The sequence below is a fragment of the Liolophura sinensis genome, chromosome 6, assembly GCF_032854445.1.
Source record: "Liolophura sinensis isolate JHLJ2023 chromosome 6, CUHK_Ljap_v2, whole genome shotgun sequence".
Taxonomy (NCBI): Eukaryota; Metazoa; Mollusca; class Polyplacophora; order Chitonida; family Chitonidae; genus Liolophura; species Liolophura sinensis.
The window spans coordinates 70761990-71037132 of record NC_088300.1 but is presented as its reverse complement, the minus strand read 5'-3'; the positions used below and the strand labels follow the sequence as shown (position 1 = coordinate 71037132).

At 38.8% G+C, this 275143-nt stretch overlaps 10 protein-coding genes and 1 long non-coding RNA gene across 12 annotated transcripts in view; 6 read left to right on the top strand and 5 right to left on the bottom strand.

Annotated features, from left to right (window-relative positions):
• Positions 1–52836: 52836 nt before the first annotated feature.
• On the top strand, positions 52837–64554 carry LOC135468551 (uncharacterized). The gene is made up of 6 exons (XM_064746869.1): positions 52837–53561; positions 54850–55173; positions 59266–59454; positions 60293–60376; positions 60730–60855; positions 62779–64554. The coding sequence occupies exons 1-6, from the start codon at positions 53492–53494 to the stop codon at positions 63945–63947; spliced, it is 1962 nt and encodes a 653-aa protein (XP_064602939.1). The 5' UTR covers positions 52837–53491; the 3' UTR covers positions 63948–64554.
• Positions 64555–68542: 3988 nt separating this feature from the next.
• LOC135467730 (sushi, von Willebrand factor type A, EGF and pentraxin domain-containing protein 1-like) lies at positions 68543–146555 on the bottom strand. The gene is made up of 18 exons (XM_064745554.1): positions 146500–146555; positions 109428–109565; positions 100461–100643; positions 98646–98819; positions 85938–86603; positions 85527–85700; positions 83726–83899; positions 81380–81553; positions 80143–80316; positions 78114–78287; positions 77367–77462; positions 74288–74332; positions 73660–73872; positions 73342–73395; positions 72748–72987; positions 72109–72138; positions 71120–71608; positions 68543–70328 (listed from the first exon to the last, which is right to left on the bottom strand). The coding sequence occupies exons 2-18, from the start codon at positions 109534–109536 to the stop codon at positions 69631–69633; spliced, it is 3867 nt and encodes a 1288-aa protein (XP_064601624.1). The 5' UTR covers positions 109537–109565; positions 146500–146555; the 3' UTR covers positions 68543–69630.
• Positions 146556–159082: 12527 nt separating this feature from the next.
• LOC135468206 (glucoside xylosyltransferase 1-like) lies at positions 159083–172510 on the bottom strand. Its single transcript, XM_064746329.1, has 7 exons — positions 171856–172510; positions 165865–166027; positions 165572–165703; positions 163864–164056; positions 162103–162252; positions 161223–161395; positions 159083–160306 (listed from the first exon to the last, which is right to left on the bottom strand). Exons 1-7 carry the CDS (start codon positions 172095–172097, stop codon positions 160115–160117), a joined length of 1245 nt encoding a protein of 414 aa, XP_064602399.1. The 5' UTR covers positions 172098–172510; the 3' UTR covers positions 159083–160114.
• A 3978-nt stretch (positions 172511–176488) lies between these two features.
• On the bottom strand, positions 176489–189026 carry LOC135468772 (dynein axonemal assembly factor 3-like). The gene is made up of 15 exons (XM_064747191.1): positions 188871–189026; positions 187820–187962; positions 185926–186019; positions 184813–184906; positions 184266–184329; positions 183949–184031; positions 183312–183411; positions 182770–182892; positions 181906–182028; positions 181038–181170; positions 180444–180554; positions 179781–179895; positions 178616–178690; positions 177635–177716; positions 176489–177031 (listed from the first exon to the last, which is right to left on the bottom strand). The coding sequence occupies exons 1-15, from the start codon at positions 188929–188931 to the stop codon at positions 176960–176962; spliced, it is 1473 nt and encodes a 490-aa protein (XP_064603261.1). The 5' UTR covers positions 188932–189026; the 3' UTR covers positions 176489–176959.
• A 184-nt stretch (positions 189027–189210) lies between these two features.
• On the top strand, positions 189211–199349 carry LOC135468268 (CWF19-like protein 1). Its single transcript, XM_064746422.1, has 15 exons — positions 189211–189306; positions 189934–190018; positions 190366–190441; positions 191056–191157; positions 191955–192169; positions 192664–192782; positions 193078–193162; positions 193317–193448; positions 193908–194019; positions 194716–194795; positions 195192–195307; positions 196309–196402; positions 196890–197003; positions 197964–198061; positions 199054–199349. Exons 1-15 carry the CDS (start codon positions 189284–189286, stop codon positions 199193–199195), a joined length of 1593 nt encoding a protein of 530 aa, XP_064602492.1. The 5' UTR covers positions 189211–189283; the 3' UTR covers positions 199196–199349.
• Positions 199350–201338: 1989 nt separating this feature from the next.
• LOC135469333 (centromere-associated protein E-like) lies at positions 201339–236186 on the top strand. Its single transcript, XM_064747959.1, has 30 exons — positions 201339–201388; positions 203987–204063; positions 204687–204787; positions 207840–207929; positions 208474–208592; positions 209010–209120; positions 209443–209527; positions 209914–209981; positions 210340–210411; positions 211117–211247; positions 212912–213047; positions 213597–213716; positions 214222–214371; positions 214708–214801; positions 215291–215498; positions 216317–216347; positions 218723–218853; positions 219468–219585; positions 220090–220242; positions 221191–221441; positions 223179–223233; positions 223870–232080; positions 232528–232560; positions 233261–233329; positions 233841–233892; positions 234288–234369; positions 234930–235031; positions 235190–235290; positions 235819–235851; positions 236019–236186. Exons 2-27 carry the CDS (start codon positions 204014–204016, stop codon positions 235009–235011), a joined length of 10803 nt encoding a protein of 3600 aa, XP_064604029.1. The 5' UTR covers positions 201339–201388; positions 203987–204013; the 3' UTR covers positions 235012–235031; positions 235190–235290; positions 235819–235851; positions 236019–236186.
• Positions 236187–236282: 96 nt separating this feature from the next.
• Positions 236283–239364, top strand: LOC135467514 (uncharacterized). The gene is made up of 6 exons (XM_064745287.1): positions 236283–236561; positions 236842–236893; positions 237550–237688; positions 237857–237957; positions 238398–238644; positions 239253–239364. Exons 1-6 carry the CDS (start codon positions 236541–236543, stop codon positions 239362–239364), a joined length of 672 nt encoding a protein of 223 aa, XP_064601357.1. The 5' UTR covers positions 236283–236540.
• A 335-nt stretch (positions 239365–239699) lies between these two features.
• On the top strand, positions 239700–241486 carry LOC135469069 (uncharacterized). Its single transcript, XR_010444282.1, has 3 exons — positions 239700–239792; positions 240260–240339; positions 240713–241486. It is a non-coding gene; the product is annotated as an uncharacterized LOC135469069 (long non-coding RNA).
• A 6978-nt stretch (positions 241487–248464) lies between these two features.
• Positions 248465–251241, top strand: LOC135467850 (small ribosomal subunit protein uS17-like). Its single transcript, XM_064745745.1, has 3 exons — positions 248465–248619; positions 249948–250153; positions 251061–251241. Exons 2-3 carry the CDS (start codon positions 250044–250046, stop codon positions 251182–251184), a joined length of 234 nt encoding a protein of 77 aa, XP_064601815.1. The 5' UTR covers positions 248465–248619; positions 249948–250043; the 3' UTR covers positions 251185–251241.
• Positions 251242–252468: 1227 nt separating this feature from the next.
• LOC135466569 (hemagglutinin/amebocyte aggregation factor-like) lies at positions 252469–254573 on the bottom strand. Of its 2 annotated transcripts, XR_010444138.1 has the most exons (4): positions 254547–254573; positions 253287–253764; positions 252529–252703; positions 252469–252498 (listed from the first exon to the last, which is right to left on the bottom strand). XR_010444138.1 is itself a non-coding variant. In XM_064744119.1 (3 exons), exons 1-3 carry the CDS (start codon positions 254557–254559, stop codon positions 252610–252612), a joined length of 585 nt encoding a protein of 194 aa, XP_064600189.1. In that variant the 5' UTR covers positions 254560–254573; the 3' UTR covers positions 252527–252609. The 2 variants fall into 2 exon arrangements, 1 of the variants encoding a protein (XP_064600189.1); XM_064744119.1 differs by lacking the exon at positions 252469–252498 and having other exon boundaries at positions 252527–252703.
• Positions 254574–267876: 13303 nt separating this feature from the next.
• LOC135468443 (phosphatidylinositide phosphatase SAC2-like) overlaps positions 267877–275143 on the bottom strand; it is an 8103-nt gene continuing 836 nt past the window's right edge. The window contains exons 2-11 of the mRNA XM_064746707.1: positions 275066–275143; positions 274334–274454; positions 273923–274051; positions 273488–273558; positions 272675–272917; positions 271995–272066; positions 271172–271245; positions 270660–270815; positions 269755–269845; positions 267877–269494 (exon numbers count right to left, since the gene is read on the bottom strand). Of these exons, the coding sequence (XP_064602777.1) occupies positions 268189–269494; positions 269755–269845; positions 270660–270815; positions 271172–271245; positions 271995–272066; positions 272675–272917; positions 273488–273558; positions 273923–274051; positions 274334–274454; positions 275066–275143 (2341 nt within the window). The 3' untranslated portion in view covers positions 267877–268188. The remainder of the gene's footprint in view (positions 269495–269754; positions 269846–270659; positions 270816–271171; positions 271246–271994; positions 272067–272674; positions 272918–273487; positions 273559–273922; positions 274052–274333; positions 274455–275065) is intronic.

The window sequence follows — 275143 nt, the reverse complement described above, 5'->3', positions numbered from 1 at the left end:
CCAGCCTGAATCACCAACATTGATTAAAGGTCTTTATTTATTTAGTGGAACAAAGACTTAAGTATTAGACTGTCTCGGATCTACCAATTAGTCACTGGTCACGGAGTACAAAAGCTACTCCAAGAACAATCAGCACGCCACACTTAACAAATTACGCTAAGACTAATTGAGGGATACAATTAATATCTCCACGACAAAACACATCTTGAGAAACCTTTGAAAAACCTAGAACTTAATCCTTATAACCAGTAACAAGCGATACATGTACCTAATTTGTCTCCAATTGCATAGATAGTTGGATTGACGAGAGCATTGTAAGTGTTTGTTGGCATTCTAGTGCAAATATGTGGGCGATGTATAGCTACATCTGTCATAGCATTTCTTACCTGAGTGGCGACTGGTCCGACGTTTTCGGTGATAGGCCTTTTCCGAGAAACCCCTGGGTATTCCGGAGTGTAGTATTATCGTCTGGTGGAAAAGCTTTTGAAGAGCTAACAAAAATAGTGCAAAAGTTTTAGATCAAAAATAATTAAGGACATGTACCGTGTGTAAACCCTAGACTATAAAAGCAGAGCGGGGCTATTTCGAGCCGTTTCCAGCTACGTTAAGTGATCTAGATTTCTCCATGCCCAAGTCAACACAACCATTTTCTAACAATCTCAGCCAATTAGCCTGTGATATTTCCTGTTTTTCCTTAGTCGGAATTTCGCTGACGTCAGTTACAATTTCAATTTTCCTACATCAGAACCACTGCGGCCGATGGCTTAATTGTTTGGCAGCAAGCTGTGTGATGGATACGCCGAGAAGGCACATCCATTGGTTACTGCTAACGATCAGCAACCTTGACTTGTGGTATAACACCTGGTAAATATGGGTAGAAAGTTAGGCTGCTTCTTCTGTGTTAATACCTTCTTAATAAATCGAATCAACAAGTATTTGGAGTGTCGTTTGCATTGCCATTTGACTTTATAGTTTATAGTGCTAAAGAAATCATATATCCTATTGCTACTTTTCTGCTTGGGTTTATGCATGTTTTTTGCAAAAAGTAGTATTTAATTTTATTGTTGGATCATTTAATAAAATAACTCAGTCAAACTGAAACGCTACCTTCCCTCAGTACAGCTGTCCAATAAAGAAAAACTCACACAGAGTAAAAAAAACACACACATATCTACATGCAAAATCCGAATCTCATGTTCAGTAACATCTTAAAAGAGTCTTGCTGGAAGTGGGAAAAAAGATAATTTGCAAACAAATACCCAAAATAATAATCCCACAAAATGGCGGTGTGTGATAAATGTTTAAGAATACATACAGAATCTAACTATACGAAACAATGTAATAGAGTCAAGTTTTTTTCTTACCTTATTAATTTCGAAAGTTTAAATGAAGCCTTATCTGCTTTTATCAGCAAATCTTGGTTTTGGATGTAAGGTTAAGCCTTATCGATCCATCCTTAATCTCAAGTTTACTTATAACCAAAGTTATCATGGAAGTGTGTGGAAATTGAAATGTCAGATTGTTCTGACATATCGAAGTGACAGATTTGCAATCGGCAAATGTCACATTTTGTTCGGAGAACATATTAGAAAAAACCTAAATCTGACGTTCACAGACATCTGTAATTTAGGCAAGTAAATTTTAAAAGTTCGCGGGGTAGTGGTAAAAGGTGCTTGTCTTTTAATCGCGAGGACACACCAGGTGGCAGTTCAAACCCAGCAATGGACAGGGAATTTGTACATTCCATAGCTATCACTGCGGAGACTTGATGACAGAACGCGGTCGACGGTGTCACCGTTTTACAGTCTAACGTTCGTTGAATATCACCTGTCCCACCAATATTGTATGCATGTCTGATCGGTTCAAGTGGAAATGTTTGCAAGTAACTTGCCAAACATCTAATGAAATATTAAAAATTTGTCAAAAACCAAAAAAATCTGGGGATAATAGAAGCTAGAAACTTTAGAACAGAATAGATATAGCAGATTGTGATTAAACTATAAAAGATCAGTTTCCAAATCTGGCCAGAGTCTGAGGCCGTTTCAAAGTGCCGGTTAAGGATGCCTTATATCTGACATTATAATCATTCTGACATTCAGCTTAACCTTTGCAGATCTCTCAGTATTCATGGAGACTCTACTTTTATTAAAAAAAACAACCTACTTACGTTTGACAGACATTGTTTCAGACAATTTACGAATTCGTTTACAAACCGTATTTAAACGGAATAATTGTGTACTCTGAGAAATGTTCGAGTCACACATTTCAAACATTGTTCAATCTTATTCTAATGAATAAATTCGTCAAAGTTATGGAATCATCGACCATTTATAAAACCAATATTAGTCCTTTGTTAATTGTTTTCAAGCAGACCTTCCCAGGACAGGTGTCACATGCTTTTCACGCCATCGGCAATATGTTAGGAGTTTTCCGGGTCTTCACCCCGCCCCGAAGGTTCGATCTTATGTCAGTCATGTTTCGGTCATTCGTTTCCTCCACATGTAATCCGGGACAAGCCGCGGGTCAAGTCACTTTAGTCCATAATGAAGGGCTAACAGATTGCCGCCGGCCAAAAGCTTTGTTAAGTAGCCGCAAAGTTTTGTCAGTAGTCAAGAGATTGCACGACGCCATGTGCTTCGCAGCCTTTTTATCGACCGATTGTGGCGTTAGGCAATACTGCCTGGGGTTGTGTGGAGGTCTGGCAGAAGCAAACCATTAGGGCGCTCAGCGTTTTTAGATTTCGACTTACGTGACACTATACACGTACCATAAAGATGGTTAACGCAGACTTTGGTGTCATCTTACACTACGATCTTTATTCCGGCCCCTGAAGGCAATTTGAATAGTTAGAGTGTGTACTTCGTTTCTAATATCAAAAGTACCAGATTGCTCAGAACAATTCGTTGTGTCGTTGTTAGCTGTTTCGTTACTCGTTCCTATCTGATGTGATTTATGCCTAACTAAACTGAACTTCCAACGCCAAGTATAAGATTTCTAAGTACATGTATTGGTATATAGTAACACAAAGCTGGTATATGTATGTGATAAGCCACACTATAACGCTCCCCGCTAGAAATCGCCATAAACCGTAAATCACCACTCCCAAGTGGCATTGACTTAAAGCTATGACGTCATCAAGCACGACCAATGACAAACACTCTCATGTTGGCCGAGGGAATGTTCGCTCTCGTAGCTTTGCAGCTTTGAACACTAAACCGGACAAACAAACCGCGCTGACTCTACACAGGACTTCTAGGGCGACGGGACTTTTGGGCATGAGCTTTGTGTTTGCGAGTTTTGAGACATGGTCTAAACCAAGCGGCGAAATCAAAGATCTAAAGGTCGAGTCTGTACAAGCTAAGCTGGTTTAGTTGAAATCAATCCTTGTAGGCAGTGGGTTTTGCTTAATCCAAGAAGGTAAGGGTATGGAGCGCTCTATCTTTTTCCACTCCCCTACACACACACAGGCTAAGACTTCCCCAGCATGCAAGTCCTGATATACAAGAAGGATATCTTTGTATCATTGCTTTCATTCTTATTGTACAGGGTCCCCTATCCTGATCAGCAAGGGCGGTGGTTTGTTCATAGAACACAAAGGACAGCCTTTCACCTGTAAACCTGTGCAGTGACCGATCAAATACAAAAATAAATAGACAAACAGATTACAGATGAAGACTTTCAGATGAACTACATTGCGACTTACATAAACCATGCCGATTCATTCCACTGCAAGAGAAAAATACCGGCCTTTCGGGCCTAGATGTCTTTTATTCCGTCCAATAGCAAATATAAAAGTAATTTTGTAAACAGTCTTCAATGGGCTTTCCACTGTCGCCTTACTTATTTTGGGGAATCTTCACAGTTATCGGGGTGATTTCTGTACAAATGTTTCATGAAGATGCTCTAATTGAGAGTCACAGTTAAAACAATGACTCTGCTAAAATGCTATGTACATGCACACCAAACTTTTCATTTCCAGTGTATTTAATTAGGGCCAGGATTATTAAAAAAATTACTTCCTAATTGAGGAACCTTAATTACTTCTAAAAAGCACCTATAAAAGGTGAGTGACCTCAAGGGAAGTAACTCGGTGTGGCCCTATTGTACTATTTCACTATTAAGTATATACAAATGACTGAAAAAGACTTTCCAGTGACAGCAACATTTTGCAGATATAGAACAACAGTTTTTTGGTAATTTTTAGATTAGAAATTGTGATAATGATTCATATCTGATTAGTGTTTTTTTCGGGGCCCCCGTGGCTCAGTTGGTTAGCGCGCTAGCGCAGTGTAATGACCCAGGAGACTCTCACCAATGCGGTCGCTGTGAGTTCAAGTCCAGCTCATGCTGGCGTCCTCTCCGGCCGTATGTGGGAAGGTCTTCTAGCAACCTGCGGATGGTCGTGGGTTTCCCCCGGGCTCTGCCCGGTTTCCACCCACCATAATGCTGGCCGCCGTCGTATAAGTGAAATATTCTTGAGTACGGCGTACAACACCAATCAAATAAATAAATAAATAAATTAGTGTTTTTTTAACAATACTGTAAAATGGTTCTATGGGTGAAGTAGCTAGCAACAACAATTCCTCTGTGCGACAGAATTTTTCAACATGTGACAGACACCGAGTTTTAATCAGGGGGTGAGCTTAGGGGTTTCTTGATGTAAGATGTCAACAAATTTACTCTAGACCATATCTAAAGATAGCCTATACTAAAGACAGTTCGGCAATAAAGGGCTCAAAATAATCGTTATCAAATTGTAAATATATACAACATGTTCAAAGGCATTGGCATGGACTAAAACAAACATATCTCTTTGTATTTCTCATATTCATTTATGAACTATCATGTAAAATAACACTCATGTGTTAATATAGAGCATCCCACCTATAATTTTTGAAAAATCATATTTCATATTATTAAGCAGCTGAAGAAATGTAACCAACATAAGCTGTAAAGTTTGGATGAATTATTTGACACTGTTGTCTTCAGAGATCTCCAAACATGTTGATAGGGTGGTCTAAAGGGATGTACAAAGGTTGTTTTGTGTCAATATTGAAAATTTAGAAAGTTCTGCACGTTCTTGTCCATGCCATTGTCTTATAATTAGAACGGATTTCATTTGTGTATAGTCTAGATATGGTCTGGGTGCATTATGCCTACTGAGGATTATTTTGATGGGTTGGTTGTTGTGTTGTGTAAAACGTAGACCAAGATACAGTCAAACACAAATATCCACATTTTCTGACAAATACCACATCGGTATACCCTTAAGGTACTAGTATATACAATTTTGGTGGAAGACAGGTGATTTACAGGAATTTCATGAAAGGCCACGTGAATGGCTCTGACAGCGTACTGACAAGATCTCGACACCTTATGTACCCTATCGATTGATTTATTTATTCCATTGAAACATTGAAGGCGGGACTTTGACAGTTTTCTGGACCTGTTTTGTCGCATTGAAGTGAATTGAAATTTTGCAACCTCTTGCATAATGGTTGCATAAAGATTTTTAACATAGAAATTGCTGCGTATTCAACTGAAGAATCCGTGAATTATTCCATCTAAGGAAAACACATTTTCATGAGATTAACTGGCTATTATCCTGGAATCGATGGGAACATACTGCAAAGGCATTTCAGAAACTAAGAACAATAATTGAGACGCCCATGTTGTCGTGCTGTCGATTTCCTTCTCGGTTTCAAGGAGTTTGCCGTCATGGCCAACTCTTGAGGCATTGCCAAGTGTCCCGTTATCCGTTAATCTCACAGTATGCATATGTATTCGTTTCAAAGACATGTCACACCATACAAGATATCCATCCTAACCGTCTGGAGCATGTTGTATCACGATCTATCGACGTCATCTGGAAATGAAGACACGATGTCGCGAGAGCCGTTACACTTTCGGGTGTTTATCGAGAAAATAGAAACCATGTATGAAAAAAATTGAAAATGTTAAGAGGTATTGATGGCTTGAGAGCAAAAGGTCTTGAACGACATTTCCGGGAGCGTCTTTGCCGGTTAGCGTAGTCGAGAAAGCCAAGGATGACCAACTTTCGAGTCGACCATTGGTGCTTGCCATCGGGGCTTGCCATGGGTGCTGAGAGGAGTGTGTGGACACTGGGGCTCGATAACGTCTCCGGACAGGGTAAGGTTACAAGGATCATGGTCGATCTCTAGGCGAACCTTAGTTGCAGTGCTCCTTGGATTAACAGTGTAAATTGATGGAAAACGTGACTAATACTAGTGTTCCTCCACGGTATCCGACGAGGAATCAATGGCGTTGCGCGACACAACCAAACAGTAACTAAGTGTAACTCGAGTGTTTCGACCATCAGTCGGTGGCTTTGAACCGAAAGGTGAATAAGTTGATATTTTGAACAACCGTTCCCTAAATTTACCGAAATATATAGTCCTTGTAAAAAGTGTATAACTTGTCATTTCGTATATATTCAAACATAAGTGCTCTCACTAAGTATGAAGAAACCCCCTAAAGACCAGCGAAATAATTTATTTCATTAACTGCAATTAAGCTGAATTTAAGCTGAATTTGTTTACCAACGTAACTCGAAAATGCATGTGGTCTGTACTTACAAAAGTTGGTAGCTTTTTCTTACCCTTTGTTTAAGACAGTTCATGGCTAATTCTTCCAAATTGGATCCAAAACTTAAAATTAAATAGCTGTAAGTTTTGATAACAAGTTTGTATGGTCGTAATATACTATTGGCCAGTGAGGTCATGTGACAAAAGTCATCTCCATGTGACTCGACTAAGCCTTCATTCGTGCAAACGTTTATTTGTTATTTTACGAGGGACAGACAAAATTAAATAGGTTAAGGTTGACTATAGGGAAAACATCGTAAATAATAGAATACACTGCAAAACTCGTGTTTGACCGGCCCCGATGGCTCAGTTGATAGAGCGTACGCTTCGGGGGCGTTAGATGGAGGGTCGATCCTGGGTCGGGTCATAGATAGGACTTTAAAAGAGGAAGTTGTAGATTCCTAGATTGACGTTCAGAATTAAGGGCTTAGTGCAACGACTGGTTGGCCCGAATCAGTATAGTGGGTCGGGTGAGACGGCCTACTTGCCTTCGGTAAGTCGTCTCAGTGAAGCAGCACAAGATAAAAGAAGGGTGGAAATCCGTCCTGCAAGATGGAGACATATTACACGTCCATACACTGTAAGGAGTCCCAAGTGTACTATGTACTCACTCACTTGCAATGCTCGTGAAGTCACCGTCTGTTTAACATGTATCAACACCACAAGAGCTATCACCTATATACCTCAAGAAACAGCAGACAATTAGGCTGAGAAACTAGCACACGTTCCTACCACTTCTTGTGGATGTTGTGCCATTTAAATTTAAATTAAATTAAATTTAAATTTACATCGGTAGTTAAAACAAAATTCATGCAATGTCTGGACGAACCAGTTTGAAACAAAATCCGGAAAACTGATTCGTGAAGGACTGACAGACTGAAGAAATGACGGACAAGGAGTTAACACACAGTTCTCACACTAGCGGTAGAGAAACAATACATTTTGAAGCGTATCTACGCTCTAATCGGGCTTGTTTTGGCTATCTTATCCAAGGCTTTATGCGCTTGGCCCTATGCATTCATTTTTTTGCGTATTACCGGGATCCACTTTGACTTATTTCGCACATCCATTCTGTTGACATATTGATGAGAATGTTTTATAATGCCTTTTGAAAATGTTTGTCTGATCCAAACCACACATTACATGCCAGGATATTCTTGTCTGGGTGAACACTTTAATGAATTTATTGTGATCAGAATCATCATAGACTTGAGGAATGGAACATTCAGAATTTCGTTAACAGAAGTTGTCAATATGGTGAACCCATGCAACCATTAAGCAGAGAGGAAAAAAGTAATTGGTTTGACACTGGTATATTATATTATTTTGAATCAGCAGGACAGAAACCGATTTAAGTGAAAAGCCTAAACAGAAACAACCTCCTTATTTGTTAGACAAGAATAGCTGTCACACCGACGATTTCCTTGCTTGATTTAAATGGTGTTTATATTTAGACACCTGAATAAGGACAAAATAGCATGCCACGTATCCCTGCATTACACAAATAATGTAAGTCTCAAATGAATGATTACTATGGACTCCGGTAGTCTGATACCATTTACAAAAGTATGGAAGCTCGAGGTGGTTAGCACGCCAGCGCGGCGCAATGACCCAGAAGCCTCCCACCAAAGCGGGCGCGATGAGTTCAAGTCCAGCTAATGCTGGCTTCGTCTCCGGACGTAATTAGGAAGGCTTGTCAGCAATCTACGAATGGTCATGGGTTTCCTAGTACCATTATGTAAAATACTCTTGGCTACGGCGTAAAACTCCAATCAAATAAATAAATAAATCAAATAACATACAACTTGACTGAAATATCAACTTTGCTAGCTGAATTGTACTTTGAACGTGAACAACTGAACAATTTCCTCGTATATCACCACTTTTACTAAGTGCATACATGGTATGTATCATTGTGTTATCTTTGCCCATTCTTCATACATGTGGTAGCAATGTATTCTTCATGGCATTTCGAGAACAACGTTCAACACAAACCACAAAGAACTACGAAGGTGAATTAAGTAAAAAAAATAGGGTGGAGTCATGTAAGGAAAAACAGTCTCTGAATGACAGAAAGACGCCCCTAAATCAGTGTTCATACCGTGTATACCATGTTTGCTTAGGAGATATCAAAATAATGTCTCATTTGTCCTTTGATTGCAACTGTTCATAAATCGAACATAGCGATTTTATTAAACTAGTTCTATAGACCATATGCCAAGTTAAATATCGCGCGTTATTAAACATGTTATGTCAAAAGCAAATGACCAAAGCCCGTCGGTGTTATGCAGCAAAAACACGTACTTCGACGCATGTTCCGAATGACTTCATTCATTCAGCAGAAATGAACACCGAATGTCACGCCTGTAATTACAGCATGGTTTGGTGCAATGGCTGTTTCTTGGGCATGGGGAACACCATATAACGTTTTCGTTGCGCAAACCTGTTAAGAGAGAGATTGATATTCTACTGGCGTATTGTTTGACGTGTAAAACTTTTGCCAAACCTAAACAGGCCAATCTATTCTTGGTATACAGATGATGCATTGAAGGTTGAAATATAACGACTTCCCATTCCACAGTTTACCAATTCTAGCCCAGCCTTGCACACAGAAGGCTTGCGTGTCAGGTCACGAAACTAAGGGTGATTTCTCCTGTCCATTAGGGCTGATATCGATGTTGGGAATATGGTGTAGCCTACTGTTCATGTCTCAGAAGCTTATCAAAATGGTGATCATTTCATTCTTTACAATTTGCGTTTTTTTTTTTTTTTGCCGTGAACTGAAGTGAAATTTCACTAATGTTCAGGAGCTGTATTATTCGATCGCAATGCACAGTCATAAATAAGCCCTGTCATCTGAAATAAGGTTGCCAGCATGGAGAGTACTGGAAAATGAAAGCTATTACTGTGTCCCAGAATATTGCGACGTACGATGAAGTACGTCACTCATTTTTCATGAAGTCATCAAGCCAAGTAGGGAATTTTGAAAATAGACCTGTAATACTGATCTTAGAAAATAAGAGAAGGGAGTTGGTTCATTTAAATAACGGTTCTTTGTAATTCTCAGCAACCGGTAACGGATTGCATTATGGGCCATTCACACAAAGAAGGGCGCATGCGTCTCACGGGCTCTCCTGCACACCTGTGATTATTCTTCCCTTGGAATATTACATCAAAATGTATGTGGAAAAGTGTACATATTCCGTTGTTATCAATAGCCATGTATAGGGATTGATATTTATGTGATGTTGATGTTAAATAATGGTTTGGAAATAGGTGAAAATAATTTAGAAGTTTAAGGGTCTAAAAGCTGTTTTGGAAGAGAATGTCGTTGTAAAACTTCAAACAACCTAGCTCTAGAAGTTAAGGTATTAGAGGTCACATGTTCCCCAAGAAACGGATATCCTGATATCTTTTTTGATTGTCTTATTTGTCCATGTTAATCAGATGTTGTCCTTTCCGCAGACAAATCAAGGTCATCCTTGCTTGGTATGAAGCTGTCCTCCTCCACTACTGGGTGTTTCAGAGTTCCACAACACTCTGTTCAACTACCACCGTGTCATTTGCAATGCAAAGCGATTCGAGCAAATTATTAATAACCATTTTTATTCAGGATCAAAGAAGACGGCATGTCATCACATCACTTACTGGTGAAGTGTTTACAGACACATGCCCTGATCACGCTGTTCACGAGTTACCGCTCGCAGAGAAGATACGTTTCCGCGCACTTAATTACTCGATGGTCTTTATGTCTAATGGACAGGGTCTTGGCGAATGGCGTGTCTACGGCTCGTTGACTTTGTCTCTCGTGCCACGCCACACTTGGTGTTTTCTCATCTCGCCTGAAATGCAATTGCAGGCAGTTTATAACTGTTGTCAAATCATATCCACCTTGAAAACCTTTGTGTTCCTCACAGCTGTGCCTATATAAATTTGTGATTTTTAAGGGGACATTCTTATACCAAACAATACTAACTTTCGTAACAATGAAAAGAACAGACAATATATATATATATATATATATATATATATATATATATATATATATATATATATATATATATATATATATATATATATATGTGCAAGGACAATTAATTTAATAAATTTGAACAAGTATACCTTTTCATTTTTGTGATGATGCCTAAGACATATTGGAGTCAAACGTAAGCAAAATCGGGCACATTAAGTAAATCACACAAAAGCGACGCCATCTTATCAGTTTTATCCGCCCTGGCTCGAGCTATTTCTATGACCTGAGAACGCCCTTCTTTATTTATGACGTCACGCGAACACTCTTTTACGATATACACCCCTATACTAGTACAATGAGAAAAAAATCTGGATCAAATGACTCCAAAGTCTAAGTTATACAATTGACCTGATTCAACTGACCTGAGTCATATGACCAGATCTTATGAGTATTTCATGCTGATCTGGTCATATGACCCAGTTTTCTGAGTTGAATTAGCTCAGTTGTATTACTACGATTTCTGATGCAGTTGACCCAAACTTTCCCTCAGTGTATTGGCTGCTATTTTAGTTTGCTATTTCACGCATACATTGCTCCCTGGTGTTTGCTTGAGAAGTTGTTCAAAACACGACAGAACATATATAAAGAAAACGAATACACAAAGTTTATCTCCTCGCATCATTCGTATTTTTAACATCATGGAATGAAACACAAAAACAGCAAATTTTCACAACATATGTCAGAGGATTTTTGTTTTCCTTTCTGTTGCTTTACCTGAGCTAGAGAACATCGAAAAGTATTCACATTTTGTAGCGTTTTGTGTCGAACAAACATTGGGAAATGACGACTAAACACATCCGCTTTCCCTAACGTCACGTAGTCTCCCACTCGATGAACCCACCCACGTCCGTTAGCAATAGTCGAAGTCTTATGATGCCTGGCGATCGCATTTATTGACCGCCTCCTTTAATTTACTTCAGCAGCTTTGGCGAACACGAGGTTCTGTTAATACAATCATGCCATTTATATAATGACATATATCACCGATACCAACCACTGAGGAACTTTGATGCGGGCGCATCGCGACAGAATTTGTCAACCAAATTGACATGTTGATTTTTCTGTAGGAAACCTTTACATTATGGTTAATCGTTTTGAAATGAAAGGAAGACTTTACTCTTGCGGGAAAATGGCTTCTTCTATAAAACCTGGACCATATTGTACACGACAGTTTCCGGAGAAAACGTCAGACCATTTCCGAGAGCCTGCTTTACTTGTGATGGAGCCAGACTACTGGTAAACTTCGCATCGTATTGGACCATATAGCAAGTCAACTACCAATATAAGGGGATTAGTGTACATTCAGAACAAGGTCTGCGATGTTAACATATATATATATATATATATATATATATATATATATATATATATATATATATATATACTGTGTAAATATACTGTGGAAACGACGTAAAGTCTTCTTAATTAGGAAACTCAAAGACAAAAGACAGGTAAAACTATTCCAGGAATCAACTGATACTTTATAGTCTGGGTTAGAAATCAGCCTGCATCGTTTGGTTTATTTTATCCGAGTGGTGTGAGGGAGTAAATACACAGGTATAATTAAATCGCAGTTCTGATAGAAAAAATCACTTATGACACTCGGGGTGTTTTGAGTTGGAAAGTAGAAAAAGTCCAACTGTTCACGTGACCTGTAAAAAATGTTAAGCGACTTCTTGATCACATTCACTATAACATGGACGTTTGAAAAAAGTGTGAAAAGAGTAATTTAGAGTGGAGGAATAAGAGAGAAGATTGAGAATTTGAGTGTTTGTGAACTTGGGAAGTTTCTAAAGTGAAGAGATGTCATTTGTGCCTCTAGAAAAAGGTGATCAGTAAATTAATGTCAACAAAGGTTGCTCAGCATTTCTCAATTCTCTTAACGCAGCAAATCTGCTTTTACCTTTGATGACAAAAGAGTTCCAACTCGAAACTCACCTATTACATTTCTTTAAGACATACCATTATAGGATTTCCACACACCTGTTAAATAGTTTTCTTATTTCCCTAAAATTTCTGAATCGTTTTCCTTTTTGTACAAACCAGTTTAACAGATTTCTTAATTTCGTAAATTGGCATCCTCTCCGGCCGTACGTGGGAAGGTCTGTCAACAACCTATGGATCAAATAAATAAATATTTTTGTAAACATGTTAAACAGTTTCCGTTTTTCCGCAAACCTATATTAAAGAGTTTTTGTTTTTCAACTCAGTTGTAAAACATCGTATTTACTAGGCTGGAAACAGCATGTTTAGCAGAGATGCTTGTCATTTACCCTTTATCATTTAACACCAAAAATGTGTAAAACACTTTACGTTAATACACTGATGCATAGCTGCATGTTTAGAACTGTTCCATCTATTACAAAGTTGACCTTCCTTTTGAAACGGTTTGACCGAGATGCATCAATCGAAAGAGAGCGATCGTATATCGACTGTATCAGAAGGACAACATGGCTGAGCAAAATGACGAGTATACCATGATATACATTGCTGGCCCACCCATGTGTAACGCTACTAAACGAAAGTTATGATCAGTTTTGCTCTCAATGTGTAACTCACCTTGATAAACAAATATAGATTCAGCTAATTATGATCATACATATATGTCGACGTAGATGTATACATTTAAATTAGTCTGTACATAATTCCCAGTACTCCTCGAGAAACTCTACATAACTTAGCCCATGTACTAAATTTGAGTTCAGGTAGACATTCTGAGTCCAAGACTGTTGCACGAAAAAACCATGTAAACCTCAAACCTGATAAATTGTTTATTAAAATCCTCTACAATAATATGTGTTATTTTTCAGCCTGCAAACATTCAAGTTAAAAGATCGAAAACCCACCATCAGCGCAATACACAGATTTAAATGTTGTATGTGAAAGGCGATCGTAATTTCTCAAAATCTAGATTTATAATTACATTTGGAGTTCAGAGGGTCTAGACCCAGTTTCAAGTCATGTTTAGCTAATATTAAATCTAAGGATCACCAGACTCAATCAGCACTAAATTTGTAAAACATAAGTAAATAAGTAAAACATAACAGAATGCACTGTAGGCTCGATATGTGTCAACGACGTTAAACCCCAAGCACTCACTCGATATGTGTCTTATTACGGTTGTCTTTCTTCTGTAATGATTAAAAACATGTTGTACGTTATATGTTCTAGACTGTAACCATTATACATAAACACTCTTTACATTACGTTGATCTACGTGGGTTGTAAGTTCGAATAAGGCCTTTGTAATACATTATCACACTGACGGCCAGATGGCTCAAAATAAGCCCTGATTTCAAATGATTTATTGTCCACACCGCCCGTTTAACGACGTCAGCGACAATGTTAGCGCGCTGCTACAGCCCCCACTGTACCTGCACATGTAGGCGAGTTATTCCAAGAGACGGTAATATGTGTCTGCCAGCAGACACGGACTATTGGTTTCCCGTCTCACACACCCGGAGTTTAACACAATGGAAACCATCTGGTAAGAGAGACAAACTTTACGACAAACTCTATGGATCGCGTGTCCGATATTTCGAGTAAAAAGGCTATCCTGGAGAGCTTGCTCTCTCCGACCACGTGTAGCAAGCTGTGTTTAAATCCAGACCAAGTTCACGGGAGCCGATGTAAAGATATTCAGTTAAAAATAATACACTTCATGTTCAAAAATATCCTCAGGGAAGAGATGGGAACGACGATACCATTGTCGTCAGAAAAACCATGTGTGTACTTCCGTCCTTATTCATAAAACTTATGAGACTTCCGGTTTATTAAAAACTTATGCATAGGTGCAGTAATTTCTTTCAGTTCGTAAAATCTCTTATAATTTTGTCATTGGATTGTTTGAGCATTTTCAAAGTATAGCTATCAGAGCTTAGTTCAAGATATGTCTGTTTAGAAGTCTTAATTATTTACCAAAATATAATTAGCTTACTGAAACTTTCAGGAAATTGAATGATGCATGTATTGCTCTACTTAAAATTTCTAGACAAAAATAGAAAAGCCTTTATGTAAGACGACGAAAGCGTAGAAATAGCCAAAAGCTGTTATGAGGATTTTCTGCTAGTTATACCAGGTATAAATACACCATTGTTAACTTTGATTTCTTGTCTTTTCTTTTCATTTGCCTCCAAGCAGTAGCCCACATAATTAAAAAGAAATTTAATAATATATAATATTATTATAAAATATAATTCCATTGAAGAAGTTGACCCACATTTGTTACAAAGAGATTATCCCATAGTTGTTTTTGTGCAGAAAAACTAACAAGCAAATGGTTAGAATAAATGAATAAACACATATATTTCATAGTGTATCAGTTCCCCGCTGACTCAGACGGCTAATGCGGAAGCTCGCTGCAACTGTTAGATACTGTTAGAACTGTCAGGTACCTGTCGATGGTCGGTGGTATACAAATAAAACTGACCGCTAGGGAGTTAAATGTAAAAATTCATCAAATCATAATGAGCTATAGCGATTAATTTTCGTTTTTCCAAGCCATATTGGGTAATATATATTTTACTGGTATATTTTGACAATTACCGTTTGTTAGAATTCTTCCTTGAACTCATGCAGCCACCATAAACACACTTACCTCAATAAAACTCTTATGTCTGATCCCTTGGCCTAAACCCAGGCGTTCCGCCTACAAGGAAAACACTTAATACAAAAGTGCAAATCGCCCTTCCATATAACATAAGTTTGAACTGACAAAAACCGTCGGATTTAAGAGGGTTAAATGCTCACTGGGATACATGATTAATTCTGCTACAATAGTATGGAAGTTCAGTCGTGACATAATACACTTTACTGGATTACAGCTGTAGAAAAGGTTTATTGTGACGTATTGAGGCTGGAATCTTAAGCATCGGTTTAAAGCCCAAAAGAGTCACTAAGTGTCCTGAGTCATTCCTCAACCCGAGCTTTTTCAAGAGAAAGGTTTTTACTGATGTTCAGGCCAGCCAGTCTGTTAGAACCAATTGCTCCCTTTAATAACTCGGATAATATTTGTCTACGGAAGCCCAGGACGATCCAGTTTTCCTAAACCACCGATATCTGAGACAACATCTGACATTTAAAAAGAAAAGATGGCTCAAAAAACGGTAAACATACTTGGAATTTGTGCAGATTTTTTGTATTCATCAGTGCCCTATTTCAAGCCCAAGTGTCATCTGGTCTCCATGGGAACGTATTCAGATATTTCCACTGAATTGATTGCTAAATATCCTCTTGTATATACAAAAATCAAAGAAATATGGTGTTAATAGACGGTTAACTTTAAGATGAACAAATCCGTTAATCATAAGTTCTACAGCTTGCGTTTAATGTATGAAGAGTGGTGACATGGAGTATATATACCATACGCCACTTTGAGAGGGTTTCTGACATCGAGCAGCGAAGTAGTCCTGGACGCTCTTTTGACGTTGTATCTACTTTAGAGCCTTTCCATTCTTGAGAACAGAGGTGGGTTTTTAAGACGTGTTTAAAACCATCACCCATACTGCGGCACCACAGAACTGTGTAAACACTTCAAGAGGGAGATGCGTGTCCACATCTATCACCTGCCGCACACTGGATGACCAAGACGTAAGAAGAGTTACCGGATTGTATACAGGCCAAAGTTCCGCGGAGTCCACGTTACACCGCAATTTGTTCTCCATTAGATATCATGGTTTCTTTCTATTCAGTGATATAGACCAAATTGTTCGTCATCTAATATTGTCAAATATATTTATAAACAAATGTAAAAGTTGTTCAAGTCAAGGTTCAAATTATGTAATGCTTCTAAAATTTTAAATGTTTTTTATCTTTTCTGAGCTGTTTAGAAGGTGCCTGTTTCCTTTTTGTTCTGATTTTAAATGTTATCATTCTCATGTCTAAACACAAGTGTTTTCTAGTTTTATCATGTTTTCATCACGACAAGAAAACATTTCATTCATTGTATTTGTTTTATTTCATTATCACAATTATGGTTTATTTCCAGTTAAATCTCAAAGCAATTATCTCCTTAAAGCATCCAGCTAGCGAACAAGTAACCAGTCATAGCTACTCTGTTGCAATCGGCTATATATCACAGAATACGTGTTAACACGTCTTTGCTACCGGAGTCCTTGATGCTTAACGACGTTATGTTATTATGTCCATTCTGGTCGGACAGCACTCACAGCATGGGCAGGGGACAAGGAGTCTACTATAATACCTTCGTCAATATCATGTTGACAAAAAACGGAAGGTCGGGCCTATAGCTAGCCATACACACAGTGCGGTGGTACTCGTCAATATGCGGAGTCCTGGAATCGATGCGTTGGTCAATGATGACGGTGGTTAGTATCAGATGACCACTCAGCCACAGGATCACTTAATGCTCAGTGATGGGGTCACAGTGGCGTTGTCATACAATACTGTCTAATTACATTATTTATAAACCCTTTAGGTAAATGACATTAAATATTGACTAAATTAGCGTAATACACTAAATGTGCGTGCGTGTGCTTTTTGTTCTGTCAGGTAGGCGGAATGATTCTGTTTACACCACTACACGTAATGCCAGTAACAATCCACAACCCTTATAATAAAATAACTAATGTTAAGAAGGTATGTGTAATTTGTACTAACTCCAACCTACTTGAATACTAAACAGACGATTCATATCCAGTGCTGATTGAAAGTTACCACAGGCAGGAAAAAAATCTCCATGTTCCGAAAATGAGACTAAAGCGAAGCGGTGGGCTTTGCTTTGAAACCATTTTCAAATTTGCAATTCTTTTCAGATGTTTAAAGATGATCTTTAGAAGTTGTCTTCCTACATGTTAGTGATAAATGTAACATAAGACAATGCTGCAGATCTCTTAGACAGTAGTCGAAAGTTTACAGTAAACCACAAGTTGATAGTCTTCATGTATTTAGGGCATTATATGTACATACAAATCCAGGAATTCGCAAGTGCTTCAGTATACGATTAGAACACATCGGGAAAAAAACCCTATTCATAGCATTTTGCCGATCCTTTGAAATTCAGAAATAAACAAACATCCATTTATGTACTTCGTCACTTGAGGATAAAATGAATTGGTATTATGAGAAACTACGAGAGAGAAAAAATCTAGTTTGTATGGAGCTGCTGATCAAGACTTGGCCAGTGTGGTACATGCCAATGGGCCAGTGTGGTGCATGCCAATAGGCCAGTGTGGTACATGCTAATGGGCCAGTGTGGTCCATGCCAATGGGCCAGTGTCGTACATGCCAATGGCCAGGCCTATACTAGCCGCCTTGGTTATTTCGCCATCGTGGACATTGCATGTCGTGCTGTCCGGCCAATAGTATATGGCGGTAATGTACGGCCATTACGCCCATTTCATCTAGTTACCGAGAAATAGAGTGAGTTTTGTATAGAATAAACTCATCCAACCATCCCTGAAACTATAATCATTCAATCATCCGTTTTCTTTTTTAACCAGGCAAATTATACCTTGGTAAAATTTATATTAAGATATCTCTCCGGAACTGTTTACCCAAGAATTATTCTTGGCCGTTATAATACCTTGTTCTATTAGCCAGTTAGATTATAAATAGGTCGTTGGGATCAGATATGAAGAGTAGCGATCCATCAAGCTCGACGCCTAAATATTACGGTCCTCAAACCAGCAGTAACTGTCATTCAGGTTGTCATTAGAAAGCAACCTCTGCCTTGCGCACTGAAGGCAATTACGAAGACAACATCGTTTTTTTCCTTCCCAGGCTATATGAAAACGTCAGTGCAACATTCACGTGAGAGCTAACTGTAATACAACGTAAATATAGAACACAATATAGTCATCAGGACAAAATTACCGTAGCCACAACTTTTAACCTTTAAAGGCAGGTAATCTCTACCATGTTGCTTTAGTAAAGGTTTCAATCAAACACCGAGAAAGGTGGACGCTAGCTTGCGTTTTTGAAAGAAAACACTTGTTATAATTTCATCACCGGTGGAATGGTTTAAGGTGCTACACCAGGTGCTGAAGGGTCTCTGTGACGAGGATAATTGGAAGCCTGTGATAGTAGGTTCAAAACTGTCAGGCGATGTGTTTAAAACATGTTCTCACAGCATTTTCATGCTGACCATTTCTCATTGCACAACCATCCGATAGATTGAAACCCATGGGTTGGGTTGAGGATTAGCAGTGAGTATATTGCGTCGCTATGCTTTGGTTTTATCACTGACAATCGACCCATGATCTTTGACAGTAATTAAGTACTGCCCGTTTTTGTAAATCATCAGACAGAAGACTATCGTGCATTTACATAGACTGATAGATAATATTAAACGTAGCAAAACTCTAGATTAGAAAAACACCAATCAGACATTTGATGACGGTTTTAAAGTTCATTTCGATATTATTGTGGCCATGTGTGTTATAGCAAGTTTGTCCCATTGTCAACATTGTTTAGGGAATAAATCACTAAAACTCGCTGATCTGTTCGAACAGCTCGTCTAGTCCTAGTGTACAAGACTGACCAATCCCTAGGGTATCCTCTAATACAGTCGGCTGCAAGATTGCCAATTTCAAAGATTGAAGCGTGACCTGACTGGGAATTGAACCTGGGTGTTCAGCTCACCAGGCGTTCGGTTTTCTCACTCCACGGTAGTAGTGAGTTTATTAAAATGTATGTTATTCATTGAATCTGCTGTCTGCCACTGTAGTCTGAGATTAAGGCTTCGTGCTGATTTAGACCGGGCGATTTTGAGTTGAAATGACAACGTGATGAGTATTGTAGTCTTTCAACACAACATGGAGTGGACAAATCAACAACAGATCTCAAAACATGTAAAGTCGCAATACTTTTCGGCTTCATTTAGTATAATATTCGGGATGAGTCTTCATAAAGAAAAGGATCTGAGAGATTCGAGGAGCTTCGCATTTTGTCATTTAAACAGTCAAATTATTCTCGCCATCCCATAGGCCTATAGAGAACGGCACCGTAAACAAACAGAATGTTACCTGGTGTGTGTTAAATACTATATAACAATATAGTTTGGCAGTCCTAATGTTTTGTCCTGTATATTTTGTTCGGTTTGATGATGGTTATACTCACATGGTTGTCCGAACACACATAATTCTAATGTGCATGAATTATGGGGTATAGGTATACATGTGCAATCCGACGATATCAAAATATTTAGTGAGTCAAACTGGTAAGAAAAAAAATACTACGATAGTTCCGCTCAAAGAATGGGGTTGCGTATACGGCAAACACGTCATCATTGACGTAAATCACCGAAATTTTTTCGAACTTTTTGTAAACATAAAACAATTATGACGACATTAAAAATCGATTCATAGGAATAACAGTAAAGGTTTGCGTCGGCATCAGAAGCAGTCGTTGGACAAGAACCAGCCTAGTTCTGTAAGTCTAGACACAAGTAATTATACAAATATAATAGTCTTGATCGTTAAGGTTAATGTCAAGAGTAAATGACAAAATAAAGGATGACGGGATGAGACTCGTAGGTTTCATTTCACATTGACATGATAAATGCGAGATGAGATATGGAGCCAATACTTTTCTGCTTCTGAAACCTTTTAAAGACATAACTCGACCAACAATTCCGCGACTGCTACAGTTCCATACGGCATCAATGTACTTCAGCTTTTTGCTGATTTATTTCTACTCTCGATCCTTCTATAGGATCACACCTTTCCGCTCATTTACGTCTTCAGACGCCACACAGACAGAATTTGAAACCTTCTTGACTTTTCAAGAATAACTCAGCCTTGTTATCTAGGAAGTCTTGGAGAGGAGCACGGAGAAAGATCAACTAATATAACGAAAATCGGGAACGCTAGATTTAGAGCTCTCTTTCCTAAACCCGTAAAGCCTTGCGATTAAGCATTAATGAAGACTATTTCCATCTATATGACATTAGGTACAGGGTGAGAGACAGGTCTATGCTTCAAAAGCTGATTGATTGAGTACAATTTATTTCGTAGGTTTTTAAGCCGATGTGGTAATGATTGGTCGCATTATGAAATCATTAGGCGGGGAGGGGTTTAACCCATGGCAATATCAGTATTCATAGTCAGACGTAAAGCACCGACCCACAACACTGCCTTACTTTTACCAGGGGACTAGGGAGAGCCAAACAAGGATAATTTGATATCATTGTAACAGGAAACCTTGATTTAAAAATCCAGCAGTTATAAAAACTGCACTGGGCAGCACCTTTGGGCTTTACTAGATTTGTCCCAAATCACCTAAGGAGAAAGTTATAACACAATTTAGAACTGTGCAAATAATGAAAATTCAAATGGTTGGCACATATAATTACGTTGTTTTCAAACATTTCGATTAAATTTCAGTTATTCACATCGATCACGCAACAGTGTAAGGTTACATCGCCAATACATAAACCTTGACGCCTGAATTATTGATAAACGGATGGATCCACCATTTTATCTGAGAAGCCTTTGATGTAAGCAGTTGATATTGTTCGGGTATTTTTTGTATTGAGAGGACCATTTCATATGGCTATTATTTATTTATTTGATGTTTATGCCAGTTAAATAATACTTCACTTACCTTTAAAGAATACTTTCACTCGTGGATCATGGATGGAGAAAACACGGGCATTCGAGATTCGATGTTACGACAACATGGTGCCATCCCTTTGTCGCATGATGCCGTCGCTTTACTGCACGGGAAGGCTAATCAGTGCGTTTTAATACAGTCGGGTTGATAAAATATTGAAATTTATCAACAAAATATGACTTTAATTTATTTCGGTTAATTTTAATTATGGTACATAAACCCACCCATGTTAAAATTTAGGAATTAGTCTTCCCATGCCATTCACAAAAGACGTCACGCCACAACAGGGTGTCACCATGATGTTGTAACGCTGAATTTCAAAAAGGCCCCTTCTCACGGTACGATTTGTAGTACCAACTTGTAGCATACAACCGAGTCAAACTGTCAGAATACCCGAACTTCTGTTGCCTGCAAAGCTCTAACAAAACCAAAGCACATTGGCCATTACCTGACAAAATTTCAGACGTAAGTCGAAAATTAACCAACCAAGAGTGAGATTCATACGTAGGACAGCAAGGATCCTATAAGTCAGCAAGCTCCATAGTTGACAAGGACTCCATAAGTCCTGCATGAATCCTGAAAAAGATCCCATAAGTCGGCAAGCTTCATGGTTGAAAAGAACCCCATAAGTCTTCCATCAATCCCGACAAGGATCCCATAAGTCAGCAAGTTCCATAGTTGACAAGTACCCCATAAGTCCTCTACAAATCCCAGGAATAAGCAATAAGTCAGCAAGATTCATGGCCAGCAAGGACTCCATAAGTCCTCAATGTCCTACCAAGAACTCTGAAAGTCCTTGCGAGGCTTCAAGAACACCATAACTTGTAACCTTCATACTGCCATCAGTGCAACACGTGTTACATTTTTTTATATTTATTTTATTTACCTGTTTGTTAGTCTGACACTCGAATTTTTTACCTGCACGATGGTGGCCGGTGTAATGGGTAAAGGAAACCGGAGTTCCTCGACTACAGCACCTTCTTGATTTTGAAGACATGTAGACTATGCAGGTTACATCCATCCATCCATCGCAGTAAAAGTGTAATTAAGAATTTAGGGCTTTGCTTGAGCCCAACGCTTTCAGCAATGCCTGTTTTAAGGTGGCGAGTAAATGAGGGCCATCGTGTAAGTAAAACATTCTTCAGTATGACAAGTACTTGAGAGAACTACAATATAGTAATAAATGTCCCTTTACATGAACAAAGCGCAATGAAGACTAACTACTGCTAATAACTACTGCTGGTTCAAACAAAGATATGTTAAAGTTCGTGGAAAACGATAATCGTATGGTGTGGAGGTAATAGGAGCATGCACTTCAGCAAAATATTTTACCCATCCGGAAGTGGGATCACGGAGCTAACCCTTTATTTTTCAAGATGTCGGATGAAGAAGCCTGTTCTTTACAAGTCGTTGAGGGGCTATTGGCCATGAGCTTCACACGAATAGATTCATGGTGCCTCCCCCTCGCTACGAAATGGTAGAAATTATCAACGCTATGAAGGAATTAAGCAGCAGCAAAGTGGAGGTAACTACGTGTTGTTCAGCATGTTCTGAGACACTGTAAGACGAATACTCTCCAAATAACCCAAAGCCATCATCCATCTTTGACCACTGCTTCCGGTAAAATCCGGAAGTAAAGGGTTAGAGCGCCCTCTAGTTGATAGTGCCTCTTGCCGAGCGTTACCCTTTCGACTTTACTTCTAAAAGGAGTAATTTTGAAGGAATTAGAGGAGATAGTTGATTTTGCCCCACGATTTTCTCATTGTCTGCAATTTTGGTAATCTCCATCACAGTCAATGATTTTTTCTTACAAGAAAACCGTAATAACCAGCAAGACAACGTGTAACATCAATATTCATAAAGAGGATTGTCGCATGGAAAAACGTTGTTCAGCATGTCGGCAAAAATCTCGGTAATCACATTGAAAATTGTCAAAGTTTTGGGGGCAAACAACTCAACTGAAATGTACACACAAAACGCTTAAAAGTGACGCACTTTTTAACGACATGATCAACAGTTACGTACTTACAAAGTCTTTGTGGTGATAAAGGAACAAATGAAAACACTGCTCTCCCTAAATGTTATTGCAGATTCCTCTTACCAGAAATAGAATTGAGAGATAGGGATGTTTATGCTAAGCTGAAAAATAGAAATAGATTGTTTAAGTGAAGCATGGCAAAGGCTGTATTGCCTGATCTCCGTTGCCAGCAAATACATATCAATTCAGATTATTTAACTTAATTTAAAATCAGTTTTGACTAAAAAGCCAAGGGAAAAAATTAATCACCATTTATACACAAAAATTATAATCGACTATGGGAATATCTTCCTGATGTGTATTGAGTTTTATGTTATTGCAGCTACTGATCGATTCATTTGACTATTTCACCAGAGAAGGGCGTTCTTCGTTGAAAAAATAAAGCCGGTTTTTAATATGACGCCGTAGTTGGAATGGGAAAAAGTCCAAACTTCAGACTAAATGGTTACAGATTACTGTAAACAGAAATCATTGCAAGTTTTTTTCTTTAGGTAATCAGTTAATGGGACAGAGAGAATAATTTGAAATTTACACCACAGTTTAGCGTCACGTTTTAAAAGTATGGTTTTATCCGATGATAGCCTATTGTTCGGCATTTATTATGATATATCGCTTGAGTTGATTAATTAAAGAAGTTAATCAGACTATGACTATGATGATCTGACTTTTACGACATAACTCTGACTTTAAAGACGCCGAAATAGTTGACTTCGAACTGGTCTCTGACTCCAATGCCCAGCGTAATCTAACCTCACTGTATTGATTTCAGACTGCTTCCAACCGATCCTAGGCTGGGACAGAAGATATACATTCCAGTGTCTGATAGACGCACATTCAGAAGAGTATCAAGCTTTATGGGCCATGCAATATGGACCGAAATTCTTGGAGAAATATTTGCTGATCTTTATGATAACCTCCACAGTCCTTAACTGGTGAGCGACATGTTAACGATGTTAGGCGAGATTTGGTTTGTCTTCGTCGCAGACAAGCCTCAATATCATTTGAGATCTGGACGCACGAGGAACCCATTATTATCCAGCTTATTTAAATAGCTTAATTGCTTTCGAGGAAAACCATATTCCGGCAGATGTGCTTTGATTGAACTTCTTTTGAGTAATCTAAGATGAGCTTCCTATATAGTATTGAATTATCTCGTGATTTCCTCATTTACTCTCAACGCTTGCAGGTGGAAGTCTGCAATATAAAGAACAGTGGACCGCCGTTAGCAAGGCATATGTAATGATATAACTGGACAGACCAGACACGTGCGCCTGTATTATGTAATGGTGAGAACCGATAAGTTTTCATCATATGTATTCAAATACATTTTCAAAAATACAATATTTTATGATTTACCAAATTGGTAATGGGTTTTTTTTAATGGTTTTACCAAATTACATTTATTTCGAATACGTTTGTATTGAACGGTAATATTTTACAACTTGGTTAGCACGTGTTTGATTTATCGGCACAATAATTCTCACTTTCTGTCTTACATTGCCAAATACAAAATAAATGATACTTGTCTTCTTTGATTGCTTAGTGACAATGTCGCTTTTAACTTTACTTGGAGTGACTAAGGAAACGTATCTGTTTACAGCTTCTCATTGGATCGAGCGTAAACCTTGGTTTCTCCGTCCTGGTCAGCTGTATATTACGCTCAGGAAAGCAATGAAACTCCAGTGAGCCGAGACTAACAGTCAACGTCTGATAGTCGGTGGGTGGGGATGGATTACAACACACCCGTTATAGGCCTCATGAAGCTGACATTCGCCAACTTTTAAAGAGGTGATTGTTATATGCCCAACGCCACAATGGATCTATTTACCTTATTACGTACACTGTTTTTGTGACAGTTGTCAATATCGGTATCATATGTGGCCTCGATTTACGTTATACAAGTAACCTTTTTCTTCACATGGCATTCTATGCGTTACTTTTCTGGTAGGTATTGAAACACAAAGCTTTATCTCCCTCTGTCTGTCCAACCCCACAGAATGTTGAGATGGATCAGTTTGTGATTTCCGAATGGTTTTATAGTATTTTAAAAAAGTCATATATTGTTGGACACACACTCTTTTGTCTTATTTATCAGTTAATCTTCTTCCCTGTTCAACGAAGAGCTTTAACTCGTTTTTTCATAGCTTTACAAGTTTTAAAGACGATGCATCAACAGCTTGTCACACGTTAACGTAACAAAGTCGAGAAGGCGCGTCAACGAGGCAACGTGTCAATAAACAAGGCGTCAGTTTGGATTGGCTTGTCCCTGTGTTGTCATTTAGGCGAGGCCTTAGCTTAATATATCACTGAAACCATTGTTTCTTTGGACAAACCCTGTGCGCAATTCCAAACTTTAAAATATTTATACAATTAAAGGGCGATTAATTTCACAATAAAATTGGATTACTGAACTTCGTTTATATACAACACTTAGCACGACGTTTTGATCGTTGTTGTACTGCTAAAGAACACTTCCTATAGTGAACAAGACATCTAATAACTTGAAATTAAAAGTACCCCGTAATGACCGTTGAGCATAATGAATTTGGTCATAATTAATGTCGCTTTGTAGGCAAATCTATTGATGACTTCTTGTAGCACATGATGACTAGTTTGTAATTCAGTGTCAATATCGCTCCGTGCAAAATTGTTCTGTCATTACTTTTGACTTCCAGTCCGGCACGTTAATGGACTAGTTCGAAGCTGCTGTTTCTTGGTAAATAACACACTGCTCCAAACACAATGCGCCGGCATTTCATGCAGGGATTTACTGCAGACAGGTGAGGTGGTTCTTAATTTGGAAGGTGGCTTAATACTTTTCATCTAGCGAAGACAAACTGTAATAAAACCAAACTTGGCAGGAGTTTCAATGATGAGTGGTTAATTGTCTTCCAATCGCCATGACCAGGAGGTGTGGGTTCAAAGCCGACCTTGGATATACATATATGTATGTCTGTACGTTGGAAGGTTTGTCAAAAACTTGCCAAAGACCACTGGTTTACCCCAGGCGCATCGGCTTTCTCCTGCCACAAAACTGACAGCCAAATTCTCGAGTGTTACGCTCAACAGTTAAGAAATTCCAAATAAATTAAAGGCAAAGCTACTAAGCAGTATTAATTTATAATTGAACATTTAGTTGTTCTAGTACGTGATAGGTTCCATATGATAATTACTAGCTTCCATGAAGAATCACGAGGTGAATGTGACAATGTTTGGTATACCCATGTGGGTAAAAACGCACACAAGTTTTGGCTAGACTATTATAGGTGTAATCATGATGTAGCGAATGCTACTGTATTTAAGTAGGCGTTAAAGCTAAGGTTTTGTCGGTGTGTATTGCTCAGCATTAGTGGGAGAAAAAGATTGAAGACTGTAACACGGAATAGCATTAATTACCGGCACGACGTCTCCTGTTATTGACAAATAGAAAAGAACGACTTAATTTCGACCTTAATGAGAGTAAATTCAGTTATTTACCTTGCGCGTATTAAGGTCCCGTGGAGCACGGTCGCAAATGAGAGCGCTACGTCAACATTTTCCCAGCACGATCGCGCCCGCTACCCTGCGCAACCCCCGAGCGTTTGCTAGCACCTAGTAATTCTTCCTGGCAAAGGTCTTCGCCGGTCGCACGCCGATTGCATTTACGCCGGCTAATACCGCCGTGTGATTTCCGTAAACCGATGCTTTATTCCGTGGAGGTTTTATCAAGGCCGGTGGATTTGCCATACATCACTGCCAAACACACGCAGCGAGTTCCTATTCCCTATTTATTCCCACTGACAGCCTGCCGAAAGAGACGAAAATCAAAGTTAATTGAATGCCAACAGGGATGCATTGTTGTTTTACCCACATAAATGCTACACTTCTCCTTTAATCTGGCGGGTTATAGTCTTGTCCATAAACACAATTTCCATAGAGAATGCACACTTACTGCTTCCTAAAAGCTTCGGCATCAGCAAGACCATCACGTCTTAGGGCAAAAGGGTTCAGTCCTCCAGCACTTCAAACATTATGTTCTCTCTTAGCACTTACTTTACCACGGATTTTCAACTACAAAAACGTTAACTGAAATCTGTTATTTTCCATTGTGGAAGATAGAGTGACTTATGTTAGCTGGTAATTCTTATTCCTCAACGTCTCTTTTGTCCCAGACTATCACAACGTCCAAGGCTTTGTATAGACAAACTTAGAGCCAAGTGTTCCCAATTTACATTGCACCAAGACAATTTATTTATTTATTTATTTATTTATTTATTTATTTATTTATTTATTTATTCATTTATTCATTTATTCATTTATCTGATTGGTATTTTATACCGTACTCAAGAATATTCACCTATACGACAGCGGCCAGCATTATGAATTGAGGAAGCCCGGGGAAAAGTCACGACCATCCGCAGGTTGCTGGAAGAACTTCCCACGTACGGCCGGAGAGGATAAGGGTTATAATGGTCGGCAATATCACCGATGTCGTCATATTCGTTTTCAATTCCTCAATGTATCACGCATGAAGGAAAGCCAGTGTGATACCTTTTAACCTGCAGAAATTTCAGTGTGTTCGAAACTTTCCAGCAGCGTCACCCCGAAGAATGCTAACTTGTCAAAATTCACCAGATCCGAAGAAAATCGTGCAGTGCCCGAGACACCTGTCAGTTTAATGGTTAGCTGCCGATCCACACAATTTTGATGCTGGATTTAATATCATAAAAATCGACCAAAACTGGGCCCTGGCTTCATAACTAAACGACCGATGTTAAAAGGTGCATGCTTGATTTATTAAAATTCAATAACCTTTGACAACTGCAGTGTGATTAATTTTAGTCTTCAAGACCATAGTACGACCTGCAGGAATAGACTGAGCTGGGTGGGCCACAGGACTGAATGGGTTTCACAACAATCGAGGTATTCAAGCAGTTGACGTCAACTTCGAACGTCGTGAAAGGAATAACTACAACTAGCCTGAATTAATACACAGGCTGGCCAGAATTATAGCCACTTAGCCAACATCTGTTCCTCCAGCACATGGCGTGTAAAGAGAGAAATGAACCCAGTTAACAACGGTTAGGTTTCATTGTTTTGAGCACCGTAGAGTTATATATCAATCTGACTGGGACAACAAGTACTCAAACCAACCATACCTTTTACGCTTTTCCCAAACGAGACATCCGACCGACATACGACAGCTCAGAATATTATAGCATCTCTCAACTCATTGACAGCCATCTTGCACCAAGGTATAGGATTCATTATAACTATATTTACGCAAAATGGCGGCTATTTAAGATGCAGACTGTTCAGGCAGTAGTTAGGCCCCAATTGAACTAGAAGTGTCGGTTTGGTGACTTGGGTTTTCCAAATTTATATCTTCTCTTTGGAAAGAGATAGGAGAATTACAGTTATAGCTGTGCACGCAATTCGGAACGAGACATGTAAATCACATCTGGGCTCTGACGAGCAAAGTAAAGTCCTTGCACTTGTGTTTGATTTGTTATTGATTTGCCAGATAATAATCGGGTCTGATAAGTGTCATTTACGCGTTCTTAAGAGCTTGGTTGATCATGTTGCCTGTCAACAAGTTAAGAACTCTGTGCAATGTGTGTAAGGCCAGAAGGCAAAATCATTGCAAAATTTAAGACTCCATAAGTCCGGGGGCAAAGTCACACTTTGATCAGAAACATGTAGAAATGACTGCAGTCCAATCCAGTTTCAGTCGCTTTAATTAAGCTGATGGATGCAAGAGATGAGATCCCACTGCCGTCACCTTCCGCAACGTGCGACAAATATATGTTCTCAGGAGAGGAATCGGTGTTATAATAAGCAAAAATATATTCAAAATATTTATCTTCTATTGGATAATGTTTTTGTAAATCTCCGAGTCAATTAAATTTATCTTATTAAAAATCATCATTGGTTGAATCTCACACATGTTTCCAAAACTGTCAGTAATGAAAATACGAATAAATTATTAAATAAATGAAAAAATAAATAAATAAACACATACATAGATAAATAAATACACTTATACATTCATGAATAAATGAACAAGTATATATAAATAAATAGATAAAGGGGGCTAAAGGTCAGACCGGCTTGTTTCAAAGATGTCGGGCGAGAAAAAGTTCAAATTCACCGTGAATTGGGAACGACGTGGTGAGTTATTTATTTATCTATTTATTTGATTGGTGTTTTACGCCGTGCTCGAGAATATTTCACTTATACGACGGCGGTCAGCAAATTAAAACTCAAATTTTAATTTATTTACTTATTTATTTGGAGTTTGTTTTGTCACTCTGGAGTGTATTTCCCTACAACAATTGTCATGGGAATTCCTAAGGAATTATTATTATCTCGATACTGATAAGTGCTATTTATTTATTTATTTCCTTATATCTAATTAATACACATGATTCTAATCTGTAAAAATGTTCTTTGGAAGCGATGAAGCTGGAAATGCGCAGTTATCACCAGATCACTTGCAGCGTTGACAAACGACACTAATGGAATAAATAGCCCATTGTTGACAAGCAACATTCTCAAATTTCATATCAATCGGTTTTCTAAAAGGAAAATTACTTTTACACCTTTAATTATCTGCAGCAGTGTGCCTGGTGACCATCATAAAGGGGAAAAGACTAGGTCCGAATTATGGCGCAAATTTTCAGCAAGGTTTACCGTTTAATTTGACGTAACTATCAAGCCTGTACGAGAATCGATGGTTTTGACATGGAGTCCATTATACTATAACTAGGTGTGATGTGCTTAATTTCGCTATTTCACATTTCTCTGTAAGGCAAATTTCATCATATCCTGTATCGGAATGATGTCAGAACCCGATAAATCTTGATACACTGCCGCCTTTATTTTGTTTGATTACGCGGAAAGGTATATTTAACAACATATAAGCGGATCAGCGATAAACAGCAATTCTATCACGCTAAACGAGTGCTTACGGAGATTTGCATCATAATACACTTAAGCCATCAAAGCCCACTCCGGTTTCGCTCTGCAAAGGGGTATTATATAATAATGGCAGAGGAGGTTGTCGGCCATAATCCCACTGCCTCGTCACTGGTGAATATGAAACTTGTGTAATGTTTCCGGTTCGTTTCCTGTGCGGCGACTACGTTACATTTGGAACTTTGGAGATTGGTCATGGGTCACAGCCTAAAAGTCAGCCTTGCGGCTAAGTTTTCGGCATCATCGCTAAGTGATCAATGTATTGATTAAGTACTCAAATGATTAATTAGCGCCTGTTGGTTGTTGTTATCACTTGTATATGTTCACAATTGAGTAGATGGAAACGGCATGGTTGTCGACAGTATTTGGTTTCACATCTAACGTTCTGCCGACGGGCACATCCGTCCGTTCTCCTAGTCTCGAAATGTGGTAGGCTTCCTTTCTCCATCGCCAAATACAGCATGTTGTTAGCGTGCGTTTTCTTTCTTTCTCGCCAAATACAGCATGTTGTCATTCTGTGTTTTCTTTCTAACTCCACAAATACAGCATGTTGTCAATCTGTGTTTTCTTTGCATCTCGACAAATACAGCACGTTATCAGTATGTGCTTTCTTTCTGTCTCTCCACATAATGCATACGTTGTCAGATTGCATTACTCCAACTGAATCTAATCGCCAAGTCTGAAAAACTTATACCACTCGTAAACCATAAACGACAATAAAGATGTAAGATCGTTTCGAATATTTTTCTTTCACATCTGTGTCCATAATGCAATAGGGATTCCTTTATGACATATAAACAAAGATCATTCTGAAGTTCCTATCAAAATGTCACACTTACACCAGTGGCGCCCACAACTAACTCCATCTTGAATTCAACCCACAGTAGCAAATCCACGTGGAGTGTATTGTACTGCACACATTACTTCACCTATCATTGCACGTTGATTGCACGCTTTGTCATCTTGCTTAAGTCACTGCCCATACTTAGTGTTGTTTTTATTCTCTTTCTTTACCTCATTTTATTTCCTTTTTTAAGAAATAAGAAATGCATGCAGCATGTTCACACAGTGTTATTAAGACATTTGTTACGTGCAGTATATCTTCTTCCCAAATATTGGCATTTGCATAAAATAAACTCAACAGCAGAGAAAATGAACAATCAGCCACTGGTGTTTCACAACAAAGTACAAAAGTAGTCTGCAAACCGCAAATTAGTAAACAAGAGATAATCTTTCTCTATAGGCTTATAAATGCTGTTGTCTGCGTAAACGGACCTGTGGTGACCCGATTTTCTGCTCGTCTTTCAATGAGGACATTTCATATAAATCAAAGAAGAATTTAAGCAATTTGCTACTTCTATTCCATCAGAATCTCCACAATAAAAGCTGACTTTGATTCTATATGTGTTTCAAAATTACCTAGAAATTAGACGATGAAGTTGGGCTTTCATTCAAATTAGATCCCGGAAGAAAAGTTGATGGGTATTTATCTGACAAGTTCAGGTTTTCAGCCTTAATTCGAAAATAGGCCGTGATTAGTATAATTGGTCACCCCCAAATTATCAAACCCTTAATGACAGTAATCGAAGACTTTGGATTAAAAAGAGTTTGACAAAAAAAAAAGAGAAATCCGTATTTGTGTTCAGTTTACAGGGGGTGGCCCTCTGACGGATGTTTTGTCTCCGATGAGTCCCAGTGAGTTCTACACTGGGTCCTCGCAAAGTTTGCCTACCAATCATGGCCTTTTGATTGCCCAGTGGACGGACCTGAGCGAGTCGTTTATCTCAAGCTTAGCGCAATAAATTCGATGCAAACGTAATAATAGCTAGGTTTCAAGGCTTGTTTCAGCGGTTAGCCAAAGACTGTTTATTTGAGCTCGGGAATTGAAAAGTGGATAGCACTTAATATCTTGGATAAACAGAGCTCTTGGTGAACGATATAGATTCCGGCGTGAAAGAAAAATCGTTCTTCGCAACTGGCATGTTATTTGAAATAATATCTGAAGAAATGATCTGCCTGCTTGGCTTTCATATCTCCATCCCCTCAGGAAGGTGATCCTCGAGTCTTGCTGCAGCTGACTCTGTTTACTTTCGTGATCCGACTAAAGGCAAATCGAGCCTCTCGCATTGCAGGGTCACTCACGTAATAACCGTTTGAATAGAGCACAATTCAAGAGTTGGCATTGACAGAATACGGCCTGTTGTAAATGCAAACAGAAGTCAAATGTTTGGTCACTTCAAGTCTGTGAGCCTTTGTGAAGGACTTGTTTACCATCAAGTACCATTAGCAGGTATTGGGTAAGACTATCAGCCGCTCCACACAGGAAATGAAGTTACCTAGAGATACTGTGCAAATGGCGGAAAAACAGGCTGAGACTTAACTCAGCTGACTAGATATCGATGAATTTTTTAAAATGACATTGAAACTTTCTGTATTTAATTGTGTATGTTTTATATTTAAGTGCAGACAGCAAGCCCTTTGTTTATGGGAAGGGTTAAATTATTTATGGCTTGTTTCTAAATTTCTAAATAGCCAACAATTGATATGACGTCTCAGAATTGATCTACTTTGGAAATCAATATATTTTGGGAGGGTCAAAAGTTCTCCAGCAATGAAATCAAGCACACCCGACTCGTTCATGAGAAAGCTGGATGAAGTTCTTAATGAACTTATTCTGAGTGTTACCAACAACCAGGGGGAGCAATTTGTTCCAATTAATATTAGCTAAATCGTTTTGACTCTGATTGCCAGAATAGCTGAAGGACAACCATATACTTGGGGCAAATTCTGGTCAATTTTAACGAGGTATTATATAATATTCAGAAAAAAATTTAGGCTTTAAAACATTGATTACACTTTAAAAAACGACCCCAGATGTAGAAATAGGTTCAAATATGTTAGCACTGTTTACACTAGTTTTTGATCAAGTTTACCTTGGTTGAAAGCGTAAGCGAAATTGTTGAACCATATACCGATGCTTCCTACTTCACCTGTACCCTGTTTGAGAATTACTTGGAATGAAAGTTTTTGAAAATAACAATGGTCTCAAAATCTCTTGCCAGAAAGCCCAGTGCACATGGCATTTCTGACTTTGTGGATCAGACTTCAGCTTTCCGAACTTTCACTGAACTGATTAGAAAACGTGTATTCTAATCTCTAGGACAAACCTAGCGGTGGTTCAGTCCCAGCATCTGGCAGGGAATTCTCGATAATTCCTCGCGTCTATTTGCGAGACCTTGATGTCAATCAGCGGCCTTTTAGGAAGGCCCTTTGGGTGGTAGATCGTTGGGACCCTACATGTGTTATACTCGTGTCATTTTTCTCTGTATATGGAAATCCATGTTCGTTTCACTTGAGAAAGTTTATTAGTTACTTGTCGGAAGTCAGCGGTGTTACTACGAGTTCTCCATTTTCCTCCAGCAATAAAGCTGACCACAGTCCTATAAGTGAAATATCCTTGACGGTGACGTTAAATATCTAGTAAATAAGTGCGAATCAAGGCATGGGCAAATCAATAAACAAACAAGTCAAACAATGAATAGCAAAACAAGTGACGTGTGGATTTCGATATATTGCATGACAAAAGCGATAACATTTTGTAGTCTGTAATGGGTTTCTGTACCTGGTTTCCGATGTCAGACGCTGTACTTTTGTGATCTTTTATACTATGTGTGCTACAAGACGGGATAAATACCAGTAATTGTAGGATGTGAAAGAGGTTTGGGGCAAAAAGGAGTAAACTCGATCTAAAAAGGGACTGATTCAGTGATCCAAAGTTGTTCAGAACACATCCACTGGCACAAAATGGAACGAAATGCATTACGCTTTAGTGCAGTTGCACTTTTCGTGGTACACTCTAGCTGTATACTACATCTATGACGTCATAGAAGTCAATCGTTTGTGACGGTATACATTGTAATTGGCTATAGCATCCGTTGTCCGCCATCGTATAAGTGAAATATTCTTGAGTACGGCGTAAAAGACCCATCAAATAAATAAATAAATCGTAATGTGCATCATACCCACCAAAAGACCTTTCTGCATGGTTGTGTATATAGTTTAAACGCTAGCAAAGGTTTTCATTAATCACTTGAGAAACGTTTTTCTTTGTGCTCATGTCAAATGTTCAAAAAAACGTATTAATTGGCTTAATCATTGAAGGCAAAGAAGTGGATCACGTTGTCAGCGCATTTTTCAGCAAACCGTGCCTTGGAAGCAGTCACCACAATGGGCGATCAACCCCCAACGGTGATGGATTATGCAACGTCTTGACCTATGTAACCTCAAAGAGCTTTGAAGTTGTTCTTATCAAAAGACACATTTTACTTCATTTACATTTAAATACAGCTGCTTGGCCATATTCACTAGAGGAAGGCTTTTTTTATATATTACAACTGCACATTATCGCTGGAAAATTAGGTACTCGTTTGGACACAAAATCCTGTCCAACGTTTTCTAAATTTTGCTTGTTAAAATTTATGCCTGTACAAAATTGGCGCATTGATGACTTTTGTGAGTGTCCCAGTTTCTAAATTTTCAGACACAACTTTCTGACAACCTTGCAGTTTACTACCGTCATACGGGTGAGATATTGTTCAGTTTGGCATTACCCATAAATCAATCAATTTATTTATCTATATAAAGTTGGATAAATTTAAAGGAGCTGGCGTTGTTAAATTTATTTCACTCTGTAAGTGTCTATGCATAGCTTTTGACTTGATGAGCAATAGCTGTGTAGAGATTGGAGAAATACCATGTTTTATCGCGTAGGAACTTTTGAATAAATCTGCTTTGTTAGGGCGTTTCGATTATCCAGTTTATTAACCACATGCATTGTACCTCAGGACTTTTTTACGGAAATGAACAAAATATCTCTCAAAATTTTTCTCAAAGTTAATAGAGAATAACATGGATAGAAGCTTTGTCATGGGTTTTGTACATATAGACAGCGACAAATATGGAATTGTGTGATTTTATAGTTTATATATACAGGTAATGAATTTGTCTTTTCAACAATTTGAGTTGAGAAACGTAATTGCTTGTAGTAACATTGTCTCGATCATGGCTAATGGAAAAGTGAAAATAAGATATACACCGACTTTTCTAAATTGTCGTGTTCGCAGTTAAAAATCAGTCCGTTCTACACGTGACACGTGACACGTGACACGTGACACATTAAACATCGTCACGGTGTGAAGTCACGGTGTGAAGTCACGGTATGAAGTCACGATATGAGTAGTGGGGTAAACTTGTAAGTGTATGACTTTGAGAAAATGGCTCGAAATGGTTCAATGTAACCCTCCTTAACACCATGTACCCATGTTAATGGCACGACTGAGTGCCATAATCAGTATATCTGATCAGCGAACGTTTAAACTGTGTATTAAGGTAATATTGTCAGCTGCTTTGATATGTAAACTTAGTAGTGAACCATTTTTATGTCATCGGAGAATGCGCAGGAATACTTATGTCACTTTCGTTATCTTGCACCAGCTGCAGCTCAAAAGCCAAGAAAAGCATTTTCATGTTTTCTGTCACATTATTTAACCGCCTGTTCTTTAAGGTCAGTCAATTATGTCCGGATCGAAAATCTTAAGTACTTAACTTGTCCACTATATCGCTTATCCCAGTATTAACCCCTGTTTTATTTTTCGTGTAATCCTTCTCTCCTTTGCGGAAAATGCTTCATCGCTGAATTGCGCAAAGAGAAATTGAATCGTCCTCGCTCACATCTGTCTAGAAATGGCAATAGTAGTTGTTGTAGGTCTTATCTGGGTTCAGAACATATGCCGAGGTTTTACTCCAAAGAATACAGCATCACGTTTAAATCGATTAGTGGATATAGTTTGGGGGCGAGATTCAGCACCCTGAGAACGGGGATTTTATAATCGGGTTTAGTAAGCGAGTGCGGAGGGGGGCAGAAGAATCAGTATGGGACCGCAGATCGGCTGTCCACTTGGTCTCAGCGCAGTGACAGATTCAAGAGTTATGGGATTACTGTTGTTCGCTAAACTGACAGGAACTGGATCCAAAGAGCATTCTGTGCCGAGAATATTTGAGAAGGAACTAATACCCAGTTATTTAAGAAGCCATTGTTGCCACGCTTCAGTGAATGTTCGTTAGTGGCAACATTGCCACGGCTCTCCTGGCTGTAAAGCTGCACACTTTAATACGGGCGATAAGGAAAATGTTCACTCAAATAAAGAGCGGAAACGTAATTAACAAAAACCGATGCCCTTAATGGCCTAAGCCCGTCATATAGAGGATATATTGTGATCAATCAAATTACCTCAAACATCACTACCTCCTTGGCTTCCTTCTGTTCTTCGTGCCATTTAAAGGCTTTAGGCGGTGGAAATGGCTTCTTTTTGCCACGACCTCGCTGGTGGAGTGGCCTGTATTCTGCCTCAGTTCATAACAAACGCAATTGGCCAAAGTGGTTCTGTGTTCAAATGAGGGATAGGTTTCTGTTTTACCTTTCGAGCAATGAACCTGATCTCTTGACAAAGAAAAAAACAAAAAAAAAATTCGAAGCACATAACATAACATAAACTTTATTAACAGGGAAAACATAAGGAGTGGAATGAATAGTCAAATTTTTGTTCTGAGTTGCTATTGCTTTCCTCTTTAAAAGTGGATCATGCCCCTTCCCAATATACAGCTCTCCGATTTACATCTGACTGTTTGGCAGGTTTTGGCAACCTGAAGCCCCATCAAGACAAGAAATACTGCGGCAATGTTGTTACTAACGAACATTCACTAATATACACTAGGTATCACGTCCCATCAAACCCAAGATACTGTGACACAAAATACCACGATGTATCATCACGAGTAAAAATGCTTTGTCTCTACATCATCAGTGATTCTCTAGTGCCTTTGGCTGATCAGACTGGTTAAAATGTTGACATACACTTGTCAGAGCTTCAGGCCATGCCCACAAGGGGTATATGAGATTTTAAACCCTGCGCAGTTGAATTACTGCGCAGGCTGGATTCATTTTTCTCTGTTACGTTAGGGTCGCTTACGATTATATGGAAACACCGGTGCCAGCCTAGCCTAGCCAATCGTGTGGTGTTATTCGGCGTTATTGGTGCCTGCTGGGTCCTCTGGCGACACTGTAGTCTCCGCATAGCCCTAAAATTTACACCTGGGCAGCTCACTCACTGCGCAGAGTGACGTCTTTTCTTTGTGACGCTGCATTCCATGGCACGTCATTGTACGTCACGCCACTACACCAGCGATGTCTGCAGTCCACATAGCTAGCACGATTTTTTCTTACCTCACTTAAACACAAGGCTGGCTTTCTATTGTATAAATATTATAGGGACAAAATCGTTATCCAAAATGTAAACCTTTCGCCTGCGGCTCAGGGCTAAAATTTCCCAGCCAGGGTTTAAATCGCCATATACCCTTGTCAATACGCGGAAAACCTATGGTGCCAAAACATCAACAAAACAAATATTGAGTAAGTACACTATCTTCTCTTCCTGTTCTCTTCTAAATGTCGTCTATAAGAATCAACAAAATCAATCAATCAATTAAATCACGCCAAATGATAAATGAGTGAGTGAATGCTTATGGTTTAACTTTGTGCTTAACAATTTTTCAGTCATATGACGACGAAGGGGTCCTTAGAGGCCAAGTGATGAAGTACTGCTTCAAATCTTACAAGGCATGCTTTATCAATCTTCAACAAGATGTGTTTACCTGTCAGTAGAACATGTAATCCTCTGTAAGCACGAGGAACGCTGTCAGACTCGTTTCGGTAAGGAATCTCATGATGTTATCGGATTTATTTGCATCAAAGTCGGGGAAAAGGTAAAATGTCGCATATTTTGATTCTGGAAATTTCACAGAAAAGCTTCCTGTAGACGCCAGCACAGAGAGTGGTGGAAGTCCTTACGTCCGGTGAATTACCTGGAATCTGGTGTACTAAGAGCAATTATAGGCAGATGGGAATCAGGATGCATAATGGCACTAACCTAGATTAACTAGAAGGTCATAGCCTGTCTTTAGTACTGCCGGTAAGTGGACAGATCTGATAGTTGTGGGGCTAGTCTGGTGCGTTTCTTGATGACGACTTCAAATTGGTGATGTTTTTGAAAGAAACTGTGAATAGTTGGAGAGATCTGATAAATGAGTGGCCCCGCCCTTTTGTCGGCTGGTCGGTTGATCTCTGTTTTGACATCCCAACTATTAATATGTCTGATTTCTTCTCTTTCGACATGAGCCACTCAACACGAGGGACCCGAGTACATGGCTTCATCGACTTTCTGCAGAATCGCAACAATTCTGACTTTGGCATAGTTTGTTTTATTTTTATTTACTTAATTACATGAGTGCCACCAGCGTGTGTACCACAAGAATTTAATTGTCCAGCGTCTCAACAAACTCATTTCAGGCCAGAACTGGATACGATTACCTGCAGGCGTTGTTGGTGAACAGAGAACGGCAGGGGGAGCGATTTACCCACTCTCGTCTGAATATTAAATGCGTTGAATCTCTGTTACGGTAGTCTCGTCGACTCTGGTCCGTGTCACGGTACCAGCGGATGCACACAAAAAAAATAAACATTTCGATTATAAATTATTTGTGGGGCCTGTGTGGGTGGTTAGCGCGCCAGCGCAGCGCAATGATCCTCTAGCCAATGTAGTCACTGTGAGTTCAAGCCTCAAGCTGGTTTCCTCTCAGGTCGTAAGTGGATAGGTCATTCTGATGGTCGAGGGTCCCCCTCGGGCTCCTCCCGTTTTCCTTCCACTTCCATGTTCTTGAGTACGGCGGAAAACACTAATCAATTCAATGGTTGAGTGTCTCAACAAACTTTCTTCAGTTTAGAACTGGATCTGAACACCTTTAGGCCTCCTTGATGATGAAGGAATGGCACGAGGGAAGTAATTTACCCAAACCCTGCCTTTTAGTCCGAGCACTAAACGCGTTAATCCTCTGTCAGTTTAATCTCGGACAGTACACATTCCCCAATCGCCATTACCTGGAGTCCAGCGGATCACTTGGTAGTACTCTTGGTAGAATCTCGTCAGTCTCAAGTTAAAAGAACACTAGAAACAAACGTTTCGTTTCCAAACATATTCTGTTACAGTGTATGAACGCGTTATGGTGTTTACTGTTTATTTTTAGCAATTAGATAGATGCGTTTATTATAGTAAAGATGTGAAATGTTTACATAGTCATGTGATGGATATTTTCAGCAAACACAAATGATGCAGTAAATATGACGCTGTGTTTATATAGGCGAGCTGTTAAAACATTCCAAATGTATCAACAATATTCACTGGTTCACAACGATGACGTAAATCAGTTCTTATTGGCTTATTGTGTTTTGAACATGCGCTTGTTGACACTGGTGAACAGGAAGTGTATTGTTGTATAAGAGCCATTCGTTACACGACTGTTCGCTGAACCCAAGGCGAAACAGTACAATATCTTATTGTCACTGTTTTCTCTGGTATATATTTATGTTGTTCATACTGTATGTTGCAATAATAATTTCAAACTATGTTGATATCTTAAATATGACCATCTAGATTATCTTTTAGTCAACAGTTATTTCTATTTGCCAAACCTCAAATTCCATGCATATTCCAGGAAAGTAAAGGGCTTTTACACAGAATTTTTTGTTTTGAATTTTTGTTTTAGATATCAACTTCTCGCGACCTTTATAGCTGATTCATTTATAAATAAAATTTAAACTATTTCAACACTGATGTGTATTGATAATACTGTGCGCACATTTGCTATTTACTACTGCAAACATGTGTCAAAAGTGCCCATGTAATCCCCAGAGAAAATCGTGCTGTTGTTGGTAGTCGTTACAACTGAGCTACGACACCTCATTATCATGTAACACTGTGACATGGCGTTACCAGCTCTTTGAGCTTCTTGTAAAATGCATTGGAAAGGGACAGATTCATAGCCTGGATACTACAGTGTGCTTGCAGAATAAGAACGAGCTGAGAATATCTTGTGGCGGTGATCAATATTTAATATTAAAGAGGATATTTGACTATTTTGGGCAATGATATTTGTAAAGGAGTATATCCGGCTTTAAGAGTCGAAATTGTTCTGAATCAAAATCGCTAAGAAATCTTCCAACAGCTTCTCTGTGAATGGAAATGGAGGGTTTAAGGTGTGGCAGCCTTTCAACAGGATCTCAAAGATGTAAGAGAATAAAGCATTCGAATGTTTGCTGAAATAGATTTTCTTCCGTCTGCTGAAAACAATCATCTCTTGGATATGATAAATGTCACGACCAGAAGAGCGTATATACGTAGGTAAATATATTCTGGCAATAAGGCCAAACTAGCGTCATCGATTTCTAGTATTTATTTGCCTTCTTGTTGCTCGAAGATGATCAGAACTGAGAGGTACACAGCAGGAGTCAAATAGCCTATTCGTACTGTTTTCATCGACATTTAATCACTCTTAACATCCACGTATTCTGTATATGCGTTTTTAAAACGTCGAAGAGTGTTTCACTTTTTAAGGAAACGGTTCAAAAGGACCCTATGTACAAAGCACAATTTAAATGACATTTCTGCCCTTTTTTTAACGTCCATGATTAGAAGGGAAGCATGCGCAGACTGACCAACTTGTCAGAATGCAGCTTTATGGGAATGATAACACGCCCAGTATCTTCGGCTTGAAGATGGTGCTAAAGGGGCTTGGCTTGCGAACATGGATAACATTTAGGGCATCCTTTAGCGGTACTGGTGCCATCAACAGTGTCAAAATTCGAGCCATGAACTGAAGAAATTAGTGGACGTTGTAAGTGGCCCTTGGTAATTTAAACTTTGAAGTTTTGAAATTTAAAAAAGTGATTTAACTTCACGCTCAGAGTATTGAGAATTTATTGCTGTGAGAAAATTGATGCCTATGGACTAGTTACTAATGTTATGAGAATGACAAATATGTCTCATGGAAATCTGCATTTGTATTGAATTACAGGCTAATAGTATCTTCATTATACATATTATTGATGCTACACATTAACAGGTCTTCATTATTGTGTGAAGATAAATACACCTTCATATATTGTCTTAAAATATTGTGTGAACACTACGCGTAGAGAGTTCACGATCGATTATTATTTTACGCCACATTGACAATATTTCTGTCAAATGGCAGCGTGAGAAGAAAAAAAAATATGACTAAGGCAAGTCACATGAGATAAACATTTCGTCCCTTCGTATTTTTCAGCATTAGTTATTGTATACCAAAGAACGCCATCCGTATCTGAGTGAAGTCACGTTTAATGCCACGACTCAGGCTTTATACAGCATTAAATTAGCACTATAGTATTACGAGGCAGATTTGGCTTACTACACCGCCCACGCGCAAACACACAAAAATGTTAACTGTCACATAACAATGGCCCCAGACACAGAAATCATATCTTTACAACTGGTTGTAGGGGCAATTTCTTGAAAGAATGAATGAATGAATGATTATGGCTTAACGCCACATCGGCAATATTTCAGCCATATCGTGGCGAGTCTTCAAAGAAAAAGCAGTGTAAATTAGTGTTTATATAAACCAAATCATAAATGGGAATGATGTTGGCCTGGGGGATACGTACAGTACAGGGCTGTGTAGTATGAAATCGTTCATTCTCGGGAAGCTTGCTCGCAAGATGGTATCAATTAACTGGTCAAAGGACAGTGCGTTAACAACACACACAAGAACCGACACGTGGCCTCTGGCACTGAAAAGAACCCGCCAACGGTCCGGAACCATCACCCATTCTTAGCCGATAACCTATATAAATATAGTTAATAGAATTATAATTAAAGTAATATGACCATTGCATTAGGGCTAACACGTAAATCAAGACGTACAATTAGCTTGATCATTTGTGGTATACAAGTAAATGGAAAATAACGACAGGTTTAGTTGTGCGGAGCTAACTACGACACTTCCTGGTTATGCCAAGAATAAGAGTGGTTTAAATCGCCCCACATCCGGCAAATTGTCTGAAAATAGAATGTACTGAGAACAATTATAGAGATGAAGGTATCGAAGTGCTCACTGAATCTACAAGAAGATAATACTTAGTGTTGTGCTCATGTTCAAGCGAGATGCTAATTTGACAGGTTAGATACGCCATTGAAAAAGCCACATAATGACAGATGTAGAATACTAGAGTAGATAAGGGTTAATATCCTACGGCGTGTGTCGAATTCAAGCAGGTATATTTGGGCTAAACAACATACCTGAACGTTATGTAGACTTTTGAGTGTGGACCTCAAACAACGTTCATTGTGGTGTTAGCCGAGACATTGTTTTACCCAATCCAGTAAATTCGAAATCCAGTAAAGGTCGACTTATAGCGTATATGCTTTCTCTTCTCAGAGGTGACACGGCTTCATTGCTCTGTTAAGGTCACCTGTGGGTAGTCTACCACTGTACTGTGAATCTGATTTAAATTGTTTGATTTATTTATTTATTTATTTATTCATTTATTTTTTTCTTTATTTATAGTGGGAGGAAACCGGGCAAGGCCCAGTGGAGACCCTCGATCATCCACGTACTGTTGATAGATCGTCCAACAAACGACCAGAGAGGGGGCCAGCATTAGCTGAACTCACAGCGACCGCACTAGTAAGAGGCTCCTAGGTCACTGCACTGTGCTATTTTGCTAACGACTCCACCACGGAGGATCCCGTCGTTTTAAATATGTGTAAATTTACTTTGATATCTAATTAATAAGCTCGGTGACCTTCTTGTGCTCTGGCACAAGATCTTGCAACCTTTCGAAAATGTTACATTTGTCTTTTCAGAAGAGAATGTCACTGGCAGCAGGCTGTTTCCATGAGGTCCGGTTTGTTGTCTATCTCTCCTCACTGGGTCACGCGGCTGAATTTACCGTTAGTATCCTTCCTGGCCATGAGGCTGGGTTTGCTTCTCTCTCGCCTCACTGAGTCATGAGGCTTAATTTGCTGTCTGTCTCTCCTCACTAGCGAGGAGGCTCGGATCGCTTCTGTCACCCATCACTGAACAATGGAACTGAGTTTGCTGTCTGTTTCGCCTCACGGGACCAGTGAAGTTTGATAAATTGTAATTTCATCGCTACATTATGTTGCACCTATTTCTGCATTTACATGAGCAGTTAGAATAAAACCCTACTGAGGTAAGTCGACTATAGAGACCGAATTTCACTCGATCAGTGTAATTATCTGCCAACTATTACATTCATGAGGTAGCGCTGGCTTTATTCCCAATACTGTAGTCTTGAATTCAGTACTGAATATCTACTGGTAGACAAAGAGTTCTCTCCCTCTCGCGGGCTCTTTCCAGATAGATCCATATTATAGACATGAGATCCATGATCTTTTCAGCACAAATCATGGAAAGGGTAAGCATGAAACACTACTGTGGGAATTTATACTACAAAAAGCAACCTACATCAACCACGTATAAAACATAAATATAGAAATAGATAAATGAGAGAATTTCACATCTCATTTCCTCTTTGGTCGCCATTAGAAAATGATTTAACAGAGGGCGAATCCCCCAGGTGTTAAGTGATTAAGTGAATTCCATACCATTAACAGCTACTGAGTAGTTCAGCTAAGCTGGATTGGGAGTGTTTTTGAATTTACTGATGGTCTTGAGCTGTATTGACTAACAAGAATAAGGAGCTGATGTACGATGGACTATAACCGGGTGTTCATGTCCCTTAGTTTAAGTTTTCGTCTTTCAGGTCAGAACAACACAGCCATAGACGTTGCAGTGCTTGATGGCGAAGTAATCGATGAGCAGCACCGATCTCGTACCGTAAGGCCGAACGAAGGAGATCTAGTGGTGGTCTTCAATATTTAATATGAAAGAAGACTATTTGTCTGTTTTGTACGCTGTTATTTTTAAAACAGTAATCTGTCTTCTTCGAGTCGAAACAGTTTGGGAGCAAAATTATTGGGAAATCCCTCAACGGCGTGAATGGAAATGAAGGATTGGAGGTGTGATATGTTCCCAGCACTGTGGCCTCAAGGCGTAATACAGAAATAAAGCTGTCCAATGCTTACTGAAACAGGTTTTATTCCATGAAAAATAATTATCTCTTGGTTAGAACAAATGTCACGATCATTGGCAGATTGTATACATAAATGAAGATATATCAATAATATCCAGGAAGTTTTGCTGGCATCATCGGTTTTTTGTGTTTGCTTTTCATCGTATAGAAGGAGTAGGAATTGAATATTTGGAGAAGTAGTTGAATTTGCAAAATTCATGCGCATTACCGGGTGATCACTATTTCTACACATTCTCGCTATATGCAGAGTATTGGTTATATTTCTTTTTAAAATACTTATCTTAAAATGTATAATATAAAGTTCCGAAAACTGTCTTGAGTTCTCATGGAAATGGTCCGTAAAGACAGCATTACTGCGATGCAGTATGAAATGTAACTTTACGAAATCTAAATCCTTGTGGCGAGCCATAGGTGTATACCCTCACCTTTGGCTTACGGTACACATAAATTATAGTTGTGAGAGATTTTGAGCCCAATGAAAGTTTTTCAGGGATACACACATACATTCTTACGGAGTCAGGTTTACCGACAAGCGTTTAGAACGCGGCCTAGCGCTCTTCTCAAGAGAAAAAAAAACATGTTACATGTATATGCACTGTCTGACGAGGCTTTAGTTACTGTAACTTTATGGAAGTGTTGCCTGCTGTGACGTTGTTAAGTTAGGCAAGCCCCGTGAATTGCAGGAATTACTATCGTAACACCAATACGACATGTTGAAAACTAGAAATGTAAGCAAACAAATGTAAGGAAAGATATAAGGACACAAGAGATTTCCTGATCATAATTATTGTCTTTTGTAATACCAGACAAAAGTGTTAAAAGTCCAGCGTTCAAACTATTGGACACCGTCAATTAAAAAATGTCTGCGAATTGCATGTTTGAAGTCAGACATTACATAGTTAGACCACAAGATCACAGAGTGGTTATTTGTCCTTCTTATCTTAGAAACCAGAGCAGGAAGATATATTTAACCGATACCAGACCCTTGGGCGGTATAAACATTGACAAACGACCTCAATCCGCATTTATATGCTATTTCTTCTCCGATGCAGGCCTCTGGCTTTGTACAATATATTACATTTTCGGCTATCTACCATTTACTGCTATAAAGTAGTTCTTTTTTTTCGTCAGCATTTCCTTTCTGGTGAAATTCGCATCCGGGCTATAAGGCCTATAAATGTTTACTGTTCAGAGACGTCGTTTTTATATGGTGTCATTTAATTGTTACAAAGACTGGTTAACAAGAGAAGGAGACACTGTGGCAAGCTCCAAGGCCAACGGGACAAAATAACCATTCTTTCCCAAACCACAGGCTTTGTGCTTTTATCATGGTAAATGTATGTGTTGAAATTTAAGAATTTTGAGTGACCGACGTGCCGTTTATGAAGTTATTGTTTTTTCACAATAAATACATGTGGAAACTCTACACAAATAGGGGTGCTATCTGTTTGAATTTCACTTTAATATGTGAACGACATTAATGAAAAGGATTTTCTAACGGGCTGGAAGCGTTTATGACAGTGTTTAAAGTAAAAAAATGGTTCTACTATTATAAGATCTGGGAAAATGTTTGGACATATCGACTGATGACAGGAGAGTTACCTGCTCACTGGAGAGATGGAGTGAAAATATGCAACGAATAAACATGCTCTCTTCAAATCTAAAGATCTTTAGACACAAGTAGACAGACTGTGCAGATATGAATTTATTATTTTTTAAAAAATGGCTGTCCATTTGGGGTTTATCCACTAATCTCGGGAGAGTGATGGTGAATCTGCAGTGTTCAAGCATGTTGTGACTTCTCTCAACTTTTGGAACATTTCAACATAAAAATCAGAGCTTGCAGTTTGTCTTCAAGGTCAAATTTGCAGATCATCGCCTCAGGGAATTGTTTGAAGGAATCGTGGTGATTTCTTACACAAGGTTAAAAAGCAAACCATTGCATGTCATGAATATTGCGTAGAAAAACTCCCTTCCCACAAAATTGATTTCAATTTATCCCTTGGGGGCAGATGGCCTGTTTTTGTGCAGGAAATGGACTGTTACGCACAGGTAAAGACGTAAATTAACGTCACTTTGTCAATAAACGTGGCTCCAGAAAAAAACAATTGTTCCCGAATAATTAATCGCTCACTATAGAGGAACTGCCCTGAAATCAAATTAAGCAAGCGAAGCATGCTGGAAAAAATGTGAAGTTTTGGTTGAAGTGACAACAGAAACCTATGACCGTAGAATTTTTAGCTGCAAAGAGACAAAAGTGCTAGAGATTGCGTCGTTAGCGAAAAACTTCAGCAGTACGAAAGTTAGATAATGGTTGATAGTGTGACTGAGAGTTCAAGAAAACCCTGGCGTTTCATCGCCTGAGATAATGAGAAACTCCGCTAATGTATGTACTTTATAAAGGTAATTAAAGTACTCTTAGCAGAAGCAGGCTATTTACAGTTAACCGTGCCAGGAGATGCAGTATACTGGACATGAGAATAACGGGATTTATTGTAACAAGTGTCTGTTCTGTCGATGATCGTTGTTGAGAAGGAATATGCTGAATAAATTGACATGTAACGACTCCGTCCATTTCGCTGAGTTAAACACAGTGAAGTTTTTTCCCTAATGATCATGTTCGTTCCCTTGATTGAGTCTTGTTGCAAATATATATGTATTTACAACAAGTTTTCCTCGGGCGAAAAGTTTACAACAACGATGGGAAAACATTTTATATTTCATATGCAGCAGTTATGACACGATTTAGAAAGAAGTAATTATTTCTTTGATATAAACTGAGCGTAGACAAAAGCCATAATTTTTACTGAAGTGTTAATTAAAAGTTGAATTATAATTATAGATCCTAGTAATCAAAAGATAGAATCGCAAGTTTGCATAAACTGTGAGATTCCGAAACAAAAAGAAAGAGCAATGTAAACACCATGTGCTCGTCAAAATGTCATTTTGTTACAAAATACCATAAAACTTGCTATAACAGCTGTATCTAATTTATCTAAAAATCCAATCGTGTGATCAGTCATTGCAACTGTACATACAGAGCTGTCACCCCAATCACCTCAAGCAACTTTGTACTCCAGCCATATAAAATCTAACAACGATCACATTGTTTTTCGCCATACTTTCTTTCAATCTCATTCTTGATTTTATATTTTATAAACGCAACCATAAATATGTTAGAGTAATTTCGTGAAAAGTTCGTGACACGAACATTTGGCACATCACGTTCTCTTTCCGTAAGAGGAAATCAAATCGCGGAGAAAAAAAGGTAGGCGATTTTTAAACGCAAGCTTCATTTAAAACCTTTCCTGACTTAGGTGTACATCATTTTTCAGTAGCAATACAGGAATCAAGAATTTCGTAAATAAGTACGAAATACTCTAAAAGATAACACTATAAAACTGTTCTACTGGACAATGTATATTATTTGCTGACGTTGCGGAGACAACCTATCGCCTTCAACAGAGTAAGGTTTTAAACAAGAAGAATTCCTATTTATATTGAAGTTAAATACAAAAACAAAGTGAACAAACCAGTATGTACAAGTTTTCTGATGAACACAGTTCACGCTCATGGTTGAAGTATACAATGGGTCCCTACAATTTTAAACAATGAGACAACTGGAGCTTATATATAGTGACAGAATCTTAACATAGTACAGTTTTACACGAGTGAACAAATTTTACCATGTTGAGGTACATTTACACAAGCTAATTAACTTTTTTTTTTCTTTTTTTTTCAACGCTGTGTCCCAGGTGTGTGATAAGTTAAATTTGAATCCTCCATTGCGGTTGAGAGTGGGATTTTTAACCTTTACGAAAATGGCTTCCTTCTAACCCCTCTCTCTAACCAATGGGGCTCCTTCGATCAAATATTCACCTTATCCCCATACATACATGTTGGAATACAGCAAAATCATAATTACTGGATGCCGGTTTTTGATGTTGTTTAACACGGTTTATTAGTGGTTACTGTGTTTCACCAATATATGCATAACTGCTTGTGTTTTCACCACATTTCATTTCATACACCACAGCACTTGTCTTGTCCTAAGGTCGAACGAGAGATGTTCTCAGTTTCTTATAAGGTTTTTATCAGAAAAAATCTGAAGACTTTTCGCGCAACATTCTATAAATACAGCCTTAAAACCATATCAGAAACAGAAATCAGAAAAGACATGTGGTGTGGTGTATGAAATAAAATGTAATGAAAACACATGCACGGATGTACATGTTTTGTATGTAATTAGGAATTCTTTTTGTTTAAAACCTTACTCTGTTGAAGGCCATAGGTTGTCACCGCAACCTCAGTAAATAATATACATTGTCCAGTAGAACAGTTTTGTAGTGTTATCTTTTACAATATACTAACCTGGATGTCTGAAAAGCTACATTCCTATAAGTACGAAATAGTCTTGTAGTTTAAATTTCGTGTCAAATGTTGTCTGCTGACGGTTGATGCTAAAAGCACAATTCTCTTCATAGTCGGAAATTACACTAACTAAGAATGTACATCCACTGTAATGCGGTAAAATGGCCTTCAGCCATTATCGTGACTAGTGTGTATCTTGAGTGGATAAAGTAGCTTTCTGTATGTTCGTATGTATATATGAATGCTTGATATTTAACGTCACACTTAGCAATCTTTCCGTCATATGATGACGAGATGTTATTAGGTGTGTGTACATTTATTGTTTCTTCTTGCAGCAGGGCGAGTACATCCCGCCAAAGTGCTGCCGACTCTGAAGTATCATACCAAAGACATCAGACATGACACCCATCCAGTCACATTAAACTGACACCGGGCCAACCCGCCCTGTTTCCTTCTACAATATGCACGACAATCACAATAACGACACCACTTAATATTTAATTACATGTAATATGGGTGTTATATGATGACGCCTAACTTCACTAGGCAGGATTCCTCTTCTTATTTTGCGAATATGACTTGCGAGTCCCAGAAACAAGGTTTGCACCACTGGCCAAAGGGGGATAACTTTTAGCCGAAAACCCCACACGTAAGGGTTACACAAGGGTATTGATTTTCCTCACTATTTATGTGGTAAATTTGTCAACTTCAACATCAGAAATGTGCTTATGTTAACTTTCGCGTGTTACAGTACAATACCACCTCAGGGTCCTTGTACTTTTTTCTACAACATATCAAAACATAAACCTAGTATCACCACTATTTTTGAGCTGTTGTTGCAGGAAGTGAAGTCAAAGCATTTGGTCACCATGGGGTAACCTAGAGTGGGTGGGCAGTAACACTGAGCAAAAACGTGTTTTAAACATGTTTTATTTTAACCATGTGCAAAAATTTATCAACAACCTATAATGTCTGTGAGGTAGTATTATCTCATCAGTGCCCCTTTAGTCTTCAGTTCGGAGGCAAATCTTTGATTCATTTATTTATCTGATTGGTGTTTTACGCCATGCTCAAGAATATTCACTTATACGACGGTGGCCAGCATTACGGTGGGAAGAAACCCGGCAGTGTCCGGGGGAAACCCACGACCATCCGCAGGCATGCAGGCAGACTAAGGAAATCTTTCACCCAATTGCATCAATTGCGCATGTGTAAACCGTAACGGTTTGTGTACTCATTTTAAACCCGCCTTATAATAGGCTATGCTAGTGAAACTTTTAAGGAAATGAGGATCATCTATCTTACTACATCTATCTTACTTTAAGCATAACATTATAAAATTAAGATTGGTGAGTATCACTTAAACGATAATCGTTCGTTAATACCTCAGTGTGAGATTGGACAGTGACCGTTCGTGACCGCGCATTATACGCCCGTAGACGAAACAAGGTTCTGGTTCAATTCCTGTCGCGGCAAAAGAAATAACGAGATTTAGCTATATTTTCACAGTTCTCTGGGTATTTGTAGCAATAAACGGTTTGCGACATTCTTAGATGGTTCGTCAAAAAAATATGATTATAAAAATTCCACAAGTATTTCCTACTACAGCCTTAAAAATCTTCTTCATGCGTCAAGTGTTGGGAAAGTTCGACAAAAGCTATATTATAAAAGATGTATTATTTGCTGATTGATGGAAATTCAAAAAAAAAAAACAACAATCAAAGGACTGCGATTTCCCCGCCAGTGACAACTGGCTGGTCGTAAAAGTGAAAAACATATGAGTACAGCGCTGAACCACGAATCAGACAACCTGACATGCAATTCTAAACAACGTTTTCACAGACTGTCTAATCCCAGTCTTCACGTCAAAATGTGATGCTAGTCTCTCTGGTTCTTCTAGGGTTGTAAGAGGTATACTACATGTGTGCTCAGTTAACCTGCGACATCAGCACACTTTTATGTGTGTTTATTTTTTCACCTTGAATGGAACTTTTCATCACTTTTTATCCTTCCCGTGTAGTTCTATGACTTATGAACAAAAATTACAGAATTATAGAATTTTATGACAACAAAGTTTGATGTATATTTGTCAACAGCATTCTCAGATATGGGTGCAGAAGTAATGCCCTTCATATATGTGGTATTCCAAGATCTTTGAAAAACAATATGCATAAACACACGAAGGCCCCTCGTGCTCGTTAGAAGTGTGAAGCGTTTTCTCCATTGAGCAAACTATTTTGACAATATCTGGGACACCTGTATATATTTCCCCATCAGTCTGAAGCCATTGAAATACGTCGTTACGGGATGATTCTTTGTCGATAAGAATTTAAGTGTTGCTTGTCAAAGGTTGGTTTTTCTCCCACCATAATGTTGACAGTCGTGGTATAAGTGAAATATTCTTAAGTAAGGTATTAAACACTAATCAGATAAATAGAAAATATCAAGTGTTGGAAGATTGTACCTTGTGGATCACTACCGGTTCCTCCATCCATAAAACAGACCAACGTCATATAAGTGAAAATTCTCACGTATGATTTTAATGAGGGAATTTGTCGGTTCAACTGTTATCCCTGTCTTTATTGTACAGGCCTTGACTTTCTGAAGGAGGGGTTGGAGATAGGCTAGAGTTACAAATTTGTGCAACTAAAATTGACGCATTGTGTACTTTGTTGACCATCAACTTTGTATTACAGAGCGTACAAGTTTAAGGGTCGAGATGCACAAGATCATTAAAGCTATATGAAATGTGCCGACTTACCTACGATGTATAAACACACTGACAACAAAGAACACGATGAAAATTCATGAGATCTTTCGTATAGTGGCTGAACTACAGGTTAAGTTTTATTTTAGAATGAATGTCACAACATTCATACAGGCCCCAGGATGTGGCCTAATCATGTCCACGCATGTTCGACGGTCAGTTTCAAATTATATGTCAGATTAAGGATTAAGGAGCAAATTAACAGATAAGGATTTGTAGAGATACCTTTTTGTACTCATTACAAAATAGAACTCGTCCACATCAGCCCGTATTCACCTAATAACCTATAAATGTAACGTTAATTTGATAATAATTCAGTTTAATAGCCAGATTTGAAAAGCTTACAAAGGAATAAAGAGCTGATGTTATATCAACTGTCCACTTAACAGGGGTGTCAGTTACAGAATATCAAACTGTCCATAGAGCTTCGTCATTAGGTTAAATCATGCGTTTTATACTGCGCGTATACGAAACCTTCGTGTGCCTCTCATATACATTATGACCTACTTCATGCTCTTTTCATATAGTGACGCGAGGTATATATTCTGATGTGCACATATCCGCAGGACTCAGGCATTCTCCTTGCTTTTTACGTGAACACAACGTCTTTATTTGTCTTTACTTTTGTAAACATCATGCTACATTAATAGAACATGCTCTGACATCAGCTTCAACCTATAAATATAGTGTATATATATATATATATATATATATATATATATATATATATATATATATAGTTTGAACTATTGCAACTTTTCCATTTTAACTTGTGATACAGTTTCCTACGGCTACCACACGTCAGATTGTCAGTGCACAGATATCTGTCTATCTATGTCAGCAATGTGTATTTAACCTGGCGATGCACACTAACTCAGGTCTACATAAGAACGCACAGGGCCTAAACCTGACTATGTTATTAATACTGTCGACGCTAGTATGTAGGGCTTGGAAGACTGACGTCAAGCCTAAACATGCGTCAGAACGGAAAATGAAAGTAAAAATTCGAGTGATCTGTTTTAAATAAGTGAGTTTTCTCGAAACTTATAGCTATTTCTGAACACTTGTCTGACAAGTGGGTTAATTTTGATGCTAGACATAACACATTAAACTGACTCTTTAAACTTTTATTGCATATGCGTTACTACATTCATTTCGCTAAAAACACATTATGCCATTTCCAATTGAATTCATAAGGCTTGGAGAAAATGACCATCAGATTGGGTTGAATAAATCACGTGATCCTAACTAACCAACTGGCCGGGTCGCTTAGTAATTGACCGGACCGCTAACCAACTGGCCGGTCGCTGACCAACTGGCCGGGTGGCTGACCAACTGACCGGGTCGCTAACCAACTGACCGGGTCGCTAATCAACTGGCCGGGTCGCTTACCAACTGACCGGGTCGCTAATCAAATGACCGGGTCGCTAATCAACTGGCCGGGTTGCTGACGGACGGACAAACTGGCTGGTATCCTATTTAAAAAAAAAATGCTTCGCTCGAGTGAGTACTATCAATACACAACAGCATTGTGATGTGTCTGAAAAGACTTACAAATATATTGGTTATGTCAGAGGAGGTCCTTACTATAAATAAATACGCCTTTCTGTCAGCCCTGTCGAGAAGTCTGCGTTCCTAAAACAGTCGCCTGTCCTTCCACGAACGTTAGCCATATTAATGTGGCCAGGTATACGTGCGGACTTTTGGGGCTCAAACTAAAGGAACGCACGAATAACAACAGGCCTACTTCATGCATTATTTAATATTAGGTTATATGACCTCAAAACAAATTACCGGGAAGTCGCTAAGGTTTACCTGGAAGACAACTTGTGCTTTGAAAACTACCTGTACATAGAGCTGGGCGGTGTTTCCAAGAGCTCTCAGTGAGTGAAGATGAACGTGCAAGTCATACTACAGGTAACGGTCTCAGTGTTAAGTACTATCTGCAGGATCACACTCAGAAACTCACCGAACTCACAGTGATAACGAGGAAGTCAGAATTACAAGATTTCGTTCGAGATATTCAATAACGTAACCGCTGAAAATCACAACTTTAGGTCACTAAGCTGTTATCAACATTGGTTCGGTGTACATCTACATGGCAGGGACAGGAGCACCACGTTGTATGAGGATGGCATGGGTCCTTTTACTGCTACCCTTATGTAGAGGTAAGTGCTAGTTTACCACATCTGTTTGAATGGATGAACGGACTTTTAGCTAATTCTACTCAATCCATGGTGCTACAGGGCGTCTAATTTGCCATATTTCACCGGCTTTGTATGACCATTGTCAGTTATGACACTGACTCTAGTTTTCCCTCTATGTTGTAAGCTTTTATATATTAATGGACCGGTGAATGGGTGGTTCGATAGGCGGATGGATTGATGGGTGGATGGACAGACGCATGAATGGGTTATACCGACAAATAGACCGATGAATGGATGGTTGGATGGACTCACAGATGAGTGGAATTTTGTATAAAGAGACAGATATTCAAACAATGGACTGATTGATGTGAGAATATATATATGAACAAATAAATTCGCTAATGCACTGATAGATGGATGGATGGATGGATGGATGCATTGATGCATAGATGGGTGGATACATGGATGGCCTAAGGAAGTAATGGGCTGATTGATGAACGAACTGAGTAATGAATGGAGTATGGAGTGGATTAATGAATGGATTGATGTGGTGTGGATGGAAAGTTGGATGGAAAGATGAATAGTTGGATGGATGGATAGTGGGATAGATGAATGACTTTGACCATATTCAGCAAGTTCTGCTCTTCCCGGATGGAAAGGTGGATAGCTGGATGGAAAGATTGAAAGTTGGATAAATGGATGGATGGATAGCTGGATGGAAAGATGGATAGTTGGATGGAGAGTTAGATGAATGGGTGGACTTTGGAAGGATAGAGAATTGAACAAATCAACCTAATCATTGATAAGCTGACACAGTTCACTACAACATATATGCTGTGTATCTGTGTCAAAGTGTTATAAATATCTAATCCCTGCCTATATATATGTTTTCAACAGATTTCAGATTGTGTATGAGTCAGGTCAAATTCAGTCTATGATGCAAATATTATCTCACATATCTAAAAAAAAAAATCTAAAGTAGTTGAACACATAGACTGCAACACATAGACTTTCGGTTGTATCTTTGTAACGAACAACGGCCAAATAAGTGATCAAATTCACAAGTCCACAATGGCTGCCATTATTGATTTAACTCATGTGCTGGTCATAAATTATGGAATACTGAGCAAAACATATAATGACAGAGTAAACACTTGGAGATGAGTAAGGACAAAACGTCAGTCTATGAACGCTCCCACTTTTACGGTTCTGTAATGACTGATCGTAAAGTGGAGTTTATAGTACGGTGTAGGCTAAATCAGAAAGTACATACATACATTGAACAGCTGTATATTTTTTTAACTTTCAGTGTGCTCTGGAAGCGACCTCCTTCACTATGTCGTTGCCAATGAAACTGAGGACTTCGTTTCTTTGCCGTGCAATGCAAGCTCTGCGTCTCTCGGCCCTCACCAGGTCACGTGGTACAGGCAGAGGAATGAGCGAAATTCAGTAATCTTACAAATAAACGTAACAGGCTTCATGATGAGTTCCGCGGAATTTCAGAACAGAATCGGTTTTGGGGAACGCTGGTCAATGCTGCTTGCCGCTCCCTCTCTCTTTGACTCTGGAAATTACACATGTGAAGTTGATGGTAACCCACCAACAAAGGCACACGTGCAGCTGAAAATTCAAGGTAAAGACATCGCACGCAGTAAATAAAGTGTGCAAGTGTTTTGTAAGTATATATTGTGTATCTAACCAAAAGAAAAATGAGTTTCTAATTAGCCTTTATTTGATGGAGTCTTCACAAAGGCATTTATGTGGCGGTTTTTCGCAGGAATCAGTACGATTTCCACCACTCAAAAACCTGACTGACATTACAGTCAGATTATCACAAATTATACAAATAAGAAATAAAGCCGGTAACACACAAGAGAGAAGCGGTCATCAGTTTTCAATGGTGCCGGGCAGACAATGAATATTCCAGGCATGAATTCCATATCCATAAGTTCAAATTCGTAGTCCGTGAATGAGTTCCAGGTCAAATAATTAAACAAGTATCTCAGTCGCGCTTGAACTGCAACTATTCATAAAGGCATCATGCTGATGTAATGACCATGGCTACCTTTACGGCACCTAGCCCCAGGTTAAGCGGTATTAGATACAGTTTGAAAATGGCGAGTGTTACAGACCCTAACCGATCAGATTGTGATTCAAAAGTAACGGACGATTACGTCTTTCCCGTTAATATGTAAAGATCTCATGCTACAAAAGGCGCCATCTATGATGTTATGATGTGGTTGATCAAAATGCAGATCGCCAGAGATTCTAAACGCTCTGTCCATACCTGCCAACGAGAGTGTTATACTCATTGTAAAATTTTAGAAACTTAGAATGAAGGCGTTTGATGGAGTATCCTTGACAAACTAGTTTTTGAACTAGCAATTTGTGACGCAGATTAAAATCATCACAATTAACGCAAGATCTGACAAATGCTACAAGGCGAGATATGTATATGGACCTTTTGGTATAGTGCTATCTAAATAAGGATAATTTACAATATCAAAATTTAAATTATCCCTTTTGTCGTATAGGCGGCGTGAAAGCAGACCTTGCTCGTCTTTGTACAAATATAGAGCCAAATAAGATGTACCTTCAGGACTATCTGTTGTCTCCTTTAAATCCAGTGAAGGCGGATAGATTTCCTTCACCGCTTCAGCAATATGGGGTTATTTAACGCCAGTAGATCATCAATATACCGCTTGGTAAATGAAAAGGATCGAGCTTTAAAGATATTACTTTTAAGTAATTTCTGCATATAGTCGTATTCATATGAAAACAGGTATAGGTCTGCCAAAGGAGGCGCACAATTGGTACCCACTGAAATACCTATGCACTGTTGGTAAATGGTATCTCCGAATTTCTCATAGATGTTATTAATGAGAAATTCATGTAATTCAATAAATAATGTAACATCCCTTGAGTGGTAATCTTTATAAAGAGTAGAACTAAACAAAGCCGTATTGCTTCTGATGTTAATGTAACGGTGACCTGTTTTAGTAAATGCTTTAGTTCAAAAAGATCTTTGTGAGGAATCGTAGTATAGAGAGGAGAAATCCCATGTGGATACGTCTTTGTACGGTATATGCATATGAGCATCAAGTTCTTCTGTAAGACGTTTGGAGTTGTTAAGAATCCGCATGCAGTTGACACCTGAATTTTTTGTTATGGCACAACAATACTTATTCCAAAATGACTTTCCTTCTTGTAACGCTTTTGTAAGTAGGGTTGACAAGAGTTTGATGGTACAGCTTCTTGAACCTGCAATAAATCGAGCCTTGTTTGGGGATTTATTCATTTTAGGAATCCAGTTGTGGTATTTCTGTATGACGGGTAGGTTATTTATGCGCCTTTCTTTAAGAAAGGTTTTGTGTTTGTTAAATAGTTCCTCCAGAGTACATGTAGTAGCAAAATACGTGGATGTCGTTGTAGATGTACATAGCTATTGAACAAGAATTTGATAATAATAATTCTTGCAAATAAAGATGACATTATTAGGAGCCTTGTCTGCTACAGTGATGACAAATTTACCATGAAGGTCAGCGAGTGTTTCTTACATAGTGGGATCCCTCAGAGGCTGTTTAACTTTAGGTAGAGCATGAATGTCTAGACGGTGTATAGTTAAACTAACCTTCTTTTTGACAATCGTTAAGTACCGAAGAATCCACTTTGTCCCGTTTTGACCATTTTTTAACATACTCCTCAAGTGCCGAGATGATATTTTTTTGGTTTGGTCGAATGTTGACATTTCTCTTTTCTCTATACTTAGGACCCCTCACAAAGAGATTCCTTAGATCATGACTCTCAACAATATTAAGGTCACCAGTCAGGACATGTTTACATTTGTCGTAGGTAAAAACTGAGGATTCACAATCACAGTTATAGCCGCCAGAAGTGTACGCCGCCAAATCGAACTCTTTGGTGGCCTGGAAATAATTGAAAATTTTGGAAGCGATAGGCTTTGTATACTCATAGGATATGCAAGGTGGTTCTAGGATATTAAAATAATTAGGCACAGCACTACGAACATCAGGTTCATTAAAGATGCGTGGTAGGTTAATTAAATCAAGGCCACTGTCTAAATACTTTATCTTCAGAAAGAGTCGATCGTGTTGAGTTTGAATTGTAGTTACAGGGCGATACAATCGAAAATACGATATGTCTTGACACAGATGTACAAGGTGAGGTGGAACATTAAAATTGTGTATGTTATTGGATCCGTCTTGAACTACCTGTTTTAGCAAGTTCAATGGCAGTGCATATAATACCGTGCGCAGAGCTTGCATGCTATTGGTGTCATACGAAAATCCTACTAAATAACTAACTGTAACGTGTTTGTGAATCATGTTTCTGTTGAACTTCCTCCTACCATGACTGCGAGGTCTACCTTTATGGTATTTGAATAAATTTGTTATGATGGAGTCATGTGGTTGGCTAGATGTTACATTGCCGATTCCCATAACGTTATCATTCAACCCATATGGGAAGACTGAACCAATCTCTAGCATCCAGAAAAGCTCACAGTCACGGATTTTACGTTCAAATTCGACATCTGTCTCATTTGTTGATGGATAAACCGATTCTATTATTTGAATGCTGAAATGGTCCCAGTCATTGTCGGAGGCAGAGAAATGCTTGCCTATTAGCAATTGTTTCTTGCGCACGGACTTACGGTGCCCGTTCACGGTGCCCGTAGATGTAGTTTCTGGGTGGTCTTCCCAACATACTGCTGACCACACTTCTTCCATGTTACCACGTAAATACAGTTGGACGCAATACAACTTAAGTTAACGTAGGAATTAATAGAATAACATTTACCAGTCAGTGAGGAAATAAAAGTGGCGGATGTATCAAATGATGGACATGTAGGCCTAAGACAATTGGTATGTCCACATTTGGAAATAGTTAAATGTTTGCTTTGGGAATTCAGTGTCAAACAGTCGTTCAGTTGGATAGAACACGGTTTGGTGGAAATACCATGATTAATGTTCTCAAACATATCCGGTATTTGGATGGAAATGGGTCTTAGAGCAAACGAATCATTTATTGACTCGCCCTGGGAACATGCACCACTATTCCCGGCGTTAGTCCTACACATATTGTTGTAGTCAAAGTCAAAGTATAACACCAGCTGAGTTACTCATATCTAATATACGTTACGCAATTACTTGGGGCTAAGTACAAAATTCTACTCTTGTCTTAAAGTTAAATCTGGTATTAAGTATGGTATTAACAGTTTGGAACAATGGTGTCCTGATAAATAGTTGGGCTACAAAGAGCGATGTGCAACTCTAATCAAAGTATTGGCTAATCATTGTCTTAGATTAACTTTTAAGCGTCTTTAACAAATCTGTATGTATGTATACCCGGAGTTTTAAGTAGAAACACATTTATTAATGACATTTTACAGTCACAGTAGGGTATAAATATATAAAAAGTATATATATATATATATATATATATATATATATATATATATATATAGATAGATAGATAGGTAGATAGATAGATAGATATATAAAAGTGATATTATCTGGTTTCATATTTTGCTTTTACATTGCATTTGAAAGAACATCATTTAATCTGCACGATAATGGGACAATGGGTTGTTTGTAACGTATTATTGTATAATTATGCCGTTATGCCACGTGCTTTTAACTTCTCTTTTATTTTGCACTGTTAGATAACAGACAACAAGTTTTATATTGTCCTATTACCAATGCAGGCCTGACTCATAGCTCACAAGAAGTGTCGGAAGCTTCCTCAACTGTTCCCTCAGTGATCGACGCTTTCATCGTCATACTGCTGGTCTGGATAGTTCCTGTCACTTGGCTCATTGTCTTCACCTTCCAGAGAAATGGCTTGTGGATCAAATGGTTCCGCTCCCTCAAACTACCGGAAAAGGTTAAAATCGGTGGGTGTAGTGCTATGAACGAAAGGCAAAATATTATGTCTTGACAATCTCATGATCTCACTCGTCTCATGGACATTCGAAATGAATTTCTGCTTTAATAGCAGGGAATTGTTAAGTACCACGTTAAACCCCAAGCACTCACTTAATAGCAAGGTATAGGTTTCTACAATGTACATGTACAGCAATTCAGTACTTGACAACTAACCAGAATTTAGTTTTGAATTCTGTGAAGTATGATATTTATTAGTATGCCTAATTTGCGATTTTGAATGTACCTTATTTTGAATGTACCTTATTTTGAATGTGGCTTATTTGTTTGGAATATTAACATACATGTGCTAACTTTCTCAGAGACGTATATATATTAAATTACTCGCAAATGAGTAATGTGACACTGAAAAGAACAGAGTAAGCTCTGAGGAAGGTTAACAGGATATTTGCTTGCATGTCTTTAATGTCTGTAATCTTTTCCACCGCCCTTTTATCTAGTACTGCTTCACTGAGACGCCTTACCGAAGGCAAGTAAGCCACTCCGCCCGAGCCATTATACTAATACAGGTTAACCTGTCCTTGCACTATCCACTTCATGCTGGACGCCAGGCGAGGAAGTTACAACTTCCTGGATCTACGGCTCCCGATGCGTGTAAAGTAATATTATTTTGGCTTCCTCCTTTCTGAAACAGTTATATATCTGGCTAAGCATTATTTTAGTAGGATCATCGTGTCTTCCAAGCAAACCTCAAGCACATTCTTAAGACACAACAGACCAAAACTGCAGGGTACACGTAAATATAAAAAATAAAATATTTTCTCACATCCTGATTTTTCTCTTTGCTAGGCTGCGCATTCTGCGGATTACTGTTGTCGTTTGCAAGCCTGGTGTGTTTGTCTCTCTACCTGACTATGGGAAGGCCTGGACTCTGTGAGTTTCGTATTATTTTTTGTTGCTTCTTTTTGCTTCTGTCGTTTTTTGTTTGTTTGTTGTTATGAAAACTAAAGGCAGTGTAAATAATCTGCTGACCTTGGTTTTTCATTCGCTTTTGTAGATGGTCAGATGTTCATGTAAGATATCCATAGAACTGCATATTTGTGGGTTGAATCACCCAGACACATCATAGAAGTTGTAAATTATCTTCTTTAATATCAAAATAACGCCGCGGTATTATCGTATCAAGCAGTAATTATACATATCAAATAGAGCGATCACGTGATAATTATGCTGCAATTATACATCGCATACAGTCCATACACTATCAGTTTCATGTCTCATTGTAGACGCCCTCTGCGGAGCCGGCCTGTGTCTGGGCATAGTAGGAATCATCTGCCTAGTGGTCCCGCTGCTACTCATTTGTGTCTGTAACCGATTTCATAGGACGCGGAGGACAAAGTCTCAGCTAGAAGGTAGGTCTGTTATCTCATGCTGGACCAATATAACATATATACTGGAATTATTGTCCATTAGATCATACACGATGGACCATTACACTGGAATGAAAGTCCGTTAGATCATAAACGGTGGACCATTACGTTGGAATGAAGGTCCGTTAGATCATAAACGGTGGACCATTACGTTGGAATGAAGGTCCGTTAGATCATACACAGTGGACCATTACAATGGAGTGAGGGTCCGTTAGATCATACACAGTGGACCATTACACTGGAATGAAGGTCCGTTAGATCATAAACGGTGGACCATTACAATGGAATGAGGGTCCATTAGATCATACACCGTGGACCATTACACTGGAATGAGGGTCCGTTAGATCATACACGGTGGACCATTACGTTGGAAGGAAGATCCATTATATCATGCATACTAGAAGGTACGTTCACAAGCTCATACATAGTGGGAAAAGGTTCCATATCGTACATGAGAAGGTCTGCCAGGGTATTCGTGGGTTTATTCCGGATTCTGCTCGGTTTCCTCCCACCATAATGCTGGGGTCCGTGCAATAAGTGAAACATAACACCAATCAAATAAATAAATAAATAAATAAATAAAGGTGTCATTTTCATGTAACTACCTGCAGGGATATTACGGGGCATCAACACTGGTTGACGACTTTGGTGACCTAATAGTTAGAGTGTCCACCGTCAGGTCATAGGCTACCAAAGACATTAAAAACGGCACTTGGTTTTGCTCCTCTTGGCACTCAGCACTGAGAAGTTAGAGTAAGGAAACACGATTGGTTGGCCCGTTACCAGTATAATGAGTGTAACACCGTATAACACTTTCCTTTGCTTTGGTTACTTTGGCATGGCATCTTAGACTGTACAATAATCCCTGTACGACGCTTTATGAAGGTGACCTTGCTTGATAGCTGTCGCGTTCAGAAAATTGCTGTACGAAGTTTTATGATATCACGACTGCTACAAGAGATTATATCAGTGATTACGAGAGTTTATGATAAATAATTGGTTAGTTTATGAGTTATAAATCGTCACATATAGCGGATACCACTGATTAAAATGATGGATACATCGGTTAAGTGTGAGGAACCTTTCTTTTGAACCAATTACTTTTCTGGACTCTTCGTTCCGTAACTGATGGATCGTTACATCTGACGTTTAGCTTTCAACAAGATCTTATCAGCTTTGGTATCACAACGTTTTGTATGTGCTCAGTTGCACTATACTTTGTGGAAGTACTATGTGACAACTTCTCAGTATAATATGCGGTTGTGAATTACAACCTGGCACCGTGCAGCAGGAGTACAACAGGCCCACCACGCGTTTAACAGATACGTCTGCCTTTCCGCTCAGTACCATAGAGTATCCTGTACTACTGCTGTGTAGTGAAAGAGTTATTATGTAATAATGCTTGGGTTCACTGACATTGGGACGTGAAGATATTTATTTATTTATTTATTTATTTATTTATCTATCTATCTATTTATTTATTTATTTATTTATTTATTTATTTATTTATTTATTTATTTATTTATTTGATTGGTGTTTTCCGCCATACTCAAGAATGTTTCATTTATACGACGGAGAGTAACTTTATGGTGGGAGGCAGCCAAGCAAAGGCCGGAAAATCCACAATCATCCGTAGGTTACTGTCAGACCTTCCCACGTACGACCAGAGAGGGGAACTTGAAGATAAGATTTTACATTAACGTGGTACATAATTATTTTCTTTAATACACCAAAACACGAAATATTGAGAGAATATTTTCACCTCTTTAGGCCGGTGATATTAAAAAGGTTAATAAAACTGAGTGAACTGCCTGTATGAATCGTTTATTCTGAATGCTTAATATAGTTATTCCGCAGTGGCTCTTTCTCTAGAGGTAAAGTGACCTTTTTTTTAAATTTCCACAGGATTAGATGACCAGGATGGTAATAATCGGTTGGTCAGTGACGAACGAGAGGGAAACCAAATGAACGACGAATCCGGAACTCTTTTGGGGGAAATAAGTGGGAAAAACAAACGTCGAACCCTTCCTAAGCACTCTTCCCTTCCGAAAGATGAATCACTTGTACATTCTAATAGGGGAACGCTTCCAAAATATGGATCGCTTCCAAAGTCTATAAAGGGAACCCTTCCTAAGTCTGGTGAGTGGATTCTACCAAAAGTAAGAGGAACCCTCCCACCAGACGTCCAAGATGATGACGACCGCGGGGACCAGGACAGCCAAGAAGACTCCGATGATGACACTGTTACGTCGGAAAGCTTCATAATCCAGCTGGATTGGAGTGAAACCATCATGGAAAAACCTTCTCTGGCGAGAATTAACGACATGATCTTTGTACCTGAGAACACCTTGTACCTGTGCGAAGATCACCGTTTATACAGTTACACTGCTGACAGTAACCAGTTTGATAAACTTCTGGAGAATGTCGAAGTACACTTTTCGGCGCTGACCAGTGATGACAAAGGAACACTTTTCATCCTGTGCCGAAGCGAGAAAGAAGGCTGGCACATTGCGTCTATCGACATAAAGGGGAAAGAGCGGAAGCATCGCATTCGTTTTAACCTCCCAGGATTCCCTGCAAGGTACAACTGGCTGACATCCGGTCATGGCGGCTTGTATGTAACCGAAATAAAGGCACACCAGGTCGAAATCTTTTCCAAAGTCGGCAAACGTGAACGTTGGTTTGGAGAGAAGATTCTTAGAACACCGACATGCATTGTTCAGAATAATCAGTTTCAAACATTTGTTGCGGATTCCAAAAATGGCGACGTTTACGTGTTTGACAAAGACAAAAAGTTTCTCTCGTCCCTTGGTGAAAGTTCTCCTCCGGATGTCAAGAAACGTTTGCTTGGTTGCCATAAAGTCACCATCACCGAGGAAGGCCGTATTTTTGTAGCCACCGCGACTTCGAATGTCATTTTAGTTTTTGACTCGAATTTTGCCCCCCTGGCTTGGTTATCTGTTGGAACCGAGTCAAGCGGACCGATATCCAGCATCATCTATGCAAATCAATCTCTGTACGTAGCTCAAGATGATAGTATTCATGTGTACAGCGAAAACAAAAGGCCTGAGTAATTGTAATATGGCTGAAGATACTGGGTGACGAATGAACACTGTTGGAGATCAGTGACCAATCAGATGTCGTGTTATAACTATTACTTCTTAGTTGGCTTGTAGAGGCAATTAATTTTATCGCATTTAGATGTTCGATACATAGCAATTTGCGTGTTTTTAAAGGTTAAGAAATACTAAGAAAGCGTCGTATAAATAGAGTGGAGAAGATGTATTTAACGTTCACCGTGTGGTCATTTTGTGGTCGTCTTGTGTTCATGCAAAGGCTTTTTACAACTTGTTTTTCTGATGGTAGTCTTAACCAGAAGCTTCCGACAGTAAACCATGGATTTGTAGTGTTTTAGGTACCCATGTACCTTATCATATTTTAGCACCATGTCGATATAGGATTTCCGCATAGCACTTTCCACCTCTGTTCCTTCTTACAGCTTATGATAATTCTGAGAAAAAAACCTGTGAATAATTATTGCCTAGATGATTAGTTTTACTAGTTATCAGTTTCAGTTGTCAATTAGAATGTTTTCAAGCAGTAATCATCGTAAGCTAAAATGTTTGTTTTGTAAGACTTAAGTCTGCATAATATTTGAGTAATAAATTAATTTCATTTTAATCTTGAAAGTGTTTTCTTCACTGCATGCCAAGTCTTTTCTAGTCATCATATTTAATAAAAAAAAAAATTTCACAACCACAGTTTAAACATCTTTCATGGAATCTTCAATAATCTTTTTTTTTTGACATAAACTTTACGGTTCGGTGAAGGCATTGCTCTGCCCGCCAAAAGTTATATATGATACAGTATTGACAACTTGATGTTATTTGTTGGCTTGGAATTTCTACATTATTATGCCACGTGGCCATACCGATATGAACGTAGTTCCATCTCAGTGGAACACCATGCTGAGGACAGTATGCATGACACTCCACCCCGTAACACTCACTGCTGGGAATCATTACATTTACGAAAACATATCAGTGTCATACTGGAAAGTTCAACAATCTCGATATGTTTCTGTGTGTATACCCAGGAAGCCATACCGGCGATTACATGATTTAGTCTCTGGAAACTATTATGGTTTGTCATCTTTCAAATAACCGAAAAAGGAGCTTGTTTTATATTTCTGTGGTCGGAAATGCAAAGTATATGTTAATTGTGCAGATATCTGGATATTGTTCCCTGCGAACACATTGTCTAAGTTTTAGGTACTGCCTGTAGTTCAAATCCGACCTTAGACAGATGACTTGTAGATTCCCCCGCTTTCACTGTTCCTTGTGCCATGGTAACAGCAAGGTGTCTCCTGCGCTCGTTTGGCCGTTTGTGCAGTTTAACCTACGTTGAAGAGCATTTGTTTGCCACCAGTGTTGTGTACACACCTTCACGATGCGCGGGCTAGTTTGTCAGTGACTTACACAGGGTTATTGTTGTTCCCGGTTTCCTCCACCAATAATACTGTCCACCATCGAATAAGTAAAAAAAATCATGAGTACAGCGTTAAACAACAGCCAAATAAATAAAAAAAATATATAAATAAATAGTTTCTTTTTCACGGAGGAGGCCAGTATTATGGCGGGAGGAAACCGGACACATCCCGGGGGAATCCCACGACCATCTGCAGGTTGCTGACGCACCTAAATAAATAGTAATGTCGAAGATGTTTCTTTTTTGCATATTCTTGAGATTGAACTGCATGTGTATGGAGCGTAGTTTACAAAAATTGTAACGAGGAATAATCCCAGACAGTTTTTTTTATATTTTACTTGGTTAACATACAAAAATATGTTGTCCAGGTCAGTTCGATATTCATGAGGATGAATTGAGAAACCGTTGTGAGCAGATCTTATGTGTGTTGATAGTGAGAGTGACCCCCCCTTGACTGCTATCAACTTTGAATGTGTTCCGCTTTCTCGTGCTTCATATAATTTTAGTGGGTGTTTCAAGATCAGTCTAGTGACAACACAAAGCAAAAAAAAAAAGTCGGACAAAGCCACATCATATTAAACTTGTATTGTAAAGTTGGTGTCTTTGGCATGATACTTCAGTGGTGGCGGCACTATGGCGACATGAACCTGCCCTGTCACAAAAAAACACAGAATGTGTACACACGTCTAATGACTCCTCGTTGTCATATGATTAAACAATTGTTAGGCCTGAGAGGTTAAAGGAAGGAAACAGGAGTGGTTGTATCGCTGAGAGTATAATGTGACTGTGTGGGGTGTCATGTCTGGTCTCTTTGGCGTGATACCTCATTGGTGGCAGCACTTTCCCCTATCACAAGAAGACACAGAAAATGTGCACACGCCTAACGGCTGCTCATGGAAAATTGTACGACATTAAACCCCAACCATACATACATGTACACACATACATTTACCATTTCCGTTAAGCTTTGGGTACAACTTCCATTTGTACAACCTATGTTGTATTACATACTGACAAATCCATTGTCTTGCGCGATTATGCCAGTCAACAAAGTGTTTTTGTCAGGTAAGTCGGATGGAAATGGTTGTATTTCATCAAATATATGTACCCAATTTATGAGTTCACGGTTCGCGTTTATAAAATCCACCTGATGCTGCCGAGGTCTCCGTGGCTCAGTTGGTTAGCGCGCTAGCGCGGCGTAATGACCTATGAGTCTCTCACCAATGCGGTTGCTCTGAGTTCAAGCTGGTTTCCTCTCCGGTCGTACGTGGAAAGCTCGGTAAGCAAACTGAGGATGGTCGTGGGTTTCCCCAGGTCTCAGCCCGGTTTCAACCCACTATAATGCTGGCCGCCATCGTATAAGTGAAATATTCTTGAGTAAGGCGTAAAACACCAATCACATAAATAAATAAATAAATAAACCTGATACTGCCTGGCCATTCAGTAATTCTAACTCTTTCATCCTCATTACTGTGGAGACAGCGAGTTGTGTCCCCTTTCTTATCGTCAGCTATTTGCCACGTCCCAGCATCAGTTTATTAATAACAACTGGAACCATGAATGAGACGTATGTAGAATTGATATTAAAAATTTCGTCTCCACAGTTACGAATTAATAAACCCCTACATGTGTAATTCGCAATAACGTTCAATGCTCCCAGCCATTGGAGTCCGTGACATTGTGATCAGTCGTGAATAATACAAGACTTTACTGTGTTCTAGTTCATCAGACATGACGTATATTGCGGATTGCTATTGTCGGAAGATAAATAAGGTCGGTGGTTGGCAGGAAAGGTTCATCGCGGACATGGCGCACTGCCACCCTATACCTGGCGCGTATATGTGAAATAATTATAAGTGGGCATAAAACTCAAGACAAATAATACTTGTTAAAATCTTATTAATAAAATGTATTAGAGATGCACCACAAGATTCTGGACAAAAGTTCTCTGCCTTCACGGTTCAAATTTTCCCGTAAATGTTTACTGAAAAAGGTGCAGCTAGGCTGCATCAAATCCATTAAAATTTTATTTCACACAAAAGAGTACGTTTACTTTTGTCTTGTAAAGTTTAACGTTTATCTTAGTAAACTTTTGACGGGCAACGTAGACTTGTGGTTCTCATTCATGCATGCTGCAGTAGGCCCGTAGGCGTAGTTGCGTCAAGAAAGAAATCATTAATAATATACATTATATAAAAATACAAGCGTTTTAAATGTCCAAATGTAAACGTTCAGCTATTTGAGTAAAGAGTGGGATATACCCGTGCCTGAACATGTACATTTTTACTTACTGTAACTTACGCAATGTAAAAAGATTACTGTTTAAGGTAAAAATACCTAAGTTCATCTTCTAAATTTGGAATGTTTACTGTAAAAGGTAAACTTTTACACAATATGTGTAAAACATATACGCATTTACGGAAATTCCAATGGTGTTGTCACTCAGTGGCTCAAAACTGCTCGTCGCTATACAACCATTCTGTGTTTTTATTTTGATGACATTGCATGTATTTGGTGGAGGTGGGGGGAGGTATGTGCAGTAAGATGGATTACGCTGAGAAGCTAGTGCACAAAGCGATCATTTCAGAGATTCACTGCCTCATCCAAAACACTGCAAAGGTCCTTGAACATGCGTCCTGCGGGCTATCCCAGACGTTGACTCGACCCTGACTAACGCGGTAGTGTGTTGGAAACAGCTCTCGTTGATTTTGTCACGGCTGCTGTACGACAGGAGGTTTATCACATGCGTTGTAAGGTTCGTTTGTTCCTCAGACTTGGATTTGCTTCCGTTACACATAAAAATGCCCGCCGTCATTGAACTGAAATACCACTGAGTACGTGGTAAAGCATGGATACTACATTATAAGCTATCAAAAAGTGACGTTCTTTTGAACATGTTCTCGTCACGCTCTCGCTGACATATTGCCAACGTTGGGTTAAGCCATAATCATTCATTTAGTCTTTCAATCATTCATTCATTCAAATGATGTGCAGGAGAAACAATCACGTGACTCCTGAATGAAAGCAGAAACATTTCGGGAAACATCAAGGACGAGGTTAAGATAGGAGAAGTTCTGAACAAAGACATTGGAAACCTGAATTTTACACACAAATTCCTGGAAAGTATCACATTCTTCATTTACATCTTTCTACTTCAAACCAGCCTGAGAAACACGGATAATCAAGTATACAAACACATTTTAATGACGTTTGTTCTTTCATAAAGCTTTTAAAACTACAAATTAACGAAGGTTTGCCAGAGATATTAACAATTCAACAGGAGATATCAAATTCATTATATATAAAATTCTCCATCACAAGCATTTATAATCGCACACAAGAATTTTAACATAAACGGGATTAGATAAAACGAAAAATGCGTCATCGCAGATCGCTTTGTTTTCTCATAATATCGAAGAACAATTGTGTATGAATGTCAACAGTTTCATCACCATCGATGAATATTGCTACATAAATAGTCACGCAATTAATGCACTAATTAATCGTTTAGAAACACACATGAATTCGCTAAATTTATCACCGACGACGAATTCCATAGACGCCATTTCGTCATATCCATTAACAAACGAAGAAACAATACTTATGATAATGTTAGAAACGGCATCTGCTCTTTGTTTTAAGCCTGGTATATTTCATCCCTTAGCTCACTTTCGTAACGCGCAAAGGTAGTTACAGAGCTCATTCCCCTGCATTTGGGCTGTCAAGTCTATAATCGCAATATCCGCTGAAAACATTCGTCATTACGCTTCCAAATCACATTGAATATGATACCATAGGTTGTTTTACTAAATATATCAGTGTCATTACATTTGTTGAATATTTTCTCTAGCTAATAATCCATATTTTCTTCACGTCAAATTCACTCACGACAAGACTGACAAAAATGAGACACATATTTCCGTGAGATATCGAGAGGCACTAGTCAGACCTGGTCACTGGGTCTGCATGTGTGCTGTCATAAAGCATATGAAACAGTATATAACCGTACTGCCAGTAGGATTCATCTCCACAAATCGGAGTGGTTTCACGATAACAGTTCCACGGCAGCGCCATCATTTACCCGCAGCACGGTGCTTAAATGAAATCCATTGGGTAAGGAAGCAATGAACTCGCCACGCAATATGTTCAGTTCATCCTTTTGACTGGAGAAAACTAGCGGCAGACACTGAACTGCCTATGTTCTTGCTGTTCCCAGGTGATTGTAATATCAATGATCCTTTCTTGAAACGTTCATAAAGACGGGCTAACCTATACATTCAGACGCTCAGTGTCGTCATTTAGCGGATTCCCACATATACCCGCTGATGCTGGGAAAATTTTCATTGGGGACCCACCACCTTCTTTGGGGTCTGTCATGACGCTTAGCAGTGTCTCTAGCTCGGAGACAGGAACCTTACGCACAGGGAAATCCGCCTTGTTCATGAGGTAGAAGGCGAAGGAGCGCACCCTTGCACCATCCGTGTCCACACAACAGCCCGCCATCCACACCAATGAGGGAACATTCACATCGTTACCAATGGTCTTCTTGGGATCATGAGAAGCCACGGCACCGCTGACTAGATACAAGGAAGACGTGACGGTCTCTGGGTTCCGACAGTACACCCCCGTGTGGTCACGCTCGATGATTATCCCACAGTTCTTGATGGCGTATTCCCTGACGCCCGCCATGGCCCCTGTCCAGGCATAGTACTGGGTCAGATGCATCGGGGCGCTGTTGGTCAAAGCGAAGGAGGCCACTTTCGAGGCCGGGTGACACCCAGTGAGTTCCGGGGGCAATAGGGGACCCACACGGAACCCTGACAGCTTGTAGTCATCATAGAGGGCCTGGTTCCTGCCTAGCTTGCACAGGTTCTCCTTCAGCTTGCTTGAGAGCTCGTACTGTGACGTCAGTCCTTTCTCTGGGTTGGAGAAGAGCCAAGATATGAACCTTCCTTCGTCAACAAGACCTGTAAACAGTGATCAAATCTCTCTTTGTTCTCATGTGGAGCATGAACAATCTTTATGGCTCATTCTCACTTATCATTTGGATTACAACATTTAATTGCATGATTAAATAAGCAGGTGCTGTAGATGCCTATATTTTATGTTTACTTTATTACTTGATTGACTTGACTTTATTGATGTTTCACGCAGTGCTTCGGGATATTTCACATATATGATTGCGGTCACCTTTTTAGGTAGAGGAGGAAACTCCAAAGAGCCCAAGGGGAAACCTCACAATTCCAGGATGATACCCTAAAGAGCCCATGATGAAACCTCACAATTTCAGGAGGAAAACTCAAAGAGCCCAAGGGGAAACCTCACAATTCCAGGATGATACCCTAAAGAGCCCATGATGAAACCTCACAATTTCAGGAGGAAAACTCAAAGAGCCCAAGGGGAAACCTCACAATTCCAGGAGGATACCTCAAAGAGCCCATGAAGAAACCTCCGATTAGTGGCCAGGAGGAAAACAAAGACACAGGAGGAAATCACCGGGCAATTGCATTACCTTTCCCATTGTATTAACCCTGCCATGGGACTGGAGAAGGGGAGGTACGTGTTGCAAATTAAAACAAGCAAAACACTTGACCTATAAGTTGTACCCTCCAGAACATGCATCATTACTGTCACCGTTAGCTGTGATAATGAACAGAATGATCTTTCTCATATAAAAAGTTCAGCTAAATGATCAGATAAAGACTCAAAACCAAGGTAAATATGTGTCTGACAGAACTGACGCATCCTAAAGCCTTACCTCTTTCCAGCAGATAAGGCACGACCGGCCACCCTCCGTCACTCATCCTGTCAAGCTTGCCAAAGGAGAATACTGGAATGCGTTTAGTTGTGTCGTATAGGGTAGCAAAGTGGGCTATTCCTTCACCAAACATCGTACCGAAACTGCTCTTCTCTGAATACTTTTGACATATAACACTTTGGGTACTCTTGGCTTCTTCGAACGTTGTTGGGGGTCGTCCACCGAACGCGAATCGTGTCCAACAAGTGTCCAATCGGTCATCAGGTTTTGACTGTTCCTTGTCGTCTTCATACCAGCATTTTGACTGGCTGTGACAAAAGTAGTGCAAAGCCATTTCACAGTAACCATGCCCGGGGTAAAAGGGAATAAACTGATTTCGCTTGTGGCACCAGTTCTGGACATTCCCTTCTTCCATCAGCCGAGAGAAGCTCCATTTGAAATACTTGTACTTGGAATTCTTCACCGTAAACAAGGAAAACCAACAGTCCTCTGCAAAGTACAAAATGTATTTATTTGTGATTTTGTATAATCACCATAGACGTAGTTATCGGAATTTATCAGAAACTGATATACCAAATAAAAACGACGAGCGAATAGCCGATAAAGGTTGATACAAGAAAATAGGGACAACTCTATTATGCGAAACAACAGTGGTCAGTGGGGATTTGAGATTGGGCTGTGGCGCGTCGGTGTTTCCATAGATAGCCACAAGAGAGGATTTAAACCACTGTTTTTATGGAGCAACTTCAGTGGAGCATCAATACATCAAGGCTAACACCTAAGTCACGGTAAACCCACACAACTCCCTTTATTACCGGGCGTTCAATGAAAGACATTCAAGTGTATCTTTACAACTTTTATCCCCATGGACCACATTAAATGAAGAAACTATAGCCCTATAATAAGTTCAGTACTTTGATTTCCATTGTCACTGTATCTCTTCACGAGAAGTCTAAATCTAGAGATGACAAATTAATTAATACTCTTACCATAACTGTTATTCCCCACGAACACTTCGTCTGAAAAGAAAAATTAGAAATATCTGTCATTATTTACATCGTAAGGCGAATATTAAACATTAAAGTTTAACATGTTATATGGTTAACTATCATTAACCAACAGCAGTTGGATGTGCCATCATCTAGTTTACGTCATATGGTGCTTTAATTTATGGAACGAAAATCGCCCAGGGTCTGTCAATCGGCCAGTTGGTTTGATTTTGAAAAGTCAGCGTGGGGATGACGTGTAAAGCAACTCTATGTGACAAATGATCCACCAAGTATACACTTCCTGTCTATTAGCTCAGTACTTTGTGAAAAAAAAATAAACTTACTCATTAAGTCACAACTAATCACCTAATGATTTCTACTTACCGTTTTCGATTTTCCTGATAATCCCTGTACAAATGTCTAAAGGCGAATACTAAGATGAGTTTCAAGCTAAAAGAGGTTCAAGTAGCTGCAGATCTGCCTCGACAAAACATCTGTTATGTGTTCAAAGTTGTAAATTGTAACGTTTATAAATCACGTTTCAAACTTAAAGCTTAAGGCTTTCGACTTAACCAGGTTTAGTTTGTTTGATGGATACCTGATGACAGTGTGATGATGTCAGAAAAAAAACATTCTTACTAGAATCCGGTAGGTCATGTCCATCCACACCTTTACATTTGTATCGGTACTGATATCCTAGAGTTCCGTCTTCTGATCGGCACACGTCTGATCTCTCTTTGGCGCACAGCCTCGTTTGAATATCGTGACCTGCGCAATGAGATCTTCCGTCAGCACGTGCCTTGTCAGATCGGCAGTGCCGGAACCGGATGTCCTTGCTCCCAGATCGAATCCAAAGAGACCAGTCACTCCACTCTGGCTCTAAAGGCAGACCATTTGAACACTGATCACAATTATGCGGCCAGGCTCGGAAGTTTATTTGGTTGTTAAGCTTAAATTTGTTTGGATATACGAAAGCTACAGACTAAATTGCAGGCGTCCTTTTTGTTGAGCAAGTCCAAAAATGGTGGTAATCAACGCATGTTGTAAAACACGCAATTCTTTATACAAGTGAATTACTGCTTAAATTATTCACACTGTGATTTTCAAAACTGGGTTTCCTGTTACAGAAAATTGCTGCTGTTCAAAACTGACGGAAAGTGACTTGTGCATAGCTGATATAGTGGGTTTTGATGTACGTTAGCAAGGTCAAAGATTTCGCAAATCAGCACGTACCTTCACTATCCATTCCACAGGAAGGCAACAGCTTCTCAACTGACAAATCTTTACCTGAAAAATGTTGACAAAGCAGACCACTACACCTTCCACAACAAAACTATCAATTGTTCAGTTAGAAAAGAATGTATTCACTGTGCCACTAAACAGTATAGACTTTTGTAGAGATTGTTTGTTTTCTTTCATTCATGTTCATCGCCATGTACAAGAACTTTTCACGTTATAATTCAAGTAGAATATTTGTGACTTTAACAGGCGAGTCCGTTATGATCAAAGATGTAAAGAAAGAGAATGAACTATACTATATGTCTTACGTACACATGTTATTGGGCGCTGATGTGATCAGTCTTTGAGTTTTGCACGAGGCTAGGCGAATCTCGCACGTGTTGCCATAGACATGGCCATCTGATCCGCACGTGACTTCAGCCGGACTATTTTCACAAGTGAAGTTACACACGCACTGGAAGTGGACTGCGCTCGGGAAACAGACGCCGCCAAATTTACAGGTGTTCTCGTCACAGATGAAATCAACTGTTAACAGAACAACAAGATTAGATGGAAACACATTTAATTACTTAGATGATTAGGTCTTGCATTGTAGATTTAATTATGTCAGAAAAATTGATTTTGTTCTTGACAATGCACTTTCGGGTTTCTTTTACCGACAGAAGGCACGGTAACAAAACAATATCATCTTCACAACATAATTTAATAAGATCTTAGGATCAGTTAACCTCCTGATCATTTATATTATGGAGTAATAACGCAGAAGAAAATCCAGTTTAAGGTTAATAATAACAGAAAAGCTTTACAGCTATACGCCAAAAATATCCATGCAATCTGTTCTTTTTGACCCGCCCGTAGGCATAACAAACTCACACAGGAAGCATTCGTATCTTAATATATCTTATCAGATTTAGAAATTTGATTAAGTACTAATACTCACATCCAGACCCGAGGCCTGAATTCTGCCACAGATCGGAACTGCCCTCTGTAAATTAGAGGTAAGATGTCCGTTATCATGCAGTTATCATAGTTAGCAACAATGGCCTTTCCCGTTGATGTACTTGAATTTTTCGCAAAATTTTAAAATAAATTAACATCTTAGCATACAGCCATACAGTTTAATAGCGGTTACATAAAAGCTGACAGGAAGAGTGTAGGCACTAGCAGTCTTAAATCCTCACATAAATTCAGACTGCAGCCTTACAATATAGTGCCTAAACATTAATTCCCAGTTGACAACACGACGTGACACCATGATCTTATATATGAAAGCTTTATAAAGAGTGTATTCTTTGGAATGCCAATGTCCCTGTACCTCATTGGGCAATATTGATTCTTCTCATTCGTATAGCGGGAGTGAATAGGGTGATAACGTTATCCCCAATAATCTGGGGTGCATGCTCTGTTGACAGCAGAACCACCAGTGTTCGCTTTATCTCTCTCGGCGGCGATATAAATGCAAATGTGCCTCACTCCGGTCAATATCCGATAACGGAGGTGAAGAAAAAAACAAGGCGGATATGGCTCCTTCCGGTAACACTGTAGGAAATTGAAGAACACCTATTCCTATCCTCAGCTTTAAAAGGCAGCCGCCTACGACATCATTGTCTGAACTATGCCGTGTAGTTCCTGGGTGGTCAGCATTGTCATTAAGCACAGTTCACCTAACCCACTCGTCCCAATATTGCGATCCGCTCCTTCAAACATGCCCTGGAAATGACCCATTCAACGATTCACTGAGTGGTGAAGCTAGGTGCCATCAAAGACTAGCAATCAAAGGGCCATTCTGTCGTGAAGTCCGAGACATAGTTGTAGCATAACCTACCCCATGAGATAAGTATTTGATAAGTACTTCACAAAATGGCGTAATATTGACCTATACCGCTTTGCTGAATAAGCTGTCTCATTCTTTTTCACTCTGTACTCAAGGATACATCCCTATAGCTACAGCTTACCATACGCCTTAATAGAGTCAGCCCACTTGTCGTTTGTACTACAACTGAGCTTTCCTTGGATACAACCTAAATATTCGTTGCCCATTCTATTTCCAGAATACTTCCCGAATGCTAAACCGTCCCTGCAGCCATTTCTATAATGCACCCAATATACGTCGCGTGAGCCTGATTACACTATGTTGGTCTGATTTACTGAAAAAGATTGAAACTTATGCTGAGTGCCCTCGTACTCAACTGAAATTTCGTTCCACAGATTCCTGTTTGTGTTTGGTACAATTTTTCAAACATTTTGATTTGATAGAATAGGGCAATATGATCACTAAGTGTAATGTGTCTCACTACAGGTACATTGTAAAATGTCTGTCAGAAAACTACGTAACCTATTTTCTATAACAAGAAGCTGATATGCAAAGATTTTTACACCGTGTGGTTAGACGATGACGATAAAACTGAACTGGATAGGTTTTGAAATCTTTACTGGTATGTGACCAAAGTTCCGTGGGGAGGGGACCAAAAATGTTTGATATTTACATTCAGAGATTAAGAAGTTCCTTACATGTTCGCCATTGTAAAGCTGAAGTTAACTTCTTTTTTTTTATATCTGGGAGACAGGTAATTATTCGCAGTACATGTCGAGCGGTAAGGGTATATGAAATGTATTTACTATCATATAGACGAGATTATGTTATTTCCCACAGAAATCTACTTTCAGACAAGTCACTTGTTCATATGTTTCAAAGAAGTAGTTTTACACAAAGTCGCTAAGACAGTGAAGATGTCATTCCTGTCCAGAAGACTCTCAAATATGCAATTCACCGTTCCAGACAAGGAGGGTCATGGACCAGGTGGGTCTGGATATCCCAGGAGGCAACTTTATAAAGGAACACTCCAGAGACTGGCTTAATTACAGGAAATATTCAAGAGCCTGGACTTTGGCCATCGGCCAGTTTGGTTGCACCTTCAAAGGGTTTGTCAAATTAATCCCGTCATTTTTGGCCATGGGACCGAAACTGCGAAGTAGACACGTTTGTCGAGCTCAGATCCTCTGTGCCATACATCACATAGGCGTGCTTTGGAAGATGAAAACGGCCCCCGAGGAGATGAAGCCGCAGATGCTTCACATCTGTCCAGAGAGCTATTAATTTTGCCCTACCGTTTGGTTAACGGGAGCATACCAGATTTCGGCCTCGTGTGATCTAGACGTTACTACAGATGTCTCCAAGTGTAGTCGAGCAGAATACTTTCCTTCCTTTTGCGAGATCTGACAACTGATCACTCATTACGATCTTCGGGGCAAGCAAAAAGCAAAATTTACTAGTTTCATATTGTATGAGCACATGACATGATTGGTTTTTACACAAAGTTGGTTTTGCGACTATAAACTTTGGACAATTCCAAGTTGTTGAACTTTTATTACTATATACTAATATGTTATATTGCGATAACATCCAATATCAAACGGATCTTAAGATCGTAGATTTGAACAATGATACAAAAAGACCGCATCTGAAAATCTTGATCAAACTTTAGGCGGTAATAATGGGAGGAATTTTTGTAGTGATACAGGCAGCAGTCTGGTCCGGAGAAGGTAAAAATGTACAGCTTCAGAGTGAAAGGTCATCTTGAAACACGAAAAACACAATCTGTCCGTCCTACTGTCGTTACTGGACAACCCAAAACCGAGGAACAGTCCATACAAACCCCCTTAATCCTCAATCCGGCTGTTTACCACTCGCCTCTTCATTTAATCTAAGCAGCAACTACCGCATTTGTCTACCACTCGTAAAACATTAAGGGTCGTTCCAAGCATAGTAATGTTGAACGTATTCCAACAGACTGATCACCTTTTTGCACAAGTATAAAATTGCCCTGAATCGATCGTCTTCGAGTGTATTTGGACGTAGAAACTGTTTTACCTAGACTTGTCTCAGCACACAAAAGCCTGGGGATATGAACTGATCAACGCCAGATGGCCATGCCATTTATTGAAGTAAACCCTGCAGTTCACTATGCTTGGTATCCTAGATGATCCTTGAGGGGACAGCGCTGTTTGCCCATTCCTACCTGTTAGGATGTCCTCGTCATCTGTAACACTAGCAATGACCGTCGGGCCTTCAGTCGTCTCTTCGGTGCTATTGTCGATTACGGTCTCCTCCATCGCTGCAAATACACAGGGTTTCATGCCCTTTTAGACAATTGCTGACTAGAAACTTAAATAGTTGCTCCGGAGAATCTTAATGCATGACACAAGAGCCAAGTAAAACTTGGTGAATCCCTAAAGAGCATATACGTGGTAAAATATCACGCCAAATAGGTAAAAGAATACATAGAATATTTGTCATAAAGAGCTGCTGTACATGTATTTATCAGATGAATTTATATAAGCAAGGGAACCACGCAGTCCTGTGTGTAAAGGAAAGACATTGACCAGCCCACTAGGTATAGCCTTTTGGGCAAATTTCGCCCGAAAAGCTTCTGGCACGACACTGAGGATGAAACCAGGCAATACTTTGCCCAGTTTGCTCCAGCTAGAAAACTATTGCCGTCAGTTCCACACATAAAATGTTCTTGAGTACGACATTAAATCTCAGTGAGATAAACATTTAATAATTAGTAATATTTCTTTAAGAGAACGACTTGCTGTGACACAAAGCCATGTTTGTAAATTAGGACAAAGAAGGCGATTGTTCAATAGTGAGCTGAACTTTTCAGAGAGGACAAGCTTTTTGCTTCAAGTCAGTGTTACACTGGATCCAAATTCAACTTCATACACCTTTGTCCAACTGATCGACTATGTGTTTTCTCGCTTACCCTGACAGATGGGGACAGCATCCGACCACTCCTCAGTGATAAGACAAGTCCGGAAATGTTGACCAATCAGCTCGTAGCCTTCATTACAGTAGAAATGGACACGAGCACCAACAGAAAACTCCGCCCCCTGGCGGTAACCGTTGGCAATGTCACCTGGATCACCACATGACTTGGCTGTGGATAAATGAACAATAATGCTTTATGCTTCCACGTACATGGAACAAAAACATCAAACAACTAAATAATAGTCAGAAAACTTAAACTGGTTTCACCTTGAACTTTAGGCGAGACACTACAATAGACCCTGTTTTACAGGTTTATGCCATTGTTATAATATTTTCTCATTAATTGTTAGCGTACATATAAATACTGTGTCTGTACTTTTACCTCATTCTCTCTTGAAGACACTTTGGTGAGTGTCGCATCGTAAGAAATTGTTAAAATATATATCGGGATGACCAGATTCGGTGTTTTTGTTTAATTACGGGTTTTTTTAAGCGGTGGAACCTTATGCTGATACACAGCAACCGGCTCAATACCCTACAGTTCTGAACCAAACACTATACTGAGCTGTGACCGTACAGTATGTGTAGCACGGCCGCCTGCTGTGTAGTGCCTAAAGAATAAAAGCTGAGTGGTGCTGTGCGGGGACCTTTGACCAGTTGTTCAAAAGGCTTAAATCCTAATATTAGTATCATCCTAATACAAAGTAAATGACATTTTAGTCTGGACTACGTTAGTACGGAGCTTAAGCCCTAATACACTTTTGAACAAGTGGTGTGAAATGTGTAACCCTTGTGTGTAATACTCTGATCAAACCCGCCTCTGCTTGTGGGCCAGTTGTTCAAATGTGTATAAAAATGAATATCAAATCTTAATATTAGTATCATCCTAATGAATATCAAATCTTAACATTAGTATCATCCTAATACAAAGTAAATGACACTTTAGTCTGGACTAAAGTCAATACCGGGCTTAAGCCCTAATACACTTCTGAACAACTGGGCACTTATGTGTTATATTTGCATCAAATCCGTGTCTGCGCCATTCCGTAGGCCACTGTCTTGAATGAAAGCACGTGGTATCTGTCAGTGTGCAGCGTGGTGCGGCCCTTGCATATAGTGATACAAGTGAATAACCTCCACTTTAAGAAAAATACACAACATGTGTGGAAAGAGGCTTTAGACAGGCAGATTAAAGCCGTTCAAAAGTTTTGACCAACCAGCCTTTTCTACCTTCCTCTTCTCAACCTAAGAAAGGAAAACACCTCAGAGCCTCTACTGTATCAATACATTTGTTTCTCTTGTTTCCAAACAATTACTGCCCACGCTTTATGTACATTTTTTTCATTAGTCCTGGTGTGCTTTTGATACATGATATTAATTTAGTTTACTCCACGACCACTGCTAAACACTGTCACAAGGGAGACACTGGACACCGTACATGTAAATAGCAGTACGACGAGATCCGATTATCACAACTCATAAAATTATATTATGTACGTTCCCAAAGGGAGACCAGAGTTACATTCATACAAATAGAGCTGTTATACACGAAAACTGGAATGTTTGCGAATTCTGTAAAAAAGAGATCTCCTACTCTGTGACTATCCTGCTTTAATCATTGCACATTAAGCTGTGACGTACATTTATCATTGCAAAAGAGTCAATCTCGGCTATTATTGCTTGTTTGGTACCGGCCACCGATTTAGGTGAATCATGGCCAGAAAACAAATTACTTAAGTAAACGACACAACTGATGAAATGACAATAAGAATAGGAATAACCATAACAAAACTTATATCCACTCTATCTATTAAATGTGTATTTTGACGCATTTTTGTATACTCAGTGGAAGTTGTATGCCTAAAGCTGTTATTGGCGATCATGTAACATATTGGAAATTTTCTTCTATGATTTATACAGAACTATTACACAATGTGTCTTGAAAAAGAGAATGAGTTTACCCGGAAATGGCTACCGTTATTACCTCTATGTCTGGAGAGGTGGCGCTGTCTAACTATACCTACCTATGCAGGTTGGCGCATCACCAGACCAGTTCTGATCAGCATTGCAGTACATGTAATTCTCTCCCACCAGATGGTAGCCTTCGTTACAATAATAGAACACTCTCCCGCCGATGGTATATTCGCTTCCGGAAAAATAGCCGTTGGCAATGGCAGATGGTGTCCCGCAGGTCTTCTCTGAGAAAACACGATATAATGTGATCAATGAATCAATAAACAGCTGGCAACCACAGATCGGAATTGTTTTAAGGAATCCTTAAACATCAGTCACGTCAGAAAAAAAGAGCTAGTCTTAACAAATAGCTTCCAGGGAATTCAATGGTAAGACTAGAGTAGAATGAAAGGAAGGACCGTGTACTGTAATGGTTATCTTTTGGATATTTGAATAAAATATAAAAGCGAGAAAAAACAGTAGCACCCTTTTCGAATGAGATTGTCTGGATTGACATTATCAACGGTCAGAATAAGACTTTTTATCAAAAATATGGAACACAGTTAATTTCCCATAGGCTAAATTGTGTATTCAATGCTAACCACACCATTAAAACCAGTCTAAATTTATGACTGTGTTCAGCCTTTGCAAATGCTTTGGAACAAAAGATTATAATGAAATGCTAAAGTCACAATTCATGTCATCAAGCGGAGGAAAATACGTTTCGAGCATCGAATTTCCCAAAACATGACTCCATGATAGAATTAACACGAGCATCAGTATTGTCATTGAATATTGTATTAATGGAAATATTTCCGGGTTAAAAATGAGTTTAAAATGAGTTCACCCATCCATACCAGAAACAAATAGATCCCACAAAGGCTATTATTTCCATTGCAAGAAGACGTTGTGAAAGAAAGTCTGAAAGTCAAGAGTAAGGCTTAAATGCGAAACTTTGATTTCCCAGTATTGGCAATGCATTGATAAGATTACATTCAAACCTGTTCATTTTATATTCTCGGCCTACATTCGCCCCTTCCATTCTAACTCAATCCAAACTCAGCATTCCAACTTCAACCGTCTCTTTTAATCAAAGTATTAAAGCATCTCTGACAAAATCCAACATGTATTTAAGGCGTTATGAAGGATAAACTGTAATTGTAGACACGGGTGTTTGATAGACACTCTGTACTCAGTCTAGTGCCGGGATGTTATCGTGTGTTTGATGCCTCAGTGCTGATTTCTTGAAGTGAGCATTAACATAGCTGGAATTAATTCTCCATGTAACACGTTTGGCTGACACCTTACCGCGGCAGGTTGGTCGCTCTGCTGACCACGTCTGATCACTCCGGCATGTCAGGTTACTGGAACCAACCATCTCATAGCCTTCGTTACAGAAATAGAAGACCGTGGAACCAAACGTGCTGACGAAACCTTGTCTGTAACCGTTAGACAAATCCCCAGGATCTGAACAGGCCTTAACTGGAACAAAGATAATACCAAGACCACAGTTAGTCGTCTTCATCTGGACCAGGGATTGTGTCCTATCTTTAGTTCACGTCTTCTTTGAGGTTAAATTGGCCTAATGAATTTTACGAAATCCCATGCTTCGTGTAAAGAACCCTGATCTGAGAGATGTTGCATTATAGATATCTGTCTGGTCTCTGGTCGCTGCTGAGAGTTATTGCGTACATAGAAAGAAAGGAGGGGTTGAAGGTGTGTATGTGTGGTTGGGGGGGGGGGGGGGTGACGTGTTGAATGACCTTGTGAGCTATTTTCAAATGTAAAACTATTCAGCGTTCATATCTGGGATCATATTTATCCAACGTCTTAAGACTTATGTCAAAAATTCAGAAATAACTACAATTAAAATGTATTTTTGTCTAGGAAGTTTAAACTTTGTACACTTATTCTTTACCACAGAACAATGCACCAAATACAATTTATGTTGTTTCCTTTTCCGAGTTTGGATTTTTAAGCAATTGCAATTTAGTTGTTTAATAAATACGAGCCGTGGAAGACAAAACAAAGCGCGTATAACCCAAAAGAAATACTTAATTTCGTATATTTTCTGCTCTATTTTCAATTTACGCGTAATGGATTTCTCACTAGAATACCGAAATCCTTTACCATCAGACAGAGCCATACCTATATGTATCCACTTCAGCCAATGTGGTTGGAGTTACTGTAGATATATGTCATATCACACATTTCCTCACTACACCATTAATCATTCAATATGGCAAGGATGCTTTACGATATAAGGATATATATAATTTATTTATTTGTTTGATTGATTGATATTTTACGCCGTACTCAAGAACATTTTACTTATATTACGGCGGCCAGCATTATTGTGGGAGAAAACCGGGCAGAGAACGAGGAAAACCAACGACCATCCGGTTGCTGAAAGACCTTCAAACTTACGGAATATACTTGATATTTCCACATAGATGTGCTGATCAGTATTTGAATAATTATTTATTTAAGTGGTCCCGCCTAGTCTTGGTTTTCTAAAAGGGGTCCTTTCAATTTTACTGACTTTGTTAAATGATGAATAAGTACGTTTACGGTAAAGAGCGTTAAAATGGAATCTGTAAGTAATACAGATGATTTTATACAGGTGAATTTACATACATAATCAAAGATTCGTAAATTATGCTTTCTGAGGATCATTTCCCCAAAGGATTTTATAACTGTGAACTGTTTCCACCAGTGTTTTATGCAATACTGTTTCAGCTTAATGCACTTGTATGATGTCAATCAGATTTACGAGTGGAAGAGATCTCATTGATCCCTACGGAAATTCCAACACCTCGCCAATCAAGCACCTGACAAACTCACTTACAAATAGCCGGAGCTCGGCAAGTTAGAGATGGATGTGATTTGATGGTTTGATATCTTGGGAATTAACGTCGCCTTTAACACTGGTCATAACACGACTTTGTCTCCCTGCCGAGCAGGCTGGTCCCAGTGTTGAGATATATACCGGGCTGTCTCGCTGGTACGCCTAGCCGTTCTAGTGAGGCATATCTTCACCGGAACCAGCTCCACAATACTTGCCATACATATTGCTTTATATATTGAGCGCCATACCACGATTAACAAGTTTAAAGTCTAAAATATGAGCCGGCCGGAATTTGATCCCCGGTCTCCTTCTTAAAAGGCGAACAAGTGTTTGAAGTAAGGGGTTTGCCGCTGCAGAAATCTGCAGAAATCTGAAGAGTACTGTTGTAACCACTTTTCCAAGTAAAGCAACGAACACTGTTATGAATTCCTGGTAAAACTGTGCTCTTTTCAGACACACACACAAAAAAACATTCTCTGATGGTTAACAACATATAGAACAAAGTACAGTTCTAGTCAAGAACGTTACCAAATGACAACAATTTTTAACCCGAGAAACATTAAAACATCTGAAGTAAACACGTCCCGGCATTGGCAGATGTACGCTAATAGCGTTGAAGCCATGGCTATTGGACAACAGTGCATGTGAAACAAAAATCAAAGACAACAAAAAATAGAGATAATCACGGCAGGGTTAGTAAAAGCAAAGCAGGTGACAAGTTAATAGCGAGAAATCACAAGGGAGGTTAGAACATGTCAAGCGAGCTTTCGTCTCAATTACACTGGGCAGCAGAAAGAAACGCTTACGCCGGCAAAAAGGGACACTTCCGCTCCAGGTCTGATTCGGCTGGCAGGTCCGGTAATTGTCCCCTACTATTTCGTATCCTTCGTTACAGTTGAAAAAGACATGCGATCCCGTGGTATACATCATACCGTGTTTGTAACCATTCTCTGGCACCGGAGGCTCTCCACAAGATTTCACTAAGTGAAGAAAGGCGCAAAACTTTCAATGGCAAGAATGATAGAAAATGAGGAAGATATTGCATCCATATCTGCAGTATTACCATGTCAGTCAAGAGAACATATGCGATGTACATTGCTTGGTAGATTAGGCAGCTGAGTGGTCTGGGTCGGGAGTAGACAAAAAAGACAAAAAACAGCTAAAATCAAATTTTCCCTTTTCCATAAATTAAACAGAACATTTTTACTTTTGTTCAATTCTGAAAATGACATGTACCTAGTCACAATAATCATATCATAATTTCTGTAAAACATTACTCGAAAAATTTAGTTTTTAACATATTTTGTACTTGACAATGTCCTCCAGAAAAAGAACCAAACAAAACTGACATGGCTATTCTACAAAAATCCGGAAATCTGACAAACTGTCTTTTGTATGCCAATGGAGACCAACTTCTTGTCAAAATAACAGGTCTTCTCTTTGCACATATAAACCATATAAACCACATATAAAAGATGATATTCTTTTTCCTTTTCCTTGTTTTTCCTTTTCTTCTTTTTTATTAACTGAACAAATATAGCCACCACGAACATCGGTAACTAAAGGACATGAGATAATTTATGACTAGCCTTGTTTTGTTGCTAAATAAATACAGAAAGTATAACACAATTATACGCACTTCATTTAAGGCAGTAAGATATATATGCAATCTTACCTGATTTGTCTTCAGTAGCAATAATAAAATAATTAAAACTTATTGACGTACTCTCAGTTTTGCAGGTTTAGCTTATCATTTTCTACGTTTTAGACTAGATTATTCACTTCCCAGAGACATGCAAAGTAAGGTAAAGCCAAAAGATCCAGAAAAACACATTCCACAAAAGCGCTCATGACATTTATGACAAAAGCCAGAGTTTCTAGCTGGGTGACTATGTCAAACCAGAGTCTCAGGCGAGGGATGGCTAGGTTTGGTGAGGTGGGATGGGGTTAGATGTGTATCCAATAAGGCCCACCCACGCCATTCCATATACACGAGGAAAGGAAAGTTTTCTAAGCCGTTGCCTTAATTAAAATTAATTAATTTTAAAAAGTGCACTGAAAGCAAATGAAACGCACTGTCTAATAAACCAGCGTAAACAGCACAGCAAGGGTCATCTCCAGCAATGGTCCTAGAATGCAAACAGCTCTAATGCAGACTCTCTGGTGTTGTGTCTACTAGTATTTGGAATTGGGTGCTAATCTTGACAGGATCATTTGATACTCAACTGCTTAAGGCTGCTAAAGGGGCCAGTATAACAATTAATTTGTATTAGAATCCATTTGTTTGACTCCGAGCAAACATAAACACCGAGATTTTACAAATAAATCAGAACAATTTCATTACAACCATCTACGTCACCTATGGAAACAGACAAATCCCCAATACCTTAGGGCCGAGATAATGACACTGTGCGTTGGAAGAAAACGGCTACATCCACAAGTGACAGTCAAGATATATTACGTAAAAACATTTGCTCTTGGCACTGTGAATTGCGACTTTTGATCTTTTGAAAAGACACAACTGTAAGGTTATACATCTACATATAAATATTGCTACCTGTTAAATATCGCCATGTCCATATTATGTAAGAAAGAAACAAAACATACCAATACACGTGAATCTTGGATCTTCCCACGTTCCATTGCGACATGACACATGGGAGTAGCCCTCTGTGTAATAGCCCTCTACACACGTATATGTCACGTAGGAGCCGTCCTGGTACGGAACGCCCGTTCCGTCATGCCAGGCGTTTTCTATGGAAGGCGGTGCTCCACATGGAGCTAATGATTGAAATGAAACAAATAAAAACAAGAAATATGGACTAAAACAAGCATTCCAGATGGAAATTTGGCACTTTAAATGTTGCATATGTCCACAAAATGTCCCCTGTTTTTGCTTTCGATAACTTTACGATAATATACGATAATATTTCTAACAGGAAGGCACTATAGAATGAAAGTGTATGTCTACAAAATTAAATTCAGATACTTTGCCCAAAGTTGTCTTCCAAGTCTTACCTCCAGGTGAAGGTGGTGACGCTGTTGTAAACAATCCCAATTCTATTTCTTCATCAATTACCTCCCCTGATGAAAAACCGGAACCTGAACCAGATTCGTGATCGGGTTCGCTGACATCCGGTCCGGGATCCACCTTTATGGGTTCCAGGTCGTCGAGATCTACCAGCGTGTCCAAAGTCTCCGTTTTCGCAGGAATGGCATCGTGACGATTGAGGAATTCTGGAATAAGGTCGGTAGTCAAGGAATCAGAGGATGGGGTTCTTGGCTTACTGGTTGAGCTTTCATCAGGATCGTTGTTGTTGTTGCGAGTTAATGCGTCTAACGGTTTCTCAGGGTAAAGCTTAATGACATGTAAATTTGACTTTGGAGTGGTCTTCGCCGCCTTTTCATTATCTGGATGTTTAGTTCCGGTTTCACTTTCACTTTCTAATTCGCCATAATTTGAGTATGGGTCTTCTGGTGAGATAGGATAGTCGGGATCTGGCCCTAAGTCACCGTCTATCAGCACGTCCCTGTCGATGGGTTTGGACGGGATACTTTCGTAATCATAAACCGTTTTTCTTCCCACGGGTGTGGTCTTCCTGGCATCGGGACTGGGAACTTCAACTTGTATCTCACCTGAGCCCTTCTCCTCCACAATGGCCGATTCCTCCGGTGTTTTTATAGCTGTACGAAAAGTAAACAAAAAGAAAATAACAAGACATAAAAGTTCCCAGGAGAATGTCTGTCAAAGAAGCTGGAAGTTCTTAAGCAGATCTTGGAACATTCGCACGTAAATAGAACTGAGGTGGAATTTACTTGACGTGCTTCATCAGCTTCCCCTCCTTCCACACAGGCTGGTACATGGTACAAAACTTGTAAATGAATGCCCCGGTAGCTTAGCTTAAAATTCCCTTAAAGTGTTTTTCACTCAAAAACATAATCTGTTAACTAAAACAGGAAGTCTGTTGTCTGAGTGATGCTTGAAAGTATTCTGTTATGATAGCATAATAATGCCTTATATTCAACACAATATCCTGTTAGTCTAATGCATTCTTCATGTTGTGTTAATAGAATGTGTGTGCTTTATTTAACAGAGAAATAACAGAATACATTCTAGCCTCACTCGAACAACAAAATTTCTGTTAAATTTAATAGATTATTTTTTTGAGAGTAGCTGATTAAGATAGTTGATTTGGGTACATAACCGCCTTTCATCTAATTACGATAGTTCATATGGAACTATCGAAGGTATTCATTATATCCTATAATTATATAATAATTGCATAATTGGTGGAGTACACATACAATGTGGGAATGAATGGACCCATGGAGAAATACCGGTATGGCGTTTTAGCTGAATTAGACCATTAAAATAACTAATTTGGGTACACTCGACCAAATTCGTACTGCGTGATAGACAATACATGCACACATCTTGAGAATAGAGAACCAGTTTCTCTGAGCACTTTTGGAGCACTTTACACAAGAAATCAAAGTTAATTAAGAATTGATATGAATAGAACGGAATAATTTTTTAAAATATCATATTCCTTTTACGCAAGTTCAAAGATGAGTAAAATGGTCGGGTATACGCTGTGTGTACGTCGTACCAGCGGTCTAAATATAATAATTTTACTTCATTGGTAAGTTTAATATATACGACACACAATGTATACATTTTGCAGACATGGACTGCCATTAATCTAGAGTGCCCTCTTTGTAAATGTTTTGTACACTGTCAAGGGAAGTCTCCAGGGAGTAAGACTGTTAGCCCAAGGTTCCAGTATCGCAGAATCTCTCATCTGGACTCGGTTCCTTATCTCTGATAGCATAATGAGCCTGTCCGTGATGTTGGCCGATCCTCCTCTGATTACACGCTATACAGTACGAATGCCTTATATACTCAAATATTCAGAGAAATGAACTTTATCACACTGTTCCTAACCATTTTTCATCTCCCGCCAGCCATATGGGAAATTATCGACAAAATGTACACATATGAGGAGCAAAATGGTATCAAAACTACGTGTATATACATTTGCCTATATAAAAACTGTGATCGACCTAGCAGTTCCTCATGTCGTTACTAACATGATGTAACCTCATCATTTATCCATTATACATAGCTTTCCATATGTCGACATCACCAAAGCAATGAACTTTTGTTTAAAACTTTGTAAATATAGCAGAAATATAATCATGATGAAGATTTTAATATACACTTTTTGGTATGGCATATAAGATTAAGTTTTCTTGCCTATAACGTATTCAGCGATTAACTACGCACCTCGGGCGTATATATAAAATATACACTTCAAAAGATATATAGTTCCGAGTGGTTTTAGTTAGATATGAGGTTGCAGTGAACTAGCAGTACACATAGGGTGTATTGGATTTGTTGGAATGCTTGGGTGTCAGCATAGCCTTCAACATTATTTCGGTTTGCCTTTCTTCTTTCATCAGACCAATTGCAAACGTATTTGATCTACTGTGTTTCAAGTCAACTCAGTGAATTACCAAAGATATATAACCCAACTTTGGTTCAAACTCCTGTTTCCAGCTTTCGAGGCGGACGATAGAATTCATGGAGGACAGCATTGATTCATTTATTTGATTGGTGTTTTGCGCCGTGCTCAAGAATATTTCACTTATACGACGGCGGCCAGCATTATGGTGGGAGGAAACCGAGCACAGCCCGGAGGTAACCCACGACCATCCGAAGGTTGCTGACAGACCTTCCCACGTACGGCCGGAGAGGAAGCCAGCCTGAGCTGGACTTGAGCTCACAGCAACCTCACTGGTGAGAGACTCCTGGATCATTACGCTGTGCTAACGCGCTAACCACCAGAGTACGACAGCATTGAGGTAGTTGCAATATATAACTTATTCCACTACAGTAATGACATGGTCGGACACAATCTCATAACAATAAAGAAACGTTTATCTGGGAATTAATTATTGTACCTACCAGAGAAATGAATCTCGGAGAACAAATTACAACCTTTCCCCAGTCTACTTTACCCTCATTTAGGCGAGTATCAGTATCCAGCTTAACTGAGCCATAAGCTTTCGACGATTAAATTTTATCTATGTTAATAAAATATCGGCAATTTCTGAAATGTTTATTGTCAGATGTATCTATATCACCTCAAATTAAGGTCAAAGATGTGCTCGCTCTGTAGTCCAAGTTTCTGTACAACTTTTTCCTCTATATTTAAACTGGCATAATATCCGTCTGCTTACATGATGACGCCATTGAATAAATGTGATCAGACTTGATTAGTACTTAATGCTGTATTGAAGATTACCTTACTAAAACGAATGATGGAAGCAGACGATATCCCAGGGGCTTAAGACGGCTATGACTGATTAAAGAAGTGCTGCAGGCAAGATTTTATAGTGTGCTCTGGTAAAAGGGTAATGTAACCGAAGTAGGGCGAGCGAAGCCTCTAGAACTGGACCACGTAAACATGTCTTTAGACATCACTTTTTTATAACAAAATTGTTTGTCTACGTACACTATTAGGTCATACCCTTACGCCATTGTAGAAACTACCTTTGTCAATCATAGATACAAAGCAATGCTTCCATCAAAAGCCGCGAAGTAGACATCTTTGGTATGAACCAAGATAATGGGTTTTTATTTTTGCTTCATTTTCGTTGACGAGACTGGATCAGAATTTTAGCTTATTTCAGGTTTGTTAAAAGAACATATCCATACATACTGAAACAAAAAATTGCAACAAAAACCGAATCCTTAATTCTTAATGAAAAAGTCTTACACTGATAGATTGATAGAACAAAAAACAGGACAATACAAAAAACATTGATAACACAGAATCAAATCAGGCCTGTGAACTGTGAAAGCCAATATTAGTGACCAGATACAAAAATCAGTTCCTAACAGAACTATCTGAACGCTAAATAACATTGTGAAGTGTAACGCTGCCCCTCCATCGCCAAAGCCATGTTTTTATTATAACCTATTAATTATCAACATAAGATAAACCTAGTCCTATAAAGCTCCACTTTCGAAGAAGGGGGACTTTCAGATTAGAGAATCACGATGCCCCTTTCTAATAGAAACATTAACAACAACGTCCCTACGCAAAAAAAACACACGTATCAAAAAAAACGTTTACTTACAGAAAAACAAGAAACCACCAGTTTTCACTGAAGCCACGAAAAATTGGACATACATAAGGAAGCCAGGTCATTTTGCCAAGAAGTTCTGGAAAATTTAAAGGAATTGTGTCCAGTCTCTTGGGAGATTTTGTTAACAAGATAAGACCCAATGTGACTGGTTAATTGATTTCCTAGTAGCTGAACTTCGAACAAAGTTTTATCCAAGCTCTACTCACCTCGAGAAATAAGTAACGAGGACTTACCACAGACATGGGGCCTCAGTGGCCGAGATGGTTAGCGAACCAGCGCTCTCACCAATACGGTCGATGTGAGTTCAACTCCAGCTCATGCTGGCTTCCTCTCCGGCAGTACTTAGTAAGGTCCACTGGTAACCTGCGGATGGTCATCAGTTTCTCCCGAACTCACCCTGGTTTTCTCCCACCATTATTCTGGCCGACCTTTTACTTTTATCAAGAAGAACATTTGTAAATGACCACGGTAATACAACGCCGAAATCTTCAAAATATCAAAAAATACACTGGAGGCATTGTTATAGCCAATCAAACAAGCGCAGGTTTATTTTATATATTTTGATCGGTTTGTATCTGAAACTTGTTTACCTGTGCATTTATCTAACGTAAGGAACTGGCCATTTCCTTTCTCGTGAACACAAAACCCAGTTCACTGGTGAACATCAGGGAATAAAACGCGGTAAAATAGCACTTGTGTTAAAAAGTGATCACAGTCCTCCAATGTGGAGCTGATATACAGTTTGACACGGCGCAAAACGGTTATCAAGAGCTGCAGGCATCCATCATATGACTGAGGTACTGTTAAAGTAGAGTGCAAAATACCAATCACATGAAACAAAACCGAGCGGTTAGGTAATTTACTGAGCCCATATTGTGTCATGGCCTATGGAGTGATCGGTGCGAGTTGGGCAAGGCGCCATCAACCCATCCCATGTCCTCCAGGGACGGTTATTTTATCATGGTGATTTTATGGTGCTCGACGCTCATCCAAGCTATCTGTCGGCCAACACACGGCTGAGTACTTCCGCATTTGCAGCTAGGTCCATAAATTGCCGATTTGTAATCCGCCACCGGTCCCAGTTACGTCAAAGACAGATAGCCGTAAACTTAGCGAAGGCTGGTTGCCTTTGTGTCCATAGAGGCTCCATTGAGGCGTTTACACAGCCCGTAATCCACCTGTCTGTTCGTACTTCAAGCAAAAAGATTGAAAACGTCGTCAATAAGAGACACCTGAATTCGTCCGAGACCTGACATATTTCCTTGGCTCTGCCACCATGGCGTGATGAACGACATGACAAACATGTTTTAGATAGATACTGGCAATACTGTGATTCTGAATGAGCTACTGAATTTAGCTAATTAACTGCTTGAGATCACTTTTTGGACGCAAACACTTCTGTTCAGCCGAATGGAATACATGTTGTTCAATATCTTAAGTTATCTCGACAACGTCAGTGATTGAACTTCAGAAGTTTCGCAAACTGAGAACTGTCATTCACCTTTGTTAAAAAGGATGCATTCAATAAGGTAAACAATGAAGATAAACTCCAAACTGAAGGAAGAAATCGCTCAGGTGTGAGTATACCGTGATAGCCAAGCCGTACTACAAAAAGGTCAGCGCTGGGAACAGCCTGATACAAAGAGACATGTGATATGTCAAAGAGGCTTTGATACGTCGAAAATAATTAATACCACTCCACAGTATTCAAAGCAAAGATATCACAGCTATTCAGGTATGAAACGTATCACTTCTCTCAATGCTTTGGAAAAAAATCCTCTCTGGAATGTGTGATTTGTGTCAATGAACTAAATTGTGACTGGTATGTCAGTTTTTGTAACTCTGATATTGGGTCGTCCTATTGCAGCTTTGTGGACTTTCACATCAACCGCTCTGATCATATAATAGCCCGGAAACCTTGTTTCGGGCCTGCTGAATAGACTCGGATAGTGTACGAGCTTCATCAGAATTTTTTCACAATAGCTGTTACTAGTTCCCTCTGTTCCTTATTATAAGAGTAATTATAGTGAAGACTCCCAAACGTGGTGTACATTTCCGTTTGTTTATCTCTTCCCCCACTCAGTTTCTTCCCACCATAATATTAGCAGACGTCGTATGAATGAAATATTCTTGAGTTCACCAATCAAATAAATTATTTTCCTGACGACACCTACTGCAGCCAACTCGAGCCGAAAATAGTGGCTAGCAAAGTTCGGCTGGTGTCGAGGGGCAAGTTACATTTGTGTTAACTGTGAGGCTATGGCCTTTATCATTCATCCAAAAACTAGGCGATATAACGTTGCCATCAAGGCAGTATTAAATGGGACTTGCCACCATCCAATAAGGATGTTCCGAATCAAAAATCGCAAGGCCAATTCCCAAAACGACGTTTAACACAAACTACCAAAGAAAGTACGAAAATAGGACGGAATCATGCAATCTTGGTATACAGTCTGCGAGAGAGGAAACCATTTTGGTCCCCTGTACAAATATAATTTGTTATAAGATGTACCGTCTGGAGAGTCTATGGTTTCCTTTAAATTCAGCCAAGGCGGATACCTATCTTTCATAGCCTTTGCTATATACAGATTGTTTAAAGCTAGCAGATTATGAATATACCGTTTAGTGAATGCGAAAGACCGGACCTGGTGAGGATTACTCCGTAATAGTTTCTGCATACAGTCGTATTCATATGAGAACAGGAATAGGTCGGCCAAAAGAGGGGCACAATTTGTACCCATGGGAGTACCTATGCACTGTTGATATATTGTTTCCCGGAATTTCACATAGATGTTATTAATGAGAAATTCCAGAAATTCGTGGAAGATGGAAGCATTCCATGGTAACCCTTGTGTGTAGTGAAACTGAAGAAGACTCTGTGGTACAATAACACTACAGTCACATTTCCGCGACCAATAATATAGAACTGAATCACGATACGTTTCTTTCACTTTTACGGAAATGTTATTTAGCATCACCCACTTTGAAACTAAGTCGTATATTTATTACAGCACTCCCGATGATGACAACATTAGTCTATAGACTGTGAGTCTGAATTAACATTAGAGCAATTTAAGATGAAGACAGTCTGAATTCTTTTTGCAGACAAAGAGGGTCTGGGTGTTTGTCCGCTTCCGCTATTTGTTCAACCCAAAATATGACTGTATATTGCTCATCACAGTATGATACATATGGTAACGTAACATATGGTATTTTTGGTAACGTAAACCATAGTTATCCGAAATCCACTCGCTTTCGGTACTTGTCTGCTTTTGATATCGGAATATCTGGCCGCTCCATCTAGTGCTGCAGTGGGTACACTTGTAAAGTGCATTGTGAGTAGAACTGATAGTTTCTTCATTCTTGGGCAGTCTGACCAACTAGACTGTTTACATCTTATCGTTTGAAGGAAAGCCTTCGTTGCTTAATCGATAAACTGGAGAATGTGACTAGGCTTGAATCATAAGCGAGACAAAGGTATAATTACTGGCCAAAGAGTTTCTCGTTTAACAGCTTTTATAATGGTACTAAAGATGAAGCCAGACAAATGCAGAACACGAATGGCTGGTTGGGTGCCTGGATTATGCTTCGTGAAGACACAACAGCTCAGCTGTGCACAGAGAAAACCATACAAACGACGCCTAGGACACAAACCAGGCCATGGACTATGTAAATGATCCTATAGCTTCAAAAAATAAAATCTTTTTGAAAAAACAAGACAATCTGGATATGCTTATTACTCTACTCATCTTTTGTTTGTACCATGCTAACAATGGAGCCCCACAGCCTTCCTTACATGTTGATTGTTTGACCTTTTTGGTTCTTAAAAGCGCCCCGCCGCCACCCCCCCCCCCCCCCCCCTTTCTGCTCTGAACCAACATACACCACACATCCATCGCCGTATATGTAAGACGATGTCGCCGAAGATGACTAGCTCTTGACCTGTGAGGTCAATTGTTCGAATCCACTTCCCACCTGCTCGGCTACTCTATTAAGGCAGCATGTTCTTGTTTCTAACATTTAGAAACTGTTACACTAAGTTTTTCTCATATATATTGCTTTTCCCAAACTGACCCCGCTCCACTGCACCATTCAATCGCCCCACAAAAGACTATGACGAATTACAAAATGCCACAAATTAAGGTAAACCTCCATAGCAAAAGATAGACATATCCTGCAGGGGTTTTTCCCCTCATACAATGAAGAGACAACATGCCAACATAGTGATTATCAGTGATTTGACAAGTTTGAAACGCCATATTTTAACATATGTTTAACTCTATTTAAATCTTTAATAAGTTTAGCATATATTATACTCAAAACATTCGAAATTTTAAAATTAAAATTTAAATTGCTAAGAATATTTATACCTGAAACCAGCAGGTTCAGCTACATCGGAATAGAAGTTTTTACTGATAAAACATCAAGATTTCTATCAGATCTGACGTTTGAAAAAATAGTCTGATCCAATAGCTAACCTTTACCATTTTTAACATGTGTAGCTGTTGACTGAGTTGTCTCAGTGGGTATGGAGAAGACTTTCATGAAACTCCATTACGGTGGCAAAAAAAGGTCATGTCTCGAGACCAAATATGTTTAAGAGTCCCTTTAAACGCTTCCTGACTGTCGGATTTAAAGCACAAGCCGTTGAGATGAGCGCTTTACGAGGTATGAACAAATTACGTTTGGTAAAAAGGAAGCAAAAGAAAGTAAAAATTAATACGTACGATAACAATATCTCAAGCTTTGAAGCCTAATAAAAATGTAATTAACAGATTGCATCACATGTCCATAGTGTTTTATGAATTTACACGTCCTGTTCCTTAGTAGCAGCTAGAGGTTGTGAAAATACTTTGGCCATTATTCAAGCTTTTGTTTTGCCTGCATGCATGTTACTTGTCTTCGCGGGAGGATTATCTTTTCATCACTTAATAGAGGGAGTCTTAGTGAGTGTCAAAATTCTGGATATATAAGATGCATAGAACAAACCTTTATACATGCCAAAGGCTTTAAGAAACAAAGAATCATTGCCGCTCCTTTTCTATAGCAAAACTCATTAAGCCCAACAGGAAATGGTGTTTCCCTTCCACGGATTAACTAAAGGTCTATTATCCCGTCTGTAGTCTCCAGTCTAGTCCCTGAGTGGTTCTGTGCCTTACATTCTGGGCAAAAAAGTACGATTAGTATGCAACGAGCCATTTCCAACCCTTCATACTAGAACTCAGACGGTTAACTACCATAACATGTCTCTGGCGTACTCTTGGGGCGCTGAACAGTGGCCGCAGCCACGGTAGACATTGATCCTGAGTCAGACACCAAACGGCACCATTTCAATGAAGTACCTACCATACACAATTCACATGTCACCAAAATTCGAGAGAAAACTCGCTACAATTAATATTCTAACATGATATACAAGCTGGCAAGTAACTGATAACTGTTTGTATGCATGAGTATCAGCCAAGTTTCGACGACAGTATATCCTGTACAGAATTATCAGATTAATAATGTGGTAATAATGTGTAAACAACGTGGACCTTCAACACACGAGTGTGATATGGCCGAATATTTGAAATTCAGGTGCCATATAGTCATACAGTTATAACGTCAAAAATACCTATTTATCTTTATAATGCGGTGAATTTGATACATTACAGTTTATTACTTTAGTCGTTACAATTACATTCTTGTTGACGCAATGAACGTCTGAGTGAAAATAACAGTAATTTAGTGCTAATATACAAGAACACAGAAGATATCTAATCTTGCAGTCCAATATAAGAGATATTTGACTCTTCCAAACTCCATTAGTCTAAAACGTGACGAATACATTTCCGAGCACTTTGCGCTTGTTTTAAAGCCTTGCCACGTAGAGCGACCTGACAGACTTCTCCAGTAGTCTTCATTGTAAAATGATCCATTTAACTCAAACCGGGTAATGGACAACAAGGTTCTGAGGCCCGTTGTGTAAAGCCAAAGTACCAGACAATAGACAAATACAACTTCACACTCACAGCTCATACTAACATTTACGAGCATATCAGCTAACATCCGGGTAAAACCTGCCTCTCAAAGTCAAGGGAGATAGGGATACTTAGGGTAAGTGAGGGGACCATATCCTATCCTGTATATACGCAGAGGACAGTTCACACTCTTGAATGTATTACTAATATGGTCAACATAATATGTTTACATTAAATGTAATTTGGAAGAAGCAATGACTAGAGAATTCCATTCTTGGTTTCAAAGTCGCTTTCTCAATGACAATTATATCTAAATAAATCTTTCTTTATCACGTTTTAAAGGCAATCGGTTGCAAGCTGATGACTATTTGAGCGGATGTTATTTTAGAACATGCAAATATAATAATTGCAATGATTAAATTTGACCTTTTAATCATTGTATGATGCTGTTGACTAAAGTATGGCTGAACATTTAACAATCTTTCCTTGTAGCCTTATAGGGCCATCCTAAAATTGAACCTCTTCCCTCGGTAAATACATTCAAGTCGTACTGTGTGTTACGTTCATGTATTTTCATAACACCAGATTCTATCAAGAATAGCAGTGAGTCTTAAAAGTCTGAAATATAACATATAACACATTTGAACCTGTAAAATGGCCGCTATATGTGGGCTCTTCATTTCATCGACGTAATGACATATTGATGAACTTTACTTTTGCCAGTGGACACACATAGCTCTAGAGGAACACACGTTGCTTGATGGCACGTTGAATGCGTTTGACACAGACGACCGTCCTTCCCAGATAAGTTAATTAGCCACATCGTGGGTACTGGTTTGATTGAGAAGGGACGTGGAGGTTGTTGGTGCCAGGGGAACCCTTCTCATCTACTCACTCAGTGTTGGTGTTGTAATGTGAGAATAATTTCTGGACATGCCCGGAATCTCCATTTAGGAGGACTAAGGCCAAGTGCCATCTCCCTCAAGGGGAAATTCGCAGATGGTGGCTCAACAAAGGTCGAAGATTTGGGGAGAACAACGTTATGGGGACGTGAGAAGAACGTCCGCTCCATGTTGGCGACAGGTTAAAGCCGAAGAGGATGATGGAATAAAATAACACTTGTGGAAAAACTTCCGTTTTGTAGTTTTTATAATGGTATAAACTGGTGAAAATGTGTAAGTTAATTTACCTGTCCATCGAAGCACAGTTTATTCATACAGTGCCTCTAGGGCCTACATCTGGACTATACTGCACTACCATGTTCTCATGATTTGTTTTAAATGTAAGTCTTTTGATGATGGAAATGCATTTCTTCTGAAAAGAAGATCGGATGTATACCTGTAATATAACTGTTCCTTTGCCTGAAAGGGTGTCTTTTCTCCTACGTATTAAGTTTTCATTAGTCTTCCCAGCACGAGCGTCGGCATTAAAATGAACTAATATAGTAAGGCGCAAAAGATGACAAGGATATAGATACACGTTTGTGACTGACTGTGATATTTATATTATGCCGCAGAAACCAGACGTGATATCTCACCACGCTCCAGGGAAAAGACACCGAGTGCAAGGTTAGGTGCTATAATTCACATTAACACAATGGCAAAGTGTGCACAAATGAACAGCGAGATATTTGTGAAGTGATAATCTACAACCAAAGGCTTCCCTAAGCATTCACATTCTGAGCATCTAACAAATGTGAGTCCAAGCCTTCTCGTTACGTTGGTTGATTATTAATGACAAACCAATTCCCTTCTGACTAAAACCCCCCAAATTAGGCACCTGGCGCAGACGACTTATAAAACCATTAATATTGCTGTTTCCGTGTGATTGGAAATGACAGGTAGCACTGTACAGAACGTGGATATATGATACATCTTGTCTATGGGACGATACAGAACAATGTATTCCCTAGGGTGAGGACCACCTTAACGTACATGTAGTATGTATGGTCTGGCATCGCTGTTGGCAACTAGCCAAACGACAAAATGGCTTATTTTACCATACCTAAAATTGTGTAGGCTAACAAGTGATCTGGATTGTCACAATGCGTATACAGTCAGACAAAGAGATGGAAGGGTCTCGTTCACATTTAGTCCAATTATAAATGACCCGATCTGCACGGAAAACGTACACAGAGAATACATATTACTGGATGCTAGTAGCACCCGTATCCTATATGATTTCAACATTTTCCTTTCATTTCGGAGTTAAACATCCAAAGACATCGGGCAGAGTTTCAAATGACAATCCGTAACTGACTTGTTAACATTAGGAGTTTTGATACAAATCTACAGTTTAGTGTATTACAGTATCTTCAGTACTAAACAAGATCAGAATATTGAACACCGAACAACAATGCAGAGGAGGTAAAAGGGAGGTGTTAGTTTCTACTTGTGTTTCTGGTTTCTCATTAAACATAATGGTATAACCGTCCGTTTTAGTACCAGGCAATAAAAAGCTACATACAAACTTTTAACAACAAATAAGTTTCTTCTCCCCGGCTCATGTTTGTCTTCCCTCTCGAGTAGTACAACAATTAAGCGTAAACATGTACACATGACATCGGTACGCACTAAGAATCATTTAAAGATTGGAGGGGAAAACCCACCTTCGCAAGTAGGCAATGTACCAGTCCACTCGGTATCAAGTTCGCACGTTCGGAAACTGTCCCCAACTAATTTGTAGCCATCATTACAGTAGTAAAACACGCGGGCGCCGTACGTAAAATCGGAACTGTGTCTATAGCCATGGCGCGGGTAGCCGGGATCGCTGCAAGATTTAGCTGGAAAACAAAGAACGCCAGATACAAGGGGTATACATGTACAGTTCACCAGAAGATATACATATGTATAGAGATACGTGATAAACTGCGATACTTTAGATGAGCTCTGATATTCATAGCCAAGAATCTGAGTCATAGGAAAATAGTTATCATTGAGGGTTATCAAAGTTATAGACCAATTCTATCCGTTAGAGCATAGTCCCGGATAGTCCTTTACACTCCTTAACTATAGACCTAAAATGAATCACTGTTTGAATATAGCATGAATGTGACCGTCATTAGATACATTCATCAGAATAAAGGCGCAGGGCCTTAGTGGTCAGTATGTGTATTTCACCATCAGTAGAATGTGAAACGTATTACCGTTCTCTGATGGTAAACGTGAAACTTAAAGGCAGTTCTCTGGGAATTCCTTATAGAGAAAAACAATTGCCTTCATGATTATATATCGTATATCGAGATACATGAAAAATGAAGAAATGTGTTATATTTTCACCTGATATACTTTACTACAGCTATGACTTTAAAATATGGATTTATAGACTGTGTCAGAAAACATGCATTGCTTAAAACCACGTTGACACAATGCTGTTGGAACAATGTTTCGTTTCACATATCTAGACTGAATTCAAATCCTGTAATCTAAAATGTACTGCCAATCACAACGTGCAGCTTGAACTGTGTGAGGATTATGAATACCGGGGCTCCTTACTTACGTCGTTAACAATGAACATAGGTACTTTTTAATTTAAAGTACCTTAGCATTCTTTCTATTAGCTCTACATTTTGTAAAGGTAGGCAATATGAACCTGTTTCCAAATCAATAAAACCATTGAATTTATTTATTGAATTGATGTTCACGGAAGCAGTAATGGTCACATTAATGAGTAAAGCTAATCGGAACAGCCAGAATAACCATCGTCATTCCACAGGCTGCTGACTTCAAGCCTCCCTTCGTCAGGTACTAGACACACCACTTGGCCTAAGCCGTAGCCTTGCTAGCGAGAGATGGATTCGAACCTGTGACAAAAGAATGGTAGGTTGTGGTGAGACCAATGCTTTATCAGAATGTTTCAGTGAGATCCCTGGAACCATAAGAATGCTATATTCATCGTATTTCTAATATGTTATATGCGGGAATAATGATTACATATCCAGCTATAAATAGGAATATGAAGACAAATTTAGTTGTTTTTCTCTGGTCCATTGTCGTATATCATCAAAATGGCGATAAAGTGGCATCCTAAATCCTCACAGAGAAGACGATGTCTAATAGAGGGGCTATCGTATGAAATCCATATATAATATGCTGACCGGTAAGGCCCCTTCAGTGTTAAAGAGCTTTACCGACCACGGGCCATTGAAAAGCACTGAGTAAATAAGATCAGCACGTATATGGGCAATATACTCTTTAAATCAAAGGCCTTTGATCCACTACGCTAGGATTATTGGCGTATGTGCATGAACGATTCGGACCCCTGACGTTCGAAGCGGAAAGGAATCTAGTATTTGTATTGGGATTCCTTTATTCCTGGAGGGATTGTGACTTTTGCACTGGTATTCGTCCTTCAGCAAAGTCAGCGACGATTTGCCTCATTGAACAAGCTGCGCTATGAACCATTTGTTTTCAAACTGACTTACGTCGGCAAGCCATAATGGGGCCGTCCCAGATTCCTCGGAGACATCGTGAATACGGACTGCCATCTAAATAGTAGCCCGGGTTGCAGATGTATAGTAGCGGAGTGCCTTCTTTGTATGGCGGCGCTGTCCCGTCTATAGTGGAGTGGGGAACCCTTGGCGGATCGCCGCAAAATCCTTCAGTGTCTTCACAAAAAGTAGGCAGAGGTACAGATTCCAGTGCTTTATATGTGGTTTTAAGCAGATGTCATCATGCAATAAAATCAAAATAAAGTTTCAGCATGGTACATGTATCTGTTTGGGCAAATGCGTAATTAATGCAATTACGCAATTACTTAATTGGTGTTACAAAGTGTTAGTCAGGTTTTCAGTACATTGTTTGTTAGCTAAGGCTGTATTACACAATCATCGCTCAAGCGCGCCAAATGCCTTCATAAAACTTAAACGCAGCAGCAAACATGTCATGCATTGTGCTCACACATTCACCCGATTTGTAACGTAAAAGGTTTAAATTCATTTCACTTGTGACAATTCTTGAAGTATTTCTTATGTAACGGCAATCAATAAGTGTCATTTTCTTTGAGCATCAATCACAAAAACACAAATGTTAGATGATATGAAGAGATGTCTCCCCATGTGGTTGAATTTGCATTGGTATTATGAAGCATTTTAGATCACGCTAAAGTTGACAGAACCTCAGCCATCTGCTATAGAAATGACTTTAGGATCAGCTCGCAGGTGTCCTTCAAGGAAATTTTAAGTCAACAACTGTTCTCCACAGAATATCTCTATTTATTGCCTGTATAATATCCAAGTCCTGTAAAAACTCCTCTCGTATCCTTTTCAATCTTCTGCTTCATTTGTCTGAAGAAAATTGAACGCTGATAGCAATGGCTAAGACAGGACTATGTGGCACCAGAAGTGGGGGTCGGCAAGACAGGCTGTTAGGCGCAGCTCACTTTTTGTGTCACAGTGACATGTTCGCTGTAATGATGGTGACATGATCGATGTAATGTACAGTACAGTCACATCGACTCTGACTTTTTAACGTCACAATAACGTGACTCTTTAAGAAACAATAACAGTTAAGGCATAGCTGTCACACAGCGCCATCTGTGTCATGAAAGTGGTTGAGGCTAAAACGTTAGCCGTTAAGACATGCCCGTCATACGGTGCCTCTGAGTCAGGAAAGTGGATGACACCAAAACGTTAGCCGTTAAGACATAGCTGTCATACAGCGTCTCTGGTGTCGCGAAAAGGTATGACACCAAAGCGTAAGCTGTTAAGACATAATTGCAATACGGCTTCTCTTGTGTCACGAAAGTGGATGAGGCTAAAACTTTAGCCGTTAAGACATAGTTGTCATATGACGCCTTTTCTGTCACGAAAGTGGATGACTCTAAAACGTTAACCATTAATACATAACTGTTACGCTGTTTCTTGTGTCACAGAAATAGATAACACTAGAAAGTTAGCCTTTACGACATAACTGCTGCACAAAGGGTTTCTTGAGTCACAAAAGGGAATGACGCTAAAACGTTGAACGTTGAGACATAGCTGCTACACACACGTTTCTTGTCTCACGAAAGTGGATGACTGTAAAACGTTAGGCGTTAAGACAGGGCTGGCATACGGCGCGTCTTGTTACACGAAAGTGAACGACGCCGAAACGTTAACCATTAAGACATAGCTGCCGTACAGCGCCTCTTGTGTCACTGAAGTGGTTGACGGTAAAATGTTAGCCGTTAAGACATAATAGTAGCTGCTACAGACGCCTCTTTTCTCACAAAAAAGTGGCTGTCACTCGAACGATAGCCGTTAACATATAACTGTAACATGGGGCGCAAACAGTAGACGTTAACAAATAGCTGTGACGTACGGTGCATTTCTGATTAACATTTACAAAATAGATTCTCTTCCCTTTTCATAAAGTAAGTCGCATAGCAATGTTGTCCTCGAAGCTATTTTGTGCATGGATATTGTCCAGGAACAACGATCGCCTAAAAAAAATGCAGTCTACTTTTTACCCATTTGGGTCTTCCTCTATTAGGCATGTCTGAATACAAAAGTAACAAATTTTACTTCATGTTAATCTAACATATGCTGCAGCCAGGATATCGCCGGGATGCAATTCCTTCCATACTGTCAAAGACCTAGTAGAATTACCGAACAATTCCTGATGTTTAAATATATTCAATAGACCCTTAATATCAGCTAGTCTATCTCAAAATATTGTATTTCCTGAACTTTCCCGGGTTAATCCATTGACGACCTACGGGCGTATTTTAGATGGATTTCTTATATTTGGGCTTCTATCAGTCATTATGCTTTCTCTGAGAATTTCAGATGCCACCTTAACACTACTATGTGGAAACTTTTAGGTCTGGTGAAGACAGAGGTAGATGTTGTTCACACTGCCAGTGACGTGTAGATGTGTAGACACTGATCAGGAACCTTCACACCTGGCAAGGTGTACTGTACATGCGTTCTTTTACCGTGACTATTGGTGACCTTTTTTCCGTCCACCGAATGGCAACTGGCATACTGCGGTTTATAGGTTGTATAGGTGTGTCGTTTGACAGGAAATGTGTACGCCAGCTGTGAACCGAGTAGAAGGCCACAAATTGCCATACATGTGTATATACATGATCAAAAGCTTTTGAGCTAAAATAAGAATGCATGGTATTGCGGGGGAAAACATTTTTGAAACAGTGAGAGTTGTCTATTTTACATGCCATTAGTAATGACAGCTTGGATCACTCCTAGTTTGATGTGAAGTCTTTGTAATGTCACAGGTTAGGAACCATATTAAGTGATTCGAACTTTACAATCAAAAAAAGTGGAACAAAAAAGCATGAGGCCAATTTCGTCTCCTGAACATGTTATGTCAAGCCGGGTGAGATTCGTGGTGCAGCTCTTCTGTGCGGGAGGCTAATTTGTTTGTAATCTCCCTCCTCTGCTAAGCGCTCAAGCATAACACTATCAGGAATCGATCGCTCAATATACAGCCCTGAAAACCATTAGGTTCCCCGGACGTGATGATGAAAACGGGATTTGGAAAAAATAAGGTTCCCCTTGATTCCCCATATGTGTACATTTCCCACCGCTGTTCAATTACGTTTATACCACGTCGGGTTGATCGGCCTGTTCCCTTGTCATGTTATAAACTGGCCGGAACGGCTGTTATACATTAGGATATTGGACTTACATACACTATTGCATGATGTCAAGGGTTTATTATAGCAACCATGTTAAACGGTCATGTAACATAATGTTCCAACCTCTCCATGTATACTACCGCTGTTGAGAAAGGAGTGAGCCGCTAATAAGGAGAAATGAGGAGCCAGAGTAGAAAATCCATTTCCAGTCTCAAATTCAAATTCCAACTGAGCGCTTATAAATTGTTTGCATACACGTTGGCGTTTCCATTATTTAGATTCACGAAGGCGTTTTCATTGGTGGTCATTGCTGTGTCAAGTAAACATTTTACTACTAAACAGACTGAAAGTAGAACCACTGTTATTTAAGCATAATTAGCTTTCACATAGCCGACCAATAATTCTTTCAGATAAAATATTAGCCAAAATTTGTCTTTGGCAGAGTGTCAGATTCCTGAGGTAAATTTTGTAATTATAGGGTATGCGTAGGTGGAAAAAGTTGACTTGGCTTGTTTCTCTGAGTTATTGGGCTTTAGACCAAGTGGGACAGATTGAGATGACTGTAGGTTAACTCATTGAAATGGGAAAATCAATTGAATTATTTCGTCTGAATCGAAAACAAAGAGCGTCTCTGTACGTTAATCATAGTGAAGTTACGTGATACATAAGTCTGGGTCACGCCCAAAGTACAACAGTAAATCCAACCACAGCAATACATGTCCAGTCTCTCTTCCAGGCCAATAAGGACGTAGAACATACATCAATACTTGGGTTTATTATTGCAAATGGATTCATCGTCTTCACGTTACGTCTCAAAGGAAGATGATAATAATGGTTAAACTAAGCTTATAAAACGTCATTACGGTTGTATTAGCTTGTAATTTGACGACGTGGGCTTAATTCTGGATATGATATTCAAAGATTAGTTTTGCCGTCCTACTGTACAGATCCCACTTAACAGGTTAGCCACTTAAAGAGACAGTGACAAGGCTCAACCAAAAGACCCATTGCTGCAAACTAGAATAGTGCGCAATCCAAGATGTTAAACAAATTCATACCTTAATTTCTCATTTTATGCTAACTTCGGTGATTATATAAATGGATTTTAAAACAACTACTAGGTGTTTAACTGGAACCAATGACAATGTCTAGTAGGTTGGTGAAGTGGAAGGGGAACTTCTGCGTTGTTAAAGTTTACTCCTCAAAAGCATTAACAAGACAGTGCAAATTCCGAATGAAAATAGTACACACAGACAACAACAGACACAAAACACTTCATATATTGCTTTGTAGTGCTATAATAATGTGCAAACTGAAACCCTGCAGCAAAAAGCTCTCCCATAGTTAATGTGAAGTGAAGTTGTTGTATTTAAGCTACCATTGATTTATAAAAATAACATTTCAGGAGTGAATAGCGCTTGATGAAACAGGCCTTTATCACGATGTAAGAATCACGAGCTGGGAGTGTTCGGAAAAACAGGTTCTCTTATTTTTTCACGGTATGCAGTATAGAGATATTCTAGGAATAGCTACAGACCTATGTCAGACACATTATCACGTCTGCGCAAGAGCCATAACAATCTGTAAGTGAAAAGGACTATTCTAAACATGGCGCCAAACCAATTATCGAGTGTTTTTCTGCGCTACCTGCCAACAACGGTAACTTGTTCCTAGATTATCGTTTATTTCAATGGTTTTGGAAAACAATTATAAAAACGTTTTTGAACAATCTGAACATTAGTTTCAGAAGAGGTCTAACCTTTAACCAGGTACTGCGACATCCTTTATTACAGAAAAAAGAACTGTAGTTAAATTGAATGCTTCGTGGTAAGGGTACTTGTTTCTTTTTTCGCTGGTTTATTTGCTTGGCTGGTTCATTACGTCCGAATCAACATTATTTTATTGTATACAACGACGGACTGCGGTCGAAAAAAATGTCTTGAATATCGTCAAAAATTGAGTCTGGTGACGTTTTTATCGGATTTAAACAGTTTATAGTGAATTTGTGTATTCAAAATTAAATTTCCTTTCACAAGTTCTCTGTATAACGTAAGACAACACTTTAAATTCCTTGTTCGTGGAGGCGAATCCAACTGAAACCTGACTGGAAGTATTATTTGGAAGGTCAGAGCCAATCGTCCGAGTATTATGAACATTGCATAGTCATTATTTGTTGGATAATGTCTGTACACCGTGGTAGGGGTTACAAAGCCTCGTACGACGACCTGTCACGTATATTTTGAACCAAGATGATTGCCTGTAAATTATAAATAAGTCCGCTCGGTCAGCGTTGTAAATTCAGGCCAAATAAGGCCCCTCGGTGGCAGGCAGCTTGCCCCTTTTCTGTGTTCATCCGTTGACATTTGGCCAAACTGTCCATCACTAGTGGACCACTTTACCACGAGTCAGTCTGAAGGTCAAAGCGTGTCCGCACTCTGACGATGAACACATGCTCACGGGCTCTGAGGGAGGCCACTAATGGCGCGTCAGTGATACAGGGGTCAAAGTGGCTCCCTCTTTGGCCTCGGTAAGCACACCCTAAAACAGAGTTTTCTACATTTATATATACGTTATGCCTTAGGATGATGCCCGCCAGGAATGATTAATATGGAAATTAAAGACGTTTTATCCTTCTCGTGATGAATGAAGAGGTGCCTTTAAGAGCCCATTGTGGAAGAAACGGTTAGAGAAACATACCACCAAAAGAATCAAGGCCATCAAATATAGAATGAAATGTAGTAAGTAAATAATTTTACCAGAAGTAGGCTATATAATCTACTAATCTATACTGACTACTATCCGAAACAATTGCCGACCCGTTTCTCTTTCCTTTTGTTTCCTCTGCAAAAAGCACCATGTAGTTAAAGTGATACAAAGTGACAGCAGATGTAATGTCACGCCATACCACCGTTCCGGTTATCAGAGCACTTACAATGACGTGCTTTTCTGAAACCACATTTTATTAAGAGGTAATTATTAATCTTTAATGATTTCATGACACTTATGGTGACCCCTCATTTTTCACTCACAGCGGTGGATTGAATTTTGTCAGAACTATGGTCAAATCCTTTGGACGTGACCTACATTCAAACTGCTTCCCTGGGTGGATTTGTTTTCTTGCTAATCGGCTAATCAATCTTCCGTTTTAGTTTTTAAAAGAAAACCTGACTTCTGAACAATTCTGTCATCTTTCATAAGCAATTTTAATACTTTTTCATATACGTCAGTCAAGCTCCAAAGCATTTGACCTCATCTTTATTAATTTAGATATTTAGTTTTAAAACTGAGATATTTCATGATTAAACGTTGTTTTTACATGCAGTACGATATGACATGAATGGAATAAAATATCGTACTACAACACGATAGCAATAAACATGCAATTATAATTTTACACCGATCCAGTGTGACAATATTCCTATAGCTAATAAGTAATAAAATTTAGCCATCATTATTAGTCTTAAAATTCATATCCAGTCTTGTAAGATAAAAGCTGGCCATAAACGCGTTGACGCTACGAGTAAATATGTGAAAAAGTACGAAGACATCCCAAATCGGTCGTGGGACGTAAAAGGTTACTCTGACACTTAAATATTTGACTGGTTATCTGACGGATAAGGATACGTCATTGAACTCTCTTCTACGGTCATTAAATCGTTTTTATTGTTGAAAAGTAGATCTGTATGCGATATCTATTATCTGCTGACAGCATCTCATTCCCGTCTGTATTTGGTCTCCAGATATATAATCTGATAAATGAGCTTATCTGGGTCGATGGTTTCTGGTGCTTCTCAATGACTTTCTTCTATGCCAACCCCCGTATGAGAGACGCTGCATGCCTGTCTGCTCTTCGGCTATCCGCCTAAGACTAAGATAATATTTGTATTGATCGAAGAATTTGGTGGGTTTTAGGAAAGTGGATGGGAAGCAGCTAAACTGCCCCTCAAGTAGACAGCGTGATAGACCCACAGTAGCATTATTGTCGATGTAAACCACCATACCATCTACAGCGTCTGCTAGGGATTATTTCCTACGGTGTGGTTATCGCCATGTAATTCACTAAAGATGGTTCTCGTTGAGATATCTGGGAACTTTTTGGGTTAAAGACCTCAAAAAACTGTCATTAATCTAAATAAATTGGACTTTATATTCAAATAATTCTTGACAACCTTCTTGTCATGCCGCCGCGTGATATCTTTTTATGGAATATTCAGCCAGTAAGAAAGCCCGTCTAAAAATGGCGCTTGCTTTGTAAGTCACGTGATTCGTTTGTGTAATCCTGTTCACTGCAATCTTCAAGAGGAATCATTCAGAAGAAAACTTAATGCTTTGGATCGCACAGAGGTTGTGGAGAGTTTATCAAGAGTTTGTACTGAAAAGTGTCTCAATTCGTACAAGGCGCTGCAATACAGATAAAAGGACCGAATCGCTTCACTTTTCGTGTAAGCGGCGTAAAAAAGGCGAGACAAATCACTTAGTAACGACCAACAGGCAACTCTGACCTAATTTACTGTCAAAGATACCGAACCCTCTTAAGCTACTAAAGAGCTATAATAAAAGTAGGTAATACAACTGAGAATGGTAATCAAGTGAAAAATTCGTGAAGTCACATTACATGGATTCCAAGTAACAGTGCGTGTACCAAATCTCTTCATCTCTTCCCTACACCGTAAAGCTGAAATCTGTACACTTAAAACACGAAATCCATCGTTTCTGTTCTTCGTCACAATATCGTGCAAAGCATAACTGGCAAGTTGTGTGGTTTCATACGGTCAAACTGAGGAGGGCAAATGTAAGGAATGACTGTTGCGATTAAGTCAACTCCTCAGTTAAATTCGGCATGGTTATGGAGGACGAACAGACCAGTAATTCTAAAGGATAGAAAATGGGATGAGTTAGCCATCATTTCACGTCAGGATAATTTCAGAAAGTGTTAAATGCGTGGTCTAACTCAAAACAGTTTTTAAAGTGCGAACATTTGTAGTCATCCAGTATGTATATTTTAAGCTCCAGTTGCGAGTATTAAGCCATAAGGTCTGCTATACTGGTGTACTATTGTAAATCGTCCATTGGAAGAGCAGGTGCCCGTCTGCAGTTTCATTCAGGTACGTGCAGCTTTGGTTTGTACATAAGCGTGCCTTAGAGATTGTCCACTTGGAAGGAGAACGTATGTAACTGTGTATCTAGTCACGGAGCTATAAACAAATGTGCAGTGCTGCACGATTTCTTTAATTAAAATATGAGCTTACAGCCTCGCGCATGCAGTGATGATCAATATAGTGGATAAGCTGACATGCAATATATCTGCCTGGGATTACGCTTAGCAGTTCTTTACTGGCATTTAGACAAAAATAAAGAATGGTCGAATAGAATACATGTTTCTACAGACACCGGCTACAAAGCACTTTTTCTGTACACAAATACATCATACCGTGACATTCGAATTCACTTTGTGTACACATGGAAACTGTCACACACTGTGATAAAAGAAACTGGAATACGCATTTAAATAATATAAAAAAATCAGAAATGATTAGCATACTATCGGCGAATTGTAAACACGAACTTAAAAGCAATTTAACGGTTTCCATGACCAGTATCCAGTGTGAACAAGAAATTGCTTTATGTCTGCCTTTAAACTTTAAACAATAAGCAACATAGATTTGAAATACTGTTAACCAAATGTAACAAAAAAGAATATAAAGCAACCTACATGTAACATAAGGTAACTCAGTTCGCACATTAAATCTGACGCATGTGACTTCAGGAAAATCGTCTCACGCAATATGAAGTATGTAAGACATAGGCCTACCTTTCGTCTCCTGTATACCACTTGAGGGGTTTTCAAATTCATTGGGGTTTTTGGGTGGTACCGAGATGACTAGGCCCCAAGTCAGCAACAGAGTGAGATACTGTAACATTCTGGAGATTGTTACAGTAACCGCTTCTCCTGAAAGCAGAAAAAAATGTTTTTAGTTAACACAGTGCGTTAGCACTTATAAGCAGACTGTTCTTGGCTAATACAATTTATTACCGCTTTATCTACAAAACTGTGAGTATGTACAACAAAATTTAAATATTTGTCCTTTATCCCTATTGTGGCATGCAAGAATCCCGCATAAGACACGAGGAGTTCCAAGTAAATGCTAAGTGGAATCGAACTCATTTAAGTAACTGGACAATACGTGTTTTAATGGTGTTTTCTGAGTTCATTTATTCTATTAATTTAATATAATCACATGAAAGCAAAACAATGTAAAGTGTCAAAGTCACAAAATCGCTTATCACGCAATAAACCCCGTGTACTGGCCTTATATACAACACAGTCAGGGGTCAACAAGTCTAGTTTTAATGGCAAACTGGAATACAGATGTTGCACGTTCCTTTTCCCCCTTTCTGAAAAACAGTGAAAAACAGTGGGTACTGACGAAGACATATTTCTTTTCAAAGCTATCTTCCCATCTGAAAGGCAGCAAAACGATTTTAACTGCTGGAAACTTTAGATAAAAACGTTTCAAACAGAGCTACCCGTGAACATTAACATTAGTCCTCCAAAAATATAAAAAGCAACTCCCATTACCCGGTGGCTTTGATGTATAGAAGGTACTACCGGCGACAAAGGACAGAACTGGGCACGCGGAAAAGTGCAAAGAGGCCTAGTAAATAATTAATCACATTTATAGGTAAGAGGAAATGGAAGGGGCCAATATCCCTGGGTTCTGTCTAGGGTTTTGACACTTGTAAAGGGAGCATCTGCCACCGTCCTGATCCATACATGACTTTAGTCGGGTCCTGCTATAGGTGAATAAAAGTGCCAGAAAGGCTAGACTTGACCCCACCGGGACTATCTGGGTGGACAGCACAAAATAAAACCAAAACAAACCAAAACATAAATCTCGGCCAATGCTGATTTTACCTCAAAAACATGATTTAACAACAAAAAAATGATTTGACCACAAAAAAGATCATTATTCCTTCGGATTTATGGTGAATTTTACACATTTTCTGATACATTCAAGGAAACAGTGATAATGTGGACAATCCATCGAACGGCCAGCGCCTGAATAGCAGTAAGAAGAATTGATACATTAATAACCAAACCATCCATAGTATGCGTAGGAAGCGTATAAAAGTAATAACGTGGGATGTGACGAAGGTCAGAATATAAAGACTAAACCAATATCTAACGGTATTTCGGGATCCAATCATGTTTCAGTGAATATTCATCAACATTATTTATATCCTCAATATGACATGTTTTCCGTCCCACCTTTCACAGACCACATGATTTATGAACAACGAGCAGTTCGAACAGTTATATGTCTATCATATGTCCCGTGGTTCCTCTCACTGGCACCCGTAATCTCTATCCCCAGTATACACGTACACTGCTTCTGACGATCATGCTGTTTCCGCTAATATGTCAACCCACATCAATCGAGGTGACCATCTTTCTCACAACACGCGTTCGTAAATCATAATTAAATACGTTACGTAACTCCTCATCCATCGAGAAATGTAATCGGAAGAGCCGGATTAAATCCCGCGTAGGGTCGAGTAGGGACTTAAAATTTCCAATCATTGTACTTCCTCCCTGAAAGGTCAGCCTTGATATTGAGACGTTTGTACTGTTTACATGATCACATGAATAGGACACCTACAGCTACTTCAAGGTCTATTACATAAAACAAGCCGAGTGATGGTCAGTGCACAGTGGTGGTGGTGGGGGGGGGGGGGTCGCATCTGGCATCCCTCACCCATTACAAACAAACAAATCCCTCACCCATTACACCCCACCTATTACAGACAAACGAATCCCTCACTCATTACACCCCACCTCTTACAGATAAACGCATCCATTACCCATTACACCCGATCGATTACAGACAAACGCACCTCTCAATCATTACACCCCACCTCTTACAAATAAACGCATCCATCGCCCATTACACCCGATCGATTACAGACAAACGCACCTCTCACTCATTACACCCCACCTCTTACAGACAAACGCATCCTCCCCCCCATTACACCGAATCAATTACAGAAAAACGCACTTCTCACTCATTACACCCCACCTATTACGGATAAACGCATCCATCACCCATTACACCCTATCGATCACACAAAAACGCACCTTTCACTCATTACACACCACCTCTTACAGATAAACGCATCCATCACCCATTACATCTTATCTATTACAGACAAACGCACCTCTCACTCATTACACCCCACCTCTTACAGATAAACGCATCCACCACCCATTACACCCTATCGATGACAGAAAAACGCACCTTTCACTCATTACACCCCACCTCTTACAGAAAAACGCACCTCTCACTCATTACACCCCACCTTTTACAGATAAACGCATCCATCAACCATTATATCCCACCTATTACAGAAAAATGCTTGCAACTCTCATTCACGCCACCCATTGCAGACAAATCGATCACTCGCTCGTTACACCCCATCTATTAGACCAATGCATCCTTTACCCATTACATCCGACCTATGGGTGTAGTGTCGCAGCTGCTGCCTTGTTCAACACTTTCAAACAAGAGCCAATACTTTGAAAATGACTACCAACACTGTTACAAACAAGTACTTTCTGAACCCATTACACACCACTTATTACAAACAAACGCATCTCTCATCCATTACACTCCAACTATTACAGACAAATGCATCCCTCACTCTTTACACTCCACCTATGGGTGGAGTGTCACAGCAGGTGTATTCATTCAATGCGTGTCACATATTACAGACAACCGCAACCTCCATCTACAGTAGACCACACTCATCACAGACAAAGGCCTTCACCCATTACACCTTACCTATTACATACAAACGCATCCCTCGCCCATTAGACCCAACCTATTACAGACAAACGCATTCCCCTCCTGCACTTCGCCCCACCTATTACCGACAAACGCCTTCCCCGCCAGCTCCGCCTCACTTATCACAGACAAACGCATTCCCGGCCTGCAAGTCGCGCACCCATTACAGACAAAATCATTCCCAACCTGCACATCGCCCACACCTATTACAGACAATATGATAGAAATATTGTCATAATGTGCTGTTACACCACAAGCAAAGGCACAATTGCTGCCATGTTACAAGATTGAATGAATGAATTAGGTACGTGGAACTTAACATTTTCAGTCATATGACGACGAGGAGTCTTTAGGTGAGTATACATTTACTGTGTATTCTTGTGGCAGTGCGAGTCAAGGCCGCCAAAGTGCTGCTGCCACTGAAGTACCATGCCGAAGGCACCAGATATCACACCCCGCCCAGTCACATTATATTGGAACAGGGTCGACCAGTCATGTTTCATGCTGAGCGCCAAGCGAGGTAGCAACAAGTACCATTTTTAACGTTTTGGGTATGACCCGGCCAGGGTTTGATACCGGGTGTTCCATCTTCGAGGCGGGCGCTCTGACCATTATGCCACCGAAGAGGTCCATGTTTTTATGTTTGGGGAAGTAGATACCAGAATTTAAACAACATTAAAGGGCAAGATGACACCGTGATCTAACACATTCAAACTGTATTCCGCCATTACCCGAACGTACAACCAATCGGGAGTTTCAAAAACTATACTTGTTCTCAGGTACGGACTTTGCATGTATGTTACGGTACATTACATCTCTCCCTTTTTAAAAACAAGTTACAGTTATCCTTTTCCTTTTTTCTTAGATCTTCTGAAAGACATACTAAAGAAACACGGGGTCAACTTATAAAGTCACTTTCACAATGTCACTGATGATTCGTTTCAATAATGTCATTTCCATTAAATATAATCACTTTGAAAAATGTCTTAAACTTTATATTAACCAAAATCAATTGTGATAAACTTAAGGAAAAATATGAGGATGAAGTAGGCTGCTTCATACTTTATATTAACCAAAATCAATTGTGATAAACTTAAGGAAAAATATGAGGATGAAGTAGGCTGCTTCATAGACTCTCTGTGGTTACGGGGATTATTCTGCCCCATAAGTCACTAGCAGAATATATATAGTCTACACCACATAGTCCTGGAGATATTTTGGAGGTCGTCTGTCACGACGTGATCTCACACTTGATGGTTCACACAAAGTTTCAGTCTCGTCACAAGAACTGTCGTCATTCACAACCCCGCTCTGCTGAACTTCTGACTCACTTGCACGGAAGCGACTATTTAGAGGTTCTGTAGGATCGTCCTTATATTTGTGTACATGTGATGAGTTTCGCTCGTAGTGGACACGTTCTGTTGACTTCAGTGTTAACTGGTTTCCAAATTTGTCGACAAGTTCGTAAGGCACGTCAGCATGCATATCTGGTTGATAGTTTGTTCCTCCGTTTTTGTTGTAACGCAACAGTATCTCCAGGTAAAACGTCACTTGGTTGGGCATGTCGTCATGTGGTCTACGTTGTCCTCACTTTTCTGTTTCCGTTCACAATCCGTATCACGAACAGTCGTGTCATGTACAGTTTTCTGATGAGCTATCAGTTGAGGCATCTTGGTTCGAATGTTTCGTCCATACAACGATTCAGAAGGAGTGTCACCTGTTGTACTGTGTTGAGTTCATCTGTAGGCCAATTAGAAATGATGCAGTTCCTTCTTCCAATCCTTCCCTTCAGCCTGAGCGATCTTCATACATTTCAGTAGTGTCCTGTTCTGCGTTTCCACTTCACCATTTGCTTGTGGCTACAACGGTATAGTGAGCTTGTGGTCAATGCCATACTATTTCAGATAAGACTTGAACTCCGATAGAAAGAAATTTGCTCCGTTATCTCTTTTCAAAGACTCTAGGTAACCATGCGTACAGAACATTTTCTCCATGCTCTTAATCAGTATTCCTGAATCCGTTGTCTTTATCATGTCAACCTCAAAGAAACGGCTGTAGTAATCTACTACTACAAGAATATGGTTACCATCAGGAAGTGGTTCCAATATGTCTGCTGCTACCATTTGCCAGGGGCCGGACGGTAATGGAGTTGATTGAATTGGTTCTGGTACTGTTGGACGTGAAACCAATTGGCACCCATGACATGATTTGCACTTATTTTCCATCTCTTTATTTGCACCTGGCCACCATATATACTACTGCGCAATCTCTGTTTGCTTTTCATGATTCTCTGATGGCCCTCATGAGCAAGGTTCACAACTTGCGTCCTTAAAGCTTTGGGAATTACTATTCTGTGTCCACAAAATACTAACTGTCCTAATATTGAAAGTTCAGTCAGAATTGTTTTATATCCTGTTGGTGAATTATCCCAACTGCCTGTGCGCATACAATTTCTCACATTAGTAAGTTCTTGATCCACTGCTGACTGTCTCTCAAATGTGGGAGTCGGAATATTGACTGGTAACGCAATCTCAGCAACAAAAGCAACAAAATGTATTCCTCCCCATCACTGGGCTCCTGTGATTTGTCTGTATTTTCACGGAGACGTCATGACAATGAGTCGGCAATGTTACTGTGTCCTGAAATATGTCGAACTTTGTAAGTATATGGCTGTAGACGTAAAATCCTCCTCTCTACCCTCGCGCTTCGTTTGGATTTTGGGGAATATATCAACTCCAAAGGTTTGTGGTCAGTCAATAGTTCAAAAGTCTTTCCAAACAAGTAGGTGTAAAGTCTTTCACACGCCCACGCTAGTCCCAACGCTTCCTTTTCCGTCTGGGAGTACCTACGCTCTACATTTGTCAAGCTGCGGCTAACATACGAAATTACTCTGTCTTCACCATTTTGGTTCTGGACGAGTACTGCGCCTAAACTGGCTGGGCTGGCATCAGCAATCACTTGTGTAGCGGCTGTCTTGTCATAATAACATAATATCTTTGCACTGGCTAGTCTCCGCTTCAACTCATCAAATGATTTCTGTGTTGCCTGGTCCCAGATAAATGGTTGATTCTTTCTAGTTAACTTTCTAGAGGTTCTGATATTGTTGCCAAGTCTGGAATGTATCGTGCGGTGAAGTTGACTAGTCTTAGAAAACTTCTTACCTCGCTGGCATTCTGTGGTGCCCTGCTGTTCACAACTGCTCTGAGTTGTTCCCCTGCTGGACTGATACCTCTCTCTGACATCACGTGACCCATAAAAGTAAGAGTAGACATGTTAAACTTGCATTTGTCTTCAACTAAAGTCAGATCTTTCTCACGGATCTTCTGTAATGCATGTCTCAATCGACGGTCATGCTCTTCCTGATTCGGTCCGTGTACAAATATGTCATCCTGTAAATTTGTAATGCCTTCACAGCCTTGAAGAACTTGCTCAATTAGTCTTTGGTATATTTCAGGAGCACAACTCACGCCAAACATAAGGCTTTTGTAACGATACAGTCCTTTATGTGTTACAAATGTCGTGATCTCTCTGGATTCAGAACTTAATTCAACTTGGTGATATGCCCATCTAATGTCCAGTTTATAGTAGGTATAGGGTGTCTCTCACGTAATACTGCAGTGTTAGCCTGTCTCATGTCGACACAAAGCCGGATGTCTCCATTTTTCTTCGGTATTACTACAACTGGGGATACCCAGGTTGTTGGCCCCTCTACTCGCTCAATGATATTGAGTTTTTCTAGCTCATTTAGTTTGTTTTCTAATTTGTCTCTTAGCTGGAAGGGTACACGTCTTACTTGCTGTGCTACAGGTCGCACAGGTATCAGTAGGAATTTTCAGCTGAAAATCTCTTAGCTTTCCAAATCCTGTGGAACTGTCTCTTAATTAATTCACTATGCTGCTGTCTAGTTGTGTTTTCACAGTGTTTACTGCATGTCCTAACCTTAAAACACCAAGTTGTTCTGCTGAATCTTTACCCAACAATGGCTGACTTTGACCTTCAGTCACAACAAACTGCTATTTGACGGTCGTCTACACAGATGTCCGCTACGAAAGTTCCAACTGTTTTCAGTGGTTTACTGTTCCCATATCCATACAGGATTTTCTCACCTTTCTTGGGCTGACATTTAATTTTTCGTAGTTTCAGTTTCTCCCATAGTTGTTTGTCACTGACATTACAACTTGCACCAGAATCGATTATCAACTGAAGTTTTACTCCCGCTAACGTCACGTTGACTTTCTCTGAACTGCTAGATGGCTCATTTAAGGGTAATACGAACTCGTCACCACTGTGAGATTTGCTTTGTGAAGTGTCTACATGATGAACTTTTCCAGTGTTTTCCTTCAGTTTAGTTTCACAACAACTTTTGAAATGACCCTTGAAATGACACCGATCGCATTCTTTGCCAAGAGCAGGACATTTCTGGTCTCTGTATGTATGGCCTAAATATCCACAAGAAAAGCACCTGACATTTTTATTTGCTGTTTGGTTAGGCTTTTTCCTATGGGAATTTGAATGTGACTTGGAATTTTGTGTCTCTTTGTTTTGGAGGGTTCTGCTTTTTAACATATACTTTAGCAATTTCTTCCGTTCTCCCTTCAATGTCTTTAGCTTGAATTTCCGACATTTCCATGGGTCTGGCTATCTCACAAAGTTTCTGAAGAGTCAAATTTCTACCTTTCTCCAGCAACTTTCTACGTAGTGAATGGGAATTACACTTCTCGATCACTTGATCACTTATCCGCTCATCTACATCGTCAAAAGAACAAGATTCGGCTTTCTGGCGTTGCCTAGTGATGTACTGATCAACTGATTCCGTTTCCATCTGACACATATTCCGAAATGAATGTCTTTCATAGGGCATGTTGACTTCTGGCGAAAAATGGTTGTTCAAGGATGACAGACATTTAGTGAATACATTCTCACCTTCGCCTTCCGGTAGCGTGTAGAACACATCTTCCACATCCATACCTGCACAATGAAGTAGTAAGGCTCGTTTTTGTGCATTATCTGTCACATCTCTTCCTTCCACATGTAGCTGAAAAGCGTGCAGCCAACCTTTCCATCGGCTACAAAGGGACGCAGTATCGCTGTTGCAGCAAAATGTGGGAGTCCGCCAAGTTCAGGAAGTTGCACGCCTGCCATACTCACTGAGAAATGTCAATCGTTTATCCTCGTCGCCAACTGTTATGTTTGGGGAACCAACATTAAATAACAAGATGAAAACGTGATCTAACAAACTCAAACTGTATTCCGCCATTGCCCGGACGTACAACCAATCGTGAGCTTCAAAAACCAGACTTGTCCTCAGATAGGGACTTTGCATGTACGTTAGAGTACATTACACATGTTACAAGAGACAATGGTCATATTGAGTAGAGCCTTTTGTACCGTTTACATGGGCACTAATATTTAAACACCACTGAAACTTTCTCAAGAGAGATTCTACATCGGCCGATCCCATTAACGTATTTCATCCTAGTGGATCGTGGAGCGTCTGCACTCTTGATACTTTACTTACTATTTCCAGAGACGCCATCCACACTAATGTTAAAGACTGCCGAAATTTCACTAGAGATGCTTCACCGGCTGATTCCGTCAACGTATTGTCCGTGGATCCGAGTGCATCTGAACTCGGGTACTGCAGTTGTCAGTGACAACAGGCATCGTTCTGTTCGTGGATCCCTAGTGTATCTGTATTCGGGAACTATAGCTGTCACTGACAACAGAATCGTTCTGCTCAGCATCGGACATGGACTACACCTAATGGCATCCAAATTTATGAATTCACCGAAACGGTTTGGCACCACTTGTTGAACACGTTATGGTAGTTTTGTACTGAGTTATTAGATTATATTTTGACTTTAGCACAGATACGTACGATGTGTACTGTTCGGCCATGTCATCAATATTCATTCTGACGATCCTTTTATAGATTTTCAACAAAGTAGGCGGAGCTTAAGTGCGGAATCCAGCTATGTGATTGGCTAACCAACAAAATAGGTGCACGTCATTCACAAACCTGTTAAAATCCTATAACTATCATTGACGTGGAAAATAAATGTTTCCCTCCAAACGTGTAAAACTTCTCAAGTAATTGCAGACTTAAAAACCAACAATCAAAATCGCCAAAAGACGTAATAATTCCCTTTATCCACGACGTTAATTAAAAAGCTTATCTCACATTTACAAGAGTTGACGTATGCATAAAAATTACCATATGCATGAAACTTGCTTACGCGCAAAATAGTTGGCTTAAGAAAACGGTAGGACCTATGTTTCAAGAGTAAACTTCACAAAAATTGTACATTAAAACGATGCCATCATGAGTAAGTACTGCCATCAAACGCTACCTGGAGTATATCTACCACCTTCTTAACCATATTTTATATAAGCCGCTATGAGAGGGAAGTATGTTTAGTATTCTTTGGACAATTATTGGACAAGGCCTGCTCTGTGTGACTGTTAGCCTAATTTGAAGTCTTGTTTACATAATCGAATCTTAAAGACGTCGTCGGGTGGAAGTATACCCTATTAAAGTCCTATTTAAACTTAGACATCTGATAAAGCGCCTAATTTAGCAAAAGAAGAAAGGGAACAAAAACTGTGCGATGGTCATTACCGCAAATTTCAACTTCCCGATCTCGCGAGGTTTTCGAAGCAGTAACGATATCAGATGGCAGTGTCACGTGACATGAATGGTGGTGGTTTGCTGCCGGATATGGTGTGTTTGACTTCCCCTTCGTCTTGGGTAGACGATATCCGTTGGGAAACAGTTCGTTAAGGTGACATCAACAAGTCATTATCCTACAAGTCTAAGAGAAGTATATGCATCAGCTCAGCAAATCGACAAAAAGACAGCCCCGGATCGATACAAACAGGGATCAAGTCGACATTAATTTCGTCAGTTGAATGTTCTTTTGTGAAATGAATGTCGCCGCTAATGACGGATGAAACTGACCAGGGGCTAACCAATAATTTTGTAAAGTACAGAGGCTAAAACGGAAAACACACTCATTAAGATCGCGAAAGTTCACGTAAGAAACGCGATCAGAGAATATAGCTTCCCAAAGCCCATCACTGCCTTCTTATCTAATATGCCTGATTTGTTTCGCTTACATTTTAACGAGTCTTTACGCGTACTGAGCATTCCGTTTTTGCTCAAATAACAAACTAAGTTACCTTCAAAGAAAGTGTTTTGAACGCATTTTTCCTTAAAATCACGGGCATAAATTAATAACATATTCATTTTCAAACAGTGTTTGCAGCTTATTCTGGTGGCGAAAAGGTCATATGTGACCGTGAGTCTATTTTCTTTGACCCTATGGGTTGAAATAAACATTCGTATGTCAGCGGTCAACCATTATGGACCTTCAATAACGTTCAATTCCCAAAACGACGTTTAACTCAAACCACCAAAGAACACAGAAATTATATAAAGTACGAAATGTAGACGCAGTTTTTAATGATGTCGCAAGGTATGTTTTAGGCGAGTGAATGAAATTAGGAATCAAATCGTCTACCGTAAAGTTGTCGATACTAGAAATGTGTATTCTCATTTGCTCTTTACCGCTGTTTAAAAGTCCAACGTGGCGATCTAATTCAACATGATGAAACACAGGCCCTAAAGCCCCGAGTTAAGCAGGATTAGACACAGTCATGAAGCAGGATGCCGGAGATCCTTTGACGCCCTGTCAGTATTTACTAAACGTCTTAAGTTCAAGTGTATGTCTTGTAATTTGAAGATTGTCATGAAAGGTATAATAATTAACGACCGGCAACATTGATTTCTGGTTGACTGATGATTTGAACATCAGTTGATTTTAGTCTCAGGTTTAGAAGCCGTATAGCACATCAGTGGCATTTCGCTTCTCTCCTGTACGTATAGCTCTCTTGGAAATAAAAGGGTTCTTTCACAAGCACTTTCCCGTCCTTGAGAATCTTTTCCTGTCATGTTTACAAATACCATAACAGTACGGATACATGCACCAAAGCACGCTACCGAAGTGCTACGCAGTCTGGTACACCGGGGGAAATAGAGCATACCCACGAAAATATGTGGTCAGTTTGTCCGTCCTGAATTAGCAAAACAAGCCGATCCAATGTCCTTGTAATTTCCAATTGCCTTGAACGAAAGCCAACGTCATTTCCTTGGCATATAATTTACCAAAAAATGGTAATAATTCAAACATTTTTCTCTTAGACAAATAACCACTTAATGCATTCCAAGATTAATTTACCCACTGGTTAGGATTTCCAATGAATGTTAGTAACAAAAAATGTGCACCATAAATGTCACAGAAAACAATGAGCTATGTAGGATAAGAGCAAAGGCGAATAACTGTTTTTGTAGTAAACCTGCATCGTGTGTTACTTTCCCCGATTTATCAATATTGAGGTGGTCGTAGCTAATATCATCTATTCAAAGCGTCAAATTTTACAGAATTATGACAGATTCTCTCGAGGTAACCACTTCTTTGGAGCCTTTTGTCGAATCTTTCTTTAGCTTCGCCTCCAATGATCAGTGTCTTAATGTCGGACGTTAATGACTTTGGAAGAATGAAGAACAGCTGCCAAGAAATGCGTATTCTAAGTTAGACGGCGAATGTTTTCTCTACACTGAGTCGTGTAACAATTGTTCTAGCTCTGTTTTGAACAGCTTGTGTGTTTCACTATTCTTCCTTATATTTGCCGGATATATTTATGGTAAATTCTAGCAATATATCGACAGTATTAACGGAACGCGTTGCCCGCAAGACAGTTAAAGTTGTGTTTTTTATGGTGCATCAGGCATTCACTGATGAAACGTTCGAAACCAGCTGTTGCTGAATCGACGGCGGCCTTATATCAGGAGTTTTATCTAGTACTTTCTTCACCAATAAATCTGTCTCGAGTTATATAAGTGAAATATTCTCGAGGACGGCGTGGAAACCGATTCCAGTCAATAAACATAAATGCAGAACAGTTGTCTTAGAACGATTGCTGTTTTGCTCTATATGGGGCATTGATATATTGGAACCTCATCACTTAGATTTACACATACGCTGATAAATAAGGCTATGCCTTTCTGTGCTAAATTTTCGAATGAATGAGGTAATTTTGGAAACGGTCTAACGTAAAACCAATTGATCAGGTTCGATAAATAAATATTCTTTCAAACAATTTCCCAGTCGTCATGTAAGATGAGTTCGAAATGAAAAGCTGCCTGAACAAGGGTGTCTGCATGAAGCCGTGTCGTGATCTGACTGCAGGCTTCACATGGAATCTGTGCTTGATTCACCACTGCTTGAAAACAAGACGCCTTGAGTAATTGGCTCTTCAAAGACATGAAATGAAATTTAACACGTCACAGCTGCTTCGTCCGCTCTTATGCTGGTGTTGTATTTGTATGATCGGAGCCAGGAGGTCGGTCTGATGAAGATCGATCGATTTGGGATAGATTGGCCCCTTAAGATAAAGCATGAGCTAGTTAGACAGAGCCTTCACACGGAGGCGTGAGCCGTAACACGCACGGTTTAAGAACGCCCGTATAGGGTGCAAATTCAATCCACTTTCACGTGGTAGGAGCGCTTTCATATAAAGCAATGCGGTGTGAGCATGTTGCCCAAATCATTGTCAAAATCAAGTCACGTTACATCCTTTGTATGATATTTCGATCTATTGCATATACTTAGCTCTGTTATATATTTAACCATTGATACAAATGTACCATGAAGTGGTCAACCATAATGGGCATTCCTGGCCAATAATCACAAAACCAATTTCTAAACCAGTGTTCCACACAAGACACAAAGGACTAAGAAAGTATATAACGTAGGAAATTATAATGGATCCATGGAAGAGATGCACTGATAACTGAAAGACGCAAAAATATGGCCTGTTACAGGCTTCAATTTTTATACAGGGACACACCAACGAAGGTTTCGCTAACGGACAAACAGTTCATTAAAATCTACTTTAAAAAATTATGGCCAGAGTGTGATTGCATTAAGTAAGATCCATAGAAAAGACTACAGCATGGAGAGTAAACTAGAGCAGAGACGACAATAGAAGTATTCCGCGAACACACGGAATATGAAAACTTGAGTACCAGATTGCGAAAGGAAAAGAGGGTAGTTTGACCATGGCATAAGAAAAGCGACTATGGGTGCTCCAAGGAAGAGTGACTATGAGGGTTATACACATCGAAAGATTTTAGGCGTTTTAGGTATATGATATATGTTGTAGAAAGAAAATATAATTTCTACTTCTACAGCAAAAGACAACAAACCCAATTACATTAAAGGTATTAAAAATTAAAAACTTATATAATTTATGATCTACTAAATTGACTTGTTTTATTGTTACTAAATTAAACTGTTTTATGAATATTCCTATCATTGTGTGATAGAGGAAGCAGAATGGCTAATTGCTCTTTCAGTTTAGGTGAGCAAATCAGTCTTGCTTGGGCGATTAGAGGCAAACACAAATGCAAAATCTGTTCCAATGATAACTGTCCAAGAGATCATACAATTCTATGATTCTGACTCTTGCAACGTATTGCTTATGGCATACGATTTCGCATGATTCTGGCTAATGAAGTAAATAAAAAACAATTCGCATAGTTCATTCAGGCCAAGTCAGAACGACCTCGTTGCCACTTCACCAATTCAAAACTCCCAACTCTACCTCTCACTATTTGACCTGTGTCGACCTTAGCTGAACTCAGTTATACGCCACCATTTTCTCCCCACTGAACACTTACAGCAATCAACAAAAGGCTCGTCAGGGAGATACACGTCTCCACAGACTGGTGATGATGGGCTTGGTAATGCCTTTAGGCTCGCACTGACGTTGTAGCCAGCTGCACTGTGTCCGTCCTACTAGGCCCCGCAGAGGTTGTCGGTCCGACCATCGACTAACAACTTCAAGCCAGAAATATACAGGAAGTCCCACTTAGCTGATTGACTCCGAACGCCGCCCCATTCGATGGCATGAACACAAAAGGCGTTGGGAACAGATAAGTTTAACACAAAGTACCGACCAGCTGGTATGATTGGTATTCGATCACACAGAACAACTGACAAAAAACCTATCATCTAGGTCTCTTCCGATCTTAACCTTAGTGGGGGGTTTTGACTCGTTCTCGATAAGGCTCAGATTGTATCAATCACCAAATCCCTAGTATCAAGCCCCAACAGTAAGCAATCATTACGTCACAAGAAAATGGTGACTATGGCGGTGTCATTTTCATTATCTTCCTGATTGGTTTTTCGTTTTACTCAACATTGTTATTTCACCCTTTTCACGTCATGCGTCATATCCATTTATTTACTTCGTTTTTATGCAAGGCGTAAAACTAATATGAAGGCGATTGAAGTAGTGGATTCAGAAAACGAGGTATAGCCGGGTGGAAATCACCTTATCTCGTCAGACACCTGGCAAACCTCCTAAATTTAAACCAAAATCGAACGAGGGGCACAATGATACAACCCACGTACTACCGGAGAGGAAGCCCCCATGAGCTGGACTTGAACTCACGGCGACCGGAGATTGATACAAACACACCGTCTAGTTGATAAAGAACTAGTAGTCTTCTAAAAAGGCAAACGAAATGTGTTAAAAACCACGCGGCTTCGACCCACTTCCCATTCTCCATCTTTATGACATCTGGAAAGACACATACAAACTCCCACGTCGTCTTTTCAAGCCGTTGGAGAGATAGTAGACGCCTTTGCATACTGAGAGCAATGGTCTTGAGGTATTGGCCAACATGGTAAAATGTTTTTCCGCCCACACCGTTAATATAGGTCCCCACTTTAACAGCTATAGATTTAAATGACGAGACATATGGTGCGTTACCCATGCTATTAAACCATGCCACCTAGGTCAATTTACAGGTCAACGTGACCGACAGCTATTTCATCACACATTAATAAACACTTTTATATCAGATTTTCGAACGCTTCGGTGACCAAATGGTTAGAGCATATGCCTCGAAGTCGGGTCACACCAAAGACATTATAAACGGTACTTGTTGCTGCTTTGCACTGAGAGGTTAGACCGAGGAAACAGGACTGGTTGGCCCGATGTCAGTATAATGTGACTGGGTGGAGTGTTATGTCTGGTGTCTATTGCATGAGACTTCAGTGGTGACAGCATTTAGACAGCATGGACTCGCTCTGCCACAAGAAGACACTGTATATGTACCCACACCCAATGACTCCATGTTGTCACATGACTTAAAAACTGTTGAATACGACGTTAAACCCCATACATCACAGATTTGTAGGAACTAGTTTTTGATGCATGCTTTTCAACCAATACATCTTCTAAGAGGCTTCTTAACGTTAAGAGGCCAAAATAACTTGTCACTAGATTTTACTATCAATTTTTTTAATGTTGTGTTCCGAAAGTGGAGACCAAATTGCATATAGTCAGTTTAGTAGGTTAATCCAGTTTACAACATCGTAAAGCAATGATGGTGGATATGCCAGCATGTACCAGGATGTCTGATAATAAGTTCACTTTTGATGAATTGTTATACAAACAAAAGCAGACAATATCACACAAACATTCGAATTTCAAGAAAAAATTTTAAGAATTAATTCTCAACTAAATATTGGTTATAAGACATAACGTTGACAGAGAACTAATCTGGACGGAAACACAGTCACATCTGTTGTCCTGATAGTATACCTAACCTATACGATAGGAAACTGGTCTTTGGCAATTTGACTTTGTGGACTTTGTTCCACTGGCTAGTTGCCTGAACTGTAATTTGGATACTTCCCTTATTTTAAACAGGGTGATATGTGTTGGTCTCTAAAGTACGGAAATATAATTCCGTCGTATAAGAAGGGTCGGTTAGGAGAGGAACAAATTTCAAGGAGAATTTCAAAGCAATGCTAACTAAAAGCTAACGGAGCAGAGTAAAAGTTTGAAATATATGTACTTAATATTTGGCAGCAGGTAGAATATCGAATGAGACACAATATTGATATAGCTCACTTGCCTTGTTACTTTGCAAACTATCAAACTATTATCATGCACATTGCCCAAGAAACCCCTTCGTCGAATACACAGCACATTGCCCAAGAAACCCGCTCGTCGAATACACAGCACATTGCCCAAGAAACCCCTTCGTCGAATACACAGCACATTGCCCAAGAAACCCCCTCGTCGAACACACAGCACATTGCCCAAGAAACCCGCTCGTCGAATACACAGCACACTGCCCAAGAAACCCCTTCGTCGAATACACAGCACATTGCCCAAGAAATCCCTTCGTCGAACACACAGCACATTGCCCAAGAAACCCCCTCGTCGAACACACAGCACATTGCCCAAGAAACCCGCTCGTCGAATACACAGCACATTGCCCAAGAAACCCCCTCGTCGAACACACAGCACATTGCCCAAGAAACCCCCTCGTCGAATACACAGCACACTGCCCAAGAAACCCCCTCGTCGAATACACAGCACATTGCCCAAGAAACCCCCTCGTCGAACACACAGCTAGCAACTTCTGTATAGTTAAAAATGATTGGCGTGTGCGACTTTTTTCAACATTGGTTTTTGAGACAAACGAGGGAATAATTAAATGGCGATGTCGAAGATTCCAATTTACCTGACAATTTCCAAATTTCGGTGAATAGGGTATAGCAGCCGGTACTCTCCGCTTCTCGATCACTGTCGGAGGGTCATACTTGATGGGCAGTGCGAGACAAGTCAATTTTGAACATAACACTGACTTCTAATTGGTGCGTAACAAGTGAGTGACACTTCGGTTATAAGAGTGCCAGATTTCGCCAGACCCCTGATATGACCACTCGGGAAGCAATTCAACCAAAATGTCTCGGATTTCAAGGCGATAACGGACCCTTTGACAGAAACGGTAAGCTCCTGGAGAAAATTCAAATGACATGACATTAGGGCATAATATATTAGCAGACAAAGGACTAAAGCATCTCCAAAAATATCTCTGCCTTCCACAGACAGAAGATGTGAGTTTGGGATGTAACAGTTTACAGTTCCATCCCTATTGGCTTTTCAGGAAAAATCGACCTGAGCTACATGAGGTAATTCATTTGCCCTTAGTCTGAGATTTGGTGCCAGACATTCATCAAACCTAACCCAGTAGCGCTATTGAACCGTTATCGTTCTTATTTAACAGAATTCCGCCTCCACTGTCTGCGATTTAAATCTTACAAGACTGTAATCAGGAAAACACAAATGAGGAATTTCCTCCATTTCATCACTTATGTATAAGAAGTCCAAGCCATCCGATGTGAACGGAGATTTTGATGCAATCCGTCTGCTGAAAGACTTAAACTTCAACAGCTAACTGTTCGATCGATGATTTAACCCGAAAACAAATTTTAAAAACTAGAGATCCTGATTTCACTCATACTTGACTTAAGTCAGGTGGTAAAACGAACCAACAGGTGCGGATTAGTGTAGTGCTTTTCTCCTGGCCGCTGTTTCAAGGGAATCTAGGAGAATATCAATCAGTTAACTAGTTGCTATTGGTTTTCCCCATATGTTTTTGTTTGCTTCACCAGAAAACCAAATACAGAAGTTAAAGAATGCTGACATGAACTAATCAGTAAAATCAAGCCTTGATGCTGAAACAGATCCAAACACGAAGAATTGTGTGGATAATATCATAAAACGCAAATGTTGAAATGTCAGTATTTTCTAAGTGTTGAAATGTTAAAATAGGAGTACATGCCTCGTGGACAAGGTCGCTCACCTTACCACAGAGCCATGCCAGGCTTCTCTCTTAAATGCGCGATTTGTTCTGGTTTACATTATCCCATAATGCTAATTCTATGTCCATACATGGCATAGGACAGCGGAATGACCTTCCGGTCCTCTTGCAATGTTTTTCTGGTTTACATTATCAATTACGGTGATGTAAATTTTATTTCTATACATGGCAAAAGACTGTTGAAAGACCTTCCTGCCCTCTTACATGGTTTAATAATCTACATTATTTACATAATGTAAATTCTATTCTTATGCATGGCACAGTGCTGCAAAATGGCCTTCCCACTGTTAGTGTGGTTGGGGAGGGGATGAGAGTGGGGTACAGGGTGAATTTTTTCCAAGGGATAGTTAACATGTTCTGCTTAGTACCTTGTGTGTGTACGTGTATGTGAAAGTCATGTTCGGTTTGCTCTAGAAGGAGTGGGCGTAGGCACCCGTCGGTTACAGAGAGGACACATGTAACATGTATATTTAGGTATCATCCGTCACGATGTGATCACAATACAGCTGATCGTGTAACCCGCCTAATATTCGGTACCCAGAGAAGCCAGGCTGCCGGAGTCCATGTCATATTCGGTTATTATTACAAAACACGATAATCGATAATTCTTTTGTCTTACGCTCATCTGCAATATGCACATCTTTTGCCTTCGGGCTGACTACATTAATACTTGAGTCCAGCCATGACATAACCTATGCGAACGTTAATGGTTGGCAGAGTCAACCACTTGAGCATCATTTACACAGAGCCAGACACGTAAATGAGCAGTACTCACCAAACAGGGTAATGCCGGATTCTATTGACGGAGATGCTCAGATGCTGTCCGTCACTGTCAACGGCGACATATTGCCGTATTCTCGGTAAGAACCGAACTCAGGTGCTAACGTAAAATCCTTTAATTCTTGAGTTCAGATTGTAATGATTTCATTCAAATAAAAATAAAAGTGGTTATTACCATGCCCCTTATAGCTCCGGGCTATAGGCGGAAATAGACGCGGGTCTGGAGCAATACATGGGTCTGGAGCAATAAATGCTGCTCTAACATGTCATCACGACATTTGCGGAAAATTCCAGTATGAATTTAGCCATTTGGTATTTCCGTTATCCAATGAATTGCTAAGAAAATGCTAATTTTTGAAATAAATGAATTGTTTTTAGGTTATGTCTTCTGAGAGTTTTCCAGAACTCGATTTCCAGTGAAAATCGACCGACTATGAAATATTCATTCGTTAATTTGATTGGTGTTTTACGCCTTACTCAAGAATATTTCAATTATACGACGGCAGACCATAAAATAATCCACGCTACGAACATAATATTATGGTCACAACATATGGTAAACTTCAGATCTCTTACCTTTTACTATGTTTTTTTTGTGAAATTATATATTCTACAGGATGTATACATTTAATTCAGTGACTAGGCAAATAATAATAGTTACACTACTCTATAGAGATCAATGTAATTGTTTTTCTCTTTGCCTTATCTTTTCAACTGTATATTTATTAACTTCGCATTGCGTTCGGTTTTACTCATTAAAATATGTCATCCTTTACAGAATTTTATCTACTGTGTTTACATAACGGTGAATGTGTTAGTCTGCCAAAGAAAGCCAGATCTGTACCTACACGTATAAATATGTAAGAAATGTTCTTGGGCCATTTCCTTGAAATGATTTACAACCAACAATCAAAGCCACAAAAACGTGTGGATAAGCGATTCCAGAGCGATATTGCCAAATATTCTGCTTCAAAGAGCAGACTGCACACCGAGATATTGATCAATTCCTCGAGGTTCAAAACATTTCGAAATCAATGGAACGCAGTTTAGAGAGCTTCGCTGACAAACTCCTTGCACACCAGACAAAAATCCATATTCTCCGATGACAAATGCGGTTTTTTTCACAGAACAGAAAAACACAAGTGCGTAAAACATTTCCGTTTTAATATTGAGCGTTGCTCGAGTGAGAGTGGTATGTTCACAGCTTGAATCGCAATATCAGCTATTTCATAATAGTGGGACGTGACTTCAAAAGAAACGTCAACCTTCAAAGCTTTTGACATAAACGTAATCATTTAACCCTGTCTGACGAGGTTTTGTGTATTTCTATAAATGTGAATGCGAGATAATGTCTGACTGAAGTCTATACCGATGTCTTCGTCGTGATTATTATGCGAAATACGGCGTACATTCTGCGATTAAGAAACTTTGTAAGATAAGAAAATAAGGAAGTCATAAAGACTAACCCCATCGGAGTTGAAAATTAAATCTTTTATATGTCTCAGCGGTTATGTAATTTTCAGATCCAGAATAAAACCAGTGCCTTGTGCTTTTGTTGTCCAAATATTCCACTGTCCACCGGAGGAAGCTGAAACGGTTTCTCGCGATGAGTTAAAAACATAGAAAGTTCTGGTTTGCGATTAGGGTTTTCGAACGGCCGAGTAACTGTAAACACAATTGTAACAGTGAATCCGCAACGATGTGCTCCATAGATATATGTAGATTACGCATTTATGACCCTTGTCCCTAACATCTGAGGTCGAGCTTCCTCAAATGTTATGGTACCTATGTTGTTATGGAGATTGTCATGGTGAGACTTTCTACGCCGTTTTGATGGTAGGAAATTATAAGCCCATAAACCATTAAGGTTTAAAGTCTTTTGTTGTCTAGTACACCATAAATTCATAAAAAAAAACTGTTATAGCATACCGAAAGAGCATCATCAGCAATGTCAGGGGAAAAAAGCACCCATTCCATCGGACAATCTGCCTTCTGGCTGAGTCTGACCAATCGTACACAGGATCGTGCGATTCTAACTTGAAACTACTAACCATATGACGTGAGTTTTCAGTTGAACTCATTATAAGGCAAAACAAGATGGTTATAGGTTACTTACATGCAAGCATTTCCTATTTGTAAGCATTTCCTACTTGTAAGCATTTCCTACTTGTAAGCATTTCCTACTTGTAAGCATTTCCTACTTGTAAGCATTTCCTACATGTAAGCATTTCCTACTTGTAAGCATTTCCTACTTGTAAGCATTTCCTACTTGTAAGCATTTCCTACTTGTAAGCATTTTCTACATGTAACCTTAACCACATATCATTGGGAGGGGGCGGGAATCCCTTAGTAAGAATTACCTGAATATATATGTTTGCGGAAAGGCCCAGAAGTTGTTCAGTTAAAACTAGACACAAGGGATTTTGTCTCCGTACTTTTTTCCATTTTCTTATGACCTAAAAAGGTTTTGCATTTGGTTAATTTCCAAAGAACTTTATGTCTGTACGGAAGAATACGTCGATGGCATCAAAAGGAAATCCACACGAAGTGCGCATGTTTTTGTGGGATGTATATTTTACCCATTGACAGATAGTGTACGAATCCTTGACACAACGACCAGAAACTCGACAGGAAATGAATGACGTCAACGTACTGTGACAACAGTTCACCTGAAGCGTGTATTTTTTGTGATCGATTGGCTCTATATATGAACTGGTTTGTGAACATATTGGCATTTAGATAAAGAATGAGCAAACTGTGCTGGTTTCACCTTTTTTTGCTTGGTGTGTTTACGGTGAGACCAAACGGGTGATTCCACTGCAGCCAAAGTCATTTAGCCTTTAAAGCAATGTGACATTAGAATATTCTACGGGCTAACAATCACCGTACAGAAGAGGGCCCACTTCGCATTCCCATGAGTAAACAGGCAATTACCGATCAGGGAATACATAAATGATGATACAACTGCCACAAAGGCTTATACCGTACCGAAATGAAACAAATGAACACTGTCTACAGTTAGCCACACAGGCCTATTAATGGATAGACAGCCCAACCAACTGAAGTGTCGAGCATTTTTTTTAATCAAACGACAAAAGGGAATGCCAATGCTGCGGGTTAGCGTGCAACTGGGGAAGAAAAGGGCTGTGGCAGACGATGGCACTTTGTTAGAAATTCAACCGTATGAACTGAAGTCATCATAGAAACTGTACCGTGATAAATCACGACCCTGTCCCACAATAAACGTCCCCTCAAGAAACGATCGATATGACCCAACCCGATTTAACCTCCCGACATCAGAGGTACCCTGATAAAGTCACGAAAAACAGGATAATTTTCAAGGATTGTCTCCGACACTAAGAGAAGAACCAATACGAAATCTAGTGGCCCTACCGACACCAGATACCTACAGGTTTTTCCAAAATCAAGATATTTCCATGTTAACACTACGGAATGGACAATCACATAGATGACAACAATAAAAGTCATCAAGATAAGCCTCTCGAGACAGTAATGTTCAACAAACAGGTTATGACAAACTGGCAATCAGCCAACTGAATGTGGTCACGAAATAACTGAGAGCTTTCGATCCACAACATAGGGCCTCAATGGGGATCAAATGTACCAACATTCCACCTGATTCCAACATCACAGCATTTTCACCAAACTGTCAAAACATCAAGACCAAAACAGGTTCGAAGTCAGTTTTCCAGAAGAAAGTGATTTTACATTGGTTTCGTGTCTAAATAACTGATAAAGATGAAACACTGAAGGTGAACATGAACGGAAGTTGCTTGACACAGGCCAGCTCAATCATATAAAACGTTAACTATTCTTCGAGTAATCTATAGCCTTCGAGTATTTTTGGTCTGGGGCCATCCATAGTAATCTGATGTCTTGTGGCAATGGTCTTTGGTTGATTTAGTTTATGGCAACCAGTAGTGTTTGGTCATTGAAAAACCTTGGTTGTTCATGCTGTGTCCTTCTATTTATTCTCAGTTCATAGCTATATCTCAGCGTAATCAGTTTTCGTTAATTTGACCAGCCGTACTTTGTGAGGATTTATAATTGTCGGCGTTCAACTAAAGACTGTGTTTGTTCATAGCTCGTGACCAACAATGCAAAATGACCGTCCAGAATTTGTACTGACCCACAGAAGACTTATAGATACTAACTATACAACCATCTGTGAAATACGAAGCAACAAACACGAGGTGATCATGACACTTCTTTACGGCTTGCGATGAGTCAGCGATGACTCAGTATATATGCTTGAATGTTTATAGCAACATGTACACATGTACCGGCTGGATTAAGATTCGCCAGCTTCACGCCTAAGATTACAATGCTAGCATCTGTCAACACCAGATGCATATTCACAGTCGAGTTGAACAATATGTCAGTAATTTGCAGCTGAATTCCATTAATAACTAAACTAAAAATGTATGAACAAAACAAAATGATGTTGCACATTAGGTTAATGGAATATCAGTAAGTTTGATTTAATCGCAGATCTAAACATAGCAAATAAAACTGATCCCAGGGGAGCAGTAAACCTAATAAATAGATGTCTTACTTCAAGCTGCAAGTCGCGATATTTAGCTTAACAGTCTTTCTTCAACACGCGATGGTTGTGTAAAGCTTCGTCACCTTGCCTTCTGGTCATTCACTGGATTCAATGAACATTGAACTAACTACAAATGGCTATGAGTGAATTGTATTTCTTTGAAGCAGCATAATACAGAGTGACAATAGGATGGACGACAAAAATGATTGAACGCCAGATTTTCTGAGACAGAAACACGCAGGCCCTGCAACTTGAGGGTCTGTCAGTTCAGAGCTTTAGTTGATTGCAACCGCCATGACAATACATGTTCAGAACGTATTTTTCCCTAGTAGTTACTCTCTAGCCTGGGATAGCTGTGTTACCCTCCCGCAGGTTTCGCTCCTAAAGGAAGTCCAAAGAGATTGCTCGAAACGTTACGATTGATTCCAGAAGCTGTGTTGAGTAAAGTACAAGTTTTGAAACGGAACTTTCATTAATAAATTAATGCTCTTTCAACACCCATCGCCTGCATGTAGATATAATACTTTCCAAACGACGTTTAACAAAAGTAGCTTTGGCTTTTGTTACCATAGTAAAATAATTGCTTTAGATTTAATGTTATAAACAGACAAATACAAGTGACCCTTTAAATATCTCTACTCACATCACGTTTAAATTCCATTCCTATTTGACAATCGCTAGATCTAATACAAAAGGTAATTTTGGCAAAATCGCTTTCAAGGAACGTGCTTGTAATTCTGATTATCAAGGCAAAGACAATAGCTTGAAACTTTAGTCCGCTTGACGTATTTAACGTGTGAACGAATAAAGCTCCAGTATAATTCTGTCTATTCACAGAGTACAAGCTATGGTAACGCCGCATCATTCATTTGATCTTCAGGAAACATTAACTTAATACAAAAAATCCTGAGAAGATCATCATGTAAAGTAGCAACACCTCACAATATAATACTGAACTTTTACACCACAACACCAGTGTTGTTCTTGCCAATCTGTAGTTTTGTCGTAATGCCGATGATATAACTTAAGACGCGTATCTTGTGTGGGTTGAGTAATTCATGTTACACATGCATGTAAATATGGAGAACACATGAATAAGTGAACGAATGATTATATGGCTTAACGCCACTTGAAGATCAACGAGACTGATTTAAATCATCAAATGGTTCCTCGAAAGATTCACTTACCGTTGGTAATCCGAACAGTAGTGTAATGTGCCCACGATGAAAGAGATACCTAAAGAGGTACCTACAGCGTCAAATTTGTCGCTTTGTCAAAACCTGTGATATTACGGTGGTAGCATTGTGATAAAGGGAACAGTCACCACCGGTGGAATCCACTAGGATGTTTGAGCTGACAATACAATGTTCGGATGCTGGAGCGTTGTGTTCTCAATGTTAGCGATTGGTAACAATGGACGTTCCTCAACATCCGCCCACCATAGACTAGAGACGAGTCCTGGCCCACGTGTTTGAAACCCTTCAGTCACACGCCACCGACTGGTGCAAAGTGCTTCCAGAGACTCTGGTAATACCACCGGTTGAGGCGCGGCACACGAGAACTAGAGGATGGTAAGCTTTTGGAGGAAAACTTCCTCTATATACCCGATCAATGAGTAATGAGTTGTGGCGGCCGATACACAGCATCGATCCCAACACAACCTCTGCAGAATTCCGACCCATAGACGCTCTCGATTTTAAATTAGTGATTCCTGTCTCGCTGATAGCATCAATCACGTCTCGCTGTGCTTACTCGTTGTGAGAATCTATTAAGATCAGACATCCTTCCGGAATTACATATCTCACATCACAAAACTCGACACTTTCCTTATCTGTAACTGGCATCTTGTCTTATTAATGGCTATCTAAAAGCGTTATGGGCGGACTCTAATGGCGGAGCTGTATTTACAACAGAAGTGTCTAACGAGGAAGGAATTTGAGGGAAGCCAGAATTGATGCCATTCCACCATAAGCCCATTTATCAATTTATGCTCTAATTAAAACCAGGGTATATGTGACTGACAGTACTGAAAACAACGTTAATGGTAGCCAAAGCTGTATCATCCAGTAAGTGGAGGTAAATCTTGCATGACTTAGAGTAAGCATAGGTTATCTCCCTTCTCTACAATGTGCCTGTCTTTGCGCTATAAAACAGACATCTCGCAGACATATTTTATAACAAATCAATAATAAATTCACGAATATTAAACCCAACAATAACTGAACATTCGCCATTCGTCCTGTAATGCATAGCTAATACCCCATTTTTTTAGGCAACTTCCTTCATCTGGAAAAAGATAAACCTCTATCCGTAGTTTGAATCGAACTCACGACCTTATCAGCCGTATTCCGCCATTTACTTCACACACCTGTTTTCCAGCCGTTGTCCTCACACTTTTCGATTGGAATGGAAATGATGAGCCAGCAAAGTCAAATAAAAACTAGTATTCATGGTTTCATTCGGATTGATTGCTATGGATTTAACGGCATTTTTTAACATTGCCTTTCATTCAACACACAAACGAAACGCACAAAATACACAACAAATACACAGAATAAAAGATATTTAATTAACCATATTTCAGAGATTGCCATGATTTGTGCAATTTATTCAGATGTTAAAACTCAATGTGAATTCTGACGATGACTATGTTGACGTAAACCTCTAATACACTGCCCTGCGATTATCATGGATTCATTATCGTCATCAGTTCTACAGAAATGCCCAAACCTCAAAATTTTCATAAATCCAATCAATCTCGTAAGATTGTAGACATTTTTTTAAAACAAAGCAACCTGACTTATCAATTTAGCATTCCACTTTCCGACAGTGCAAAAACGGAAATATGTCAAAGTAGAATTTCAATATTGGAGAAATCTAAATTTTATGTACATATTACACAATTGCAATTGCAATTTATTACGCTAACATTTCAATATTTGATATTTGTAGTTAAATAATACTAGTTTGCGTGATCATCACGTAATTTGTCTGCTAAACAGCCCCAAAGCCGCATCTTATGCCGTCTTTATATCGTAATTGCTTTAGGGAGCCTTCCGGGGGGGAGAAAAGATTCAACAGTTAATGACTCAGGTTGGTTTCATCATAAACCAACTTGACGTTCCATTGCCAGTTGTAAGTGCTTATCATCCGTCTGTGTTCCCCTTGAAATGGCCCTTCCCTGAAAATGTCAGTATAATCAGTAAGACAGTGATTTTGTTGCAACACATGTAACATATGGAAAATAACGTAGACGAATGCCAGGTGGATTATCACAAATCATTTCATAAAATTACCTAAACAGAACTATACCGAAAGGTTACCAATACAATCAAACAATTAAATTATTTTAGGCGATACAGTGCATATCACAAAATTCTCTTGATCTATGGTAAGTTCTGCCTACCGAGTCAATTATTTCACAACATAATGGGACTTTGTACGAGATCATATCAAAATCTGGTGTCAACAAATAATATATATAGTGGGCTTTCCAGTAATGATGTGCTAGTTGCGATTGGTGGAAGGTGGGTTTTCCAGTTGTAATCGTGGTGGTTGCGATTGGTGGAAGGTGGGTTTTCCAGTTGAATAGTGGTGGTTGCGATTGGTGGATGGTGGGTTTTCCAGTTGTAATCGTGGTGGTTGTGAATGGTGGAAGGTGGGTTTTCCAGTTGTAATCTCGGTGGTTGCGATTGGTGGAAGGTGGGCTTTCCATTTGTGATTGTCGTGGTTGCCATTGGTTGAAGATAGGCTCTCCAGTGATGTCGCGTGTTGTTGCGATTGGTGGAAGGTGAATTTTCCAGTTGTAATCGTGGTGGTAGCGACTGGTTGAAGTTGGGCTTTCCAGTTGTGATTGTAGGCGATACTGGTGTAAGGTGGGTTTTGCAGTTGTAATTGTAGGCGATACTGGTTAAAGGTGTATTTTGCAGTTGCGATTGTCGTGGTTGTGAATGGTTAAAGGTGGGTTTTCCAGGTTTCCAGTTGTGACATGGCGGTCGATACTGCAGATGGGGTTAACACGACGTATACATTTACACAGAAATACCTTTAAAGGCACCTTCCTTTTTTGACCATTTCATCTGTCAGATATTTTAATAGGCTTGAAGGCAGTCTCTGAACCCTATTCTGTGACCTCTAATATTAACCGAACTTATTCATTATGCCAATGAAATACTGAGAAAAAAAGTATCCAGCTGAGGTCATCAACCGGTAAAACAATATCCAGATAAAATTCTCAAAGATCAGTTTCATTAACAAATTTAGAATGACAATCTCTTTAGACTATGTATAATCGTAACGGAAGAGTTTAACGTTATGCGTATATTCTATCTCGGTTTTACAAGTATTGTTTTCAAGAAGATTCATGAATATAAAAAAGGCAATGTATCAGATCATGCACGTTTCTCTAAAGAAAGATTGCGACTGACTTTGTGACTCAGTGTAATTAAATTTACATAAATGGATGTATTTACCTCAATGATTAAAGTATATTCGATAACCATACCCAATGACAATCAGTCAAAGGGAATGATGGCGCGCAATGCCTGTCGGCTCTTCAATCAGCGAATAGGGAAATAATTCTCGAAGACGTGGATCCTTCCGTTCTTTACTGATCATTTCGTTCTGATAAGCAGAAGGTTTCTTCCGAATGCGAACAAAACAGTCCATGACATTCGTTAAGCCAGGATCGAACAGGATAATGATGAGCGACATCTTTACATCGACGTATAAATGTCCCCTATAACTCGTCGAATGCGGGACCTCCGTTTTAAACAATGGCAGATAACCGACAGTTTTATTTGGCTCTTGGCGACGAAAACTGCGCAATTCAGTTCATGTACATTAACAATCAATGACAAAGCATATCGAATTATGCAAATTTTAACTGCATGTCATTATTATGAAACAATGAGAAACTCAGAAATGCCTGAATGAATGTTAACATTAAAAATGTCCATTTTTCAACACCAATGTGAAGCATGTAGTGCATCGCTTGAACAAAGGCCTCACTAGGCTGGTACATTCCCCGTGTACGACAGGTACACTTGTCACACTATGCTAAAAATAAAGCGTTTCAGTGGAACAACAGAGGACGAGCAAATGACTTCCTAATATATTTGCATTTTAAACCTAGAGCCTAGTGATAATGATCGAAAACGAATTTACAGGTGTCTTTATATCTGTACTATTTTATATTCTGTGATAAATCGTATCAGTATTCAGATATAAGACTACTTTCTACTCAGATTTTAAATACAAATTTGCTTTTAGAAAACTATGTAAGGTTTATGCTTGAGTTTGTTAATGTTGAGGTAATGTTACCTTTTATTGGGTATGTTAACGGCACTTGTTGCTTGGTGTATTTACTGCCTTGTACTTTCAGTACGTAAAGGTACTGTTATATATGGTATTCCAGTACATAGTCAATCTCTAAGTTTAGATCATTGCTGCTCTATTTCATTAAAATATTTACTCATATAAACGTGCTCACTACATTTCTTAACGTAACATTGTTTCAAAAGAGGAACAATAATTGTGAAAGAAATAACTGGCTTGCTTTCTTTTTTTTTTATTCATTTAATTGGAGTTGTAGGCCGTACACAAAATATTTCGCTTTAACGATGGTTATATCGTCAGGGGCAGGAGGACAAGAGAAGAGATGGGATAATGCATGGCATCTGACTAGGAATTTTACAATTATTGAGAAATAGGGCCGGTGTGCCTAAGGTAAACCACCGGCCTCTGGCAAAAAAAAACTAGCAAACTTCCCCACGTGTGTCATGGGTCTTGGAGGAAAGCGTGTCTCCATCGATCTTCGTGAGATCACCATAAAGTCGCTTATTGCTACCTTGGCCCCGAGAACAATAAAATGACAATAGAGAGGGAACCATCATTATACCAGAATCACTACACCAGAATCACAACCCCAGAATCACTACTTCAGAATCACTACACCAGAATCACAACCCCAGAATCACTACTTAAGAATCACTACACCAGCATCACTATTATAGAATCACTACACCAGAATCACTAAACCAGAATCACTACTCCAGAATCACTACTCCAGAATCACTAAGCCAGAATCACTACTTCAGAATCACTACTCCAGAATCGCTACACCAGAATCGCTACACCAGAATCACTACACCAGAATCACTACACCAGAATCACTACGCCAGAATCACTACTCCAGAATCACTACTCCAGAATCACTACACCAGAATCACTACACCAGAATCACTACACCAGCATCACTATTATAGAATCACTACACCAGAATCACTAAGCCAGAATCACTACTCCAGAATCACTATTCCAGAGTCCCTACTCCAGAATCGCTACACCAGAATCACTACACCAGAATCACTAGACCAGAATCACAACCCCAGAATCACTATTCCAGAATCACTACTCCAGAATCACTACATTAGGATCACTACACCAGAATTACTACACCAGAGTTCGCTCCAAACATTGTAATCTTACCCTAATTCTTCATGAAACGACCAGCGGGTAATACTGGACAGTGTGTGTACATTTGGGCCATGGTGTTCTAAACACCAAGACTCTATATTAGGCCTCCCTTTATATCAACCGCACTTAAAATGGGCCTTTATCAAAACTTAATATATATATGTAAGTATAAACATTTATCCGATAATCATTCCAGGGCTAAGTGCTGGAGCCTTTGTCACTGAACGCGGAAAACATTCGACACACGTGTGCGGCATACAGAGCTCGTTAGTATTCGCATTCTGTCTCAGAAACACGCTGCTAGTCATTGCATAGAGTTTAACGTCTAACTTCACAAAGACTAAAACTGGCAGTTTAAGTGTGAGTGGAATACTACATATACCGTATTGTTTCTGCATACCTGACACAATAAACGTGAAAATTACAAGTTAAATATACCAGCTTCCACCACAGTAGTCAAATCTACCCACGATAGCAAGAATTCAGGAGAACTCTTGTTCTCTCTTTTTATAAAACAAAACATGGAAAGAAGCCACATTTTATTAGTCCCTTCGGGATTCTTGCCTCAAAGGAAAGTTTAATACGCATCAACGGCAGGCTAAAAGCAGACGTTGTGTCCTCTGGCGTGATTTACCATATTTGAATGAGCTAGCAAATGTTTACAAGTGTGACTGCTCACGTATTTGGTACCAAGAAATGCAAATTACACACATGTAGATAACGGCTATTCGGAAGCGAAAAAAACTCCGAAACAGGGAACTTTCAATCATTTCAGAAATATTTTTTCTGGACGATTAAATTTGTAATTATACAAACAGCAAAGTAGTTTTCGTTCTAAGTTTGATGGGCAATAACACCAACGTCCATCTTCCCACACTGTTTAGACTTAGGCATTTATTAAGAAGAATGTGCCCTACCAATTATTATGACTCACACACAACCATTGTTGCCAGAAATTTGACAAATAAAAAGGTTAAAATAAGACGTAAAATAGAGTAATAAGACTTAACAGGTGGAATGTGTCACGGTGACGGTTGCCTTATGTTGGAAAAATATGAAAACTTGCAGAAGGATTTCGCTGGAGTAATTTATGCGTTGACCTTTCAAACGCACATCAAACTATCTGTGTACCAGTAGGTCATCTCTGACGTAAAAGATGAAGTTTTACAAAATAAAACAATACAGATGTGGCAACTAGAATTTTCCACATCTGCATATTTTTGATGTTTCCTGACAGCGATGCCACCTACCGTACAGTCAAAGAGCTACGCACATTTTTTGGAACAAATCATATGAGGCTAACATTAAACAGTGCAGTTTTACATCTACATCCTGTTGTGCTCGGAATATATCATATGGACGCTTGTGGAATGTATGTGCTTCCGCACTTCACATAAGGCACACTAGACATTATTATGAGGACAATTCCACTTGTATTAATTCACAATGTCACATATTTTGACTGGAAAGGACAGGAAAGGAAAGGTGATTAGACATTAACATTACTGGATAAATTTTCAAGGTTTCATCTCTGTATAATGATGTATAATAGCCTTCTGAGTACGCAACACGTCACATTAGAAAAGTTCCGCGTGTGTATAAGCTAATACAATACCGTTAGAGCTAGTCATGAGTATAGCAAACTATTTGTCCCAGACTAAACACCCTTGTAGTTTACGTGGCGCACATGTTAGCACCATAGGTGGTATGACGAAACTTTTGTCCTCTACCATATGTTTACAAATAGCTCAGACATGTCCATTATGACTATATACATACACAACAGCATGTAGATGCGGAGCAACAGAAAAAGCTACAGTCTCCTCGACGTTCCAAATGAACAATATGCATTCCAATGTCTCAACATGTATAGCTTGTGCAAATGTAAAAGCAGGTTTGCTTTAACCCATGGGTGAACTTTATCAAAATTATGTTACACACCAGTGTTGGCGATTGTACTGAAGCAACCTTAAATACACAACAGAATATAGGCCGAAAGTTCCATGAAACATGCTTGTAGAATAAAAAGTAAGTTGTACCAGTGAAAAGATATATTGCAGGTTGTGAGTGACAAGGCCGAGTTAATAATAGACCGAGTTATTGAGTTATTCGTTTGAATAAAGAGGCTGTCGTAATTTTTCAAACACCACTTCTCCGTGTTCCAGCCTGCCAGTGGTTTTGTAACATCAACACTTGTTTTAATTAAAAGAAAAACAGTATAATATAGGCGTTGAAACAGACATTCGTACACCAGCCACCAACTTAAATGAAAGTTCCAGATCAATTATCACACAAACAATTTACCAAACAACGTTCAACACAAACTATCAAAGAAGTTTGAAAGTATATCAAGTGAAATCCTTTGCTTATTCCATCTATTTATTAATAGTTGTTAAAGAATTTAAAGACATACCATTACCACTCGATTTCTTACCGATTTCATGCCGACAAAAACGAGGAGCCCATGGTAAACTACCCACATTTAGAAACAAACTGCAAACGGCAACATGAGCTCCGTAGGCCACTTATTGTCGCCAAGGCCTCATTAAGCTTGAGAGCGGGGGAATCTAGAAATTTCCCTCCAAGGACGGGATTGAACCCACACCTGGTGAGCCAGCCGTTTGAGGTGGCTTACCTTTCACTGAGTAACGTCCTACTTCGCCCCATACAGAAATGCCAGATATAGCTAAATGTTATAATAAAACATCCACGTCATGCGGACAACTCATTAAACTCAACTACATATGAGTTTCGTATTTTAACTGATATATGTTTTTTCAGTTTGTTTTATAAACATCTGTCTCTTTTTTCTTTGATTTTACATACCTAAAACCACAGTATTTCCTAGTTCAAATATGTTCTCGTCATGATACGGCCTCGACATGGCCATTCATTCGTTCTTTCATAAACATTGTCGGTTCTTAATTATGTGACTAATTGTCAATGGCTGCATGGTCTGTAATAAACGTGATTCATAAAAGAACTTAATGGTTAGAAATAACACCGCATTTTTGTTTTCTTGGCAGATTCATATATTTGATGGAATCAAGATCACGTGTTTTTCTGTCTGTGTGTGTGGGCTGATAAGTTCCGTTTTAATATACTTTGTTGTTCGGGGCTTCCATCAAGCTGTTGCGATGTATAAGACTAAAGCTGTTGGCTTAAACATACTTGGGACGACAGATTGCCGGCATACGTTTTGGGGGCTTAAACGACACACCTTAAGAAGTAATCTGACACCGTGCAGTGTACACAAAGTCATTTTCATGCATGTATATACACATCTCAAAGGGCACTGTTAGTGGTTTGAGTTTCCCCGGTTAGATTTCCGCACATGATGTGACCAAATGTGTCCAGCCCGTCTCCGGTATACAGCGCTTCCATCTCTCTCAACCTTCTATAGCTATACAGGAATCACTGCAATGTGACGAACGAACCCACTCGGGTGCCATTAAGAAAGTTGTCATTGATGACACTCGCCTGTGTTTATTTTCGTTATTTCTATTCCTCAGATCAGAATCCACTCTTCCTCCAACCGTTACGTCATAAAGCCACGTGGTGTTATTTTGAATGTTTCCACGTGTAACTGGCTATGCCGATGTATGACACAAAAGCATATATACTATAAGTAGAGTATCGGGTTGAGCTTATACATGCCTGGTTATAATACACCAAGCGTTTCATATTGCCGTGAAGAATTGTGCTATATGGGAAGCGTTTGCTGTCTGTATTTTTTTTTCAGGGCAATGTCAGTAGGTATGACTGTCAGGACTATTTCCAGGGAAGCGATAACAGGTGATTTTCAATGTGACATCAAGGTTCCATAGTTTTACACATTGAGGCTTCTGGGAAAACGAACCATTCACCATCATGATGACATAAATGTCTGTTTTCTCCGCAAAGTGTCATCCCTCCAATACTTGTACGACTACATGCGCTTTGTTTATTTACTGCTCAAGCAATCTTGCCATCATAACAAATTACAAAGCTCTTCCTTTTGCTATCGCCTATATCATTCTTTTGTTGATCTTGATAAAGGCTGCTAACAACTTTTTTGAAAATAAATGCGAACGTGTGTATCAGTATAACAGCCATTGGCAGTACAAAATGTTATCTGGTATATGAATATAAAGCAAAGACAGTAAAACTAAAGCAGATAACAATGATGGCTTGATTGACAATTATTAACTGAAAACATAAAACTTCATTAACCTTTATCCGGAGCGACCCCAAAAGGAGAATTCGTCTCGTTCAGAAAAACATTTACCAATAAAAGGTTCTTTGACGAACCATTTAATGATTAGAACTGTTTGCCATAAAAATGTTCTTTCAAAAACAATCCAATGTTGTTGACAAAAAAGTCATCTTCTTGTAAGAAGGGTCATATTGGATTCTAATGGTTCTGTCCAGCTCGTGCTGGCTTCCTCTCCGGCCGTACGTGGGAAGGTCTTTCAGCAACCTGCGGATGGTCGTGGGTTTTCATCGGGCTCTGCCCGGTTTATGCTGGCATAATGCTGGCCGCCGTTGTATAAGTGATATATTCTTGAGTACGGCGTAAAACACCAATCAAATAAATAAATAAATCTAATGGCTCTTTAAAATACCGTTAATTGTCTTTTGTAGCAAACCACTTACCACCAAAAACGTACTTCTGAACACAGTACAATCGTGTGTGAAACCCTTTACCATAAAACTATTTTAGGAAAAAAACTAATTGGTGTAAAGACATTGAAGAACTCTGTATAACCCCGCCTTAGGCTATTTATGACATCTGGGTTAGTGAGCATTTCAACAGAATTTTTCATGTATGGGTTCTAACATTATTTCGAGAAAAGATTGCACCTTGTAGCTATTTTTTTTTCGGAAAAATTCCCCGGCTTCGTCCAGTAAAATACACTCTTAAGCCTCAGTCCACTGAGTTACTTTACAACAGTTAATTGTGAATAATATCAGTCCGTGCTCGTTCCAAAGAAGACTTCATTAGCTCAAATTATCTTTAATTAACATTTGTCTATATGCTGTTGGTGATTTGAATTATCGTTAAATTGTTGCATTCGAGTGTATTATAACTTGTGTAACAATCATCATCCATATTATCACATGGTTACGCAACGCCAACAGTCTGGTGTTAACATTACATGAGCACCTGATCTTTAATGATAATTTCAACGTCTAATTACCATTTCCGTGTATATAAACACATACCAGGTATTTCTAATGTTGAAGCCAGTGAATTCTTAAGCACCGCATCATATGGACACCTGATCTTTGACGATAAATATATTTGTGGCGTTCCACCTGTGTGACGAGTGATACACCGTGTCTAATATTGTAGACAATGAACCCATGTATCGTACTTGGATTGCTAAGATATTTCTTCTTTCCATTACCTGTATACCGCCTATGCATACTCCTCTAATACTATTAATGTGACGATAGCGATTCCTGCTTGGCCCGCAGATTTACAGAGGTTACATCGAAGATTTTTGGCAAAAAATCAATTTTTGCTAATCAAATCATATTTCTGCATATTTACAAAGAATAGCTCAAAGTATTACCTTTCAATAACCATCAGACTCGCACCCGTGTAATATATGCCGCTAAAATAATTCCAAAGTTTGAAAAAGTTAGAGTACGACCTACTTTATAAATTTTAAGAACTGTATTGCGTATTTTGAAAGGTAAAACGTCCAGAAACGGGGGTGATATTTTTGGAAAGGTAATTATTTGGGCTATTCTGAAATAATAGCAACAAATCTCCGGCACAGCCTCTTTAAGCCTCCTGTAATAACAACGACATAATATCGGCGTCTGTTCTTGAAAAAAGTAACATTCGTTACGGTATTAAATCTTAACTAAATAAATAAATAAAGACGAATAATCGGTGGTTGTTCCCAGGTGTCCTTACCTCGCAATATACTTAGCACGTACACTAACGGTTCAGTTTCGTTTAAAAGTAAATGCGAATGTTTTAATGGGAAAGCAATCTCTAAAGGTCAAATCTCTGAAGTGAAGTAGGAGGGGGGTGGTGGGTTGGGGGTGGGGGTCTTGGTTAATATGAGTCATCCTATTACCTTCGTATAGCAGCTATATTTATTTGAGGACCTACATTTGTATGCAGAGTATGCCTATAACTGACAAAATCTTTGAACAATGCAGGCTAACGTCGAACACGATGTTAATTTCTTTCCACTGTTTCCTTTTTAAGTTTGTATGGTGTCTACCAGTCGGTAATATCAGGGTGCTTCCCCGTATTTCATGGTTTACTCTTTTTATAAATGCAATAATATATTGTTTGTTTGTTTGTTTTCCTGGATTGTAGCGTCGTACTCAGTATTATACGGCCATAACACTACATAATCGCGTGCAGAGTCAATAACAAAACAAGTACATAACATCTTACATATGGCGAAAAAGTTAGAAATGTAACCACGAGGTACTGATGGCCTTATTCAATATAGCCACATCTGAAGAAATTCCCAAAGGTGAATCAGTAAACAAGAGTTTTCCCACGCAGACGCTGCTTAAAAAAATAAACAAAAGACAACGAGGTGTAATTTGACATCAAAACCTGTTTTCCCTTAATTTTGTATTTGCACGAAAGTCGACATGCTTCATGAATGTATTCAGATAAATACCGGGTAACCATATATTTGCTATTAACGTGTTGTATATGTCTCAGCCTGAGCAACAGAAAATGTGTCATTTACGATAAGAAATATTTAGACGTTTTTGTTTTATTTACAAAAACTAGTCACAACGAAATACTGTATCTGTCTTCAGAGATAAGTTCAGATTCGCTCTGGTTGTGTTCTTGATTTCTTGTTTCGTGTTAATAAAGCTGCAAGAAAAAATGTGAATACACGGCAAGTGCGTTTGTGAAGACCGTGATGAAATGAATTATTAACTGAGCTACTGATTTGTAGACTAGCTTATTTGTCTGTCTGTTGAATGGATAAATGAGGATTTGATAAATTTGCTAATTTATTTCATTTCAACGACCGTTAAAATGTGTTATTTATAATGCAGGTGTTTGAATGTTTAAGTGCTTTTTTTCAAGATCAGACCGTGCCGTTTGCAAGACTTAAAGCCGCCACTGAAGAAGCGAGAGCTGGATTCGAACCTGCGACCTCGATGTGCAGGCGCTGATTAACTGTGACGAAAACCCGCTGCAAAACCGAACCCAAAAATAAAATTAAGTCTTACAATACATACCGTCGAAGTTCATGATTTATAATTGGACGAATACATAAAGTTTAAAATGGGCAGTATAATTAATCTGTCCAAATATTGTAAATATGTCCAAAATTAGGTATGAGATATCCTGCAGAAAGTGTGTGCAATAGAACAGAAGCACGTGATGCAATAAGGGGTGAGCAGTGAAGTCGAACGCTGCGACAGTGGCTTAAGCTGTCGACAAAACAAAACAAAAAAAAACATACAAAGAAGGAAAAACTTGAATATTTACCCAGAATGACACAAGTCTTCCTAAAAATAGTTTGTCCCCGGAGCAGAAGGCGCCGGAAGTGCTCCCGTTGCCTGTATATGCCACTGGAAAATACCTGCATATGTTAGGGTTGGGGCGTCGGTAGCTCCCCAATAGGAAGGGAAATAAAACATATAGACACGCCAGCGACACACAACATAACATGTTTGTTGCACGTGTTTACCCAAGGTTAAAGGTTTGCCCCAAAACACCGACAAATTCCAATAGCGCGCCATTTATGCTTGAAGACATGCGGCGAGATTGACTTGAGTCGTCTCGGCTGATATACGTGGCTTCAAGGCATTTTCATCTCATTTCAACTTGGGGGATAATAACTACGTATGTTCACGACATTAATCATCAGCCGGAAAATATACAAGTCCGACCCCTGGTGACAACAAGTTTTACATATTCTGACACAATGACTCAATTAACCAATGCGCTCGATCGTCATCATCGTTGTGTATATTTGATGACAAAAGAAGAGAATTGTTAAAATTCAGTAACTTATCTGTTATAACTCATCAGTTTCTAATTTAGCGGAAGAATGCATAGTATACCTATCTTTTAAGAAAGTCCTACTGAACTCGATGTACATGGAAATTTGCATATGCATTAATTCACATACCAAGAGGAGAGCACCAAATAACCCTTGCGTAACGATATATTTAAGCACGTGCATAACAGTAATATAAATATATATAGGATATAACCTGATGTCCTACTGTTAACAAATTAGCATATTCTGGATGAAAACTTTGAACATACCTGTGTTCCTAAGAGTATATGCAGTTTCTTTTCCCAGCCGGTGTGGAAAAGCCAAACCAGCTTGTTAATTCCCCGCCAATCTCCAATGCTGGGTAAAGTATTCCCCGAAAGAGGCCCGGAATCCCGTTGCGGAGTGTTAAGTAGTCTGTAGACAGCGTCGCCTGCATAGCAACTCTCCTAGCTGCGGCTTGCGCCACATGTTATCTCACCAGGCATTCTCCATGCATTCGACACATACGCAGATAGCTCTGTGTGGAAACCACGTGCTTTGCGAAAACCCATCGGATGTCGAGTGTGTTCAACACTGGTGACGTCACCGACGGTTCCTTCGGTGCGCCGTCTGACTTTTGACCCCGCCTATATACATCTTATGACAGATTCATGTTTTCAGTGTATGGATCGAGTTGATGTCTTGACAAAGGGAAATTCATCATAAACACGGGCTTCCGCTTATCCAAATACCATAGAAAGTCAATTTGACATTTAAAGTCCATATGGTTTTGCATATTGATGTAAGCTACATATAACCTACGTCATATCTCCCCGTTACACCTGGGAGAAATACCAGTGATGCTGAGATTCTGCTGGTGGACTATCCCCAAGGCGTGGTCATTTTGAATTGTTTTCATGTTATTGTTTAGAAGAATTACTACATTTCTTTTTTTGACTTAACTCATGGTGTTGGTGGGAGGGGGAGTGTGTGTTTTAGCGGGGCAACTATTTAAGCATTCACGTGACCATTTATAACTAACACGCTGTCGTCGCTGCTCTGGTTTTACTCTCTATGCCACAAGTCTTTTATGATATTCTTAATATACAGCAAATGACTGTGAGGCTGTATGCATGTATCTGTAGAAACGTCTGGGCTATACTGACAACGACTTAGATACCGATCGATTGTACATTCCACATTCCAAGAAGAATAACTGTTAAACACATATATTACTTACTAGTATTAAGAAAAACTGGTGCCTGTGTTATTGTTATGTTCTATCACAGCAAATACGAGTCAGGTCTAATTGATAACACACAACAAATGTGTATAAATCCCGATGCTGTACATTAATATTCGGGATCAGCAAATGTGGGAGCCAGTCTGTTAGCTGAGTATTGAATAATTAGCTTTGCTACTATAGTGTAAATAATATAAATGACTATTTTAGGGAGTAAAACCAGAACAGCAACGACAGTGTGACAGTTGGCAAATGGTCACATGTAACCGGTGAAATCTCATGTTAGTGGTTAATTTACCTTAGTTAGGCTCTTTATATACAATATGTACGTACTGACGCAAATGCTTCCCGGAAACGAAAGACTCAAACGACAATAATAGAGATCAAATCCAGAGCAAATTTCACATACTTGTATTTCAGTATTTTCACGTTTTGAAGAAAAAGGGCAAAAACGAGATGTAGACTACCAACATCCCGCGTCCGCTAAAACTGTTTGTACTCAAGCATCACGCCGACTTGGATGCTTATATTTCCTTATCCGTATTCCTTATACAGGTACCCTCGTTAATCGCACAGCTCTAGAACCTCGCTACTTCTACAGTTCGCAGCGTTCGTCATGTATACAGCCCTCGCCACTTATACAGCACTCAGCACTCGCCACTGTTACGGTCCTCAGCCCTCGCCACTTATACCATCCTCACCACTAATACAGTCACCAATTTTCGCCACGTATACAGCCTTCGCTATTTGTACAGGCCTCAACTCTCACCACTACTACAGTCCTCGGCCCTCGCAATTAATACAGCCACTTACACAGCCCTAGCCTATACACAGCCCTAGGTTCTGCCACTTCTACAGCCTTCGCCAAGTATACAGCACTCGCCGATTATACAGCAATCAGCACTCGCCACTGTCACAGCCATCAGCCCTTGCCACTTATACCATCCTAGCCAATTATATAGCCCTCAGTTCTGCCACTTACACAGCCCTAGCCAGCTATACAGCCCTCAGCCCTCGCCACTTATACAGCCAATAACCTTCGCCACGTACACAGCCCTCGCCACTGTTACAATCCTCAGCTCTCGCCAAGTATACGGCTCTCAGCCATCGCCAAGTATACGGTCCTCAGTCTTCGCCAAGTATACGGTCCTCAGTCTTCGCCAAGTATACAGTCCTTGCCACCCTATACACCCCTAGCCAGTTATACAGCCCTCAGCTCTCGCCACATGTATTTCCCTGGCCCTGTACATAGCCCCTAACCTTCGCCATGTACACAGCCCTCTCCACATATGCAGTTCTATAGCCAAATGACGTGCCATAATTTATCTCGATTTATAATTTTTACAAAGCTGACAGCTGGCCAAACAAAGTCTTTATATGTAGTTGCCATAACAAATGTAGGGGACTACATTACCCTAATACAGGGTAATATGTAGAGAGAAACTCAGTTTAAATCTCTACACATGTTGAAAAACTGGTTACCTCGCGGACATGTTTGAATTTATTAAATCAGCAAAAAGATAAGCAACCATTCTATCCAAGAAAATTTCTGCAGTCTATAAATCACCCCCATAAATGCCACCGCGGAGGTGATTTAGCACAGGTTATACGACCCTGCCGTATTTCTCCGGGGGTACATTTGTCTTGTCCAGGATCTCTCAAGAAACGATTAAATTTTTTAAAGTTTACCTCGCATGCCTCGTTGGGACAAATCATGACGTTTTTGTAGGCATGATAAGAGAAGGTTAGTGTAGAAGGAAGTGCAATGAATAATGAAACCTTGGAGTGCAGAGGAAAACAATTGATCAAAGTGGAAGAAAACCTGTTGAATAAATGATAATGCGTAGAGTGATCGTGAATGACCTATTTCAGAGGATTGCTTAGCAAGGCAACAAAAAGTTGACACGCTCTTTTCTGAATTGAACATTTATTTTCCTTGACATTATCTTCCGACCCAGTGCTGCGTGCATGGGAGTGACAGATGACAGGAAACGACGAAAAACGGTGAACAGGAATGTTCAAGGTCGTCATGAATCATCACAGGCGACATTTAATCGTGTACAACGTTAGCCTACTGTAAAAACGAGACCTGTAGCCAGAAAGCGTCGCTATCCTGTATCCAGAAAGTGTCGCTGTCCTGTAGCCAGAAAGCGTCGCTGTCCTGTAGCCAGAATGTGTCGCTATTGTATCAACACCACAGTCATGGCATAAATCCCGTTGTGAAAACGCCTGCCTTATATGTGATATAACGGACATAGTAGACACTAACTGCTTCTGCCGTTGTCGGTAAAGCTGAAAGACTTAGTTCTGTATTGGAGTGGTGACGAAATACTCTGGGCCTGCCGTGATGATGAGGATACACGGGGATTGGTGTGGTGATGAGGATACAAGGGGTCTGGTGTGGTGATGAGGATACTTTGGGGCCTAGAGTGGTGATGAAGATACTCAGGGCATGATGTGGAGAAGAGGATACTCTGGGCCTGGTATGATGAGGAGGATACAAGGGGTCTGGGGTGGTGATGAGGATACTCTGGGCACGGTGTGGTGATGAGGAGACTCTGAACCTGCCGTGGTGATGAGGAGACTCTGGACCTGCCGTGATGATAAGGATACTCTGGGCATGGCGTGGTGACGAGGAGAGTCCGGGCATGGTATGGCGATGACGAGACTCCGGGCCTGAAGTGATGATGAGGAGACTCTGGGCATGTCTTGTTGATGGTGACACTCTGGGCATGGCGCAGTGATGAGGAGACTCTGAACCTGCCGTGATGATGAGGAGACTCTGGGCATGTCTTGTTGATGAGGAGACTCTGGGCATGGCGTGGTGACGAGGATACACTGGGCGTAGTGTGGTGATGAGGATACTCCGAGTCTAGCGTTGTGATGAGGAGATTCTGGGTCTGGCGCCGTAGTGAAGATACAAGGGGTCTGGTGTGATAATGAGGAGACCCTGGGCATGGTATGGCGATGACGAGACTCTGGGCCTGAAGTGATGATGAGGAGACTCTGGGCATGTCTTGTTGATGGTGACACTCTGGGCATGGCGCAGTGATGAGGAGACTCTGAACCTGCCGTGATGATGAGGAGACTCTCGACCTGCCGTGATGATGAGGAGACTCTGGGCATGGCGTGGTGATGAGGATACTCTAGGCGTAGTGTGGTGATGAGGATACTCCGAGTCTAGCGTTGTGATGAGGAGATTCTGGGTCTGGCGCCGTAGTGAAGATACAAGGCGTCTGGTGTGATAATGAGGAGACCCTGGGCATGGCGTGGTGATGAGGAGACTCTGGGAATGGCGTGATGATGAGGGTACTCTGGGCATGGCGTGATGATGAGGATACTCTGGGTCTGGCATGGTGATGAGGATACTCTGGGTCTGGCGTGGTGATGAGGATACTCTGGGCATGGCGCGAAGCTGAGGACATTCTGATGTGCGCCTGATGTGTGGTGTCTAATTCAAAGTCTGTGTATGGCTACGCGTTTTTGCTAAGCCTGAACTGAGTTCATACAAATGAGTATGTTGTATTCAAGGTGTGTCTTCACAACTGGGTTAAACTCTCTTTTCCATGACAGCAACCTTTCAACAGAGGAAAATTTCACTTCGGTCCAGAGTTTAAACTGCTGAGCTATAAGACAGCGCAATCCTGCTAACGATACTTTCGGCTTATCCACAAGATGAACGGAAATTCATTGGCGGCTCAGTTGTGAATCGCCAGTGTATTCTAACCAGTAACAATTTCCAGCAAACATTTGATTGAAATTTAAATATTTTATTTTGGCAGAAAAACGGCTTATGATATACTGACGTGAGGAATATGCGTTGTTCGCATATATCAGTCACGTGTTATCTCACCAAAGGAGTGAGTGAGTGTTTGGGGTTCAACGTCATACTTAACAACTTTTCAGTCGCATGACGCCTCACAAAAGATCATCTCCAAGATAATCCTAAATTATTCTGGCAACTATGGCATGCAGAACTGTGACGGAAGATTTGTTTAGTTACATATATAAATTCGATTATTAAAAATATTCAGGCCATAGACCCCTATACATGCATTTGTGGAAGTACATAGGCTGGTGGTGTAACTCAAAATATCTGTACACCGTTAATCTTTGCGACAATAGTTTACATACTGTTGACACTAAGCGACTCTTGGATTTTAGTGCGCCGCTCTAGACATAGATAGAACTTAGTCACTCTATTAACCAGGCTTAAGGACGCACTTGTCATGAGTAGAACAAAACGATGTGATGTCCTGTTCGACAAATATTCACTGGTCAGTGCTTACGACGGGAGTCCTTGTACTCTGGGCACAGAAAAATGAATTGCAACTGGTCTTCATCAATGTTTCGACTGCACACAGAACATTTTCTATCTTAACGTGGGGTATTTGTAAATCTACCAATATCGACGTGTAGGCCAGTAGTTCCAACTCTCATTCTTGCCAAAGCGCATCTGTACTTGGGGATTTCTAACAAGGCTCAAGGATGACACTTCACAAAATACGGTTTTATTCACCCTATACAGATCGTATCTGCTGCTAGATTGTAGAGAGAGTGGCATTCCACTCTTGTTGGAAATTGTCGATATCACTGACAGAAACACTTGTTGGTTGATTACACCTTGGTTTACCCAAACAAAACCAAATCCTAGCTTGGAGAGCAGCTGTTTTATATCTATGGCCCATGTATGTTTTCCCATCATATCAAGATGTAATAGGATGGAGTATGCTTTTCGTGCGTATATCGATTCAGGCATGTTTATTATCTTAAGCCAGTACTTGTCACGGCGGATTGCAGTGGAGCAGTACAATGGGTACCGACCACACTCCCCAAGGGCCATGGCATTCGCGGGGCATACTTTGCCCCGTTCTGACCCAACGTTTACAAGCCATGTACTGTGCCTGTTCTAGTTGCTTGCATCTTTGGAACCCCCACACCTCCGAAGCATACATAAGTATTGGTTTTACTCTGGCATCGAACAGTTTAAAAAAAGGTATTCAAGGGCATATCACCAAGGTATCACATAGTGCGAAGTATCTCTGTCAGTGCACGTTTGGTAGAATCAACAAGAATGAAAGTTGAACTATGGGGACTACGTTTGGAAGTAAAAGTTAATTTGTAATAACTCACTACCTCCAGAGTCTAGTTTCCTATTACCCATATTTCTGAAGCACCTAGCCTACCACCCCTTCTATATACAACAACTTTCGTTTGAGAAATATTGACGTTGAGATCCCATGTTTTACAAGTTATGGAGAATACACAACTGGTTATTATTCAGTTAGGTATAAACTTCAAGACGAAAAGCGTTCACCACAAATCAATGGTTGTAACATCTGCCGTATCTTATTGATCCAATTCATCAAAACTATTTGGAACTTTGGATCTGGCAAGATTTGATAATGTTTTTCGTCATTCGTGCATGACGAATTCTTGCTTAAAAATTATCACAGTTTGAACGGATCTCACCTTTCCGAAATATTGTTTTCGTGTAAGTGAACAATCTGTCATTACAGGTGTCGACATGTACTTTAACACCATTTTTCATGAACACCAGTTTTAAGCATTTTCATCGGAAGCTATAGAGTGGTGTTCTTAGCACACGTTTTGTATTTCTAATTAATATTTAGGTTCTATTCGCTTCGATAACAAAACCATTCATGATAAAGTCAGTCATCAATCGAACAGACCGTATGTGCTAGGAGAATGTGACAAATGTGCATCCAAGTATGAATGTAACCGCAACACTCAAGTCAGGTGGATGGAATGAATTCAAATGTGGTTTTTCAATACAAAACATGTTTGCGATCCTACCAAAAATGGTCAGAGTTACCCTGGGTTCCTGTCCAGCTTTCTCCACAGACCTTGTATGCGGAGTCTGTTTTTGCTCGTGAAGTTTAGTTGTTTTTGAATCTTGAGAAATCATTACAAATCTAAGCGTCACGTCCGACATTCGAATACCACTCGTAAATAATGGAGGGACTTTCCAAGTCGATAATAAAGCTATAATAAAACTGGTGACATGTAACAAGGGGAAGCAGTCAGCAGTGATAACGGGAAGACAGTTGTGACAAACGCGTATGCTTATACCACCAACAGCCCCGGGTTAAGCAGTTAGATTCCGTTAGGACGCATGAGACCCTAGATCCAGAATGCCTGAAGTCAAGCAGTGACTTCTGAAGCCAGAAGGGAACACTTTTCAACTCTCCTGATCTTCTGTCGTAGCAAAACACAGAAGAATAAACATAAATTAACACAGATACACTCTTCTGACTTAAACTGAAGAATCTTGTTTACTGCGCACGATTATAAATAGCACTGAAAATATAAACATATAAACTACTCTTTGGATACAGCTCATTTATAACAACAATGTACACTATGCACTGTCTATTCTATCTTCCAGTGGCATCTAAATATGACCAACAATGGTTATCTACAAAAGATATGATGTATATTCCAGCTTCTTCAGCAATAAATAGGCCTACGATTATCAAGTTCTACTGGTTAGTATCAGAACACGAGCAGGCTAACCCTGCTCTATGAAGCCATCTTAGTACTACCATAACATTTACAACATTCAAACCAAAAGCTTTTGTAAGAACATGTATTGTGAAGAGAGACCGTAAATAGACTTTAAGGAACAAGGACATTGATGCCTTTCGCGTTTGTGACCAATCTAAGAAGCCAATAGAAAGTCATATTAGAAATATGGTAAAATGTACATACTTGAATGTTCCAAATTTGAATTGATAAAGCATCTAAGACATGTGCAGCTGAAATAACATGAATACGACTTCGTGTACAAAACTTAAGTTTTGAATGTGATTAGAATACCATAAGAAGTGCACTGGTTTGGACATCTGAAACAATCTGATCACTTCACTGATTGTTTGGACCAAACATCATATTGGACAACTGGATAAAAAACACATATACAATGGTGATACTTTGCAATGTCTATGATGATAATATTACAGTGTCATGGTGGACATCTGCAAATAGCACATCACATTGTCCATGTTAAAGAACAACAGATTTAGCCTACAGCAACATGTCTTTACGAACACAGCTTGCTAAACTGTTATTACTAGATGCAACACCAATACACATGACTTTGGCAGACTCAGGTGTAAAATGTTAGCAAGAAAAATCTACGATTAACACATACCATAAGTAGTAAAATAAAACATTAGTGACTAAAGAGTAGATCATGTGATTAGCAAAATATATTAGCTAAGCTAAAGTACATCTCCTTCAACAGCATTCAGGAAAAGATGGCTTATGCCCCGGTCCTGCACCAGTAAATCATGTGATCGTCTGCCAGGGAGCTTTCATTCACCAAAGTTTAAGACTATGAGAATTTGAGCACCAAAAACACACATTGTCCTCAAAACATTTTCAAATTTTCATGGAAATCCAATGAGAACGCTGGGAAGTTTTACATTAACACGGTCTCAAAATCCACATTATATCTTGAAAGGGTGATAATGTTGAAAATAACTCATGTGAAATACTAATCCAACAGCATAAGGGTATCTGTATATGGTGACCAAAAAGTTTCACAAAAATCAGACAAAAATGTGAGAGATGTGTTCACAAAAAATGATTACAGACAGGCCTTCCGACAGACATACCTACTCTCATATCGCCTGTATTATATAGCGGGAGGACAATAAAATGAAAAATGTCAGCAGAAAAGAGTCACTATAAAACACTCAAATGTATCTTGTGCACATTCAAGTTAAACCTTAGATATCTCTGTACTGCCAATATTGACACATGGTTAACCGTAAGTTACAATGACATTTTATATATATGTACTTGATTAATAACTCAGGTAGCAGTTGCCTTAAATAGCAGAAGTTAACAGTAAAACCAATACTGATTCGATACATAGACTGCGAAGGTCCTACAATAAGTCCGTTGCCCTGGCAACAATATAAAAAAAAAGAAATCCTTCAAACAAACCTTAGATTGAACAGTTTTCTCCTAAGGGTACACCTGAGGAATCTAGCATCTGATATGTAGTCCAGATAAGCACGTGCTGATCTAGTCTGATGCTGAAAGTGAACACATACATCTAAATGTATGTATGGCTGATTCTACACGTAGGTAAATCTCCAAATCCAAATCACTGCAGTTTACACCATCAAGTAATTATTTCTATCTCAAACAACATACACGCAAATTTATCCAACAGAAATGCAACCTATATTCATACACCTAGTTCTATTTTCATTAATTTATGAAAATGTACAGCACAAAACCATGTGCAACGTTCGAGAAATATTAGGGTTACCCATCTATCAAGTTGATCGCAAGTAATATATCTCTTACGAGACAGTGAGTCTGTAATTCATATTCTAAATATGTGACACTATTAACACAATGCTATATACCATATAAATATTGGTCAGTTTCCATGGAATTTACATGAACAAATGAAAAAAATGTGCAAATCTGCTTTGTTTAAAGTTGAAAGTCTGGTCCCAAGATTTAATAATTAAATACAAACTTGAACATCACTGAGTAAAGGCTAGTGGACTATATCATAATTTTAGCATGCACAGAAAAATTAGAAGTTACCATACACTTAAATGTACATACAAACAGTATACATGATAACATGCCTAATTGTAATGGATTTGATTCACTAGCTCATCTTTCCTGAAGGATGAGAATTAAAACGCATTATTACTTTATAGTTATTTTTTGGACATACAGACTTATGTTAGGCTTTAAATTACTGAAACCTGAAGACAGCTAGCTACAACAACCGAACACACCAGGGCTCACCATATGCCGTACAAAAGTTATTTGAAATTGGTCGAGTAATTAAGTAAAATGGGATACACATATTAACAGTGACAACATGACTTCCTGGAACAATTTTTCTAAGAAATATAACTGAAATATCATTTGCTTTAGCTTCCTGAATTACAACCTTCAGAACTTCCATGAATTCATACTCAGCACTGTACTTGTATTGAACAGACGCATAACACAACAAGAATACCTTTAATAGACTCAAATGGTGAAACGTGCTAATATGCAAAATGTTGCCAGTCTGAGAAAATATTTACTTATTTATATTTTCTTTTTCAATGGTGTTTTATGCTGTACTCAAGAATATTTCACACATATGACAGCAACCTCCAAGAAAATAAGCTACTGACTGAAGTGCAGCTTGGTAAATGCATCTTTGAAATGTTCAAAAGAACCCAATTGCTGCATATCTAGCAACAAAACTTAGTTTACAAAAGTACATCTCATTTCAATAGGTTTGCTCTTTCATTTAATACATATAAGTACCCCTGCTATAGAAACTTAGAACTGAAGAGATGCCTGTTCCTGGAAGATTTTGTGGTATTACCTATTGACGCAGTCAAAGCTTTCTTTTCACAAGAACACATCTGGGTAATGAGGACACATTAAATAAAAAGAAACTGATATGCAGGTAAGCAGTTTTTAAGGTAGACATGTAAGTACATTGTACCTGCAAGATAGTACTATAATGGATTCGTTAATATACTGGGACCTTAACATGTCCATTCATTGGCAAAGTAACAGACAGCACAATGCAAATACAAGCAAAAGAAATCATATAAGCGAGTTTTGTAAATTTCAAATGATGTAAATTCTTCCAAAAAATTTACATTTATCCAACTGCACAAAAAGCACTATATATCTATGTACATCAATAAGCCTATTTACTTCAACCTGTAATGATACAGGAAGACAAGTACTGACTATTTCCTTCTCTTTTTCTGGCCAAGGGGTATATACATGTATAAACAATAAGTTTGCAATGATATTACAAACAAATATAAGTACACACCACATTCAGTTTACGCCTATATCAGTATCACAATATGAATATCAAAACCTCACATTTTCAGGACTTTATCAAACCGCAGAGGGCTACTCTATGGCCTGACACAGGCCATAGTTAACCAAGTATGAAATAATGATCAAGAAATGGGAATGGAATAGTTAACCATGGTAAACCAACCAACACATTAATACAGGACCAAATCAGCATTGCCTTCAAAGCGGGAATGATCTCGCACCAGTTTTCAGCCCTAGAACCTAAAAGTCTAAATCCCGAATAATGATTGCATCATTATAGTCAGATCAGCAGTATATAAAACTACACCAGGTGAAAATTCTACCAAAAAATACATGTAGCATTTTTCAACAACATATTACCATTTCAGTCCATTTGAGATTTTGATATATTCTGCTGAATGATGATTAGGTTTAGCAGCATCTTATAGAACTGCCTTGCTTTAGTTACTTAGTAATTAGTCGTCTCAATAAAACACAAATAAGTCAAATTACAAAGCAGAAACATATCTAACCCAAGACAATCAATGAATAAATTTCACTTAGAAATTAACAGCAGATAATGAATAAAATAACTGTAAAGAAGACTGCATGTAATAACAATTTCCCACAAATATTGCACCTTTGGTGAATATTTATTACACAATAATAAATATTTTGATTTTGAGCTACAATATAATAAATACTCTTCATTATAAAATATTACTGACTGGTCACTTTATATTAGGGCCATAAATCAGCAATATGTACTATCGATCAATTTTTTCTGTTAAATATTTTTGCGACACAGATCTTTTCAATGTACCATGGTATTTCATACAAACATGCTTCAATCTGCAGATATTAAAAACTGCCTCTGTTTCTTTTGCTTTGCAAGACATTCTGTAATGATCATTACCAAAGGCTACATACAGTCACAAGCACAACTTCACACCAATTGTAATCATTAGCATTTCACACAAGGCCTTAGCTCAAGTAAATTTTCGATTTTTGCTTTCTTTGTTATACTGCCACATATTGGTTTCTCCAGTATTTTTGAGCTACTAGACTTTGACCCAGGTCAGAATCTGGATTCCTTTGGTATAGAGATCTTACTTGTATATTACCCATCATGGGCTATGACAGGTAAAATAAACTTGCACTTCATTTCTCATAGACTGAAGCAACACATCTTTGAACAAAATGTAAACTTCAAGAGATCTGTTCTGATATAACCATTGTGACTGTGTACATGTCAACGACAACGCTCTCAAGAGGGTGTTTCTGCATTTGAATTTCACCAGTAAACAATACATGCACAGGCAAAAACTCACTCAGTATTAACTTAGAACAAACCCAGAAGCACATCTCTGTGTAGAAACTGTGTTGAAAGAACCAAAGTTTCTTAAGATCCTGGTATCACTACTCAGCCTTCAGTACATAAACATATCTGCTCTGGCCAGTCATTATATTTTGCAGTCGGAAGGTGGTAGGTTCGATCTGATCTGATCTCAAGCCTTAGCTTTAAGTTTTTCATCTGATTGATTCAGTACTCGAGGTTATATCACTTGTTGAGATTCTCATAATGTTTATTGGTGGGGAGATCAAGCAGAGCCCACAGTTAGCATGTTACATATTGTACATACTTACAACATTTTGCTCATTTACATGTACCTACAGGCACTCACTTTCAGTAACATTTTTAATATAATACTTCTACAACATTTAGTATTATTCTGTAAACAAATCCACAGGAAGACTTTCTGAGATTAACGTGATATGATCTGGCCAAATGTTTTCCTTAATCAACGTTTCCATCAACAACACAAATCTCTCAAAATTTTGCTGCATTTTCCTGTATGTACATCAAGACCTTGACTGAATTGGGAATATATAGGCTGAAATCCGTGACATTTAATTATCACCTGTACTGCCTGGCTCAACTGACAATTAAGGATTGCTAACAAGAACAGCGCAGGTTGCTACAACAACTGGAGATACTTCCGTGGCATGAGCTTTTTGCCAAAAAAGCTAGTGAGATTTCCTTACACCTGCTTGACAGTGTCTTGCCCCAAGTTCCATTGTTCATCTCGTCTCTTCTGCCACTCTATCGCCTGCTGTTCAAACTGCTTTATAAAGATATCGGCCACTTGGCCACAGTTTGTGACCTGCGTGCGACCGAGATTCTGTTTCATCTTCACCAGAAGGCTGTGCTGCAGAGAGTCCCCGAAGTGATGCTTTTCAAAAACAAAAAGAAGATGTACATGTCAAGGTTTGCTGGATACAGGAAAAGTAATGCATAGCCAACATCAATGTTTCTCAAAGAGAAAAAAAAAGTCTAGCCAGTTTTAAGTCTAGCCAACTTCAGTAACATGAAATGATGCCACATTTGTGCTACAGCTGAGATCTGTTTCATTCTTCCCAGATTAGCTTTCAGAAATACAGATCTGTAGCCTTCCACTCACTAACCTGGAACTTGGTCTTTCCGGGTGTGCAGTCCTCAACATGTCAAAGCTGTATGCAACAAAAACATGTTTCTTGTAATCCATCAGTAATTCTTACTTCATATCACCGAGCTATTTGTGAATAGTAAAGACTATAACATCACAATTAACACAAATGCATCAGTTACATCGGCAGCAAGCCAAACATTGTCTGAAAAGAGATGAACTCGTGGAATGATTTTACTGAAACCAATGAGGTGTACACCATCTGAAGGGAGATTGACAAATTGTTTGGTAGTTGTAACTTTAATTTGTGTGTTGATAATGAACAGAAATGATCTATAATCCACTATATTGTGAAAAATATGATTTTAATTTTGGGAAGACCAGCTGAGTCCACCCTAGCAATTGATTTGAAAAATGGCGGCTTGCGAAGTTCTGATGCTGTCTGAGTAGGTGTGTCAGTTACATTTGTGTTATTTGTGATGTTATGGCCTTTATTATTCCCACAAAATCAGGTGATATCAATTCAGAATCACTTTAAGATCATGGGATACCTCTTTTTGTGGCGTACAGCGTTGGTGCTTGGGAGACAGCACAGATGACACAACCTCATTCCAGGCTAGTGAATGCAACAGTTCAGAGCGGTTAATGTGGAAGCTAAGCTGGGAACATGGCTAACTGATCTCAGAGCTACATTTGTGCATACCTGACTGAATGCATCGTAGATGGCCTTAAATGTGGGCTGTTTGTCGTTATGTAGCACACCACGGTTACCATGGAGAACTGAGATACCAGCCTGCTCTGCCAGTTTACAGGTGCTCATGTACATACAATGGTCAGGCCGGTAGTTCCAATCACAACCATACACATAAAGCCGTTCTGGGAACAGAGATACACACACAAATACATACACATACATGCCTGCAACACCACAATGAAGGTATTTACTTCTTTACTTAGAGCCATTTTTGATTTCAAAAGTCAAAATCTGACATTTATTTTCCAGATTCTTCTCTAGAATGTTCCCCTCCAGCTAGTGGTTAGTTTCACAGTTGGAGAAAATCCTAGTGTCTTGAGAAAACCACTACTTGATCTTTGTTCAGTTACTAACCAGCTATTTGATGTGTGACATACGGTCTGGTATGAGCACTAGACTATACAAACAACTTTGTGAGCATTGTTTACTGTTACCAAAGTTCCATAGCTTTTATATGATGTAAATCTTCAAACTTTTCACTAACTGAAGCCCTTTTTTCAGTGAAATTATCCATACAATAATTATGAAAATAACACCAAAAATGTTTTGTTTATGTTACTAAAGATGAAGGCTTCCTACAAATGTTCAAATTATTTCACTACACCTCATAGTTCTCTGAGAATGTTTCAATATATTGCTCACTGAGGGGGATGAAAAGGTTGAAGAATTAGGGTAACTAACACAATTTTAACTATCAGGGCTTCACAATAAACACAAATAAAACTTGAGGAATCATGACGGGTAATCAAAGTTATCTGATACGAAACTACTTGTTCGCAATGTAAAGGCATGTAACTGAGAAAGTTATCTGTGTCTTTTCTGCTCCTACCTGGGAAGTAATGAAAGATGATATTGATTACATCCTGGTCTCCCCACGTAATCTTCATCTTGTATTCCTGGTAATACTTGAGGACATGTGTCAGCCAATCAAATTTCCTCATTCGGGTCAGGTTCATTAACATTACACCCGAGTTCACACCTAGAAATAGACGTCAGGTGAGAATGGAAACCAACTTCACCCTAAAATAGGACCTTCCCTTGCCTGAGATTGCTTATTAAATGTGATGACAACACAGCATTTTGAAAATTACTAGACCAATGACGTCAGATAGATTGCAATATTATATCACTGCAGTTCCCTTTTTTTTTTTACCTAATTTTGCTTAAGCCATTGTGCTGAGGGGAGAAGGGAGGATGCACAAATGTTAATTCTTTTTAAGAATTTTACATGGAATGTTAGAATAAAACCTTAACTGAGGTCATCCCTACTCCTTTCGTCTTTGTAGTCTTTGATATTGTATTACCTTTATGCCTTTGTTAACAGTGACCTTACATCATTGATATCTCTTCATCTTTAAGATGATAACGCAGTTTTCTAGAATTTGCGTCCTGTGAAATGAAAGAAATCTACCTGCAAAGGATTAAGAGCTTTAATGTTCCTACCACCAAAGGCAGGTGGAAATTTCATCAAGAAAGCCAACAAAACAACCCAAGCTTAGCCAAAGCCCAAATGGTATATCCGTGATACCATATAGGCTGCATGTACCTGTTGGGTAACCTTCAGGAAATCCCATCCACTTTTCACAATAGTTTCCATGTACCAGTGATACCTTAGACCCAAGACATTCTATAATATTTTAAAGGACATTAACTTAATTTTGCTCTTTAGAGTAGTCTCCCTTGAAATGTGCTTTTCTATCAGCATTTTTGCACAAGCAGAGTTAAGCTGGTATAAATGTGAAAAGTGGCTTTAAGCTGTTATGACACTTTCCCTTATTACTAAGCAGTGGTATTTAACCCCGATCAACGACATGGCTTTAATACAATTTCAGTTCATTAGATAGTTTGCCTGTACCGTTCGAACAGTGATTGGATCAAATATCCGAGTTCCCATTTGATGGTATCAGTTCAGGTAGCTATTACTGAACTAGCTTAAATTCGGCTTAAAACAGGCTTGATCACATGGTTGTGTCAACGCACACTTCTTCACAATTTAGATTTCATGTATACTAACTTTCGGCTACGTGAACCAGATATTCAATCAACTTCTCCTGTGCAAAGTATGTTATAGTCTTCTAATTCCAAGCTTTCATTACTCAGTATGTTTGAGCCTACACATATTTCTAGTCTTGGTGTAGCTGTAAATGTACATGTAGCTAGGAACACTAGGCAGAGCAGATCTTGTGTAACAGGGTGCATTATGTCTTTCTTGGTGCAGACATTTATTTATTTATTTATTTGATTGGTGTTTGATCTGCCAACATTATGGTGGGAGGAAAGCAGGCTAACCCACCACCTCCATCCGTAGGATACTTGTGCAGATTTCCTAACTTATCAGATCAAAGAGCAAAAATGAATTAAATAAAATTCTAGTATGTGAGCAGTGACATCAAAATAAAGTACTTAACTTTGATGAATATGTTTATATCCTTATTTGATGTAACTAAAGACTAATAAAGAATTCTTAAGTTATACAGCAACAGGCACATTCATGTGCTGTAAACAGACAATTTGTACCTAGTTCAGTGCATATCTGCACAACTTGTTTTCACAAGAATTTACAAAAGCAATTCAACACGTCCAGACAAACCTAAATGGCCATAGTATGGGTGGCGTGCAAATCTTTTGTACCAGCTGGTCTGTTCATCTTCATGCTCTGGAGCTAAAGCCGCAAACTGAGAAGAATTAAACTTGTGGAAGTGGTCCCAAACATCATCCACTGGACGCAGAAACAAAATGTCCGTGTCGACGTAGAGAATGGAGTCAACATCTTTGAGTAATACCTGAAAAAACAACAAAGATGTTACAGTGTGTTTACAAAGTTCATCAGAATAGAAACAAAATGTCCGTGTTGACGTAGAGAATGGAGTCAACATCTTTGAGTAATACCTGAAAAAACAACAAAGATGTTACAGTGTGTTTACAAAGTTCATCAGAATAGAAACAAAATGTCCATGTCGACGTAGAGAATGGAGTCAACATCTTTGAGTAATACCTGAAAAAACAACAAAGATGTTACAGTGTGTTCATCAGAATAGAAACAATGTGACCATGTTATTCATCATGTTAAAAAGAAAATGAAGCATAACGAGTGAACATCATGGTTCAAGCGTGTTATTTACCATACAGAAACAGCTATCTTCACAACATAGTTAAAACCAGACTGTAACTGTATCTTTTGTAATACTCTATGCCACTAATAGCCAAACCCATAAATATACTGGCAATACTCAGTGTGTTCCAAGAACTTGTCTTGCTAAGGCAAACTCATCCCTAAACAGCTGGCTGAAATTCACCTGTTCAGCTGCAGACAATCACAACGGCCTGGTCCATACAGAAATGATAACATGGTACATACAGATACAAGCTCACTACTGTAGTAAATTGAACAATCACATGCAGTGTTTGCTTTGGAATACATTTCACACTGTCTGAAAAGAACATTTTAGAACACATACATAAATCAAAAGAGAGTTTCAACGTTTTTCACTGAAATTACATTAGTTCAACATCAACAAATGAAAGAAGCATTGCATCATTGCAGACAACATTACATTCAGAGTACGTCAAATTATACAGTGGACCAATCAGGAGGTGCTCATACAATACTACTCTACGACAGACCCCCATAACCTTATGGTTTCAGGTTCTGCTGAAAAACACCTGTTTATCTGGTACAAGTGGTGACTGACACAATCACTGTTAGCCAATGAGCACTCTGTACAAGCTGAAAGCCTTCGCGAAAGACGACAAATTTTCATTGGGAGAGGTATCTTCATTAATATTCCTGATTACCCATGAAATAAGACGTTGATCACTGAACACTAAATTAAATAAATTCATAGAGAGGCGGACGTTATTGTTTGTGAGAAATTCAGGGTCAAACAGCTCTGTGCATATATCGGATATGAAGTCTTCCAAGTGTATTCTTCACAGAAAAGATATTTTATGTATCAGTTACCACTACAGACAGAAACAGTGAAGCCCATCTGCTTCACAACGCTGCAGAGTATGGTAGTGCTTGCCCAGCAGTCTCAGACCTCCACGCAGAGACCATCCTCAGAATTCCCAACTCATGCTAAAAAATTATACCCAACCAGCATTGGCAACCCACTTTTATGAGTCAAACCAACTTCTGATATAAAACAACAACAGCCATTTTTAGCTAGGTGTTAGTAGGTTCGTTTCCATTAGTCAATGTGGATTAGCGGTCTCGAGATCCCCCGTACAAGGATTTGCAGGGTGTTTCAGCTGAGGATGGTAGACTGTAAGCCTAAGGAAAGTAACACAATACTCACTGGTATAAAGAGTCTCTGGGAAGCACAGGGTTTGAACAGCCTCTTCCACTCTGACACATGACCGGCAGGGAAGGTGATGGAGTAAATGTTGAACCTGAACTTTTTCTGGAACTCCTCTGGCCAGAAAGATAGCTGTGGAGTGACAGATTATCATGACTCAAACACATGTATGTTGTATGAAGTTTGGAGGTTTACACAGCATTTTACTGCGATGTAAAACAGCAAAAAAAAATTCATCATCATTGTGAAACTGTTAGCTTTTATCAAAATAACCGAGATGAGAAAATATCTACCTGGTCCTTGAAGGACTGATGGAGTTCATCCTCAGCAAACACATGGAACACTAGTTTTCTCTTGGACAGAAGAATTGCTGACTTGAGCAGTACCATTGTCTCTTCTACTCTTGGGGCTCCACAGGCCACAACTGAGAGGTGCATTATCTCCCCTGACCACTCACTGAAAACATTAGAGGGGGTAAATGTATAGACTTTATTCTCAGGAAAAGTACATATGTGAATGATTCAAGTAAATCATTGATGACCCTGAACGTTTGGAAATAGTGTATAAAGGCCTGAGCTGGATCACTTCATAGAATTTTGCAGTTTATGTCATTTTTACATATTTGATATTAATTTGTAACAAGATTATTCTAACAGATTGAGATGAGAATCTAACAGTTCCAGTTTTATAATGTCTTAACTTTCTAGTCTTCATAACATTGCCAATACCAGTCCACACGTCACAAAATCCTGGCTGTCTTAAGTCAAATCTAAATGAACTCAATCTTATCCTAAAAGAAAATGACTATAAAGTTACAGAATCATTAATTTAATAGCATAGTGTAAAACTTTGTTCAAATTTTCAAATTTGCATTTACTTTATTTGAAGTTTGGACACCTTGCAAATCCGCAAAGGTTGATCAAAGGGGAGAGTTGATGATAATAATGATTTACACACAGTGAGGTCTGGTGAATCAACCTACAAAAGGCTTTATGTTGTCATAACAACAGTAAGTATGATTGCATACTGTGCATGATTTCAAATATATTAAATTTTCTATATGAAGTTCATAATACAATCTGAAACATATTCTTCTTGAAGAGGTTTGTAAAGTAGGGTAACCAGAAAGCCAGTCTGTTAGAATAATCTTGTTACAAATTAATATCAAATATGTAAAAATGACATAAACTGCAAAATTCTATGAAGTAATCCAGTTCAGGCCTTTATACACATGTATCAATCACCTGGTCGATTTACTAAAGGGTACATTCACAACACATTTATACACATGAACTATAAAATTGCCCATTACCCAAACTACATACTGATTCATAATAACACTCTTAATTACACTGTAGATTTACAGGTGCACACATGTAAGGTGCTTTGCTAAATGTGTGTCCAGAGCAAATACACCCAGGGGTAATACAAGCAAAGGATCGGCTGTGTCAAGACTAGCAGCTTCAGTTGTGAATTAATCTCATATTTGTCAGCTACAAAAGTATTTATTTATTTTTTCATTCAGTGTTTCATGCCGTACATAAGAATATTTCACTTATACGACGGTGATCAGCATTATGGTGGGAGGAAACCGGGCAGAGCCCAGGGGAAACCCACAACCGTCCGCAAGTTACTGCCAGACCTTCCCACGTAGCCAGCATGAGCTGGACTTGAACTCGCAGTGACTGCATTGGTGAGAGGCTCCAGGGTCATTACGCTGCGCTAGTACGCTAACCAAATGAGCCACGGAGGCCCCCAGCTACAAAAGTAAGACCTCGATGACAAGCAGCTATCAGGATGACAACAATTCATATGGGCTTGCGATAATACAAAAAAAAAAAATAAAAAATAAATACTTTAATTTGAATCACGTTTTGTAAGGCTACATATTCATGTGCATCTTGGAACTAGAATTCAGTTGTCTGAAAACACCCCCTCCCCTCCTCCTTCCATCTCCCAGAAAACTAAGAAAACCTTCAAGGAAATGGCAGGACATCATGTTGCTTAGTTTGGCTTCACAGATATGGTTTCAAGGGGCCATTCGCAGTAAATCAAAAGAGTACCTAAAGTATCTCAACAGGAGTAATAATGAAAGTAATTACCTGATCATAATTCAACTCATGTATGTTTAGATTATAGGGAAGATGTATTCTAAGTTTCAGGGAAAGAGTTTCAGTACTTTAGGAAGAATTCCATGAGCGGAATCTGAATACATAGAAAAGCACTACCGCACAAAGTACGACAGTAATTATGAAATCAGACGCCCCCCCCCCCCACTCAACAACCACCACCACCAGGTATAATAAGTGTTTTATCATTCCTGCACATATTTTTTTTTTAGCTTAAACTAAAGCCTGATGTAAACATGCCAAGAATTAATCATCCTAGTTTTCCAGATTTAACAACATTATTTTCACAAAATGAAGCAGGGCATTTTGCACAGCCCCGTTTATCCCGCCCTCTCTTCCAAAGAATGCTTAATTGGATAATAGATGACAAACATTTTTTTTGTAGGTAAACCAAGTTTGAAAGGAAAACCACTACAGACAAAATTCCCAGCCCACTAAATCCACATTTCACTGGAAAGCTGGCTAATAAATTCTTAACTGATAGTAAACACTTGAAAAGGTTTCTAATGTTCAACCCTAAATTCAAAAATTTAACCTACAAGGTTACCCAGTGCTGCATGTAATAATTACATGTACAGCACTTCCACATCTTTTAAAAGTCTTTCAATATTCCAACAAAATTTTAGTCATAAAAAGTCATAAAGATGTAAATATAGTACACAGAGCGCGAGAATAACTTCACCTGTATCATGCACAGGTGAAGTTTACCTGGATTTCTCAGTGTGTGTGTGTAACTGTGTATACTGACAGGTAAGCCTTTTTCACCTGTCTATTTGGTGTACATGGGCACGAAGTCTACACATATATACATATATTTACACCTTTTTACCGAACATAGGTCATGAAGATCACATGCTTCAAAGGTGGCAAAAAGACAGCTAATGTCGAAATATGTTGCTGGAAAAGTAGCAACACCTGTGTAACTCTTGTTTCGATCTTTGTTTATTATAAATCCTATTCCTAAAATATATATCCTACATGTATCACTGTCATCAAGGGCTGTCAGCCTTAGAGCACTATTGGTTGTTTTGTTACTTTTTGTATGTTTGAATGTATGTAAATTCACCTTTCCAACCATATGATGCTTTATCTTATTTTACACATAAAAATACTGAATATATTTTTTGATGGAACTCTGTAATACATCTGTGCTATATATTGTTTTCTCTGTGAAGGTGTTGGGGAAGAACAGTTTTATTGTAAATTGACTGAGCTACCTTCGACAATTGAAGATTTATTTATTTACTTATTTGATTGGTGTTTTACGCTGTACTCAAGAATATTTCACTTATGTTCTTGTGTCTCTTCTACAGAATTTGTTCAAAAATCCAAATGGCCATAAAATGAAATGTTTCCCTTTGGCATAACTTTTTGGTTATTTTGCATCATAAAATTGATTTCCTCTGTTAATGTACTCTGAGAAGGTGAAGAGATGAGGGATTCAAAGACTTGAACAGTCTTGAAAACCTTGAATCCACAAACAATCACTCCATTAAGCTTACTTTAAAACTGAACTGAAATGTTTTTAATCACAAATGTTTTATCAACAGGCATCTTCTGCTATTGTATATCATTATGGAAGGTTTCTCTGCGAAAATAATTCATCAAGTATTTTTAATATAAACATTTGTAATTAATATTATCCAATGTATGTTAACTGGAAAATGTCCATCGCTTAACTTTTGCTTGTTTTCAGAATGTTGGAATGCTGGGTCTGTTATTCATATTTAGAACAGTGTTTCAGTTTTTGTGACACTGATGTTCGGATGAGTGAACCAAGCTCGCTTTGACCTTTGACCTCAGTTTCAGACCAAACACCTTTGCATTTCACAATAAACCACATAATGGACGTCATGTTAACAGGCAGCCATCTTTGTAACACTTTACATAATCAAATCTGGATAATCAAGCACCCTACTCTTGGCCAACAAGTTACGAAATGAAATGCCTATCATTTGGAGCAGATTTAAAATGTGTCTGTGAAAAACTCTACAAATTAACGCTATAAGTTATAACCATAACCAGAAAACCTTCCCATACACACTGTACATGTATATACATGTATGTACTCGGGGATGTGTGTTCAACGTGTCAGAATAAATACTGACTGAGCAAACTGATGGCAAAACAAAAATAACCTCACAGAACAGGTCTTACAGATTACAGCAACTTCACCATCAGTGTTTATGAGGAAGACATTAAAATCTTACATAAAAAGCAACCTAGCAATTGTCCAGTTAAATTTAGACTTTTCTGCAGTTGTAAACTGGCCAGAGGGTATTCAATGAAGTTATACCTCTCATACATATTAATGTACTTAATTTCAGTCAGTTTGATAGATGGCTTTTAAATGGAATTTACAGCTTTATCACTGTGTCATTATTGTGTCACTGGGTATCTTGAACAGGTATACAAAAGACATCTGTCTAGACAAGAATAAAAAATTTAAGTAAGCACTACTGAAGCGTGTAACCAGCAGAAAAAAACACATATTTATGACAAAAATCCAATAAATTACTGCCATACTTGGATAAATGGATTCCAAATGTTTTTTTTTTTTTGTTTTTTGTTTGTTTTTTTTTTTTTGCTTTATTCAGTTCTGACCAGAATTCAGTTGACAAAATAACTGAAGAGTTCAAGCTACATGTACGCAACTGTCAGAAATTTTCCATATCTGTATCACTGCGTGTTGCCGAGTACAATCTTGAAGACACTGCCTGTTTAATATACTGTATGAACATCACAAATAAATAACTCAGTGATTTACTTATTGCACTGTTGTATAATGCTAAAGAAGATTTCACTTAGATTTGACTACATGTGGTTGGTACTGACCTGATAAAATACTCTGCTAAATGTTTTCATGTCACACAGATAAGCAATTATTTCAGAGAGGCCCAAAGCCAAGAAGAAAACTGGCAACAAGTTAGTCAATTAACAAAAGTGTGGTTAGTATTCCTGATACACTGGTGTTAGGTGAAGGGAATAGGACATCAGTCCAAGGGCCATTTCAGCCCTTAAGTGTGGGTCAGTTTACACAGAGATTTCACACGCACGCTCAGTATGGGACAGTCCAAATCAAACACAAACCCTTCTGATTAAATGCACTACAGGACAGAGGGGCACATACCAACTGACCTGAGAATGCTACAAACCCACTCCTCTTCTTAGGGTGAATTCCCAAATAGCCATTAAATGGGTAGATTGTCATGTACATGTTACAAACTGCTGGACCTTTAGGAGTTTAGGTAACGTACCCCCCGCTCATACCAAAAGGAACTTGGTGGGGAAGCCGAGGTGACCAGATACTGATGAACAGTCAAGCCATGTGAACACCCAGCAGACACTATAGATTACCAGATCCTAAATGATACAACTGTATCTCACATGTACACATCAATATACCAAACTGTCCCTACATCCTCCGTTATTCTTGATTGCCACTGGCTGATCAGGCAGGCTAACATACACTTGTAAGAGCTGCAGGCCCTGCCCACAAGGGGTATATGAGATTTAAACCCTTAGTTTTTCTGATTCAAAATGTATCATACTTCACAAAATACTCTGACATGTAAGTAGCCCTTTAATGGTAGATGAATCAATTAGAATGTAGCAAAATGGGTTGAAGATTAATGGTAGATGCATCAATTAGAATAGATGAATCAATTAGAATGTAGGAAAATGTGTTGATTAATGGTAGATGCATCAATTAGAATAGATGAATCAATTGAAATGTAGCAAAATGTGTTAAAGATCAATGGTAGATGCATCAATTAGAATGTAGCAAAATGTGTTGAAGACTATTGGTAGATGAATCAATTAGAATGTAGCTAAGTGGGTTGAAGATTAATGGTAGATGCATCAATTAGAATAGATGAATCAATTAGAATGTAGCAAAATGTGCAGAAAAATGCAAAACCTTAGGTGAAATACAGTAAATATTATACTATAAGAAAAACGTATGTAAATGTTGATTTCTGCTACAAAACAACTACAATAATACAACCAAATTCAAGCTGCATTATTTTAATACCAGATTACATATCACATTCATGTACAAGAAAGATGATTTATACTCAAAGCAATGTGGTACTGTGTAGCATCTAGTGGAAACTACATGTAGCGCTTAAAAAGCATAAATGTTGCATAACATACCTGGTAACTTGGTTGTTGTTTGCTTGCTGTGATTTGTCATCTGTATCCATGGCAGCCAGGTGGGACTCTCTCTTGTCCTCAATCACACTAGGTTCCTCTAGTGTATCAGCCACTCTCACATTGCTGTGAATGTCATCTTTCACTCTGTCATCATGCTTCTCCATCTTTATCATGTAATACAGCAGCACCCCCACAAATATCACCAGCGTCAGACCCAGACGGAAAATCATTTTTCGCCTCATTTAGCTGATTTGCGAAATCAATCAAAAAAATCTTTGTATAAGACTTGTGACTGCCTAGTGTCATTGATACGAACCACTATACTGGTACAGGCAGGTATAACAGAGATTCAACCATGCCTATGAGATCCTGTTTTCCACAATCAGCCCACTGCACCACATGGAAACTCCAAAACAAGTGAGGGTAAGTGAAGCACGTGTTGGGCACTGTTCCTCCACACTGAATTCACACAAAGGAAGTGGTAAGTACATGACTAAAAGCACAGCTTCTATTCACTGTCTTGTCACCAAGTAGACTTTTCTCGCCACATACTTTAAAAGGGATGACTCGACTTGGTCATCACGTGAAAAAGGCTAAACAAACAGTGTCTGTAGATTTTGTACCTGTATGTATACACATATATCCATACACTGTACCATCATCTGTGTCATACTGCCAGTGTCACAGATTTACTGCAGTAGCAAGTTCATGTCATCACAGAAGTTGACAATCAGCACAGTATCATATGTGAAAGTTTCACAAAGGCGCTCAGCTTCACGTTTCCCCTCGCTCAATTCTTTCAGACGAACTCACAATTGTAGTTAATCAGGACAGTTCTTCAACTGTACTACCTGAGAACTCACATCCCACCCTAACCACGGTAGGACGAGACGTGACCTGCGGACTGGGAGCAAACGTGAACAATTTAAAGACTGTCGCCAAGTTATATAATGTCAACTACATTCAGAACTGCCTTTCTCTTGCTGGTTACTTTTCTAGTGTTTTCAGTCCAGGGTATCTTCTCTGTCCCCCTCAAATCCTGCTCATGTTGACACCCTATCTCCAGGCCAGGCATTCACACAAAGGCTGGGGCTTAGCTGTGGCATGCTTCATTCACCTGGTCAAACAGCCTCTTACATCATTGCTATCCGTACATCTGCAAATATTTAGAAGGTAATTACAAGCAATTAAGCAAATCAATGTATTAGCATCAAGAGCAAGCTAAAAATAGAAGCACAAGCTAAATTATAAGGCTATTAATATTAATTTTTTCTCTTGTTTCTTTTAATTGTGCATTATTATTATTTTTTTTTTTGCCTCTTATGAATTATTAAATGAGTTTCACTTCAGAAAGATGAAATATATGAAATAATAATGAATGTATATTTGTTCATTTATTTATTTATTTGTTTGGTGTTCTACACCGTACTCAAGAATATTTCACTTATGGTGCGAGGAAACCAGGCATGGCCCAGGGGATATTTTTATTCAAGATATGTCATTAGCATTAACACTAGAAATTTATAATATACTCGCTAGAGTTTGGAATCAGCATTTTGATCTGGGAAAAACAACCAAAATATTTATACATGCTTTATTTACAAGTACGTGTAGGTCTTATCAAATTCATAAGACACTAAAGAACTACCAAAAAATGGCATTTCTCCCAGAGCTAGCAACAGACCGATTTCATATAGATCAGCTGCATGCACTGTGCATATATGGCTCATATTTCGATACATGATGATGCTGGAAGGTGTGGTACAATACTGCCCACCACTTTGCAAATAGATGTACTATATATGAAAGCATGATGAGGCATGTCAACAAATCTGAGAAAGCTCAGCACACACAGTTTACATGTAACCAGAAATGAAAAGCAAGGATTGGACATGCTATATCCAGCATTGAGAGACCAGTATAATACTCTAACTACTCTCTTTCTACAATTCCCCATTCTGCGTTTAGAGGGTAATACCTTTAAATTATTTAGCTTGCCCAATCAAAACAGCACATGCATATCCTCACATGGTCTCCACAATGCCCATGGAAAGCCAATCAAAACTGTAGTGACAAGGTAATGGTTAAGGATAAACGGACAGACAACCTGGTCGCTATTTCAATATTCTAGAAAGCTTCTCTGGTTCGTTAATGGGAAAATGTTGATTTACTGTTACACAAGTAGGCAGTTTTGCTACCTGAGAGAGTAGACAATGGTGTATTTTCTCAGGCCGTTAATAAGCCAGCGGAGCAAGATTTGTTTACTCTGACCAAGGTGAGTGTGGCAGATGTTCGCTATCATGATATCATGATATGTACTATTTATTTTTTTTTTATGTACATTTGAATTTATGTTTAATTATGGTTGAAATTAAATGTGACTTACTTAGTTACTCAGTTGTGGTTAAAAACAACTACTAACATTGATTTGCTGAATTTAATATCATAATGAAACAGTAGGACAAGCTGATTAAGTTTTTTTTTCCAGATATTTTGTTTTATATTAAATGATAGTATGATAGCTAACAACAGAACAAATTGTATTTAAACTGAAAACAACATGTTTTTCTCCTGATGATTATGAAATTTTTTTAGTATTGCCCACAGTCACCTAATTTAAGAACAATAAAAGTAACAACTGAAAAATTGGTAATCATCTTTACAGATAAGATCTTTGTATTTCCATTACTAGTCTAAAATTAGTTAAACTGATGTGTAGACTGTGAAATAACACAAAAATATATATTGTTCCAATATTTTATGTTCACTGACTCTTCATAATCCAAGATTAAGGAACCACCTTGTTCAGGCTCTGCAGTGGGAATGTGGTGTGTTGCATAGCAATAAGACTTGGATTACTGAATTTCTGAGACTGAGCTTTTCAAAATACTGTATCACCCTATTCCATCTATTAAATATACACTTTCTTCATTAACAAAGACAAAGTAAAACAAAAAGACGTGTACCTATGCACTGTTTAACATTGTTTTAAAGATTCCGCCTTCAAACTCTTCAGAAGACGATCATATCGTCTGGCTTTTAATTTGAAAACTGATGGATCTAACAACTTAAAAGCTTAAGACAAACAAGAGATGGACATGTGAACATGTCTGAATCTTTGCTTGTTTTTTGTTTTTCGCCACTTCAGACTGTTCTTGTCTACGTAAGCTTTTCCACAAACATCACAAAGAACAAGAGAACGGCCAATATATAAAACCCGAGACTGTTGTATTTACCCTTTTAACACCCTTGCGGCAAGTTTCTCACATTCCGCTCGCAAAAACAAACCAAATTTCATCCCCGAATCAAGCAAATTATCACCCTGTCAACTGTCGTCCACATGCACGCTACAGTGGGTGTTGTCACTTCTCGCGCGCTGAATGAACACTTCACAAGAGATTTCATCCAAGGGAGGTAATTTTGCAATATTAATGAAACAGGTGGTTCCCCTCTTTAGCATCTACATAGATAACTTCAGCACAAATCTTGATTTTCAGATAAAAGAAAATCTAGATTTTTCAATGAAACCTCCATTGTAATGAGTGGAGTATAATCTTTCCACCTATATGATAAAGTGTATTATTGTACATGTATTTGTCCTAAACATTCGCCAAAAGCAAGGAAAATAAATTTGAAAGTAAAAAATTTCATATTTAGTGCAGAAATTTCTTTTCATATGACAGGCTTATCATCTCATCTTTATCCAAAACTCAAATCACCTTTCTAAGATTATTACAACACTCAGAATACAGCAAAATGAGTAACTTTCTAAATAAATTTAAGATCATATAGGCCTATGTACACTGAGCATTTTGTTTAAACTACAGTTGCAGTAGGGGTTTGAGGTTAAATTTTAATTTTTCAACATTTACTCAAATTTCCACACAACCCTGATTGTCATTACCCTAATTCTTCTAATATTTGGTACACCGGGTCTGCATGTTTTAGCCGATATACATGTAAATGTAGCAGGATTTTTTTTCCCATGTCTAGTCCAGCTAACGAACCACATATTCGAATTTTTACATTTCCACAAAACTGCTGCACAAATAAGTAATAATATTTCATTTATAGACAATCAGTTTTATGAGGGAAAGTAAGCAGATTTCACAGAAAAGCACCACTCTTTGTATAAAACTTTCTGACTTACAGTCATAGCCAAAACCAGCTAGATTCAAGCGAATGATGACCTCAGTGCTCAAGGTCAATTAGCCAGAGAGGATGATTATAAAAACTGATTGGTTTGATTATTCTTTCCTATTGCATATAAATGATTTTAACATAACAGCAATTACAGACATAAGCATCAAACAGAGTATACAGTTCTTTATAACAGCTTTTTATTGACATATCTCCTAATTTTTTTTGTACAATAAAAAATACAGTTGTCCTTTTATTAGACATGACATGGACGGAATGAAACAAATTGTGGAATAAACAAAATATAACACTGATGGCTTCTCTATAAATACATTTACATTAAAAATGGGGAATTCTTTAGACACTTGCAACCTTTTGTATAAATTTATGTCATCAGAGTCAAAACATGTCACTTTTTGAGTTTGTAACAAATGTACTGATGTGCAGATTCACTAATATACACACAACTTTTCTCATCACATACTCACACTGAGGTTTACAAATAGAATGGGCAATATATTTATCAAATTATTAAAATTTCCCAATGGTTTCATTATTCTGATTCATGACAATGACATCAGAACAACTTCTGTATTAACACATGGATTCTAAAACAGTTTGAAAATTTAAAATGCGATTAACAAATTTTCAATGCATATCATTCCATTTCAAGAAATATAAATAAGCAAATAAATGATAGTTTCAGATACAGTTTTCATTGATCTGTCATATAATTTTCAGTTCTTCTCATTTTTTTCCCCTTGAAAACTGATTTGACATAAGATTGTACAGTTGTAACAATATACCATTATTCATATTGTTCAATGGTTCTTCATGGAAGAAGACTTGGAGTTGGATGAATGATGCATGTATGTGAAGACAAAGTATACAATTAAGGAACCAGTAAAGGTGTTTGATGATATGTACAGATCGAGGAATCCATCTGATTGTGGCCAGTGGCATGTCAGGATGCTGTACCTCTTTGGAATGTGAACACAGCAACATCATCTTTAGCTCCGTCACACGGCTTTGCAGGCTGCAAAGGACACAAACAACACAAAAACAAGAATAAAAATTTAAAATATTATAAATTTACCAACACTGCACGCATAAAATTCCAGTGACATCAAATGTTGAAACCTCACGAGAATACACATGACACATGAGAATTACACTCGTCAAGATGATAAAGACTTCCTAATGATCCACAAAAGCTGTCATACATAACTTGAACATCATCCGTCTAATGGCAAAATCATTTAACAAAACTGGATTTATTGTAAATTTTGTATTATTTTGTTCTATAATCCACAAGAATAAACTTAAGCGTACTGTATGAGACATGTTACATCATCAGCAGATAAAACATAGCAGCAGTCTGGCTGAAGGTGGTCGAAAGATGAACAATTACATGTTATACCCACAGTACTTTCAATAGGGACAGAATCAAACATGTAAGTTTGAGGAAGTAAGGGCGTGTGGAATATTTCAATACAATGTAGTGACATAAAATATGTAAATATAAATACTAAAAATTGTAAAATACAGTAAACAGATACAGGTAAATAAGAACTTTCTGAGCAAAACTACCTCAATCCTAGTACAATGTGCACACACATTCACATACATTGTAGCTCACCTGACAGCCTGCTGCCTTTGCCATGCCTGTGATCTTATCTGAAAACTGATTGGCTTGCTCTGGCTTCAACTCCAACATGAATCTGAAACACCATGTGCAAATGGCTGTTAAAATGAAGAATGAACGAATGACTGTGGCTTAACAGATCAGTAATTTAAAATGAAGAGAAATGCACTCTATTTATACATGTACAATTACCTTCTAAACGAGTGTAAATAGTGAGATGCTGAAGAGAACACCTGCATTACACAGCGTACATATGGTATGACTTACCCATCAGATGAAGTACTCATGATAATTCATGATATGATCTAATCAAGAAATAACGTACATGTATTCATGATATGATGTACCTTCAACACAGCCTATTATTATGAATAATGTGAGAAACTTTTTCTCACTTACATGAGCACAGTCAGTTCTATCCATGGAGGACAAATGATGCATCTGGTGTAAACCACCAGGCAAGTACCCGGTAACACAAACATTTCACCCTGTGGCCCACACACCAATATTATATGGTAGCATTTCTGGCACAGATGGTCACATCGCTGACTCGCTGTGACGAGTTCCTTGACTAATAAGGGTACATATTTAAATATTGGTGAGTTGGGTGCAGTTTTCAGGCAAGATGTTTGTTTACAGGTACATGGTGTTTTATCCTGGGTATTCCAGTTTCCTCCACCCACAATTCTTGAACATGCCATTCAATTGATCAATAAATCATTTGCCCAAAAAGCAAATGATCTCCAATAATCATGTAAGACCAGCCAAAATGCCATAAAGCACTTTTTAACCTCTAATTGTCACCAATGCATCAAGAACAGTTGAAGTTGGGGACCTGTCCAAGACTGACTGGAACTGAACCAACATCTTGTGTGTCCTGATGACTGACAAACCAGCAGCTAAACCTTTCTGCCATGCACCCCCCCCCAACCCTACCTTCACCCGTCTAAGACATTTGACAAATTTTATGCTTACTTTGCTGTCTCCATGGTAAGAATACCCTTGTCCTTAAACAAACCTCCAACTTCAGGGGCAAACTGATGAACCATGCTGTAAAGATAGGAGCAAGAATGGCTAAAATTTAAAAAGAATGTTTAGAAACCAATGGATACAATACAATGAGCTAACAATTTAGCTAATAAATATTGTCCACTCTTGTGTTCCACAGAACAAGAAAACACAAATGTTTTGCATTCAAATAATCTCCACATAAGAAACAATTACAATCAAAGACACATTGTGAGGCGTGTATTCCTGACATTGCCTTGGGTACATCAGTCCTTGTACTACATGACTGACCACCATGATGAAGTCTCTAATGCTTGTCTGACCACCATGATGACGTCTCTAATGCTTGTCTGACCACCATGATGAAGTCTCTAATGCTTGTCTGACCACCATGATGAAGTCTCTAATGCTTGTCTGACCACCATGATGAAGTCTCAAATGCATGTCTGACCAACATGAAAAGGCCATGAATGCTTATAACGTGGGCTCTAAACAAGGGGCCATGATCATCACATGCAGGTGGGGGAGGAATGCTGTATGCATATTCAACAAATATAAATCATGCATGTCTCGTATTTCTACAAGATAACTAGATGAGTCATTGCTCACGTCACACCTGGCACACATAGGTCTCTATAATGCATAGGCTAACTGTTTACACTGCCAGTAAATCCTATACTCAGCCATCACTCTTATCAGGTTCAAAAAATTCAGGAAAAAAAAACTGTTCACCGAGCAATTTGAATGTATGTATGCATGCTTTGGGTTTTAAGTCGTACTTAACAATTTTGAATCGCATGACAATGAGGAATTATTGGGAGGGTGAATTTACATTCCACTTTTCGCCTCCACTTTAGTATCTAGCCACAGACACCAGACATGACAGCCCTCCAATCACATTATACTGGACCAACCAGCTCTGTTTCAGTGCTTTGTCATGTCAGAGCTGAGCGCCAAAACAATTTTTGAAGTCTTTTGTATGACCCGACCCAGGTTTGATCTCCAGTCTCCCGACTTCCCGAGGTGTCCCGAGGTGGATAATGTATTAAACCACAATGCCACCATAGTGGTTTGAGCACTTGGTGAAATAAACATTAACAATGTGTTGTCTTGATCTTGGTAACAGCCTCACCTATTGGAGAAGTACATCAGGTCAAATTTCTTCTTGTACTTGCTCTTCTTATGCATATCTGGTAGACAGTTCAGAGGAAGTAAGGTGACCTTGACACCATTCACCTGCAGAGGCTCTGAAACAGACAAAAAAAATTTAGCAAAATAGGCGATTATATTTAGAAGAGAATGGAATGGAATGTTTTGAATGGAATTCAATCAAAGACCAGACCTGTATTCACTTGTATCAAGCCCTCAATAACTGTGTTACCAGCAACAAGCATTGTACATGTACCCATTATATCACCATGACTATTGATATAGAACTAACTGGAGCTCAGGTGGGCATATCACAGGGAGACACCATTGTGAAAATGTCGCAGTATAGGAAGGCACAGTGCCATAGGCTCCTAGTACCAATATAGATGTGGAAAGCTTTCTACAGATAATATGTAGAAATGTGTCCAAAAAATCAGGTAAACTTTGACACTCCATAAATCTGGTAAAGTAGCTAGAGAGACAATAAGCTTCTCTAAATAGGTGTCAGAGTTCACAATGGCATACAACAAGGAGACGCCATTGTGAAATGACCAATATTTAACCAAAACGAAACAAATATAAAAGTTAAAAAAGCATATAAAAGACCTTCACTATAAATGAAATGAGACTCCAATGGACAACCCACCATATTCCTGATCCAAAGGAGTAGCCTTTGAAGATTCACACATTGCACTATCTTCTGTCTCTGTTTTTTTTTCCTGAGGGGAACCAGATTCTTCATCCTCTTCTGTGATTTCTGACATAAAAATGTAAAAGGTTAATCAAGGACTTATCTGCCAAAGTTTTTACTGTTGGTAATAACAGCAAATGTGCCATACAACAGCAAATGTGCCATTCAACAGCAAATGTGCCATACAATAGCAAATGTGCCATACAATAGCAAATGTGCCACACAATAGCAAATGTGCCATTCAAGAGCAAATGTGCCATACAATAGCAAATGTGCCATACAATAGCAAATGTGCCATACAATAGTAAATGTGCTATACAATAGCAAATGTGCCATTCAACAGCAAATGTGCCATACAATAGCAAATGTGCCATACAAAAGCAAATGTGCCATACAATAGCAAATGTGCCATTCAACAGCAAATGTGCCATACAATAGCAAATGTGCCATACAATAGCAAATGTGCCATTCAACAGCAAATGTGCCATACAATAGCAAATGTGCCCAGCACAGTCAGTGAGCTATGCGGAGAAGATGATGTGAGCATACCTGTCAATTTGGGGCCACCTTTTTCTGACTCTGATGTAGTTGTTTCTTCTATCTTGGGTAAGACATAGTGCTCCCTGGTAGCCAACTCGTGAAACATGGCCAATACGTTGTACTCTGCAATGTCTTGTGCTGTCTTAATAGAACAGGAAAAAAATTTCTTTACCATCATGAATGAGTGTAGCATTACAGTAAATCTTCAACCTTTAATCCACCAGTTAATCCACTTTTTTCAGTTGAATTTATGCACTTAAAGATGTAAGCTCCATAAAACTAATTTCTCTACATCCCCCAGTTTTCTCAGATGGTTTCAAAATATTGGTTGCAGAGGTGGACGAAAAGGTTGAAGAATAAGAGTAGTTTTCAGCTTTCATAACAACATGATCGTCGTCATATGACTGAAAAATTGTTGAGAACGATGTTAAACCCCAAGCACTCACTCACTCACTCATAACAACATGAAAAATAGCATTCAACATTTGGCAAAAGCGTACGGTCCTACCATTCATGCCCTAATAAAATTATTTTTAGCAATTAATAGGCATTTAATTTCCTTGAGCATTGTCGACCCAGGTCCAAACTGGACTGAACAACGTTCTCCTGCAATGCATTTGTAATATATGTAACCAATTTGCTTACAAAATATTATCACACTGCTGACTTCTGGTAGGAAAAGACAGGCCCATTACAGGCATAGCCTGAGTAAACGGTTAAACCTCAGCAAACTCCTACTTACAGCCAAATCAGGGAAAGCTGCCTCTGTATTGTGCTGTTGATGTTATTTGTGTTATGCCTTTTCTGCTATACACGATTACTGCTGTACATGGCATATAACTGGGGACCAAGATTACGATGTAGCACAATATCTCACCTTGCCGTAGGCCTGGTTATACTTCTTATACATAGACACTTCCTCAGTCTCCACCCCTAGGGCAATGAAAGGACTGACAAGGATGTCTCCCCAGTAACCCCGTTTAGCCAAGTTCTCTCCATCCTGAAGGAAATTTAGGGAAATAAAATCTTAAAGATTAGAACACAACAAAATAAAAATCACAAAATAACGACTGAATAGACCTACTCCTTAGAGCGCATGTGCTGCTCCCCTACACTCGCTTTACATCAATACCATTACTAGCCAGACTTGACCTTTGGAGTTGGTGCGAAGTATATAGTCTTCTAAGCATAGATCACCACTGGTGTTCCTGCACCAAACTATTAAATCATTAACAATAATATTGTTTCTGGTGTTGGTTAGAAGATAAAGCATGATGAGATAAAGCTATGCTTGTGTATAAAGTATTATTAGAAACAAATGTCGAGACAGTTTTTGTGTTTTCTGACCTCAATTCTTGCCTCATCACTATGGCGCCAGTGACCTAGGTGTTCATGTTTTCTGTACAAATTTGCTACTGGTGGCAGTGATTTAAAGCGAGCATAGGGGGTGGCACGTGCGCTGTAAGGAGTTTGTCGCACAGAGGCTAGTATCCTGTGTAATATACATGTACCTGTCCTCACAAGGTAATGCCAACAGCAAAGGGTTTTACAATGTAAAAGTGTATGGTACCAAAATGGGATCCCTTGCCAAAATAACTACCATGGTAAAATACATCTTAAACATTTACAACCTTGATTTGTTTACTATCCCACTACATCTTACTTTTTTCTTTGTTTACCATACACTGTATGTTGTAAAACCCACTGCTGCAGAGTCTTACAAATAAATAAATAATCTTACCTTCTTAATGATCAGCCCTGAAGCTAGTGTTTTGTTAGGAACATCGTATGCCCCTTCTCTTATCTCGAACGCAACACCCTTCTCCCTCCAATGGTTGTACTCTGACTTGTGAATAATATCCACCTGAAAAACCCAGGATTATCCCATTTAATCACATTATCCCTGCTACCCATCTCCATCAGATGATGTTTGACAATAATATGCACTTGGGCATAAAGGTTGAAAATTGGCCAGAAAGTACAAAGGAAATCAGAGTATGTTTTTCCAAAATGGCTACACACCCTCAAATATAAACACCACAAATCTGCCTTGTGGCCATGTAACTAAGCCCAGTGGCAATCTGATTAGTACTTACTCAGTACTTACTACTGAACTGTAAGACACACATCATGCTATGTTGCTTTGCTACTTACCACTTTCTCAGTACTTACTACTGAACAGTAAGACACACATCATGCTATGTTGCTTTGCTACTTACCACTTTCTCAGTACTTACTACTGAACAGTAAGACACACATCATGCTATGTTGAGCAACACTTACATGACCACCTCTTTCAAGAAGGTTCATATGATAGTCCCAGTCAAATGCGTTCAGTCTGCTGTCATAACGAGTCTTCAAATATTGACGAAGCCTTGCATCCCTGTTTATGAAATAAATCAAGATAATAATGCACCAATAATAGTGTTATATAGACTTCATATGACAACACCACTAGTGTTATATAGTTTCATATGACAAGGTCATATCATCACACATTCCACATGCAATATATAAATGAAAAAATTATTGGGAAAAAATAGTATGGGGTCCTTCCTAGCTTAAATGTTTTGTCTTAGAAGATGAATACTCTTGACCAATAAGGCTGCAAGATTGAAACCAGCTATCACTGGTTTCACTGTGGTCTTAAGTGGGGAGGGTTATGAGGTACTTCAAGCTACCATGGTTTCCCCTATCTCTGCAAGTTTTCCTCCAATAAGTCAGCAATTTTCAGCATACGTAAAGCACCACTCAAATAAATACAAGCCTTCCATATGCCTCAGACGTTAAATACCTTGAACGAATGAATTCCAAAATGTTTAAAATTTCAGAAACAGATATTAAAAAAAAAAAGAAGATAGTTTCTTTGTACTATTCACATAATGATGTAAAATTCAAGTGGATGACAAGGCAAACCTACCAGTACTTCCACACCTCAAAAATCTGGAAATTTGGGTTCCTCCAGAATTTGAATATACCTTCCAGGAAGTCTCGTTCTTTAAACTGAAAACAAAACCATATGTCTTCAAATGTGATAAAGAGAGAGTGGCATCAATGCAGGATAGTTTACAAAACACTCTCAAATGTGGAAGACTTAACGTCTGGTTTAACACAAATACCGAACAGCTTTCTCCAAAGGAAAAAGACACTGCCATGAAGCACCACTAAAATCTTATAGTTCACTTGATAGATATATCGAACGTCAAATTTATCACTAATTTGAACCGTAATTATTACCTTCAACTGAGATAAATCAAGCAGTGGTAGTTTCTTCTCTAAATAATCAAAGTCTGTCACCATTCTGAAAAAACAAGATAATAATAGTAATACTTAGTTGTATAGCCAAACTTTTACATGTAAATACAATATAAAAGTACACTGTTAATATATAACTGAACTGTGACAATGGATGCTTCAGTTAGAAGGCCAATCCTCAAACATATCTTCACAAATATAATTATTCACATAGCATTCAACAAAATGACTAGCGTATATGAAATGTAAGGTTCAAAAGTCTTTCAAAAACACATCATATATCCTAATTATTCAATCTTTTGGGAGACAAAACTACATTGGTTGGTTTGTCCAACTAAAGGGCAATCAGTATAAGTGTTGAAATAAATGAAGGCTGAATAATGACATTAAGTGCCTGTTGCTGGGACACCCACCCTGTTTCATCTCTTCACCTATAATTCACACGATCATCTCATCTTACTTGAATGAAAAGGCCACACTGAATGCACATAATATTCCATTTGCATTTTGTAACAAGATCTGGGCTTACTTGATGAAGTAATTTGCCATTTTCTGGACATATTCACATGACTGCTGCCTCACAAGAATGTTTCCAAACAGCTCTAGAAATAGCTCAGTCTTCTCTGAAATGATGAAGGAAAGCAATGGTTGCCAAATACATCTATGAAGACACTGCAGACAATTAAGTTAACTCAATCCTTTAGGCAAGGAATTCTACCAGTGAGTAACTCAATGTCTTCTTCAGGCGATGAATTCTACCAGTATGTAACTAAATGTCTTTTTCATGCAAGGAATTCTACCAGTAAGTAACTCAATGTCTTCTTAAGGCTATGAATTCTATCAGTCAGTAACTCAATGTCTTCTTCAGGTGTTGAATTCTACCAGTATGTAACTAAATGTCTTCTTCAAGCAAGGAATTCTATCAGTATGTAACTAAATGTCTTCTTTCAGGCAAGAAATTCTATCAAGCAAGGAATTCTATTAGGCAAGAAATTTTATCAGTAAGTAACTCAAATCTTTTTCAGGCAAGGAATTCTACCAGTAAGTAACTCAATGTCTTCTTCTGACAAGGAATTCTATCAGTAAGTAACTCAATGTCTTCTTCATGCAAGGAATTCTACCAGTAAGTAACTCAATGTCTTCTCTGGATATGGAACTCTACTAAATGTAACTTTTCTTTAAGCAAGGAATTTTACCAGTAAGTAACTCAATGTTTTCTTCGGGCAAGGAATTCTACCAGTAAGTAACTCAATGTCTTCTTTATGCAAGGAATTCTACAAGTAAGTAGCTCAATGTCTTCTTCATGCAAGGAATTCTACCAGTAAGTAACTCAATGTCTTCTTTAGGCATGGAATTCTACCAGTAAGTAACTAAATGTCTTCTGTGGGAAAGGAATTCTACGAGTATGTAACACAATGTCTTCTTCAGACACACACACGCTTCTACAAGACCAACAGTGACTTGCCCACAAATCTATTTGATCCGTTAAACATTTTTATTTATCCATTCATTTATGATATCTATTTAAAAAGAACCCCTGATTTTTTTCTCAATCTAAATCTGAATTCTCATTTAGTGTTTTTTGTTTACATCACCATACAAGTATACCTTTACTTCACACTTATTTGTACAGCACTCTTACCTTGCAGACCCATTCTGCATGGAGGTTCTAAGGCAATAGTCAGAAAGAGAATGTGTCGGGCATATAATTCCAAATTGTTCTCCAAAACGTAAAACTGAAATCATAAAAAACAGGGATCTCAATCTTTGATATTTAAAGGTCTTCAGAGTGATGACCTTGACAAAAATTGAGGTCATCCATTGAGATTTAAAGTTTGAAATGTGTCAGAACACAGAAATGGATAAAATACAACAAACAATAATTTATGTGTATCAAATTAAACATATTTTTTTCATATAAAAATTCGTCTTTGTGATGACCTGAGCTCAATTTCAGCTGATGGTTCTAATATGAGCCCTTAACTTAGATTTGGCAGCAAGGTTACCAAATACCCTGCCCGTGGAAGACATATGAATGCAAAACTTCAGCTCAACACATAAAGACCTGAAATACTGAATTTGGTAATTTACGGTAATTAATATGCACATAGAGCATCAGCGATGGGACATACCTCATGTGTCATCGTGCTTGATCTCTATGCAAAACTTCACTTCAATACAATGCAGTACTTTTTGAGACACCACCCTTAACATTTTGTTTAACATTGATTCTTATACCACCACAATACACTAAGTCATGAATTTTGCGATGGAACATCTCCCTCTTGCTATTGTCCTCTATGTGTGTGCAAAGCCTGAGCTTAGTACATGCTGTACTTTTTAAGATACTATGCTCTACTTTTTAAGATTAACACAAGGGCTTAATCTAACCTCCAAAGGACAGAGGTGGATGTTTTTTTGGATATTTTTATTCTCATAAATTTTTAGGTGCTTTGGTCCATACAGGTGACCTCCACTCCACGTGTACACCAGAACACCTACCCTTACTTAGTCCGCGTTTGCTGTGACGTTAAGTTTGGCAAAATTCTGACAGGCTTTTTATCAACAGTACATGTACTTCCTGGTAAGCCATTCTTCGAGGGAAACCGTCCACATGCACAATTACTAATTGTAATGGAATTGTTCAGGACAACCCATGAATATTTTGAATAATTACATATCGCCCCCACTGCTTCAACAGTCACCTTTCTTGGACTGTGCTATGTTAGGGCCAAATGCAGGTACCTCTTACTGTCAGTTCATGGCATTGGCTAGCCTAGGCTCCCAGCAGTAGGCGCATGCTCAACAGGAGAACAGGGAATCATGACAACCACAAATGTGACTAGTGGATGATGCAGCCGGAGAGCATAGTATGTACATGTAGTGCGGCTGGCAACACAAATCTTCAGAGTTCCCACATACAGCATTTTCCAAAAGAGTTTGTGTTTACTTATCTGCATTGGTACATTCGGGCTGTAATGTGTTTTTTTGGGGGGGGGGGGGGGTGTTTATGCAAAGGGTCTTTGAGGGAACAGCAGCGTTTGGTAATCGGAAGCCGAGAAGGGCTGGATTAGGCCCATTACATTGATCTAATACACAATTCACTTGTGAATGAAGTTTGTAATTTATGGTATTAAATATGTAAACAGCGAATCAACGATGGAATAACCACCTCATGTTATCATGCTCTACATGTGGGCAAACCCTGAGCTCAATCCAACAAAACATTTTAAGATACCACCCCTAACACTTTGTTTAACATTGCTTTCCCTATTATTGGACACCAACACTCCAGGTACAACACAGAAACAAATGAATGATCAAACATTTTGATCCTGGATTTACAGTTTCTAAAACAGCTGACAATCAACACTAAAAATACAAGACAACATCAACATGGGTTTCAATTAATGGACAAAATATTCAAGCAACAAAGCCTGTGTGAACGCTTGGATCAAACACAAGACCCATGACACCACTGTAATGCATGTATATATATATATATATATATATATATATACAACAAAACCTCTTACATGCAGTCGTCTGTCTCCATGTCTATAGGACTGAGCCACTGTTTTCAGAATATGCCGACTGTCACCACTGCCAACCAACAAAATACATAACTCATCTGAAAAAAAAAAATATAAAGAAACGCATTTACTGTGGATGTTATTTTTTTTTAATTATAAATAGCAACAATTCACTTCTGGTCACATTTATCATACATCAATGTTATCTTTAGCAAGTTGAATGCCCTCATAGTATTAGCAGTCATATTCAAAGGATTATACAAAAAAAAATGTTGGCAAAGTATTTTCTGACTGTGCCTCAAACATGTGGTTTCAAAAACATGAAAAAAACAGTTTGGTGGCACTCACTGTGGGCACTATGTCAGAGGTGTAAGACTATACCTCTGACGGTGTGCCACTTACATGTATTTACTAAGCATGGAGTTACAATTCTGTGAAAATATTATCACTTCCATACAGTTCAATTTCAAAAACTTGACATGCTATTTAGAGAATGATTAAACACCAGATCTTACCTTCACTTGACTTATCAGTTGTCACTTAAGTCTTCCAAGTGATTCTGAAATGAAATTACACATAAATACAGTTAAAATGAAAGAAAAAATCCGTAAGCATGCATTCCATACCTTAATATGTTATTATAGTATGTTTTGAAAAACAGGAGCAAGATGTTGCATTCTGCCATATCAAGCAACGGTCAGAATGAATGATTGATAACGTAGTCACACATGCAGTCTTTATTAATTAGAGCTATATCACATTCTGTGGTGGCAAGACACCTGTGAAACTCATCCCAAATGTGTCGGATTGAGACTGCATTGCCAGAAAGAGGAATTACCCCACTTCGAAAGTACAGATCATTGCAAAACGTTAATCTGTCAATCACTGCCATAAACGATAGAAAATTCAAAGTTGCTAAGATAAATAGTTTAACTAGGTCCTAACTTCTACAATTTACCGTGTATATACACGGTCCGACTTTCACTACGAATGGAATGAAACATTGAATGGACTGACAGTGATAGGTGACAATTACCTGATACCAATACCAAATCTTGCAAATCGAGAGCAGGGCTAAAGCCCCACCATGAAATCGCACCAAAACCGTCGGTCATGACTCTTGTGTTCTCACAGCAATTCCCTCTCAGCAGATTCAGTAATGTTCTCTGTATCTGAACGTTCCGAAGCCGTGTAAATCGTGTACGCACATGTCAACTGCCCGTCTGTCGCCATTTGTAAACAATACAGGGCCCGCAGAAAATATGTATTAATCAAAATCACAAAAAGGCAAAACTATTCTCATTAAATTTTACACATTATTTTCTGAGGTAGTTTTAAAATACTTACATTTTAAATATTTTACCTCTGTCTTGCAACATGGCAGCCTCCTAGTTTTATATCACATTCTGTTTTAACAGAACTTTCGTTTTTATCCAGCGTTATTTTATCAGATTTTTATCTCATGAAATGGCTTCAAAGGCGCTAAAAATGTAAGTTACTGTGCGGTGCACATTAACGGAGTGAAGACGTTCAAATATTTAGCCACGTATGTTCAAGAAGCATTAAAACGTTTTTATCCGAGAAATGTCGTTGCATTATTTTTTTGGCCTCCTTGCACGCTGCGCAATCTGGCATTGTTATAGACTGTGTACTGTAACATTTAAGTCATGTATGTAAAACTTTGCAACCAGTGATATACTGACTTAGTAGCCAGTATTAGATTAATAGGTGTAATTATTTAACGGCGCTGTATATTCTGTATTCTGTGTATATATCTGTATATTTGTCCCTACTTTACACAGCACAACAATCGATTAGTTGTAAAATTCCTGTCAAAAACCAATGACAGTTAAATCCATTATGTGGATCGAGTCAGCAGAAGCCTGGAGAGATGAGATAAATGATGGAAAGACTGCTTTGATCTGGGTTCAAACAGCCAGGTGGAGTTTTAAAATCACTCATGGTATTCCACTTTGACAGTCAGTGAAGTTCCGTAAATGTTGATCAAAGTAAGTGATGTAAGGTTTATTTGATATTTAAGTTATGCTTTCTGAAGCATTTGGTGTTCTATTAGGTACATATAATTGTATATTATTCTCTTGCGTAATATTTTTCAGATTGGCTTGTGGAGATGTGGAAGGCCAGTTTGATCAGATTTTTAAAAGAGTAGATTCAATCCAAAAGAAAAGTGGACCATTTGATGTGAGCAACTTTTTGGATATCTTTATACTATGGACTTGATGGATGTAATGTATGTGTAGGCCTACATGTATCACACCCTGGACCTCACAAACCAGCTTTGCATCTATCACTACATTCCTAGATTTGTTTCCTGAATATGACCTGCTTTTAAAGATTTGATCCATTAGTTGCCATGATACTGATCATATTGACTGTCCTTACTGTCTTTTATTTGCATAACTAAGCATATAGCAATATCAGAAATGATGGTAATTTTCAGTTTTCCTTTTGACTACTGTCTGTATCCAGGTGTGGGTTAATAGACTATTTAAATAATTAAACTGAGTTGAATTTTTTTTCCTTTGCAGCTTTTGATTTGTTCAGGAGAATTTTTTGGTGCTAACAATTCCCAGTGGGAGAAATATGCATCTGGTTCCGTGAAAGGTGGGATCCTTTGCCTTATCCTTGCCTTATGGGATTCTTTTGTTATGTTTCATTGCACTGTATGTACTTACCATAGTGGTATTTAAATATAGAAAGTGTTTTGGAAGTGGTACGATTGTGTTGTGATGGCACAGCTGGTAGAGCGTCTGCTTTGGAAGAGGTAGATCCAAGGACAATCCTTGGCTGGGTCTCACCTAGGACCTGAAAGAGGAAGTTGTTACTTCCACGCATGGCGTTCAGCATTAAGGGGATTGTGCAACGACTGGTTGACCCATATCAGTATAATGGCTTGGGGAGGTGGCAGGGGTGGCTTACTTACCTTTGGTAAGTTGTCTCAGTGAAGCAACACTAAATAAAAGAGCGGTGAAAATCCATCCTACAATAAGGAGGCACATTACATGCACTCTAAGGACTCCTTCCATGTCATACGACTGAACCATCATTAAGTACGACGTTAAACGCACTCTCTCACTCTACTACAGGTATAGTTTTCTGCTCAACACTAAAGTCTTTATGCTGTTGAGACACAGTGTTGCCTTTTATAATCATTCAAGTTGTGTACATGTAACATGTAGGAGAAGCGTGTTAACGTTTACTGTTTTTCACTGTTGCAGCTCCAATCTCAACTCTAATTCTGGGCTCAACCAAGGAAAGTAACTCAAAATACTTTTCTGACAAAGAAGGTGGAGAATTATGTGAAAATATTACATATTTAGGTATGATGCAATCTTGATCACAGAAATTTATTCATTCATTTATTTGATTGGTGTTTTACGCTGTACTCAAGAATATTTTACTTATACGACGGTGGCCGGCATTATGCTGGGAGGAAACCGGGCAGAACCCGGGGGAAACCCACGACCATCCTCAGGTTACTGAAGACCTTCCCACTTACAACCAGCCACAAGCTCGATTGACAGCAACTGCATTGGTGAGAGGCTCCTGGGTCATTACCCCATGCTGGTGTGCAAACCCCTTTCAGCCACGGAGGCCCCCCCCCATAAAATTTATATACCATGCATGTGTTTATTTGATTGAATTGAATGAATTATATTTGAATAGATTTTCAAAATCAGTGATACCTAGCCTATGTCATGTATAGTATCGATGGATGAAACCAGGTGAAGCCTTGGGCTATCCTGTCTACATGTATCTTGTGACTGACAAAGCAAAGCTACAGCTAAACCAGTAAAAGCTGAATTTTAATATTGGTCAGGGGCTGGTTGTGACAACCCAAAAGACAGCAAGGGCTCCTGAACTGAGAGATCACTATGAAATTTTGTGCACAATTTGTCTATGCCTTCATAAAATGAAGCCCTGAACAAAGCCAGACTGCAGTCTTTATCAAATCACATAGGTCTCCTTATTATTCATTAATACCCAGCCATAAAGGTGTCACATTATTAACAATTAGAAAACCAATTTTGAAGAAGTGGAGCTGCCAGTCTTTAGTCATGAACATACATGTATATGATTATGGTGTTCTTCTCATGCTTGTTTTTTGTGTGTGCAGGACGTAAAGGCCAGTTTACAGGAAGTTCAGGGCTACAGATAGCTTACCTCAGTGGATTAGAAAGCCCAACTGGGGAATCAGATGCTGTTCATTTCAACAAGCGTGATGTCGCCGCCCTGGTGGCATCGTCTTCATCCGACTCCAAGTTTAAAGGCATTGACATTTTGTTGACATCCCAGTGTCCTCTTGGTGTAGAAAAGTACAGTCAGTCAAAGGTAAGGTTATTGAAGATGTAACTTAGCATTTGTGTCAGTGATCAAAGGTAAGGTCACAGAAGCTGTAACTTGGCTGTTGTGTCAGTGATCAAAGGTAAGGTTACTGAAGCTGTAACTTGTCAGTTGTGTCAATGGTCACATTTCACATAAGTTAAAAGCTCTCAGAAAGACTAGTGAATGGTGTAATATTCCCAGTTATTTCACAACAGTTTTCTAATGTTATCACGACAGTGGCTAAAAATATATATGTACAGTGTTAAATCATGTAACTATCTGTTGATGGATATTCTACATGTCTTTCAGAAGTTTACGTATTTCAGTGTGTTAACAACTGTGAAATTTCACCTCTTGTATGTGACTGTGTTGTTTAAAGTTTGATCAAGTGGGTGTATGATTGGAGGTACATAAAGTGAGGAAAGTGACAAATTTGATTGAAATAATACCACTGAAATCTTGTTGATGACAACACTGATTAGATAAATGAACTATTTCAGGAAACGGTTGACAGCACAGACTGCGGGTCTGAGATTGTTTCCCAGGTGGCTCTCATTCTCAAACCAAGATACCATTTCTCCACAATAAATGGACAGTACTTTGAGAGACAACCTTACAGGTATTTATGAGGAGAATTTGTTGTTTTCCAAGCTGCAGAAAAGATGGGCTGCCTGAATTTTTATTTATTTTTGATTTATTTATTTTTTTATTTATTATTTGTCTGCTTTCTTTTTGTCTTATCTTCTCTTTGGAGACTTTCTGAGTTTGCATAGATCTGTTTTTGTAAACTTTATGATCTGTGTCATCTACATGTGTTCACTTGTTCAAATGGAGATGAAATTTGTCCAGAGTTTTTGAGAACTCCAGACATCCATTGCTGTTTTATAATCTTTATGAGATTTAATACTTTTCAGAAATCACAAGGTGTTGGCTGGAAGTGCTCAGCACGTGACCAGATTTATAAGTCTTGCCAAATTGGGAAATGCAGAAAAGAAAAAAGTAAGTGTGTTGTTAAAGATATTTAGTATAATTAATTTGTCAGTATGCTATCATGAATTGTCCAAATCTCTTGTTCAATACACATGAATACATGAGTATTAAGACTTAATATACAAATCCGTAACACAGTGGTATTTACTGTTTCCTGTTGCAGTATTTGTATGCGTTCAACATAACCCCAATGTCTGTCATGGACACTACAGAACTTGTCTCTCAACCCGTGGGCACTACAGAATGTCCGTACAAATCTTCCCCAGCCATACTGTCACATCTGAAGACATCAAAGGTGAAGGACTACAAACTGATTATAAATTGACTTCAGTTTGCTTTTTCATGCTTGTCGTCCATAGAATTAAATTTTATGTATGAAAAAGAAAATGAAATTAACTTTTCTGCTTTTTTTTTGGACTGGTATACCCCTGTTATCATACAAGAAAACAGTTGCTCTGGCTTAAAAAGCATATGAAAGTGGAGGTGTCTCCAATGCAATTGGTGTGAGTTCAATTTCCTGGTTTCCACCAACTATAATGCTGGTTGCCATTGTTTAAGTGAGATATTCCTGACTGGTGACGTGAAATTCCAAGAAAATAAATAAATACATAAACAAATATGCATTAACTCATTGATAATAAAATTTCATAATAACAAAAAATGATAATACCGCTATGATTTTACACTTTATTTTATTTTGGGGCACATTTTGCAGCCTACAGTGTTTAATGTATTTAATGTTATTGGTTGACAGGAAGAAAAACCTGTACAATTCTTCTACAACACAGAACATACTGAACAAGTAGGGCGTGGGAAGAAAAGACAACATGATGGTAACCATGAAAAACGGCCACCCAAGAAACACCGTGAGTATTTTTGACATTCAAATAGGGGAAAAGCTATAATTTGCCACCAGAATGCATTTAGTTACAGATCATTGTTATGGCATTTGACACTTAATGTGTAAAAGTGTACATTCGTTCAATATTTCTGACAGCCCAAAGTAACTTGTGGGGAATATGTATTGGAAAAGCAAATACTTCTAGAATTAAGTCCCATGAGGTACAAGAGTTGCTTCTCTTTGCATAAGCTGTACATCTTTGTTGGCCTCAAACCCTGTTAATTTTCCATGAGTGACAATATTAAGGTTTAGTGCTGTAAATCAGTCCCAAACATTCAGCGGCCAGTCAGCTTTGTTGTATACCTAGCCCAGCCTGTGAGAAAGCAGCCATAAAAATCTTGACATAGGTTGACTGTCAAAATCTGGACCTTTCTGTCCCAGCAGCTGATGGGTGCATTTAACAATGCCAAGGGGTGGGTGGGGGGGGCATCACTCGCAGCCTCTTCACAACATGTCTCCTTGTGTCCTCTTGCCTTGAATTGCAAACTTTTGTCATTAAGACTCACACCTGCCCAATGTTCAGACAATTTCCAAAATTTGGATACCAATCATACACACATACACCTAAAATGGCAGGCTGGGATGGAAAAAAAAGTTCATCCCTCCCGAAAATCAGAGTTACTAATAGCGTACTGATTTCTGTCATCTTATTTGTTTTTAGCTCAGCCCACTGGGCCATGCTGGTTTTGCCTGGGAAGTGCTGAGGTGGAAAAGCACTTGGTGGTCAGTGTCGGTCTGCAGGTATGGCTATTACATCTGTAAACCTAAATAACATGCTACAGCTTTCACCTTTGGTTTCTTCAACCTGGACCATGTTTTGCATGTTGTAGATGGATCAGTTAACTCTGATGAACCACAAAATGCATGGCTTGGTGTATTGTGCATCAGAATCAGTGATGAGGTAAATATTAGAGGTGGTATCTCCAAAAGTACTGTATTGTATCGAGCTGAGGTTTTGCATACTTGTACAATGACATGAAGGGGTGTTCCATTTTTTGTGCTCAACAGTGCTCATTGCGAGCATACATTTTAGTGAAATACAAGATTTTTTTTTATTGTAGCGTAAACCAAGTATTAAGGTTTAAAGAAACTAAATGAAGCTGAATTTATATGTTTTGTGTGTGTTTCTGTTTGCAGTGTTACCTGGCCCTTGCAAAGGGTGGGTTAGTGAGTGACCACGTTCTCATACTGCCCATTGGTCATCACCAGTCAACCGTGTCCAGTACAGCAGATGTACGACAGGAGATAGAACAATATCCTTTTGAGTTTGATAAATCCATAACAAACGTGTGATACATGTTCAGTGGAGCTCTATTAATTCATCTGTATGCACTGTGTAATTCTACTCAGAGATGTCACCACAACATTGTTCAAATATTGCCAGTATGGTGTTAAGCCATAATCAATCATTCATTCATTCATTCAGTAAAAGATACTATTCATGCTTTGAACTTGCATCATTCAACTTTTGGTCAAAAAGTAGCCCTTTTTTGCACAGCAGCATGATATAATAGCAAACTCTTGATAGATAATAGTTAGAAAATCTGTATAAATTTTTTAAAAATTGAGTATGGTATTGAACACCAATGAAGTAAAAATATGAATAACCCTTTCATGAAAATATGACATACCTGTGCATCTTTGATAACAAGAATGTTGTTAGCTAGATGTAGGTATCTGTCTGTAAATGTATGGTACAGTTTTCCATTGACTTTGGGGCAAGGGGCAGTAATTGGTCTACATCACTCATAGGGCTCTTTACAACTGCATGTAAATCTTCAGCCACCGAAGCACATTTTCAGTGGAGTTTATACATACACTTATGATGAAAGTGATGCTTAAAATGATTTTGTTTCACTAAAGATGCAAGCTTCATAAAACTGTGCAAATTATTTGTCTACACCCCACAGTTCTTTCAAAATGTTTCAAAATATTGGCTGCAGATGCGGTTGTAAAGGCTAAATTAAGGTAAGTTGCCTTTTGTGGAGTTTGCTGATCACTTTCTCCATCCGCAAAACCGACCTTCACAAAATTATATTTGGTCCTCTTGCCTTCACCAGCTCAGAAAAAGTACTACCTGCAATTTTGTGCTGCTTTGGAGGATTCATAACATCATAATTGGTAATGTTATTGTGATAATGTTAATAGATACTAGTAAACTTGCATAAAGATACAAAGTCTCTGTTGATTTGACCTAGCTGTATGTATAAATGATTTATCCACATGAATTTTCACTGACCTTAACTTATGGAAAGTACAAAAAGTCTCTGAAGAAGTGCTTCAAGGCACAGGGAAAGGCAGTTGTCTTTTTTGAGAGGAATTTTCGAACTCAACATCTTCAAATTCAGGTAGGTTTGTTCTCTACAGCAAACAGTTGGTCTAAATTTGACTCGTCAGCTTTTATGACTTGGGTGCGTCAGTTTTACCATGAACTATGGATGAGAGAAAAGAAAAGTTATTGATCCAAATGTGAATTATCAAGATTTCTGTTTACCAATAAAAAAAACTCTTGCACAGTTGAATACGGGGCTGGTACTAGACATATATTGATCTGTGACCCAAACCTCATTTTGTGTCAGCACAACAAACTGTCTTTTTGGTTTTAATTTATTCTTTTTTCAGGTTTGCCAGTTTTTTGTTTGGAAATCATAACTGTGACATCCCAAACTTTTGTTATGTTAATATTTTGCTGCAGTGAACATTCTATTGTCCGTTTCTATAACACAGTAAGAGTACGCACCATAGCCTCTTTCTGTGAATAACTTCAAGATAACAGATTAAATGTTTATTTTCATGGTAAAAACTTTACATACATGTATTTCTTAAATTCTTCAGGCTGTCCCAATCCCAGAGTCAGCAGTTCAAGATGTTAAGGACATTTTCATAGAAACAGCCCAGGAACAGTCCTTTGAGCTCCATGAAATCCCCAAACATTCTGATCTCAAACAGGTGCTGATTTTGTACATGGATATTTAAAATGGACTTTAAAGCATTTAACTTTTGTAAACCTGTTGTATTAAGGCCTCTTGTGTTATGGCATTGTGTTTTTGTTTTTTGTGCTGTATACCAGTTATGTATATGTAACAAGCGTAGTTTATCTCTCTTTCTATTGGCAGTGTCATGACCTTGTAGTTGTACCCTTCAGCCTTGTTTCATGAAAATTTGCAAGTTTGTGTAACACTGTGAACTGCCAGATTAATGAGCCAAGACCACAACATTGTCATGACATTCCAAAATCAAAAGGAGTGTTTTTTTTTTATAACCCAGACAAAATGAATTTCATGTGACCCAGACTAAATGAAGGTTGTATTGCCCATACATAGTGAATTTTATATAATCCATACTAAGTGAATTTCATCTGGGTTGTAATCTGTGCAAAATAATAAAATAATCTATATAATTTACACCAAGTGTTTACTTGTTAAAGTTAAACTTTATTAGCAAATCTAAAACCTTTAAGATTGCCTTATTTTAGCCTATTTTAGTACTCAGATGTACATGTACACACGTGTACCTGTATCTTAAAAACTGTCCAACCTGCTCCAATGGCTCAATTTGTTAGAGCATCTGCTTCAGGGGTGTCAGATCCAGGCTCAATCCTGGGTAGGGTCACAGCTAAAACCTTAAAAGTGGAAATTGTTTTCCTTGGGTTCTTCTCACCATAACGCTAGCTTCTATCATAGAAGCGAAATATTCTTGAGTACTGTGTAAGTCAAATAAATAAATAAATAAATGTTAGACAGAAGTGTCCTTTTGTTCACCTTAAAATGTCTAAAAGTGATCCAGGTATTTGTGAGAACACTGCCTGGTTTCCTCCTGCCGTAATGCTGGCTGTCGTCATATAAGTTAAATATACAGGAGTACATTTACAAATAAATAAATAATTCTGACTGTTTTCCTTGTCTACAGATTGTACCGGAAGGTGTACCTTACTTTTACACAGAATTGCCATCAGGTGAAAAACTTCTGCACAGAATCTCTAAAGGCTTCCCTTTGCAGTTTGGCAGGTCAGTATAAACCAGAGGTCAACTAGTTTTAAAATGGCCATGTGATAGTATGCCTGAATCTTTAACCATACCTGAAGCATTTGTTGTACGTTAATACTGTGTTGAATTCGAGGGCTGTGCTACTACATATACTCTAACCATTCGGCCATGGTACTGATTATAAAGTGTGTGTTAAGAACTGTGAGCGGAGTTCTGGGAAAACTATTAAAAATATACTTTTATGAAACCATGAATGGACCATTTTGGCAAATGCCAAAAGTCATTAGAAGCGATATTTATTTTCAAATACACTTTTATGTACATGTAAGAAATGGGTTGATAATATAAAATTTACAGTTTGTTTTGTCTTATTTATTTATTTGAATGTTGTTTTACGCCGTACTCAAGAATATCTCACTTATACGACGGCAGCCAGCATTATGGTGGGAGGAAACCCACAACCATCCCCAGGTTGCTGCCAGACCTTCCCACATACGGTCGAAGAGGAAGCTAGCATAAGCCGGACTTGAACTCACAGCAACTGCATTGGTTTTTCAGTTTGTAATGTTGTATATAGTTGTGTGAGCTCCCATGATGTCCTTGCCTATCCACATGGCAGGTGGCTGAGGAGTTTGATTGGTTATTCACCACAGATCTTCAGCTCTTTACAGTGAGGTTCACTATTATATTATAAAGTTTTGGACACGTTTGTCTTAAGGTAACTGATGAGGTGGACAAAATTTTAATTTTTGAAGCCCAAAAATAAGTTTTAAGATTGTGTTTCAAATTTGGACTTTCATAAGTCAGAATTGGCTTTGGGTGATTGGCCCCAGATAGAAATGTTTCTTCCACAACATAACATCGAAGGCCTTCAGTGGAAAATTCTTGAGTGTGTCGTTGATGTTACTTATGGAATAGATACCAATAAATACATATATTGTTTATCATTGTGAGATTTTTTCCTGATCTCAATATAAAAATTTTCCTGTTAAACTTGCTTTGTTATTTCCCAGGGAGGCCTTGGTACATCCAGAAGTACTGAACATGCCTGAGCGAATTGACTGGAAGAATTGTAAAATTAGTAAAGAAGAGGAGATCGAGCAAGCTGCAGATTTCAAACGGAACTTCAAGCCTTATGACTTCACATTAGTATGAGGATAGTTGTTGTAATTGTAAATACTTGTTAAGATGTGCATTTGATGATTTATGTTTCATTGATGTTTTAGCACACTTTTTTTTTATTTATCTCATGTATGACTCTTAATGATATTATTCCATCTTTTTATGTACCATCTTCTTAATATGCTTTTAACATAATATTTTTTTTTTATGAAAAAAGGTATTTTTAAGAAGATATTTCAAAGAACATGCTGTATCTATCATAAGCAAATATATTGTCAAGTCTTAATAATTCATTTTCACTTGAATACTTTTTAAGTTGTTTCTGGGACTTATTTTAAACACTGTCACTGAAATTGTAAGATTTGTGTAAATATATTTTTATCACATCATTTTCAGTCTCCTCATTCATGTGCATATCTTACATTGTACATATCTTATACACACGAAATTTGTAATAAAAAATATGACAAAACTAAATCAAATTTTTTTGTTGTTGTTGTCCTTTTTACTTTAGGCCACACCAATTTAAATTGTTTTTACGGGCAGAATAAATCTTTTTTTCAGCGTTGGAATAGGGTAAGAAAATAAAACTTGAAATTCGTATAATTTGGGAAATGTGGACTATCTGTCCTTTTTTTCCTGTTATAATCATATTTACATGATCGAAAGCTGTGATAAACACAGAATATCTTTAAAACATCAACATCGAGCAAAATAAAAAGTTGGATTTTCAGTTTTACTTTTATTTCATGTTTTGATTTCTAGTTTCAGCTGCCCATAAAACAAAAAATAAAATGGGTGTTGCCATAACAACACTGACAATTTTCAAGCAGTTATATTTGTGTTAGGCATATAAACAGTGCTCTTTTCATCCCAAGTGGACAGTTCACTTACAGCAGAGCGAATCCGTCTTGCAACAAGAAGGCACGTTACTTGCATTCCTTCATCGTCATATGACTGAAAAATTTATAAGTATGACATTAAACTCTAAGCGCTCGCTCCCTCGCATGTTGGAAGTCTGGAAGTTTTCAGATCGAATGGCAGTGGTTTACTCGGACACTCCGGATTTCTTGACCACTGTGACAGAAGTCGGAAATTCTTGAGCTGTGAACTGTGTTAAACAGCACTTTGATTTATTTATCTGATAGCTCTTTTACACCGTACTCAAGAATATTTCACTCATACAACAGTAGCCACTGATATGGTGGGAGGAAAGAGGGTTGAACAGACTTTTCCACAAATGGCCTGAGAGGAAGCCAGTATGAGCTGGACTTAACTCACAGTGACTGCATTGGTGAGAGGTAGCTCCTGGGTCATTGCGCCAGGCTGGGATGCTAACCACCTCGGCCTTGTTGAACAGCAAACAAATTAAATCAAATGCGATTCATAACTGAAATGTACACACAGTGTTTACATGTCTCAACAATTGATTATCAGCCAGAGACAGACTGTTGGCTTTTGCTTACATGTGATGACTTTTCAACGCTCTGCCCATTGTTCTCCAGCCCCTAGGCATTTGAAGATTTGGGGGTGGGGGGCGTGGGGTGGGGGGGGAGTCAGAGTGGGGTTATTGACTAAAGCATTGTTCCTGTGCCAAACACGCCTCCATTGGCAACTCCTGATTGTGGTTGAGTGCCAGTGCCTAAAACTGAAGAGAGTTACCTAAAATTGCCAAAATACCGCAACAATTCTAAAATTAACTGTAATATATATATTATTAGAAAATCTTAACACAGGTCGTCGTTCACCCAGTGCGATAATAGTCATAGTTTCAAAGAGATAGCATAGCTACACCGCACTCATCTGCACGCTCCTTTGTCACTTGAGTAGTCCTGGAGGTGAAAACAAACCAAATTTAACCCTAACCAGGCGTTGAATAGGATTTTAGCATGAATAAGGAAAAACATAGCTTTTAGGTAAGAACGTTCTTCAGGAAAAAGAGTGGCCCTCATCTGAATACAGTGTGGAGTGGTACATGCGAGTAATCTGTATGCTCCACGCTAAATCCCACCCCACCCTTCTTTTGAATGATTTTGCTGTTCCACTGGCTGGTTGTCCAGACTCGTTATGTAAGGGAGGTAAGCCAGTTAAGCCAATTTCACTGACGGAAGTGACCGAAGTTCCGCCGAGCTCTCCCGAGCACTACACCATTTGAGCTGGACGCGCGCATTTTGAAGACCATTCAAGTTCTCGCGGAGTTAGTTGCTGTATAGAAGGGGATAAAATGTGAGGAGTTTTGTCAAAGATGGAAATTCTTTACATGTCCATGTCCATTTGTTGTTACCAGTGATCATATAATATATACATTGATAAATTCATGTGAAAATCGTAAGTACTGTATTTGTTTAACTTCGGACCATTTGAACGTCAGTTTGAAACAACAACAACATCAGTTACTGGTCAACTTCAACTGAATTTCAAAATCGCCTGCCTGGTATAACAGCATGTACGCAGAGCGCCCTGAATTCACGTTTATCAGTGATAATGCCATACGACCTGCTACATTACATAACATAGAAGATGTTATATTAGTCCCTGACTCAGAAATCACGGGAGCAATCTCAGACTTACATGTAAGTCAAAACTTCAATCATTAAATTTGATGAGAGTTGTAAAGACGAGGGTAATATTTACATATTGAATTCCATGTGCATTCTGACGTCATTTTTTTTCCACGATCATGTGCTTTAACTGTTTTTTAATTGGTTAAAATTGAATGGCGAGATGTTTAATTTGTATACGAAGAAAAACAGCGTAAATAAGATGTGTATCATTCTAGATTCTGTCATATGTCACCGTTACATATGAGATTTCTGCCTTTTTATTATTCACGGCTCTTACATTTTTGAAAGGATTTCCATATTTTGTTGTGAAATGCTTTGAATTCGAACTTCCATCAGACAGCCTGTCGGGTCTGTAGCCGGTTGGTTATACCACTACACCACTCAAGGTGTTCTGCTAGTGTAAACCCCCAGGTCAGATTTGCCCGAATCTCTAGGCCATATCTGCTCTGGATGTTCACCAGTAAGCTGGACACATCAGTAACCTGGACACATCAGTAACCAGGCCTAATGCTTGTGGGGAGTGCCCGTGGGCTGAGGAGAAGGGGTAAGAGGTCATATGACCTCCAAACCTCAACTTGGTTTTAGCCCCATTCCTTCCAAGACAGCCAAGCAGTGTTTTACCAAGATCATAGCCAGTCTTTGTCCATACGTTTCACCCAGGTAATTTAGAATCTCAGGTTGTGGCATTTGTGAAAACCCACCAGAGCATTTGCATTTTTTTGTCCAGCATACATTTAATACTTGTTTCCCCAAAAGGTAGTCACGTGTCCACCCGACAATGTAAGATAGCCTTGCAGGTGATTATACGGCAGACAAACAGGTCTTACACTAAAATGTGGTTTTTAGACGTCTTTGTGGTTTTTAGACAGATGAACATGGTAAGGGTTGAATGTGCATGTGAATGTGCATGTGAATAAGTTATCCAGAATTTACGTTGTCAAGCAATATTTTGACCTTGTTACATGAGAAATAACAATTTTAAGGTAATTTGAAATGTTGACTTAAGTTGTGAAGTTGCTTAATACTGAAGTTGCTTCATGATCCTGGGACCAGATCTCTTAAACAAATGGTCCCATTCATCTGCTTGAATACTAGGGAGTCCATACAAGTGTAGTCTGGAAACAGCGTAATAACTCTGCTGTTTGCCTGACAGCTGCTCTGTCTATGTCAGAAATCTATCGTTTATGAATGACTATAAATTTGTTCCAAGTATTTAACAAAATAATAGGTCTTTACACACTCATTTGGATGTACGAATTGATGTCGTCTGAGCATCATTCTGTTGCTTCAGCGTATCGATCCATTTTGAGAACAGCAGCAAGTCAGGCTCTGCAATACATTCACAAGATTTCAGGGAAAAGGAGAAAGCGGGTATGCAAATGATCCATTTCAAGCTGCCACAGTGGGTGCGGTTATCTGTTCATTGTCAAAGAGACCATTCAACAGCAGATAGTCAACTGTCAACAAGATAAATTTTGTCAGCCCTACATCTTGGCTAACACTAAGGGGTAGAGCTACACAATGTTCTATTTGGTTTTCTTGGAGTAGTGTCAGAGTTCTGCTAACTCGCACTTCAGGCACTATTCTCATGTCTCCTGCACAGATACATGCGCACTACTACTTTGGCAGAGTCACCTTCACCCCTTAGGAGATTGCCGGCCTCAAAAATGATCTTTACTCTACTTATCCATGCTCTAGGCAAGTTTGGGAAATTGGCAGCATGGGTGTTCTCCAGAAGCAATATTTTACATTCAATCCTGAAATCATCTACTCTTGATAGTGTGTCGAGGGGGATGCCTGATATGATGTGGATCACTACCAAAGCATGTCATTGGGGAAATATCTTCAGCATTATGATCAGTAATAGTAAAATGTGATGTAGAGAAAATCAATTAAATAATGTGCTTGAGGTATATTTTGAAGTGGTGCTGGTGTGAAGTACCACCTCAAGTATTTATGTCAAAAATGATTTTAGCACAATGTCTATAATGTAACATTTTCTTCTGTGAAGTTGTGCTATGTGCAATGAGATGATGTTATGATGAGTTGAAAAAGGACCAATTGGTATCAATAAAATGGTGTTCTGCTGTCAGGCATTTGCCTTTCCCCTATTACTTTATTTTATATTATAACAAACTTTTACAATCACAACCTTCCTGGAAAAAGTCAGATGTTTAGATTTTCCAAGAACTAAATCACGCACGAAAGTTCATACTAAAGCTATGTTTTAATTTATTTAATTTTTTTTGTATCCTTTTAGGTTAATGTGACTGGAAAAAGGTAAAAAATGTCGGATGGCATTAAGGTTGCCATTCGTATGCGCCCCTTAATTCAAAGGTAAGGAAAAAAATCTACAGTTACAAAAATACACAGGTATCCCCTAGTTTGTAAAATGCTTCATGTGTTCAGCTGAGGTTTGTTGGAGGACATAGGGTAGGTTTGTAATTGTTTTCACATTTTTAAAGGCAAAAAATAAGTCAGTGTACATGTATATTCAAAAATGTTATGCTTTATCAATGAACAGGAAAGTTACACAGCACTATTCTATAATTCTAAAATGTAGTATAATGCAAAAGCTTAGATACTCTGTAAAAAGTGAGAAGTGTCATATTTGGTGTTTCAATATTTCAACAAAATTTTATTTGTCATCTTCGGGATACGAAATCCTGAAGTTGACAAATATAATTCTGTTGATATACTGAAGTCAAATATGTGACTTCTGGGGGTTTTTTTGGAGTATTTTTGCTTTTGCTTTATCCTAAGCTTATTGGTGGATCAACACGCTTCTACAGTGTTGTAGTTAAGTATAAGACATGTTGGTCCGCTGCAGAGAGATGAATAGCCTGAGGGGAAAGTTTGCCACTTAGTTACTAGAAAATGATCTGTTTAATGTACAGCATGATGACACAAGCAGTTATGAGAATCCTGTACATGTGCGAACGCCATTGATTGTGTTGTAGGGAGCGCCAGAGTGAACAAGGTCAGAGCAGATGGCAGGTCCAGGATAACACTGTATCTCAGTTGGACGAGAAAGGACATAGTGCTGCCTCCTATACATTTGGTATGGATAATCCTTGTGGATTAAATATATATGTTCATGTTACTTGTGTCCCTTCTTTAAGGGTTTTCTTTCCAATAGCCTGTTTAAAACATTTGGCATGGTTAAGATATGAAATAAGTATATTTGAAATTGCATCTGACTGAATCTGGTTGAAAATACATGTAGATGATATCACGATTTCTGTGTACCGATAAAAATTTGTTGACCTTTAGACCAGCTGAACAACACTCATGGTCGGAATGCTTGAGAGAGAGTTGATAAAACAGAGTCAAGGGCTGTAGGGGAATCTGATCAGAGAAGTTGAATAGCGCACCGCGGGTGGTTGATGGTTTTCACCCATATAACTAGATAATATAGAAAGTCGACACTTGTCAACTGACCGGCGATGTACATGGACACATTCTCACCATGAAAGAGCGGCGTAGGCTTTGAATGGTCAGTCTGTCAACATGCAAGGCAAAATGTAGGCCCCTTTCCCGAACCACATTGTGGTGTGCTATTATTTGTTCTCTACAGGCAATCGACCACGAAACACTGTATTAGCCTATTACACAACTTAATTTATTATATAAGCTAACCTGAAGCACCTTGAGCAATAAACCAACAACACACGTGCACGTACAACAAACATGTTAGTGTGACTAAATTTCTACTCAGACCTCGGACATTCTTGGTGACGTGTGCCGATGGAACGTGAGGTAGAATTAGTTGTCTGTTGCGGGTAACCTGATCGACCAGGTGTGAGGTAGAACTAGTTGTCTGTTGCAGGTAACCTGATCGACCAGGGGTTAGGTAGAATTAGTTGTCTGTTGCGGGTAACCTGATCGACCAGGTGTGAGGTAGAACTTGTTGTCTGTTGCAGGTAACCTGATCGACCAGGTGTTAGGTAGAATTAATTGTCTGTTGCGGGTAACCTGATCGACCAGGTGTGAGGTAGAACTAGTTGTCTGTTGTGGGTAACCTGATCGACCAGGGGTGAGGTGGAACTAGTTGTCTGTTGCAGGTAACCTGATCGACCAGGTGTTAGGTGGAATTAGTTGTCTGTTGTGGGTAACCTGATCGCCCAGGGGTGAGGTAGAATTAGTTGTCTGTTGCGGGTAACCTGATGGACCCTCTGTAATCGGTCCGACTCAGACTTTTATTTTTAAGGATCCTAAAGCAGGGTGTAGGTCGACTTAGAAAGTCGACACTTGTCAACTGGCCGGTGACGTGCATGGATACACTCACGCCATGAAAGGGTGGCGTAGGCTTTGAGTAGTCAGTCTCAGTCAACATGCAAGGCAAAAATGTAGGCCCCTTTCCCGAGCCGCATTGTCGTGTGCTATTATTTGTTCACTACGGGCAATGACAAACACGATGACCTACCTGATCGACCAGGTATGAGATAGAATTAGTTGTCTGTTGTGGGTAACCTGATCGACCAGAGGTGAGATAGAATTAGTTGTGTGTTGCGGGTGACGTGCATGGATACACTCGCGCCATTTTTAATGGGTTCTAAAGCAGGGTGTAGGTCGACTTAGAAAGTCGACACTTGCAACCGTAAGCAACTGGGCGCAACTTGATGCAGTCGACCTACACATAGCGCCTAAGTCAAAAAGCTTGGCAAAACCTCACGATCATGAGCAACTGACGGCGTCTGATCAGATTCAGTTTTGTTGCTCGTAGGTCGACGAAGACTGGAGGCAACTATGACCAAATACTTTTAGCCGCATGACTGTTTATGATGGCAGGAGCCCTTTAAATGGTATGTGTATGTTATTGATAGAACATAATATACCTTTACATTGTCTTTGCTTTCCAAATTTAAGGTTTCTTGGAAAATTCTCTTGTCCCTTTATTCTACCTTTTCTACACTCCCCATGTACTTATATGCTTTGTCTGTGCCTTGCAAGAGGTGTCGTACAAGCACGGGCTAAGCCTCCAAAGATCGATGACCTTATTTTCCACCTCATCAGTCCACTCTCTGATTGCCATTTTCATAGTGCGCGTAGATCAACTAAAAGCAGCATCCGATCATATTATCCCAGTTGCTTCCTGTCGCCAAAAATCCAGTTACTCCCAGTCGCAAGGTCAATTTACGGTCAGCTTAAGAGGGCTTCTTTTCGTTTTTTCTTTTTTTTTTTGTCCTTTCATTAGGTTGAACACAACATTATTGAAAACAAGCCACTGCGCTGCTCCCACTTACAGAAATTAGACTCCACATTACATGTTTCTTCTCTTAATTACCCATGTCACAGCAGAGACTCAATCCGACCACCTGTTGTTTAGGTAATTGTTTTGCCCATCGTGAATAGATTACATGTAAGTGTTGTGAATATCATTGTAATACACCTGGTTGAAATGGTTTAGTAAAAAAAGTCTTAATTAAAATGCACAGGCTCTTCACTACCCACGTGGTGGTATGTTAGCTTGACAGTTTGACAGGAACATGCTTTGAGACAGTTTCAGAATTTACACATATGTAAACAAGTGTGGCTTGATACTTTCTTCTATTTAATTCATGGATAAAAATAAAGGCGTTAAGCCTGTACCCACTGAACTACTTTCATCTCGCCAAGCATGTGCACCGCACCTCCGTGGTGATGTTTGTCTAGCCATCAGTTGAGTCGAGAAGACAATCGTGCACCGTTTCAAGATTCAATCATTCGATGGAAAAGAGGCTAATTTCATGGTCACACAGCTGTGGCTTGACGCCTACTGGTCGAAAAGGCCAGCAAATTACGGTAAACCAATTCAGTGTGTGGCTGGCAGGGGAATGTGAACTTAGGATAAGGTAGTTGTCAATTTAAACAAGTGTTGTGTTGGTCATATATAATATATAAGGAAATTCTATTGACTAATTGTAATTAAAAATAATTTAAAATAGTTAATATATAAAGTGCCATTTTAATGGTAGTCTTATTGGTAAATATGCATACAAAGAAATGTGAAATACATGTAATACAGAATAACACAAATTTATCTTAAAATATGACTGATAGTTTAATGTAATCTGTTTTAAAATCTTTTTAAAAATGGCCAAGTAAATGAAGTATTTTACGTTGTGTTTCAGATCGTGTCTTTGATGAGTGTGACACGACCAATGACCTCTATGGAGAGATTGTGGCACCTATTGTGTCCAGCGCCATGGCTGGTTTCCATGGTAACATGCTTTGGAAATAACGTTTCTTTGGGGTTGGGGTTGTCAAATGTATCATGTGTTTAGAAATCTTTGTTAAGCACATGTATGTTCTAGAACTTCATAATTTTTCTGCAGATCTGAAGATTACACTCTTTCAATGAGTCTGTGCCCAAAATGCCAAGCGCCCAAACCAACCAGCGATCTTAGACTGAAGACAAAATTTTAAATCACTTTAAAATTGTTTTTTGTAATGTAACAAGGTCGAAATATTGCTTGACAATGTAAATTTTGGCTATGTTATTGCACAGCAAATTTCGGCTGAAATAGTGGCAAGGAACATACCAAATTTAATTATTAAAATTTTGGCTTAATTGGTCTAAGATTGCTCCATGATCCTGGTGCCTGACAGTTTTTAAGGGTTTTTTTTCAGTTTAGATAGGCCCAAATTAGGTCTAAAAATTACAATACACACATATTAATCTTAAGCCCAGCTTGATTCCTCTTTGCTTAAACAAATGTGTGAAATTTTAATTTTTGATGCCAAGCTGTATCTTTGCTATTCCAGGCACAGTATTTGCTTATGGTCAGACCTCATCTGGGAAGACTTTCACCATGGTGGGGTCTAAACTGCAGCCAGGGATAATCCCCTTTGCCATTGATGCTGTCTTTGATGCAATTCAAAATGTAAGTGATACGTAGAATATAAAAAAAAATTGCAGTGTGAGAAGTTATCAGTGTTTCCTGTGACTACAAAAAATTTATCTAAATAAACATGCATATATGTTTAGTATTTGTTTCCATATTACCTATATCAACAAGCTAACCTGAGTTCTTATTAATAAAGTACAAACAATTGTCATGAATATATGCTTCAAATAACATATACATAATCTTGTATAATTGACTTTCTTATGCAGAGACCCAATGGTGTATTGTATGCACACCTTGAATTTATAAGGTTAAACTGTTAAGTATGTGAAATTTGAACATTATTGGAAAAATAATTTCTGTTCTAAAGAATTGCATATAACTTGTGGTAAGTTATTATTTTCTTTGCCAGTAATGTGCATTTTTGTGGCTATGGTGGTTGTTGTTTTCTAGACCCCTGAGCGAGAGTTCCTGTTGAGAGCCTCCTATCTGGAGATCTACAATGAGAAAATATCAGATCTGCTTTCACCTGAAGAAAAAAATCTTAAAATTCAGCTTGACCAGGTAAATTTTTGGCTTAAACTTTATGGCATAGTAAACTGTGAGAAAAGATTGATTCTCCAGCATAGCGAGAATTTGACAGTAATTGTTGTGAAGTTGCCTAGGTTTGATTGGCTTATTGCGGTGAGGACATGGTGATGTTTTCCTAGCTCAACTATGTAACATTACATAGCGACGTATGAAAACTGCTGCAAAATGACAAAATTCTGAAGAAACAACATGAAACTGCTGAAAAATATATGTGAAGTTACTACATTAGGTTAATCTGTGTGAACCCTTGCAGGCCTTATTATTCTTCTGATGATTTCTCTTTCTGTCTCTTCAGAATTCCCAGCCCACAGTTCCCAACCTTACCGAGAGAATTTTGACCTGCTCTGAAAATGCTTTAGACATTCTAAAAGAAGGGAATGGTAAGTTCTTTTCTCTTGTTTTCATTGTGACCTACCTAAAGGAATAAAGATTCTGATATTTGCACAATGCTAAAATATCTTTATGGCAAAATATTTTTCTGAGATAAATAATAAATCCACAGGTTAAAATTTGCGATATGTTCTGCTTCTTAGGGAATGTGTGTTGCTTTGTAAAAAACCTGAAATTTACTAAGTTAGTATGGCTGTTACTTTTCTCAGTAATAGAGACACAGGCTGTGGTTTCTTTCACTTATAACCCTGACTGCTTTGGTTTCCTCCATATCTATGGAACATTCTTGAGCATGACATTAAACACAAAACAAATAAATAATTATGTTTCTAAGCGTACTCCTCAGCTGTATTTGCATTTTCATCTTATTTCACAGCCAGAAAACGTGTTGGAGAGACCACGCAAAATGAGAAGAGTTCAAGATCACACTGTATCTATAAAATGGTAATTAGTTTGTAAAGCATACTATTTATATCCTCTGTTATAATCACACCGGTATATCATGTTATCTGTATGTGAAAATATGGAAGTATCTGATTCTGTATAGATAAATTAATGTACAAGATGTATTTTCAAGACAGAAGGGGCCTTCCCCACTTCCATAATAAATATGTTCAGTGTGTCGGTCGTTTGTGTTCTGCAGTTTTGAAACTTTCTCTGCTTTAATTCCATTACAAACTACACTTTGCGCTGCTAGAACTGTTACAATGAGAAGAAAACAGATCAGTAAGCTGTAACAAGTGAAAAGCTATGTCTTTCCCTTTTTATGCCTTTTGCCTGACATTCCTGTGTTTTCTTTAAGGTTATAGAGAGTCGTGAAAGAATTGATGACTTTCAGCGCTCCGGAGAAGAGGCTGTTATGGTCTCCCATCTGGTAGGTGGAGAGATAAAAATGTCCTGGTTTAAAGCAAGGAACATGCAGTCTTATTAAAGCCAACAATTGTTTCAAAGTAGCCTGTTGAAATTACCCCAAAGAACATTCTCTGTGGTGTTATGTGTCTGCCCTGGGTAGATTTCAGCCATTAAATAAAGTTTTGTCATCATATGCAATATGACAGTAAAACTACTGTAAGCTGCATTCTTTCATTTTTGAAAGTCTCCATGTACAGTTTCAAGATGCTCAAAACAAGGTAACTGGTATTCCATCATTTGAAATGGAACTAATAGTGGACCATGTATTGCACATCGATACTTTGGGAATTCATGTTAAGATTCAGGCTTGGCATGGAAGTGAAGACTGAGGATTCATTTCTTCATAATGTATGGTTGAATAAGATTGGTATTACAGCTGATGTGTACTTTGTTGAAAGGAAACCTGTGATTATGTTGCCTTGAAGCCAATTAAATTTAGTGTGGTTGCTTTAAGAGCAACATTTTCATTTTGAAAACAGTAGGCATTTTTGTTCAAGAATTTGTTTAAAAAAAGAAGAAAAAAAACAGAAATGTTTGTTTCATACAAACTAAGTAGATTTAGAGATTCAAGAAGATAATGGTCATAAAATGAACATTTGTGGTGACCTTGGGTTGAAATGGTGTTGAAAACAATAAGAAACAGTTAAACCAATGTTTTCCTTCACAGAACTTTGTAGACCTGGCGGGCTCTGAGAAGGCTGGCGAAAATTCTGGGGAAAGACTTAAGGAGGGATGTGCCATAAACAGGAGTCTCTTCTGTTTGTCCAATGTGATCAGCAAACTGAGTGAAGGGCCAGGGTGAGTGAGTTTGCAAAATACCAAAATATACCCCCTAATAAAGCCTGGTGAATTTCAAGTTTTACATGTATATATATATGTATGTATATATATATATGTATATATATGTATATAAATTGAATCAGAAAACTCAATATTTTTTTGTCTTCAGTGTATCAAAAACTCAATTGTTCTTCCTGTATAGTATTTCAAATACGTAAAACTCAATATTAAATCCATTTAAATCTCTTTTTTTTTTGTATTAAACACCTCATAGGGTAAATGAACATAACACTTCAACATTTATGAGGTACAACTCATAAGGCATTTACTGTACATGTCTGTAACTCAGTCTTAAATCAGTTTCTTCATCCAAAGAAATATCACTGATATTTAGGTAACTGTACATGAATCTTCCGAACTGCTACTGCTGGAGTTTCCTTATTCATTCAAAACGTCTATCCAGCGTTTTTTGCCACTTGTTGACCATTTTGAATGATTTGATCAAGTTCAATGTCTTTCCTGAAGAGAGCCATTAACCAAGTCAGTTGTGAATCGGTTGTAGTGGCTGTCTGGAAGAGATTCATGGCACTCCCACCACATTCTGCTACAGATGTGTGGGAAATAATGTAACTGGATTTAAGTAGTGACTGCACAAACAAACAAACAGACAAAGAAAGCATTTACTGATTATTGATCATTATTACAAATTATCTAAGATATACTTGATACAGTTAATTTATACCCTGTTTGACATCATAGACCTGTATTTATAGATATTTAAAGTGGAAGGGCTTTTGGTTGTTAGGTAACAAATTATGCAACCGTTGATATTTACAGCTAATTGTGATAAAAACTTGTGATAATGATGCAGGGTGATAGGCTATTTCTAATCTACATTAAATACTATTTTCCATTAGGAAAGGAAATTTTGTAATCCAATGCATGCATATAAATCTAAAAACTCCGTAAGTGACCATAAGAGACTTCTCGTCATGGTTACCACAACGATAAAGTGGCTTGAAACCCCCCGCGATATACGCTGTTTGTATATCTGTTTGTATCAACTCCTTGTCTTCCATATGGAGGCAGATCCATGCTGGCTTCATAGCAGCCTGATGGCAGCAAAAGTTTGAACAGGTTTGGACAAAGTCTAACCATGCATTTGCTGCAGTCTTAGTTGAAGCACAAACCGACATAACCAATATGGTGGCCAACTGGTTAGAGCGTTGGGTCATACCAAATTCTTCAAAAACAGTACCTCTTGCTGCCTCACTTGACGTTCAGCACTGAGAGGCTAGAGCAAGGAAACATGGCAGGTTGGCTTGGTATAGGTATAGTGTGACTGGTTGGGTTTGTCATGTGATGCCTGGTGTCTTCGACATGATACTTCAGTGGGGGCAGCACTTTGGCAGCATGGACTCGCTCTGCCACAAGTGGGAACAGTATATGTACATGTACATACACCTAGTTACTCCTTGTGACAGACAAACTGTTATACACAAGGTAAAAGCCCAAGCACACATACATATATACATACATACATACATGCATAACAGACTTAATGTTGTTATTTTGATGAATTTCAGTGGAAAGTCAAAGCCTGTGCACAGATAATTCTGTAACCCAGCATGACGTTTTCCATACTCTCTCCCACTCATTCTTGTATGCACTGTTTGTTACAGAGGGCAGGATTTTATCAACTATCGAGATTCTAAGCTGACTAGGATCTTACAGAATGCATTGGGGGGTAACTCAAAGACCGCCATCATATGCACAGCCACCCCTGCGTCCCTGGAGGAGACACACTCCACCCTTAGGGTAGGTGAAGCAGGCAGGAAAGGCTTGCAAGTAATTGTTCTCAATGGAACAACATTCACATTTGTGTTGCCAACAAATGAGAATGTATGCACGTGGTGTATGTATGTTTGCTGAAGCTCCTACTGGCTTATCTTTGACTTGTTAGGAAAGCGGCAGAAGTGGAGAGATGTTTTCTTGTAATTTGCTCCAATGACACTGCTGTATAAATGGACAGTGTACCCATTGTGAATTATTCTTGCCTTGTTTCCAAAACAGTTTTACGTCATAATGATTCAGAAGCTAAGAACAACAACAACATATTATCTCATAACATTTAAATTGCACATTCTAGCAAACTGTGACACAAATTACTATAAACTATAAAGTATTTGTACTTTACATTAATTTTGAGGTGATTGTAACTATTAACTGTAGGGTGCAGTTGATTGTAACTTTTGATTGTATGTTCTGATGATCACAGATCTCCATCTTCGTAATGATTGCGTTAAGTTAAGTGGCCCCATATATGTGTATGTATATATATATAATTTTGTATGTTTTGGGGAACAGTTTGCTTCCAGGGCAAAGGTGATCAAGAACAAGCCATTGGTTAATGAGGTGTTGTCAGATGCTGCCCTAATCAAACGTTACAAGAAAGAGATTGACAGACTGAAGAAACAGCTGGCTGTGGTGAGTGACAGCTGTGCCCTGAAGATAAAATACTCTGATGGTCAAAAATCTGCGGCGTTTCCTTACTGTATGAGGTTCTGTTTCATTATGTGCTACAAATTTAATACATTTACCTGCATGTGTTTTCCACTGAAGAGAAGTTTTCATTTTTCTGAGATATTTTGATGTGCATGATACATATTTTGTAATTTTTTAATGTTTCCAGTAAAAATTTGTACATGTTGTTACATTTTTATGCTGGGCTTCAGTGGTCTTGTGGTTAGTACGCTTGCACAGCGCTGTCACCGAAAAGCCTCTTACCAATATGGTCGCTATGAGTTCAAGTCAAGTCATGCTGGCTTCGTCTGCGATGGTCGTGGGTTTCCCAAAGTTCTGCATGGTTTTTTCCCACTATAATGCTGGCCACCATCACATAAGTGAAATATTCTTGAATATGGTGCAAACTATGTACAATACTGTATGACCTCTTAAAACCATGCTCATTGATTCCCTGACTTTCCTCCAGCAAGAAGCACCAACCCAGTCTTCTGTGGACAGTGAGCTCCGCCTGCAACTTGAAGAGAAGGAAAAACAGCATCGTGAACAGCTTGATAAGCTCAAGAAGCTGTTCTGTGTGTCCACTTTACCCAGCCCAGAAGACTGCCCAGTGCCTACTGTAAGTAAACTGCTTGATTAGTCTTGATAAGTTGATAAGTTACATCCATCGTCTGGGGCCTATTCTACTAAGCTGTCACAATGCTGCCTCAAGCACATTTACCATGCTGACGTATCTCTTCACTGTATGTTGTCACAGAAATTACGCCAGGTGCAATTTGTGACTGCTTTGTAGAATGTATAGTTGGTGTGTAAATCTAAGATTAAGCTGTTTTTCCACCAAAACCAGTGCCAAAAGACCTTGGAATCTAGACGGCTAAATAATATAACAACTTGTGGAACAGCTTTAGAAATTCACCAATCACCATGTATATATGCAAATGTTTTTTATTGGCAGAAAAAAATGCGCCGTGAGACTTGGTGTCCAGGTCCCTCAGTAGGGTTCAGACTACCCCCTTTGGTGTCACAGCGAGGAACTGACAACAGCTTTGGTATGTATCCATGGCCTTTCAACTGAAATCAAAATTCTTTCTGGTACAAAATAGTTAAAACTTAGGAACTTGAACTGAATTATGGCTGAACATCTGTCATTACAAAAAGATCAACAAAATAAAGCATTTTAATAAATTCTAAAAATTCTGATCTACAAGCACTTATGAGCTGTTTGCTGGGGTTTAGACTGGAGTGAGATAAGAAACCTCTAGTTTCACTGATCAGATCAGCATACGTGGATGGCGAAAATAAATGTTGAATCAAGATGAAGGATTTTCTCTTGTTTAGGGGTTAACTCATCCTTGAGTGGGAAAATGTGGAGTAAAGTGTAAATCTAGAATAAGATAAATATATCATTTATACCAGAATTATATATCCAGGGTGTAACTGGTATTTAGAGAGTAGTTTAAACACTTCATCTTTAATGCTTGTGTGTAATGGCACATACATTTTCAAAGTATAATGACTTTGCTTTCTTTACCATTTAGATAAACTGAACTGGAGCCGACCAAATTTTGGCAATACCAGTAGTGTTGATTTCCTGGCAGAGTGGGCAGAAAACAGCGAAAAGACTCACAACTTGCTTTCTATTCCTGAAGAGAGTGAGAAAGAGGAGTTTATTACCAGTTCTTTTCCTGTACCAGTGACGGTGACAGCTGAAGTGTGCTGTCAGACAGATCCCTTTCTCTTAAACCTGTAAGTTTTAATAGGATTCTAGGCACTAATTACTCGAAAAGCCAACTCTGACTAGCTTCCTGGGTGATTGCTTCCATCACACAGCCAGTTTCCTGCATGATTGCTCCCATAAACACAGAAAGCTTCCTAGATGATTTTCATCACACAACCAGCTCTCTGGATGATTGCTCCCATAAACACAACATGCTTCTTGCATAATTGTCCCCATAAACAAAACAAGCTTCCTGGATGATTACTCCAATCACACAACCAGCTCCCTGGATGATTGCTCACATCACACAACAGGCTTCTTGCATGATTTCTCCCATAAACAAAACAAGCTTCCTGGATGATTACTCCAATCACACAACCAGCCCCCTGGATGATTGCTCCCATCACACAACCAGCTCTCTGGATGATTGCTCCCATCACACAACCAGCTCCCTGGATGATTGCTCCCATCTCACAACCAGCTTCCTGAATGATCGCTCCCATAAACACAACAAGCTTCCTGGATGATTTGCCATCACACAACCAGTTCCCTAAATGATTACCCCCACCATACTTCAGGCTTCCCGCATGATTTCTCCCATAAACACAAGCTTCTTGCATGATTGTCCCATCACACAAAGCTTCCTGCATAATTGAGCTTCCTGGGTGATTGCCTATATCACACAACAAGCCTCACATACTACAGTTTTCAGTGATTAATAGTATTAAGATACATTTACCCATCTCAGTGAAATATTAATGAAAGCATAATGATATTGTGCATATATGAATGTTTGAAATCTCATTTTATGCACATGTATGATTATTTTTGTTTGTGTATTTTACAGACCAAGTGACCATTCGGAGCAAGAATTTGAGGTGATTGTCTTGTAGATGGTGGTAGAAATGATTTGGTGTGTGATAATCCAGTCTTTGTAGAAATCACTTTGTTTGTCTGTTGATTTGCTGAGCTTGCCAGGGGTTAGTGGTTTAGCAAAGGCACAGTTTCCTCAACACGTAAAACCGGCCCCGATGGCTCAGCTGGTAGAGCGCCCACTTCGGGGTTGGTAGGTCCAGAGTCAATCCTGGGTGCGATCACACCTAAGACCTTAAAAAAGGAAGTTGTGGCTTCCTTGCTTGGCATGCAGCATTAAGGGGATTGTGCAACGACTGGTTGATCTGTATCACAGTGTAATAGCTTGTAATAGGGTGGGATGACTTACTTGCCTTTGGTAAGTCGCCTCAGTGAAGCAGCGCTAGATAAAAGAGTGATGGAAATCCGTCTTGCAACAAGGAGGTACATTACACCTACATGCACTCTAGGGCAGGGTGCGCACAGTCCTTGAAAGTGCTTGAAAAATACAGCTTCATTTTCAAGTACTTGAAAGTCCTTAAAAAAGACAAATACTCTTGGAAACTCCTTGAAAAAGTCTTAGTTTGTCCCAAGATTAAATATTGTCTGCTGACCGCCGAGCCTGTTAATCAGGAGTTCGCTGATATTTTCCCATAATCAGGGCTTCCGCTGGCACTCACCTTTGTTGCAAGTTTAGAACAATTTTTTGAAATGGCGATAAAATTTTTAAAAAATGCGAATGTTTTTGGCGACAAAGTTATTTACTTAAGAAAAAATACAAGCGTTTGACAAAATGCACCATGAGAGTTTTCTGGGGTTTTTAGCAGATTTTCTCAATTTTTCTTATGGAAATAATCCACTTACTTTCATTTCAAACCTCATCTCGGCAAAACAACAACAAGTTGTATTGCGATTGCTTGACAGAAATCTGCAATCAGCATTGTTGCAAGTTGACTTACATTAAATAACGCTTGAAATCATTTTTGTTAAATAACAAATGAGAATCATGGCATTTTAGGGGATGCCTTTCATTGCCAGTTGAAAAAAAAAAAGTATCAAGAGAAATTTTTTTTTCAAATAGGCAATGATAAGGATACCTGTAAATGCCATGATTCTCATTAGTTAATCTTCCACTGAAATTTTGATTCCAAGGTTATTTAATGTTTCAGAATATGTGCCGTTACATAAATGTGTACACCATCTTGTTTTCTTCTGTCAGACTGTTACTTCAATGTACTGATCATAATGTTGGATTTAGATAAACTGAATTTACAAATTAATTTCGTAATAAATTTTTCTGATAGAGGAAATTACATTTTACTAGAATCCTACAGGTAGGTTGAAAAAAGGATTGATTTCTTTTTTTCAAAAAGCCAAAACATGCTGCCAAGCATTGTTCCATTATTTTGAGGGCAATTGTTCAAAATGTAACGTTTGATAAACTCCAGATATAACTGGAAGAGACCAAACTGATTCTAGTGGCTACACCAAGGCAGATAAAAATGAATTACAGAAGACCTACAAGAGTCATGGCCACTGAGAAAGTATGACTAAAGAAAAATAGTATTTACTACAAAATCTGATGAGTGGTTAAAGTGACCGGCTAAAAAAAATACTGACCCAGAGGAAGCCCTGCAACATGATATATGGCATTCATTTTTTTGTACTGAACCAAGGCCGGGTCAAAGAATGTGTCACATTACAGAGGTGAAGGGCAGATATTTCTTGCAAAAGTAAGCATACTATTCAATATACATGCATGCAAATTAAAGCATCTATAATTCAGACTATAGTCTATAATTTGCTAATAGACTATAAGCATAGACCATGGTACGTTTAAACTCGCCTTGAAAATGACAAAAAAACTGCTTGAAAACTCCTTGAATTTCATTTTCATATGGCTGTATGAGCCCTGTAGGGATTCCTTTGCCGTCATATCACTGAAAATTTGTTAAGTCTGACGTTAAATCCTAAGCACACACATAAAGCTGTCCAGAGTTGTACAGGTGAAAGAGTTTTCAGTTTGATGTTGAACATCAATCAGGTAAATACTTGCTTTTCCTGCACTTTGAAAGTAGCAAATATTTTTGAACCATTTGTGAATACCCTTAATTAGGATTACAATTGAGCAACTGAAGCAACAGCCGCATTTGTGAAAGGAAAGTACTATCTACTGAGACATTATTAGTGAAGACAGACTATCGTCGCTAGTTTTCAGGTTCGGGGCCAAGAAAAATTTTCTAGACAATTTTTCACGACTTTTCGAACTGTCTTAGAAATGAAACTCTGAATTTATATATCATTGAATAATGAATGTAAAACCCCGTGAGTGAAATCAGGAACTGTAGATACTAAGCCCTGCATGGTATGTTAGATGGTTTCTTTAATCTTCTGCATGTAGGACCTGAGATCTCAGCTAGAGCAGTCAATGAACATTTGTGAGAAGCTGTTGTTTGAGAGAGAGATTAAGGAGAAAAATCTACAGGAGGCCCAGCAGGAAGTGCTACAGCTATCAGAGAAAGTCTCCGACCTGTAAGTTGTGAAAGTCAGTGACCTGTAAGTTGTGAAGATATTCAGTTGTAAATGAAAGTAATTAACTTCCAACTTGAGAAAAGCATTTGTCTGTAATTTGTTAAAGTCACTGATTTGTAACTGATGAAAGTTATTTGCCTGCAATTGGTGAAAGTTGTTCACCTGTAAGTGATGGAAGTTGTTCACCTGTAAGTGATGAAAGTTGCTCATCTGATGTGATGAATGCCACTCATATATATCAGTGCAATTCATCAAGGTCATGTAAATCATCTCAAGTTGAAAGAGCCACTGACCAAGGGATGAAAATGATCTAAGACTTTAAAGTTGTCTGTGAGTAATGGTTTTCATTCCAATTTCAACCCTGCCAGAATCCCCATGCGGAGTATGTTCAGAATCTGGCATCCTAACCCATAAACCATGAGTGAAATATTTTTGATGATATTTTGGTGTGCAACACCTGTCAAATACAATGATCATCTTTCAACATCTTGAAAGTTATCTGCCCATCTTTTTAGCAAATATGTTTTTCTTAGTTGGCTAATGTGAGTTCATGATGTATTTTATTTTGAGGATGTTTAGTATTTTTTAGACATGTGTTCTGTTTATTTTTTCAGGGAGGACCAGTTAATAAGAGTTACCTGCCATCTCGACAAGAAAGACCAAGAATTCAAAGAGCTGGAGGAATTCACTCGCTATGAGAAAGAATTCCGAACTCCAAAAGCAAAGCGAATAGTAAGATCTCATCAAGTTGTTATAGTTTTTCTCGTGGATCTATGGTTAACATGGTTTTAGAAAGAACAATTTCGATATTTTTTGTTTGTTTGTTTGTTTATTGTTCACTCGATAAAAATAACTACTTTAGCATTCATTGATACTTAATTCATATATTTAGAGGTATCAGTAAGAATTCTCCCACAATACACTGTTATGCATAGTTACTTTGTGCAGAAAAGTTGACTGCCCCCAGATTTCATTTATTGTTGTAGCCTACTTTGTATTGGATAGTTTGTTGATTTTTTTCATTACCACATGAAACAAAGTAACCAAAGAGATACATATGTAATTTGGTGGTTCAGTGCTATTGTTTCAGTGAACAATTCTAATATATTTACTCTACATACATGTACCAAAGCCTGGGGGCTCTTATTTTTCTGTATGGTAAATCACTCAATCAACAATAGTGGTTGAATGAGTTTTCAAACTGATTTGTTATCTCATGCTTTTTTATATAAACAGAAATTATCTCCTGATTCCAAAAATTGCCAAAAACTGGAAGAGGAAATTTTGATCCAGCAGAAAAATGCTACAGATGCTGAAACTGTTGTCATGGAAACTAGAAAAGAACTAGCCATATCAAGAGATCATGTGAAGGATTTAGAGAAACAGCTGGTAAGGGCCAAGTGAAATTTGCTTATCATATGGATCCCATATTATCTGAACAATCCTTTGAGTCACACTTAATGATTGAGCCCTCCAAGCCAATTTTAGGGGTTCAACCTGGAAAATGTAGGGAGCTTAGATTCCTTGAAAATTGTTTAAAATGAACGAAATGTCAAATCACAATGCATCTTTTGTCTTTTTCATCTGAATTCTTTCAATACTCTATTTTGAGAAGGTCAGACTTGAGTATTGCCTTAAATATGACTATATGGTCTGTACCGTGGTACACCGCCGCTATATAATAGTATCACGATACTCCATACCTGGGCAAAATTATCACTTATATTACCTGAGAACAACACAAACGAAGCATTGGCTGATTTGTGTGGTCATTGATCAGTCAGTTATGAAACAAACAAATTAAATCTTGAAGCCTGTAAGTTAGTGAATGTCCGATAAAAACTCTGCCGTCATTCTTGGACATAATATTCTCTTTTCTTTATTTTGCCGTTTGCTTCACAGACTAATTCACATGATGGCTGTTCAGGCTGTAAATACATGATAACACCGTCTTAGATATGTGTAAAATATTCATCATGCACATCAGAATTAACTAGGCTTGTACTGAAGATGCACATAAATTTCTATATCTAAATGTCAATGAACAACGACTCTCACTACTCTCATACTGGCTTCTGGCCATAAGTGGGAAGGTCTGCCAGCAATCTGCGTATGGTCGTGGGTTTCCCTCAGGCTCTGCCCGGTTCCCTCCCACCATAATGCCGGCCGCCGTCGTATAAGTGAAATATTCTTGAGTACGGCGTAAAACACCAATCAAATAAATAAATAAATTAAAGAAAACATCAATAACAATGTTCCTGGCGACTTAAAAGACCTGTGTAGTGTGTAAATAAATATAATGATATTAGCTTTATAAATTTTTCTATTTTGTCACAGGCTGAAACCAAGAAACAGCTTGATCAATTAAGTAAAGAAAAAGCTGATTTTGATTATTTGATGGAACATGAGAAAGAAAAAAGTGAGAAATTACAGAAAAACCTGCGTGTAGAACTCCAGACAGCATATGAAGAAATCCGACAGCTTGAGCAGATGAAAAGCTCTGGTGGTGGGCTCATCAAGAAGAATGACCCTCTGCTACACCAGCTGGCTGAGCTTCAGGAGAAGGTCGGCAACCTGGATGTGTCTGTGTAAGTATCATTGGGACTTGACGGCAATCTGGATGTGTCCGTGTTAATAGCAGTGGGACATGACGGCAATCTGGGTGTGTCTGTGTTAATAGCAGTCGGACATGACGGCAATCTGGGTGTGTCTGTGTAAGTGACAGTGGGACATGACAGCAATCTGGGTGTGTCTGTGTAAGTAGCAGTCGGACATGACGGCAATATGGGTGTGTCCGTGTAAGTAGCAGTGGGACATGACATCAATCTGGGTGTGTCCGTGTAACTAACCGTGGGACATGACGGCAGTCTGGGTGTATCTGTGTAAGTAACAGTGGGATATGACGGCAATCTGAGTGTGTCCGTGTAAGTAGCAGTGGAACATGACGGCAATCTGGGTGTGACTGTGTAAGTAACAGTGGGACATGACGGCAGTCTGGGTGTATCTGTGTAAGTAACAGTGGGATATGAAGACAATCTGAGTGTGTCCGTGTAAGTACCACTGGGACATGAGGGCAATGCGGATGTGTTTATGTAAGTAGCAGTGGGACGTGACGGCAATTTGGGCGTGCCCGTGTAAGTAACAGTGGGACATGAGGGGAATGTGGATGTGTCTGTATGCAGCAGTGGGACATGACGGCATTCTGGGTGTGCCCATGTAAGTAACAGTGGGACATTAGGGCAATGTGGATGTGTCTATGTATGTAGCAGTGGGACATGACAGCAATTTGGAGGTGTCCGTGTAAGTAGAAGTGGGACATGACAATTTATTATTTGTATACAGAGAAAATTTCTGTTACAGTAGGGCAACTCAATTGTAATTGTTTTACATTCAGAAAAGTAGCCAGCTACTTGACTGAGAATTAAATGAGGAAGCCAGCTGCTGTATTTTCTACAGAAGTACTGTAGCAAGCTACAAGTAGCTCGTTACCACTTAATGAAGCCCCTGACTAAGTGATAACCATGGGTGATGTCTTGAGTTAAGGTTTTAGTAATTTAAATGTTTTTACTAACATCAGGTCAAGCAATTTTGCTTAGCTCAGAGACACAGTTTATGAAGGTTTTGGTTTGAAGTAACTAACATCCCTATAGGTGAGATCAGTGGGAAGGAAACTTCCCACTAGAAAATACATATAGCAATATGTAGTCAGTTGCTGATAACAGTGTTTGTAGGTTTTGAAACTGGTGATGATAAAATTTGTAACGAAGTCCACTATAGAGAGCATTCTTTGTAACCCTTGTTTATAAAGATTATATTAAGGTTTCTATGTCCATCTACACTCCTCACTCCTCGTGTCATCAAAAATGTATTTTATTGTGTATTTCTGTCAGTGTACTTGTATTGGAAAGTTTTCATTTGACTTCCCATAATTACTCCCATAAACTGAATTCCGGGAATCGAAGAGGATACTTCAACAAAAGGTTTGCTGATGAAACTGAGAAGCCTTCCATGACAAGTGTGAGATAGGCTTATGATCCCTGGGAGGCTAAAGCTTGTGCTGAAGCACTGCCCAAAGAGATAACCCAGCCATATGAAGCTGTGTGACAACATGTTCACCTCTCAGTCTGCTGTTACCCAGTGAGAAAGTCTGACCTAATACACTAAAGATGAAGGTGCATGTAGGGCATGATTTGACACCCAGATTTCACCAAGCATTAGCCCTACTAGAATAACAAGTTTTCAGTAAAATAAACATAAGAAACCCAAAATGTGCAACATTTTTATGCCAACAACTTTTCTGTTATAATTATGTTTTGTTTTTGCAGGGTTGTGTCTGAACGAGATGAGCTGAAGGAACAACTGAGTGATGCCAGAGCAGCTGTATGATATTACTGGATTATTTAACTTATTCTGCCCTGTTTATTCAACATTTTCACGTGTTCACCTGGTGTTGTTTCGGGACCTTTTTGACTGTCTAGACTGAAGCCATGATGTTGGCAAACCTACCAAGGCTAAATTATAAACTCAATTGAAAGAATAAGGGTAATAAGTTGCCTTCAAAGTTGCCTCTACACATGTGAAAAGGTTGAAGAAATAAGTTATTTTTAGTGATTGCAGAAGCTCTTTCTACACTTACATATATTCATAAACAGACCTGTGTAAGCCCACTATTGACACTCCTTGGTAACATAGGCTCACCTGTCTAAAGCTCCTCTAGCTACACGTAGCTGCCATATGCTCTTGACCATGGCCAGATCAAGATCTCATTGTCTCTGCTGTGTCTGTTAAGATTAAGACCACCTATTAACCCTTCTAGTCACCAGTGTAAGCAGAGAAAATTTTAAAAATCTGAGGATATTACATTGAAACCCATGTCACATCAGCAAAATGAAAAGGCTTATTTCCTAGCCCTGTCTTTTAACTTGGGAGAGAGGAGGTGACTAAGACTTTGATCTCAGTAAAACCAAAGTTTATTGTTCAGAACATTTGACTGCAAAAAGTAAATTTTTGTTGTAGGTACAGACAGCAGAAGAAGAATGTCAAGAGAAGACCAATGAATGCTCTACATTGATGGCAGAGTTGGCCGACCTGAAGGAAAGCGTGAAGGAGTTATCTAGTGATCTGTTAGATTCTCAGGACGAGTGCTTTAAACTGGCTGAGGAGCTGAACAGTGCGAAGAAGGAAATTGCGGAGAAGTCACAAATGCTTGAAAAACTACAAAGTTGTCATACATCTTCAACTGAAAATAATGAACTTGTCAAGAACAGCGAAATTGAGGCGTCTTCTCCACACAATAGCTCTCCTTCTGCCAATGTTATAAAACTGCAGAGAGAATTACAGGAGAAAACAGCATCCATCATTTCAGGAAAAGAAGAGTTGAAGCAGACTTTAGAAAAGGTTGAAAACTTGACTGAGGAAAATGAAATTCTTTTGGAGAAGTACACAGATCTGGAAGAAAGGTTGATAGCTGCTACGGAAGAGGAGGACAGACTGAACGAGAAGATCAAGAAACTGACAGAATCTTTAGATCCTGAGAAGCATTTGAATGATACCGAGAAGCCAGGTGAGAAAGCATCTACTTTGAAAGAAACAATTTTGCAGCAGGAGGATAAAATTCAGACCTTGTCTGAAATGTTAAACAAAGTTCAGGATAAGCTGACAGCTGGTTCAGAGGAATTGGACAAACAGAGACAAGACTATACAGACCTTGAGACTAAGTATCTGTTAATTTTGAAGAGAGACGAAGAAAGAAACAAATTGACAGGGAAAATTGATGTGCTGAACTGTCCTTTAAAATCAAAGGACACTGAAGAACATGCTAACTCTTCTTTCAGTGGGATAGATAAATTTGAGATGGATTGTACTGAGCAGCAAGAGAACGAATCAATTACAGAAGCTGACAGACTAAAACAACTTATTGCTGAAAAGGGGAAGTCTTTGGAGGAACTAAATAATGACGTCAAGAGAAAAGAAGTAGAGCTAATAGAATCTAACAAGAAGTTTGATTCTCTTGTGGAGGAATATGAAGCATTATTGAAAACACAGCCGATGGACAAGAATGAAAGTGAAGAATCTCAGTGTGTGGCTGACCCAGAGAAATCTGTAAATGACAAGAAAGAAGAATTTCAAGAACTTAAAAATCTAGTCCATGTAGAATCATGTGAATCAGAAAAGACATCAAGTGATTCAGATGAATCTCATGATGTCAAGACTCACTGCACTGTGTTTGTAGCACAGCCCTTCCTGGCTGAAGAATCCAGTAGTGATTCAGAACTGGCATACCTCAGAAAAACATTGCAAGAACAGGAAGCACTTACTACAGAAATGACTGCTTCTCTTGAAGAATCAAAAGACACCATTCTGGAAAAAGAGAAGGAAATTAGTTCTCTGACCAAAGTCTATGAAGATCTTCTGTCAAGGCACAAGCAATTCCCTGGAACTAATGCAGACATGCCTTTTGAGGATAAATCGCTGAAGCTTGACTGGAATCAGCTTGATGATTTTACAGAGGATATGGACAGCAACAAGAAACCCTTAGCACCTGAGCAGATAGATGCAAAGTCAGAATTGAACACCACACAGTTAGATGACAGTGAAGTTGCAGGCCTGAAGGACACTGTTGAAAAGCAGCAGTCAGAACTTTTGGACTTGTATGTTGCTGTTGAAAAAGCTGAAACTGAACTGATCAAGAGTAGGGCTGCTCTGAATGACTTGAAACAAAAATATTCTGATCTTTTGGAGAAGTTGTCCGAGAAAAGTCATGTATCTGATGACACATACGCATCCAAACAGCTTCCGCATGAACACGACTTGGAGAAAGTTTACACTGAGTTAGAAAAAGCAAAAGCTGAGCTCCAGATTGCTAATGAAAGAATTGCAACTTTGGAAAGTGTTCATACTCAAGATGGAAGTGATGAAAATGTGGAAGAGGATTTGTCGAGTTCAACATCGATGAAGGCAGAAAAGCCCATCCTAACCAAGGAGTTGTCTGTACAAACAGAGACAGTGCTTGTTAGTGAAGGTAATCAACAAGGTTCACCTGAACCACAGGGAAGTTTGCAGAAATCTCATGAAGATATTTCTGTCACAGATAGTGGACAAGAGGTAGTGGCTTATGCAGAGGAAGAGTTGAGCCAATCTCAGTCAGAGCTTGCAGAGGTGTATGCAAAGTTAGCCACTCTCCAAGCAAAATATGATGATCTTATGGCCCAGCATGGTCATCTTTTGACCAGTGAAAAAAAAATAAAGGTGCATTACCAAAATTTTGTCTTGGATGAGGGAAATGAACATATGGATGATAACCAATCCTCTTTAGAACTGACTGCAAAGTCTGGAATTGAACAAACAGAGAGAGAATTTGTAACAGAATATGTTTGCAAAGGAGAAACTTGTGAAAACTCTGACACATCCCTTGATGTGGAGATAACTACTCTTAGAAAAGTCATCCATATGAAGCAAATAGAACTGGCTGAAGCTGTTGATGCACTGGAGAAAGCAAATTGCCTGTTGCAAGAAAGCCAAAGCACAGTGGCAGCTTTGAAGACTGAAAATGAGCATCTTCAGGCGAAGTGTGGTACTGTGCATCTCTGTGAGACATCACAAACAAAACAGCATGTGTCCTTAACAGATGCTTTGCACTCAAAAGAGCCAAATCTGTCAGATATTCAGGTCACCGAAGAACAGCATGAGGCTAAGACCACTAAAGCACTTGATAAAGCTACAGCAGATCTGCAAGCCAATCATACGAGTTGTCAGACAGTGGTAGGTAGTGCACCTGACTTGACAGTGGCTTTGAACAATGTCACAGCTGATTTACAAGCCAGCAATGAAAAGTTGACAGCCTTGCAGTCCCAGTATGATGAACTGCTATCCCATCACAACAGTCAGGAGCCTCAAGTAGAAGATTCTTCGGATATATCTGAGCTAAAGATGGCATTGAATAAAACCACAGCCGATTTACAAGCCAGCAATGAGAAGTTGACAGCCTTGCAGGCCCAGTATGATGAACTGCTATCCCATCACAACAGTCAGGAGCCTCAGGTGGAAGATTCCTCGGATATATCCGAGCTAAAGATGGCATTGAATAAAACCACAGCCGATTTACAAGCCAGCAATGAAAAGTTGACAGCCTTGCAGTCCCAGTATGATGAACTGCTATCCCATCACAACAGTCAGAAGCCCCAAGCAGAAGATTCCTCGGATATATCCGAGCTGAAGATGGCATTGAATAAAGCCACAGCCGATTTACAAGCCAGCAGTGAAAAGTTGACAGCCTTGCAGTCCCAGTATGATGAACTGCTATCCCATCACAACAGTCAGGAGCCTCAAGCAGAAGATTCCTCGGATATATCTGAGCTGAAGATGGCATTGAATAAAACCACAGCCGATTTACAAGCCAGCAATGAAAAGTTGACAGCCTTGCAGGCCCAGTATGATGAACTGCTATCCCATCACAACAGTCAGGAGCCTCAAGCAGAAGATTCCTTGGATATATCCGAGCTGAAGATGGCATTGAATAAAACCACAGCCGATTTACAAGCCAGCAATGAAAAGTCGACAGCCTTGCAGTCCCAGTATGATGAACTGCTATCCCATCACAACAGTCAGGAGCCTCAAGCAGAAGATTCCTCGGATATATCTGAGCTAAAGATGGCATTGAATAAAACCACAGCCGATTTACAAGCCAGCAATGAAAAGTTGACAGCCTTGCAGTCCCAGTATGATGAACTGCTATCCCATCACAACAGTCGGGAGCCTCAAGCAGAAGATTCCTCGGATATATCCGAGCTGAAGATGGCATTGAATAAAACCACAGCCGATTTACAAGCCAGCAATGAAAAGTTGACAGCCTTGCAGTCCCAGTATGATGAACTGCTATCCCATCACAACAGTCAGGAGCCTCAAGCAGAAGATTCCTCGGATATGTCCAAGCTGAAGATGGCATTGAATAAAACCACAGCCGATTTACAAGCCAGCAATGAAAAGTTGACAGCCTTGCAGGCCCAGTATGATGAACTGCTATCCCATCACAACAGTCAGGAGTCTCAAGTAGAAGATTCCTCGGATATATCTGAGGTAAAGATGGCATTGAATAAAACCACAGCCGATTTACAAGCCAGCAATGAAAAGTTGACAGCCTTGCAGTCCCAGTATGATGAACTGCTATCCCATCACAACAGTCAGGAGCCTCAAGTAGAAGATTCCTCAGATATATCTGAGCTAAAGATGGCATTGAATAAAGCCACAGCCGATTTACAAGCCAGCAATGAAAAGTTGACAGCCTTGCAGTCCCAGTATGATGAACTGCTATCCCATCACAACAGTCAGGAGCCTCAAGTAGAAGATTCCGCGGATATATCTGAGCTAAAGATGGCATTGAATAAAGCCACAGCCGATTTACAAGCCAGCAATGAAAAGTTGACAGCCTTGCAGGCCCAGTATGATGAACTGCTATCCCATCACAACAGTCAGGAGCTTCAAGCAGAAGATTCCGTGGATATATCTGAGCTAAAGATGGCATTGAATAAAGCCACAGCCGATTTACAAGCCAGCAATGAAAAGTTGACAGCCTTGCAGGCCCAGTATGATGAACTGCTATCCCATCACAACAGTCAGGAGCCTCAAGTAGAAGATTCCTCAGATATATCTGAGCTAAAGATGGCATTGAATAAAGCCACAGCCGATTTACAAGCCAGCAATGAAAAGTTGACAGCCTTGCAGTCCCAGTATGATGAACTGCTATCCCATCGCAACAGTCAGGAGCCTCAAGCAGAAGATTCCTTGGATATATCCGAGCTGAAGATGGCATTGAATAAAACCACAGCCGATTTACAAGCCAGCAATGAAAAGTTGACAGCCTTGCAGGCCCAGTATGATGAACTGCTATCCCATCACAACAGTCGGGAGCCTCAAGCAGAAGATTCCGCGGATATATCTGAGCTAAAGATGGCATTGAATAAAGCCACAGCCGATTTACAAGCCAGCAATGAAAAGTTGACAGCCTTGCAGTCCCAGTATGATGAACTGCTATCCCATCGCAACAGTCAGGAGCCTCAAGTAGAAGATTCTTCGGATATATCTGAGCTAAAGATGGCATTGAATAAAGCCACAGCCGATTTACAAGCCAGCAATGAAAAGTTGACAGCCTTGCAGTCCCAGTATGATGAACTGCTATCCCATCGCAACAGTCAGGAGCCTCAAGTAGAAGATTCCTCGGATATATCCGAGCTGAAAATGGCATTGAATAAAGCCACAGCCGATGTACAAGCCAGCGATGAAAAGTTGACAGCCTTGCAGTCCCAGTATGATGAACTGCTATCCCATCGCAACAGTCAGGAGCCTCAAGCAGAAGATTCCTCGGATATATCCGAGCTGAAGATGGCATTGAATAAAGCCACAGCTGATTTACAAGCCAGCTATGAAAAGTTGACAGCCTTGCAGTCCCAGTATGATGAACTGCTACCCCATCACAACCGTCAGGAGCCTCAAGCAGAAGATTCCGCGGATATATCTGAGCTGAAGATGGCATTGAATAAAACCACAGCCGATTTTCAAGCCAGCAATGAAAAGTTGACAGCCTTGCAGTCCCAGTATGATGAACTTCAAACCCTTCATCAAGCAGTAGTAACATCAATGGAGGTGTCTTCTTCTGAGTTTGGAATGACAGAGGCTTTGGATAAAGCGATGGCTGATTTACAAGCCAGCAATGAAAAACTGTCAACTTTACAATCTCAGTATGATGAACTTCAGACTCTTCATCAAACACTGGTAGCCACAATGGATGCATCGTCTAATGTACTTGACAAGACAGAGGCCATGGCCAATTTACAAGTCGCCAGTGAAAAACTGTCCACCTTACAGTTACAGTATGATGAACTTCAAAGGCTTTATGAATCCAAAGAAACTTCAACAGATGTTGAAACTTCTGAACTAAGGGAAGCATTGAATAAAGCCACAAGAGACCTGCAAGCCAGGGATGAAAAATTGTCCACATTACAAGCCCAGTTTGATGAACTTCAGAGTATTCATGAAATGTCTGCTTTGGAAGGTACTACCAATATATCTGAGCTCAGAAAAGCTTTGGATATAGCGAAGTCAGATCTACAAGTCAGCCATGAACAGTTGTCAGTACTAAAAGCTCAACATGATGAGGCCCTATCATCACTTAAGTGCAAGCTAACATCCGAGTCTTCTGAAATGGCTGCAGCACTAGAAACTGCTAAAGTTGATTTTGAAGATTGTAATGAGAAGTTAAAAGATTTGCAAAGTCGTTATGATGAGCTTGTGACGTTTCAAGATGTCCCCTCAAGAGAAGGCTACATGGCTGAGAAAGTGACTTATCAAGAGATAATTGATAAACTCAAATGTGAAATGATTGAGAAAGATTGTGCTTTGAACAGTACAAAAACTGAACTCTGTGAGTGTAAGGAGATGGTGTCAGAAAAAGAACAACAGCTGGTATCTCTGAAGGAAACCATAAATGGTCAACAAACTGAGCTGACAGCAAAAGCAGACACTGTACAAAAACTGGAGAAGGAACTACAAGATGTCACACAAAATTTCACAGGCCTTCAACATGAGCATGAGGAATCTCTTAAAAGACATGCAGAACAAATGGAGAAGGCGGAGTTAGAATTGCTAGAGAACTCAAAGAAATTGGTTGATTTAAGATCAACATATGAAACAGAACAGTCAGTTAAAGAAGAGAGAAATTCTCTTATTGATCAGGTTGAGAAGCTCAAGCTGGAGCTATGTGAGAGGAATTCTGCTCTGGCAAAGGCTGAAGAAGAGGTTGTAGAAAGTGTAAGGAAACAAAATGATTTGAACAGCAAACATGAAGTACTTTTAGAAAAATACAATGATCTTCTGCAAAAAGAGGCTGATCTTCAGCAATTGCTACAATCTGCTGAGTTGTTGAAGACAGAAATTAGCGAAAACCTTGCTTCAACAAAGGACCAGCTGGAAAACTTGCAGCAAAAGTATGAGCAGGAAAAGTCCTCTGCACTTCAAGAACAGGGCACCTTTGTAACGGGTCTTCAGGAAGAAATTGAGAAAAAGGCATCGCTATTGTTACTAGCTGAGAATCAGCTGAAAGAAATACAAGCCAAGCTGGATGCTAAGCGGATAGAATACAACATGCTGTACGAAAAATATTCAGAGCTCACAGAAGATTTGTCTTCAAAAGATATGATGATCACAAAAATGAGTTCAGAGATTGAAATTAAAAGCAAAGAGCTGGAGGATAAAAAAATGGAAATTAAATCCATGGAAAAAGGTTTTGAAGCTCTTGAAAGTGAGCTTAGGAGAAAATATGATAAAGCTGTGATGGAATTAGAAACATTAAGAAAATCTTTGGAACAGACCCAAGGAAAATTAGAAGAGCATGTAGCAAAGGAAAGAGCACAGGACAAACAGTATAACAGAATTGTTGCAAACTTTGAGCTTGCTCAGCAGAAAGTGCAGACACTCTCTGAAAAGTGTGCACAACTTGAAAGTCAGATAACCATCGAGAAGGAGAAAGGCAAAGATTTAGAAGCTGAGAAAAGAAAAGTAGAGGAAGAACTCAAATCAAATCAAGGTAAAGTTGAGGCCATGCATGTTGAGTCTAGCTCAATGTTGCGACAGGAACTCGAAAAACTTCAGCAAGGAATTTTGGGGAGATCAAAGGAAGAGTCTCATCTCGAAGGCTTACTTCGAGAGAGTCGTACAGAGTGCTCTAAGCTGCAAGAAGAATTAAAAGCTGCTGTTCGTGAAAAAGATCAACTAAAAAGTCAGCTGGATAATCTGAGCAAGACACAATCAGAAAAGAATTATCTTCAGAACCAGCTTTCACACATCATGTCTCTTCTTGAGGACTTGAGACAGAATAAAAATCATCTACAAGCCAAGCTCACCAAAGCGCAGGCTGAAAATGAGAAGTTGAAGTCTGCCCCACAGGGTTATGAGAAAGCTGAGCTAGAGACTGAAGTTGGCCGCCTCAGGGATGAGCTGTACAAAGCCAAGCAGCAAGCCAATCAGAAAGCACAGGATGGAGATCTGCAAGCAAAATTATCAGAAAAGGAAGCAGCCTTGGACGAGCTGAGAGAAGAGGTGACCAGCCTACAGCATACATGCAACACACTGAAAGATCAGCTAGAGGAAAAGACACAGGCACTGGACAAAGCCAAGGCAGATTGTGAAGCAAAGGAGTCAAACTTACAGAAGATGATGTCCTACCTCAATGGACAGGTAGGGTTAATTACAGATTGTTTCTATGTAGAATTATTCATATTTATGATCACCATTTATTCATATCTGTGTTGTGTTTTAAATCAAATTTTCAGAACTGGCTTTGTTGAAAAGGCCTATCTTTCCATAAAGAGAGATTTTTTTTCTTGCAAGGTTGAAGTTGTGAAGCATTGAAAATATTATTTGTTTATAATGTCATTATCAAAATGGTGATAAAGGTGTCAAGAACGGGTCATGGATTTTCCCATCATTTGACATTTTTTGAGTTAGTGCATTGTGAATAGAATATATTTCATCAGGGAAAAGGCCCTCTAGTTTTATGAATCTTGCTGATTTTAGTCATTATGTCATTGTGTTCATACTGAACTCTGATCACCTGGAAACTTTATAAATGAAATTCATAAACTAAGTATATATTCCCGGTAACACTTCAGTATTTTCTTTCAGAAACCTATGGAGGAAATGAAGTTGAAAATGGAGGTAATGTTTACATTCTGTTTTAGGACACTTGTGTCTGTGATGGGATTAGTGTTATAATATATATATGTAAATATTTATTTATTTGATTGGTATTTTACGCCGTACTCAAGAAAATTTCACTTATACGACGGCGGCCAGCATTATGGTGGGAGGAAACCGGGCAGAGCCCGGGGGGAAACCCACCACCATCCGCAGGTTGCCGGCAGACCTTCCACTTACGGCCAGAGAGGAAGCCAGGCATGAGCTGGACTTGAACTCACAGCGACCGCATTGGTGAGAGACTCCTTGGTCAATACGCTGTGCTGGTGCGCTAACCAACTGAGCCACGGAGGCCCCTACATGTAAATAAGGCATTGCCTGTCAGGGTACTTCATCTCAGGGCTCGTTAACCTGGGAAGGCATGGAGCTAGCTTTATATTTAACACTGATTAGAATATTCAAAGAGGTTGTGTGCGCTGTAGTCTGCTAGAGTTCTGGTGCACTTAATCTGTCCATGGGCATACAAGTGAAGCATTCTTAATGTTGAGATGAAACACCCTAATTAAATTAATCTTGATAGCAAAGGTAAAATATAAGACACAATGAAATAACATGGAATCTCTGGTAGCATGGTGGACAAATGCCTCCTTCCTCTAAAATGGAAATCCTCGTAATGCGCTAAATAAATAAGTTATAATTGGTTTACTGATTTTCCTTTTAGCTGCGAGACTTGCAAAAAGAAAATGAGAAGCTGAAAAAAAGGATCCAAATGGGGATGGAATTGCAAGCAGTAAGAGAGTTTTGACTGTACTAAGCTGATTGGTATATATCCACATTCAAGTCCATTAATGCCTGTATCTGGTTGGCTTCATTATTATGGCAGATAAAATCTGCCGTGACTTACTACTTGCAACCTGGTACATGAAGAGAAACATGGATATCAACACTACTTAGCATGTTGGACATGCAGTAAGTCTGAAGTTTATTTATTTATTTGATTGGTATTTTATGCCGTACCTCAAGAATATTTCACGTATACTACAGCAGCCAGCATTATGGCAGGAGGAAACCGGGCACAGCTGGTGGGGGGGGGGGGGGGGGAACCCACGACCATCCGTAGGTTGCAGGAAGAACTTTATTCTTGCATGTAGGTTAAGTGCATTGTTTGAACCATTTCGGTGGATGATAGGCTGCAAGTGTCATTGAGCAAAAACAAAAATACATGAAGATCATATTGGCTTTATACTTGGTTGAATTTTTGTCAGAATTTAATAATTTTAAGTGTGACATGTCTCTTGTAGGATGCAGATACTACAATCATGTCCCGTGAGGAGGAAATAGAAAAGCTGAAAGGTGAGTCACAAGTATTTAATGTCACTGACATAATTTTTCTAAAGTTGATATACACATTAGTCTGTAGCCAATAAACTCTCATCCAGAACTTGAGAGGCAATTATATTTATGTATTTTTTTTGTGTGTGTGTGTGTGTGGGTGGCAAAGTTTGGACATGAGGACATTTTGAAGCATTACTCAGTCTATGTTGGTATGTATCCTGTATCTTGATAAGCCACATAACTACAAGGGTGAGCCACATAACTACAAGGGATAAACACCTACATGTAGTGACAAAGGAAGCTTAGCCTGTAACTTTGAAACCTGTAGTACATGTATTTTCCCAGGATAGAAACTAGGACATGGGCAGCTCTACTTTCCTGACATGGCTGATATTTGGCCTTTGTATTTGCAGATGAAATAACTAATTTGCGTGAGCAATCATCTACACAGTCCACTGATCAGACTCAGATGGGGGAGCTGTCACAGATGAGAAGGCAAGTGCTTAAATTACAGAATGAATTGTGGATGCTACTTAAACTGTATGAGTAGCAGTATAAGTTTTGCAGAAGCCTGTTACAGATGTAGCATTATCAGATCATTTTATATGAGAGCTGACTGCATCTGCATGCTTGACATACAATAAAACTATGGATACATAAATAATTTGAAAATGGTCATGATCATTTCCAGTTCTGGGCATCAGAGTTTTCAACTTTCACAAGCTGGAGGCTGTCAAAACATGTCAGTTGTCAGTACTGGTTGGTGGGCCTAGTTTGGATACAATGAACATTGTTCCTCTACTGTAAAGCATGTTATTAGTGACATTATGGTGAAGTCCCTTTGGGCTATAACATTGCTTTGCGGCACCTGAGGGCAAATCAGTGCATTTTGGCATGGGCAGGTATATATAATATTGAAAATGTCATCACATAACTTCCATATTAGATGTACAATCTGTTTAGTGTCCACCCCCTTGTCCGTCTCAATTTGAAAACTTTGTAATATAATTTTGAATGGCTGACAAAAACACCATGGTATTTTTTTCTAATTGTAGAATAACTTCATTGATGGAGACAGTGGATCAGAAAAATAATGAAATTACCTCATTAAAAAGAAGAGATGCAACGTCTGAATGAACAAGTGTTGGCCAATGACAGTGAGTTTCTACAGAGTGCATGCAGGCAAAGGTTGAAGTATATCAGATCTGTTTTCATTCTTCTCAGTTTAGCTATTATTTTTCATGTTAACTGACAACAATCAAAATGATTAAGTAATCTACCATAGTATTATGCTTTATGAAATTATTACTTACAGATAAGTTAGAGGAAAAAACAAAAGCACTGGACAAAGCAAAGGCAGATTGTGAAGTAAAAGATTCAAACATACAGAAGATGATGTCCTACCTCAATAGACAGGTATTATGTTCTTGATGTGTTGTTTCTAAAGGCAGTTGTGGAGACTACCATATATCGGTATCCTTGCCATGCAGAAACCATGTGCAGCAGTCCCTTGTCCAAGTTATGGTTTTCATACTTTGTTTAGGAAACAAATTTTTGGTTTCCAATTTTGAATTCATAAAGCATTGAAAAAAATTGTCTTACCAATCAAAGTAATGGTTAAAATACCAAGGAAGTTTACTACCTTAGCTTTTCTGATTGGGTGCACCATGAATTGACTCATCAGGAGGAAGGACATTTATAGCTTTACATCCTTGCTCACCAGTTTTTGAATGCCTATTTAAGTCATAATTCTCATTTTCAGTCTGCCCTAAAGTTAAGCTGAAATTTTGAATGATTTTTTTATAACATGTTTGTACTGAACTCTGATAACTGTGCACAACCTTAAACTATTTGCGTAAGACTTAAGTAAGCTTATATTCCTGCAAATGGCCAGCAGTGCTGATCTAGTTGAAGTAACGTATGGCGTACTTATATTTCTTTCAGAAACCAGTGGAGGAAATGAAATTGAAAATGGAGGTAACTGTTATTTCATGGCCCTCCTGTGTGTTTGGGTGTTATGATTTGAGGGATATGTATATAGATAAGCTATTGTCTGTCCATGTCCTTCATGTCTGATGACATGTAACCTGGAAATGTGCTCTCATGCTGGCTTGCCTGACACTGTGATTTGACTATTTAAATAGGTTATGTGTCCAAAGTTCTGTAAGAGTTATGGTGGAAGTCAACACTGGCATATTTAATAATCAAAAAGATTAGTATTTAACATTGAGGACAAAGGACTCACCAGAACAGATAAGTTCTTCATTATGACCTCTTGTTGATGACGGGAACTTGTATATAGTTATGACTTTTTCGGTTGGTCCATGAGTCAAGTTTTCTGCTCATCTTGAAAATAAGTGCAGTTTTTTTTTTCAGATATTTAAATCTCAGGGGCCAGTCGTTTTTAACAACTTTTTAATAGGGCTACTATTTTTAAGTGGTAATTTAAGTTAATCCAGACTTAAATCTTAATACCAGTCTCTTCCCAATACAAAGTACTTTAGTCTGTACTAAAGTTAATACTGAAATAAAGTTCTATTACACTTTTGAACAACTGTGCCCTGCATATTACATTTTGGACATACTTGAGTAACTGATCTTGCCGTTTTTTCTTGTAGCTACGAGACTTGCAAAAAGAAAACGAAAAGTTGAAAAAAGTGATTCAAATGAGGATGGAGTTGCAAGCGGTAAGGCATTTTTGACTGTGTAAGGTGGACTGATGTCCATGTCTGTTGTACCTTCAATTTAATGGCTGCTAAAATCTACTGTGACTTTTTATTCCTAACTTACCCTAGACTTTTTGAGGCATTCAGTGCATCTGTTTGTTTATGTTTACAAAGAGTGAATAGTTTTGGCCAACACATCATGTGATCGGTTACATGTACGCTTGGGAAAAGTGGAGGTAAAGTTGGCTTACATGGTTGAATATTTCTCAAAACTTCACAGTTTTTGACATGTCTCTTGTAGGAAGCAGATACTAGAATCATGTCCCATGAAGAGGAAATAGGAAAGCTGAAAGGTGGGCCACAAGTATCAAACTTCACTTAAATTGTACATGTAGACATTCAATCTGTAGCTAACACTAAATTTTGTACTTACGTCGTTACAATTACAGAGTGACATTCCAATGCAAAATAATGTCGCTGTTTTATAGTACTGTAAGGCTACTTGGTTATCTTTGAACATGGCAGGATTCATATTTGGATAAAACTACTGATAGATTGACACCCAAACCCACCCAAAAACAAAATCCAGATCTAATCCTGTTTGTTTTTATGTTATGTATGCCATCCCATGATAAAATTGGCGCATTGGCCCTACTCTGATGTTGTGTTTCACTCTATTTACCTAACATTAAGAGCAATGATTTTATTTGTTCCTGTGTTTTTTATCATTTGGAATTCCTTGAAATGGCAAGTTTGTCTCTTTAAAGCCATTTGTAATAAATTTTAATGAATCCGTCTGTGATGTTATGTAGTACACAAGGTATATATGAAAAACATCAGTGATGTGCAATTTGGCCTTGTATGTGTTGTGACAAAATGTGATAAAGACTCACACATTCTGATATTCCAAATTTGATAAATTTTGCATGAACCCTCTAGCATAGTAGTTCTCAGGATACAGAATAGGACATGGACGGTTCTACTGTTATGATATGGTGTCTTTTTGCAGAGGAAATAACTGCACTGCGTGAGAAATCATCCATACCATCCACTAGTCAAGCTCAGCTGGAGGAGTTGGCTCAGATGAAAATGAAAGTGTTTGGTTTAGAGAGTGATTTGAAGATGCTGCCTAAACAGTATGAGAAAAGGTATGTTTTGGCCAGGTGCTTAACATTGGATGCATTTTGGTGTGTTTTCCCTCACAGTGTTGCATGAAGATGTAATTTAGTGTTCGCTCCCTCCTCTGTCTGCAGTTGAAAGCCCTGAATTATCCTGTTTAATTGTTACTAAAAACAGGCTGTAATTTATAATTGTAGGATTGCCTCTCTGACGGAGACGGTGGATCAGAAAAATAATCATATCACCTTCCTAAAACAAGAGATGAGACGTCTGAATGAACAAGTATCCGCCAATGACAGTGAGTTCAACAAGGGTGTATGTGTACAGGGGATGAATCTTAATTATCATAGTGCTCCTAGAGGACAGTGAATCCAGTCGAATTGACACAAATTCGTAGCTCTGCTTTTTGCTATAGGTTAAATTCTTTGTGGTGCCTCTGCTAGCCTAAGGTGGGATAGCTTCCTCTGTCTACCTGCTTTTCTTCACCTGTAAAACTGACCTGTGCGATACACATGAAAGCGCAATGACCGTGAATGGGATATAAATTCTGTCAGATACATGTAAATAAGAACTATTTCCTATCATGGGTACACTGCCTTTCCTGTCATGGAAAGTGTGCCTTTTCTGTCATGGGTAAAGGCCTTTCCTACTACGAGAAATACCTATGCTTATGAAATTCTGGCTTCAGTGTTGACATTTGGCTTGCTTCTGTTATGACTGTATCATTTTTCCCACCAGCAATTTGTTTCCTGAAGGAGAACGAAAGGAAGCCGTCAGCCACCTCCTCTGTCTCACACTCTGTGGAGGACAGTGCAGCTTCTGACACGTCTGTGCCTGAGGTGCTGTATGCTGGTCGCAGTGGCATTGTCGACAGTGACTCCATATATATCCTACAATCACAGAATAACCGTCTGCAGAAGGAGAATAAGAGGCTGCTGGCAAAGCTAGAGGCTTACGAGAAACATACCAAGAGGAAAGGACTTAGGTAGGACTGCACTCTGATCAGCAATGTGATATTGTTTGATTAGATTGTTTTACACCTTGGCAATCTAACACGCATATGTGGTATATTACATGTGTGCCAAGAAACCTGTGCTGGCTGGCTGGCTCCAACTTTCAGGCCCTTAGCTCCGAAAGTTGTGTGTTTGAATCCATCTCTTGCTGTTTTTGGCTCAGGCATTGTGTCAGGAGATTTGTTAGGGATCTGGGAAAACAGTGTTTACTTTAGACAATTAGGTGCCTTACACCCATAAACATGACAGCAGTACAATTTTTTTTTTAATTTGGCATTAAAAACCAAGAGGATAAGTAAAGTATGATGTATAAATGCAGTAATATAATTTATTTAATCCTGAACTTGTAAGACTTTTTCCAGCCTGTAACAAAAGTGGTCTGAAACTTTTAACTCCTTTATTACAGGTTATCTATTATGTCACATTTTGCAGTGTATGTGTGAATAAAGCAGATATGGGACACACACAAGCACTGCAATGTCACAGAAGAAAATCATGTGTTGTACTTCGATCTGAACCCTTTTGTGTAGATTGGATTCTCCTGTCCCATTCTGTTTCATGTGTAAATTTCTTCTTCCAGGTCACAAAGTAAGCTTGGAATGAAAGAAAACACCATACCTGTAACTCAGGAAAAGCCGGAACCTGTTTGTGAAGGTTGGCTTTTCTCCTTTTGTATAATACTAGTATGTTGAATCTGTTGCCATTTGCCATTTATGTATTTATACATTGTATCAAGATGATACGTGTGAATAGTGTTTGATTGACCACTTGTTTAATGACATTGAATCACCTTTGCCTTACATTACACATCTGACATGTTCTCGATGGCAAAGTATTGTGACTCCTTCCTCACTTCTGCCTCATAATGTATTTTCTGCCTTCAAAACGAATTAGTGGGTACATTGCACTTTTAATTTCAGAAATTTGGGGTTTTCAAATAGAGTTCTTTTTTCCTTTCCATGTAAATTTTTTTTTTTGGGGGGGGGGGGCAAATTTACAAGTGTTTACTAATTTTTGTCGGTTTTTCAGACAAACCAGAGGTCATTACTACACCAAACAACTCATTTCCTGCAGCTGACACTCCTCCCAAGCTTGCAACCTGTGGTCAGCAAGGCAAGAGGTGTGTAGCAACTTCTCCTTGCAAAATTAGAATGTTAATGTTTTAACTGTGGACACATATACATAATGTTTGAACAGGAATCCAGTAGAGGTCATTAACCCCATGCTTGGATCAGTTTTGTCGATCCTTAGCCGCTGTTAGTGCAGATATTAGATACATAAAGATCACTATACACCTTGGTGGATGAAGCTGTGTTGGACACAATGTGTGAATGGTTGAGCAATTGTAAGCTTCACATCTGAGGTTTGTCACATACACGCCAAGACACATGGGTATATGTGGAGTCCATCTACCTGACCACCTTGATATAAGCTATCACAGAAAATTTTCTTGAGTTTACAATGAAACACTCAAATAAGTGAACATACAAAAATGGGAAAAAGTCAGTGGTAGATAAATGTTTCTTACTCGAGTCATGGGACGTACATTGGATAGCCATTTATGTACATTACTTTCTTGTCGAGCAGAGTGACAGACATGGAGTCGGCTGTCTCCCTCACAGAGGAGAAATCCAGTACTCAGAAGCAGTTAGCAGAAGGTCCATCAGGTTGGAAAATTTAGTTCATTCTGTTTTGTTCTTGCAGTAATTTCTTGGGTACAACATTAAAACAGCAATCAAATAAATAAATCAATAAATGTAACCATAGCTAGCAAACCGCTGCTATAAAGTTATAAAAAGGAAAAAAAAAATCAGGACCTCATGCAACAAAAGAGCTTTGTGATTATTCTGTACAACATTTCAAATCGTTTGTTTAGTTGGCACAGGAGCTGCAGGGATTTAGTTTTATCGTGGAGCCTTAGAGAGTTCTGTTAACTGTGAACCGTGGCACACCATCACTGTGTTACAACCCTTCATATTAGATTTGTTTGTCTGACTGTAAATTTCATCCTAACTCATTTCCTTTTTTTGTTTTCTTCAGTACCAGCATCAGCCAAGGACTCCTCATTGAAGGACTATTTAGTGCCCAGGGCTTCCATTCGGACTAGATCCCAGAAATCCAGAGAGGAACAGTGTCAGCAGCAGTAGTCTGTACAAAACTAACTGAACCCCGTTGCCAGGTGTGATGTGAAATCGTCCAAAGAGTTTTGCCACAAGAGCATGCACCTGTACACTTTTAGCAGTGCTTAATCCCCCCAGTAAGAGCAATAGATAGAAGATTTCCCACTAACATGTTCCACCTATTTGTGATCATATACATAAATATTCAAGTGAGGAATGGAATGGTTATTCCTCTGAGAAACATTCAGGTTTACCTGTATGTGTGTACAGTACAACACCTGCAGCAATATGTTAACATTAAGTAGTAACAGGGTTATACAGCTTTTGCTACATATGTGTAACCTTCCATGAAGAACGTACGTGTACATGCTAAGGCTTGTATGCCAGATCATATTTTCCTCGTCATTATGTACCAAAGTGATACGATTCGCTGGTTATCATCCCTTCAAGGATCCCTGTACGTCAAGTTAACCGCAAGTTTTAATGATTGTTTTATAGTCTCTGGATAATGTCTGACCTGTTATTACAGTATATGTACATACATGTATTGAGCAGTAGAACACTTTTATCAATGTATGGGTTTTGTGTAAGATTTCTAAAGTTATAGATACTGGCTTTAATACAGATGTGCAAATGTTCCATATACAATATAATCAAATACAACTGTCCATCTTTGTCTTCAAGAGTGCATTCCTCGTATATAAATATATATTTATATATGTATTTTATATATAGTTTATACATCTGTATACAAAAAAGCTGTAAAATGCTTCTATTTAAAAATAAAAAATCCTGGAATTAATGTAAACTCCGAACTGCAGAATAAATACTAGTATTGTAAATGAATATTTTTCTATGATACTCGACTTTTATTGTAAAATTTAAAAACATTCTTCACTAACCCTTTAGATCAGCTCACCTTGTGAAATTTTAGTGCAGTGAATCCTTTAACTGTAAAATATTTTTTAGAATATCAGCCATTTTTATAATAGCAGAAATATCTCACAGTAGTTAACTGCTTCAGTTGATATCAATGGTTTTTTTGGTTTTTTTTTTCTACAATTTATATCTTGGTAAGGTTGTGGCATGTTATGGGTGACCGCTGTTCTTTCTTTAAAAAGAGCTAAGTGCATCAGTTGAAATAGATGTTTCTTACACGGTATCTCATGATGGAGTTTTGCCATGTTTTAGCGACCCTTTTTCATTTGTCAGGTGAAGCCTCGCTTGTCTCTTGTACAGATAGATAAGTTTGGCTGGGCCCTGTTCTTCAGCTTTGTTTAACAGGGCAGAGAACTGGAAATTTATTTTTCATGCAAAACTTAGAAAATACCTTGATAGTAAGGAATGGGTTGTGACCATCTTGAAATTAAACCCATACTGTGATAGTGGCAGACACTCATTAAAACAGATGAAATCAAATATGACTGTATTTTGACCCATTATTTCCTACTTATCAAAGTGGTATGGATGTCATTTAGAAAGTGAATTTTAAGTAACAGTATTATCATAATTTGGAATTACACTTTCTTAATATTGCACGGAATTATAGTGCTGAAAATTGGCTCGCAGTGCTGAGGTTTCGAACTCGGCGACCTCAGAGCCAGCAATACATATCAAGCATCCAGACCACTCGACCAACAGGCCTCGCACAAAAGTAGGAAATAGAAGACCGGTAGAATTTACAGCGAAAATACACTACCCCTCTGATGATCAGAAATGACACATCTCCCTCAGAGGAACAGTATTGTGCCGAACTTTGAGGTCACTGGTTCGAAACTGATGGTGGTCTCATCCAGTTTTCAGCATTGGAATTCTGTGCTGTATTCAAAAGGTTTATTCCTAATAATCATAATACTTTTACTTAAAATCCACTCTCTAAATGTGGCAGGAATAAAACTCCTGACTACTGGGTATGGCAAACCTGATCAGATTCTAGTCTGCACAGACGACCAATGTTCCTTATCCCTTTGTCTCCAAAATAACAGCTGGCAATATAATGTATCCAAAATGTGACTTGGGGGCTCTATTAAGATGGGATTTGGAGTAAGGGGTTTGGTTAATTTATTTTTTTATTTATTTATCTGATTGAGGTTTTACACCATACTTGAGAATATTTCACTTGTACGACGACGGCAAGCATTATGGTGGGAGGAAACTTGGGAAACCCATGACAATCAACAATTTGCTGACAGACCCACGTACAGCCGGAGAGGAAACCAGCATGAACAGGTGGTGAGAGGCTCACTGGACATTAGGCCATGCTCACATGCTAACCCCCTCGGGGGGAAAAAAAGGGGCATAAATTTAGTTACTTCACCTATAGCCTGCACTCTACATCTGACTATATGAAATGTATGGATTTGTCTGTGCTGTAACAAGGCTACAAATTCGCACTCTGTGTCCGAGACCTTTAAAGTTTATCACTCATCAAATGAGTGATTATAGCTTACGCTACTTCAGCAGTATCCGAGTCACATTATGGCAATTTACCACTGGACAGTTTCATAAAAATATCAGTTTTTTTACCAGGAATTTATTTATTTGATTGGTGGTTTACACTGTACTCAAGAATTACCAGGAATTTGTTTATCATATAAACCTGTCTAGATATATGGAGGCCTTTGTGGCCCTTTACTTTTTTTGTGAACATCATGCAAGAGTGTACAGTACAAAAAAATTTTAAGAGCTTGGCACGGCCCAACTCCAGATTGACTCCAGGTGGCAACATCATCGCACAGTGGTCATCAGTGATTGACAGCCTTGGGTAGGGAACGTGACATTCCTGCTCTTGTTGCTAGGATTCTGGCGATAATAAGCCATTATCAGAGCCTGTGAAGCATTTGCACAGCCTTGTGTTCAACATATTCCCTGTTGCACATGAAAGAGCAACATTAAGTGCAATTTATGCACATTTTATCATTTTAGATTTACCAGAGGAAGGCTACACAAAAAATATGATTTTACCCGTCAACACAGAATAATGCCTTCACAATATGCTTGAATAAAAACCTTGCAAATATGCAAAAAAGCTGAAGAACTACAGTGTGACTAATTGTCACTTGATGCTGAGTTGGTTGAGTTCTCTATTAAAAATACACATACTTATCTTCATGTGTGATGCCCTAAAAACTGAGAATACAATACTTCACACCTGTGCACATTTTTAATTTGTTTTTAATTATCTAATTTTCATGTATGAACAAATGGCGTTCCAAATAAAAATCAAAATATAGCACTCAAGGTTTAATGGTCAGATATGACAGCAACAGTTCAAGCATGATCTCAGAAAGTCTATATCATGGATGGGCACATACAAGCTCCAAACAGATACAGCTGTCAACTAAATACTGATTTTTCATCATTTTCCAGACTTGACAGAAGAAGGTTGTGGTACTCGGAACTTGCTCATAGCATTTTCTATGTCATAAAATGACAATGCATTATGACTGTAATATTCCGGAACTTTGTACGATGAATTGTCAAATTTTTCTGCTGCCGGGGCTTCTGGAGAAGTCTTGGCAGTAGCTGCAAATAGAAACACAATCACAACACAATACATTACTCTAGATCTTGATACAATCTTGACACAATATTACATTTGATGTGGAACTCTGAATCTGATATTGGTCTTCAAAAAACAAAGAAGCAACCAATCTCTCTTTACTGGAAAACACCAGGCAAAATAAATTCATCATCACCACTGAAACATTGTGTGTAAAAATATCTTCACTTATTTTATAAACTTTACTGAATATATTAGAAAAATGCATTTAAATACAAAAGTAATTTAAAAGCCAGTGTTTCCTTGGCTTACTTTTATGATTTATTTGCAGTTGGCTGTTGTGTAGCGTCAATTTGTAAGCTAGCTGAAAGTCACCAGACCATGGATGCAGCATATTATATAGCACTGAAGTATGAACAATCTTGCATAGAACTAATTATATATCAAACATTACACAATTCATCTATGGAGCAACATATAGTGAACTTTAATTGTCAAAAGTGAAACTTTGACGCAAAAATGTAAAGTAGTAATATTTTTTATGAATATGTAAAGATTGCAACATCACATTGCTCATCCCTACGTGAATTATGAACCATATGTGTCACAATCGCCACTACGAAAAAAACACCTGTATTTCAGGTCTAGCAATGAACAATGCAAACATTCGACCTGAGAGGTGTAAAGTTTATCATGCTGTTTTGGTCATGAGGTCCAAAAAGCTGACATCGATTTCACCAAAAACTTGTTTTTTCCTATTCATGATCAAAAGGCTTAATAAGTGGGTCGATGACAAACAAAGACAGCACGCTAAAATAAAGGTGCATGCGTGCTTTCCCATAGAAACCACATGAGGAAAGAAATAAACACCATAAAACCAACTAATGAATTGCATGCTAGGATTTGAGGCCGACATGCAGAGTGTCACCTGGTTTAGATCCAGACTTATCTGTTGACTGAGAGGTCGTCTTACTCCGATTTTTGACAGCAGTTTGCTTACTTTTATTTTCCTTGTCCTTTCCGGTTTGTGATGAGTACCAACACTGAACCTGTGTTGACCTTATCTGCCCAAGTCGTACCTGTTTAACAATGAACGATATAGCTTTTGACGCTGTCAAACCATGAATTGAAATTCAGAAAACTGTCAAATATATGATATATCCTACAGTTACGTCCCCTTGTTCCATCAAGGACAACTTTACAAGCAACATTCACCTGACGAATGACACCATGTTCCTTCGTTTATGGGCAATATTTCAGCATTTTGTCCAATATATGCTATTTATGCATTGCCTGTTCAACCAAGCTTTATCATGAATAATTTCTTACCCTGCAACCTTGATAGAGACGGCTAGAAAGCAGGCTCAATGTAGCAGACGCCATAATGTTACCGACTTGTTGTCCAGCAGAGGGCGTGACGACTACTTCCTGCACGAGGCCCCGTGTTCGTTCTTTTCTCACCCACGAGCCAGCATGGCGGAACAGGTTAGGAAACCTCGCCATAAATAGCAATAAAAGACACATTTTAGTGAACTGTATTGATAAATGATTGCTCTGTCTGGCTTTTAATACACTGAGTTTCGTTTTGATATTCAAAATACTGTATATATGAGCATAAAATATGAGCTGCCGTGAATGTGAAATGATGATGTTAATTCTATAACAACAACAACAAAACGTTGGCAGTGGGCAGGCATATATGTGTAGTTTTGACACAGGAGCTAAAATGGACACTATGACGGAATGACAAGACTTAACTCAACATTGACATTATTTGAGCCATTGAGCAATGCTTTGAACAAAGCCAAAGATATGAGAGTTTCAAATTTGTGCAAGATCAAAGTGTATACAGTTCTGGAGTGGTGAACTGTTAAATGGAGCAACACGAAGTGTGGCAAGGGTTGCCGAGAGAAACTGCTTCTAATGTGTTGAATTGATGGCAAGGAAGACTTACCGCATCTTCACACGCGCATTGAAACTTCCCCAGCATAAATCCATGTCAACCAAGTGATCCTCATAATCAACTAACCCTGTTCTGAGTTTAGCTGAACCAAAAACGATCCATGACAACCCCACAAATTCACAAAATAAAAACATTTTCAGACACTACACCTAATATAACCAGGTTGGGTCCAAACGACTTCCGAGGTTTAATACCTCGATGGAGTTATTATACCTCGACCGAGACATCCAGGGATCCTGAAATAACAGATGATTTCATCAGTCTTAATCATTCTGTAAGATGAGTCAGAAGTTGGGAGGTGATGTGACCACAATTTCGTGTCAATACTACTAGAGCAACGTCATATGAATTTCAAGCTTTGACGTCTCAACATCCTGATGATGTCTATATACGCTGCCACACGCTGGGAAAAGTCATTTTGACATAGCCCGATGTATATAATAACAATAATTATCCTCAAAAGATGATGTTTATTTCCTGAAATATTTATTTTAAAGCTTTGCAAAGTATGTCAGGTAATAAAAGATAATTTTCATGGATAATTTTTTCATTATTGTATATACCCACACCTGGTATAATTCAGTGATTGTCAACACCATGCTGTAAAGCAAGGACGTCAAGAAACGAAGGATGTCAAGAAACGAAGGACAAAGGGATGTCATAATGATGTAATGTCATATACAATTTTCAAAGAGAAGGAGATACAGTAATTTGTACAGGAATTGCAGTGTGCAGCTAAGGCTTTGTGACATTATGGCAATCTCTGTAAGCCATCTCATACTGGCTTTCTCTCCTGTTGTATGTGGAAAGGTCTGCCAGCAACGTACAGTCTTGCTCTACCTGAATCTCTCCCACCATCATGCTGACTGCCTTCACATAAGTGAAAAATTTTTGAGTACGACATAAAACTCCAATGAAATTATAAATTGTGATATTGTGCAGATGTGATTGATGACAAAAATGGCTGGTTTCAAACAGCCTGAGGAGTGGTACCTGGACAAAGTGTTCAGATGCTTGCTTTTCAGTTACTAAGCGATTCATTGAAGACCACTTCTCTTCCACCAGTAGTACCGGCCCTGATAGCTCAGCTGGTAGGGCATCGGCTTCAGGGGTGGTAGATCTAGGGTCAGTCCTGGATCAGGTTACACCTTATACCTTAAAAGAGGGAGTATTGACTTCCTGGCTTGGTATTCAGCATTAAGGGGATAGTGCAAAGACTGGTTGACCCATATCAGTATAATGACTCGCGTGGGGCAGATAACTTGCCTTTGGTAACTTGCCTCAGTTGAGCAGCACTAGGTAAAAGAGGGGTGGAAATCCATCCTGCAACAAGGAGGTATGTTACATGCACTCTAAGGACTCCTTCGTCGTCATGTGACTGAAAAATTGTTAAGTATGCTGTTAAATCCCAAACACTCACTCTTCCATCAGTATGGTTTGCCCATGAGTACCTGTAAGCCACATGTGGGAAAGTTTATCAGTAACTTGCGAAAGGTCCGTCTTTTACACCTGGGCTATCTAGTCCTCTAATTAGACCAAAATTCAGGTATTCATCGAGACACTTAAGTCCATCATTGCCTCTTTGTCAATATGGTACAGCATTGCAAACTCCATTTGTGTCTACACTTTTGGAGCCCAATTACATTTTCTAAGTTATGTCCATTTAGATGGGCTTGATATCATTACATGATTTAAATATTGACTGGTAAATCAATGGTAGAGCTGATTTTCGCTGTCGGGTATTTTGAATTCAGAGGTCACGAAAAATGACTTCACTGATCAGACCTGTTTGATACATGTACTAGGCAATGGGGAATTTTTGAAACATTTAACTTGGGCTGTACACAAGCACTGCAGCATTACAGAAGAAAAGTATGTGCTATGATTTGAACAACTGCATCGCCTATCACATGTCCAATTTCCAGTGTGACTTTTTGCATGTGCAGTAGTAAGCCTATTCCTTTGTATGACAGTGCAGTGATGAGTTGTTCTCACGATGGTCTTCATAGTAGAAACTCCTGTGATGAATTCATACACTTCTGATGCACTTTGAAAGTCTGGCAGGGAAGGCTGTTTTTGTTGTGTACTTCAGCATGTATATATATATGTATATATACGATAACTGATTTTTTTTCCCCAAAGTCTATTGACATCTATTGTCCAGAAGTCCACTCTAAAGTTAAGCTTTATTAGAACTTCTGACATCAGCTAAAATGAAATTTTATTCTTTCAGACGGAGAAGTGTTTCCAGAGGCAGCCTACAGTTTTCCTGAACAAGAAAAGCGTCTTGCTGTCTGGCAAGGGAGCTAAAAACTTGCGTTATGTTCGCAATGTAGGTCTAGGATTCAAAACTCCACGAGAGGTAAGTTACCGGCTCCTAGTGATTTCTTCAGTTAAACTGTGGAAAAGTGTGCAGTGTGGTATAAATGGGTAGATTGACACACCAACAGCACAGCGTCCACCACCACAGCACCCATCAACACCACCACCAACACCACAGCACCCACCAACACCACAGCACCCACCAAACGTGTTCTCGTTCTGACTTGCCCAGTTGACCATGCTAACTTGACGAGCAGAATGGCTGCGTCAACAAATTTTCTAATTGGTTGCTGCAGTATTTTGACAGAAAGTTGCTGTAGGTAAGATTATTTTAATCAGCTTCAGTGATTGGTTGATTTAGGTGCTTCTGAGGTAAGATGAGGACACAAGGGGTCTCCCAGGTACAATTGGGCAAAATCACATATGGGGTGATGTATAGAAAATCAATGAAACCTTGTTATATTAGACTTAGCTTCTTGGGTGGGTTTGGGTGTTAAATACTGCAATTAATGAATAAAGATGAATACTGTCATTAAAAGATAGGCAAGTAGCTCTTCCATGATGTGAAGCGGCAATATAATTATGCGGCGTGATATGACCTCTAATACTGTAACTCAAACTGCATATTCAAAATTAATGTTTGTTAGTCAAAATTGGCTTGGTGGGATGGCCACCATGATGCTGATGTGTTTAAGTATTAACAACCCATGCTCACTGCAGATGGTGAAATAGTTCACAATGGTCTACTGAGTTAATCTTGATGACCACTCTCGTATATCTGATGTAGCTCTGGGGTCACTGTAAAATGTAAAACCAACATTTAAAACTTTAATCTTTCAATTACAGTTTTATGTAACTTCAGTCAAGAAAATGTGTGTGAATCCAACCCATAGTCATTCACATAGTTCAAATTATAGTGCAAGGCCAACAAGATTTACGCGTCAATGTAGCAGCATATGGTGGCTGTCTGGTTAAAGTGCTTATTTTTGAATCTTTAGAATGCTTGAGGTTTTGGTTCATTCCCAGCCATAATTTCCTCATACCCACTGCTGTCCAAGTGCCCTGGTAGCAATAAGCAATTAGCAATGCCTATAAGGCCCTTAGCTGGTCTTGCAGGAAGCTCATTTGAGATCCCTTGCCTTCCATCAATGTGGCTTAGTCATTAAGCTCACTCTGCGGGTAAACATTTGTGACTCACATGTGGAAAAGTTTGTCAGTTACTTGCCAAAGGTTGGAAATTTTCTTTGCATAGTTTGCTGTCCACATGGAACTGATTACAATGGATAAGTGAAATATTTTTTAAAATGCATCAACACCAATCAAGCAAATAGAGATATTTTTACAAGATTTACTTGTCTGTTTACCCAGGCCTCTGAAGGAACCTACATTGACAAGAAGTGCCCGTTCACAGGCAATGTGCAGATCCGGGGCCGTATCCTGACCGGGGTTGTGGCCAAGGTGAAAATGCAGAGGACAATTGTGATCCGAAGAGACTACCTGCATTACGTGAAGAAGTACAACAGATTTGAGAAGAGGCACAGGAACATCTCTGTCCACTGTAGCCCCTGCTTTAGGTATGTCTCTGTCAAGGCTTTTCAAGGAGATACGTCTATAAGAAAAATAAAATACATAATTTTAACTGTGATTTATAAGTGGCTATATCCTTCAAACCAAGATTTGCATAAATGGTCTTTGCTATTTGGCATGGTTTTGTGGTTTCCCCTTCAATCTGCCAGGTTTCCTCCACCCTTAAAATGTATAAAGTGAAACATTGTCAAGTATGTCGCAAAATGCCATTTAAGTAAATGTGTCATTATCACCTGTGACATTATAATTAGTTGTATTGTATTGCCACATCATTTGCACTGGATGCTGTGCTTAATGCTGCAGGTGATGACATCAGTCACGATGGTCTACTGAGTGATTGTGATGACTAATATATCTCCCTGATGCAGCATATAGTATCAGTTCATCTCTCACAAAGTCATGCAGATAGAGTTCTTACGTAAAAACCAAACTAAATCACAGAATATGATGTGTAATAAACTAAGTTGGTATCACCAAGCATTATTATCATGTAATTTGATATAACTTTTCAACATATTATTGACTGTCCCACTTACTTTAGCTGTTCCTACTTTTCGGACACCAATAAACTTCCCAGGAAGCCAGTAATATTAGCATAGACCTGATGCAGACACAAAAATTTAGGCTTGATGTAGCCAGAGTTGCTTGTTAAAATTTTAGTCCCATACGCGAAGTAGTTGTTAGTCATGTCCAGTACTTGCCAAGGGCAGTGGTTTACTCCGTATATCCTGGTTTACTCAGTGCATCCTGGTTTACTTGGTGTATCATGGTTTCCTCATCAATAAACCTGACTACAGTCATAGAAGGTAATAATTCTTTTGTACAAAGGAGGGGGGGGGAGGAGCAGGGCCGAATAATAAGAATAGTTAATTGTATGTCCTTTCCTGTCATCAGGGACATCAACATTGGTGATGTGGTAACCGTGGGAGAATGTCGTCCTCTTAGCAAGACTGTGCGCTTCAACGTGCTCAAGGTGACCAAGAGTGCTGCTGCCAAGAAGGGATTCTCCAAATTCTGAGCACTTTCTGGAAATCTCGAAAATGAAACCCCAATAAAGAAAAAAAATTCTATAGAATTATAGTCTTTTTTATTTTGTTGTTTCCAGTATGCAGTCTGGTTCATAATAGACAACGCACCCATTTGTGGAAGGATTGATTGTGTTTATTTACTTTATTGGTGTTTTATGCAAGTTTCGCACGTTCAGTATTAAAGTTAGTACTCTACCAATAATTTGCAGGTTTCTCTCAGATTGTAGTACGACTGAAGTCGTTCCAAGTCTCAACAAAGTCAGTCGTACCAAACTCGTGTAGAATCGCTGTAGTATGTCCTACTAGTTCTCAGTGAATCTTGATCCAGTCGTGCTGGCCAAGTGTGCAGGGACACTGAAGATTATCCAAAAAGACCCCGGCAGTTCAGGACGGTCGCAAAGATGCGACTCGGCGGCTTCATACAAATGTTGTCACAATACGACCTTCCCAAAGGTTACCCGACCCTGTGGATGGTCGTGGGTTTCCTCTGGGCTCTGTCTTCCTTTCACCATAATGCTGGCCGCCGTGGTATAAGTGAAATATTCCTGAGTACGGCGTAAAACACCAATCAAATAAGTAAAATTTTACAAATCTCTCCGTTGTCATTTTTTAAATTCTATTCAAACACAACCACGTTTGCATCCCACCATGCATCAGCCATTTCTCAAAAGTTAGCCCTCGCATGACGTTCAGCATGCAACGACTGGTTAAACCGTATCAGTATAATGGCTTGGGCGGGGCGGCTAACTTGCCTTGGGTAAGTCGTCTCAGTGAAGCCGCACTAGATAAAAGAGCGGTGGAAATCCGTCCTGCAATAAGGAGGTGCATTACATATACCCTAAAGATTCCTTCGTCGTCATATTACTGAAAACTTGAGCACGACGTTAAACCTCAAGCACTCGCTCACTAAGCCAAACGTTAGCTGCACAATAGAGATATATATTTTAAAAAATACATGGCTGAGCAGATACGTCACATAATGTTAGAGAATGAAGAAAAGTGTAAGTTGTATACTTGTAGGTAATGGATTTTGGTATAGGGGATTGAACCTGGAGTAAAATGTGCAACTTCATCAACAAATCAGAGTTTAGAGACATTCGCCAGTGATTACTCACCACGGTTTTGGGACGGGCCTTTACGTATTCTTGGATTATTATACGATTACAAGCCCGAAGATGCTCGGAAACATATTTTTCGTCTGAATTCATTTACCAGATTGGGGCATCGTAAAGCAATAGATAAAAAGGGTGACAGAAAAGAAAGTGATAATCATGGAGTGTTTTTAGTTTGCATTATTTATTTGTCTTTCGCATTTGTATTTTCGGTCGGAAAGTATTCCGTTTTCGTAACTACATAAGAGTACGCAATGCCGGTGATTCTTTGTAACACAGCAGCCGTTGGTTTGTCAGATCATTTTAAACAGTGCACTTCTTGTATCTGCAGATTTCGGCTTTCCATCTTCGATCATGGTTATCACCTCTCAGTAAAGGCAGTTTCCACAGCTTGTTCCTGGTAATAAGAAGAAAATGATGATGATAATAATAATAACACCATAATAATATTATAAACTTAGTTCTTACCGCTACACGAATCCGGTTTTATAAGCATGTTCGCACAACTTGTGCGACTGTCGGGCGATTTGGCCAATCAAAATACACATCACATATAGGTTCCCTTTATAATGCATGAAACAGAAGCTGAATTAAGCAATAAATCTGCTATTACTACACTTTGTTGTTAAATGTGGATTATACAAAATTCGTTAATTCGCTATATACTTAGTTTTGACCTTCACACCAAACAGAATTTTAATTAGGCCTATCGAGACCGTTAACATGGCCTGGTGTTGTTAAGTCAAAAACCTTATCAAAATTTGATGTCTTTCGTTTTGTTAAGTTGCGTTCAACATTCAAGAACAACAACAAGTTACTTGATTGGCACTAAGTGTAGAGTTTAGTTTCTAGAATGGCATACATGCTAAGAAGAGCGATGACTGTACGCCTATATTCTACCAAGTTTAGCAATATTTTATTTATTGCGTAATTCATGATGACCATGCAGCCTCTTCACCCGAACTGAATATAAAACTTACTGTTTGCCGTAATAGCTGGCAAACCCGACCAGGAGGAACCTATCCGGGACTCTGTAGTTCATTGGACCATCCCATTCGTTCAGGTAGTTCGTAAACTTGCATTCCTTTATCGGGTAGTTCACCACTTGACAGCACTTGAAGCTAAACCGTCGGTCCTCTTTGCGGTTGTCGTGAATGCTATAGACGCCTGTGACTGCGCCTTTCTCTGGACATCGGAAGGCCACCATCTCGTGGAAGTCGTTCACGAAGCCCGACCACGCGCAATTTTTGAAGTAGGACCCAGTATAGGAACGGGAGAGTTTCTCACAGTGATACTCCCACCGGCGATCCTCGTGATGGTTGGAATGCGTGCTGCCGACGCTAGCAATGTGTTCACCGTCGGGACATTCGAAGCGGAAGGTGTCATCCCAGCTGTTGACGTACGCCGATGTAGCCATGGAGACCAGGCACAACTGCAGGAGAATTCCACGCACCATTCCTTTCATGAAAACCATTTATTTATTTTATAATTTTGGTTGGAGGTTTACGCCGTGCTCAGTAATATTTCGCGACCAGCATGATATGATGGGGGGAAACCGCGCAGAGTTTAGGGGGAGCCCCCGCCCACGACTATCCGCACGTTGCTGGAAGACCTTCCCACGTTTACAGAAGGAGAGGAAGCTAGAATGTTCAAGAGCAGTATAGTTGATGTCTATGTCTACAGACTGCATTTAAATCTAATATCCTGTTTACTTAGACATTGTTTAGTGTTTAATGATCATATCCTGTAGCCAAATGTTGACCTGCATGTGCAAAATCATGTTGGACTGTTCTTACAGAACTATGGAACAAAAATCTGGATAAGGCATAATGATGAAAATGCTTTCCAAACAAAACATCACAAAACAACACCTTATATGTTGACAACAGTATAGCAAGCGCTAAATGAAAACCTAAAACAGCAGCCATCATTAGCTATGGACGTTCCAGATCAAGACCAATAATCAAACATGATGAACAAAAAGACGAACCAGCAAAGCAACAATAATGAAAATAAAAGAGAAAAACAACGAATCAACAGCTCAAGCTGAAAAAAGACACAAACTCCAAAACGGACAACTTTTTCTGTAATGTCACGGCTGAAGCAATTTAAACAGAAGAGCCTTGTATATGTAACGAAACGGTTACTAGAAAGAAAAAAAAATATTATTATGAAGACTAGCGTCTGAAATAGGAAATGTAAGCAGAAAATAGAGTTCTTCGGATTTCATGCGTACTTACTCGAGCAAATCATTTAAGATGAAGATGCAGAATGTCAATATTCTTCCCTAAAGTTCCCTGTGTAACTTCTGCCGCAAACCATGCCCTTTTATAGCAGCACAGCTCAGTCTGTCACCACAAGACAAACATTGGCGTCTCCATAAACTTAATTCAAATGACAGATGGTTGCTTTATATCTCCGAAATAAATTGAAATTTATGACCAGTTTTAATAATCACGTTTTTAATCACAGAAAATCATACAATATCGCGATCACATCACGGCGTTGTTAAAGCTGTGTTTACAAAGAGATGTTTAAAATAAGTTTAATTTGTCAGTAAATTACCCACTGACCCCCTGGCCGAGAAAGTCAACGTGTTACGCTCGTGTAGGCGTATAGATTGTGTGAAAATGACCGAATGCCAATTCTAATTTGAATGTTAGGCACCGTGACTGTTGTCTTCAGCATGGCTTTTTGATGAAGACGCATTGTACGACGACATTGACAGTATGAAAATACATAATGTAGATGCATATATATGAGTTTGGTCTTTCCTTCACTGGAGTGATGTAAAGTTTCAACGGATGAAAATCAGTGGCATCTAGTGATATGTTCACCAAAAGCAATGTCCAAAGCGCGATATTTTCTTAATCTTCAAGCCAGACATTGCACAGGACATCAATTCATTGATGTGAGGAACTATTTCTTACCGTTTTCACGTGGCTCTTTGGTCCCCCCCCCCCCCCCCCCCTTGCATTTTTCGACAGTCAAAACCATGTTACGGTTACACTGACCGCCAGGGCTTATATTTATTTAATCAAAATACAGGGGCCTCTGGGCCGAAAGGTTCGTGTGCTGGCGCAGCACAATAACTCGGGAGCCCGATTACCTCTCGTATAAGTGGAATATTCTTGAGAAGGGCGTAAAACTCGTATCAAATAAATAACCAAATAAATTCATAAATAAATTTATTAATAAAAAATAAATAACATACATAGCACCGTACACAGAAAAATGTTCCCGGTTACCTCTCGTATAAGTGGAATATTCTTGAGAAGGGCGTAAAACTCGTATCAAATAAATAACCAAATAAATTCATAAATAAATTTATGAATAAAAAATAAATAACATACATAGCACCGTGCACAGAAAAATGTTCTTATTAAAGGGTAATCAGTGGGAAACACAGACACGTACCTTGGCCGGAAAGCAGATACAGCACATGATTTGAAACTGCAGTTTAACAATCAAGAACTCCATTATAGGCTGGATATGTCCGAATCACGAATTACATAAATAGGTTTGGTATTTTGGTATTTTGTGTCATAATTCTAGGAGTCAAACATATTCAAGACATTCATGTACGAATCGTAAACCATAATGGACGTTCCGGGTGAATAATTCGCAAGCTCTATTTCAATCTTTAACACAAAAGCATATAAAGTAAGAACTAAGACAATTCATGTAAAAGAGGAAGTCTATATCTCTGAATGATGCCAGAAAGACGCAAGGAATGTTCTGGGTGAATAATTTATCGTTAGATGTGGCTATCTTTTTGAACACTATGGATGTATAAAATCATAAAATTCATAATTCTGTTGGAGTTTTCTGCGAATAGCGCAGCACTGAATGCGGTATTCGAACATTGGTATAGGTGACTCTTTATAACGGGTCTTTTGTCCATATGAGCAGACCGACACTATAAAGGTTCCTCTACGTACAGCTAGAACTTCCTTGGGCACTGTACCTTCAGGATGCAAGTCACATCTGACCTACTGAAGCCTGATGTTTTCACGGACTTTTTCTTACCATGCAGCGTCTCACAGAAAACATCAGACGGACCCTTTCCTCTGGACTTTTCTGACGTATATACTGACCCTTTCCTTCGTAGGCACAAAATGCCCTTTTAACCCCAGCGTCATGGTGGATGATTTTGTAAGGTGACTTTGGCCAGTTCACCATCTGTGTTGTCAAACAGGAAGCAACAATCAAATTTAAATTTAGCTTTTGCAGTTAGAGAGCAAGGGACTTTCTGGAATTATGCATGAGATCAAAATTCCCCATACAGACAAGGGAATGAAATATGTTCTCTTAGCGCGCTTTTGTGGGGCAGATATTTGTCCATCTGCTCCTAATCGCCTCAAACCTTAACTATCAGTGGTTTTCGTTTCTTTTCCGAAATCACAACTGAAAACTGAACATTTTCCAGGCCAAAGCCCGTTCACCCATGTATGTGTTCTCACATACTTCAACAATTTCCTGTACAGACCTTCCGGGTTCTCCACCAACTATCACCCCTATCCACAAATCGCTCTTTGAGGAACTAGCAGGGATGTGGCTCAATGATCAGGCAAAGACACTGTTGTAACGCCACAACAACTATGTACAATTTATTAGTGGAACGAACATCTACTACAACTACAACTGATCAATGGCATGAGATAGCCCTCCCTGATGCCAAGCAGAATACACTCTGGATTTGCAGTGTAGAAGTACACAAACCTACTAATGTGACAGTAAGTTTCTATATGCCTTACCAAGTTATACTAAACCAAACTTCTAATTAGAACTAAGTATCTGTCTGTCTGCATGCATCTACATCCTTCGAGTTTAACCCAAGTTTGTCCTTTGAGGTTTGTTTGTTTTGTTGAATTTGGTGTTGATTTCTTTTGCTTTAAATTTTGTTTGTCTACGTTTCCCTCTGTATCATTATTCATTTTGTCCGCGCCAATTTCATCTGGATTCAGTACTGTGTCTTCCACTATGTTTTACTTTCTGATAGTTTGGCCTGTCCTTCGGAACGCTTTGAGCCTGTTTGCATGGACCATTGACTTTACTTCCTTGTCGTCTGCACATTTACGTAGTTTGTGTGATTCGCATCAGGTAGCACAGTGTAGTAAGGGCCTACCCATTTCTTACAAAGTTTTGGAGATAATCCTACAGTTTTCTTTGCACAATACAACCAGATCTTTTGGGCGGGATCAAAAAAAGGATTTTTGTCTGTATGGCATAGAGTAGATGGGCTTTTCAGAAGTTGTGTTGATCTTATGGTAATGAGCTTCAGTTTTACCAAGTTCACTCATGTCTTTTGCAAAAACATCCATGATGCGGCCTAGAAATGCCAAAAATGATTCCCTTAGTTTCTTATTTAAGGTTAAGTAGTGGTATGGCTATATAAATCTTTATTAAATACTATTTATCGTCTAAAATAATAATTCTCTGTATAAATGTATAAGGCCTTGTAGCATTCCGCCACTCACTCACCTTATTTTAAACGCTGTACATGTTTCATATTACAATAAAATAGTGTTGTATTTCACTTTATTTTAACAACATTACTATAAACTTTATATATATTGAACCACTTTGATTACATTTTATTGTACATAATTTGTTAATTTGTTAGGAAATGTTTGTGTTCAGTATATACTTCGATTTCACATTTTACGCCCAGTCAGATGTTATGTGTAAGATTTCAACCCGCTTTCTGTAGATATATAATTAATGACTCAGGATGCTGGTTATGTTCAGTGAACGAGTACGTACTTATCACTGTTACGTTACCGTGATGCCATTAGTTTTCTTGAAGTTTCTGGACGAAGCTTAAATGGACAGGAGGGAAGTGTCAACAAGGTGGAATTCATGTCAACATTGTATTTACTATGTCCCTTGCAATAATCGGATAATTGGGTGTCAGCCCACTGATGGGTCTGCCGATGAGCCAGGCCATGCACCTGGTTTGGCTTTGACTAGTAGGCCTATTGTTTAATAATCCCACAGTTTGCGCCGGCAGACGTTTTGATAACTAATCCCTTTCCTTTCACCTGCCTGTCTAGTAAGTCAGAGCGGTTCGGTTATAATATTTCTCATACTTATGACGACGGACAGCGTTATGGTGGGAGGAAACCGGATAGAGCCGGGGGAAACCCACAGCCATACCTTTCAACGTATGACGTCTGAAAAGAATGGGACCGTCTGTACAAAACGTCTTCATGTATAATGTTTAATATCCTGTAAGTGAAATGTCTATTGTTAGGCTACATGTAACAAATACACCGAATGTTTATTTATGTGCTATTCAACAGCAAACATGGCCAATTTTCAGACCAAAGTCATACATGTGCAAGAAGATAGACATGTTAAATTGAAATTTATCTTTCAAGCAAAATCGAACTTCCACCGTATTACAGTACTCATGTTTGTCAATAATTTCTCATTTCAGATATGAAGCTATAGTATTGTACATTTTTGTACGGAAGCTGTTGTATGAGAGCCGTATACTGACCGATTTTTTGTCACACTTTTTGGAAGCCATGGGTTATGTTCATGCACAACCATGGAAAGCACCGACAATGTTCATGGTAAACCAGGGAAACACTGCACACTGTTCATGGTTTCCACGACTGAGCTTTGACATTGTCCAGGGTCTGCAGGTTTGAGAATGGACACGGTCCAGGGTTTCCAGGGTGGGGCATGGACACTATCCAAGAGTGCTACTATTGAGCATGGACATTTTCCAGGATTTCCATGGTTGAGTGTGGACATTGTCCAGGGTTTTCATGGTTGAGCATGAACATTTTCCAGGATTTCCATGGTTGAGTGTGGACATTGTCCAGGATTTTCATGGTTGAGCATGAACATTTTCCAGGATTTCCATGGTTGAGTGTGGACATTGTCCAGGATTTTCATGGTTGAGCATGAACATTTTCCAGGATTTCCATGGTTGAGTGTGGACATTGTCCAGGATTTTCATGGTTGAGCATGGACATTTTCCACGATTTCCATGGTTGAGTGTGGACATTGTCCAGGATTTTCATGGTTGAGCATGAACATTTTCCAGGATTTCCATGGTTGAGTGTGGACATTGTCCAGGATTTTCATGGTTGAGTATGAACACTGTCCAGTTTTTCCATGGTTGTGCATGAACATTTTCCAAGGTTTCCATGGTTGTGCATGAACATTTTCCAAGGTTTCCATGGTTGAGTGTGGACATTGTCCAGGATTTTCATGGTTGAGTATGGACATTGTCCACAGTTTTCATGGTGGAGCATAGACATTGTCCAGGATTTTCATGGTTGAGCATGAACGTTTTCCATGGTTGAGCATGAACATTTCCCAAGATTACCATGGTTAAGCATGGACATTGTCCAGGGTTTCCATGGTTCAGCATGGACATTGTCCACAGTTTTCATGGTGGAGCATAGACATTGTCCAGGATTTTCATGGTTGAGCATGAACGTTTTCCATGGTTGAGCATGAACATTTCCCAAGATTACCATGGTTGAGCATGGACATTGTCCAGGGTTTCCATGGTTCAGCATGGACATTGTCCACAGTTTTCATGGTGGAGCATAGACATTGTCCAGGATTTTCATGGTTGAGCATGAACGTTTTCCATGGTTAAGCATGAACATTTCCCAAGATTACCATGGTTGAGCATGGACATTGTCCAGGGTTTCCACGGTTCAGCATGGACATTGTCCATGAATCTATGGTTGAAGACGGTCCAGGGTTTCCAGGGTTGAGAATGTCCATGCTCAAACCCTGGTCTATGTCCATTGTGTGTAATTACATTGTCATGTTCAAAGCATGTGGGAGGTGAACACCAGAACGCAGGCTTTATACGCAACTGTAACCTCTTTATTTCTCTGGTTTGGTTTCTGGACACAGCATTATCATTATACATCACCTACTTGTACATACATGTAGCTATACTCAATCAAACAATGAAGGCCGACAAGCAATGGCTAGGCTAAAGAACCCATAACGTATAAAGCCCTACACTAACTGGCTATTGTACAGTAGTATCACTATCAACAGGTCAAATAAGTCACAGTTTTTAACAGGCCAAAACGCACTGAACATCAAGTTTCCCACGTTTATACCAACACATCTCCATATGATTCTATATTAAACTGTCCAATGAAACATCATCATGCTGATGTTGATGGCTTGATTGGTTCACATACATGTACTTGTATATGCTAGAGTAAGCTACAGATTGATATTTCTTGTATTTTTACTTCATGTATACCACAATGTAACACATAAGACTTAAGATCAGAGACTTTTCTATTCCACATCAACACAGTCCACAAATAATTTTTACCTGAATTGACTCCATTCTTTGAAGCCTATACAATGTTAAACAAATTTAATAAACCTAATAGTGGATTGAGATGCAAAGTTTGTGTAAAATGATGAAAGGGGAAACAAATATGAACTAACAAAATAAAATATATCAAAGGCAAAATATATACATTGTAGATAAATCCTGAGAAACAGAGGTTCATGTGAAGTTTCGATAAAAGAGATCACAAAAATACTTGGACTAAGATATATATAAGCCACATAAAATATGATAATAAAGTAGAACAGATGACCAAAATGGCTGTTGAAGACGTGAATATTTACCCATGCCTATCACATAATGTTTTAAGTAGAGCTAAACATGAATGACGCAGACAAAGCAATACCATAAGCCTATTTATAAAAAAAACAGTGCTGTAACTTTTAGTCATAAATATTACACCCAAGACAGGAAATGAATATATTAAAGGTAAATGTTGTCATATGACTGCAAAACTGCTTTTAAAACCTTGCGTTCTACCAATTCCATTTCAGAATTGATAATGATAAAAGAAAGCGCTGAAATACCAAGTAAAATTCGGTCTTGTTTTTTTGGAGATACACTTATTATGTAAGACTACTTTAAAGCATAAACAAAACTAATATCAGAGTTATGGTGGAGAATTCTAGCCCGTGTCTAAAATCTGGCAGGGCCTTCGTGGCCCAGTAGTTAGCAGACATATGAAAGCTACCTGTTGGTGGGAGGGATTCCTTGTGGAATAATGTCAACTTACTTGTAACTTCTTTCAAATGTGACATAATTTTCATCAGTCTTGAGTACCACACATGCCACAAAGGTATTTTTTATTAGCAGAAGAGAGAAAAAAAGATTCTACATATTATAAAGGCACCTTGTTCAAATGATTATTCCTTAAATGAAATGTTTTCATTTCAAAAATAATAAAATATTTATTTTGAGTTGCAATTACAATCTTCTTTCAACTAATTTTATGTTCACATTAAACAATTTTCTATCGTAATATAAGCATAGCTGTGTGATCTGTAACCAGCTACACTTAAGCCACCCTAATCATGTGAAAGACAAGTACAATATGTAGGCTGATGCTGTGCAAAACCAGACAAGCAATACTAGAAACATAATAGGCAGAGGTACAATATCACTGCCAGGCTAATGTTTTATATATGGTGAATGACCTAAAATCTCACCCATCACTAAGGTATTCAGTTTGCTTGATTCTTAAAGCTCCACACTGATCTTACAGAGGTGTTTTGAGGTTTATTTAGGTAATATTCTACTGAGAAAATGTTTCAGCACCAAATGTAATAGTTTATGACATTTATCTGGCTCTAAAAATGTATTTTTGGAGGCAAAAGTTTAGGTCATTTACAGTAGGCTAGAAAACCTGATGGTTTTGTTTGCATATATCATCGTAACAAACGTTACACCCAGGAAAATACAACTTTCAGAGAAATTTAAAAGGTTTCGTTGCATCGTGGAACATTTGTTCAAAGCTTCACATAAACTGATACAATGTGAACATGTGGACATTCATGTGAGTTTGGACCAAACAATGAACTACCAATAGTCTACAGTCAACAGATCATTGTGTATGTATATGTTACACAATTTCACCTTTACAACTTCTGTAACACAGATAATTCTTAACCATTAATTCAAGAACACAGAGATTTAACAAGTAAATTCAATTTAAAACAATAAATAAAGTTACAGTCCAAAACTATCACCAAGTACAAAACATCATAAACAAATTCTCTTCTTAAATATCCCTTCGCAGTTAACCTCCTTTGCTATTGAAGTTCTACTTTGCATCTACATGTAACAAAATGAAATGACAAACATTTCACCCCTTAAAACAGAGTCTATAGGCAGAACCTTAAACCATATAGATTAAGACCAGGGGCCACTTTCACAAAACTTTGTATGCTGTACTTCTTGTAACTTTTTCATAAAAGACATCTATAGTGCCATAAATTGATGTCACTTCCGAAGAGAATTATGACAAAACTGATTTATGAGGCTTTGTGAAAGTGTTTCCAGAGGTCTATCTCTTATATAGATACATTTTACATGTACGTGTATGAGTTTCTACACTGATAATTTACCCAGACAGATAAGATCGGTTCTCTTGTTAGGGTCCATCTGTGCACAATAAATGGTTTTGACAAATACACATGGCATTTTCAGAATGCACTATGAGAGATGATTCAGTGTTACAGAAGCTAACTGTAACCTTCAACAGGGAACACATCGACTACGATTTCATATTCTAACTATTTCCTGACAATGACTGCAATCATGTGCAATCATTATGCTACCTGATACATTCAGAATTTATTGTCCACATAGTAAATGGTGAGTTTCATGAGCAAGCACAGGATTTCATACATTGTACCATTGGATACCGGATATTATAGTCAGCATGAAGACTTCACTAGTATACACATACACAGTACAATACAATTTCACCAATGTTACTCGCTTTTGTTGTATTTAAAAACCACAAATACAGCCTATATAATGATTATTTTTTCTACCCCTCTCCCTAACAAGCCTACTACCCTTCTATATTCACAGCACACAGAATTACTCACTTTTCATACACAAACATACCTATCTGAAGCAACAAGAATGTGTACATTTATACAACAAATGTAAAAATGTGATTACTGACTTCCTAAATATACACACAAAGACCACTACCTTGTTCATAACAATCTGGTGTGACAGAAATATCAACCATTTTCCCCTGCCATCAGTATTAGGGTGGCTGATTTACCTACAACATGTAGGTGTGCTAATGTATATACAATATACACAGGTTAGGCTAACAAGCTAAAAGACTTCTGTTCTCATTATGTACACTCCACTGCAGTATTTGTTCTTCAAAGATAAATATGGTCAAATTTGGACAGAAACTATATGTATAACGAAAGCAAATCTTTAATTATACATTCTGTGTATCAATGCCATATGTGCCATTAGTGCTTCTTTAAATGGACAACAGGCTTGGTCATAGTTAAAATCACAACAATAACATGGACTTATCTGGGTGGTTAGAAAATGTCTACAGGTAAGAACATGTTGTGGTGGTGTGTGGTGGGACAGATTCCTAACGGATAATGTGAGATAGGAATATGCCTACAGGTGAGAGTGTCTTTATGGTGTGTGGTGGGACTGGTTCCTAATGGATGATGTGAGATTGGGATATGTCTCAAGGTGAGAACATATCACTGTGGTGTGTGGTGGGACCAATTCCCTGTGGGATAGTGTGAGATATATAGGAATATGTCTACAGGTGAAAGTGTCTGTGTTGTGTGGTGGGACTGATTCCTAATGGATAATGTGTGACTGAGATATGTCTACAGGTGAGTGTCTTTGTGGTATGTGATGGGACCAATTCCTTGTGGGATAGTGTGAGATATATAGGAATATGTCTACAGGTGAAAGTGTCTGTGTTGTGTGGTGGGACTGATTCCTAATGGATAATGTGTGACTGTGATATGTCTACAGGTGAGTGTCTTTGTGGTATGTGATGGGACCAATTCCTTGTGGGATAGTGTGAGATATATAGGAATATGTCTACAGGTGAAAGTGTCTGTGTTGTGTGGTGGGACTGATTCCTAATGGATAATGTGTGACTGTGATATGTCTACAGGTGAGTGTCTTTGTGGTATGTGATGGGACCAATTCCTTGTGGGATAGTGTGAGATATATAGGAATATGTCTACAGGTGAAAGTGTCTGTGTTGTGTGGTGGGACTGATTCCTAATGGATAATGTGAGACTGGGATATATCTCCAGGTGAGAACATCATTGTGGCGTCTGGTGGGACCAATTCCTTGTGGGATAATGTGATATATATAGGAATATGTCTGGAGGTGAGAATGTTTTTGTGATGTGTGGTGGGAGAAATTCCTTGTGGGATTATGTGATATAGTAAAATGTTTAAAGATGTGAATGTCTGTGTTTTTTGGTGGGAGAGTCCTTGTCGGATAATTTCCGATAGGAAAATGTCTACAGGTGAGAATGCCTTTTTGGCGTATGATGGGAGTGATTTATTGTTGGCTAATGTCAGATAGGAATATGTCTACAGGTGAGTGGATTCAGGTAGAAGGAAAGTATAACATCAATTTGAGATTTCTACGATTTATGATGTCTAGTCAAGGTTTTGTCTTGCAAGTATACAATGTCTATCAAAGGGAGATATCAGTAGAGAAAATATTTATTAGGGATAATATTAATTAGAAAATGTATAGTTGGGCTATGGGCTTCCCTTGGCTCAGGTCCTTGACCAATGGGATCACACCTCAAATCCTGCTTTAGCTGCTTTGGGTGTGACTTGAGTTAGGAGGTTTGTCAGGGATCTAGTGAAGGTCAGTGGTATACTCCTGATGCACTGGTTTCATTCGCCAATAAACCTGATTGCCGTTGTAAACATTTCATGAAATAAGTATAGTTGGGCTAAAGTACTTAGGATGCAGATGTCAACAAGGAAATGTTCAGCAGGGAAAATGTCATTCAGCAATTTTAACGGATTTTATTGTAAGTGTAAACTTTAGATTTCAATTATGCTTTACTCAACGCTTCAATACTAAAACATTACACTTCAAATCAAAGCAAGATACTTTATACAGTTTTATACTAGGAAAGCTTCTGACAAAAAATATAAAACCTATACAAATAAGCTTGAATTAGTAAATTCTTGGATTTGTTTATGAAAAACAAGAAAACAAAATTAGAATAAAAAAAATGTGTGAAGTCTGACAATGGTTCATCTCAAGAATAAACCAAATGCATTATAAAATCACATGGTTCTTTGGTAAAAACAATGATAGATTTGTTACTCTTATGAATCTAATATATCTATACAACTTTTACCTGCGTATAAACAGGACAAGGAAAAGACAAGACAGTTTATCTTAAAGATTGCTACCTTTAACAACTGTTCTTGCTTTTATGCATTTCAGGCGGTACATTCGCTTAAAAACATAGATTTAAACACTTTCTCAACATATACATGTATAAATTAGGTATGTTTCCTTACAAAACGTAACCTTTCTCAAGATCTATGTTATAAGTAACACTTTCAATTCTCTATAAACAAATGCATGTATCACAGTCAGTTACACTTGTTTGTCTATCACTATAGTAAATGTTCCTTTTTTGTTCTCCTAAATAAATTGTACCCTTGTTTTGGAGAGATTCCATTCCCTACAAAAAGAAAACCCAACACACCGCTTCCTTTCTTGCCAAAATCTTTAAAAAAACATCTTATACATGTAGTTCTATTTGTAATAATGTAAATTCAGCTATGTGTTTGAAATACATCATATAAACTGATACTTTGGGACTGCTACAGCAAATTATGGGTGAAGTCTAAGTTGTGGTTGACCTTGAAAATCGATCAAGTATAGGTCTCTGTGACTTATACATGTATTATATTCCACTTGCATCATTACAAATTTGGACTTCTGAGCACCATTTCAAAATCATCTACAGGTAGTGGAATTATCACTGCCTAAATTTTACTATTTGCTTGAGACAAAACATCACATTCATTTCTGAAATTTGAAAAAAAAAAAAAAAAATTCTGATCTTAGAACGATGTCTTTATAATCACATCCATGGTGTCTGACTGTCTCCGTTAAAGAAGAACCCACAATATATTAAAGTATAGCATAATAATATTATCATTTCAACCATGTGTATGCTGCATTAGAGTTGGCAATATCATGGCTAGACGTTATGACTGAAGTCGGTGTGTTGCTATACACATATATATTCTATATTACACAATTTTTTGACAATAATAGCAGTGCTTACAAAAAAAACATACTTTTGTTGAACATTTCTCACAAGTGCAGCTAAAGCACTGTAATAAATTTTGACTGAATAATGTGCCCATCAATATTTTGATCTACACTGAATACATATACAGTTTTAACTAAGACATGACATCATTAAAGGGATACAGAATCAACACTGATTGGCTGACAGTGGAGACGCTTGAATAAATCTGCCATACCAAAAATTCCGCTTCAGCTTATCTCTGATACCAGCAAATCAGAATCAATTCTGTATCCCTTTAAGCTAGCTTGTTAAACACATATATTATGCAACATAGGCCTAAAGTTCATGACCAATGCAACCAACTTGTATATAAGCGTTTAGCAAACTTAAGTATGTGTACTAAGTAATACTGAGGCTACATGATCTCAATGAGAACAAGAAAACCCTGTCTACTTACAAAAAGATACACCTAGCTTTACATATTGCACGTACCATATTCGATTGTTAAACATATTAATTTGTAAACGCAAGTGTAAAGGTCAAAAAGAGGAAGAAAAAAAATATTTTGATTTTACTGTTAGGCCTGTCCCATGTTATATATTATAAAACTAATTCTATCTTCGTTTTTTTTTTAAAATGTAACATATTCACATGTTTCTATGGAGGTTTATGTCACACTGCAATGTATTCTGGAGATGTAACTTTATTAAACAACAGACATGTAGCCAAACTCCAACAAACCAAATAGCAACCACCACCCCACCCCAAAACAACTCCTTAACTTATCCATTAATTATATACCATCATACCTTTACCTTTTGAGAGAAAATTAATATACATAAACATGTAGGTGTAAGAGGTGCTTAAATCAGTGTACATGAACATGTAGGTGTAAGAGGTGCTTAAATCAGTGTACATGAACATGTAGGTGTAAGAGGTGCTTAAATCAGTGTACATGAACATGTAGGTGTAAGAGGTGCTTAAATCAGTGCACATGAACATGTAGGTGTAAGAAGTGCTTAAATCAGTGTACATGAACATGCAGGTGTAAGAGGTGCTTAAATCAGTGTACATGTACATGTAATCTTAGCACCTCATATTGTATGTATATCTGTATGTGAAAATATATACATCCATGCATTGCCTGGTATGTCCCCTAAAGCTGTCAGAAGTTCGAGGTTAAATAACAAAAACAGTTCTTTAATAAAAGAGATATATTTTAACCAGAACAGGCTAAAGCTCCAGTCAAACATTCTGACTTCTTCAACTTTCTGTTAAAGAGAAGCATTTTACTTACATTAGCTTGCAACTATAATAATCATGGGCTTACATGTACATGTTATAGAAGTTACTATTATTCATAGCAAAACCAATATACAAAGTAACTGTGTCATGACAAGATTTTTAGACATCTGATTTTTATGTCTCTATTTGGCTAATATTCCCACGAAGTACAAGTAATAACAAATAACCCTAAAGACCACTCTTTCCAGCATACCATTCCGTATCAAGCATTTTCATACTGTGTCACTTGAATGAAGACAACTTTTGTATCAAATCCAACAAAGACCAAAATTCTACTCTGACAAAGTAATACTGATCAAACTCAAAACCATAAAACTCTTAAAAATCCATAACAGGAAGCTACTCGTTACAGACATCAAGCCTTCCCCATGATAAAACTTGGATAAAAATTCTTTTCAAAGGATTGTTGATGCAATAACATTTATGGTGTGCTAAAAGCAAAAAGGTTATGTAGATCTAAATAATGATAATTTTGGTGTTGCATTTTCCCTCTTTAGCTTTTGCCTCAATTAGCTGATTGAGGGATTCTGGGCCTCTTAGTTTCCGGCGGACTTTGTTAGGTACATTGGAGCTGTTTGGCAATGTTGGTAAATTGATATTTGGTAAGCGAAATGAGCGCAGTTTTGATAGCGGCCCCATCCTTTCCTTGCTGACAGTGTCAGTTTCATCTGCAATGCTGGGTACTTTCACCTGGCTCTGAGAAAGGGCCCCTTCACTGAGAGAAGCTTTCATACTTGGATGGTGAAGTTTGTCACATTTAGATATGTCACTGGTCTCCCCACTGAGTGTCAACTCAGCCCCAGATGCACTTTGTCTAATACTCACAGTCTGTTGAGAGTCACTTCTGCCATCACCCTTCTTGTCTTGAAGTATGATTTGAGAGTCAGATTTAGATCCTAAAGGGTTTCTTCCAATTGTGGGACAAGGTAAAGTATCTGTCGGCTTTTCGCTTACATAACTGCTTACAGATGCTGAACTGTTAAATACTGTATTCGGTGGGGCACTCGACCTTTTGTTTTCAGAATTTGTCAGTTTTATTGTTCCTTCTGGTTCATCCGGTGAGCTAAGACTAAGGCTTGTTGCCAGAAGCTGTCCATGGGTCGTGGCTAAAATCCCACAGCTGTGCAGCATCACTTCATCATCCGTCTCCTGATCCAGTTCCAGCTTCCCAGAAGCCACAGCATCTATCAGATCCACCTCCCTGGTGCCAACAAGCGAGGAATCGTCCTGACTGTATTCTCGCGTCAACATTCCAGGAGAAGCCTCCACGTCCTGTGCCACACCCTCTGGGACAACTGGGATGTCAGTTGCATCTCTGTCACTACTCTCTGCCATCTTTTTCTCACCTTGTTTTATCATCTGTAGAGGGTTTAGACTTTTCAAAGTCATCTTTGGCACGGACATTCTTACTGGTATTTTAATGTCCAGTGGGTTTAACTTCTTTAGATTTAAGTTCATTTTTGGAACAGGCATTTTAATATGAGGCATGACACGGTTATAATTCTTGTTAACAATGGAGAAAGCTTGCTGAAGCCTGGACGACCCTGGCTGATGGGAGGTTGGAGATACGGGACTAATTTTTTGAGATCCTGCTGGGGACTTGTTGCTGGGACTTTGTTTCTCTCGAGTCTGTTGTCGTTGACGTAGTAGCTGCTGTAAATCTGTTGAAGAGTTATCGCGTGGCATTTTAACTGCCACAAGAGAAGTTTCCTGAAGTTTTTTGTGAATGTCTGTGACATCAGGGTGGGGTCTGGACTTTTTCCTGCAAAACAAATTGGATACAAGAACCTGCATTATTATCTCTAAATTTTATACATAAATGTTTACCTTTTATAGTATCCCCAAAAATACCATAAAGATATACAGCTAGCCACATGTATTTGCCTCCATTCATAAATTATAAAAATAAAACAAAATTTGACAGGTCGCAAATTTAGAAAGCCTTTTTGTTTTACAGATGATGGTATGTTTTAAGTTTGTATTTAAGGTCTTCTGTCCTTTCATAATGTTCAAGTCACTTACCTGTCTAGCTTCTGTCTCTCCACCACTTCTAGATCCAAAGCAAAGATCTTTAGGGCTCCAGTGAACGACTGACAGATTGACCGCAGAGATTCTGGACAAATAATCATGACATGGTAAAAACACTTCCCAAACATGATTTTAATTTCATCTAGGACTAAGTTGCTGATTTTACTTGAATCTGAGAGTTCTGCTGAAAGGTGTTTCAAGGTGAGTTTGGAAGGTACATATCCTACTAGAAAAATTTAAGTTTCAGGACCAAAAATGACATTTTATTTGTTTTGCACTTACTTGTGCTAGGATGGCACTCACTTTGCTAGCCCATAAGACACTGATGTTATAGTTTCATTGATGCCATTAAAGGCAAGAACACGCGAGAATGAAGTAATTGTCAAGGGAAATAGTTTGACTTATTTTTTTTATAATATTTTTTGACCTAGTAAAATGCATTTCAAATTTTGAATTCTGCTGTGGCCTTTTCTGACCATATTGGGACCTGTGATGTCACTTCAGGTTTTGCCACCTGACACACAGATTGCTATATTTCATCATTCAAAATGCATCTTCATTCAGACAAATGGACCTTGAAACATACTATTTCAAGCCAAAAATATTTCTGTACTGTCACTTATACTCTCTCGTTCCCAGCAGGCCACAATAGAATCTTATGTTTTAATTGCATTTTGGTTTGTTAGAAAAATTCTAAAGAAAATAAATCAAACTAGTTTCCTTGACAGTGTTTAATTATCTTCCATCAGATAAATACTTTATTTTAGTGTTTTCTTTGTCTTTAAGCTACAGGGTTATTTGTGTTAATGTCTTACACATCCATATTAACTACATGTAACTGATACAGTGATACATGTGTACGCTTATGGTGGATGTAAAGATGGTGGCAGAATCCTGACCTTTGGCCTCCTCTGTATTACTGATGGTGATGACGGTGTTGTTGAAGAATCGTGTGCTTGGAGTTCTGAAGGAATGAAAGTAGCCTTCCTCTGCGTAGTTATGGTAGTGTATCCTTAACAACATGTACTTAGACTTGAACAGCGACGGTTCTGGTCCTGACAACACATGAAACATGGACGACAGCAAAGTAAATTTATGAAACAACACAACATTAATAAAATCAGAAAGTGCACCTCTATCACGGCAGGGAAAATTGTTCAAACAGCACTTATGTTCGTTCTGAAATGCATACACATGCAGATGAATACAGAAGCAGTTGGTAGTCATTAAAATTCAGCCTTACAGTTACCTACAATATTGTACACGCCAGTAAGGATTCAATTTTGGATGCCTTATACTTTAATATATTTATATATATATTTTAACTGCAAAATGCCACTTGCAGCATAATGTAAACAATCGTGGCCAACTTAATTTTGTCCCAAAGTCATAGTAGTTCTACAACTCTTACCAATTTCTATTTTTTCTATGTCTTCCAGGAAAATTCTTTGGTATTTCGTGAACTCTTCTTTGTCATCATCATACCTGAACAAACATGGTGAATTTAAAGTCACAAGCCATGTAGCATAGAACTTGTTAGTACTCATAATACTGGGCTATTATGACAAGTCAGCACAAAGTACAATGAATGTTAAGAATTTTGACACACATATGGTGTCTTTTGTCAACCATCTATATTGGCTCATCACCAATATTTACTTGTTTACTCTACTTCATGAGTAGCCCCTCTTGATGACGGCAGTAAAGCAAGTCAATGGAGCAAACAATAAAGCCTCACCAGATTCCTGGGCTATTGTGCAGCTTCTCCAGAGACAGTTGGAGGAGGGATCAGTTGTTCAAAGCTTTATTATGACTTAAGCTGGTTATTAAATTTAGTGCAGACTATTGACAATGTCACTTGATTTGAATTAGAGTGAGACTGTTAAGACTGGAAAAACTTTTAATTAACTTTTGAGCAACTGGCCCCAGTGTCACGAAGCGATTTTAGACTGAAGTCAAAACTACAATCATCAAATTTTGTATGTCCCTTTCCATATTTTTAGCTGAAATTTGTTGAACAATAACCTACCCAGAATTTACATCAACAAGCAACATTATGACTTTTTGACATAAGAAACAACCATATTAATGAAATTTAAATTTTGACTTAAGTCTAAGATCGCTTTGTGATCCTGGTGCCTGGCCTATGGACACTACACTGTCACTCCAGCTGACACCTTATCGATTAATCTTTCTATTATCAGTTTAAACCCCCCAGGTATATTTACACTTACCATGCCACATAGATAGATCTCTGGCTGAGTAACAAGATCACATCCAACTCCTGACGGTCAGGATCTCCTGTCCTATCAACCAGACAATCACTTTATATTATACAGCTTTTTAATTTCTTTATTCACTTGAATGTGTATATTCAGCGCCTTTCTTAAATCCATCCAGTCAATCCTGGGTTGGGTCACACCTAAGACTTTAAAAGAAAAAATTGTAACTTCCTCGCTTTGCATTCAGCATGAAGGGTATAGAGCAATGACTGGTTGAACCATATCAGTATAATGGCTCGGGTGGGGCGGCTTTCTTGCCTTCGCTAAGGCGTCTCAGTGAAGCAGTACTAGATAAAAGTGCGGTGGAAATCCATCCTACAACAAGGAGGCACATTACATGCACTCTAAGGATTCCTTTGTCGTGGTATGACCGAAAAATTGTTAAGTATGATGTTAAACCCCAGGTACTCACTCACTCCCTTAAATCCATCATGGTGATATTTTAGACTCATGTATTCATATTTTATCCTGCAATCATTAAAACACTGCAATCCTGTAAGATTCAGTAACCAACATCCATTATAATAAAATTACATAGAAATTTGATATGTAATTAGAACAATATTCATTATCTATTTTGTTTTTATTTTTCCTCATGTACATGCATCTGACAGGTTCTAGTGGCTACTCACACGGGGTCAGCGTCCACGAGCCCCCATCCCCCCAGACATTCCTCAGGCTCCACTATCAGCATGTTTTTACAGTCCTCTATCAGCTGCCGTACATTCTCTTCCTTCTCCAACAGGTCGGTTGTTTCCTCAAGGGCTTCTGGACTCAGCTTGTTCCCTGAGAGCAGAGCTTCCTCTGAGATGGGCTGACCCAACATCAGATCAATCACAGCCTGATGGTATGTGTCACGGAACCTCAAGTAATACCTGAGACAGAGCAGTTAGTTTATAGTTTGACCGATCAAGACCAACTTTTTCTGAGGCAGGCTTACCCCACATCAGGTCAATCACAGCCTGATGGTATGTGTCACAAAACCACAGGTAATACTAGAAGACAACAGTTAGTTTATAGTTTGATTGACTGGCGTACTGATTTAGGCCAATCTCTAATCTACCATCACCTAGAAAATCACAGGCCAGTGGTAGGTGGGACTTTATAACAGCAGGTAATACATGTACCTGTGATAAAAAGAGTTTGTGACTAACTAACTGACAGGCTTCTCCAATGAGGTGTCGAAACACTAGGGTCACAACACAGGTTGACTATATGTGTAAAAAAGCTGCCCACAACACCTGAGTTTGCAAATTTGGGAAAATGGATAACTCGACAACATCAGTCTGGAATTTCTATGAAAATATGCATATGACCCATTATGTCCTTCAAATGTCCATTATGTCCATCAAGATGGTATAATTTCCACATGACAGGTTATATCAGATTCAGAGGAAATTACCCAGAAGCTACCAGTCTGACTGCTATAGCTCCTTCGGATTTACCTGTTGGCAGAGTTCATCCCATCTTTCATCATGCCAGAAAACTTCCTCTCCCCTGTCCTAGTGTAGTCACCCTGTTACAAACCATGCACAATACAGTGAAAAAGTCTACTCTCTGTACTTACTCAACAGTTTACCATAAAATAACATAATTAAATAACCATTTATACATGAAGAATGCAATCATTTGTGGAAAGAGACAGGGACCACTTTCACAAAACTTCTTAAAGCAATTTTTCATAGTTTTTCTCGTAAATAATGTCACCTTATGGAACTATAACCTAGACAGTGTCTTTTACGAAAACTGTTACAAGAAATATGATTTACAAGGTTTTGTTAAAAGTATCCCCACATTGTTTTTTGTTGAAAGAGTGCAATATGTACAGGTAGAAGTAGTTGAAAAGAAAGAATTTCAAACTTTTGATTGCTACTGCTGACCTTCAGAGCAACTGTGCCTGCATACTGCTGACTGATTACGTCTCCATTGTTGGCCCATAGCTGCTGGTACAACTGTCTGCAGCTGGGAGGTAACTCTTCATCAGGGGGGAGCAGACCCAGCTTACGACACTAGAATATGGGGATAGATGTTTATAGTGCAGTTTATTTTTATCAAGAATGAAAACACAACACTTATAACACTTTAACAAATTAGCGAACAAAAAAAAATTCTTGTGACCATTAAGTTCCTCGCTATGAACACTTACAGTGAGCTTTAACCTCCTGTTTCTGAGACACCTGGCCTGCAGGACAATTCATTATCACTGCACACATATCATAGTACATGTACCACAGCTTACTTCAGACTTCTAGGACACAGGTAAGCTACTTAATAACTACATGTAACTGTACCTGGGTTTCCATGACGATCCTGGCAATGGCTGACTGCACAACATTGGTACGATCCAAACAGTCAATACAATTGATGCGGAATATGCCCTTCTGCTCGCAAATCATGCCCTGGTTATCTACCCTGAAATGAGAATTGAGAAAACGTTCGCATGAGAACATTTAGCTAAAGCAAATATGCATGCAGCCTTGTAACTACTCTAAACTTCGTTTTTTTTTTCTTTTTTGGGTATATAAGCTTACCAGCACCCTCTAATACCACAGAAGCAGAAGCATATACAGGGTAAACATGGTTCTTATGAATAATTATAAATGAGCAGTTCAGTAAGAGTTTGCCCTCTATAGGACACCAGTGAGAACGTGTTGTACAGGATCAAACAGAAATATGAACATTATGTCTCTTTACAAGATTCATTATCCCAACGTTGTTTTCTGCTGTTGAAATAGCTGTATAAATATGTCTGATTAACAAACTAATTGATGACTGATCACCAACAACCCATGCTCTTATCAGCACCGGTTTCCTCAGACCAAAATGCTGGTCTCCATCATATAAGTGAAATTTTTTTGAGTATGGCGTTAAACACCAATCAAATAAATCAATCTTACCAGCAGTATCTCATAGCTTTGATTACATCTCTGATCACTTACCAGCAGTATCTCATAGCTTTGATCACATCTCTGATCACTTACCAGCAGTATCTCATAGCTTTGATCACATCTCTGATCACTTACCAGCAGTATCTCATACCCTTTATCACATCTCTGATCACTTCAGTCAGGATGGATACATTTTCAAATTTCATCCCTCGA

Bases quoted from the DNA above. Each gene is read 5' to 3' on its own strand.
- LOC135468551 (XM_064746869.1), top strand. From the start codon at position 53,492: ATGGCAGGGACAGGAGCACCACGTTGTATGAGGATGGCATGGGTCCTT. The intron at 53,562-54,849 runs GTAAGTGCTAGT...TTTAACTTTCAG, and splicing joins ACTGCTACCCTTATGTAGAG to TGTGCTCTGGAAGCGACCTC. The intron at 59,455-60,292 runs GTGGGTGTAGTG...TCTCTTTGCTAG, and splicing joins ACCGGAAAAGGTTAAAATCG to GCTGCGCATTCTGCGGATTA.
- LOC135467730 (XM_064745554.1), bottom strand. From the start codon at position 109,536: ATGTTACAGTATCTCACTCTGTTGCTGACTTGGGGCCTAGTCATCTCG. The intron at 85,701-85,937 runs GTAAGACTTGGA...TTCAATCATTAG, and splicing joins GTCACCACCTTCACCTGGAG to CTCCATGTGGAGCACCGCCT. The intron at 71,609-72,108 runs GTAAGAGTATTA...TGTACTTTGCAG, and splicing joins CGTGGGGAATAACAGTTATG to AGGACTGTTGGTTTTCCTTG.
- LOC135468206 (XM_064746329.1), bottom strand. From the start codon at position 172,097: ATGAGGCGAAAAATGATTTTCCGTCTGGGTCTGACGCTGGTGATATTT. The intron at 164,057-165,571 runs GTGAGTATTGTG...TTGTTTTTTCAG, and splicing joins CCCAGAGACTCTTTATACCA to GTATTACTCAAAGATGTTGA. The intron at 161,396-162,102 runs GTAGGAGCAGAA...CTCTGTTCCCAG, and splicing joins CATCTTTCATTACTTCCCAG to AACGGCTTTATGTGTATGGT.
- LOC135468772 (XM_064747191.1), bottom strand. From the start codon at position 188,931: ATGACCGACGGTTTTGGTGCGATTTCATGGTGGGGCTTTAGCCCTGCT. The intron at 182,029-182,769 runs GTAAGATTATTT...AATTTCCTTCAG, and splicing joins CAGGGCTGATCATTAAGAAG to GATGGAGAGAACTTGGCTAA. The intron at 177,717-178,615 runs GTAAGCATAAAA...ATGGTGTTTCAG, and splicing joins CTTACCATGGAGACAGCAAA to ATTCATGTTGGAGTTGAAGC.
- LOC135468268 (XM_064746422.1), top strand. From the start codon at position 189,284: ATGGCTTCAAAGGCGCTAAAAAT. The intron at 192,170-192,663 runs GTAAGGTTATTG...GAACTATTTCAG, and splicing joins AAAAGTACAGTCAGTCAAAG to GAAACGGTTGACAGCACAGA. The intron at 194,020-194,715 runs GTGAGTATTTTT...ATTTGTTTTTAG, and splicing joins ACGGCCACCCAAGAAACACC to CTCAGCCCACTGGGCCATGC.
- LOC135469333 (XM_064747959.1), top strand. From the start codon at position 204,014: ATGTCGGATGGCATTAAGGTTGCCATTCGTATGCGCCCCTTAATTCAA. The intron at 211,248-212,911 runs GTGAGTGAGTTT...TGTTTGTTACAG, and splicing joins AAACTGAGTGAAGGGCCAGG to AGGGCAGGATTTTATCAACT. The intron at 223,234-223,869 runs GTATGATATTAC...TTTTTGTTGTAG, and splicing joins TGAGTGATGCCAGAGCAGCT to GTACAGACAGCAGAAGAAGA.
- LOC135467514 (XM_064745287.1), top strand. From the start codon at position 236,541: ATGAGGATGGAGTTGCAAGCG. The intron at 236,894-237,549 runs GTGGGCCACAAG...GTCTTTTTGCAG, and splicing joins GGAAATAGGAAAGCTGAAAG to AGGAAATAACTGCACTGCGT. The intron at 237,689-237,856 runs GTATGTTTTGGC...TTATAATTGTAG, and splicing joins CCTAAACAGTATGAGAAAAG to GATTGCCTCTCTGACGGAGA.
- LOC135467850 (XM_064745745.1), top strand. From the start codon at position 250,044: ATGCAGAGGACAATTGTGATCCGAAGAGACTACCTGCATTACGTGAAG. The intron at 250,154-251,060 runs GTATGTCTCTGT...TCCTGTCATCAG, and splicing joins CACTGTAGCCCCTGCTTTAG to GGACATCAACATTGGTGATG.
- LOC135466569 (XM_064744119.1), bottom strand. The intron at 252,704-253,286 runs GTAAGTTTTATA...TCTTATTACCAG, and splicing joins GCCAGCTATTACGGCAAACA to GAACAAGCTGTGGAAACTGC.